Source organism: Suillus bovinus (genome assembly GCF_016758785.1).
Source record: "Suillus bovinus strain UH-Sbo-P2 chromosome Unknown EDB93scaffold_38, whole genome shotgun sequence".
Taxonomy (NCBI): domain Eukaryota; kingdom Fungi; phylum Basidiomycota; class Agaricomycetes; order Boletales; family Suillaceae; genus Suillus; species Suillus bovinus.
The window spans coordinates 1-261,092 of NW_024542094.1; the positions used below are offsets into that span (position 1 = coordinate 1).

Here is a 261,092-nt window from a genome sequence, read left to right on the forward strand (position 1 = left end):
TTTTTTGTGGTGTGGTGGGTCAGATACACCCAATGGTTGGGGGTGGTCTGATGCCAAAGATCTTAGACATCAGCAAACATTCAACCAAGGTTCTCTCCACCATTTTAAAGGTCACAGAAGATGATAGACCAAGCTTTGAAACACTAGGAATTTTTTGTGGTGTGGTGAGTCAGATACATCCAGTGATTAGGGGGTGGTCTGATGCCAGAGATCTTAGACATCAGTAAACACCCAATCAAGGTTCTCCCTACCGTTTTGAAGGTCACAGAAGATGATGGACCATGTTTTAAACCATCAATAATTTTTTGTGGTGTTGTACACCTCCTCCTCCTCCTATATCAATAGATAATTTATGGAAATATTGTAAAATTAGTGTGAAAACATGTATTTACATGACTGTGATACATATAGAGCCATAGCTATAAGATACTATGTCCATTTAGCAGGGTTGTGCTGTTCTAATGTGGCGGTTCAGCAGCATCAGCTTGCAAACAGTAAAATGACCATAACTCATGTTTCCGACCACCAAATTCCTTAAAAATGAGTGCAATGGAATCCCAGTGATGTATTGCATCCAATGGAACACCCACAAGAACAGAAAATATGATGTGTTATATATAATATATAGCCATAGGGTGTATAAAGCGAAAATGTGAAGGTGCAAGATGTGAAACAAGCAAAAACGCAGATAGCAGACTTGTCAACTGTTCCCCTCGCAGTGGGCTCCAGTTGAAGGTGAATCTACTCAGCTCCTGGTCAAATGGTAAATCCAAGGGAAGGACACAAGAAGCTGATATAGTGGTCTAGTGTGATGCCTAGGGTGCTATACTTGCAGGGACGAGCGTGTTTGATCTAAGGGGAAGCAAGGAAGACAAATCCACAGTCGTGTGGCAGCTGTGCAAAGCGAGCGATGTGTGCACAAAGTGCGTGAACGCGAAATGTGAAATAGCGAAAATGCGAAATGCAATAAGCAAGGGCTCAATGAATGACTACTAAAGGACTGCTAATAACCTCTGACTCTAGCTATGGACATGATAGGGAAACTCCAATAAGGTAAGGTGAGGTGTGGTGTAATGTAGTAAAGAGTGAAAAATGCGGACCTATATATGTGTCTTGCTGAGTGAGCCGAGTGTGAGATAATGGATGTAATAAAGTATGTAAGTCAGGGTCCATGCTCTAATATGGTGCCATATTGACTAAAATGCAAAAATACATACCAGTGAGACTTGCTGGACAGTGGATGGATACTCCTGGATGATAGAGCGATGAAAGCGCGGGAAAGTCGCATGAGGACCATGTGCATGGGAAAGTGTCGCCTAATATAGAAATAGCTGGGAAAAGGCTAGGGAATAATGTTGCAAGTTGGTGCTGTGAACCCAAGTGATATGAACTGAATTATGACACATTGTAAGCCTGTAGTAGTGCGAATCTCTACACCATCTGAGGAAAAATGTTAAGTACATATGAAAGGGAAAGGAAAGATCCACCTTAGGGCAAACAACCCAATCACCCAAAGCTTCTGCATTACCATCTTCACCTCTGGCAGCCTCCTCCTCCAGTGGAGTGACCTCTTCCTCAACAATCTTCTTCATTGCCTCCTCATTTTCCAATCTCTTCCGTTTTTCCTCCACAGTTTTCTCTTTGGCCTACTCAGCGGTCTCCTCCTTCATGAGCCAAATCACCTCCTGGACCTTTGGGAAGGCGGAGACACAAGTATCTCCCCTTCACAGTGATTTTGCCAGACATCGGAAGAAGGACACCCTTTTCCTCGGCTTCCCACTGGCAAGAAGAGAAGTTTTCCTAGAAAAGGAAGTCAGAATCACCGAAAGAGCCCAAAAGAAATAGAGTACTTATGAAAAACTTTGTCCAATCACAGCACCAGACTTCCTTGTCAGGAAAGAGAGTCACATCATCTGGAACAATGGCTGTGTTCTGGTCAAAAGGTTGAGTCAGTGAAGATAAGGTGAACAAAGGGGTTGATGGATGTCACAGCAGACTTTAGGAATTATGGGAGCATAGCGTGAATAGCCTTCTGCATCTGAAGGGTCACACATAAAATATTATTACAATTATTAATATAGTATAGCTATAGGAAAGTCACACCTGCTGATCCATTGTCAAATTGTATATTAAATACCTTCTGATGACACCCAACACCATGATAATTGGCATTGATCAACAAATCCATTGCTCAATCCAATTCATTCTCTCCTCTGCCTTAATACCCTCTCTAATTGTTATGACTTGGATGGTATCTGTCGGCGACACTCAAACAGAGCATGTGTTGTCAATGGTCGAGGACATCCTTGGGCTTGCCCAAGGTTAGGGGTCTTACTTGGTGAGTTTCGGCAAGTAAGATTTGACGCCTATGTCCAAATCGGGTAGCTTACGTCAAGCGGGTGCTAGACGATGAGCTGTATCTGCCAAGGCTTATGACACCCAAAGGTTAATCGTAAGATCGTCGTTAATTAGAAGGACAGAAGTCTGACTAGTTAACAGGGGCTTTGCTCGTCGACGAAGTCGATGAGTAAAGATCGAGACTATAGGCTTATCCGCAAAGAGCAGATAAGAAGATAGAATATAGACTGCTGGCTAGGCAGAAAGGATCACTCTGGTGAGAGTAGGAGGTCAAGAACCAAGTAGATTCAAGTTAGGGAATACAGTACATGGTAGCGAGTTTATATAGAGGACAGGAGACGTATTAGTGGGTGATAACTCGTACTACCAAGAGAGGCAAACAGTAAAGGGTGTAACCATAAAAGGAAAGCACGTTCGCGTTGAGACACGGGCGAGGCAGAACGTGCTAAATAAGAAAGTGAGTCACAGGTCGAAATAAGAAGTGAAACGCGCAGGGGCACGATCGTGCAGCTGCGGATCTAAGTATAAGTCGCATGTGCGACTGCACACTGAGTCAGAGATCAAGAAAGGGAAAAGGGCAAAGGGGATGCGTCGTGCATCATATCATAGGTTACTGTCCGGACGGTAAGGGCAAGGGGACTGTCCACAGGATCAGTCAGGTGGAGGAATGGAGCATGGGTATGCTTCGTCAGCAAAAGGATCCGGCCAAATGTACTGGCTCTGCTGGAGCGACAGGTAGAGGGCGAAAGGGAATGCGAGAATGACAAAAATGACGAGGGTGAGGTCGGGGTAAGGGTATGACGCGAGGGCTGATATGAGGAGGATGAGGAGAAAAATGGTAGGGGCCCAAGCATCTAGATGTTCTTGTAACACTAATGTGCCTGCTGGTGGTCTCATTAATTCCTTCAACTGTACCTCAGTAACTATAATCATAGGTATGTTTGCTGCTGAGCCACTACTAGTAGCCTGGGCACTATCTTTTCCTTCTGGGTGTGCAATATCAATAGCAGTTGAACTGTTAATCACATGGCATTTGGCTTCTGGATGATCTTCCGGTGCATCTGTTGCTTCCTTTTTACGCTCCTGATATGCACATTTTTGACATATCTCAAAATGTGCAAAATGGACCCCCTTTGTTTCGCACATTTTTGACATTTCTGAAAATGTGTAAAATGACCACCCCCTGTTTTACACACTTTGAGAAATAGGCGAATGGGGAAAATGACCACCCCCTGTTTCGCACATTTTGAGAAATGCCAGAAATGTGCAAATGGACCACCCCTTGTTTTGCACATTTTTGACATTTCTCAAAATGTGCAAAAGTGACACCCTTTGTTTCGCACATTTTTGACATTTCTCAAAATGTGCAAAATGGACCACCCCTTGTTTTGCACATTTTTGACATTTCTCAAAATGTGTAAAATGACCACCCTTTGTTTCGCACATTTTGAGAAATGCCAGAAATGTGCAAATGGACCACCCCTTGTTTTGCACATTTTTGACATTTCTCAAAATGTGCAAAATGGACACCCTTTGTTTTGCACATTTTTGACATTTCTCAAAATGTGCAAAAGTGACCACCCTTTGTTTCGCACATTTTTGACATTTCTCAAAATGTGCAAAATGGACCACCCCTTGTTTTGCACATTTTTGACATTTCTCAAAATGTGCAAAATGGACCACCCCTTGTTTTGCACATTTTTGACATTTCTCAAAATGTGCAAAAGTGACACCCTTTGTTTCGCACATTTTTGACATTTCTCAAAATGTGCAAAATGGACCACCCCTTGTTTTGCACATTTTTGACATTTCTCAAAATGTGCAAAATGGACACCCTTTGTTTTGCACATTTTTGACATTTCTCAAAATGTGCAAAATGGACCACCCCTTGTTTTGCACATTTTTGACATTTCTCAAAATGTGCAAAAGTGACACCCTTTGTTTCGCACATTTTTGACATTTCTCAAAATGTGCAAAATGGACCACCCCTTGTTTTGCACATTTTTGACATTTCTCAAAATGTGCAAAATGGACCACCCCTTGTTTTGCACATTTTTGACATTTCTCAAAATGTGCAAAAGTGACACCCTTTGTTTCGCACATTTTTGACATTTCTCAAAATGTGCAAAATGGACCACCCCTTGTTTTGCACATTTTTGACATTTCTCAAAATGTGCAAAATGGACACCCTTTGTTTCGCACATTTTTGACATTTCTCAAAATGTGCAAAATGGACCACCCCTTGTTTTGCACATTTTTGACATTTCTCAAAATGTGCAAAATGGACACCCTTTGTTTCGCACATTTTGAGAAATGCCAGAAATGTGCAAATGGACCACCCCTTGTTTTGCACATTTTTGACATTTCTCAAAATGTGCAAAAGTGACACCCTTTGTTTCGCACATTTTTGACATTTCTCAAAATGTGCAAAATGGACCACCCCTTGTTTTGCACATTTTTGACATTTCTCAAAATGTGCAAAATGGACCACCCCTTGTTTTGCACATTTTTGACATTTCTCAAAATGTGCAAAATGACCACCCTTTGTTTTGCACATTTTTGACATTTCTCAAAATGTGTAAAATGACCACCCTTTGTTTCGCACATTTTGAGAAATGCCAGAAATGTGCAAATGGACCACCCCTTGTTTTGCACATTTTTGACATTTCTCAAAATGTGCAAAATGGACACCCTTTGTTTTGCACATTTTTGACATTTCTCAAAATGTGCAAAATGGACACCCTTTGTTTCACACATTTTTGACCTATCTCAAAATGTGTAAAATGGATACCACTTGGTTTGCACATTTTGAGAAATGCCAGAAATGTGTGAAATTGCACATGTGAGTTAGGCATAACCTTGGGCTAACCCCATCCTATTTAACAAAATGTGCTTAGAATCTCGCACTTTGTCAAGTTGTTGCGTATCCGCTGCAGATCCGGCTGAGAGGGTCCGGCACCAACACATTTCACCAGGCAATTGAATGGAACCTGCAGATACCTTCCCAAATCAGCGAGAACCGCAATGCGGCCTAGTTTCAGATCCCCCGTGCGATAATCAGATTGTGAGGTATGACGAGCGACTGGAACTGTATCTGGCGATAACATTGGGGAATTCTGTGATGTGAGAGGTCCTGACATGTTGCTACTGGAGAACGATAAGAACAAAGGAGTATCATGTTGGCGTTGAGTCAAACTGCACCAGTGAATGTTTATGATAATTATTTAGCTTTTCGCACGGGTGTATCTGAATCGTTGTGGAACACCACAACCACAAAATTGTCATCGGAGAGTGACCTTGTACGACCAAGGTAATTAATATTGATTCTACATCACAGATGTCCTTTACGCCCAGGCTGTTAATCAATCACATTAGCACTCGGACTTGAAAGGCAGCAGCGAAAGACAGAACCTCATGATGACAGACGAAATTATTTCCATCATCAATCACGGTACAGCAGTCTTTACAGTCGCATGGTGTGACTGATAGGATCATGCCTGTAGGGCTACAGTAAAACCCGAAATCATTCTTGTTGTTCCAACCTTTGGGGTCCGCCGAGCACTGCACTGGATCTGTGGATAAACCGTAAGTACACAGTCTAAGGTCTGCACGTAGGCAGCAAGAGTGCTCACACTTGGAGTCGCAGGATTGGCCCACGGGTGTTACCGTCATGTCTTCGGATTCGATAGCTACTCCAGCCATTGTTGTGGCAGAAATGACAATGGTGGTGAGTGAAGTAAATTTCATGGTGGAGTTGTCTGAGCCGAAACGAGTAGAGTGACTTTTATACACAATTAGTGTATGGTGCAACCAACCACTTTTATTGTCGTATGCTCAGGGACAAACCGGATACTCCCTCATGCTCTGCGGCATTCCTTCACTTTCTTTTACGCAGTGACACGCAAATGAGTGACCAGACCGGGCTAATGTTGTGGGCAGAACTATTCTAAGGTAGTCCTGGCGGCAGAACCTGGCAGAACCATGTTTTGCGAAGATCGTGCTACCACTCGATAGCAACATAGAATCTTCCCATCTTCGTTTCGAGTGCTCTTTCTTATAAAAATTCCTTTCCATTTATGTCCCAGTCTGAGGCAAACTCCATGCCCATCACTTTTTCTGCGTTACGAATATCTTTGAGTCGAGCAACCTCGGCATCAATCTCATCAAGCAAGATCAATTTAGGACCATTCTCACCGGAGAGACTGTTGTGAAGAAACAAAATGCAAAGTCGATCTGGGTTGCTTGGCAATCTCTGTATAACTGCCTGAAAGTTTGTTTGTATGTATGTGAGCGACGAGCGTGACATTGCGCTGACTTGCTATTCCCAAGGTGGATATATGATACCGAAGGCTAGCACGTGAGGTGCTCGAAACATCAATGCGCGTTCAGAGCTCGCTGGCCTCCGGACTTCGTAGCCGTTTTAGAGAGTCTTAAAGCTTCTCAATTGATGCTATCATACACTGAACTGGTTGTGCATATGCAGGAGTCCTGCTACCTTATGTCTCGGAGGTTCTGCCCTGCCACGTGGCAGAATGGCAGAGCTCTGCCCATAACACTACCCGTCCCTAGTCCTCGTCCGGTTCCCGGAAGTTGCGTCACCTCAAAGCACGAGCAATTGCGTATGTAAGACCCTGAGGAGCCCCTAGCACTGACCTTTGTTATATTCTGTCTTGCCTCCACGACCAACACGAATGCTACGTCCACTGCTTGCTAAATTTCAATGTCTATCGTTGACCTGCTAACCCTCTGGCCTCTTCATTCGTCCCTTCAGCATTAACCAAACGAACACTTCCATGTCACTGTCTGTTATGAAGAATCATCGAAATACTTATATCATTACAGCGCACATCACACCCCTAATACAAACTGCACTGCCGGGAATTGTGTCATTCATCCTCTACTACTCCACAGGACTACTGGTGTTCAAGACGTTGTCGTCAACGTGCCGTGACACATCGGTTAGATTATGATTATGTAATATCAGTCTAGCCAGACTCAGTGCCAAATTGATACTAGGTCACAGCGTTCCCGGCCAGAGAGTCTTGTGCTTACTAGACAAGCAAATTAACACTCGGACTCCAGAGGCATCATGGGAAGACAAGCTCACATCCTTGCACTCGTAGCCCTGTTTATTATGACTCACTTCACAACAGTTGTGGCAGGAGCATGGCATGTCTCTTTCGATCGTCAGGTAATCCCCGCAGTAAAACGCGAAATCGTAGTTGTCGTTGTAACTTGGGTAGCCCTTCGAGCATTGTACTGTACCTGTGGATAAACTGTAAGTACGCGTTCTGAGGTCTGCACGTAGGCTGCAAGAGTGTTCACCCTTGGGGCTACAGGGTAGGCCCTCGGGAGGGCCCTGGGGAATTATGATAATGGAGTCTTCAGATGCGATAGCTATTCCAACCATTGATGCGGCAGAAATGACAATAGTGGTGAGTGAAGTGAATTTCATGGTGGAGTATTGATGGTGTTTTCTAGGCTGAAACGAGGAGCACGGCTTTTGTACACGATTAGTGTATGGTGCAACCAAACACTTTCATTGTATTCTCAGGGACAAACCGGATGCCGCCTCATGCTCCGTGAGTCCGTGGCATCTTTTCATGAAGTGACACGCAAATAGGCGGTTTGCAGAGGAATTTCTCTCCATCCTCATCTCTTAGTCGAATCGCTGAGCTGCGTTTAGGACGGTCGGTGTCAACCACCTGCTCACCCTTGGCACCACTTGTAAAAGGTACCAACGGCCTTTTAGGGTAAGTTTCGTTGTAGGTAGTAACCTGCCTGAAGGCTTACCTCCACACGGCGGCCTCCCCTTAGATCCTGTTCAGGTCTTTAGGATTGTCGTGCACTAGTATTTCATAGAACCTCCAGCGAGGAGGAGCCAGGAGATTGTTTTCCCACTCCTCGCGCCTTGCGAGCCATTTGCACTCGAGGCTCTACTTCTGTCAGTGTCGTTTCTCACATCATCAGTAAATCACACCCCGAATACAAACTGCACTGCCGGGCATCCTCTACTACTCCACAGGACTACTGGCGTTTAAGACGTTGTCGTAAACGTGCCATGACACATCGGTCAGTCTTGATAACTCTAGATTATGATGATGTGTTATCAAAATCGAGCCAGACTCAGTGCCATATTCAAATTGATACTAGGTCACAGCGTTCCCGGCCAGAGACTCCTGTGCATAAAATGCTAGACAAGCACATGAACACTCGAACTCCAGAGGCAGCATGGGAAGACAGGCTCACACCACCACAGGAGTAGCCCTGCTTATCAGGACTCACTTTACAACACTTGTGGCAGTCGCATGGAAGGTCTTGTACGATCGTCAGCTCACCATCCTTTGATAGTTTGATCCACATTCTTCACCTGAATGCAACAATCACGCCGACGCCACGCGCCATGCTGAGGGATCCGGAATCAAAAACATGATGAATCGTCTATTCTCTCGCTCCTCCACTCCCCAGGGCCATGCTCCTCGCCCAAGCAATATCCCCCCTGTGGACGTCTCCGCCACACGAGGCAAACATGTAAGTTTTCCCGACCTTTCGACATCCACATCGTAATGCTGACATTGTCTCGCAGCGCACCGCTAATGCCCACACTGCAAAAAGGGACAGGCGGCTGAAGTCACAACGTCCTCCTCGCAATATAACCTACACCTCTCACGCTGGAGCATCAAACAGCAACACACCACCACCAGGGACATCCAATGCAGTCGGTGGAACTACCTTAGTAACCTTGCAGATCAGAAGTAGTACTGGACCTCCTGCCCCGCTAGTCATCGCACATGCTCCACACGCTAGCTGCTTTGCGGTTCTCGCAAGGTTCTTCCCGCGTCTATGACAATCCACTTCACGTTCCCGCTAGGCTTCTTGTCCTTTCTGAATATTTTCTTTGGAGCAGATGTATTAATATGAAAGATATCTATGCAATATGATGATGTTCCCGGTAGACGACTACCATCATAAGCAGCATTCTCGTTCAGTCAAACAGACACTAGTCATACCTGGATTGCTTGTGCTAACGGAGCAGATAATGATACGCAATACTTGCATGGGCAACCTAGTGTATTAACAAGGCATCTGTAGACTGTCGCATACAAGGAACGTAGTGCATTGCGTATCCTGATTTCAGCATAAGCATAAAGTACTTCAAAGTCGAACACCGTTTAGGCGGAGAGCAGCACGCAGACAACCGACTACATACTAAATCACTACAAATTCTCTTCACAAGTGTCCACAAAATCAGCACCTGATACGACAGATGGGTTTGCCGAGAGCAACTGATCTAAAATGGAATCAACTAGATCCGAAGAGGAACTGAAACGGTGAAACCTGCAACTTCACAACACGCTGTACGACCGCGATATTTAGAATACGTGTCCGAAGACATGCACTCACCGTAAAGTAGATATGTTGTAGCAACAAATTGCGTAGGTCTGCCAACTGATCAAACAAGAAAGGACCCATACGAACACCTGAATGATATGACTGAAAAAAGATATCATAAATAATAGGACTGAACATCTATGAGACAATAAAACTGCCCCATTAAGGGACGAAGACTGAGAATGGACCAAGTCACCAATCAATTAACACTCACGCATCGGACACGTCGATGGAAGGCCATGTATGTGGATGTATTTTTAACTCGGAGCGTCCGGAGTACTAAACGGTAGCTGTAAGTGTAAGTAGTACGCCTACATAGTAGCGGCGGTTCAATATTCAATGTTACTGGTCACGCGCAGGTAGTGACGAGTCTACGACGTTTGGTGCGCACAGCCTTGTAGCCCACTGCTTGGTGGCCTCGTTGGAAACATTGTTATCCAAATATTTCTCTTCGCCGTTGACCGCAGTGCACTACAACGTCGAGCACGACCTAATCGATCATACATTGTCGTGTCTTTAACTGATGGTCCACCGTCCTCCGGACTCTCGTCTCCTGTCCAACCTCATAGCACACGAAAAGGAGTATACGAAACATTTATCCGCTCTTTTCCCTATATCACATGCTGCTCTCGCATCCCTTTCTGCATTCGCGGCTGCCTCACCTTCAGCCATACCTAGTAGTTCTTCTATCTCTTTAGCGCAAACTATTGCCACCATTGTTGATATCCTCTCCGGCGCGGACGATGCTCTTCAGCTTTACAATAAGGCGGTCGAGAACTGGCGCGATCAACTTGCCCACTTGATAAAGCTCGAGGAAGACATAGCAGCCATTCTCCGTGACAGGGAAATTCTGTTCGTCCCAACTCTTTCTCCACCAGCTCTCCGCTAACCTTTTTTCAGCGTAACCCGGCTGATCAAAGTTTCCAAATCCTCCAAGACCACACGGGATCCTCGCTTATCACTGATTTTACCATCTGGTTCTACCTCGTTCACATCACTCCCTTCTACCAATTCTACGTTACATGGCTCTTCGAATACCAAAGTTCTGCAAACTCAAGAGGAGCTGCGCGCATGTGAGGCTCATCTGGCTACTAAAGAGCTGGAGTTAGAGGCACTTCGGGTCAGCATAGCCAGAGAAGGTCTCGGTGCTCGCTGTCGGGCTCTTGTTGATTGTGGGTGGGTTTGGGGTGAAATGGGGAAGGAAGGTCTTCGGGCGTTACAGACTCTCAATGCTTCAAGTTCTGATACTCAGGGTGTGCCGCTATACTGTTTTTTTTTAGATCACTTACTCACCAGCGTGATGCACACGTATCCAGTTCCAGAACCATCCTTGGCGTCATTTCCATCGCATTCGCCCTTCACGTCCACCACTCCCAAACAAAAGCCTATACCTTCTGCGCTACCTGCTCGTCTTACACAGGGCCCCATATCCTACTCCTCTGACATTTCCTCCCTCACACCTTCTCAAAGTGCTTCGCAACAACACGATGGGCCCTCTCATGGAACTAGCCAAGAAGGCGCGGTTCCTGATCATCCAAGCTCCAATGGTCATGAAGATGTAACAATCAATATTCCTCCTGCGCATTCCATATCCGAACTTACCATGCCCACTGGTGTCTGTTCTCCGTCCCCTGTCAAAGCACCCTTACCTGAGAGTTCAACAGATCTTGAGATCCATCCCCTCCTACGTAGCAGTAGCACACAGCGAATCCGCCGTCCATTATCCAGACGCATAAGCGAGATAGATGAAAATGAGGGGCCTGCTGTCATAGCAAACTCCGACTTCACATTCCCTGACAGTGCTCGCGGTGCAGACGATAGCAGTGAAGAGGAGGAGACTCAAGGCCCCTTAGAAGTCGTCGACAACGATCCATTCAGTCAATCCAAGCGGTTATCTCTACGTCACGAGGTATCTCCGGACGCTGTTGAGCGCACATCCAAGCGTAACGGTAAACAGCGGGAGCATATGCCATCCATGAGTTTCTTCGGCTCTTTGCGCGGTTTATTCAAGAGCTCGCACAAGGACCAAACTCGTGTAGAATGGACTGACGCTACAGATTCCCCGCATGCGAGTCCAAGCAGAAAAGGCCAGAAGGGCTGGTCTACACGAACAGATGCAAATCTGAAGGCTTCCAGATCTCAAGACAGCTCAGAGTCTGAGCCTGAGAAAACACTCAAGTCCCCTCTGCCCTCAAGAGGTGCGAAGTTGCGCAAGGGCCGGTCACAAGCTATAGCCCTTGCATCATCCAGCGGATGGCAGACTGATGGACCCCCTTCTGCAAGTCCACGCACAAGCATCAGGCGGAAAAAGAAGAAGTCGATTGCAGAGCTAAAGGGCAAGGACGGTGGGTATACAGATGGCGAGCTCGAGGCAAACATTACAATTCCTGCCGGCCTCCCATCTCGGAGTCAGTCGGAAGTTGTTACCCGACGTCCATCTGTAAAGCGGCAGATGACCCCAACCTCCAGCCCCCAGGCTCAACCACTCGATCTTTCACGTGCCTCCTCACTCTCAACGCGAAATAGCGTAAGGTCGGCCCCAAATCAGGTAGCAGTTAAGTCGCAACATCGCAGAGCCACTACAGACCTCGGCAACGGGGAAACACCTCATGAAGGTTTTCCACGACGGTCGGCCTCCCTCACACATAATACTGCACCCCAACACTTGGGGGATTCTCCTGGAACTGCGAGATCAAGATCCAGGCGTGCAGCCAAAGTAGTAACCATACATCCTCTTCCAGTGAAAGGCAGCACTAGTGTGAGTCTTATGAGCGTCGTTGAAGATGTCGCACGACAGAATCGCACTGGTCGGGGTGCCACAACTCCGGGCTCATCGAGTCCACCTCCAGGTACAACAAAACTTGAGGTCCCGCGTGCCCCGATACCAGGTGTTCCTACCAATGCGACGTGGTCCTCCAAAGTTTCAGATGATCGACTTCCTGTCCGCTCAGGATCATTGGACATTCCCCGCGCACCAGGGTCGGTTTTTTCTGCATCTCAGTCCTTCCCAGTTGTTTCAGGTGCACACGGAACAGCGAGACCTAAACACGAAACTGCACCTCGTCGTCCGTCTACAGGAAAGGGGAGTGGTCCAGCTGCAGCTTCTGGAAGCGAATCCAGAAAAACCTCTCGACCAGCTGTATCGCCTCTTCGTTCAGCTCTTCGAAATTCCAGCCGTACACCATCGCCCAGCCCAGCCCAATTATCAGAGATGCAAAAGCGAGGAGCTGTTTTGCGCGCTGAGGATAGTAAGCCTCGTGGACGAACACCAGAGCGGGATGAACCCGAGGAGCGCACTCCAAGACCAGCTCGGCCTGGGCAAGCCAGTGAACTGAATGATATTTCGATAAGAGATTCAGTTTCGATGATATCAATATCATCCTATAGAACGGCGGAGGAAAGTCCTATCGAGGGAGGGTCAACTCCCCCGGCTCCGCAACATGACACTGAGTCATCCACAGTCTCCACTGAAACACCGACAAGACGGAAGAGTGTTCGGGTATCTCTTCAGCCGACATTCTCTCCTACTCCACCTGCTCTGGAAGATGATGAAACCCATGGCCGTTACCCCTGGAGCTCAACGAAGGATAGTGACAATCGCGATGAATCCAGAGAACCCGTCATATGGCAAGACTCAAGCGACGAAGATGAGGAGTACAGTCGTGCACGGAAACTACTTAGTAGAGCCAGTAAGAAAGGTAAAGGGAAGAAGAATGTATAGCTTGTTACCGAATCTGAAGGCATTCTGAGCTCAAACACGGATGCCGCTTTACATCCCTTTTGGCCCTTGATCGACTATTTGTTCTTCTCATTCGCATGTCCTTAGTTAATTGTTACATACCTTCGCATATAATTTTTACGTTTGTTTCGTTTTGCACTTACTCTTATACATATTCTACATACATTGACTGGATCATCGCTTTCACATATGCGCCGTGCAGTCGGATCGATTAGGTAAAAGAAGCAGTACAAACACCGACAATCTCTGCTCGCCGTCCCGTCCACCCAAGTTCCTCCTTGTCTTCGTCGCTTCCTCACCGAGTTTATCTTACCCGCGTTATCCGCGTTTCCTGATCTTTATTCACGTTATTTGTACAATCTTTACTTGCTACCATGGCTGAAGAGCTGCAGCAAAATTCTCAAGGACAGGAAGGCTTTAAGCTTGAGGAGAACGCGCCAATTAATGTCAAGGTACGAAAATTGATGGCATCGCATCGATTGACGCGACTTCCCATCTTACAACGGATCGCAAGTCTGATCTTCTCCCCAGGTTGTAAGCTCGACCGGGGACGAGGTTTTCTTCAAAATCAAGAGCAACACCAAGTTGAGCAAGCTTCAAGGCGCTTATGCTACTAAAGTCGGTAAGGATGTGGGCAGCATTCGGTGAGTAAAATTTTCCAACTTGTCTCTCAGAAGTTGAGCAGGTGGATTATTACTGGCCGCATAAACTGCATTGGTTCTCGGTTTGCTGAACAATCCTTAATCAGATTTTTGTACGACGGGTCCAGAATCAATGACGATGATACGCCTGCAAGCCTCGAAATGGAGGACAACGGTGAGTCTTTTTACTATCGTGTATCCGTTTTTTCTGAAATTACTCCTATCTAGATACGATTGATGTGATGGTAGAACGTGCGCACTCTTCCAGTTTCTTCGTTGCTTTCCTAATTTTTGATCTCAATGTCTTCTTTTTGGATATGCAGAGGTTGGCGGTTCATCTCCTGCATATTTGTACAGTGGTCACCCATAATTGTAACACTACGGTTTATTCGCTTTCCTTGTCAATCTGACCAATATTCATAATATTGCATCGACCGATATCTTTTGGATGTATCACTAGCGCTCAGCTCTGACGGGGAAGTTGTCTACTTCTCTCAAGAATAAATTCCCTCGTCGCCTGCTCAGCGCTCTGTTGAGTACAATGATACACGTCTGCAGGCGCTGCAGAATCTTTTCAATGCTATACTCTTTGAACGCTAATTATGCTTATCTGCCCAACAGCACACTCGTTAACGTTGATTCCGCTCACAGGATCGTCAGCCCTCGACATGGATCATAACTTGGAAGTCAGCATGCCATCGAAATGAGGTGTGTTTACTTTGACGTACCTGGTGCCACTCGTAAAGTTCAAAATTCTGCACAACAGTCCTCAAAAACAGTTTTTTTGACGTCGATGTACTTAATGTCATATCTACTGGAGCATATATTGTCACTTTTAGGGGTGTTGGTCAGTCTTTGAGGCCTGAGGCTTTGCACGTAGCACTGTTGTCATAGGCGCTGAGTACCAAGCTCTGAATCAGCAAATCGGGATACATTGTCATGAAGTACGCTCTTCATTGAGTGCCGCAGAATATCTACGTCGAACGGATATTACAGGCATGTAAATGGAAAAGGTTGAACTCGTGAGGATGTAATGGAGCTAGATAGAACAGGAGGAGTAGAAACGGTAGCAGAATTAAACGGTCTCGCGCGGGAATAAGTGTGAAATGTAACTCCAGTGTTTGAATTATTGAATGAAGAATTGTGAAGTTGCGGGTCATGATGTAGGAGAATGTGAATAGATGATGTCAAATAAGTAGCGTGCAGAAAAAAAACTGAGAAAACAAGGAATGCTCATGCAGGTCTCCACGCAGTGCCTGGTCTGTCAACCATGTGCGACACTTCTTGCCAACTTGCTGGGGGTTCACTAGACGCTGAGGTGCCTTCTAATGTAGCAGGCGCTGTTATGAACGATTGAGCCGCAGTACTGATGTCCGGTCGGCTATCGCCACTTTGTCCTCCATACGGCCCCCTAGGGATTTCTAATCGCTCAACCTCTCGCTCGCGGGAGGTAGGACGAGCAGTGAGGTGAGACGTAGTGGCCTCCGAAGGTGCAGAAATAGAGGGGGTAAAGATGGAGGGGTTCGAGGAAACCTCTCTTAGACGAGACCCAGACCTTTGCCCCACAGGTGGCTTTACTCCAAAAGTATAATTCTCGTTGCTGCTGTGAACTCCCTCTGACCCGCTACGTGAGCGAGAGTCGGACGAGTATGCTGAGTCCTCCTCAAGACGAGCCATAGACGAATTTGCACGAGAGCGTATGGACTGAACAAGATCCAACGAAGATCGTGAGGCGGCTCCGATGCTGTGTATGAGTGACTGCGTCCGCGAACGAACGGCTGATCCGGTACGGGAACTAGACGAACCCGATTGAGAGACAGAGCGAGAACCAGATCGAGAACGTCCAGATTGTGAACGCCCAGAATCAGAGCGATGACCACGACGGCGACGGCTGCTGACCATTGATGATTTCGGGCTGCGAGGACCAACTCCGAGGAGGCCAACACTATCCTCGCCTTCCTCAGCTTCATGGGGACCTTCAGGCACAGGCTGCTCCATCATCTGAGGCTCATCATCTTGGTCTTCTGCCTCTTCCTCATCGTCCTCCCCATCCTCCTCTGCCTCATCCTCGTCGATCTCCTCGCTAAGGAAGGATTCATAACCGCCGCCACCAAAAGTCTCTGTATGGTCGCTGTCGATACGGATTCTGGTAGGAGCAGTGTACACAACCGGAGAGGGAGATGATAACACTGGAACAGTGCCTGCACGAGCGCGACCACGACCTGGTTGGGGATGACGAGGGGGCCTAGGTATCGGGCTACCATATCCGGAACTAGGACTGGACAAGCCCGAGCTCATGCCATGCGAATGGGGAGACTCAGATGAGGTATCACGATTGCCAGTAGATTGTGTAGAAGTTGACGTTCGCGAATCTGTTGAGCGAGTATTCGTTGATGGATGTGTCTTAGGAGTCGAGTGTGTACCAGTTGCTGAAGAAACTGAACCTCCACGGGCAGGACGGCGAAGTTGGAATGGGTAACGAGATGATACTGGTTGTCCAAGACTAGACATCGAACCAGAGGTACGTGGTGGAGCTTCGCTGGTATTTTCGACCTCGACCTCGGCCTCCTCGTCTGTCTCCTCTTCATCATCTTCATCTTCATCTTCATCTTCATCCTCTTCGTCGCTATGATTATCCTCTTGATCATCTTGTGCTGGGCGTTCTGAGCCGCTGGTGAGCGGCGATCTACGCTTTTCCTTCATGGAACTAGGGGAAGGTGGGAAAGGAATTTGATCTTTAGATGACACTTGGGCACCATACCCGGCGAACGGATACGGTAGCTTGAGTAGAGGTGCTGAAGGACCGATCATCTCCTTATCCTTCGATGATCTCTTTACAACTTTGGGGATGATCTCGGACAGCTCCGGTGGAGGTGCTGGCGCCTCACCAGATCCCTCTCTCGGAAAGGCGAAAAGATCCTCTGAAAGCGCACCGCGTCTTGCTAGTGGTGGTACGGAAGACAAACCGACAGCCGCAAGCACCTGATCAACTTCAAACGGAGGGGAAGTTTCTATGCCTAGCGGTCCTGGTTCATCCTTCTTTGCGGTATCAGACCACCGTGCAGGAGGCTTCACCGTCAAGCAAAAATCATAGGCTTCTTGGATACGAAGACGCGTACAAATTCTCCAGTTCCACGGGAGAGCATCCGTTTCAGAGGCAGCGTCGCTGTTATAATTGGACAGAGACTTCTCACGATCTTCTTCCTCCCATCTGAAGCGCGGTCCACAGAGTCCAGCGCAGGCCTGGCCACTGAGAACCCACAGTCCAATCCTGTTTATGTTTAAAAAAAATCAGAAGAAAGCGAGATATATTAGCCTGTAATCGCTGACCAGCTGAGGAGTAGCACAAGGACACGCCATGCCGTCCAAGCGGCATTGGCAATAAGAACGCCACGGGCGTAAGCCGTTAGTGTGCCATCGGACGCACTGAAGTAAGTTCCATCACGACGATTGAAGCCAGCTTCGAGCATAGCAACATATTCAGGAGAAGCGGATGTAAATGCGAGTAGCAAAGCTAGGGAGAGTCCCGCTCGAGGTAGTAGAAGCGCAACAGTGGGCAGGTTCTGCGAATAAAACCAGAACGTTTCCGAAATACCATCGCGAAGACTACCATTTTCGCCAAAGAAAGCCGAGAAGCGGATGTACTGCATGAAGCAGAAATTCGTGTAAGACGTCATGGAAGCGAGGTTGAAAGCAGCCGAAGAAAAATATAATGGCGTGATGAGCGGTCGTTCTATATCGTTTTTAGTCTAGAATATAATTCATTGGTAAATAGTACTCACTGACACGCCATCGGCGCCAGAAGGAGTAGATGAGTTCGTATAGAACGAACACCATGGTAATCCAAGCCAGCCAACAAGCTATGTACGCTGCAGCACCGAGTGCCCAATTCTTGCCCGAACCTGGCACACCTGGTGCGGACGGATTAGGAAACCTAGCGATCCTGCGGAATGAAAAGATCAGACTGAGCCTATTAATCCTTAAACGAGATATAAACATACTGCAAGATTATAAATACAGCGTTGAAGTCGAAGAATGTTTGTACAGGAATGTGGTAGAAGGTCATGATAGGAAGCAAGTAAAAGTAAAGACGAGTGAGGACAGAAGGGTTCCGAAGCAGTTCCGGGTGAAGACCAGTTGACCGAAACCTCGGTGCTTGAGAGTGCTCCTGTATCTTAGCTGCCGGTAACACTAGAGTTCCGCTCACGCCAGCAGTCGTAGCACGTGACCAGACTCGAGGACGTAGAGGGTTGCTCTGTGAAGTCTGGTCCGTGATATCCCGGCGATTATACGGATTAGCGCTAGCCTGCGCAGCGTCCTGGAGGCTCACAACACGCACGGAACGTGGTGTAGCCTTTCGACCACCCGAGAACGTTTCGGGTGGGGGAGGCTCGAACATTCCAACGGAGGAGTGGAAAATTGATCCTGGTGCAGGTGGCGGAGGCCTCCTTGGGAGCCATGAGGGGTAACCTTCTGAACCTTCTGATATCCTCGGATGAGTAGAAGAGGAGGGGCGTTCAGAGACATAGCCTCTGTTTGGGGAATCCCCAGGCGCAGATGCGCTAAGCGGAGATTCGGAAGACGTGCTGGGCTGCAGTCGTGACATATCGTTAATAAAATGAAAATATCATGCAAAAGATGAAATAATAAGCGAGTTCGTCAAGACGTAGCAGAATATAAGTTGGTGTCGCGTTAGAGGATTTTTTTTTGGTTAGTTGAATATTAGAAAATGGGATGTCTCCGTGAAAGGATGCGAATAAGACGTAGAGCAAGATGCAGAGCGGGAGGTTAAGATAAAAGTCCCCAAGGTCGATATACCGGAGAGATCTAAAGGAACAGGCAGGCCTCGTGTTCCAAGTCCACGATTAAGAGCCTCGTGTCTTTTCCTTTCGTATAAGTGAACCAAAAGGTGGGAAGAAGGCGCGCACAAAACGAACACGCGCCGCCCTGAAAAACTAAATCTCCTGCCCCCCAAAAAGGAAACCGAACAAAAATGCTTCCGCTTACCAGATCTTCACGGAATTAAATCGGACCTTTGTGATAGCCAATGGCGGATGCAACCTTCGAACGAATGAAAGAGTAAAGTTGAGTAACGACAGAACGCGCAAAGCTTTTGCTAGAAATACTGACAGCTCCCTGCGCTGCCAGAACTTCAATGATCCAAGCTATAGTAGTGACAGAGATGGTGGTACGAGAGAGAGTTTTGTGTATCCATGTGTTTTCCAATGTCACCGTCGTTGCTAGGCGGGAGACATGAAGAACAACAGAAACAATGATAACGTAGCCCGTACTTCACTACGAGTGTTTAATCTAATCAGTAAATAACTTTAATGCAGATGCTGGTTGTCACGGTCTTACGATTCCCTTGAAGTGAAATGCAAGACGTCGAAACCCTCTCCATACACTTCTTCCCAGTCAAAATCGCTCTGCTGGTTCTCCTTACCAAATGCTTCCAAGAGTTTCGAAGCTTCCTCTCCGCCGCCAATTATTGCGTGACCCGCATCACAGAACTTCCCCCTGGCCCCCTGGCCGTATATACGTGATTCATCTCCGTAAAGAAATGTGCCGATATGACGGAACGTGAGACTGATGCGCTCTCCTTTCATGAACTGTTCCTCTGCGGACTTCAAATGGATCGGACGTTTGTCATGGTTAATTGCGTGCAACCATTTCGCATTCGTTTCGAGACCAAGGACGAACATTGAATTGTGAGGCAGCGGAATTTTCTGTGATGGTCGCGGGGTCACGACATTGTCACCCGCTTGTTGCATCCCATCTCGTTTCAAGCGAAGTGTCATCACTCGCTGAGCGCCTAGGCTGACATTAACTATCTTCGACCCACGCACGACATCGATCGTCTTGTCAGAGTGCTCTGAAATGTAGTCCGCACCACTACGGTAGTGTTGAATTAAGACATGGTTCACGGGGTGATCAAGAATGCTCTCTACATGCTTGCGGATGGTAGCTATCGTTGGCGAAAACCGTCGAAGCGGAGGGGACTCATCTGCAGGATGTCGGTAAATCGGAAAGCTGAAGTTGAACAAGATAAGCTGATCGAAAATACGGCGGAAAAAGAAAGCACCTTCCATCACTTGCTATCTCCCCCTGGACCGCCACGCGCCTCGGTACCTCACCGCCTGAACACCCAACAATGTCAAAGTCTGTGCAACACGAGTTGATTGAACATACCACGATGATACATAACATTCCAATCAACCTCGTTTATGATCTGCTTGAACGCTGTGTCACATAATTCAGGGGGAAGCACATTGAGCATGAGGCTAGAGTCCCCTTCTCCAATCTTGTCACCCACACCAAGACTTGAGGGCAGTGTCTGCTTCCTGATACAGAGAATGAGTCACTTTCCTCAATTCTTATTATGTGAATACGCACATCTCTATTATGACCTCAAAAGTCGAAGTGCTTGGGTCAAAGTGCTGGTGGCGGTCTGATTGGAAAAGATACGGATGCTCAAGGGTTACCCGATGCGCAAATCTGTGAGAGATTATCTAGTGGGTGACAAAGGTGTATGAGCGTGGAGTCGTGGACTTAGACGCTGACCGAGTCGCTGTGTATGGTGTACAATAATTATAAAATCAGATACTTTTGCATTATGTAATCAGTAACCAGTCCTCTTCCCAGAAACTCAATCAAATTTAAATTATGTATATTGTGCACTAACTTCACTGCCGCTCATATTGGCCCATTTCATTGTGTTATAACACAGCCGCACAATAAGCATGTGAGCAAGTGGGACCTGAGGGAAATAGCGGCTAAAGAAAGTGCAATATTAAAGTTTGTATCTCTCAGAAGGTGCGCACCCAAACACCCACGCCTGCCAACACAAAGACGTCAGGAACCATCAAACGTGACAGTGAGATAGCGTTCGATTGAATCATAACGTACATAAGAGGCGGGATGTGAACACAACGCGGACTAGAGGCAAGAGGAGGCAAGAGGTCGCCAAAGTTTAGCTAACCACAGGCCGTTAGAAGTTTTCCCACGAAATGATTTTGACAGAAACGCACAAGTTCTCCGGGAGTCGGGCCCTCGGGGATATCAATGTCGTCTCCAAGTATTCGCCAGTAAGCAAACTAGTAGTGGTATTTGTCCAATTACCAAACGGAAAGTTGGTCTTTCCGTTCAACAATCGAACAAATCCTGCTAGAAGAAGTTAGCCTGGAACACACGACAGCCGAGCGTCATCTTGGCTAAAGCGTGACTTGCGCGTAGGTCGAATCGCCTGTTGTTCACAGCTTTACTGTGGTGCTTCCCTGGTTATTTCTAGGTACTTTTGCCCTTTTCTTGGATGTTTATTGTCCGTATGACAGCGCCTCGTGGTTATTTAAGGTACTTGTTTCATAGGTTGTTGTCAGGGATTGCGACGTTGATGAGGAGTATACCCGCGGTACTCATATGTCCCTGACTAATGACTTGTTGGAAAGGCGCGGAAAGGGTGAGTCCTAAACATAGGTCTACTGTAGTCAGACCTGGACAATATATAGGTCAGTCGTTTTATATACTTCAATTATTGTTACTGATCAACTGCAGCTACTACATTGCTCATGCTTCAGCGTGGACTGTCTTGATGTTTGTACATTTGGAGTTCCGCGAAAGCATCAACACTTGGGCACTTAATCAACCTAATCACGTCCGAACATCACCGGCACCAGTGACCACACGAGTTGTTCGTGTTGCATCTGTCCAAGAATGACAATGACATGCACGCTTGTTACTTCACGCAAGGTATGAATCGGTGAACCCCTTACGGACGGGGCATTTCCACACAATCTTAACTGCAGGCTCAGGAAGCCTTCGTGACAATCACTTCCCTGGATCATAATGCGCTGGCGTACTTTGGAATAGTACAACCCGTGAGCAAGCAGGACCAAAATGACTTCTGATATCCTCCTGCACTTATTACGACAAAGAAACGGTATGTATCATGCATATGTTCCATGAACTTCAGCGCCAGGCAGTAATCTCTAAAGATTTTCCGATACTTCCCCCCACAGCAGTGCTGCCTGAGTAAATCGACCTTATCTAAATATGCACCAGTGTCAACTTGACTCTGGCCTGCGTAAGGTCAGCAACCACTCCATGGATCTTCTGAGAAGATGGTTCCTTGCGTTTCGAGTTGCTAACCGCGCGTTGTCTCACAATCGTCTCAGTTCCAAGCGAGGCAAGCTGGCGTTCCGACAACAAGAGACAGAATCTGACTTTGAAACTTTTTTAGTCAACAATGGTGCCATTGACGCCTATTGCCCACTCGACGTATCGTACACTTGGGGGTGCATTTTCACCATTGGCACTAGCATGATGGCTCCTTGGACCAAGAGGACATGCAAGCTACTGTCCGAATCGCTGCAAGATATCACTTGAATATCGTCGCCTGAAATGTTTAAGGGCCCTTGTGAATACTGTCTACAAGGGCCTGGTCTATTGCTTTATTTTCGGACATGATTTGACTGTACAAAGGAAAAGGATACTCAACATTTGTTCCCTAGGAGGGCCAATCAATTTGGTGTCTTCGGCGCATGTGATTCGACTGATGCAAAGTTGGTAATTGTTGTGTCTCGACTACGCAGATGCGATTCTACTTGTTGTACCTTGACCCAGCGTCACACTACATAAACACTTGAAGACGAACAGGCGGCTAATACGTTTTCGCATGCCTAACAAGTAGCGAAAGGATTGAATTAGTTGAAACTTTATGCAGCTCCGTTTGGCAATTCACAATATAGCCCCGGATCACTGCAGCCCGCCGGTATATGAATATTCTCTCGGAAATTCAATCATGATCAGTGATCGACGTCGAATAGATATCACGTGTCTGTTTGACTATTTTCACCTGGGAAAGTAAATAAGAACATCACAAAGAATATTACAAGGAACACGGAGTACAGCTAACTTGATAGCAATGGTACATCTCCGAAGATACCTCATCCCAGGCCAGTAAAAAATATCGATAATACAGTCACAACATTACTTTGTGATGTGTAGTGGCAATTATTGTGAAAGAAAGGCGAATGACAGGGAGTGGCGTGGTAATAATCGCTGCAGGATATCCACATCGAAACCTAGCATGGTTTAGGAAGATACGCGCTGAAGCGTACGACTAGAAGTTGGTTGAAAGGAGGATGGTGGCTTCTGCATATCTGCAGGATTGCCAGCTGGGTATTGTTGAGGCGGCCGGCCATTAACTAGAACAGGTGGCTGGCTCAGCATTGGTGCCAAAGACGCTGCGTCTTGCTGCTCCAAGCGTCGCTTTTTGGTTTGCGGAGAAACATCCTCGCCCTGCAACTCCTGATCAGCAGTGGCACCACGCTTTTTCTCCATGTTCCCGCCAAACTCAAAAGGCACCCTAAACCGGGAGAAAGGTCTGGAAATCGTCGCTAGCATTTGTTCAGCGGTAATATCTTGAAACCTCGTTCTCCATGTCTTGGCAAGTACTTCCCGCTTGGGTTTGGGGAGGTTGTACGCGCGCCATGGGTAATGCGGTCTTTTGTCGTAGGCTTCAAGTGCTTCCCTATCTTTATTAGACCATCGTTCCTCTTCCTCTTCTCTCTTAAGCCAGCCAATATCGAGCAAGCGACGCGTTATTTTCCCTGGAAGACATGGTCGCATCATAGTGGGGTGTGAAATTACGGTCTCGTACGTGTTCCACGCCTGTAGTGGATCAAAGAGCTCGACAGCGCGCTGCGGAATTGGAACAGCCTCATAGGCAAAATCGCGAACTTTTATTCCCATTTTCGGTATTTCTTCTACAATTTCCTCTTGTGTGAGGTCCAGGGGGATGATTTCGGTGGGAGCAGGAGACGGAGCTGACGAGCGAGAAGGCTACACGCAAGCAATTAAACTTTGCCATTTCTATAATCGATGGGTGTGACTCACTGGCTCTTGGGGCTCAAATGGGGATTCTTTGGATGACACCTGTGTTGGGATGTCGAGTGTGGTCTCAACTTTGGTTTGTCCGTCAAAAGATGGGCCCTGACTAGATTCTTCTGTATTCTGAGAGCCTGTACGTGCGAGTGTGACCTCCAACGTAGGAGCGACGTACTGAACCGAATCACTGGCGGGCATACTTGTTCGTGGGTCGAAGTTAACTTCGAGGGGGTCGTGTGCTTGGGAAGACGGCATCGCAAATGATACGAAACCAGGTAAATTTAATGTCCAGAAAGTTTAGGCACTTTATACATCCACAGAACTCGGTGTGATGGATTCAATTGCGTTGTTGTCAATGTCAATGGCAGAATTTCTGTGGCAATTGCCAAGCGGCAATTCCCGGCAGCTTTAGAGGTCCGTACGAACAAACAACAAAAGATGACACTAATATTGTGTCTGTCTTTTATATTAGAGAAGCCATGTCAAGTTGTGAGGCGATTACAATAGAGCTTGGTCTCAATTTTGTTTTATTGAGTTGAAGCAGTTTGAGTAAATTTTTGGTACCCCTAATTTATGATGACTGGACGCGACGCGTCGCGTCGCATCAACGCGGGTCCATCAACAATCCATGGAGCCTCTGAAAAATTTCAACAGAAGCTGTGACGTTGTATAGACCAATCCAAACGAGGTTTGAGAATATTTTGTACCAGTCTACTAACCAATACAAGCTCGGTGATGTCTGCTTTGCTGGATGGATGGTCCCAATCGGATTTCGCTACATGAACTGAACTATCAACTTCGAAGTGCATATAGCGGGGGTGGACAATGAGCATGATCACTTTTCCCTCTGGAAGCGCATATACACATGTCAACGCTCATGACAATGATGCAAGAAATTGGTCGATCGACCTGAAAATATGAGCAGCGACTGTCAAGATACATCGCAGGTCGACGGGCATGCCAGAAAGCTTGTACTGCACACGGTAGGCATAGACCACTAGATCGTTGCCACATGGATTATCTCCTACACATGGATCTTCATTCGTCTCTGGAGAGAACTCGAAAGGGGGTCTAGTAAACCAAATTTATACTGCGCTAGAACCAGTCGCCTCCCATCAGGTAGTCCAAGAATTCACTACGGCCTCGATGCTGGAAGAAGAATCAAAAATTCAACGCAAATACGCACTTACTTGTAGTCTCCTGCGGTCAGATCTGCAAGCTGCACAGGTCCTGGATAGAACGAAGATGGACGTTCCTAGGATCTCTCAACTGAGAGAGTTTCAGGGTTCGCTTAGTCAGGCATGCTTTGTATGGCTTAGCATGTGATAAGGCACGTGACCAGACGGCCACCTAGGATGGTACGCGACGCGTCTCGATGCTTTCCGCAGTTGTCAAAGTTGTATTCAGGATCATAGCTTGTTTTATTTCACAAAATTCCTCAGGACCATGTGTTTCAGCACGCTTTAAACTTACCAGATACCTTTGATAATTTTGTGCAGTCATGCGCACCAAGTCTCAATTGGCGTATCACAGTTCACCCAAGCGGTAAGTCTAAGGCTTAACGAAGGTTGATAAGCATGGTAGAGACAACGCAATGCTTGTTATTCTTGGCTCGTTCTCCGAGCTATATGTAGTAGATCAGTCTCAGCGATATGAAGGATTTTAGTGTGTTCATTAGCATTGGACACGTCGTTCAGTCATCGTCACAGAAGCTGAGAGTTTGGGAATCGACATAATGAAGGTAGCGGAATCACTGCAGTAATTTACAAACGGTAGACGAACCTGGAAGAAGCTAACGGAGTCAATAATAAGAGCATACCATCGTCTCTGTACAAAGGCGACATTTCGTGATGTTCCGAGTCGCTCCATTAGATGACACACAGTCCGAAAAAAAATTATGATTCACAGCATGCTCACAATTTCATGAGGCGGATCTGGCTATCTACTGCTTTTTGGCCTCCCTCTCCTGCTTCCTGAGTGCCCTTCTCCTGATATCCTTATGCAGCGAATGGGTATAAGTAATAAACTGAGACTTCCATCCGATAACGTGCATGATATAATCGAGAAGCGCGTGGCTCCAGAATGCCGTGAGCGTGCCCGGACGCCCAGTGAGTGCTGCCCCGCAAGAAAAGCCAATTTTAGAGAGGCATGCGCGTACATAGGATGCGGGACTGGGTATTAACGCAGATGTACGCCGGATATTGGACATTTTGGAAACCTGGAAAAGATAAGGGGTCATGATGAGAAGTAATGGATCACAGACGGAATGAATATTACGCACGACAAAGTAAGTATTGAGATGTTGGACGAGGATCCCATGAGACCGGACCTCATCTGCGAGTGCGCTAGTGAAGGTTTCAAGGAATGCCTTGGTACCGCTGTATGTCGCTAGCATCGGAGAAGGCACGAGACCCGCGAAGGAACCGAGGTTGAGGACCAACCCACGTTTCCTATATCCGTCCACATTGAAGCAACAGAGGTGAGACACAGGTTAATAACTCACCGTTGAATCATACCAGGGAGAACTGCATGCGTGACGCGGATCGTCGCATTCACGTTGATAGCGACGATGTCAGCATTTTCTTGTTCCATAGTCTCAGCAAAATCAGTGGGCATAACGTGGGATTTTCCGACATTGTTCACTATGCTGTGTCAAAAACGAAGGATTAACAGTGTTACTAAGTACGCACCGAGGACACCAACATCGAGGGTATGAATGAGAGCTTTCAGGCCATCATATTTGAGGTCGTCATTTTTGGCAAAGTCGATAAGATAAATCTTAGTTTCAACTGCGGATTTTGTTTTCGTAGCTAGAAGAGATGTGAGGATTTAAAAAACATCAATATAAAGAACTCGTACCAATCTCGGCTGCCACATCGTTCAACATCGTGCCATTCCGTGCGACGAGCAAAACGTTGAACCCTGCCGAGCCCAACTGGATCGCGAATTCCCTCCCAATGCCATCTGAAGCACCCGTGACCACTGGAATAAATACGTGAGATTTGCACGTCAGCAGGAATCGCCTTACTAACCTGCCCATGCTCCCTTTTTAGCACCAAATTTCTCGAGCTGCGGCAATGCAAAGTCAGGTCCACAGGAAGGCTAAAGGCATATGCGCTATTATACACATACATGTGTCCCAGAGAGAATGAAGGTCTGAAAGAAGACGACAAGAGTTTTGAATGTAAAACGTGCAAATGTGAGAGCACCGAGAGAGAGCAGAAGTGTACACTGCCAAGGACAGCTATTGACTGTCACAGTTGCAGGTGGTTGAGAAAGCAGTTATCACATCATAGAAGATGTACTGACCTTGATTAAGAAGCCAAACTTTGAGTGTAGTAGCGTCCATCATCGCGTCGCAGTCGCGTGCTGAAGCGCTGAGACTTCCGAGTCACTAGCAGTCGTGTTGCTTAGTAAGCAGTGTGTTAAACGTTGCGCCACCACGGACCCTATTCTGAATTTCTGATGCAGAGGGCACACCTCGAATTTCCGCTTCTTCCTTACAAGCCCAGCAGTTAGAGCTGTGTCCTTCATCTAATGCCAACTTTATTTTGTCAAAATATTGCCAGTAATTACACTGTGGGTGACACAGTCGATCTGTGGTGACTACAGTCCCTTATCTTATTCATATTATATGTACGTCCAGTGCATCGGCCTTGAACTTATCAAGCAGCTCCTACGGTCATCTTTCAACACTATTTGACATCTGTTGCTCTCCTGCCATAGCCCTTGGCCTCGATGCCCTCAAATCCAGTCCTGGAATCTTTCATGGAATCATGTTGTCCAAATCTACGTAATGAACGAAGGCAGTATCAATACTGGCGTTCAAAAGTTCTCGGGCTTCTCAACGGCAATGAGTGGGACTATATCCTTAATAACACTGCGATCATGCGTTTTGCTGTGCTAGCTTTTACAGGTCGAATGATGATGCTAGCACTGCAGAATCCTAGTAGAGACTTGTCATTAAGCTTCGACCCAGCTGTGCTTGCAGAGACGATCAAATGCAATGTCACCGGTCCAGCACTGGTTACACGTTTCCTTCTCCCAGTCATCTCAAGTTATTGTCAACATGAGTTCCTCTCTTACCAGTATCAATAAAGATCTCGGGCCCGAATCAATCAACTACAGTATCAGCAAGTTGGACTTCACAAGCTTGTAGGCGATCTCTTCATCAATTGTTTTCTGCTAGAATACTTACTGTTATCTTTTGTTTTACGAATCAATTAATTTGCGTTTTGTGATCTGTCGGTCTATGCTTCCTCTTCCCATTGCCACTGGTTGGCCACGCAACAGGCATACAAACAAATGTATGAGCGTCCCCACTTTATCCCAATCCTCCCGGTTAGGTAAAAACAGACATGGGCGGCAAAGGTGCGGCGATCGAGCTCCATGTCTCTGTGACAGGCTGAACATGATCACGAAACTCACCACAGCTGACACGGGCAAGTTTAACAGCTATTTGGGGAAGTAGAATCCGTGGCAATAGGGTATTCTTTGCGAAGTTGTATAGCCATCCCTATGCTGTGAGTGGTAGTATGTAGTGCAGGAAGTATGAACTCATTAGGGCTTTGGCGCATTCCTCATCCGCATCCGTTATAGCTCCTACCTTCGTACTAAAGGCTCTGCTAGCTTCGATCGCACTTTCCGATCTGATATGCAAAATTGTGACTAGTACTCTTGGACTTTTGCGATCTGAACCGAATCAAAGAAGTCTGCGAGGCAGCACGTTATCGTATCACCGCCGTCCTAATATGCCCTTGGTCCATCCGGTCACCGGCAGCAACGTAAGCTTCCGCAGCAAACCCGCACGCTACTCACCTTTGTCATCTAATCAAACATGCAGTTACATTACCCGCCTCACCGATCACACGTGCTGATGGTTCTTCTCCCACAGAGCCTCGACATCAAGACCGTCATATCTCTCGAACTACGACAATATGACCTAGACCTAGACATGGTGGCGTACACTCTATAAGTTTATACGTCTGATTCTGTGCTGGCCTATAGGATCGACAGACTTGAAGTGCGTCCCAAAGCTCGCAGAATGCTTGGGCACGTGGTTCCTGCACCGTGACCGCGGCCTTAAATTTGCGTGACGTGGCTCTCACTTCGCCAGCATGCGTTTGATGCGTGTTGGTCTTGTACTGACCCATTCATCAATTTCCTCCCGCAGCACCCCGATATGCTGTTGTTGATCTCTTCAGATGATCTGTTAGCCCTGCAAAAGACTAGTCGGCAGACTCAGATGGATAGAAGCAGTATCATCCAGGGGCTCTCACGAAATTTTCTTCCATTTTACGCATGTGCGCCTCCTGTTCTATAGTGTGCACGCTTGAACTAGATGTGATATTGTATCAAAGAAATATCCGCGTGTCGCCTATTAATTCGGTTCGGTAGATCTTATGGCCGTGTACACTGGGGAGGTTTAAAGCGACCTGGGGGAGGATCGGCCCAAACTAAACCTCCACATCTAATTCTCTTTCTCCTCCCAATACTAACGACTTGCAATGCCTGATGTTCATGGTGTCCTCATTATCGCCCGCAATGGTGACCGCACGGAGTTTTACCAAGATCCGTTTACGTACGAGCCTTCCTACACCGAGTCTACGCCTCTTGGCGCTGTATGTCTACCCCATCCTCCGCGCTCACCGCCTAATATATAACTTTAGGTGCAATCACACCAACTTGGCTGCTATTTGAGATCGACGTACTTGAACCCCTCCTCCCCGTCACACATCCAAAGCATCCATGCTGACCTCGTGCAAAACGATCAAGTGGTTGTCCATGCCAAGGCTGGCGGGGAAGGCACTGCAGTCTTTGATAGTGCCATAGCAGTCCTGCAAGGGCTCTTCCCGCCAAATTCAAATAATCTGATCCAGCTTGCTAACGGGACGACCATTGTCACTCCCCTCGGGGGCTATCAGTATGTTCCAGTCGAAATGGCCCCGAGCAACGTTGACCGCGCGCTCGAGTCCTGGACTGAGTGTCCAGTGAGTTGTGTGCTCTCTAGGGCTCTGCGGAAGGCTGATTTGTGTGATATACAGGCATTCGAGCAGCACATCAAGAGTGTGTATGCATCCGAGGGTTTCAGGGAGACAGGGAAATTTGCGGCACCCTTCTTTGGCGCCGTTCGCGATTACGTATTCGGGAGGTCTACGACCCTTGAAAACGCTGTACGTATTCTTTTGTGTCGTCCTTACTCGTCCTGATCATCCCATGACAGTGGAATGTATGTAACACGCAGCATTCTCATGGTCATTTTAATGTTGTGATATTTCATGTAGATCTATGACTTCATCAACTCGCAACTTACGCACAACCAAACCTATGCGTACCGTCTTCCCCCAACTTTCGTCGAGCAGGCTCACGGATATGCTAACTACCACGAAAACGCGATATTCTCGGATAAGGAAATTGGTGGAATTGGAAATAGTGCGTTCCATCGGCTCGTATGGTTTGCAACTAATCTCCTGCTTAGTTGCTGGGCGTACTATCCTTCACACCATTCTTCACTCCCTTCAGCGCATCACTTTTGATGAGGACCCCCTCAGGTTGCTTCTTCTTGAGACGAGTTACCAGCCATTCATCTCGCTATTCCACATGATGGAGATGGTCAATGAGCACCCTCAGCTCGCTGCTATTCGTGAGTATTCTAGCTCAGGCATCCTTACAGTGACTCAATATTTGCATTACTACAGCAAACCATGCATCCGCCCTTGCCTTTGAGATTCTTCGTGGACCTCCACCCGAACTCCGCGAATTCCTCCGCATCAAGTTCAAGAACGGGACCGACGAGGAATTCCAGACTTACCCCGTTTTCGGTCACCAAGGAGACATAGCGGTAACAGAGTTCTTGTATCGCCTTGAGGTAAGTTTCGTGCACGTCGTGTTTGGCTCGTACTGATAGGATTTCCAGAATTTTGCTATCTCGAGCCAAAAACAATGGGAATCTGCGTGTGGAATCCATAGCGGCTACTTCGGCATCACGTCTGCTGCTGAGAGCATGAACATGCTGCTCGCTGCCTTCTCAGTCTTCTTGCTCTTTGGCCTGTTTGTTCTATCATGGTTCAAGCGCAGGCGGAGCACATATGTTCCTATTCAGGAAGTGGTGAGTCACTTCAACTTATGGTGTGCATGGTTGACTTACGGATACGGCTGTAGCAGGTTGTTAACAACGAGAAGGGGAGACTTTTGCCATGAGTTTAGTGTGAGGCGAGCCGCGAATAGGTGGTATAGGCGTGCTTTTGTTTGTGTTGTTGTTTGAGTGGCGTTGCATTTGTTTAGGTCAACAGTCTTTGTTTACTTGGACTATGTTTCTTAACGATTTCCTATGATGAGAGATTAGATGCCTGTCTGCCAGTGCGTGTCGCTACGCGCGTAGTAGACATACAAAATTTGAAGGAGTGACTTATGGTCTGAAGAATTGACGTCGGGTCGGTTCAAACGCGGTCGTGTGTACTGTCGCGTCTCGCCGAATTTCAATATCGATTGCATTCAGATATTTGCAAAATAATAGCAGAGATCAGCCATTTCGAGAAGTTAGAACCCAACGTTGCAGCAAACCCTTTCAATCTCATCATAGGAACTGATTACATTTTATTATAGATATATGGCCTCACGCAGTATGTCATACATTCATTGAAAAGGCAGTCAATCATGCCGGTCTCTGCTCATCTCCTCTCTTCTCCACATAGAAACACCTTTCGAGTTCTTCCATATTCTTGCTGACGGCGGCACTGGAATGAAACACGGGGATGGCTGTCAAAGATCATCTGCTCGCACGTCATTCAACCCTCGCAGCAGGTCCACATCGACCATCCCAGCTGCACGAAGAATATCCTCTTGCGGATCCTCGACATCGCCCACAAGGTCTGTTAGTACATCAAAGCGTTTCGTAGCAAGCCAAATGATTTGAAGAATGCCAGCGCTATTGATAGGCATTTTATCGTTCCGCCCACTGTGCATCCCGTTTGTCACACGCATCGATAGCGCCAACATGAGCAGAGAGCAGGTGAATGCAAATGCAAGCTAGATCTTTCCGTTGGTGATACACAATTCCCACATGCAACAGAATCCTTACGGGCCATAAGTTTATCTGGATAATATATTGCTCAGCCATGAAATTCATTGTTGAATGATTCTTGACCTTACACCAAGGTGCCATTGTAGAAGCTGCTGTGAAATGGTGGTGTTTTCATATTTCCGATTAAACCCACCGCCGTCGGCGCCGAGCTGTCCGGCTTTTTAGACCCAGTACGTTAGTTAAGCATTTCTGCACAAATCAATCAGAATTCGTAACATACCTGTCCATAGAACTGCAGCATAAGCCCTTGATAGAGCCGTTTCGAATTGATCACGGCTGCACAGAACTTTCGTCGGAATTGGAGGAGCTTTGGCTAGGACAGAGAAGCCTGAGTCAAAGTATGACATTGGGTGGGGAAAGACGGTTATTCCAATCTGCTGCATAAAAAATCTGACGACGATTAGCAAAAGTTGAACATTACTGCGAGCGGTGCATAAATCACATTTCCAAAAGAGATAACCCATAACATGATGCTCGTTCCTGATTCATGCACCAGCCAGTGGGATGATGCGCCCCGCTTACGAAAGGTGAAACAAGCTATCAAGTGCCAAAAACCATATGGTTAGATCTCAGCCAGTCCACTGATGACAGAAACTTGCCCATTTTTCATGATGCAATTCACTTGATAATGGCGGTGACCAAATATCCCATCTAGGTTCTTCCTCCGGCGGTGACCATGCTTCCCAGTCACCAGAAACACTTGGCTCAAGGGACGGGGAAAGATCCAGTAGTTGATTCGTTTGTACATCAACAGTGGCGACATGGGGTTGAAGGTCAATAGTGCACGCCACTATATGAACATTGTACATGCTATAAATCAGGGGAGGCTGGGGATTGCCTATAGTCGTAGTCAGATCACATTCTTGCATGACAAAGCCTCTTACCTATGAAGGTAAATGGCCCGGGAGGATGTTCCCAATACACATGTTGAACTGTTTCATCGCCAGGTAAATTGCTCGAGTTCACAGCAGTCGAGGCTATGAAAGCAACAGTCGGCTATCATATAGTTACTTAGTAAGAGATTCAAATTTCAGGAAGATTGGGATATACTCCTGGAAAGAATGAGGAAATGACAGGATTTATCATAACCTGATCTGAATCTAAGAATAGGCGATGGATGAATACATTCTAAAGCAAAGCAAAAGAAAATACATACATGGATGCACAAGTCTAGTTCTCAATCTCACGGTATGACTGAGATTTGATATTGGCAGGTTGAGTGTAAGATATCCGAAATTGTCAGCGTTAATTTCATGGGAGTAATTTAATACGGAATTGCGAACTAATCCACAATTTGCTCTGAACGACGATGCATTGACGATGGCGCGTCCAGGCGTATCGGTAGATTGAATGATATCGTAAAGAGCGGCACCGTGGAGTCCCATACCCTGAAGATTGGCGAATTGGCCTAACGTAGGAACCAATGCACTGATGGATTGCCACTGGATTGCCATCATATCTACGTCTGGACTAGGCCAGTAAGAAATTTTTGTAGCGGTCGCATCCACAGCTGAGTTGAATGTTTGTAATTGAATGATAGATGACGAGACCACGTGAAGGGAAAAAACACATGCAAGATAGGTCGTTATGGATAATATGCTCCACCATGATGCAGGGATAGTTGATTGACGCCAAAGACACTCCAGCGCAGAACCAAGGCCCTTCCATGCGTTCACCGTGTCATGAAGAGCGGTTACCGTCTGGCGTCGTGTCGTGTTCTTGAGGAATGTTAATCGTTGCATTAGGTAAACGAGTATTGTGCAATAAATCTTAAGGCTTCGTTGGTGCAAGAAGATAGTACATATGTGATGATTCCTTACCGCATAAAATGCCTGTGATGACGTACTCAATATAGTGACCCAGATTTCATTGCCGGATGTCAATGGGACGACTAAGCGGTGCTCGATACCTGAAATGTTGAGCACGAGAATAACAACGTGGAGGAGGACAAGAATGATGTGCAGAAGAGTGCACAGAATGGCAAGCACTGGCCTCCCTGATTCCCGCCGCTGCGTCACGACCATTGATAAGGCGATTGGCGATCTGCAATTGTTTATGTGAGAAAGGAATTGGATTATGTTGCTTGAGAGTACCTGACGGTATAATATGTTTTGTACTACTTTAAGCTTCGTAGAACACATCTGACGGGTACCTACGGTGCGCAAAGGAAGGACACCACGATCTTGCTATGGCTTTGTAAACACGTTGGGTAGGGGGAGAGAGGTTATGGGGTGTGAAAGGACGCACAAACTCGTACAAACCTCTACAAGACTGACGGGGCTAGACTTGAGTTATTAAGCAGTGAGGCAACCGAAACAGGTTTTGGAGTCCAGACATCATGATTTTGGGAGGTGCACAGCATATAACCTATGCATGGTGGAAAAAAGATCTTGCCGAGGGCCTAGGTGTGAATTTATCTCACCAAGTAAGGACTAGAGTCCATGACTCGGACGAGCGCCAGAATGAAAGATCTGAAACATCACGATTGTTCGATATTTAGCGCTACAAATATCCCATATTTATGATACCTGCCTCAGCTTGGCCTTGGTGAATGCACCTATCATGATAGTAGATCATGATCTCGGGCACCGAGGTTGACTTCCGGGACCTACACAGTGCCACTGTCAACGGATCTGTGCAATGTGAATCACAACCCTGTATCGACGTTCTCAGCGTTCAATGTCACCGCATGGAAAGATGAGACAGTAATCGATGTAGCGCCATGGTGTAAATCAGAGGATACGGAAGGTTGAACTCACTACTTAGAAATAGTGTTGTAGGTCCAGTCTGCCGGAAGGACGGGGGATCACACCGATGCTCATAGAGTATCAGCAACTTACTTTTCTCGAGCAACTGCACTCTTAGTACTATCCTGCACTATTTCAGATATTCAAGCACTGGAATATTCGTAGTCACCATAGGGCCGTAGTGCATCGGTCGATTATTAAAAGATGGGGGTTTCCTAACAACCAACCAACAACACTCTGCTCGGCTAACTTAGTAGCCATCCGTCTATTACGTAAGTTCCAACTTCGACTGTTGTACTGACGAAAACGATCTGACGCGAAGGCTCCTGTGAGGTTGGGCTGAGTCCGAGTGTTAGCTCGGGCTGGACGCTGAAGGATTGAGCCGCTGGGTGGGCGGGCAAACGAACAGCGATTTGTGTGGAGCCTTGCGGAAGAACGATGGATAGATGAATAAGATGAATTGATGGTGCGAAAGAATCAATGGATGTAGCGGTGGGTGGGGTGGAACGAACTAACGTATGGTATGGTATTATGAATGTGAGGGGCGAGTAAACGAGAGGATAGTAATAGATATTCTGATACGCAGATACTACGATTCGAATAGTGACGAGAAGGTAGAAAAACCAAGCGTCACGCTCAGTTGGACGCATGGTGCTGACTCTCCGGCAAGCTCCGAATCGGCACCTTGTCATTCCAACTTCGACTGTTGTACTGACGAAAACGATCTGACGCGAAGGCTCCTGTGAGGTTGGGCTGAGTCCGAGTGTTAGCTCGGGCTGGACGCTGAAGGATTGAGCCGCTTACCCACTGCTGGTGAGCTCCAACTGCGGCTGATCTCAGCGGCCAACCCAACAGAGCGATCTAGCTTATTAATGGTTTGTGTGGATATTTGCCAGGCCGCCGAGGTGTTGCGTTGCGACTTGCTCGAATGCCCTGATGTAAGTCTCATACGCTAGGGATTTCCATCGACCCGCTATGCGCACTATTTCTGGGTCTACTTTGTTAGCGAGGTAGAATGAGGCGCCGCCGATTCTAAATGAATGTCCAAACGTTGTTCCCCAGTTCCAGGCGGTTAATATGCTGTTGATGCTTTCGATGGCGCGAGTCTTGACCATCGGGCGAATGACTCCTTTGTTGTCCCTCCACGAGAATAATGGGTCGTCTGGTAGTGCTGGGACTACTTCTGCTAAGTTTCGCAATGCCTGAATTGGGCAGAGATCTCCTTGTTCTACAATGAAAACGGATTGAGGCTCTCCCGATTTTGCTGTCTTGGCTTGTGGGAGATCAAGTCTGGCATAAGGTTTCCCAGTCAGATCGAATCCGAGGTGAACATCTTTTCGCGTGATGTGTTTTGACTTGTCGAAACTTGCGCGAGTGTTGACTGCGACTTCCCCGAACCGCATCATCCCAAAGAAGGCACAGCTGGACATTGCCCATATGCACGCGTCAAATGGTTGATCTATTCGTAGGGTGGCCTTGATGGCAGCTAGCATATGGAGTGTGATTGGGGGTCTGATAGGTCTACGGCGAGTTCCTTGCAGGTTCTCCATTCCGCGAAGTGACCAGTTGATCCGCGTGAAGTGTTCTGGTGATAGCGGAGGTGGCCATCCTTGTGCCAAATGCCAGGCGCGGATTGCAGAGAGGTATTTTCTCGCGACTGATACGGAAACTGGCTCAAAGGGTACTGTTTCAGTTGTCGCAGACTCTAGAAAATGTTTTGTTGCGGAAGGATCGGAAACGGCCCAAAGGGCAAATGAGTGCAGCAGTTCGAAAGATGCTGGCAGACGGTCAGCTTCTGGGATGGAGAATATGTCGCAAAAAATGTGAAATTTTCTTAAACCCGAGCCATAGCTAGTCGTTTCTCGTAGCGATGCTTGGTTGGAGATGTTGGCAAGGAACTGTATGACTGGGTGGTCTATCGTTGACGGTGGAGGGGTGTTGATGCCACGCCAATGAAAAATATGTTCCTCAGCTGCACAGGGGGGGCGGAGGGGAGATTCTCGAAGGGATAATAAATTCTGGGGTGTGGGGGGTGTGGTTTCAATTGACGAGGAGGTCAGACTGTAACAAATGACATTTTGTCGCTGAGATGCGACGGGAGTGGAAAATCGGTCTTGAATGATGGGCCAGAAGAATTGCCTAGAAAGGTTTGAATGTCGCCTCGCGAGAGCGGATCTGAGATGTTGATTTGACCAGGTACGTGCTCGACTTTGAGATGTATCCCATGGTGCGCCTATATCAAGATAAGTAAGCTTGAAATCCATGCTCGTTGATATTACCTGTAGCAAATAGATTTCCTTGAGGACGATGTTTGTTGGCTGATTGCGTGAGCGGCCTTTGTTTATTTCCATGACTACTCCAGCATTGTCCGAACGGACTAGGATGGATTGGCCTTTCACATCTGCTCATTCGGATAGCCCAAGATGGAGGGCTAACCTCAAACCTAGCTCTACTGTGGTAGCTTCGGCCCAGCCAATGTTGTGTTCGCAGCCTGGGCCCACCTTGAAACCCTCTTTCCATTTCCATGCTGCCCAATGCTGGCCGATCACGATGCCTACTCCGAAAGATGTGCTCGCATCGTCCCACCACTGGAGGTCGATTGGGTGTTGGGTGCGTAGAGGTCTTTCGCGTGGGGATACTGATAGGATCTCTGTTACCCAGTGTAAGTCGGCAGAAAGCGAGCTCGGTATATGAAGACGTGCTCGTCGTGATTTGAATTTGTTGGCGAAAAGGGCCACTGATCGAAGGAAAGGGCGAATCAGTGGGAATATCGATGATACATGGACTAGCTTGCCGTGCAGGCTTGCTGCTTCGTTTGCTGTGAAACGCAGTGCCCTTTGCTAGCCACGATTGTAACAATGATAGGATTTTCTCCATTTTCTCTTCCGGGAGTGAGACTACTCTTCGTGATAAGTCCCAGTCGAAGCCAATGTAACATTGGATAATTGCGAAGGCCCGCAGTTTCTCTAAGCTCCATGGTACTCTGAAGGCGGCTGACAGCTCGATGAATTCTTCTTCTGTCCAATTCTGGTGCGGGAGGCGGATGACGAAGAAGTCGTCTACCCATTTTCGAATTGGGCCGAAACCAGCTTTCTCGTATATGGCCACTAGCATGTCTGCTACTGAGCCGAAGACTCCTGCGCTTGAGCTTAAGCCAAACATGAGGGCTCGATCGACGTAAACCCGACCGCGCCATAGAATGCACAGGGCCCACTGTTGGCTGGGGTGGACCAGTATAATTCGGTACGCTGATGCGATGTCGAATGTCGCTGCGACACACCCATCTGGTAGCGAGAGAATCAACTCCACTACACTGTCGAATGTGCCCCATTCTGTTGGGAATGCGTCTGGGTCTATGCCTGCATTGACAGAGGGGCTTTCGGGATTGTCGTGTGGGTATGACATGTCTTGAACGAGTCTGAATTTCGTGGAATGAGGCTTCGGTACGAGGCCAAGTGGGGACGTGCGAAAAGGGCCGATTAAGGATTCTAGTTCCGAGATTGAGTATGTGCGAGAGTAACACCCAGCGTTCTGCTCGCTGATTATATATTGGTCTATGATATCGACATTTAGTTGTGAAGATGTGTGGTTCTCGAAAGGATAGTGTGGTTTTCGGTGTTTCTCTGACTCCTACGTCGAAGCCTTCCTTGATATTGGATATCATATGTCCCCATTCCTCGTATATATTATATTCATATAGTAGTTCTTCGAGTTTCGATGCGATGAGGGGTGTCACCACCTGCCTAGGATCTAGGACGGACTGCTCTGCAGGTTCCTGCGCCATGGGCAGCATCTCCACAGATGCTGCATCCATGGTAATTGATGCATGCGTTGGCAAAGTGGCAACTGGAGAATCTCGCCCAGCTGATGCAGAAAATCTTTCCACCCGGGGCTGCAAGGGCATGTGCGCTCTTAGCTGAGGTTGCGATTTGGGCCACTGGGTGCCCGGTGACGGTTGATTCTGCTGTGCAGTCGCCTGGTAAGTGGTCTGCTCCTCCACACCGAAAGCATTGCAGTCTGGCCTTCTTCTTCTGTGGATGATGGGATGGCAACGAGGATGGCGGAGATGGCCTCTTAAGTTGTGCTTGGCTGTACGATGCAGTGACGGCGGGTTGCCTGGTTACTATGCGAGTTGCAATGATGGTAAGTGCTTTGTCGTCTAGCTGGGATAGGTCGTGTTGCGGATGCTGTGCTACCGTTTCACGTTGTTGGATGTCATATTCAACTGCAATATCCCATGAGTGGGAGCGGCTCAAACCCAGGACTACACTGTGGTGGGCTTTCAGTGCCTTCGCGCGTGCGGCCCCGTGGTAATGACCCATGCGATCTTCTGCTGCATCAGCCGCTCCTATCCAGTCTGACAACGTTATGCTCCTCTCATTCCGGCGATCGAGCCCTTTGGCCATCAGCGAGCCTGATGCAGAGATGGTGAAGGCTTCTTCGCCAGTCCTAATCGCTTGCCATCGAGCCGACGAAGTGAGCATACTGTATGGGACATATTTGAAGGCTTTGAACGCCTCGTCAACTTTGGGTGGAACGGCTGTAACAACGAGACTGGCATTAGCTCTCGAAATCCTCGGTAATGGCGAGGCGAACACGAAATTGTGGCAGCATTCAGCCCCGGACCACTCTATGGCCAGACAAAAGCTAGCTTGGCCTGCAGCCTGACGTAGCAAGTGGGTCGCCTTTAGCGACTGAGCCTATAGCTCTGATAATTCGCACTGGCCTTCAGCTCAGTGTTGAGATCAAGTGCGCTTGGATGCGCAGCTGCATCTGCATGCTTGGGTTAGAAGGTTGGGACCCAAGACGCTGAGCACTGCCTCCTTGGTGCACGTAGCACGAAACTCGCAAATCTGGCTAAGAACGAGATAGAGATCCTCACCAGTGTCGAGGGGGTTTGCTTTGAAGCCTGGTACCACATCAGGGAGGGAGACCTTGGGCTCGTCCTTCTTGGCTTCGATGATGGCGGCCCTTGCTCTTTCTACTTCCTCTGGCGACGCAAACAATGGAAGTGCGGGAGCCTTAGCCTGAGGGAGGAGCTCAACGGGTTGTGTGGTCCTTATTGCTTGCTCTTGCTCGAGTTGAGCAATCCGGGCAAGCAGCGCTGCCACGTCAACCGTTTGCTGCACTGGTGTTACGGCAGGTGGGTTCGGTGGACTTGGTGCAGATGGTGTGCTGGCCGGGGCTGGCTGCTTCGATGCTGCTTGCTTGGATGGCTGCTTAGCCACTGGCTTGGCTGCTGGCTTGGCCGCCGGTTTGGCTGCGGCTGCAGCTGCAGCTGCGGCTCTGGCTGCTGGAGCACCAGGGAGGGGTGTTACTCTGGGTGCGTTGCTTTGAGGCGCTGAATCGTCGTCTGCGTCGGCACCGACGCTAGCGAGTCTGGCTGACTGCCTTGTTGCTGCTGCTTTGGCGCGAGCCGCGCCTTGGCCTAGCTCTTCTGGAGGCTCTGCATAGTCGGATGGATGCAGTGGCCCTACAGGTGCAGATGATCCTGAGGAACTGGCATGAGGGGCCGGCAGGCCTGGAAGTTGCAGGTTTAGGTGCTGATGGGTCATTGATCAGGCGGATAAGACTGGATCAAGTGAGGTGCGATTATGATGGAAAGTAAGTGATAACGTATGGTATGGTATTATGAATGTGAGGGGCGAGTAAACGAGAGGATAGTAATAGATATTCTGATACGCAGATACTACGATTCGAATAGTGACGAGAAGGTAGAAAAACCAAGCGTCACGCTCAGTTGGACGCGTGGTGCTGACTCTCCGGCAAGCTCCGAATCGGCACCTTGTCATGGTCTGCCAATTAAAATTTGTTATCGTCGGCTTGATCAAAACCCTAACACAGGATGTTTGAATCAATCTTTACGGCTGTATATATCGATCTGCGCAGCATCATGGCAGCGTACTCACAATGTGGACCGACACAGCACATATCATTTAAAGCAATGTCACGGTGATGTGCTGATTATCTACCCTTTAGCATGTTCTCTTCTCTGCTACCTAACGTGAGACAGGACAACCATGGCTCCATGTCATTGCAGCCAATTGGGAAACTCCCGAGTTCTCCTTTACATGAACTTGAACTTGAACGAATACCAACACCCACTCAATGTCGATGCCTGCCCGGTGATAATACAGGTCCTTTCATCTCGGCGGCTACAGATTTCTTGAATTCATCGCTGTCCACACAAAAGCTGCACAAGTCCACAAAATCGGTATCAGCATTTCTATGTGTGTTTATGCATGGATTTTTTGTTCTTCTCCATTTTGTTCTCCTGGCGTTAAGCATTTCTGCTATCGAGCACCGTATTGTCATTTCTGAGAACGGTGCATGGATGTCAGCATTGGCTGCATCGACACAGGCCTTTTATGCGGTGAGGCCAATTGTTTGTACAAATTACACTTAATTAATTTGACTTATAAAGCTGTATTGCGCGATACTCGTTTACCTGGCGCAACGCCTGACACTCTACCGGAACTTGATTCAGCATCAAAAATTGACCATCCTCCACGACAATGTTAACGCATGGAGTGGCCTTGGTTCTGCATTACAGTGTCTCTGGCAACAGTCAAGCACTAGTAGATCATTATGGTGGATGGCGTCTATCGCTACCTATCTTGGATGTGTATTCGCGCTTCATGTGGCTTCGTCATCCCTATTGCAGCTGCAGACATTCACCGCAACCACAAACATGTCAGCAACAACATTCTCTCACTGGCCTGGCACAAATGTCGACATGATGGGACTTCAGTGGCACACTATTAGCGCGATCGTTCCATCTCTGAGCCATTTCAATAGTTCGTTGAACGCCGGACTCAATGATACCACATTGTATGACACCGTTGAAGCAGATGGCGCCACAGGAAACGCCATTGTAGATGCAACTACTTTCCAAACGGAGTGTGGGTTACTCCGTAATTCTGAGTTGAGCTACACCCCACAGCTGAATGCCAATCAATTCGGAGACTACGTAATCGAACCTCCAGTTTCAGGCCAGGAGCAGACCATGAGATGGTCGGCCCGGCTGGTACCTCCCTGTCGGTATTCCTTTCATTGCCTGCAGGAGCTATATCTTACATTTTGGTAGATCAAGATCAGTTAAAAGTCAGTGGGTCCATGTCTGTCCTTTTTCCTGGGGTAAGCATATTTCAATTTTTGCTTACTCTCTGAGTGACCTGTGCTACCTTTAGCCTACCATCGTGTTTATAATTCCTACGTCCATTGATATCGACGACTCCCTGAAATCAGCAACCGCACAGCACATAAACTGGGAATATCAGCAAGACCTGTTATTCAGTATGTGCTCGCGCTACTACCCAGTCCCACTCTCTAATAGTTACGATAGACAGTCCTCAAGCTCCGACCATCTCGACTGCGCTCGATGCTTATTTAATAGCTTGCAACATATATGTTGAACACCATACGGCGACAGTCGATATGAAAACAGGTCGATTACTGGCACTCTTTCCGCCCCCGATTCTATCTCCTCCGTCAAACTGGAAGGCATGGACAGCGCCAAAGGGAAATAGCACTTGGGATATCTGGTCGCCGCCAGGAATAGGTCAGTATAATCATCAACATCGAAAATGGGTTAGCAAATGTTTTATCATCGTTTGTAACCTTCGTTTGCTGAACACACTGAAGCTTGTATCTCCATTCCACTCTGGAGCTATGCACCCTGTAAATATTTGTATGACTCAAAGTCAAGCATCCTGCTACAGACTTTCTCTCCTCGAGCTGTGAGGTAATCATGTTGAGGACTATCCTAACAAACTGACGCTTCGCCTGAGGTATTTTATGAAAGAAATTGGTTTAGATGTGGTTTTGGACGAGCAAGCCTCCAGGCCACCACCACCATCTGGTCCAAAGAAGGTTCTCTGTAGTCGCCACAAATTCGAATCTAGTCTCTCCAAAATCTTCGCATCATTGTTGTGGACAGGTAAAGTGTTTTACTTTCGTGTGTACCAGACTTGAAAAACGATACAGGTGCAAAGCTCGGCTCCGATGCTGGTGGCTTTGACCCAACACCAGGCAGCACTGTCGTTTCTCGGCAGGTTATAAAATGGCGTCTCAACGTAGGTACTCATCATACAAAGTATTCAATCTTGCCGACCTATGTTTCAGACTAATGCGCGGCCTGTAAGACCCCTATTGCAAACTAACTTGACAAGGCTTTACTGAGAGATACAGTTAGCAGTTGCATTGACCGCTTCGTTGACCATGTTGATACTCTCGATCTGCATGTCAGGGGACATATTATATCGGCGGAAAAACAGGATGCCCATAGAGAGTGCTGGCGTTCTCCAGATCATCTGGCTGACAAACCGTCTCCGCGTGCTCAAAGACCTCATGAATGAGTTGGATGATCCAAGAGAAGATGTTCTTCGTTCTGTTGGGATGGTGGAAGTAGACCTGTTACAAGAGCTAAATAGGCAGGACTAGGGATTGTTGCTAGGTAAGCGTCGAATTCTTAGCAGCAAGACTGACCGGTTAATTGTGATGTTGGTTGCTTGAATCTAGCGAGACTTGAAGGTGCACTACGAACGATACCATGAAGCATGACTTGCAGGAGCTAAGGCAGCCTCATACTTATACGAGTTCCGTGCCGCATCTTCAACAAGCATCCCCACCCGTTGATAGTATTTGCTCTTCTCTTATCCTCCTCCGTCAATCACATTGCGGTGTAGGATTGCGTCGAGCGTAACTCCATGATTAGCTGGCATGTTGTATCTATCTATCTACATGAACGAGTTCCCACTGCATCCTTCAAGTACAAGCATTCTCGTCACTCGCAGACTAATTCGCTGCGGCCAATGTCGATATGATTAGTCTATAAATCAGATTTAGATGTTGCGGAACCAGGTTACCATACTTGTTACAAAGGGCGAACTGCGAAGCAAAAGCACGATCCATGTAAACGAAGGTAAAGAATGAAGGAACGTGAAGGAACTCAAGCAAGGCTGCAAGGCATTCTGAATCGAATAGAAGTTTACCCTCCAAGGCCGCAAGCAAACCTTGCGCGAAGTTTCCTACAAGACAGGCGTCATCAACAATTGAATATATATACCCGAAAATTGCCAACTCGTGCTTGCTCGTCTGCGGTTCGCTGCTAATTGACAAAGAAAGAAGAACATATTGCTGAGAATAAGTAGTCCGCTTGTACTCGGCGAACCAGTATTATTGGCCGAGTATAAGTGGGCTACTTCATCTGCAGCTTGCTGCCGAAAGATCAATTATCGGAGACTCTAAGGAAAGTCCTTCCGCGAACCCTTCTTGTCGACTCTGAAAAGACATTACCATCAATAAAGGAGGACTATGATAAGAATAGCCTACCTGTGCTGATCCAGCTGCGCAGCACTATTTTCCCTGCGTGAGCTCATCCATCGTCTTCTGCATTCCGGTGAATAATCCGCACAAACAGCCTTGACAATCGCAAATGTGACGATCCTAACATCGCAACTCCGCAGTAATGGTACGTGCATGTGATTGATCTTTGTATGATTCTTGAGTGTACAGAGCTTCTTGTAGCGTCCAGGTTTATTGCCGAGAAGTCTTACTGCATCGTCTGAACTGAGAAGAAGTGTATGGTTTCTTTCGATGAGGGAGACGGAGAGATAGTTTCTGATGATTGCCTAGCCTGAGCGGAGCCATTGCTTCGTTCTACATTGCAGCCAACACATACGGCAGCTTCGGCTGAAGAGGTCGAATGTCTGTAATAGAATGAAAGAATTCCCTGAAACATTTTGGCGCCATCAGTGCGTTGACAGTAAGCAATACAGCTGAGGGAATAGATGAGGTAGCGATTATCGGGCCTGTCATCCACCATCCACAAGTACCAATTTGTGACTGGCACACTACAACTCGGTCTAGGGCAGCTGTGACATAGTATGTGGGGGAGATCAGGAAAGGAGAGCGCTGGCAATTGAAGATTGATTGCTGATCTTTAAATGGCAGGCAGATATAAGATTACTACCGGAACTTGCGGCAGTATCGAGGTGCAACTATAAATATTATACTATGACGTAAGTACAATTGCCGCAGCCCCAGTGACTGGTTATACCCTAACTGTGCTGTGTAGAAGAAGTTCATGCTCGGGAGACTCCTGTCGATACCGTACGTTTCGTTCGTCGTCACTTTCAAATGTCCTGGTCTAGCCATCTATATCTTCGGTCCTGTAATGCATGAGTAAAGGTCCTGCGGGAAGCAGCCCCAAGGCGAGTCCGGCCTTCGCCATCTTGCTCCCCATAAAAGGAATTAACATGATGAGCGACAGACTCACACGCGAATAGCGCTTCAATGATTGGAAGGTCTGGTCTTATTTGTGGCTCTGCGCAATACACATCACCAACGAATCAATCGTGTTACCTATGATGTATATTTCAGAAGAAAATTTAGCATGATAACACGTACAGGAGGGCGCGCTGTCATCGTCGTTGAAGGAATCAAGACCGATAAACGTGAGATTATTTAGTAGGCCGAGAACCTGATTGAAGTCAGTTTGGTAGATAAACCATTTGTACTTACCACGAGGACCAGCAGAATTAGCGCAAAACCTACATGTCAAGTCCCATGTAGACGATCAATATCGGCAGTATTACGCATATGTGGTTTTCACCGGGGAAAGAAAAATCGCAGAGTCAATACGATCGTGTGGAAAATAAGTGGACGCTTGCAGTGCCAAGCTTCGTGCTTTCGGAGTTCACTGGGTTTGGCCCCCGCATAGCTAGAACGACTGTGACCTTCTTCACTTCGTCAAATGCCACCAGTGCTGGCACGTAAAAATCACTCACCTTTCCACAGGTCGGCATAGAAGCTGCTAGATGCGGAGTCGACTGCAGGAGATTGAACAAAGAACACAAAAATAGATACAATTCATACATCCTATATATATCGTCCATGTCATGAGCTCTCCTCGATACCCGCAACGACAATACTCTCTCTCAACACCCTCTCATCGCCGCCCATGTCCCCACCGCCAAGCGCCCGTTCACTATAACCTCGCATCAAGATCTCATTTACGCGCTCCAAGCTCTGGGTCGCAGCAAGAATCGCGAGCATAGTGGGTGTGGGCGAAATCGTGGGTTGAGAGGGGCTCGAAGCGAGAGTCATTGAAACAGAGGTCTTCAGTCCTGCATACACGAGGTGGTCAGGATATGAAGGGAGCGGGAGCATCGGTGAAGTCTCAGTCCATTTATTCGTCACTTGCTGCTTCCCTTTCCTGGATCTACTTTGACTCTTACGCTTCTTGAGTTTCTTTGCGGAGGAAGGAAGCGGGAAGAGCGAAATATCAGGAGAAGTAACATGTGCACTCTGATTTATGTTCAAGATTTTGGGCGATCCTAGGTTAGCCTTCGCCTTGGGCTTCGAGATCAAAGGGCCATCAAAAGCCCCTGCGAAAACCTTTGCTTTGGACGTTGGTGGAGAACGCGAGACCAATTTCGGGCTTAAATTCGCAAGCGTGGCGAAACTGAGCGTGCCACATGATGTAGAAGTGAAGAGTAGTGCAGCCTCGAGGGGCGGAGACATCAGGAGCGGGGGGTTACGTGGGAGAACGGAAGAGTCGATTTGCGGAATTGAGGTGTTTCGCTCCTGCAATTTGGGGCCAGATTCCGTTCTCTTCTCAAAGAGATCCTGCTGCTTGCGCTCTTTAGATGATCTTTCATGCGTCGAAATGGATACAGCATGTCGCGGCATCGGTGATGGAGATTGTGAAGGAGATGGTACAATGCACGGTGGAAATGGAGAAGGTTTAGCCGGGGATTGAGATGAGAGCAGCGGTAGAACTTTGTTTTTCCAACGAGGCGTCCAAAATTGACTGACTTTCGAGACTGGGGTTCGTGGGGTTTCCGTCATTGGTGCATAATCAGGATGCTGGTCGCCAGTGACCTTGCATTTGTCGGATCTGCCGTTCCCATATCTCGTGCCCTCAGGAGTCTGAACAGTCCTTTCAGGAGTTTCCAACCACGCCCTCACAGGCCGCTGTACCTCGCTTCCTGCGCCACCCTCAAACGAGCGCAGTGGAACATCCACCGCGCTGCTCCTTCCCCCATGGGAAGTCGTAGTGTTTGCAAGGTCGACGTTTAGAGCTAAAGTGGGGATTGAGTTGAAGTGGTGTTTACTTGGGGAGAGGTCGCGCGTCCTGACCGCAGAATATTGTCTGCCATTAAATGAGGTCGAGCGATTCAAGATTCTCTGAAACATGCTGCGTCGAGAATGATCTGCTTCTGCCCTTTCTGCATCATATGCACGAGAAGAAGAAGCATTATGCGCCCACGTGAATGGGTCGCCATGATCAGAGTCCCCAGTCCCAGTCCCAGTCCCAGTCCCAGCTGAGTCGAACTGACTTGCACCTACAAGGAATGGTGTACAAAGAGGTTTGGTCACAGTACCACCGATGGTGGCTTGATCGCGCATATGCGTGGGGAAGAGGTACCGCGTGCCATGTACCGTTGTTTTACTGGGTGTGCCTGCTGCAAAGAGCGCAACTTCTTCTGTGCTCCCATTGCGAGTCGAGTATGGCCCAGGGCCTTCCGCAAAGTCAATACCGCCATCGCCCTCATCAGCGGGAGCGGGTGCATAAGCAGGACCAGGTTCAAGACTAATCCTACTCCCGCCGCCAGTATTCCTGCCGCCTAGTCCACACACGCCAGAACCTGCATCACCGAGTCGTCTGAGCCTCCACCACAGACTCATGGCTCCCACCCCAAGTAAAATACCTAACACTGCAAAGAGCGGCGCTAGAAAAATGACATCAAGGTGCTGGTGGTAGGAAACTTTTGTGACATTGTGAGGCAGAGTCGTATCTAGAGGAGGGAGGGCGGTGATGGAAATAACGGTAGCTATATTTGCGTTTGCCGCTGTGGAAGCGGAGGCAACGACATCGGTAGGGCTGTCTGTAGGGGCTGAATTCGGAGCTGTAGATGAAGCGGGATACGACGATGAGGTAAGACCGTTGTCCTGCCGTTTATATGCAAACGCATAATTAATATTCCAATGAGTCAAAGTTCCACCTCCGTTCGGTTTTGCGGTATGTTCATTTCCCATTCTGCACACTCACCAGCCAACGCTGGGATACAATTGCAATATATGATCGGGGCCGAGGACAAGAACCGAGACGCGACTTTCTACACCAAGGGCACTGAGGTCAGCGGCAGGTGTGTCAAGGGAAAGGCCAGCAGCAACAAAGGTGGCCCGTCGAACCAGATGGGAAGCGGGAGAATAGGATGCACCAGTGACACCTGAACGCTTTGTTTTGCGCCAAAAAGTCCTTGGGCGAACTATACGATAAGGATTGATATCATAAAATAGATATACAGGAAGAGAAGACTCACAGAGAGGAGGTGCTGGTCGCGGGAGCTCACGCGTGTGCGTAGATGTAGCTGAAAACGTAGAGGATACGCGTCGTGTGGGAGCCTTGAGAGGTTCAGAGAGAGAAACCTGTTTGGGCGGGGCAGACTGCGAACTGGAGATACTTGACTGGTTCCGGTGGCCTCTGAATGAACGCTTTGGCGGTAAAAGCAAAGCTTCGTCAAAGGTTCGTACTTCGACGGGCGAAGAAGGTGCTGTCGAAGGGTCTGCTGTCTCAAGAGTGACCATTACTGGTGATGCTAATTCAGGCTGGCTGCGTCGAGCAAGATTCAGGCTGAAACCGAGTGCAGACTGAGGTCTTGGATAGAGTGGAGTCGGTGAAACGAGTACGGTGACATCGGCCATAGTTTGAATTCAAAGGAGCGACGAGAGGTTAGCGACCGGATTAGAACTGACCTTAAAGAAATTGAGTGAGTAAAATCGGCTATACCGATCCCAGGCTTTGTCACTTCAGCTGACTTTATTATGTAATTTGTTGGTGTTCTCAGCCAGTGAGAATCAAAAGTTAATGCAATCACCACCTCTAACATTATTTGCAATTTTACACAGACTGATTAAATCATCAGCACTACCTGAACGAACCAAAGTTAAAGGGAGTTGCTCCTCGATAATACCATGGATGCCTGGATCCTGAAATAGCTTCTGGTGCGGCTACGCGGCGTTTATAATGTTGCTTGTAATAAGGTGAGTCCAACTGCGCTGCACCCATATGACGAATTGTCAATGCGATGACACATCTCGAAGCCCTAGCCGGAAAAAGACCGATTTTAACAGGTAAGATTGATTACCAGGTGCTGTGGAAGAGTGACTCAAGGGGGCCGCTCCTCGCACTTTGTATACGGATAAACCAAAAGCATATTTACAGCGCTTGCACAGCACGGCTATTGCATGTTTCATAGTATTCAAAGGGGCAGCCATTCAATTTGGCTGCTCATAGAATACAGTGATCCAGAACGGCCGACTGCAATTGGCAACCGGTGCTTGTTTGGAGAATAACTTGAAGTAGCTCGCAGTAGGAGGCACCTGTCATCATGCCAGAAGCTGATTATCATTAGGATTATCATCTGCATCATCCAGTACATGCAACGCACAAACAAGCGCTCGACTTATGGTGAGTTCCCTCAAGACATACGTCAACCACTATTTCTGGTCTTGCAAGAAGGGTGATTTAGCAAGGAGTTGGTGCGGCCAAGCGCCGTTACCTGGTTTGGAGTCTGAAACATGCGCCGATACATAACCTCCTGACATTCACTGTATCTCCACCAATTTGACTAATGAAAATGGCCAACCTACCAGCGCAAATACCGGTAATACCGATCTCCTTATATCATGGAAGATCCATCATCAAATGATGGAGTTTCAGGATCCACGCGGAACAAGCTAGGTAGGGTGTGCGACTTACTAGATGCTGACACTAAAAGGTAGATATCTATGTGATGGTGTAAGGCCTAAACAAAATAATTCCACAGTCGTCCTCTACAACTTGACTTTGAGTGCTAGATCATGGGCTTGAGTGCACGGGATATTGCATTTATCACTGCCCTTTGTGGTGTCACAACTCTGAATGTAAGTATGAAAGCTTTTTTTTGAAGTCTTAATAACTCATGAGCTCGATGTGGAATGCAGGTTTTCCTCCTCGGCGCTGTCACAATTGCGCTTCCCACTATTGGAAGAGACCTTAATTTCCAAGAGGTTTGTTTGCTACTCCGCACATACTACTCTAAACACAATATGCATGTGTCTAGGGTAACCTTTACTGGCCGATTAATGTGAATTCGTACGTCTCTACCATAATTGCGACATACCTACTAGACACTGACCTTGTTGAATAGTTTGACATTCGGCGGTTTGATTTTATTCTGTGGAAGACTGGGGGACATATTTGGAGGCCGCTTCATGTTCCTAGTCGGGTCTCTATGGTTCGCGATTTGGTCAGTAGTCAAATTCAAGTGCTCGAATTGTTGACCCAAGAAAATCACACCAGGAGTCTTGCAACGGCCTTCGTTCCAAGTTCAAATGTTTTCATCGTATATATGGCGCTCTTGGGAATGGGATCGGCTGCCAACACTCCCGCTGCGATTGGATTATGTTCGTCATACTTCCCACCAGGAGCCAATAGGAACAAAGCCTTCAGTGCACTAGGCGTTGGATCACCAGTGGGATTTATTTTGGGCCTTATTACTAGTAAGTTTTTTCTGGTAACGTTTCCGATGGACAACTCATTCAGCTTTGAAGGCGGTCTTTTGACTGAAAGTCGTGCCACATGGCGTTCATTGTTCTACATTCAAGCAGGCCTTGCTGTTTTTTTCGTTTGTCTTGCTCTCTTGGTATTTCCAAAAGATCACTCAAATCGGCGTTATGACAAAGGTTTAGACTGGGGTGGCGCTGTGCTAAGCACAACTGGCCTTGGCCTTCTGACATTCAGTCTCTCGTAAGGACACGCTTTGGATTTCACGGCAGGAGTTACTGAACTGAATTCGAGTGACTCCACAACTGCTCAAAAGGGTTGGTTGGCTCCCCAGGTACTTAGCCTATTCCTCGTGTCCATCGTTTTTCTGGTCGCATTCATCTTCTTCGAGCACTGGAGGGAATCAAAAAACATGTCTGTTCTCATGCCTCTGAGTATATGGAGGCAGCCTGGAGCAAAATTGGGTCCCCTCGTTGGCGTAGTATTTTTTGGTTGGTACGTGTACTTCTTGGGGATCGGTCTCCTAGTCACTCATATTTCTTGCAGGTTCAGCTTCGATACTCTGAGCTATTTCTTCACACTATAGTATGCTAGTCTATTTTGATCAATTGGTCTCCGTTGACCACCGATGGTCTTCAGCTTCCAACAGGTACAATTGCTGAATTCATTGCAAACCTCTCTTCGGTTCATACCCATGGCTATCGCTGGAGCACTTCCTAGCATCGCAGCGGGATATTATGTCGCCCGGATCCCTGCACAGATCTTGATGTTGATCGGTTTGCTCGTCAGCTTAGTAAGTGACTCAGCCTCAACTAAGAACAGATGTTCAATCTTGGGAAGGCGTCAAGCGTGATCTTCGCCTTGATAAACCCTGATCTCAGCTTCTGGTCTATGGCATTTTTTATGATGATTACCATTGGTGTGTTATTTCTTCTCTAAGCGAAGAGAGACTGATATTGCTGCAGCTGGGGTAGATATCGTATATTCAATAGGGAACCAGCAAATTACTGTATCGCTCGATGAAGACTCGCAATCCCTCGCAGGTAGCATTTTCAGCGTTTCTACAAGAGTACGGAATTTTATCCTCCCTAATTTTGTCTCGCTGAGCCTCTTTGTGAGCAGCTTGCTACAGCACTCGGACTCGCAGTCACGTCTGAAATCGCGGATTCCGTGTCCAAAGCATACAACAACAAGCATCCGGAACTTGATGCCCAGTCGCCAGAAGTCTTGATGGTCGGTTTCCGAGCAGCTGGGTGGACTTGTTTTGCATCGACACTTTTGAGCATGGTCATCGTTATCGTTGGGTTGAGAGACCTGGGTATCATCGGCAAGAAAACACGCTCAAGCGAGGACGCAGAAAAATCAGACGATGACAATTCAAATTCGGGCCAAAGTGACCTGAAGTCGCTCAAGTGAAAAGGAGCATGATTGTTTTGCCCAAGGCCGGCGAATCGTCGTGGAATTTCAATTTCTTTTGTTTCGTACAGTACTCAATAGACGGCGATCTGCGATCGGACAGAATATCAGTTACACCCGACTCATATATATATAAACATACTTGTGGCTAATAAGTAGCGCGAGCGGCGATGTACTTTTATCACTGTAGCTATGTTATGAGTAGGCCGCGGCCGTATCTGACTCGAACAGGCTTCGGATGAGAATTTACATTTCAGAACGCGGAGCTGGCGACGATGAGACCGGAAATTTAAGTCCCTCGAACTTGTGCCGTTCGAGTCACAGTCATTAAGACCGTCTGATATCGAAACTTGGTGATCTGAAAGTCTATGAATACCATTATATAGTGAATCTAGTATGACGCGCATATAATTGATATTGGTCACATGATAACATCCAAAATACTGAATGTAGCAAGCAGCGCGTCTTACATCGATTCAGCCATCCAGATTATATAAAATGACTTTTTTTATCAGTACTCGGAAGATGATCATACCAATTTCTGATGCCATTATCGAGGAACTCAGAACGATCTGCTGAAGTGGCTGTATATTAAGGTTTAAAAGCTTATATAATGTTGCGCGGAATAGGGTAAACAAGTTCCGGGTATGCAGAGGTGGTTGATCCTTTGAGCCGTATATGTTTCAAAAGGCTTAGGGGACTTGAGGGAGCGTGATAGTTTTACCTGCATGATCCGGGGCTGGCATGTGCTGCAGCGGACATAGTAGTACTTATGTGCGTTGGTCTATTACGGGGTCCTGTCGAGATGGGCAGCACATTCACACGCATGTCGTGTCAAATCCATAGGCATTATTGAGCTTTCTAGTTTAACAACAGTCATGACCATACAGGAGCTAGTGGAAGGCAGAATAGCGGGTGTGCTCTTTTGGTTCTTTGGGATGGAGCTGACCATACAAAATTTAGGACTTCAAAGGGCAAAAGACGGCGGATGATGTTGTTCGCGTGGTACTCATCACCAGCACAGTACGTGTCCCTTCACTGCCGCTGCGTTTAGTCAATCAGATCTCTTCTGGCAGTTCCTCTCTTTTATCATTGGGTTTGCCTTCAGCTCTCTCATGATAACAATCAGTACGTTTGCACTCTGTACTGTGGCGCTGGCTCTGGTGGGTTTGTTTCACATTTGTGTACCGTGACCTAGTCAATTCACACCTTTGCTACAGGTTGTCCTGCCTCCTTGGCCCATGTTCAATCATCATCCAGTGACATGGTTGTCTGTACAAGAACACAGTCAGAAGTAACACTCGGTTTTTATTTTGATATCCTTACCTCCGAGCCTGCAGCACACGCAGGACTTCTCCTGCTTCTGATAATCTATTATTGCTGAGTTATTAATGTGCGTTTCGACAGCCTGAGAGTTCTAGCTAGGTAAGCTTGTTGTAGCAATTTTTATTCTTGCTTCCTCACATACATGCGGGGTGTCGTCGGGGCAGTGGGGTTGGCATCGTTACCTCTGTTCGAAAACAAGCAAAGTATCATACAGCCTTGACCATTGTCACCCGAGTAAGACTCAGGGGATTCTTGGCACTAGAACTCTAAACTAGCGAGATGAGACATACATGAGAAAATTAGGAGAAATTATCGACTGGGAGCAAATCTCCGTTTGCGAACATAGACGCTTGCAGACCGCCCTGACTAGCGATTTTAAAACTTGGAGGCGGTTTTACTGACTAGCCTGAATCGTGAGCACTGCCTTTGAAAGTGATAGATAGCCTGACGTTAACTGTTGGAGACGTTCATGGCAGCGTTCTACCCGTCATCTATGGCAGGGCCGCTAGGACAGGTGCCTGAAGAAACTGGTTTGGTTACGCCGTCGCACGCAGGAGGTTATGAGTTTGATATGGCCATCACGCAACCGCCCTCGGCTCATCAGCCACAGCTTCTTTCATCACCTCCACCAGCAAGGTCACATACTTTGACGCCGTTAACAACAGCTACAACAACCTTCACGACGGCGACCACGAAGCAAAATACTGCTATTCCACGCCCTTTACCCTCCCCAAGGACGCAGGCTACGTCTCACAGGCCCCGCCCAGTTTCAATGCCTCCGCAGGCATTTAGTACCACAACTCCAATGTCAAGTTCATCAGACCGCGAAAGACAGCAGACTACAGACTCAAAACACCGTCAAATCAGAGATGGTTCAACCAGCAAACAAGGTCGAAGCTCACACCGCATTCTTGGTGACTACACCCTGACCAAGACACTGGGAGCTGGGAGCATGGGGAAGGTCAAGTTGGCTATTCACAATGTCACGGAAGAGAAGGTATGTGCTGTATTCATATCAAACATGAATTACCTTTCGAACGCCCGGTTCTTGTTCGTAGCTCGCCGTCAAAATCCTTCCCCGAGTGTATCCGCAGGCTTCCCAGCCAAACGGTTCAAATGCAACTCCAGAAGCAGTCGCAAAGCAGGCCTCAAAAGATGCTTCCAAAGAGATACGCACTCTCCGTGAAGCTGCTCTATCTATGCTTCTCCATCATCCATACATCTGTGGTATGCGTGAGATGATTGTCCATCAACATCATTATTACATGGTATTCGAATATGTCAACGGTGGCCAGATGCTCGACTACATTATCAGTCACGGTCGGTTGCGGGAACGTGTCGCTCGCAAGTTCGCTCGTCAAATAGGAAGTGCGCTAGATTACTGTCATCGAAACAATGTGGTCCATCGAGGTCTGCGGTTGCTATATCTAGATTGTCTCACATTCTCATTGTCTAACCGCAGATCTCAAAATCGAGAACATCCTTATATCTGAAACAGGAAACATCAAGATCATCGACTTTGGCCTGTCTAATCTCTACGACCCTTGTTCCACTCTGTCGACCTTTTGTGGTTCCCTATACTTTGCGGCTCCCGAGCTCCTTAATGCCAAGGTCTACATTGGACCAGAAGTTGATGTATGGAGTTTTGGAGTTGTCCTATATGTGCTCGTATGCGGCAAAGTGCCTTTTGACGATCAGAGCATGCCAGCACTGCATGCCAAAATTAAGCGCGGGCTAGTCGAGTATCCTGTGTGGTTAAGTGCAGGTACGTCCAAATTGTGTTGTGAAGCACGTTACTCACTGATCGATATTCCAGAATGCAAGCACTTACTGTCCCGAATGCTTGTCACTAACCCTGCTATGCGTGCCTCGCTGACCGAGGTACTTGAGCATTCATGGATGACTCGTGGCTTCAGTGGTCCCCCCGACTCGCACATGGTACATCGGGAACCTCTCCGACCTGATGACCTTGATAAACAAGTCATCAAAGGTATGAAAGGCTTCGAATTTGGGACCGATGAGGAAATCGAACGAAATCTTCGAAAGGTACTCGAATCTGACGCTTATGTCCGTGCGGTCCAGGCATGGGAACGCAAGCGTGGTGGTCGCAATGGCGCAAATAACCGTCTCGAGTTCTCTAACTCCTCCCTTGCCATATCCTTCGATGGATCGGCCACAAACGCGTACAAGAGTGAGTCTACGATGAGTCCCTCGAAGAAGTCGAAACGTTTTTCCGGGTTCGACTTTTATCGCCGGAAGCTGTTTTCCCCTTCCTCATCGCCACCCACCACTCCTTCTCACTCGCCTCCCACCTCTCAGTCGCTTCTGTCAGTTGGCGATGGTGCGCGCGAACCTCTCGACCCGACGCAGGGATTCCATCCACTGGTCACAATGTATTACCTTTCCCGCGAGAAGTTGGAGCGTGAACGCGTCTATGGCCCAGGGCGCTTTGCTAGCTCCCAGCTCTCCGTTCAATCAGCCACCGCAGCCAATGCATCTGCCGCTGACGCTAGTTCTGCACCTCCTCCCTACCCGACTAATACCTTCACTCAACCTGCTCCTACGAAGAAGGAGCAACAGCAACTTGCCACCCCTGCATCTGGTAAAGCAGACTACGGTATGCCTCTCCCGCGTCTTCCTGCGCCCGAGACGTCGCACTACTCCGACATGTCCTACGATGCAGCATCAGCAGCAGCCTCCCCGACCTCTGCTGCATTCCATGGGCAAGTGAGAGCGCGTGACTCCGGGCTGCCTCCACCTGCCACGAAGCGCGTCGAAATTTCCCAACCACCCGTGCCAGCACCAGGGCCGGCGACAGCACTTCCGCGTGCTCCACCTGCGTCCACTCACCGCCGCAGCCACAGCATGAGCCAACGACCAAATGCGCTGCGCGGATGGGGTGGAGGGTTTGTTAGTGGCGAAAGTCGTGTAGATGAACAGGGTGAGGAGCAGGGCTCTCAGTCGGCTGGTCTGGAGGGCGAATTTTCGGACCAGGATAAAGTTCTATCCAGCGGGGATCGTGCACATACACATGATGGTCCATTGTCTGCTGGCGCAACGCTCGTGCGCAGGTTTGGCACGCTTCTTGTTGGGAAGGGTGATGATAATAAACGAAGTACTGGTAAGCGGGCGACAATGTTGGGTGGTGCCTCATTGCGATCGTCGGGAGATGATGGCGAGAAGACTGCTGAATCGTCTTGGAAACGTGGCGCAGATGCCGATGTATACAGATCCTCCATCGTTGCGCCTCAACCTATCACTGCTAGCCAGAGCCAGCCTCTTGGGAACGTGCACAGGCGAGCTGCCACCATCCTTGATCCCCAAGGTCGTCAGATACGGCACGAACGCCGGAGTAGCACTGGTGGAGCTTTGCTTCCTAGTATCGGTGGCACCATCGGACGGCATCGTCGGCCGTCGACTGGTTATGGGACAAGCAGCGGGCGTCCAACTGGCTTGAGTGGTTTCAGACACACTGAGAAGGTGGAGGAGAATGCTGAACAGGAGGCAGCTGATCAGGACGATGGCTTCAAGGATGAGCAGAGTGGACATCAGAGCGATAAGGATTTCAAACCTGTGCATCTCAAGGGGCTATTCAGGTGAGCGCGATTCGCGTAGTTATTTGGACAGTGCTGAAATGTGCGACAGCGTTGCGACCACTTCTACAAAATCCCCATCAGTGCTCAAGGCTGATATCAAGAAAGTTTTGGACCGAATGCAAGTTCAATATCGAGAGACACGGTGCGGCTTTGAGTGCATCCATGTTCCCTCCATCGATATTTCGTCTGTCCCCGAACCAACTCAGGTCCAAGGACGCTCTAGTCATCACCGCAGGACTGCTTCTAGTGGTTCCAACGAAACTGGAATTACACCTCGATCGCTTGTGAAGAAAGCGTCGAAGATGTCTTTCGGGATGAAGTCTAAGGAGCGGGAGAAGGAAAGGGAGAGTATGAAGGAAAAAGAACAGGAAGCTCCCTTAGAGAAAGAGCTCCCTCACAGGCCATCGATTGGGACTGCACTAAGCGCCACCCCCAGCAGCGGATCATCTTCATTCTTCAATGTCTCCTCTAATACCCACACCATTATACCAGATAATCCTCGGCATCAGGAAGCCAACGTACTCGTGCCAGGGACACCTCATGAAGAACAACGTGATCCGTTCCGCTCGCAAACACCGGTAAAAGGCAAGGTCTTACCGCCCATACCCCGTGACTTCGCTGCTACGCCGCAGCCGCACACTCCCCGGCCGGCACCTTTCCCTACCGGTGAAGTCGATCGTGAAGTATTCGAATCTATTGGTGCCAGTTCACTATCAGTCCGTTTCGAAATTAACATTATTAAGGTATGATATTCCTCCTTGTCATCGTCTCGAACATCTCACAGACTTTTCGCTAGGTTCCTTGGCTGCCACTCCACGGTATACAGTTCCGAAGGGCTGGTGGCGATGGCTGGCAATACCAAATGCTCGCCAGGAGAGTTCTTACTGAGCTTAAGCTATGACCAATCGTTTATGTGGCTCCTATTATGATTTGCCTATTTCCAAGGCATCCTCATGCTCAATATTTCTATCTTTTGTGAGATATCTTCTTTATGTTTTCTCTCCTTTTTCCAGTTAAAACAGTTTATGCATGATGCAGTGTCACAGGTGTTCCCTTCACACACTGCCGAATACTTACTTGCCCGTTCATTTCTCACGTATCACTGGTTTTCGAGGACGGCAATAATACCTATCTTACATGTTCTTCCATCTTACTTTGGAAGTACTGTACAGAATGTTGGAGATTTGCGAGGATTCGTACTACCCTCCCTTCAGTCGTCTGAGTGCCGATTAACTCAGGTCGCCCAAGAGTCGGATTGTGAACATCATAATTTGGCCTGTATGAATATGGTCTTGGGCAGGGGTGAATAGGTATATAGTGCCATTGAATGATATATTCAAAGGTATCGCAATAGTTGGGTGCTAGTAGGTTGGAAAGACGCCGTGCTTCTTGGTTGGTTATTCGTCGATGATGCAAGTCAAAGAGACTCCTCTGTTGACCTGATCCATCCATGAAGAACCAAGCTAAAAAGACCCTAGTGATGCTGGGTAGGCGCCCGCCTGCGGCCTCAGTCATCAGAAGTCATGGAGCGAGTAGTATGACACTGACCCGCATTGCAGCCTTATTCTTGTATTCCTAGTGCACTGTGTCAGTTATGTATTCTTAGAGTGAATGGAAAGTACTTACCTCGATGCTAGCTTGTGCTAGTGCAAATGCACTTGCTAGTTCGCGGTAACCATCTGTTTGCCCAGGAGCGAGTAGTATGGCATTGACCCGCATTGCAGCCTTATTCTTGTATTCCTAGTGCACTGTGTCAATTATGTATTCTTAGAGTGAATGAAAAGTACTTACCTCGATGCTAGCTGACATATCATGATCGTGCTAGTGCAAATGCACTTGCTAGTTCGCGGTAACCATCTGTCGAGAACACAGATATTGCTAGAAAGGATGATTAGTGCGACTCACTAACACTCTGGATGATATATCGTCTGACATAGAAACAACAGTTCGGTGGAGAGGACCCAGGGCCTCGACACTGGTGGTTTGGAAAATTGCAACTCCGGCATGGAGCTATCACTGCCTTTTGGCCTATCAAGTTAATTGGCGTAACGGTCGAGGGACGACAGTCTCGACTATTTACGGATCTCTAACAATGTCATCGACTTTTTCTTCGAAATGAAGCTATGACCATAACGCTGTCGCGGGGTGTGCACCACAGCCAAAGCTCACTTGCTTGACTATGGGAACTTGATGGGAACTCACTGGCAGGTAAGCCAGCGGATCATCGAGTTGTTCCTCCTGGAACTTCGGAAGTCGAAAACTACTAACTCCGGCCAGCCCTGGTGGTATGCCGTACGGTCGACAGTTTCTAGCGAAGACTGTCTAACTCCATCCACTATTACCAGTGTGGTCCTGATACATATCGCGACTCCTGCTGAGTATACCTGCGGCCTGCTGGACCCTCAGACTGCACCATAGCTCACATGCCTCTGCGGCTCTGCCGCCTTTTGGGAGATCAATACTGCCAAAAACCCCGTAACAAAAGGTCGAGCGTGATTGGCTTCCAGGGTCGCCTCTAGTTCTAAATGCAGACTCGAGTGGATGCATCCATCGATTTAACCCCGAGACCTAATAGACGCTACGTGAGCGAGAATTGAACAACCTGAAATGCAGGCATTCCCTGTTGTCGACACGACTGGGTTTCTGACCCAGATGCAAATGGGGTATGCGTATCATAGACTCTGACCAATTAGCTGTGCAGCACCGGGAGGGCCTAGGATGGATGGCGAAAGAGAAGATATTGTTCGAGGGGGAGTTACCCACAACGTTCCTGCCTCACGCGTCTAGAGCAGAATTAATTTCGAATTTATCAGATATGAAGGTTCCTTCCTTCACCCAAGTTCACATTTCGGGGCCTCGGTGCCGTGTCAGGGCCCAGAGGCGAGCAAGAGGATAATACTACCATCGGCAGAGGAATGATGTGATTGAGGTGCTGGCGTAAAGATATGATTCTCAGCGTCACTCTCGTACGTATTCATCCTTTTCTTTTACATACGCGATCGCCTCCGTTCCACGCCTCATACACGTTTACCTTTGATTATTCGTCTCAATCAGCGTATTAATCCCTCTCCCCGTCAAAGTATCTCCCTCAGCCTTTTGGTCCAAGGGGAGCTCTCTTATTTTACTGTTCTACATACACTTTCCTGACTATTACCCCGTTCCTAGCCCAAGCCCTTCATTTGTAAGAGCTACTTTAGTTCCGTGATGCGCTTTTTAGCTTGTGGCGAGCGTCTGACTCAAACCGGCAAGCGAAATTGGTTTCAAGCTCAGGCTGATGGTCAGGGCACCAAACATCGTATGGTTAAACGTTCCTATGTGATGGCCAGCCAATGGACAAATGTTTATATATACAACTCGACTTGGCATACTTCGTACTAAACCGAATGTATTAGCCTTAACGAGAAGAAAAAAAAGCGATATTGGGCATTAGTTGTGTTAGCTTGAACATTCAAGAACGCATCAAGGGCGACGAATAACCCCAAAGCAAAACTTGTGGATAATATTCCAAAGCTTCGAGTCAAGAGATTGAGATGTGATGTCGTCTAGGTGTGTAAGATTTTGAAACAGAAAACATGAATGTCTAAGTATACAGTGTACAAGCAAGATCATGGATACAGTAGCGCTTTATGAAACCAAAGAACACCCAATCATGGAAGAAAATTTTCCGAGCCTTGGATGTTATATCACCAAATGTCTTATGGACGAAAAAGCTACATCGCTAGTTGTGGTTCGGGTGTATATCCCCCAAAGCCTGGGTGGATGCCTGGTATCCCGTGGTTGTAAGCTTCTGCGACGCCGTTTAAGTGTGGTCCTTCTGGCCAGGAAAACCTGTGAAATCGATCAGTTACGCCGCAGAGAGAAACGCATATGGAACATGCCCTGGCATCATCATGTTACTCCACCAGGCATCATTGAGTGCATGCATAGCTGCCAATGTCCCGCTCTCCGAGAGCACATCTGCCATCCCAACATCCATATCCTCACCTACAGCTCCATGATTCGACTGAGTGCGAGAGTAAGCCGCCTCAGAATATATGGCGGGAGTCGCGGAAGGAGGCGAGGATGCCTGCGATGAAGAGCTTGAAGTGCCTCGGTTGAGAGTCATCTGCATGGAATCATTGTCGCATCCTTGCTGCGACATGCCTGGCGCTAGTCCACCCGAGTATCTTGTTCCTGAAGATGACAACGAAGATTGTGGAGCGAAGCCACGAGGTTCAGGCTGACGAGAAACTTGGCTTTGAGGTGGAAGATGTTGAAGACGCCCACCAACGGCGCCTCCACCTTTTCTATGCCTCGTAAGGAGGCTGGCGAGGAACCGAGCATATAAGCGTGGTGTGTGACGTTCATCAATGGCAACATCTTGAAGTGTCGTAATCAAGCGGCCAATGAGTTCGAAGATCTCATCCTCCATCTGACGGGTCAACAGCTGAGCAAATTCAGGACGCAGCAGCTAAGTAATAAGGTAAGAACGGCGCCACATCGGATATGTAATCTTTCACCTTGAGCATGAATGCAGAGGCGAAAGACGCAAACACAAAGTGGCCTTGGAATATCATGAGACCAAGAGCGTCGCCGATTAGAATAGTATCTCACCATCAGGGGCAGCACGCATGAGACCACTAGGTGCCAGCACCTCGATCATCTGCTTAATGACCACCTTTGCGGAGTCGAAACACTGCATAAAGTTCGGTAAGATAGCTTGGGATTATAGAGCCATGACTGTACTGACCTTGTCAAGAAAGACGTTGTCACTCGCCTCCATGCCTCGTTGGAAGGCATGTTGAAATCCGAAAGAGTACATAACAAGACGTGAATAGCTGACCAAGCTAGAGGCACATCAGCTGGTCTCGCAGGAGATTGAAACACAGAACTTACAAGGGTAGCAGAGTGCAGCGGAATACGCTTCCAGGATCTAAGGCACAGAAATGAGTACGTGTTTGACCATATAGAATGAAATCGTACCTGCAGGGTCAGATTCTTGACTAAAGCGCCTGGTCCATTCCTCAAAATAGTTTGTAAGATGACGATCGTGTTCTAACGTAACCTGAAGGAAGTTGATGCCCTGCAAGGCTAGTTCAGTAACAAAGTAGACGTCAATGAAGGGCGCAAACCTTGTTTAAACCGGTTGGCGAGTTGGGGTCTGAGAAGATATCGTCATGGAACCGGCCCACGATGCGAAGAAGCGTTGAATAAGCGCAGAGGTGGATGTCAAACTTCAGCGTAACTGATCAGCACCGCAAAGCAAGACGATATGTCGGAACACACTTTGTCTCTGAAACGGGATTGCCTGTACCAGTCCGCAGAATGACGAGTGATATAATCCTCCTTAATCGTCGAGGGCTTGCCAAACTGCGTAGCAGTCGATCTATCGATATTAAAACATATCATCCATACGCGAGTGCGATTCAACATCTCTCGCTCCTGGCGTTCCGTCTGTGGCTCTGTCGTAGAGACCTGATGCAAATTCAAGTCTGTAGCAATCCTACAGTGACAATGATAAGCTCTAGAAATGGAAAGAGTTTGTATTGGCATACCGCGCCGCAAGTCCTGTGTATAACCAGCTTCTGTCTTCTTCCCACTTGCGAGCTGGGACAGCATAAATGCTCATGAGAATGTAAGCTTGACATAGCTCAACAGATTTCCAGCCGTCGATGAGCGCGTTAGCCGCAGAGTGCTTCGCAAAATGCATAGCAACAGGATAGATCTCAGACTTTTCCTTGTAATAACGCGAAGAAATAGCGCAGACTGTAATCTCAAGTCAAGCGTTTATCAGAACATGTGGAGAGAACGATTACGTACTAACGGTGAATAAGAAGGGGCATCTTTGGAAGATGGATTGGGATGTGTGTAACGTGGGATCGAGGAGGCCAACAAATGGCTGTAAGATAGTTAAGTCGCAGCTTCTCCCAACTTTGAAAGCATAAACCTACATTGATTTGCTTCCAGAATCTGCGTCGACGGACATGCGTCAGCAGAAGGAAAGGAAAGAACTGTATGAACGTACATATCAAAAAGCTTTTCGACGTCAGTGTTATTCACGAGTCCATGGAGAACTATTTCCGGTGTGTGCTGTTCCACCAAGGTTTTGCGGGTATTCAAATTCGAGGCAGGACCTACTAAGTTATTAGAAACAGCATGTATCATCATTCCACGATGCATCTCACCAGGCAAGAAATACTCCTTATTAGCCACACCCTGCAAGTAATTACCGACATAAACACGGGACTTACATCACAAAGAACAGCCATTACTTACCACATTGTCATCGTCATCTTCAGGTTTCATGTTAGCTCCACCTGCGGCAGTGTTACCACCCTGGCGACCTCTACCTTTACCCTTGTCTTTATCCTTGTCTAAAGACAAGTTTGCGAGCAGCCCAATAGGCACAGCAGCATCAGGAAGCGAGTTCCTGACTTTCTCGACGTCATCGTCTTCAACGGGACCCTCTTCAGCGTCGGGATTGTCGTCCTCGGAATCATCCACAGTAACTGCAGAAGGGTTGCGCAAGTTGCGAAGGAAGTTGGCATCGGTAGGCGAGGCCATTCCTGGTTGCTTGAGACTAGCCTGTAGACGATCAAGCCAATCAACAATGTTGATATTGTCATTGTCAGATGGTGATGTAGCTGCTTTATAGGATGCAACCGAAAGCGGCGTCGCAAGGTAAGGGTTGTGCAACTGTTCGATACAGGATGTCAGTGAAGGAATGTATCGAAGCATGACGGAAGACCTACCTGCTTCAACAGAGACTCTATGATCTGATCCTTGTGACGGATCTGAGCCAAGAGGTACTCTCGTTTGCTAACGCGGGGAGGGTTATATGAGTATTGTGACATCGTGGACGAAATAGTATCAGAAGATGAAGACGACGAAGAGGATGAAGATCGTGAACGGGTCATATAAAGGACAGTCAAAGGAGACAACAGTGGGGGATGACTGACATCCAAAAAGCAACTAGGTTTAAATAGGAAACAGGAGAATGCGATGATACACAACCCGGATGCAAGACTGGCACGATTTGTGCTGAGTTCGCAGCATGAATGACGAATAGAGAATAGCGGAAACGAAAACGGAAACGGAAAGTGTGAAGAAATTGACGATTCGAGATAACCAAAAATGAAGATTGAAAGATTTCTCGAGGCCGGCCCAGATCTCCACCTTAGAGTTCAGGGCTGTCATATCCCCGTTGACTTAGCAGAAATGCCAGCCAATGCCGAGATGGGCAAAATACAATCGGTACAAAAGAATGCGCCGGTTCCAAATGAAGAACGAGAAGTTACGACATAAATGAAGGATGGTTGTCGCTTTGAAATCAAGAGAACGGGTTAAAGACGTACTTTGGCGCGGTCCTAGGTTTACGACCTTCTACGATGCAAGGGTGCCCTCCGGTTGCGCAACGCTTGCAAGTACTAGCTCCATCCGGAAAGTCGCATTTCATCTGCAGTGTCAACCGGAGACGAATACAAACCGATGTAACAGATCGAATGAATATGTGCGGATCATTCAAATGAAGTCAGTCGCAATCACATGACATCAGGAGTATGGTCCATTTCGGGAGATCAGATTCCGATAATCAAAGGATTCAGGCGCCGGCAACACGGCGCACAAATTTGCGGGGTATATTCATACATTCGCGTCGTGCCGAGTGGAGGACAGGGACCGAGCAGCGAACATTTGTAATATCAGAAGATGTGGATGGAAGTCCGCAGGTATGGAGAATTACGAGCCATCACCGGAGGTTAAACAAATTTCAGTTGTGGCAGCAACAATGATGCCATGTGAAGGACGCGTAACAGCCCCAGAAAGGAGAAGCGGTGGTCCATAAGGAGGTCCGAAAGTGAGGGCACGAGTTTCCGTCGAGGCAGGCGAGACACCAAGGCATGTTCGGAGCAAAGGTAGGCCGGAGATGTGACGACATAAATCGTGTCGTTGATTGTAAGGATCAATTCATGATAGATAGGAGACGAAGAATTTGGTAAGCAATCAATCATAACACCATAATACACGGAATGGAAGTGTAACAAGATCGATAACGTACCTTCAGACGTTTGCAATGTGTACATGCTCCAGTTCTGCAGTGACATTCGTGAGAGCGCAAAGTCAGAAATCAATGAATGAGGTAGAAAATACGTAGCAGTAGTTAGTGGGGTGAAGTATCGCGGAGCCGAAAAGATGGAACATGCAGAGCGCCGGACGGGAAGCAAGTCGATTAGGCAAGCAAAATCATCATCATTGTCGGTGCGTGTATTTTCACGAGGCATCAAGTCCAAAGACACCGTACAGGCAGGCGAGAAAGCAAGGCGACGAAGGCGTGTAGAACGTGGGTATAGTGTGTAGAACGTTCGCATGGAGTATAGAACGTGGATATAGCCGAGTCGCAGGACGGGGTTTGCCAAGCCGGTAGAATCAGAAATCAAGAAGCATGACACAGAATTAGAGCAAGTGAAGACAGCCAGATGTCGAGTCGGCAGTGTAAGAGTGTCGGTAACAAATGTGCCCGAACCGGAAAGATAGCCGGAGTCGGGAGTAGAAGATCGGCAGAGATAACCGGTTCGGGTTGCATGTCAATTGAAGCAGGTTGTATAAAAGTTTTAGCAGTAGAGGTATCCGCAATCGATCACAAATAAGCCAAACCAAACGTTGCGCCAAGTGAAATAAAAATGTGATAAAACGCAGTCGGAAGTTGGAATGGAGAAAAAAGATGAATATTATCAATACAAAACATAGCCATCCGCACCAAAGGTGAGAACACCAATGAAAAAGGTATCAGAATGAGGAAGAACAAACAAATATGGAGGTGCACAAGTAAAAGCATGTCCGGCCAGCGCGCATTGCAGACGGGAATGAGAAGAAAAAGATATCGTCACAATCACAGACCAATAATGTTTGTGCAGTTTTGACGCAATTGACAGGTGTCAATATGCAGGTAACGCGACATCAGCTGAAATTGTGTGACAAAGAAAGACGATACCGCAATCAGAACCAGAACATAAGGATGGAGCGCAGCGAGCAAATTTCCATCCAGCATACAAGATCATGCGTGCCATCAAGGTCATACACAAGTCCAGGTTAGTGCGTTTGTTATGGCTGCAGCAACACCGTGCAATATTAATCGAGTTTGTTGATATGGGAGCCAGTGATTGACATAACCAGAGCGGTCGCCATCGAAGCCAGCAGTATCGAGCAGGTATGGTGTCAAACAGGGTTGTTGCGCCAACACAGATGAGTTTAGTTACCACGAGGTTCAAACACGATCCCGAAAAGCAGGCGAAGAAGCAGAAATGAAGAAAACGTACAAAACTTAATCAGCACACTATTCCCGGTCCAACAAGTGTACGATGTCACTCACTTGCGTTGACCCATCCCTGTAGCCGCGCCTTGTGGAGGCACAGATGGTCCAGCCCATTCCACCACATCGTCATCATCACTGTCATCGTCACTGTCCCCACCCCCACCTCGCCACCTTGGGATGTCGATGGCCTTGGTCGTTTTGGAGCCCGAGCCCTTCGGTTTGTTGCGGGGCGAGGAGCGGGTGGTTTTGGTACGATTGGAGGCCGTGCAGGACCTGCCTGAGCCGTTGCAGTTGCTGGAGTTATCGGCACAATCGGGCGCTGGCGTATCTGCACACGCTGCTGCTGCTGTTGTTGTTGCTGTGGCGCTGCGACGATTGGGGGCGATCCAGGAGTGACAGTAGAGATCGACGAAGTTGCAGCATGTCCCATGCCATGTGAAGCCATGTGCACGTTACTCGAGCTCACAGACGATACTGGATGTCCCGAAGATGAATCGTCGAATGAGGAGGACGTAGGGTGGCTTGCGTACGAGGCCGGAGAGACGGAGTCGTGTGAGCGCGGGAGTCCAAGCAAGGGACCTGTCGAAGGTGGAGCAAGAAAAGATAAGCGTCAGTATGGAGCAATAGAAGAAACAGAATGTAGCAACAATATCGAGGTACAAAGATGATTTTCGGGAGCCAACTGTGCCGGAGAGCTAATTTGCCACGAGGTGGCTAACGTCGTCAGCGCAACCACATACAAGATGCATAGATCAATATAACTCGCACTTCATCCCATGTCGTACGCAAACAAGATAGGCAAGCACCCATTATATCCCGAAGGGGCTGACGAAGTCCGACAACGTAACATAGCATAACCCCAAGTATTGAAACCCACGTTGAAAGAACGTTCTCCGTTCCTTCGATTAGATATAACATGAGCTCTCAATGACAATTTGTCAAGAGCGTCGTGTATGAGCAGTACGCAGCCAATAAACATTGTATCACGTGTTCGGGCGCAAGGAGGCCGCGCCAAACTATGAGATGACTGATGATCGAGAGAAATTTATCCGTTCCTCGGTGTGAGATAACTGATAGATAGAGGCTTCTTAACAGCAAGGAGTGAAGAGCTCCGTCCACGTGCCTGAGTAGCGCGCATCAAAATAAGCATGGCATCACGTGTTCGTGTCCGCAAGCTTCCGTGACTCGATGCATGCAGAATTGATCACGAAAGCCGAAGGAGAATCCGAGTGGACGAAGAAAGCGAGAGACAAAAATGAAAACAACGAGCAAAAAAGAACAAACGAAAAGAACACAACAACAAAATAACCCAAAAGGAAAAAATACACTCACCACTATCACTAGAAGGCGTTTGCGAATTTACAGGTGGCGTATGAGGCCCAAACGTCGCAAAAGGCGAGTGTGGAGACGTTGAGTGTGCGTGCTGTCAATCAAAGAGTGATCGCAAGTCGGGTGTGATCCAGGAAATTGATAAGGATGTCCCGTGTTAGATGGTTCCGCGGAAGAGAGCAGGAGGGTAGCGTGAAATGATTGATCGTCAGCGTGATTCAAGATCGAAGATGAAAATAAGGAGCAGAGTATAATAGAAGCAGATAGCATCTCATACTGGCACACATAGCAAACAGACCAGTGCCGCAGAATAAAAAAAGAAAATGGGGCACGAAGTATCAAAAAGGGAATTTATCCCTATGTGGGCGCATATATGCATGTATGCGCCTCTGACACAGGCGTAGGGAAAGAAATGTCATCCCTGCCAGGGCGTTTAAATACAAAGCGTTAAAGATACCCACAAGAGTGGTCGTGCTCTGCGTGTGCGAGTGCTGTCAATCAGTCAGTTTTTCAAACGTTGATAACAAGTCGTGCATGATCGAGGAAGTGAGAACGTTGCGTGTCGGATGGTGCGAGGGAGTAGAATAGTGGGAGGATGGCATGAAATGATCATGATCAGTGCCATTCAAGACAAGATGAAAATGAGAGAAGCGTGAAGCGAACATGGGCGCATATATACACGCCCTCGTATGCCGTTGAACTGCAGAAAAAAAGGTAACGAGGCACAAAGGCTGGTGCATGTATCTAGCCATGCTGTCCAACCGTGTCTGAAGAAAGAAAGAATGAAAAAAAGAACCGGCTAGGCCGGAAAACAATGGAAGCGAACAAGACACGGAGCCCCGAAAAAGAACAATGCATAGGGGCAATAATTGATGCATGTTTACGTACGCCACCATGCAAAAAATTCAAGACCAAAAGAAGCAGAAAGAGACTCACAAGACTGGGTGCACTCTGATTCCCTTGCGTATTGATCGCATAATACATATCGCTCTGAAGGTAATACGGATCTGACGGCCCCGAATAGTGTTGAGATTGTCGGGGTGGATTTGGAGGGGCGTGAAGTTGAGGTTGAGATTGGGTATGGGACTGAACATGAGGATGGGCATGCGATTGGGATTGGGATGGGACATGAGTGTGCGATTGCGTTGGAACGTGAGGACGTGTGTGCGATTGCGATGAGACATGAGGATGATGGGGTTGCGAAAACTGACTCTGGGAAAACTGTGGGGTAGGCGGGAACTGGGTTTGTTGAATCTGGAATTGGGACTGGGTAGGAGGGGGAGAGAAATGGGGCTGGGGCTGCTGAGCTGGGTGCTGCTGATCGGCTTGTACTGGTGGGAATTGACCTGCGATTAATTCGGTTGTACGCTGTGCAGCAAGGGATTGGCCCGTTGGCTGTTGAGAGGGCTGAGGAGGTGGAGGTTGGGTTGACGGAGGATTTGGAGGTACGGAAGGAGGGACTTGTGAGTATTGGCCTGCATGTTGCTGGAAAGGGTACATCAGAGAGATGAAGGAGAAAGACAAGAGAAATATGGAATGAAGAAAGTGAAGATAAAGGGGATTAATAAATGGAAAAGTCAAGGGAAACTCCAAGAGCACGTCGAGAGTCGCATCGATCACGTGATAAGGGGATTCCAATTACTGACCTGGCTTTCAGCGCCCCTCTGCCTATAATACCCAGAAGTCCGGGAACCACCACGTGCCGAGCGCCGTGGAGTGGGTATAACGCGGGGCTGTTGTGAATGCTGCTGTTGCTCTTGAACTTGAACCTGGTCTTGAACGAATGAATATTGAGTGGACCCTGCTCCTTCAAAGGCATACGGCTGCTGGTATGTCGGGTTTTGTCGGGGAAAGTATTCGCCACCGGGACCTGTGAATTGGGTATTCCAGACATTCATAGAAGATTGCTGGGCTGTAAAGCCTGAAGATTGAGTAGGGTCGTAGAAGGAGGAGTTGGTGACGATCATCTGCTGAGATGGTGGAAACCACTGCTGGTCAGTTGTAGTTGGTGGTACGGAAGTGGATTGGTGGAAAGAAGCAGAAGAATGTCCTTGAGAGTGGGGCTGGTTATCTTGTAGTGGTTGTTCGCTCGCTATGAGAAAGTGAAATTGAATAAAGGTCGATAGCTAGTATAGTGGATGGGGCTTACATCCGGAGGAAGGGTTTGCGGAAAGGGATTGATCGACGTGAGCTGGTGTCCGGTGGTTAGACATGCCGACTGAATTAAGCTTGTGTTAGATTATTAGAGATCAGATTTCTGTATCGTTCGTGTCTTGGTCGTGGTATGGATTAAGATGAACCCTCCCTTAATCGTTGCCGTCGTCGTCGATAGGTGAGCTTCCTGGGCTCTCCTACTAGGTGGTCGTTTGTTCTATCAAAGTTCCCCGGGTTCTGCGAATCACCGGGTATGATCAGAGAGTTGCGTCGTGATCGTTATGGATGGTTCAGCAAACGAGTTGCAGCACACGCATTGTATGGCTTTACTGCTTCGAATGAGGACGAGACGATGTCGACAAGGAAGTGGAAAACTAAACACATGGCTGCGCCTTATTTAACACATACAACTCCCGTAAGTGCTCGATAGTGTACCGCCACCCAATCACAACTCCTTCATCCTATTTTGTTTCCGCGGAACCGGTCATCGATTACTAACCGGTCAGCCTCTGTATCCCGGTGCTCAATTCACTCGAGAATCTGTGCAACAAAACATATTCCTTCAACTCGAATTCGCTCTTTGCCGTAGTACTATCGCGTCCTTCCGCTCAAAGTTTGATCCGTCATGTCCAACCTCTCCCGAGATACATCCTCCTTTCGTCATTTTGCCTGCCAGCATCCTTAAATTTTCCTGAGTACCACATGGTGACTCCTTGTGCCTTACCAACCACTTCTTCTTTAGCACCGCTCCCTACTGTTTCGGGGGAATCGTTCTCGTGTTCGCCGTCCATCCCCGCTCCTGGTGCGCTCATCTTAAATACTTGCATGGTTTCCCGTGCGCGCATCATAATCAGATCATACATCCTCGTTCTCGCTTCATGTATATTCTGGTCTCGTGCGATCCTCGATTGACTGTGCCACGTCGCCACCAACTTGAATGTCATACGCCGTCTTCGCGTCAATTCGGCATCATGACACTTGTTGCGCCGTGCTATCGTTAACATACGCGATCGTCTACGCCACCCTTCTTCCACGACACTTCAAGCCAACTATGGAACACTTTACACCTTGACCGACCCTACACGGCCAGATAAGCCCCTCGGTAGGTCACGCCTCATTAACCTTCATTTCCGCGTCCCCACGCACTCCGTGTCGGGCACTTCTTTGGAATATCAATATCTTGCCCCACATCCTGTCACACTCGGACTTCCGAGTCGGCAAACGCGTCTTTTGAGCTAACCCATCTCTACCAACAATCCATTTGCGCGTACCTGGAAGCGCTATCGATGATACCTATCATGGTTCTTCGCATTATTGTCTAGACTCTAGCTCATGTTCGCCTTCTTATTCCCTCGCCCGTCACTTCTTCTACCCATCACCTAACAATATTAATGTGCGTTTATAATCACCACTCTACTTCTACTCTAGTCCTTATTCATATAGTCCAGTTGTCGGGTGGCCTAGGCACAACTCATCAGTGTGGAAAGCCCAGTCGCCCAAAATGGTATCATTATCCACCAAGTGACTCACTCATGCTCCTAGTTTGACACTTCCACCGACAGTTCGGATTCGAACGCACTAATGGATAAGAACCTGCATGGATCTTACCCAACGACGAGTTCTCCCGTTTACTTCTCCTTCTCGACGTCCTCGCCCCTCGTATTCCGTAACGATCAGACTCGCAACGCAGATCCCCCAGTTTGTGGCACTCCCGCTTGACGTCTTTTGTGGATTTGCAGCCGCCACTGCTCATTTCTTACGAGAAAATCTACACGGCGCTGCGCCACGGATGCGAACGCGCGTCCGTGCGTACCGTTCTGAATCTGATCACCTAAATATCCAACATTAATATTCATATCAATCGCTATATAAAGGACAACCAAATACCCATGTCTACGCGATTCCTGATCCGCAGTACTCCATAGTAGTACGTATAGCACGTATTTTTTCGGAGGAATCCTCGCGTGGTTTGTCCCATGGCAAGACAATTCCTGCAACTTTCTAGAGTAGATCCCAACGCGATAATCAAAAGTCTGGGGGTTGGAAAATGACCTGGCGTATATGGTGCAGCGAGATATTTTGAGATTATAAAATACCCGCGGCTGGGACTCCGATGCGCAGTCTAAAGTCCAGCACTACATATTTATTCTTATCTGACCTGAAGCTCGCCAAGCTGGGGCTAGTTTCTAAAATTTGGTCTTCAATCCCCCGCGTCATGTTATATTGGATTCTGGATTCTCCCGCGGTTTAGCGCTTATATTCCGAGGTAGTAAGTACGCTACTCTAGTCGACTCGCTTATAATAATAGCTTGTTGATGTTAATGTCCTCCCAGGCCGCCAGTATATCCCTGATTTTTAATATATAATCCCAGGATGGGATGTTGGATGGCGCGACATGTCTGATGCGTGTGTCGTGATATACAAGTGTCCCTCTCATCGATATCAGCCATCCATCGAGCCATTTGTTTCGCAGCCTAGGCTCTGCGGCAACTTCCGAGACTCTTAATTTCCTACAATTGTCGTTTTTCTTCTTCATTCAAACCTTCTTCGGTCCGACCGCGGAGTCTATCATTCCTGGCTTGTCTAATAGACAGGTTGTACGTGGAATGGAACCTGATGGATTCAGATTCAGCCCCCTCGAACATGGATACAAGCAACAGATATCAAGATATCACGGTCCGTCTTCAGATACTTTTGGTTCCTTGGTGAAGTTGGAAATGTTTCTTTTCGCCATGAAATATGATCATCTGCTATGGCATTAGGGACCGCTCTCTGTTGTCGTAGGCAGCTCAAGGTGGTATGTTTATAGTTGTGTCGTTTCGTATTTGATTTTTATGCGCAAGGGCTCGAGGGGGAGGGCACGGCTGGACCTATGACGATTATGGGTTCTAGCTTCTAGCTATAGTCATGGGTGCGACCATGATCGACGTCGAGACTCGACCATTAATAGGTGAAACAACCAAGACCATTTCTCAGGCACCACTCACACCGACTAACCCTTAAATGCGTTGTTCACCATACAACTTACGCAGGGCGGTTCAACTAGTCACAGAATCAATATCTCAATTGAGTAGTTGCCTTCCACGTCACACGAGGTCGGCTCGCATCGAAGGATCATCATGATGGAACCAGTACTAGTAAGTCGGGTATTTTCTCTTCGTGTCTTCTCTTTTCTTGTTCGGCACCATTATGACTCAGACTGATAGTCGCGGGGCCCGTTTAGCAATCAGGCTAGTGCTGTTCGCATCCTAAGTTTTTCTTATATCCAAGGGTCGCGGTATGGCGTACTGGCTTGTTACAGACTACATGCGAGCGGGCCGTGTGGGTGTTCACATCTGCTGTTTAGAATCTCCGCGCGTTGACCTTGTACAGAATCCAAAACTGAGTGTGTGAGAGGCGATAAGATGATCGGTCAAGGGAGGACGCTTTTGAAGTTTTGAATCTGGAGAGGAGCTGGCAAATGTAACTCGGTCCAGCTCTTCATACCAGTCAAATCTTAAAGTTAAGGAAATGGTCATTTGGACATTGGTTCGGTCATCGGAGAACGCGATCACGGGAAAAAGGGCTATCTACGTCTTCTCAACTGATATCGTAAAGGGTCAACCTCAAGGGCCGCATCATCGTGTTGTTGGCCAACGCTCTTTCATTTTATCCTCTCTTTGATAATGCAGAGGAGTTAACGGGCTGCTTCATTTTTAGTTTTTTTTGGTACAATGGCATGCCGCATCTTACGTTGTGCATTCATAGTGAGTCACCTTCTCTTCTTATTAATCAGTGCACTGATCTGCCCGCGTTCAAGTAAAAGACTTGCCCAATTATGTACATGACAGTCAGAAGCTCTGTGGAGCTCATCAAACTTGGAGCTCAAAGACCGGTGCAGGTTCATCGATATCCACGACTGTCTATTGTCCACAGGGAAGTGCTTGCGCATACTCAGAAAAGTCGAACACATGGAGTTCGTTTACATAAGTCTTTGTGACGAAAATAATACGTTTTACTAGGTGGCCATCACCAATCGACAACTTGGAGCTTTGTGACGTCGAGGATCCGTCAAAGGCACTACAACTTCAGGCGAGGATCGTATTGCTAATCTGTACACACAGATTCCGCTTTCGATATTTCTTAATTTTCCAGTGCCACAAGTTGTACGCCTCGCGGCACGATATGGGCGTAACAAATACCGCAGACCGTTCGGGGCAACATATCTCCCGTGAGCCAGGTCGGAGGTATTGTGTTCGGATATACATGAAACTTCGAAGACATGGGGATTATTCGGAGCTGCGAGGCTGTGGTTACGCGCTGACTCGGAAGTCTGCTACGTGCGCATAGTCGCATCTCTTTGATCCCCAAGGCTGCAACGAGCATCTTCCTTCGGTTCGGGTTCGCCTCTGATCCCTACCGATTTCCAATTTTTCATATATAGACGCAAGGTTACGGTCTATTTATACATCGATTTGATCTGCCCTCAGTTTGCGCTTTGCCAGCGATGATTTTGAGCCATCCCTATAGTTTCCGCTCAATCGTTCAGAGGTCATGCTGATTGGTCGAGCAGACCGTTGTTCTCAAAACAAAGGAATGAACTTGAAGTCATAAGCACGTCCGGCGACTCGGACGAGACTGTTCGAATTTGGCAGGAACACGCTGACAACGAGCAACTCTGATCGCGGACAGACTTTAGCACAGCGAAACTTGCAGACTTTAAATACAACTGGACTAGGAATAGTTGTCGATGTGTTGGCAGGAAGCCGGCGTGAGGCCAACCTAATTCAACACAGCATTAACGTCAAATGCCGTGTGCTGACTTAGGGGTTATGCTTCAGAGTCCACGACAAATGTGGGAGAGCGCAGAAGGAAAGAATGGTGCTACTGGCCGCGGCGCTTTTGAATTATGTCAACACGAGTCCACGATAACAGCAGCTAAAGTCACTCACAAACTGTGCCGTCCAAGGCTGCTCAATTCGTGTGCGGTAATATCGGCCATCCACTTGAAGCACCCACAGTTCTTGCCAAGTTCACGGTGTGCCATGGTGCATCGACCTTTAATTCTCCCGCAGATCCTGAGGCACTCGGGAATACGTGCAACAAGGGGCTAGATACGATAAGCATTTAGTGTCGAGTGATGAACAACACACATCAACCGCGTCGATGCCGATGTTGGTAGTGGTGAGTCTAAGAGTCGACGTTGGATGCCAGACATTGAAAAATGACCTTTGACGTGCTCATTAGCAGTGGTCAAAATTCCCACCTTGACTGCTACGGCCGCTATGCACATAATGCAGACTTTGGCAATAATTGAACACTCAAGTACTCAAGCCCTGCCAATAAATGATGCAGCACAAATCTCAAATCGTTCCTCGCATCTCTTCAAGTTGGTCGATTTTGAGTGATCAAATTAATTCAAAGGTACCGTCATCGCTCACGAAGCAAGGAATTTGTCCATACTCCAGGAACAACAATCACATTGATGATTGAACAGGTCAGCGACGAACTACGTATTGTGCCATCAACCACAGCATCAATGCGAAAGCAGAAACACGACTCACTGTCTAGATATGCTCATTGTCACTGACAAGCTGCCAACCCATCGGTGAGCAATCTAAATACCACACAATAATTGGTTGTTAGGAAGCTATGATTGAGATTACAAGGCGCAAGGCGAGCAACGGGATTGAATCTCAGATGCAAAGAAAAATACTAGTACTTACTCGTCTCAAATTACAGTGAGAGCTACAGCAATCAGTGTTCACTGTGCAGGGCTGGTATTCGGTATTGCATCCACTGGTCCCATCAATCTGTGAAATAATAGACATACATACTGCCAAAGCAGCAACGACGACGGAGGACTTGAAATGCATGATTTATGCGAAGTGATAAAACCGTTGCAAAGGGGACTCTGAATTACTCTGAGGTCGATGGTGCCTGCTTCTATATCTTGAAAATAGTGGGAAATGCGATCGTTTTTGGCAGATTGGTTGCGCATGACAGAATTTCATAGTGGATGGTGCAAGAGGTGTGCAAAACTAGACTGGTGACCAGCCCGTCTAACTTGAATGTCAATGAGACGGCATGTCCAAATGTCACAGCACATGACATTACCTGATTAGGTATTTTGAAATCAACCAAGTGTTATGAGGCATAAATGCATGCGTCATACGTAGTGTTGTTGTCGAGGTGAGGTCAACTCGAGCTAAACTCGGCTCGGCTCGAAAATGACCCAATTCGTTTCAACTCGAACCTTCCGAACTAAATCGAGTTACAACTCGTTGGTGTTGGCATCCGAAGCGCCAGAGTCGAAGAAGACCGAGAGACCCGATGGACAGGCACGAGATGACGAGTAGGAAATGACAAGTAGCAGGTACGAGCGCAAGTCATTGGTCGAGGGAGGTCGGGGACGGAAGGAACAGGGAGTACCTGTTGACGTCGGGACCAAAATGGTCCAAAGTAAATTTTCACCTTCAAAATAATCAAGAGCGCTTACCGTATTAATACCAGCGCCCAAACGTTACGAGCGTCTCAGTTCTTTCCAGAAACTGAGACGTGAGTCTATACCTTTATCGTTATTGTTACACCTAACTGACTCAGCGTAGTTATTCTTACCTGTTAGGTACACGCTTCGTCAATAAGAGTTCTTTCCAGAAACTGAGACTTATTCTTACCTGTTAGATCATTTCTATCCCGCTCTACCTCTAATCTCTAGAGGTTATGAGCCCTGCCATGACCAACAATAATATGCTCCCCAGTACCACGTCGACTCTGTTCAATGTCCCAAAGTTAGCCGAAGACGGCACAAATTGGATCACCTACAAGGAAAGAACAATGACGGCGATAGGCGCTCGAGGTTTGATGCGATATGCGGACGGTCGTGCAGTCGAGCCGATACCCTTCCTCCTTGACGAGAAGACGGGCCAGCCACTGAAGGCGGACGGTTCGACACCCACTCAAAACGAGATTGACGAGCTGGATAAGAAACTTGATGAGTATCTCCAAAAGAACTCACTAGTAAAACAGCAGATATTCTGCACAATATCGGATCGCCTCCTGTTGAGGGTCCAGAAGTTCGAGGCTGCGTGTGAAGTCTGGGCAGAGATCTGCCAGATCCACGAAGGCAAAACAGAACTTGTGCAGATTGACCTGCGCAGACGCCTGCAGGAAACAAGGTGTGAAGAATCAGGTGACGTCAAAGCCCACTTCGCAGAACTCCTACGTTTGCGGGAGTTGCTGGCTGGCATGGGCGCAGCCATCCTCGATACCGACTTCCATGCCATCATACTTGGCTCCCTTCCTGAATTGTATCGCCCCCTCCTCTCGTCCATTAATGCCGCAGCAAAAATTGTAAAGACCCTGCTGACGTCCTATGAACTGATCAGTATAGTGCTGCCGAAGTCCGGTTTGGTCCAGTTCATGGCCCTATATTTGCGAACCCCGAACCTGACCATTGGTCAGGTTCGGGGAAGGAGGCTGAACCATGGACCGGACCCCTGTGAACGCGTTCGGAAGGGTTCGGTTCGAGTTCGGAAAGCGTTCGAACCCTCAAACCCTTTATATCAATTTGCAAAAAATCAAAAAAAAAATGACAAATTTCTACGCTACATGAGACTACTCCTCGTTCACAATGACGCGGTTATCATAAGGAGCGGCAAACTCAGCCTGGGCTGTCGCAGAGATATGGCCTTGTTGATATGCACTCTTCAGTAATTGAAGAGCCTCAAACATTGTTGGCAGCAAACAGCTGCGACGTGTCGTTCCGGTAATTCCGCCACTTGAAAATGCCCGCTCAGACGCAACAGCGGATCCCTGGATGGCAAGATAATCCTTGGCAATACGTGAGATGGTCGGGTATTGGATAGAATAGTGCTTGATTTTTTTACAATGTATTAGTTTATGAGTAACAAACAAAATAATGAGACATACCCCCCACCAAGCCACTACATTGTTAATGTCCTCAAGCGGTGCAGCTAGATAGTCCTCGAGCTCTTGACGAGGCCTTCGTGTGGCTGCGTCGTTTGCGATACGTGATTTGATGGAGCTTCGCATCCAATTATGGCCATAAGAGCCTTGACGAGCAAGCGATGGAGGCACCTGAGCAACAGATGGCTCTGCAACAGCCTGCGTGGACATGCTACAATGATACATATCAAACTACACAAAATCAGTATCTGTAAAATCCACAGAGACCAGTAGTGACTTACAACTCTCTCGAAGCATCGCATGCCCTCGGCAAAATAAAGAGGGTCCCATTTGTCTTTGGTGTAGGCGACCTTGTAGTTGGGGTCAAGTGCTACACAGCGTCAGTACAGGTTAACGTCGTTCGGAAGCATTAAAAAAAATAACATACCAAGGCAGATAAAATATACGTCGGTGTCGTCAGTTTTGCCATACCACTTGCGGAGATTCTCAACGCCAGCTTCAATGGCTGTTGAGAAGCTGCTGAATTTTGATGAGCCAGCCATGTTTTGCAGTGTCTCTTGAAGATATTCGAGTACCGGGATCGTTCGCCACACAGTAGGTTCACGAGTCGCTGAGAAACTTTGCTGAGCCTCTGCAGGTTCCTTGTTGCGTGGCACATAGTAAGCATAATCGGATGTGACAGACAGAGAGAACATACCTGGAGAACAGCGTGCATCAACTCCAGCTCTGTCCATTCTTGTGCCGAAAGTTTGAAATTCGCGTATGAGGTATGGCACAATTGTGCATCTTGATACCCTGTTCTTTGCAGCGGTTGCGATAGACTGGGTAGTGGCACTTGGGATGGCGAGCAATGTGAGTGCGTCGAGTCGAGATACCACCTTTAAAAAAGCACTGGTGTAGCGGGACGTTATTGGCCTTGCATACCTCACACCACCACCCATTTTCACGGTCCTGGGTGTGGGGGTTGATGCGACCTTTCTCAAAGGTAAAGACTGTGGTCAGGTCAGTGCTGTGTTCATCTTTCTCGAGGGATTTGCGGTCTTCGCGATCCTGGTCGCCGAGCTTCTTCGTCTGTTGATAAGCTTCTTCATTCTCGGCATTCTCGGCATCTTCTTCCTCATTATCCGTAACGTCTTCAAGTGCGGGTGCATCTTCGTCATCATTGTTGTCACCAACGGACACTCGTTTGGGTGCAGGGACATCCTGAGGAGGTTCTAGGGCTGAGCGCTTGGCTGAGGTACTGCTGGCAGTCAGAGTCTCGTGGATCTTCTCGGTGGGTTTGACAGCTCGACCAGAACGACGTATGAACATATTGAGAGTGCCGTTGTGTGTAGGAGCAGAGGGAGGAACCATTGGAGAGTCGTCTTCGGCATCATTGTACCACTCTATCTCGCTGGCGTCTTTCAACGAACCGTCTGCGCGACGTGCAGAGGACATAGCGGCAGGAGGGATAAATGTCAAACCTAGGTACCAAGTGAATATGTTTAAAACTAGATTGAAAACTGTTGCGCACCGTGAAACACCAGAATGAGAACCCATGGCAGATAATCAGTATGGTGAATCACAACTGTAGGTATGTTCTGAAATAAATCACATCATAAGTTAATTAGGACAGGCAGTAGACTTGTTGCGAACTTACTGGTGCCTGAGTGTGTTGCATTACCAAAGTCGCTGAGAGATTGCCTTGCAATCTCGTTGCTACTGGAATGCAGGAGAAGTAGGAGAAGACGGTGAACAGGAGGGCAAGGACGATACTTAAATTGAAAGCCTCACCCAAAACATGAGGCTTCGACTTCAGCGAAAATCGTAAGTCGAAGTCAGCAACAATGATGGGTTCGAACCAGTCCGGATGCGTCTAGAACCGGTCCGATATATCGACGACACACCGAACCTCGAACCTACCAAGGGGTTCGGTCCAAGAGAAATTCTGGACCTGTGACTGAACCATGGGTCCGGTCCGCAAAGGTTCGGGTTCGAACCTAGGTCCTGGACCTGGACTGCGGCAGCACTAGATCAGTATTGTCACCGAGGAGTATGAGCACCGCCTACTCACAGAGCGCCGCCCCTCCAAGAAGTCCAAGGACTCGGCACTATCTGCCAAAGAGACCAAGGGAAAGGGCAGGAAGGCTTCGTCCTCGAGCTCCAAAGCTGATCCGGACGTCACATGCTTCAATTGCGACAGAAAGGGGCATTACAAGACAGACTGCTGGAGGAAGGGTGGCGGCAAGGAAGGACAAGGTCCCAACCAGCAGAGGCGAAAGGGGCAAAAAGAGACAGCCAATACGGCTGCAGAGGCTGAAACGCAGGATCAGTACGCGTTCGTCACGGCGGATCTCGCCAGCGTAGCGAAAGACCTCAACGTACCTCCCAAAAGACGCGGCGCCATCGTGGATTCAGGGGCGACGTCCCATTTCTGCCCTGATAGAGCCAAATTCAGTAATTTCACCCCAATCTCCCCGCAGGAGATACACACCACAGATGGGTCCACACTTAATGCTACAGGGAGGGGCGATGTGGAGCTAGAACTACCACTTGGTGAGAAACGAACGAAGGTCACCCTAAGAAATGCATTATACGCACCTAAAATGGCCTTCACGCTCATATCAACTCACCGGATCGCTGAGGCCGGCATGGCCGTACTGTTCGAGGGACGAATGTGCAAGGTCCTATCGCAAGGACCCAACCGCCGGGTGATCGCCAAGATCCCGCAGGTTGAGGGACTTTATAGTGTTGCAGCTGCCCAAAATACACATCAGCATCATGCCAACGTAGCAAAAGGCAAACTTACCGTCGATGAACTGCATCGTATACTAGGGCACGTGTCCCAGAGTGCAGCAGCGGAGGCTGTCAGGAAAGGAGTAGTCACAGGCATAACGCTTGACGAGAGTTCGAAACCTACCTTCTGTGAGGCGTGCACCAAGGCCAAATCCACCAGGAAACCTTTTCCCGACGAGACCAAGACGCGCGCGCCGGCCTATGGCGAAGTGGTCCACTCAGACTTGTGGGGCCCGGCGCAGACTGCTAGCATAGGCGGCAGCCTATATTACATCAGTTTTACTGATGATTTCAGCCGTCAGACTCGCCTGTACTTCCTGAAACATAAGAGCGAAGCACTTACCGCCTTCAAGGCCTATGGGGCCTGGGTCACCAGGCAGGCACCAACGGCCGCCATCCGCGTACTCCGTTCGGACCGAGGGGGAGAGTACCTTAGTGCCGAGTTCGACACCTACCTCCATCAGCAAGGCGTTGAGCGCCAGCTGACTGTGCACGACTCACCGCAGCAGAACGGCGTTGCCGAACGGCTCAACTGCACGTTGGTGGAGCATGCGAGAGCAATGCTGCTCGCCAAGGATTTGCCCAAGTATCTGTGGGCAGAGGCCGTCAGCTACGCGACCTGGTTGAAGAACCGCTTACCTTCTAGAGCCACCCCCGGCACCACCCCATATGAACTCATCCGGAAGACGAAGCCCGACCTCGCACAGGCCCATGAATTTGGCGCGAGGGTGTATGTCCATCTTATGGAGGCTGGGAAGCTGGAGGCGAGGGCTGAGGAAGCACTGTTTGTGGGGGTTGATGTGGAGAGCAAGGCCTATAGAGTGTACTGGCCGTCAAAACGGAGGATTTCAGTGGAGAGGAACCTCACCTTTGCACCCATGGATGTACCAATTGCCGAGGATACCCTGAACGAGGGGGAGCCAGCCGTCACGCGGAACGACGAATACAACGACAACGGTAATAATAATAACTCACCTCACATTCAGTCTATCCCGTCACCTCCTCCTGCCACCCCAGAGGATCCTCAACACTCTGTTACCCCTCCAGAGCCAAGACCCACGAGGCACAGGCCAGGACCAGGGTACTATGCCGCCCTCCATAAGGGGGAGACAGCAAGTGTAGCCCATCATTCCCTGTTGGAGGCATCAGAGCTAGATCTACTTGATGAAGAAGCGCACATTCACCTTGCATTGGCCGCAGCCCAACCTGAACCGACTCTCCAACAAGCTCTAAACGGCCCTGATGGCGTTGAATGGCAAGAGGCCCTGGACTATGAAATCAGTCAGCTTGAGAAGTTAGGTACGTGGGAGATAGTGGACGCACCACGCTCAGCCAATATAATCCCTTGCCACTTCGTACTTGCCACCAAGCGAGGACCCGACGGAGAGAAGTTGAAACTTCGCGCATGCCTCGTGGCCAACGGACAGCGTCAACACTACGGCGTTGACTACTTCGACACATTCGCCCCCACCACAAATATGAGCACCATACGCACCGTACTGACGATGGCCGCTCAGCGCGATTGGGAAATCCACCAAGTGGATATCAAGAGCGCTTACCTGTATGCCACGGTCCAGGAGGAGATTTATATGAGGGCACCACCTGGATACTTGAAGGCGGGGCAGGAGAGGAAGGTGTTGAGGCTGAGGCGCAGCTTACCAGGCCTGAAGCAGGCCGGTTATGAGTGGGCCGAAGAACTGGCAGGCGCATTCGCAAAACTGGGATTCAGCTGATCGAAGGTGGACCAAGCAGTGTACTACAGGCGCACCTCGAAGGAACATACTGTCATCACCGTGTCAGTAGATGACATGGCCATCACCGCCAACCATATATCTCATATCCACCGCTTCAAGGCTGAACTAAAGCGATTCTTCGAGATAACGGACCTAGGAGAGCTGAACTGGTTGTTAGGGCTAAAGGTAACGAGAGATCGCACCACACGCACCTTAACATTGTCCCAGAAAGCCTACGTCGACACCATAGTCGACCGCTTCTACCTAGCCGACGCTAAGAATGCAATTACACCTATGGAAGTTGCTGCAAGGTTGTCAGTAGAGCAGGGACCGGGAACGGCAGCAGAGCTGAAAGCCATGCAGGACGTACCCTATCAGCGGGCCATCGGATCGTTGATGTATGCCGCCACGAGTACCCGCCCTGACATCGCCTTCACAGTTGCCACCCTATCGCAATTCATGCGCAATCCAGGGAGAGTGCACTGGGAAGCCTGTAAACGAGCGTTACGCTACCTGAAGGGAACGAGCGAATATGAACTCACCTTAGGTTCCACAGACGGAGGACTCGAAGCCTATGTTGATGCTGATTGGGCGTCACAGGCGCATAGACATTCCATGAGTGGGTACATCGTCCTACTCAACGGCGGACCCGTTGCCTGGAGCGCCCGAAAGCAACCCATCATCGCACTGTCGACCGCAGAAGCAGAATATATTGCACTCACCAGCGTCGTATGTGAACTCCTGTACCTCCATCTGCTCATTGGCGAACTTTACGAACCACCAACCGTCCCCGTCTCCATCCAATGTGACAATCAGGCTGCCATAGCATTAGCTTCAAACGGCAAGTTCCAGTCATAGACAAAACACATAGACTTATGCTATCATTTCGTCCGTACCCATATCAAAACCGGCACCTTCAAGTTGATCTACTGTCCCACTGACGACAATGTGGCCGACGCATTTACGAAACCGCTCCCACGCCCCAGGCACCCGAAGCTGAGAGCCCTCATGGGACTAGCTTGCGCTCGAGGGGGAGTGTTGGCATCCGAAGCGCCAGAGTCGAAGAAGACCGAGAGACCCGATGGACAGGCACGAGATGACGAGTAGGAAATGACAAGTAGCAGGTACGAGCGCAAGTCATTGGTCGAGGGAGGTCGGGGACGGAAGGAACAGGGAGTACCTGTTGACGTCGGGACCAAAATGGTCCAAAGTAAATTTTCACCTTCAAAATAATCAAGAGCGCTTACCGTATTAATACCAGCGCCCAAACGTTACGAGCGTCTCAGTTCTTTCCAGAAACTGAGACGTGAGTCTATACCTTTATCGTTATTGTTACACCTAACTGACTCAGCGTAGTTATTCTTACCTGTTAGGTACACGCTTCGTCAATAAGAGTTCTTTCCAGAAACTGAGACTTATTCTTACCTGTTAGATCATTTCTATCCCGCTCTACCTCTAATCTCTAGAGTTGGACTCGCGAGTTAGAAACGAGTTCATGTAGTTTACATCCATACATTGTAATCCCCTGTACTACATCATAATGGTCATTATTGTTGTATCCCTTCATTGCAATTGGCACACAGATTGGCAGCTAAGTTCCCCTCCAACATCCAAAAGAACTTGGAATCTGGATTGTCACTTTCGGCTATTGAGACCCTGACTGGACACTGAAATTTTCAATTGAAGTAAAACATTTAAATATCATCGTGGCTCAGAGCTATTGCTGCAAGCAACATTTTACCCCATGTCATTGCAGCAGAATCCTGGCCCATGGTCATTTCCTCTGAGTCATCTCAGCCCTGAACACTCTCAACAAGGTACATTGTCTCCACTCCAGACTCCAAGTGGATCCTTCCAATCACTTCAGAACATTTCACCTGGTCCAACAGCTCCTGCCCCCAGTGCAAATGGTGAACAAGGCTCACATCACTACTCCATGCCACAAATTCCAACTGAACAAGGTCCTCACTCATCATACAATGGGCCATACAATACTACGATACAGGGCATGCCTCTACAGCATGTTCACATGCTCCATACAATGTGGGGACCACCTCAGTACCAACATAATGCTCCAAGTCCCTCACCCTTGCTTACACCCGGGCCCACAGCTGGGCTTGGACAACCTCAGTATATGGTGTTGCCGAGTGCTATGAATGCACCTGGGCCCTTTGAGAATACAACTGCTGAGGTGGTCAATACAGGGACCACAGAGAGGAAAGGTCAAAAATGAAAAAGTGCAACAACAGCCAGTGGAACTGCACCTACTCGAAAACGGCCAAAGACAAGTGTGAGCACAGCCACGATGGCACCAGCAACAGCAGCAGCTGTGTGTGGAGTTGGGCCCACATCAACATTATTCTCCAACACCACACCAATTGATGAGCCTCCAATCATGACAGTGAATATTGTGGCTCAGGCAAAACGGCCTCCACATGATACAAAGGTTGCTGCTTCTGATGTTTGGTATTTTATGTGGGCAGTGGATTCCCCAAAAAAACCAGACAAAATGCCAGAGAATCAGCCCTGATTGAAGAACAATCCTGACTCACCATATGTTGCCTGTAGACTCTGTGGGTGAGCGTCACTTGCTTTATTTATCATGGTTAAACACTCACAATGTATAGTGACGATGCAGAGAATCCGCAGTGGAAAGTTTACAAGCTCGGTGACAGAATGACAGTAACCTGCCAAAACCACCTGTGAAAGCATGAACAATGTTATAGGGAAATATGTGCAATTATGGGACTCAAACAGGGCACGGAAGACTTTGGGAAGCAAATTCAACACCTACCATTCACGACGGAGATGTTCTGCTATCTTCTCATGAAGTGGGTAGCTGTTGATGATCAGGTATATCATTTTTACTCAACTTACCCTTACCTGACTTTTAATGGACTCAGAATACCAGTCTTTCAATGTTGTCGAGTGTCCTGAATTTTGGGAGCTGCTTTTGTACCTTGGAGAAGGCAAAATACAGGACAAGAACCTCCCACACCGCACGAAGCTGATGGAAATGATTCTCAACGAGTTCCGGACTGAGTATTGCAAAATTAAAGATGATCTAAAGGTATGGCACGACAAATTTCATGTGTTACAATGTTGACATGTTTGTCAGAATTCTCTTGGTCGCATATCTCATACCACCGACCTTTGGAGTGATCAGAACCTGGATAGTTTCATGGCACTAACAGCACATTTCATGATTCATGATAGGAAAGACTCCTTAATTTTCAAATCACATCTTGTAGCATTTTGCTTTATTGAGGGGGCTCATACTGGCGCACACCTTGGTCAAGAATTCCTCAAAATCACTGATGATCTCGAAATCAGCAACAAGGTATGTGTCACGAGTACCTTTAACAAACCATTATTCTTTCCTAAATCTTCCTAAACGCCAATACACAGCGCCTAAGTCAAACCCTAACCCTACCCTGAAAGCGTCTATCATTCCCGAAATACCTTTAGCGCCCACAACACGTGTCTTCGATGTGACTGATGAAGAAGACGAGTTCTTTGATTGTGAATAGATTAGATTAGATATGATAAGATAAGATATGGTCACGTGATGCTTCTTTAATATTCTACAATGTTCTATGGTACGATTCCCTTTCTCTTTTTATGATTGGCTAGTAGTTGTAACTCAGTTTCAATCTCCGTCTCAATAGTCGTATATAGTTAGCATGTCTTGGTAGATAGTTCCTTAGTTCAAACCTCTTGTATCTACAACTGTAGCAATCCAAGACGTACTTGCTCATCGTTCCTCTTGTCCGATAACTTTCGTTTGAGTCCTAGTCTCTGCCCAGCGTTAATTCGTTATTGGGTTGTGACATTAGGTTTGAACTATAGGAGACTCCGACTCTTTGCACACCGCTCGCACATCTCTCATCATCATTACACGTTTTCCATTGCCCGACCTAAACAGTCGCGAATCATCTTTTCTGAAACCCATCCTTTTGCTCGCTTGAGCTTTTCACGAATAGCCTTTAGTAGTTAGTAGTCCTATACCAGGCCCTGCCTTACATTGCAGCCGCCAGTATACGGAGGTGTTGACGACATTAGGCGTCTCGCTACAACTTTGAGTGCTGGCCCAAGACCCTGCCTGCTCAACGTTACTATAGTTGCTTTCATACCTACATCTTTCTTCATACGCACGTAGAACCTTTCGTTAAGTCTAGTGGAACTGTCGCATCTGCGGATAGTCCTACCATCGTTACCACGAGGATTTAGATACGGGATTCTAGTGAGACTCGCACTTGTAAGCTTCGGCTGGAAGAGTGATAACTTGTCCTAGACCTGTACCCTTTCGGTGACTGAGAAGTAGCACACACGAAGCACACAGTGTTTTTCCCACTTAACAAAGCATAGCTTTATGTACCTCTTTCTAATTAGTAATTAGGGAAGTGTCAGTCGGGTTGACTAAAGAACCCTTTGACCCTAAAGGACGAGGTTGATCCAGTTAGTACTGGGGACCCCTTTAGCTTTCCATTTACGTATCCTTTTTCCCTCTCCCCTTTCATCATCTTTCCTATCCGGAAGAGCCGTTACGACTCGCTCTTCAACAAGTCATTAGTGAATCGGATTCCAGAACGCACCTGGCACTATGGCTGAAATCAACGAAACAGAAATGGGACCTGAGAACCCCCAAGAACCCCAAGAACAAGGGCCTCAGGGACCACAACCACAAGGCATAGCTATGCCAGTAGAATTCACCAACTACGTACAGAATGCCATTACCATGGCAACACACGACCTGTACGTGAGGACACAAGAACTCCTCAACCACAACAATACCCTCAGTGCACAGAATGCAACTCAACAGCTTCAACTTAGAGCCCAAAACGCACAGATAGAAGGAATTGAAGAAGAAGCTGGAGAGATTTGCACAATCCCCGAACACTTGCAAGTCAAATTGTCGAAGCCCACAGAATTCACAGGAGACAAAGATTCGATCTCCATAGAAGTCTACACGACTCAGTTGGCACTATACATGTCACAATGGCCACTGATCACAGACAGGCAGAAGATTACAACTGCCCTGTCTTTCCTTAAAGGATCTGCTGCTAAATGGGCGCAGAAATATGTTATTGAGCTTGACTCCAAGCTAATATCCTTTGAGGACTGGACGAAGGAATTCGAAACCATGTGGGGCCAAGACGATAGAGAAGGAAAAGCTATCAGAGAGTTGGAAACTCTGAAGCAAGGATCTTCATCAGTGCCTGAATACGCAGCAGCTTTCAAGCAGAAGGCTGCACTTACCAAATACTCCGACTACGACCTCCGCCTCAAATTCCGATCTGGTCTACAAACCCGGATCAAAGAGCAACTCGCTCATATCCCAGCGTCTGAGAAAGACACCCTCAAGAAACTCATCGATTACTCCATACAGATTGGACGTAACTACGAGGAGCTAGACGCTGAAAAGAAGAAGAGTAATTGGTGGACCCCTAACAAGGAAACCCCAAGAACCTTCAATAACTCAAGGCAGGCTGGTCCTAGCAAAGACAGTGACGCTATGGATGTGGACTCTGGCAAGCAGAGGGGATCTCCCAAACCCCAAGGAAAGCCTGGCGCTTTCACCTGCTACCGCTGTGGAGAACAAGGCCACATAGCGAGAAACTGTAAAGGTGCGCCAAAAGCGCAAGTCAAAGCGGCTGCTGTTGTCGAAGAAAACTCCGCGCCGAAGTGGTTCACAGATTGGATCGCTTCTAACAAAGGCAAGGATTTTTAAAGGGGTTGAAGTCAAAGTCTGCAGACCTAGACCCGAACAATCGTTTCTCTATCCTATCTACGTTTCAAGATGTATCAGAAGTACATATTAGATCCAAATCTGAGCATTTTTATATTCCGATAACGTTGAAAGGAAAGAACCGACAAGCAGACGTAAAAGCACTTGTGGATTGCGGTGCATCAACATTATTTATCAGTGAGAAGTTTGTTGAGAAGAACAGTGTGAAATGCCGTAAACTATTAAGACCTATTTCAGTCAGGAATATTGATGGATCGCTAAATGCCGCAGGATCAATGACTCATTTTGCAGAACTAGGTCTAAAGATTGGTGATCATGAAGAGAAAGCAGCCTTCATGGTTACAGACTTAGGAAGCGATGATGTTATTATTGGCATAGATTGGCTGAGATATCATAATCCAGAGATTGACTGGAACGCAGGACGATTTGCACTTTCTCGATGCCCTGTAAAATGTGAAACTAAAAAAGAAAAAAGACAAAAAAAGAAAGAAAAGAAAAAAGAACAAAAAAAGATAGATGATGTACCTGATCTGATTCCTACGGACGATGAAGACGAGGATGAAGAAGATATGTCGATGAAGAGGGCGACGGTTGAGGAAATAGAAGACGAAGAGAGTCCAGAGAGACTATGGATTCGTTATAAAGCCTCAGTTGCCACGGAGCAGAAGGTAGCAGAAGAAGCTACTAAGAAGAAGCAGTCGGTAGAAGAGATGGTACCTGATTGGCTTCATGATTACCTGGGAGTATTCTCAGAAGAAGAATCTAAGCGCTTCCCTGAAAGAAAGAAGTGGGATCATGCGATAGATCTTAAAGATGAGGGCGATCTTCCGCCAAATGCGAAACCTTATCCGTTGTCACCCAAAGAGATGGATACATTGAAAGAATGGTTGAAAACCGAGACTGCACTGGGACGTATCAGAAATTCACAATCTCCAGTAGCAGCACCTTTCTTCTTTGTGGCCAAAAAAGATGGCAAGTTAAGACCGGTGATGGACTATAGAAAGCTCAATGAGAAAACGGTGAAAAACGCATATCCGCTACCGAGATCTCAAGATTTAATTGATGCTTTAACCGGTGCCATGATGTACTCTAAAATGGATGTACGATGGGGGTACAATAATATTCGCATGAAAGAAGGAGATGAGTGGAAGGCGGCCTTCAAAACGCCGTTTGGTCACCACGAACCTGACCGTAATGTATTTTGGACTTACGAACTCGCCTGCAACCTTCCAAACTATGATGAATGAAATTCTGAGAGACCTAATAGATGGCAAAACAGTAGTCGTCTATATTGATGATATAATGGTCTTCACGAATGGAAATAGGGAGCAGCACCAAAAGGTGGTACGAGAAGTCCTGAAACGGTTGAAGGAAAACGACCTGTTCTTGAAGCCTGAGAAATGTAGCTTCGAACAGTCTAAAGTCGAATTCCTCGGATTAATCGTGGAAGAAGGCAATGTGTCGATGGACCCTGTGAAAGTAGAAGGAGTATTAAAATGGCCTGTTCCCAAATGCGTAAAAGATATCCAAGCATTCATGGGCTTTGCCAACTTCTATCGAAGATTCATACTTGGGTTCTCAGATATAGCCAGACCAATGAATGATCTGCTAAGAAAAGATGTCAAATGGGACTGGACGGAGAAGCAACAGAAAGCTTTTGATGAACTTAAGAAACGTTTCACAGAAGCTCCCGTTCTAGTCATGCCAGATGTTGAGAAGAAAAAGAAAATAGAGACCGATGCTTCAGATTATGCAACAGGAGCGGTTCTCTCTCAACTGATGGAAGATGGATTATGGCATCCAGTAGCATATTACTCGAAATCAATGAATGATGCGGAAAGAAACTACAACATTCATGATAAAGAGTTATTAGCGATCATCAGAGCGTTAGAAGAGTGGAGGCACTATGTGCAGGGAGCACCTCACCCGGTTGAAATATGGACAGATCATAAGAACCTAGAATATTTCATGACGAGTCAAAAATTGACCAGAAGGCAAGCTAGATGGAGTCTTTTCCTAGCAGAGTACGAATTTACACTCCAACACAAGCCTGGTGTGGTTAATGACAAAGCAGACCGTCTTTCTCGGAGATCAGACCATAGAGGGGGGGTAGAAAACGATAACTCAGATCGCATCCTTTTGAAACCGGAATTCTTTACCGTAAAAGCTGCTAAAGGAGGTCAAGTTTTGGTGCATGGAGAAAAACAATTACTCCAAAAAATACGAAAATGCACAGAACGAGAACCTGAAGTCGCTAAAGCGTTAGAAACGTTGAAAGCAGCACCGGTTCAATTGCGTAGAGGAATCGAAGAGTGGAATGTGGAGGATGGATTGGTGTTATTCCGAGGATTAGTTTAGGTTCCAAATGATAAAGAGATCCGCCGAGAGATATTGGAGTTGTTTCACGACTCTCCACCGGCTGGACATCCTGGACGAGCTAAAACCTTAGAATTGATTTCCAGAAACTATTGGTGGCCTTCAATGACGAAGTATGTCCACGATTACGTAGATGGTTGCGATAGGTGCAAACAAACGAAAGTGCTTCCGAGTAGACCAACGGGACCTTTACAGCCAAATGAAGTCCCAGAAGGACCTTGGCAGACAATCACCTGTGACCTGATAGTGGATTTGCCGAAGAGTGAAGGGTGTGATAGCATTTTTGTAGTCGTTGATCGATTTTCGAAACAAGCACACTTCATTCCCACCACCAAAGACGTAGACTCGAAGGGTATTTCCGAGCTATTTCTGAAAAACGTATGGAAACACCACGGAACACCAAAGAAAGTGATTTCAGATAGAGGAACTCAGTTCATATCGAAGTTCATGGGACAGATGTCAAAAAGATTAGGAATGAAATGGTCTGCGTCAACCTCCTATCATCCCAGAACCGATGGACAGACTGAACGCGTAAACCAAGAAGTAGAACAATATTTGCGCATGTTCACGTCATACAGACAGAATGATTGGGTATCTTGGCTGCTGATAGCAGAGTTTTCACATAACAATGCAGTCACAGTAACCGGTCATAGTCCATTCAAAGTTCTCTACGGGTATAACCCAGATTTCACGATTCATCCAAACTCCATGTCCGTAATCCCCGCCGCCGATGAGAGAGTTGATCAAATGAAAGAAGCAAGAGATGATGCCAAAAATACTCTTAAGATGGTCAATGAGCGCATGAAGTGTTTCTACGACAAAGGAGTAAAAGAAGCACCTCAGTATAAGATAGGAGACAAGGTCTGGCTTGACGCAAAGAATCTCAAACAACGTCGTCCGAGTCAAAAGCTGTCAGATCGTCATCTAGGTCCCTTCGAAATACTAGAGAAGATTGGTGAAGTGAACTACAAGTTGAAATTGCCGAAAAAATATCAGATCCACCCGGTTTTCCATGTAGAATTGCTTACGCCATATCACGCATCTCGATTAATTCCTCATCCTCCTCCCAACCGACCACCTCCAGAATTGATTGACGATCGGGAAGAATTTGCTGTAGAAGAAGTACTAGATAGCCGATTGTTCCAAGGAAAGCTGCAATACCTAGTAAAATGGGAAGGATACCCGAAGGAAGAATCATCTTGGGAGCCAGAAGAGAATTTGAAGAACGCTCCAATTCCTTTAGCGGAGTTCCATAAAAAGAATCCCACGGCCGCAGCCGGAAAATACCGAAGAATCAAAGGCTCAGTACTGTTTACAGAAGATTTCAAACGATGGAGAGAAAAGAATATCCGACCTTCATTCGTTCGTGATGACACTCACCTTAGAGAGGGGGTAATGTCACGAGTACCTTTAACAAACCATTATTCTTTCCTAAATCTTCCTAAACGCCAATACACAGCGCCTAAGTCAAACCCTAACCCTACCCTGAAAGCGTCTATCATTCCCGAAATACCTTTAGCGCCCACAACACGTGTCTTCGATGTGACTGATGAAGAAGACGAGTTCTTTGATTGTGAATAGATTAGATTAGATATGATAAGATAAGATATGGTCACGTGATGCTTCTTTAATATTCTACAATGTTCTATGGTACGATTCCCTTTCTCTTTTTATGATTGGCTAGTAGTTGTAACTCAGTTTCAATCTCCGTCTCAATAGTCGTATATAGTTAGCATGTCTTGGTAGATAGTTCCTTAGTTCAAACCTCTTGTATCTACAACTGTAGCAATCCAAGACGTACTTGCTCATCGTTCCTCTTGTCCGATAACTTTCGTTTGAGTCCTAGTCTCTGCCCAGCGTTAATTCGTTATTGGGTTGTGACAGTATGGGTTGTCTCCCTCATCACATTCAAACTATGTTTGTACTTACATCTATGCAGCTTGGTCAGATCATGATGGACAATGTGTCCAACAATAACATGCTTATGGTAGAAATCGAGGGTGAGCTCAGGCAAAGAAGAATCCCCTTTGATCATGATGGAAACTGTCTACGGTAAGCCAAGTTTGAATGTTGCTGTTGTCACGCTGGCTTGAAAATTTTCACTGACCAAGTGCTATCAGGTGCTTCCCGCACGTTGTTAACCTTGCAGTGCAAGTGATCCTTGCAGAACTAAAGAAGAACCCTTGTGTTCCTCTTCTCGCAGCTCCAACTGACTCTGCCAACAAACCAGCACTTCAAGCATATGTCAAAACACTTGAATGAGACCCAGTCGGACAATGTTGAGGGATAGTTTCAGCTTGTTGTGCATCTGGCCAGCGTCATCATTGTCTTCAGGCTGTGATTCAAGAAGGGAATGAAAATGGGTACTGGAGAGGCAAGCTTCCTGACAGAAAGTCCACACTCCCAACATTACAGCTGCTGCGTGACTGCACAACTAGATGGTCATCAATGTTCAACATGGTTGATCGTGTCCTGATGCTAAACCCAGTACGTACTTGTGTCACTGCTGGGTTTCACTATTGATGCGATGTGACATGTCCTCATCCTGCAAATCAATTATCAATGGACCAGCAATCACTGATACAGGGAATCCATGTTGCATCACTCGATGCACTGGATTGTTTTGCACATGAACTCATCAAAGAACACCTCCCCAACGACTATCTTCAGACGCTCTGTGATTCTGACCGAACGCATGCATTATGCGCATGCTTGATTGTGTACGTGTTGACGGCAACAACCATTGTTCCACGGCAATTCCAGCTCGAGGCTGTTCTTGCAACATTGAATGGTCAAGACACTATTATAACTGCTGGAACTGGCAGCGGAAAAACATTGTGTATCATAATTCCTATCCTACTCTGCCCTGGCACTATTAGTATGACTATTTCACCACTCAAAAGCCTCCAGGCCACCCAGGTAACTTAGCTTGAGTATAATGAATTTATTTTTGCACATGCAGAATTATGCTACTGTTACAGGTTCTTGAATCAACAAAATACGGCATACCTACAATCACAATCAACAAAGACACTCCAACAGATCCATCTCTCTGGGAGGTAAATTCAAAGCTCAGGCGTGCCACATCAGCATCGTCGTCAGCACACTGAAGCTAATGCAAAATATTTTACTAGTCTATTCACACAGGAAAATTTGCTCATCTCATTGTTTCACCGGAGCAGTTATCAATGTTCAACGGTCACCTTCTGTGCCTCGCACGACTTCTTCGACAAAATTGTACCTTCACTCAGCACATCAAGCATGTACATGTTGATGAAGCACATAATATTTATACCGCAGGGCTTCCACATCATGGTGAAGAAGCATTTCGGCCTGCATATGGCAAGCTCGGAGAGCTACATGTGCTACTTTGCAAGGAAATAACATTTCAAGCACTCTCAGCAACTCTCCCCCATCACATTCTGTCAACTGTACAATGTGAGCTCATGTTCTTGTCAGATCACATCTCGCTAGCACTTTCCACAAATCACCCAAATATTACTTATGCAACAACTCCCATCATTGGAGGCCTTTGTAACTTTCACAACTTTGACTGCCTCATTCCAGACAATTATGCACCTCCCATGATGATTCCAAAGATGTTGATTTTTTATGACAATAAGAAAGAAGCTGCTGCTGCTGCATACAATGACTCACGACTGCCAAAACCATTGTGAAATCAAGGGATCATAAAACACTATCATAGTGATATGTCTGCTGAGTATCTTCAACAGACATATGATGACTTCACTTTAGCTTCAGGAACATGTTGCATCATCCACGCTACAGCTGGTGCATCGACAGTAAGAAAATTCAATTTCTTGTATATTGTTCATTTGTTTCAGTCAAGTTGACTTCACATCAGGGTCTCAATATCCAGGGTGTGATGATTGTGATACAGTATGGGATCTTAAAGAATATGTCAGAAGCTGCGCAGCAAGGTGGTCGTGCTGTGTGAGATGGAAGCTTGTGTGGCCTTTACCTTGTAATGGTTGAGACATGGGCTTTAGAGGTCAAATTGACGGAGGAGCACAATGATGACAGTGATCCAGACAAACCACAGGAATCCTCAAGAAAAACTCATTGAAGAAGGACCAAACTGGATGTGCTGCACTTCGTTATGCACAGTGTTACAAGAACATCTAGACGCTTGGGCCTCTACCATTTTTCTCCTTATCCTCCTCATCTCCGCCCTTGCATCACACCCTTACCCCGACCTTGCTCTTGTTATCCTCGTCATCCTCGCATTCCCCTTCACTCCTACCTGTTGCTCCAGCAAAGCCAGTACATTTGGCTGGACCCTTTCTCTGACGAAGCATACCCATGCTCCATTTCACCCGTTGACTGATCCTGTGGACAGTCCCCTTTATCCTTACTGTCCAGATGGTAACCTATGATACAATGCACACCACATCCCCTTTGCCCTGTTTCCTTTCTTGATCTATGACTCGGTGCGCAGTTGCACATTGTACTTATACTTAGCTCCACAGTTGCATGATTGTGCCCCTGCTTGTTTCACTTTCTGTTTCTGTTCTTTGACTCATTTTCTATCTGCATGTTCCGGTTCACCTATGACTCACCTCGAATGTGCCTTCCCTTTCTAGTATCACCCTTTGACCAGTTTTCTTTCTGGTAGTATAAGTTATCATCCACTAATACACTTCCTCTCCTCTATATAAACTCACTACCATGTACCTAGTTCCTTAACTTGAATCTACTTGGTTCTTGACCTCCTACTCCTAACAAGAGTGATTCCTTCTGCCTAGCCAGCAGTCTATATTCTATCCTCTTATCTGCTCATCATGGATAAGTCTTTAGTCTCGATCTTTACTCATTGACTTCGTTGATGAGCAAAGCCCTTGTTAACTAGTCAGACTTCTGTCCTTCTATTAATGCAGATCTTACAATTAACCTTCAGGTGTCGTAAGCCTTGGCAGATATGCTTATTGTCGAGCTCCGCTTGACATAAGCTACCCAATTTGGACATAGGTGTTAAATCTTACTTGCTGAAGCTTCACCAAGTAAGACCCCTAACCTTGGGCTAGCCCAGGGACGTCCTCAATCGTTGATGACACACACTCTGTTTGAGCATCATCAACAGATACCATCCAAGTCATAACACATAGTCAATAACCTGCCTTCAGGATTGGTTTGCAAAGTATCTTGACGATCAATCACCTACAGGTAACTTCAAGTTTTCCAAGTTATTTGCTCAGCAACAATGACACACTACAAACAATTTCTTTGTGAGTGAAGCGCTACATTATGTTGCAACAAAATGTTGTGATCGACATCTTGATGGCGATTTCAACCTGTCTTGATACTTTCTAGGTCAGATGTACACATTGGAAGATGCCCATACTATGCCCTCAACTGCGCCAGCAAAATGAAAGCATACAAAACTACAAGACAAGGAGCTCTGCAAGCCATTATTGGAGACAGTTGAAGAAATGGAGAACAGACATGCACTCCAATCATGCCCTGCAGTCTGTTTGGCCAATTACGTGGCTATGTGATGACAACAGCCTCAAAATCCTTAGCAAGACCCATCCAGACAACATGAAGACTATAGATTCCATTATTTTACTGTTGGAGGAGACTGCAGAGTGGAGGGAGCATTGTGGAGTGCAGATACTGGAACTTATTACTCAGTTTGATAAGCAGAATGCAGTGTCACATTCACGACCAGCAAAGAAGACTTGAACTACAACCTTAGTAGCTAGCATTCTCTGAAGAAGTCAAATCAAATGAGGCTCTTGGTAGCTCATCTTCCTCCTGCTCATACCCATTCCCTGCCAGCATCTCTTGCACCTTCCTGTTGAATGTTACCAATGTTGAAGATTTCAGCTTCTGCTCACCCTCTGTAAGCACATCCATGATAGGCTTGATGGAATCATTCTCTTTGCGATCTGGACTGAATACATGAAGCTCGAGTTCATTGAGCTTGTTCGCAACTTTCCAGACTGAAGATGATGTGTCGGGAGTTGCGTGATTAAGGCCATGATATGTGATGCCAAGGGCATGTCCAACCTGCTCTTTGATGTTTTGCAGCAGTGCAATAGTTGCAGAAATGTCGCCAAGACAATTCCACTTAGAGTATATTCCTTTGGTCGAGAAGAAAAGCTATATTGCAGTACTAGTTAGCTCTAAATCTATACTTATAATATAGTCAAGTTGTGCCTTTAAAAACTTGATGTGGTGCTCAATGTTGAGATCAACAGGCATACAGTGGCCTTCAAGGCCTGTAAGATTGATGAGTGCATTGTCCCACATGATGTCCCTATGATAGATACATTAGACAGACTTGGAATGAATGAACAAGAACAAGATTTCACACGCGAATTCTGGCGTCCAGACTTTCTTAAGGTTGAATAGAAAATGTAGAATCTCAGAGCAATAGTTATTTGATCCGGCACCACGGAATATTATTGCCAGGTTACCAAGAATGTCCTCAATCCATCCCCAGTCACCAGCTGATATAGCAGAAGTTAGTTCTAAGACATGGAGCAAGTCGTGGGCAAGAAGCTGTAAGTTGCATTGCACTGTGTCTGTAGGTCGCTCTGATTCGGAATCCATGCCGAACACATTTTGTTTCTTGCTGGAAGACTCGTAAGCAGGCGTAGCATGTTTTATTAGAATTCTGTCAGCAATTTGAAGGAGCTTGTCAACAGTGGGTTCTGATGAAGAAAAAGCTGCTAGTGATGAATGCCCACATTCATTATGCCATGCATTCAGGATAAATACCACGAAGAATCTGCATCAGTGTAGCCAGAAGGGTGTGGTAGTCTGGGTGTTCACAGCCGAGTCATGTTCGATCCAGTAAGGCAAAGAAGTACGAGAGACTGCCAACTTGATGGATGGATCCTTGATGGACATGCAACAGGGCCCAAACCAGGTTAAGGCAGAGATAGAAGAGCCCAAACCCAAGCTGAATGATCTGAAGATGAGTGAAAGAATTCACATCATTCACACGCAGTGTCTTTTTCTCCTCGTATCCGAGCATTGGTGGATTGATCATTGAAACTAGGAATTGCATAGTCGGATAGTTTGTTGTGGGTCATTTGCAGCTGGCAAATGTAGACATCATTAATGACAGCAATATTTCCAGTAATTGAACTTTCATCGATTGTCGAGGGTAATTAAGGGAAATTGCTTTGTGCAATAGCCTTCGGGCATTTTTCAACACTTGCTATGTTGTAGGACATCTGGTCATTCATAATTCTTGAAGTTGGAGCAGGTTTTGAGGAGAATATTGATAACATGAATGCGAAGTTGACTAAGGAATGAAGACATCTAATTGAGAGTAGGACAAACATCTGCGTTGAATGTTAGTGGTGTAGCATTGAGGGCGCATTTCAACATTGGTGAGAGATGCATGTGATCTCGATTCCCATTGTGAACTTCGTAGAGGATAGCAAAAGTTCCTGACTGGACCTTTGCAGGGGCATCAGAGCGTTGTTTGACAAATATCGATGTGCTGATATTGATGTTGTCCTAACACATCATGTGTGGTTGACGTGCAACCTGTCTCGCATGTTCTACACAGTGCGCAGCAAGTTTCTCAAGCAAAGTGAGAAGGGACGTGAAGGATATACATAGACCACATTTGTAGAGGGCTTCGATTGTTTGTTTCGAAGCCCCATTTGTCCACACAAAGAGTGTGAATGGAACCATAAGAAAAATACTGTGATGTGAGTGTTGAGAGGCAAGTTGTGTGATGATGACATTGCACGCCTTTTAGAAGTGAAGATTCATCAATTCAAAAGACAGAATAATACAAAAGGCATAGTGTATCATACAGTACTGCTATCTTTTATCTTGTTCCTTTTGATAGCACATCCTGTCTGAGAAGCACAGCGGAGGATATGCTGTAAGATTGGTGCCTTCCATACGACCTTGTCTTGTATAGTGGTGCTGAGGTCCCATGTTAGGAGGAACTGTGGCATCACAGAATTGAGTGTCCCATGGAGAGCCTCCTTTACTGTGTCCATCTCATTGCTGACAGTGAGGGATATGTAGGCGACTGCTGTGAGGATGAAACCACTCTAGCATGCAGGCTCAACCCCATGTGTCCACAAACAGATGGTCGAACATTTGCTCCAGCTTGCTCGATACATGCTGTCCACCACTGGAGTTCTTTTTCTCCCCTTTCAAAGGGTTGTATATCCAGTCACGGTAATACACAAAGTCAGGTTGTGATGGGTCAAGGACTCAAAGGATAAGGTCCAGGATTGACATGTGGCCTTCTCTGAGGATCTTGATGACAGATTTGACATGGTCGTTAGGTGAGAGACATGACAGAGTTGCTATGGCAGCAGCAGGGAGACATGTTGTAACATCGACAAAACCAGAGTCAAAAGAGGCCATCAGCAAAATCTCCAAGTCCCTTTTTGCACTTAAATGACTTATTTATATTACTGGTCTCACTGAGTAGAAAAAGAAAGCTCTGATGTCACTTATTTTACTGGTACCACTTTTTGCAGACATTGTTCAAACAAATGTTGCTATTAAGATGTAAAAGTAAATTAAGTGCGATAAGAGATTCTGCAACCTAATTGACGAGTATGAATCCAGGACCTAGGTTAAAATAACTACCAGGTAGTTGGACGAATGACCCATCACAATGCAAATCCTATCTGGCAAGAACAAGAATAGGCAAACTACCACCCACAGAGGGGCTGGCGATGGCAGAGAAAGCAGCAGGAGCTGAGGAATTGTGATGGAAAGGCCGGATGTGTCTGTGGCGTGCCACGTGCCCCAACACCCAGAGTCACCGGAAAATGAAAGAGCCCTTCTCGTGGATGGCTTCTGTTACCTGCAGTTGAGACATGGGTGAGCTCTCATCCAGTGAGATCATCAAATGAGACAAAACACACCTTTTTCCATCCCTCTACTTGGGCATTGTTGGCAGAAATAAAGCCATGGGCAGCCATGCAAGCAGCGTCTATGGAGGATGCAAGATGGGAGGAGAATGTGAGATGGGAGAGCAGGGTCTGAGAAGGTGTTTGTGCGATGGGAGGAGAATGCGAGATGGGAGAGCAGGGTCTGAGAGGGTGTTTGCGCTTGGAGGATGTGAAGCTTGTGTGTGAGCTGGCATATAGTAGGTCTTTTGAAGGAGGTGTGTGGCATGGTAGGTCTTTTGGAGGAGGTGTGCCATATGGTAGGTCTTTTGGAGGAGGTGTCTGGATGGCATATGGCAGGTCTTTTGGAGAAGGTGGATGGATTTCGCGTTTCGGAGAGATGCTGCCAGTGTTGATGAAGGGAGTACAAATTTGGTAGGAGATGGTTGTGTTGTTTGAGATATGGGAGAGGGAAGCTGAGCAGGTCGAATGAAGGGAGTACAAATTTGGCAGATGTGTCATTGGAGATATGGGAGAGGGGAGCTGAGAGAGATGAATGAAGGGAGTACAAATTTGGCAGATGTCATTCGAGATATGGGAGAGGGGAGCTGAGAGAGATGAGTGAAGGGAGTATGAATTTGGTGGATATGTTGTTGGAGATATGGGAGAGGGGAGCTGAGTGATATAATATTAAAATGTGATTTCAAATGCATGATGGTCAGCAAATTTGTTGACATAGAAAGCATGGAATTTATCTAAAGAGTTTGAAAAGTTAATAGCACAAGGGATGAAATCAACACCGTAAAGGGGAAGGAGATGAGCTGCGTGATAGATTGCGTCAATGTGTATCACCGAAATATTTGGAGAGTGACCATCAAAGGATGGCTGAACTACCCACATGCCTGTGTCTTCATCAGGGGCATCACCTATGACATCAAACCAATGAATAATGGCACATTTGTACAAGATGAACTTGTACTTGAAGGAGAAGAAGCATAGCACGCATGCTATTTGAAGCCCTCACATTCCTTCAAGGTCTGGTTGCGCATTTATGAACATGCAGTCATAGTGAGCTTGTGCATTCCTCCAGTTAGGGCAGGATCATATATGTTCCCTTCGCATCCCTCCAATCCCACTTAAGTCACTCGGCGCATAGAATCTTGATGATGCGGAATTAACCACAGAGATTCTCCCATCATAGATGGGGAAACTGTCAAGTGGGATGGTGGCATGGTTATGAGGGTCACGAGGGTGAAGTTGCTCAAAGAGAAAGTGACCAATAAGATTTTGTACGTTCGGAATAGAAAGCCGATAGCAAGCACTGCTATGGTTCTGGCACATTTTCATTCTGATATCAACATGAGTGAGTGATATATAGTGAAAGGATCAAAATATGCACGGCATGTTTGTGCAAGCTGCACATGGGCCTTGATTTCAGTTGGCCCATCATCAATTTCACCCTCGTCAACATCATTGGCCTCAGCAGTATCGGGACTGGTGTCAGGAGGTTCGGCAGGAGGGTCATTGCATGAAGTATTGAGACAACCTAATTGAAATCAGCGAAGCATGATATCATAGTCTTGATTTACTTACCTGAAGCATCACTAAGACATGTACCATTGAGCATACCATGTTTCGTGAAGTCTACATGCAAAGCAGCAATTTTGTCAAGTCACTGATTTGTCACAAGCATCTGTCCAAGTGCATTGTATCTGTTTGACCGACGCCATGGTTGCTTCACAGCTTTAATATGCTTATTTTCCGTCATTGATGAACATAGACCATTTGGTGCTCCGAATAGACAGATAAGTTCAGGATAGTGCTTCATTGAGTGCTGATGAGGGAGTGAGAATGTAGGGACAATGCCTAACCGAAGAAATATTGAGCGATAGTGGTGAAAGTGACGTAGTGCATCTTCTATTTGTGAGATCATGTCCTCCGTGATGACATTCCTTCAAACAAGATAGCAGAACTCCAAAAATGCACGAAATGTACAGATGATGTCTGTCGGTACATGGCCTTCTATCACAGGTAGATATATCTAGATGCCATTGAATAGTAATGTATCAGTCAACAAATCTTATGTCAATCAGAAAAAAAATGTACCTTCATGAGTGCCTTAGAGTCATCCCTGGTCCATTGTTTGAATCCACGACCCTGTGGAAAACATTGCAAACCAGTGAGGGGAGTAGTGGCAGCAAGTCGTTGGTCAATGTCATCCATTTGATGTTTGGCCTCCCTTTTGCCATGAACATGATGGACCTTTCTCTGACAGTAACTTAATTAGGACTAGAGGCAGGGTAGTACCATCGAAAATTGAGCCGTTGCCTATGGAAGTTCGAGAATGTAAGAGAAATGTCAGCAAATGTGCGTGTTAATCCCTGGGACCAGTACCTTGCATTTTTTGCGCCCCAGTTATTTGCTCCACCTCGTCTACTTCTCTCATCAACTCAATAGTCAGCCATGGTGCCCAAAGCCTTGCAAGAAGTGTCCACCCATTGAACTCATCCCGCGAATGCCAATGCTCATCCTGGCAGGCCTGTTTTAGAGGCTGAAGTTGAGGAACAACTCCAGAATGCAAAGAGAAAATCAAGTACCAAGAGCTCAAAGGTCACTGACGACACACACGCAAACGAAAGCCTGGAACAGAAGAGCGCACGTATTCAGAAGGGCCGCTGAACAGATTGCTGGTATCAAGGATGATATGGAGGCTCTTGAAGCCGAAGTGCGGGGAGGTATCAAAGCAAAGCCTGTTCATCCTTGTCCTCATCCTGTAGCCAAAGGCAAAACAACCTCTAGCACAGATATTACTGATGGTATGATAAACATCACATTGAGAATAGAAACTGATATTAATACTCACCAGATGGTCAAACCACTTGTGTTGATGCAGAGGACACTCTATTGAGCGACGGAGAAGCTGAAGTTGTTGGTGGGAAGAAAAAGAAAAAGAAAGAGAAGGCAGTAAATGTTGCTGAAGGAAGCCATCAAGAATGCCTGCAAGACCGATAACAGTTGATTCTGATGCACGTGCCTTGAATGATAAGAAAGGTAACAAGGCACCTTTGTTGTGAGTCCAACACACTCTTCATTAAAACAATGTTTTCACTCAGTGAATCAACTCTTTTTTTTTTATAAATCATGCGGTTTCAAGTACAACTAAAAAACTCTCACTCGGTGGTCTTATCAACAACTGGGCTAACAATATACCAGCTGAACCGAAGTCTGCTACACCAAGCTCCAGATCAAACACCTTTTCTGCTTCTCACACTGCAACCACTCCGCCCTCATCGGTATTAACCACCAGTACAAGACCAGTTCCAAGGCCAAACCTGCACACATCAATCAGAAGCAATTGATTAGCACACCTGAGTCTAATGATGTCCTCATGGTCAGCGACTGATAGTCTTGATGACCCTGAGGCTCTTGAACAGCGTCCAGCTGTACTGCCTAGGAAGAAAGGGAAACAGGCAATTAAAGTAAGTCATCCTTCCCATCGGCAATTCAGTTCAAGGACTCAGTTCAATTTCAGAAGTCTACTTTAATTGTTCCCACCAGCGAGAGTGACTCTGAGCCTGAGCAGATAACATTTTCTGCTCAGCCTGGTAGTATCAAGTGTAAGGCTGATGATGACGGGGATTTTGTTGATGAGACCATGTCTGAGGCCACTGATGATACTGACTTTTCAGCTGATGATTTACAGGAAAGTCTCTTGCCCAAGATTAGATCAATTCCCGCCATTGAGAAGGGCCATGTTTCTCGCAAAACTACATCAGTACATGGATTTTTTTGTCTTGTGTGATGATCTGATTCAGCATGTGTATTTCAGACATCTACTATTGTATCTCAGAGTGCTACCCCTCCACCATCCAAAAAGTTGAAGAAAGAAAGCTCTGAGGTTACCAGCTGCAGTGATCTTGTGCCTCTGCCCTCAACCCAAGTCCCAGCAGGTTATTATGATGATGTTGTACCTCCTCTCAGCACCCAAGTCCCACAGGTCTCACAGAAGGCTACTGCAAAGGAGGTTGTTAAGCTGCACGGTCAATATCGCAACAATGATCTCCCAGTACCTGCCGACTCAAAGTGGGTGAAGGTCTTCTTGTCTATGGCACTTCTCTGGGCTGGAAGTCAAGCTAATCCATGGGAAATTTCCGAGTCTCTGATGGCAGACACACTGCAGGAGATCTTTGATGTGGTCTACCCTGATGTCAAGTACAAGGTGAATCCAAATGGTGCTGTATTCGCAGTGGTAAGTTTATAGTTATTGTTATTTTTTTGTTGTGTCTTTCATACACATTTTTAGATGCAACAGTGGCTCTCAGAGTGGAGGAGCAACATCGGCTCAACAGCACTTGTGACCGTCGTCGATTTCTGCTCTCACATCAAAGATGCACCAAATGACCTTGTTGCCAAGCAACTCTTGGAGGATTGTGCATTCATTTATGAAGACCCAGATAACATATCGCGGGAGACAGCCTACCTGTCCGCATTTGTACTGCAAATGATCGCGTCCACTCACCTCAGTGCCATTGTTGACCATGCCAACATACCCGCATTGAATACCAACGAGCTCACTTTGGGCAAAGGTATGGATGGTGTTATTGTGCTCTGCGTCATTGCCGTGAGTTTTTTTTAAAACCATGTTTCTTTTCTGATTGTTTCCAGCTTGAACGTGCCCTCAAGTTTGCCAAAGACAGCATCATCAATGTCAATGAAGTTCTCGCATCTATGGCCACTGGCAAGTTTTCTGTCAAGCTTCTGGCAAAACGCAACAAGGCAATGGGCAAGATGTCAAGTGGATGTTACAAATTTTCCTTCGCTAACTGGCACGACGAGATGGAAGCATACATGAAGTCGATCAGCAACAGGAATGAGGACTCAAAATAATTATCATTCCATGTGCACAAAGGTTCATGAAGAAGTCTGCAAGGGGAGATGCCTCAGATGAAGATATTGAGGAGACTCAGAGCGTTGATGAGCGCACCCTCATTTGTGAAGTTTTTCACTCCCCACTTAGTGTTATCACTGCTGACTTTGTTTTTTTAAATAGAATACTACCCTATGCGCTTTGACACAACCTCAGCTGTAGTGTTTTTTTTCTTTCCCGCTGATGCCAATAACAGACTCCCACATTTTTCCTATCTGTTTTCTGGATCCTCAGTACTATCACTAATAGATTCGAGTTATTTTGCTGCCTTATATTTCCTTACTGATTTTACTGTTTGATCGCAATGCACACTTTTTTGTCTTACTACCAGAGGGATAAGTGAGATTAAGACGAAAATCAGAGATTGACTTGTCTGAATAAGTTGCCTGCTGATTTTTGCTTATTTGTGCTTATTAAGTCATTTAAGTACAAAAAGGGAATCAGTGATTTTGCTGATGGATTGATTGAAGTTCTCATTGAGAACTGTCGAAGGGGTCGGCATCCTTCAAGTACTAGTAGTAGTTTGTATATGGAAAGCAGAATAAATATACATGAAGGGATGGAACGAGGTTACTGTGTCGAACAGCGCACACGTCGAATCGTCGTTGGCACCCTAGTGGACACTACATACAGATATGTGCTATATAATTGTTGATCCGTTGTTTTCTCCTTGTCTTCTCAGTGGTCCCGGCTTGCGCGAGGATGTATGCACTGTCTTAAGGTGTGATGATTGGGGGTGGGTTTTGGTCTTCCTCGTCTTAACTTCCTCTTTCTTCCTCGTCCTTTGGGGGTGTGACATCTCCGAAGATCCGCTCCATTCTGCCTGTGCTCGCTATGTATTTGAGGGCCACTCTCATTCCTTTCTTTTCGTTCAGGAGAATATCGAGGACTTGCCTCATAGAGGGGCTGGTCACCAGTCTAGTCCTGAGGCACTCGGGGATACGTGCAACAAGGGGCTAGATACGATAAGCATTTAGTGTCAAGGGATGAACAACACATATCAACTGCGTCAATGCCGATGTTGGTAGTGGTGAGTCCAAGAGTCGACGTTGGATGCCAGACATTGAAGATGACCTTTGACGTGCTCATTAGCAGTGGTCGAAATTCACACCTCAACTGCTACGGCCGCTATGCACACAATGCAGACTTTGGCAATAATTGAACACTCAAGTACTCAAGCCCTGCCAGTAAATGATGCAGCACAAATCTCAAATTGTTCCTCGCATCTCTTCAAGTTGGTCGATATTGAGTGATCAAATAATTCAAAGGTACCGTCATCGCTCATGAAGCAAGGAATTTGTCCATACTCCAGGAACAACAATCACATTGATGATTGAACAGGTCAGCGACGAACTACGTATTGTGCCATCAACCACAGCATCAATGCGAAAGCAGAAACACGACTCACTGTCTAGATATGCTCATTGTCACTGACAAGCTGCCAACCCATCGGTGAGCAATCTAATGACCACACAATAATTGGTTGGTAGAAAGCTATGATTGAGATTGCAAGGTGCAAGGCGAGCAACGGGATTGAATCTCAGATGCAAAGAAAAATACTAGTACTCACTCGTCTCAAATTACAATGAGAGCTACAGCAATCAGTGTCCACTGTGCAGGGCCAGTATTGGACATTGCATCCACTGGTCCCATCAATCTGTGAAATGACAGACATACATACTGTCAAAGCAGCAACGACGACGGAGGATTTGAAATGCATGATTTATGTGAAGTGATAAAACCGTTGCAAAGGGGACTCTGAATTACTCTGAGGTCGATGGTGCCTGCTTCTATATCTTGAAAATAGGTGGGAAATTCAATTGCTTTTGGCAGATTGGTTGCGCCTGACAGAATTTCATAGCGGATGGTGTTGGAAGAACGTAGTGCAGCCTCAAAATCGACCTAAACAATCCGGACTTGAAGCTTCAAATTTCAAACCCAGTGCAAACCGACCATGTTACCGCATGACTGGAAATGATTTGGGAGTATGTTAGAGTTCCTTAGATGATCAGATCAACGGCTCTAGTCGCGTACCGTTTTTAATATAACAAGCACTCGATGCATCACAATGTTCATTATGTTGGATAGACAAAAATCGTATTTTTTAAAAAAGCACTCACTGATACTTGGGGGGATAAATCGATCAAATCAGAACGTGTTAATCGTACAGGATTTGGTACTCAGGGAAGTCATGGAGAACGTTTACCGCGAACACGTGTGTTATCACGTGCACTTTGTCGATCGTGATGGCTTTGACGTGGTTACATAAATCCTGGGACATACTGTGTGTAAGTCAGCTGTCTCGTACGAAAAAAACAAGAATTTTTCCCTCACACGTCCCGTTTTATTGCTAGTAACCTGCCTCAAACTCATGGCCATGGATGCCGGCTAACGAACACCGTACTTCATCTTATTGTCCGCCTAATATAAGCAAGCGCTCATGTCGGATCATTACGTTGTATCCCGTGCCCGTCGCGCCTGAAAAATCAGCGTCACATCTCCTCAGGCTTGTGCTCAGCCCCGTCATTTAACAAGGACCCACGACGCGAATGAGACTCGATGTCCGACTCCTCATCATCAACCCCCAGACCCTGTCCGCACACAGTCATAAGCATCCAACTTCCCGACCTCCTCTCTTCATGCACCCCCTTTGAACTACGCGTAAACCGGCATTGTAGGTCTGTATCTCGAGCGAGTGAGGCGTGGTTGGGTGATGTAGGGTTGAAGTTGGAGTGGAAAGGGATAAAGGTTGGGTTGTGGGCTTCTTTGTGTTATCCTGCTGCAGATCTGGCGCAGTTGAGGTTGACGGTGGATTTTTTGAGCTTGTTGGTGTATGAGCAGGAGCGGGGGGATGATTGTGCTAATGAAAATGAGGCGTTTGATCTGTGAGTGCCCGTAACGATGCAATGAATTAAATGTCTTTGATTTCGCTGACTCATAACGCGTACAAAGGATATCCGCTCAACTCGGTCGCATCGCGTACAGAAGCCCAGCGTGGTACATGCATTTTCACAGATACATACGCGAGTATCGCGATGCAAGGCGGCGTCTTCATTTGCTGGATTCGACGTGTATCCCGGATCTGGAGACATATGTCGATCTACGAAGAAACGCGTCGGGTTTGAGGATGGTGTTTCACCTGATTGAGTACGCGGGGGGATTGGACCTCCCGGAACAGGCGTCTTCGCATCCGTCATTGAAGCAGTTGACAGACCAGGCTTGTGATCTTATAGCATGGTCTGAGGTGCGTGCTTGCATGAAACAATATATTTATAGTCTTGGTATTAACTTCTGTTCTAGGACGCGATCTCATGCGCAAAAGGCATGACTCCAAACTCACGACTCAACATCGTCACCGTTCTGATGAAAGACCGGAATTGTTCGATCGGGAGTGCGCTTGCGTACGTGGGCACGCTCGTGAAGCAGAGCGCGGATGCGTTCTTGGCTACCGAGCGCCAGTTTGCTGCGTGTGCTGTGATGAATGACGATACAAGGCGGTATGTAAGGGGGTTGCGGGATTGTATTGTCGGGAGTGTGAATTGGCTGTATGAGACGGAGAGGTATTTGGGAACGAAGGGGAATGAGGTTAGGGCGTTTGGATGGGTGTTTGTACCTGTCTTGGATTGATGTGAGTGTGATGTGCCTGTAGGGCCATCGTTTCGTGGGTCCCATTTTTAATTAGTAGCCGTACTTTGGTATGTTCATTCATCTGCAAAACGACGAAATGAACGCTTAACTTACGCGCGTTACGGACACTTACGAACGCTTACGACTTCAGTAGCGCAGTCCTCCGATTGGTGGAAGCATTGTGGCGAAGATAACTTGTTAATACAACCGCGATAATCTACTACTACAACTGCGATAATCTACAACTGCATCAACGAGATCTACTACGAAGAAGTTGGTATAATGATTTCCACCTAGATAGCAACATTGGAGAGGTCCTAATGTTATCACGAATGAAATTCATCAGTCTCTCATACATTCTGTGAAAAGTAGCATAACTGAAGTCAATTTGTTTGAATACGCCGGTCGAGAACTCGTGCAGGCTGCAACATGCAGCCATCACAGACAATGCCATGATGTTGTCGAGACTACTGTCTGAATCAATGAATCTATCATAGCCATCGCGAAAAGCAGCACACAATGCAATTTGAATAATTGCGTTGTGTTCAAATGGGAAGCGAAAGTCTCGACCATCGTCTAGCTATCAATGAACTTGTCATCCTCCAAACAATGGCACTCGCAACATAGTACTACATACCTTAACTGAATTGCCAAATATATAATTGAGACTGTCATCGCAAATCAGAAATGTGACAGTTGATTTAGTGTGGTTAATCTGGGCCGTCCACTCGGTCCAAATGGATAGTTGGAGGCTGTATAAAATTTCGATGAGGTCTTGCGCAGATTGCTTGAAGTGATTGAGTATCGTATACATCGGCGTAATGACGGTCTTGTATAGTGCAGATAGATTTTCCTCGACCCATAGTTTTCTCAAGCTATCTAATAGTTATCCCGTTAGCACCTGATAGTACCCTAGCTGTAGCACAAAGAACTCACCTTCGGTGATAATGAGCGAACACGCATCAGTAAGTGCACATTGTAATGATGGTCACGGTGCTGGGCTCGGAACCAGCTATTTTGATACTGATGTCAAACAGTATTTGTCCGACGCACTTCCAACTACCCCAACCCGAGTCTGACAGTCCAATCCCGACCCGACGCACTTTCCGACAGTCCAACGCATGTCCGATCCTGACCCGACATTCCCGCGCATCGCACCAGTCCTCCCTATGTCCTGTCCAGTCGCATCTATCCCCACTAGGTGCGCATTTACTCCTTTTGACTTGCTAAGCATTGTATACAGCGTTATTACATGTTTTCTCATGGTCCGCAGTACCACATGTCCTATTACATAGGATTTCGGACCCGAAATATCGCTACTACTCTCGCCTATAGCAGTCCGAATTTCTACATAGTCACTATTTAATATCTAGTACTTCCTACCTATTGCATTACTTACTTTTCCCTACTCAGTAGTAGGATGGAAGTCATTGGATATTAGTAGTACTTTATTGTATTGTGAAATATCTATCCGCTCTTTTTCTCCAAAACATTCCGACACATCTGACATTCATTTGACTGACAATCCGACACACTTCCAACACATTCCTTTATCATCCGACACATTCCCAACAGTCCGACGCCCGACCCAACTCCGATATTTTCGGACCCGACAGTTTCCCTTCGGACAAGTAGTTCTTAGCTTCGGATTATCTTCCTACTATTGATAACTAACTATCAAAACTAATACCAAACAGCTACCCCTATAGGATCGAACGCACTTGCTCTGCAAGTATAGCAGACTAGGTCGTGCTAAAGATCTACCTAAATATTTGTTGTCTAGGTAGTACAATTTCTGCTGAGCCCAGCAGAAATCAGCTTTCTACAACGTCCTATGACAGTCATTCGACTAGATGAATCATGGAAAGCACACTTATTCAGTGTTTCTACAACCACATAGTTCTTAGCATCCTTCACAACGGTTTTTGAGTCCCTTTCATTGACCAAAGGTCCCACAGTAGCACGTGTAGCTCTTGCAACAGTTGATGATGCAGAGGGGGGAGTGGTGGTAGCAAGTGGCGTCGGCTCTGGATCTGACACGAGCAACTCCCTTGGGGGTCTAACAGGTGGAAGCTTGTATTGTCGTGTTGTAGACTTTTGTACTCCCATAGTCTCATCTCTCTAATATATGATTAACTACAATTCAGACTTATATAAAACAAGACTTACAAAAACAACGCCATCGGTAAATTCTTGACGAGATTTTTCTGCACCACAAAGAGGCAAATATGTGTATACCATACGGTATCGAGATGCAACATCACCTGCAGGTGCAAATGACCGTTGAACCCGATCAGGCCCCGCAGCGCGGGGGGCCATCCCAGTAAAACGGGATGCCCTTGGTAAAGGGATGTTGCCCTGGAAATTGGGTGGAATAGAGGTGTAGTTATCATGCGAGAAAGTGGGGGGAGGATAGATGCGAGGGGGTAGTTCAGGTGCATTCATCGACTCTGGTATCTCCGATGCACAGCCAAGCTGGTTTGCCGATGACTGACCTGCGACATTAAGTCCTGGTTGTCGAACAATGGGAACATCCTGTTATATGAGTCAGTACACTACTAGTAACAGAGACATTCCAGGGTACTCACCCGCACAACTCTTCGATGAGCTCTAGGGGGCGCATTTTGGCTTGCAGACATCACGGTCAAGTGCAGGAACAACGATCAATCGATAATCAGTGTGTGTAAGAACATCTTCGTAAGGCAAAAAAAAAGGTTCACAAAGTGCTACATTCAATGGTAATCGTAGTTATACAAACTACAAATAAAGATGTCAACACACGAAATGGACAAACATAGGAAAATAAGTCTGCTTAAATACCACCTTGCAATATCCAATCACATCTTGCACACTACACTTTACCAATAAATAAGTGCGCGACTGCCATATAAAAGAACGAAGCTCACCTTCATATTGGTTAATAAAAATAGACCTCCACTCTGATTCACTTCGGTCCTGATGCCAGCTCATCATCATGGCAATCTCCGACAAATGATTGATCAAAATCGCAAGGACCTCCGATGGAGTGTGTGTCAGCAGTGTTGAGGTCTGAAGCTGGAACATCTGAAGGAAGGAATATATCGAGCTCATTGAGCTCATCATTCAACTGCTTGACCCCCTGTCGCCTCTTCCTGTTGGATTGAAGTGATGGACTCCAGATCCTGAGAGGCACACTCTGCGTCACGATCAGTCACCATATGTGCAAAGAGCGCTGCCTCCTCAAATGCCCGAGTGGTTTGTTCCTCCCACTCCTGTTGTTCAAAATCGATAAAATGTTTGAGCCTTGAGAGTTTCTCTGCCTCCCAGGCCAAAGCCATTGAAAGATGCCGGTGGTGCTCAAGCTCTGCTTCCTTGTAATAAGCAACATGGTGAATACCTTCAGACGACAACCGCTGCAAGCCCTGAGAGAATATTTTGCAAGTCTAGAGACATGATGACATTTCACTTGAAGTCAGAATGTAAGATATAGTAACATACTGCATCATTGTTGAGGTCTGAATTAACATCGCCAGTCAATCTGCCCATTACCCTAGTCATCTTGTGCTCAGCCTGCGGAGTGGGGGGGGGGGGGGGGGTTTCCGGACATAAGGGTGGTAGCTGGACAGTGAGATCTGTTTTGAATGACGCATTCCACCCCGCCTTTTTGCAGTAGGTGGACTGACATCACCATGTCCAAAGTCATGGTACCTAAAGGAAGTGACAGATGCCGCTAAGATTCAAAGTGAGTATTTTCTGATATTTGAGACAATATAATGAGTACCTGGGGATGACAAGGCATGAAGGCTGCTGGGTGGAGAAGAGCTTTGGGGGCTATCATGGTAGACACGAGTGAAAGCTTCGGCATAATCGACCTTCTGGAGAATTGGACTACACTTTCCGCTATGCAACAGACTGGTTGGTGGGGTTTCGTCACTCAATGAATTCAAGACCAGAGACTGTGGGGGATACATAGCTGATACTGTAAGTCTGGCGGTGTGTTGGACAGCAAGCCAATTGACAGTCGGAGTTTCAAGGACTTGGTGCTTTTCGAGTGTTGCGCAAAGTGTTGCGCTGGCAGTACCTCTAGTCACTCTATGGCGTATCCTCAGCCCTACGATCCATACAACTCTGGTTTTCAGCGTGAGGAAGCCAACTCTGATTTTGCAGAGTTTACTGAAAAGTGAGTAGTACTATGTGGTAATACATGACTCACCGATATCTTTCTCCAGTTCACCCTTTGACATTGCTATCGCCCTGTGTCCTAACTGCAAGAAACAATACCAATCGTCTGAGGAGGTCATAGAGCATCTTAATAGTGCAGACTCATGCTGGCCAGAGAACCTCACTAATGGATCACTTCTGCCAGTACCGCAGGCTCTACAGTGACCACCAGAGCAGACAGACTTATCAGCAAAGTATCACCCCACCTCTGGCTACCATTACCTGCTTCCAGATCAACCGCCTCCACAAAATATCTTTCAAAAAATGCAAGACCACCCTCTTCAGCAAGCCAGAGAGACTAATGTATGGTACCCTTTTGATGGGCTGGGTGAATGGTCGCTTGCAAAATTCCTTGTCAAAAACTTTTCCCAGATGCAGATTGACAAATTTCTCAAGTTAGACTGGGTACATCTAATTATCATCAAGTAAATACTTGATTGACGTTCTACTTCAGTTCAAGACAAGGGAACAGCTGCAATTCAAGTCAAAAGACAAGTTGTTCTTCTATATGCAGCAGCTTCCTGGCCGTGGGCCAAAATGGCAGTGCATGAAACTTAAGCTCAAGGGCTATGAAAGCGAACAACCAATTCACCTCATTTGGAGGGACACATTGGAGGTTATGAAGCAGCTTTTCGCAAACCCGGTTTATGCAAAACATATGTGCTATGACCCTCACTATATCTATCAAGGACAAGAACACCAATTTGGAGAATTCTGGACATCAGATGATGCATGGAAGATTCAGGTAAGTAGTTGTGCTTTGGTTCAGATTTACTTGAGTGATTGACACTTGCACATAGGATCAACTACCGGAAGGAGCGACTATTGTTCTGATCGTCCTTGCCTCTGACAAAACTCCAGTCACAAGGCATATGGGTGGCCTTGAGATGCACCCATTATTTCTAACGATCGGAAATATCCAGGCCGATGTCCACATGAAGGCTACGTTGCATGTGTGGCGATGTACTGTGTTCATGCCAACACCCACTTTTGTTGTCAACTCTGACTTTCAAACTCTACTCTGTATGCATCTGTGGCATAAGTGCATGGATCTCGTATGTTCTAATTTGAAGGTCATGGCTCGTGTTGGCGAGTATATGGTTGATCCCTCAGCCAGAATGTGTTACTGTTTCACCCCTCTCATCAGCCATATTGCTGATCTCCCCGAACAATTGATGATCGCATGCATTATGAAAAACTCATCTCCCGTCACCACAGCAACCCACAAAGAGTTTGGCGATGAGACGCCACATCCTCTATGGAACGGATCAGATACCTACATGCTTATCCAGCAGCTTTGTAGCCACGTTGACCCATGGAATCTCATTGTATTCGTTAGAGAGGCCAAAAAACTTCATCTTAGTGGGGTGCACTTGCCGTACTGGAGAAACTGGAGGCACTCTAATCCTGCAACATTCCTGACAGCCAGAGATTCTTCACATGCTGCACAAATTCTTTTTCGACCATGTTCTTAAATGGATCAAGCAGATCATGGGTCACAAACTTGATGTATGGTTCAAGAGTCACCACAAGTGCACTGGTATACACCATTTCTCTAGGGGTGTCTCTCATGTCAACCAAATGACAGGACGGGAGCACCAAGATATTCAACGCACGATTGTGCCGACACTCTGGGGTATGGCAAGTCCTGGCTTCATCCGCGCTGTGCGGGCAATGATTGACTTCATCTACCTTGCTCAAAATCCCCTTCATACTGAATCCAGCATCGCTTCCATGACTCAGGCACTTTGGGACTTCCATAATAATAAACAGGCCATCCTTGATGCAGAGGCACAACAGGGAAAGGGTGGTGCTAAGGACGACTTCTTCATTCCGAAACTCGAGCTCATGCAAAGTTTCACTCGTGCAATCTTCCATGTTGGTACACTCATGCAGTGGACAGCAGACGTTTCAGAACGTCTTTTGATCACACACTGCAAACACCCATTTGAACGCACAAGTCGTCAGAGAGACTTTGTCTTGCAGATCGCTCGCATCCTTGATCGCGAGGAGGCTATCCGGCTGTTTGATCTTTATACACTGCTATCCTCGTCCTCGTCTATGCCTGGCCAGGACCCTCTCATCAATGCCGTCATCATGGAGGATGAAGAGATCGCTAGCACAGAGACGGATCCCACTCTTGCTTGGGTCTCCAATGCAAACCCAGCCCCCCAGCTACGTCTACAAGCACCACTGTAAAGAGTAGATCTGGGCTGGGCTCTACTGAATGTGAGTCCCTAGTCCTGAGAGATGCGAGTATGCTTCGTCCCAAGAGACAACCTAAGAACTACCTTGATAATGCAAGGGAAGTCTTATACAGTTAGAGAGTAGACAAGATATTGGAAGAAAACCTCTTTAATGCTCGTCCATAGTTCCGAGACTACTTCCAAAGTACCGAGAAACTTGTCCAATGCGACCGAAGGTCATCCAAGGCTGCAAAAGTGTTGTCCGAAGTAGCACAATGCCTTCCGAGGCTTGCGAAGGCTGTCCAAAGGTCTATATATGTCAGTGTGTCGATGTGTCAGTATGTCGGTGCGTCGAATAACAGTATAAGACTTTGTGCAACGTCCGAAGGTCGGAACAATGCTAATCTATTGGGACTCGAGAATAAACGAAGTGCGAAATTGGCAGTGGTCTAGCCAGACAATCGTTCCGAATGAACAAGGATCGATAGCACAGTTTACGATTATACTGAGGTGACTCTACTAATTACTACTCGAAGTACGGGAAGTGAAGTGTCCTATCAGTAGCCAGTGAGCAAGATTATATCTTACTTCCGTGAGAGGCCAGAATCCGTAGGCGAAATTAGTAGCGAGATAAGCAAGTCCGAACCTATGTAATAAGCCGCAATGTGTACTGCTTATATGTATTCCGAGGCTCCCGACAGGATGCCGATGGGATTGTTATCCATGTAGCACTAAGACGTAGTCAACATATAGTTAGAATAAAGGAAAACGCACCAGCGAAGTCAAAAGGACGAGGATAGGACATGGTATGGTAACTTGTGAGGTTCGGACGGGTCTCGGAACACGAGAACTGCCTGCGGAAGGTTCGGACAAGTGCGCGCGGCCTTCAGAAGGTCAAGGGAGGTCGGGGAATGGTATGAACATAGGTGTTGGATTGCCTGGTTTCGAGCCCAGCGCCGCGACCATTGTTACACTGCACCCTGTTCGAAATCACTTCTTGAAGGGTATTTTATCAGACAACGCACATATCGCCTTTAACGTGACCATAAAAGCAGACCGCAGCCGCATCAATGTGTCTCAGCTGCAGTCATCATACAACCTCCCTGATTTTGCACACGCTTTACACCTCTACGTGACTCGCAATGGCTGTACACTCTCTGACCACATATCATTCAATACATGGTCCAAATTTCGGATTCAGTTACATTCCACATTTCACACTTGCAGAATCATGCTGAGCCACTTTCCGCTAATTTTCCTAGAGGGAACTGTGACGCCATGTTATTTAACCAGACGGGCGACGGTGGTAATGATGGTGTGTATTGCTAAATTGACTGGTGATGACACTCCCTGACACCTGATATTGCTCTACAGGGTCTTATGTTGCTCAAGTACAAGCCATATTCCAACCAACCCTCCCCAGAGGTTCCCGTGCGCAGCTTCCTGAGCGTTTGTCTCAGGTGCTGGTATACATCCAACACTTTGACTTCATCGTGCCTGGCCCTGAACCATCTACGGGCATGTGGATGGTCAGACGGTCTTATACTCGACTCTCTTCGCAGTCGGACAGAGTGATCAGACGTGGGTCCATAATCGCTCTCACAGACGTTACGCATGCAGTGGACATCATACCCGTCTATCAAGGGCCATTGGGCAAGGACGTGAATTCTGGGAACTCGCTGGAGGTGTTTGATGACTATTTCTTGAATAATTTCGCAGACAAAGAGCTGTACCATTCACTATCGGTGATCTCAGACAACTAGTAGACAGCTTGATATTCATGTAGCGCAGTTATCAATCTCAATCTGATCATATCATAAGTCTATCTCTTGATCTTGGCCTGATAACCGCAAGATTTTCGCGCACCGCATCTCCGAGAGTCATAAACACCAAAAAGAGTATCGTGTGGAAGGTGTACGAGAGTGTCCCTGGACTATCCCAAAAGCATCGCTCTGAAGTGTCTCTCAAGACGAGTCCAAACATAGATGTTGTTGACTCAGCGTAGGATCTGCGCCAAGGCAGCCACCGCGTTCGAGTTTACATATTACTTACTACATACTTCTTTCCTTCTGTCTGCGTCTACTAGAATGTATGTGGACATCCGCGACCGCGAACGCACGGCGAACAGCAGTTTGACAATGACACAGTAGTTACAGCTGGACTGCATAGGTAGAGGAAAGACAACGCAATAAAACGAGGAGCAAGGGTGACAGCTACTAGTAAGAGTCTACTAAGACAATACCAGAGAATACATGGAAAGCGGACATATAGGCCTGTTGATGCTAGGCATCATCAGGACCTACTTGGGGGGTCCACATTCCGACGCTTCCGCTGCCTAGGATCAAATTCAGAAACGTTCATACTTCAACAGAGAGCGAAGAGTGGCGCACATAATGTTACCAATATGTGGAAAATTCCACCGCTTGGAGTCTGCAGGCGCTGCAGACCTATTGAGCATAGGAAATCGCTTCCAAACCGACTTTGGAGGTGAGGCGAGGACCGGAGTGGAAGCTGAGGCAAGAGGTATTTGAGGATGGAAGGAGCCTTGAGGGGGAAAAGATGGGGAAGGGGACGGAGCTGCATCAGTGCAGCATCACGCGAGTTGACGGTTCCTGGAGGAACCTGAATTTCATCCGGAAGCTCGACTAGAGGAGAGATGCGGACCGGAGAAGGGACTTCATGATGGGAGTGACTTCGAGGGAGCAGGGATAGCAGTACAGTGCGAGCCTACAGTCTCTGATGACAACTCGGTTCTATCCAGTAGCACATCTGATGCTGGTGTAGAGGCTGCAAGAGAATCAGAGCTTACTGACGGCTTGAATAAAACTTGTATCAGATATACAGTTCAATAGATAAGACGTAAATTCGGCACCTGGTCGATGTAACTCGTGATGTTGGACGCTGGAGAAACGAACGAGGGCAACACCGCATTTGTCACAATGGTGGATTCCTGTGATATATCCCACAAAAAGATTGTATTTGCACGTCCCCGGTGGCGACGAGCTGGCCGTCTGGCGAGAAGGGGTTTGACCTTCAAATTTCCCGGTTAGAGAATTCAAGTTCCGAGCTGATGAGCGTTCCGTACGAGAGCAGCGATGACGAGAAAGATCGTTTACACTTCACGAGTGAGAGGAATGGGACTCGAGATTAGTTCACCCATCCGCATGCATCGCTGCAGCTGTACACCGATAGTCACCCTGCGCGCACACGTCATGCTGATCTGCTGGGTCAGACCGTACTGAATCACACTTGTTGTGCGTTTTTTCAAAGTGGCACGGCGGCGGTGGGCGAGGAAGAGTGCACAGGACGTGTCGTTGCGCCAATGCAATAGATGGGTGATGGGGACTTCAGGAGAAGGGGACCGAGAAAGGAGAAGTTAGGGAAGCGCAGGGGATAATGTATTGTGCAAGGAGTTTGGATATGAGTCTGGAATCAGATTGAGATTAGCCTTCGGATGGGTACACGCGAGGTTAATGCAAAAGATGCTCAACTATGTTTTGCATAGCCAGTCTTGTCATTCGTTCTTCCACACTAGTGTAAGGCTTGTTCGAATGGACTTGCTACAGTAGAAACATTACTTCCACGGGCGGTACCGGGAAATACGGCCAAGTCTAAAAGAAACCCAGCTGAAGTTGAAACTGAGCTCGGCGTGTAAGACTCAGCTGACTAACTTTAACTAGTGCCTCTACCGTACATCAAAGTTCGCGATGTAAGCTGCGCCTTGCACATGTTTTTAGGGCGTTTGAAATTGGAAAAGACGCCTAATTATCTACTCCTGGACCTGAAGCCAGTTTGTGAGTGGTCTTTATATTGGAAATGAGCTTGAATGATATTTCAAATCTGGGGTACCTGTATATCCTGACCCTCAAAGATCCTGTGATCGCACAGAACGTCGCTGTCTTTCTACTGGCTATTCGACGCTGGGTTTTCCTACCAACATCACGCCAAGTGAGTTGGTTAGCATCGCCATACCAGTATCACTAACTACGATCCGTATTTTCACCGAGAGAGTTTCCCTCGCATGCAGTAGATAAATGAATAAAACAGTCGTGGCTTCAGGCTCTTGCCTTGACCTCGCTTCTAATATGCCGTCGATTGCGATGTCAATCATGCAAGGACCGCTTTGTGGTGCCCTCGCTACCATGTTACTGTATGGAGTCATCTGCATGCAGACCTTTCATTACTGGCAAGTATACGAGCATGACAAGAAGATTCTGAAGTTTTTGGTGAATCTATCAGACGAATCCATATGACGGTTTATCTGACGTTGTCACAGGTAGCATTCATCTGGTATGCTAAACATCGTTCTGTTCGCGTGTCATCACGAGCTACATCTGACTCTTCAGGATTCTCGAGACCGCTCATACAGCATTAACAATATACGCCGTCGAGTTCTATCTCATCATGCATTTCGGAGATACGACAAGCTTAGAATATGCAGTATGGTGCGTCAATTTTTGTCATACTTCTATTCTGCTTCATTCAGTCCTCATCACAGGGGCATGCCCGTAAGTAGCTAGTACAGACAAACAATTGAATGCTGATCTCGCCACATTCCGCCAGGTTTCATATATTATCGGTGTAAGTCACTTTGCATTTGCCTGATGTTTGTCCTAGTTAAACGATAACAGTTCATCATCGCTTACGCTGCGAATCTGTCAGTCTTTTCAAATATTATAAAGGTTTGAAGTTCGTATTGATGTGCAATATCAGTTGCTTCATCTGGCGAGTACTGCAACGTGAGTAAGCTGATGCACGCATTTGCCTCCTCCACTCAATTGCATAGGCAGTTTCGCAAAAACGCTGGATTGCTGTTTGCTTTGTATGTTACATATCTATAACAGCAGAATTCATGCTTACGTCCTTGTGATAGCTCATCTTTGCAACCATTCGCTGCGGTACGACCTTCAATTATATGATCGAGCTGCCATTGATTTTTGGCAGGATTCGGGCTCGCAAACTGCTCCTTGAGGCACGTATCACCTGTGTTAGATGGTCTGATCACTGACTGTAGTTTTAACAGTTTCTTTTATCCTAAATGGAAGATCTTCAGAGAACACGTCTATGTATGTACCTCAACAATTACATGCATGTTTGTCGGTCTTGACATGTTGCCAGCCAACTATGGTGGCTGGATGGGTGCTCTCAGCAGTGGTCGATAGTGCGATTGCGTTTACGCTATGTATTTACCTTCGAAAACGTCGCACTGGGATGAAAAGGCAGGATATCAGTTGGCCCAACTCTACGTCAAACTAACCTTGTTACCTTTAGAACTGACAATGTTCTCAACTGCCTCCTATTGTATAGCATCAATACTGGTGCTATCACGTCGTAAGCTTACTGCCAAACCCCTGTGACTTGGTGACTTATTTTTATAGGTTTTGTGCAGTTCTGGTGGTCATCATGGTAAGTAGACGTAAAAGCAGATGCTCGTCTCACAAACTGACTTTGATCAGTTTCTCGGTCTGCCAAACAATCTTGCGTTCATTGGGTTTGTCCAAGTCCAGAGCAAACGTTTGTCCAATTCAGTCGCCATTCTTGACTCCTAGCTAACGATCTACAAAGTCTATGCGATTTCACTTTTGGCATCGTGCGTTGTCGTAATTCGAGCAACATTCTCTGTGCACAGGCTGAAAGCGTCCACCAGGTTAAACAACCGCAAAAGGCTCGGAATGACCGGGCAGACTATTCCTATTACTGTGGAAGGGGTTGCAAGTTCCCAGATGCCTCGCTTTTCAACGTTCAAACCATCACAGCAAGTGTCGTCGTATCTGGTTTGTGCCTCTCAACCTTTTCCTTTCTTGTGATCGTCTGGGGCTCAAGTCGCATGCTTTAGCCACCGATTGAAGTCCGGAAGAATATTGTGATGGATATTTATGGCAATGGTCATCATGATGATACCGGAATGAACAGCGCAATCGATGAGAGTGAGTGTTGAGTCCGCGCTGACAGGCCAGTAATTTTGGCCAGCACAAGATAGACACTGCACTTCTTTAATTGTTATTTAATGTTACTAGCTAGATCAGGTCCATGCTGATCGAACAAGCACATCTTTTTGATCGACAAGACGTCCATACTGTGTACCTGGAGTAGTTATGTGCTTTACATTAACTTGGATCGCTCTGCCACGCTGGACGTTCGAAGTAAAACACTGAGGAACTTGCATTAAATGCTATACCTGATCCGTAATCGTGAACAGATGGCCAGTAGCAGTGATTGTGCTAATTCAACTGGGTAGGAATCGACGATACGATACAGCGAGGGGTGACAACTATAAGTGAGGACATGAACAATAAGCCTACTAGTTCTGGGGATCATCAGGTCCCGCATCCCGATGCTTGCGCTGCCTAGGAATTAAATTCAGTACATGCTCTTGAAGCATAGGAGTTGCGTACATGATGTTACCAATACGCGGAAATCTCCACCGCTGGGAGTCTACAGACGCCGCAGACCTGTTGAACGTAGGAAAACGCTTCCAAAACGGCATTGGACGTGAGGCTAGAACCGGGGTGGAAGCTGAAGTAAGAGGTATTTGAGGTTGGGAGGACCCTTGAGGGTGAAAGGATGGGGAAGGGGATGATACTGCATCACGCGAGTTGATAGTTTCTGGAGGAACTTGGATTCCATCCGGAAGCTCGATGGGAGGAGAGGTGCGGACTGCAGAAGTGATATGATGACCTTGAGGGGGTAGAGATGAAGAGGGTGAGGTAGCAGCATTACGCGAGCCCACAGTTTCTGACGGCAACTCAGCTCCATTCGGTACCTCTTCTGCTACTAGTGTAGAATCGGAGCTCGTTGACACCTTGAATAAAACGTGCATCAGATATGCTACCGTAAAGACGCAATTTCATTACCTGGTCGATGTAGTTCGTGATGTTGAATGTTGGGGAAACGAACGAGGGCGCCACGACATTCGTCATAATGATGGTCTCCTGCGATATATCCCACAGAAATATTATGTTTTCATCACCACCTGTAGCGATAAGCTGACCATCTGGCGAGAAGGCTACTGCGTTTACTTCCTCGGCATGCTGGAGCACACGGCCAAAAGGTTTGCGTGTGGAGGTGCTCCACAGTCGTGCAGTGTGATCCGAAGATGCACTAGCTATCAGCTCACCGTCAGGGGAGATGGCCAACAAGTTGATGTAGTCGAAATGTGCACGCAGTGGAGATCCGAGCTGGACACCAGTAGATGTATTCCAAAAGTAGATCTGGCCATCACTACAGGCAGAAATGAGACAACGACTGTCTAGAGACCAGACTATCGAAAACACTGGCTTGTCGTGGATGAGTGGCCGACTTTGCCACTTGCCGGTCGTTATATTCCAAATGCGAACCGTGCAATCATCCGACCCACTTGCAATCTTGGTTCCATTGGGTGAATAAGCCATTGTCCATAGTCTACCTTGGTGATCATCAAGGTCGAGCACAAGTTCTCCTGTATCCGGGTCCCAGATCCTTAGCGTACCGTCATCTGATGCGGAGGCGAGTCTTTTCTCGTCCGGTGAGAACCCTATGCAAATGACCCGGTCTTCCGCGTCACAATGCGACAGACATCTGATGATCTCCTTCGTATCTCCGTCCCATATGATGATCTTGCCATCTTGCCCCCCACTCACAATTCTGCCCCCATCCGTTGATACAGCCAGTCCATTAGTCCTACTAGCATGCCCATCTAACGAGTTTTCCTCGTTCCCTGTTTCCACATCCCAAATTCGAACAGTCTTGTCGTAGGATGTGCTTATAACTTTGAGGTTATTCCTGTGTTTTGAGAACACCACTTTCGCTATCCAATGAGTGTGTCCTCTGAGCGATCTGATTGGGGATAGGGATGGCTCCATGGGGTCGTTGGCTGGGCCGATAAGGATCTGGGCGCCCTAGTAAATAATCGAACGAACGTAGATCAGCTTTATGCAAAGGCAATCAGATAGCAGTACATAGAAAAGGTTAGGCACCGGTAGGGATCACAGCCGAAGAGCCGAAATAGCAGGCGCTTCTTGCACATACTTAGAGGGCGCCTAGGGTGTCAAAACTATGCGATCGACAAATCGTGTGTATATGCGAGACTCCCTGTATTGGACTACCACAGTGTATACGAATGCCGCCTGAACTGCACGAAATATAATTCCTATCTGGTCTCCCAGTATAAGGGACGATGCACTCAGACGTACACAAGTGCCTCTGCAACATGTCCTAAACTAAGTCGTTAGCCATAATATTAGAACGAATGAGAGATCGAGAAACAGCAGCCACTTACTGGTTCTAGTAGCACCAACTCTTTATGCATATCTGAAGCCGGCATCTTTGACCCGGGTGGTGAGACGCGTTTCCAGACCCCGCCTGTACCGAGGGGCGATATATCCGTCCTTGTATGACTCAGATTGAGAAGGGCGTAGTGCTAAGATGCTCTGGGTAGGCTTGCAGTTGTGTACAATCGTATAATGCTTGAGCACCCGAGCTGCGAACGCCGAGCGGTCACCGGTGAGAATAGTGGATGATCTCCCAGTGATGTTTTTTTTGCTCCTCCCGATGAGAGAATTCAAATTACGAGCGATGGATAGATTTGAATGAGCAAGCAAAAGAAAGATTTATTTGATGCTGAGAGTGGGGACGAGAAAAGTCTGCTAAGCCCAGTCAAACTGCAAAATCTACATGGAAGTTGAACGTTGATCGTCGAACGTTCTAAGACGGAAAGTCTTACATAAGTAAAAGAAAAGATCTGCTGTCTTGCGGCATTTTCCGGTGGTATCTTGTTCTCTTCCGAGACTCCTCGTCTTCGTTTCAACTTAGTTCTTGAGTGCGGTGTAATAAGCAGGCGTGTCTCTAGATTTCTGGAGTGCATTTAGCTATAGTGCATGTCGTGGCACCATGTTCATGTCTCCTTACCGCCTATTCAACCGTGTCAACTTGTTTTCAACCAATTTGAAGTTCTTCAGCTGGCAATGGACACGTGCTAAGCACGTCTCTCATCCTCACACTCTCACCTTATCCAAGGGGTCATTTTTGAAACATAAAAGTCATAGAAGTATCACTACTGACATGTCCTTACTTCAGCACACTGGTACATCAACGTTTTATACCGAATTAGCAGAGTTACCCCTTCCTGTGTCTGCTGATTTCGTTGGTGGCGATGGTGCGTTTATCAACATAATCAGAGATCGATGATAGATACCCGCACAGTTGCACGCGTCACTTACTCCGTTCGCGACCATCAGCGTAATATCATGCGATCCCTCACTAAGACTTTCCCCGGGGGCATCACTTCCGATCATCAGACAACCTCCCACAATTCCTCTGAAGTTAAGGCATCTGCAACATCTCCTTCCCAGTCTCGTCAGGCGATCCTCCGAGAGGTTGCTAATGGCACAAGTACGAAACGTTTCGTCGAAATCTGGGCTGGTACTCAGATGGAGGCTTCCTTGGATGTCACAAAGTACCACGATGCTTTCCATACAGATGGTGAGTTTGATAAACCTCTAATGTCTCGAAATACTTGAAAATCGGATGTCAGATTTCACATCGTCTCTCTCCTTCTCCCCATCCGAAACATCCCTTCTATATACCGCCGAAGCAAACATCAACAGCGACGATAATGCTTCGGATGATCCTTACCCCAAATTTATATACACCCCGCACTTTGGTGAACCATCTCGCGCGAAGAAAAGATCGACCATTTTTCTATTCCGCTGGGTAAGGTCCACAGCCTTCGCCAAGGCTACTAAGCAGGACATGTTGCTGGTTGCCCTTTCGCCGGCACAGCCTGCGCAAACACCTGTCCTGTTTGGTCAAGCTACTTTTGCGACGGAAAATGTTATCTACGCCAGTGGACACGAACACACCAAAGACGGACGACTACTGGGGGTTAAATGGTGCTTCAATCGTCCCATGGGCATATGGGAGATTAAACTTCCTGAGTCAGCAACCGTGCTAGGGACACCCTTTGGCACTAAAATATCGTGCAACTCATTGAAGCTGACTCCGTCAGAACGGTCTTGTCGTTCACCTCGTGTATTATACGATGACAGTCAGAAACCTATTAAACTCTTCTGGTTCTCAAATCCCGTCGGCGGTCCCCACGCATCTTGCGTTTCTCTGGAATCTCGCGATCTAACCACGGGTACCAACAAGGTCCTCGTGGATGCCGTGATGGAACCTACCCCAGAAAATGACTTTCCAGGCCTATATCCCAATTATAACATGCCCTCCAGCCCGTTTTTGCGTCGTGCAGGCCGCACATACATCGTGCTCCACTCCTTATGGCGCTCTCGTGCGACGATCCTCTTCATTGATACAGAATCAGGAGCGATTTCAGACGAGAGCAAAGTGCAAGATGGTGAACCTTTGTATAGTTGGGACTTACATACTACAGACGGCAAGACGCGCTTCATCTGTTCAAGGAGTACGCCTACTACTCCACCTGAAGTATTACTGGGATACTTTGATGAACACGAGAACCTTAATTGGAAAGTCCTGGATAGGCCAATCATGTCTTTCACAAGTACGTTCAAGTCAATTTAGATTCTTGCCAAGTCTAATCACGCCTTCTAGCTGAAAATGCACTCCGTGATCTTACTGCATCGATCATACCCATCGGTGCACGTCCTCCAACAGAGACTATTGTAATTCAATCAAATAAAGCTTCTACGAGACCTGGCCCGAAACCCATCTGCGTTACCATGCCACACGGAGGACCACATGCATCAATCACAACATCATTCTACCCAGCTACTGCTGCACTAGCCTTAGAAGGATGTAAGTCTTCGTAACTTCGTGGCTACTGACCGCTTACAGCAAGCATGCTCGCAGATACCATCTCCCTTCCCAACTATACCGGCTCCATGGGATTCGGGGAAAGATACATCCAAAAGCTTCTCGGGCACTGTGGAACAATGGACGTACAAGACGTCGTAGAGAGCGTCAACGAACTCATCCGGCTCGGTATCTCAGAGCATGGACGACAAGTTATTCAAGGTGGAAGCCACGGCGGTTTCCTCGCCGCACACCGTAAGACTCTATTTCAAAAACAAAAACAACTCTTTTCCACGCTGACACTGACATACAGTGATCGGCCAATACCCAACCCTATTCAATGCAGCAGTGATGCGCAACCCCGTAATTAGTGCCGGCGAATTAGTAGCAGCGTCCGACATTCCCGACTGGGCTTACGCTGAATTTGGGCTCCAATTTACCCCGGGCTCGCTTATGAAGCCGGCCACATTCCAAAAACTGTTCGAGGCATCGCCTATCGCGCACGTCGATAATGTACGCGCGCCTGTATTGTTGTTGATTGGAGAAGACGACTTGCGTGCGGTACCAGCGCAGGGGTTGAGGTTTTATCATGCGCTCAAGGGCAGGGAGAGGCGAGTAGAGATGTTGTGGTTTAAGGGAGAGACGCATCCGCTTGATGGAGTTGAGGCGGCGAGGGTTTCATGGGAGGCTGGAAGGGATTGGTTTAAAAAGCTAGGGCAAAACCCAGCTGACTGATGGCAATATGTAGGCACGAATAATGACGTGAAGGATCTGAATGTTGCCGTTGTGTCGTAGTGTTCAGGCTGGAAAGTACCTTGCGTGTTCGCCCCAGTCCTATAGGATTACTTCATACTGACAGCAATGTTGTATACATATATTCATCGCTTATCGTTGAAAACATGTTTCCTATTTTCCTCGCGCTGGAGCATTTGAGCGAGCTGATGTGTCGGGGTACCCCTTGGAAAAACTATGATAGCTTATGCTGTCGAGTCCGTAAACCTTTCGAAACATGAACCTCATGCTGATGTGTGATGATGATAGCTGCTTCATCAGGCACAATAATGTAATGGGAGTAGTCCGAGTCCGATACACGCATTGCCTTCCGCCTCGACCGTGTTGGCAGTGAGCCAAAAGATCGCTGGATGTCACAACCATCTTTGATATCGAGTACTCCTACTCAAACTCTTGTGATAGGTCATTTTGCCAACCATTCGCTGCGGTCAAACCTTTTTGATTTTATCATCGAACTGTGCTTGAATTTTTCACCGCGAAACTGCTTTTCAGCGCCGGCATCAGTATTTACACAGAGAAGCCTCAGGCTGTATGCAATTATCAATAACGTCACAATAGGGTCAGGTTGTAATTGATTTGACGCACCCCTGCGCTGGCAGAAATTTCTGCCATCTCGCAGCGATAAGAATCTTGCCAACAGGTACATGCAAAATATAAAATCTGGCCGTCCGAGTCGTCCTATAGTGTTTCTTCATCACCAGAAGATTTTATATCACCTCGCACAAAAAATGCATTTCTCTCTCCTCATCGTTGTTGTTGCTTTGACAGCGTCTATGCTCGTTAATGCATCTGCGGACAAGAATGAACTTTGCGGTCGTTGTCCCCCAGGCTCATTTTGTGCAAACCTTGGCGTGAGTATGAGCAGATTTGAGTCGTTGTGCAACCAAAATCACATAACTCACCTGCGCGTCTTAGGGTGGTCCTCGCTGCCACTCTGATGATCAGCTAGCAGCCCGAGCGGCAGTGAGTCATATCTGTGCCTTTGCTTTAGTATCATGATTGATGGCGCAAAACCTAGTTCAGAGCCAACGAGTAGATAAATCTCGCACTACTCGGGCAATGTAGACGTTTGAATTTATCCGAAATGGCCGACTGTGCCTAATCTTACTTGTGGTCCACTAAGCTTGAGTTTGAGAGGTTGTAGAAACAGGTGACCATTGCTATGGATTAATATTGGGGTCATGCAAATTAGATTTCGAAGGAGAGTACGAGCTATGCAGATGACGACGCACAATGTTGCTCCCTAATTCCCACCGCAGCTCTGAATCTTTGCCACATCCTTAAGCGTCTCTCAACCTTGCAATCGATATTCTAGGATAGTCTCACCGCAATACGCACCATTGACAATATTTTGTCTACTTCGCCTGCTGCCAGGATCAATGACAAATTTATGCCTACCTTCGTCTCCAATCAGGATGCACGCAAGGCAGAACAATAAACCAATCGATGAAATTACTTTGAGATGTTTGAGATGTTGACTCATAGATGGAAGCTCAAGCCCGGTAGGTCCATCAGCCTGAATGGTTGTGGCTGGCAATTTTGCATGGGCAGAATCACATAGTCTACGGATAAGCAATCTAGAACATGCGAACTGAAGGCATATATGAACTTACCAGTTATCACAACCTCTAGATCCACAGTAGTGATAGGAATGGCCTGACTAAGGGATGGTAGTACTGCCTTAAGGGTCTCGAGTGAAGGCCACATACTCGAGGGACTTTTCAATCACAAATTACATATTTTACGATCGCAGCCGATACTGATGGTGAACTAGGGTCACCCTGGTGGGCGACCCGCCAACCTACGGCGTCTTGCTTTCTGGAATCTGGATAATAAAAGTTAGCGCGCGGGTAGTCGGCGGTCGCATGATCGTACTAGTGGCTCACCTATTAAGTATTGCACCACACGAGGCTTCTTCCGATAGGGGGATAGAGGCAGCTGGGCATAGGGGAGCACCCTTTTAACAAATTACATACAGCAGTATACAAACATGCCGAAATAGTGTACAGCCTAGGGGAAGCTCTGATTCTGTGATTCGGACGCGGATGTATAACGGAATAGTACGTTGGCAGTTCCCAAACTCGCTCTGTCCGGTAACCCGCTGTTGCTCCTGAGTCTGGACTAGGGAAATGGCCAGTATACTACTCTTGACAGACCCGAATTTTCAAGAGCGACTTCCATTACCCATTCTATGCGCAGATGTTGCGAAATCGCCCAAACAATGAGAAATACTGGGTTGTCTACATGGATCATTATAAAGAAAGGGACCTAGTGAGTAAGTATCCTATTCACCTGGTATGTAACGCGTAACACAATCTTGAATTTACAGGACACGAATTCATCATTCTTGATGTCTTCGATTGCGGCACTAATCGTCCGCTCTTTCGCTTGCGTGCAGAACGTAGACCATCCAGACGAAAGCCTGATGAGCAAAAAGAGTCCGAGTCGCCTCCGTTGAGGCCAGACCACTTGGTCTCTCCTAGCGATGACACCATCAGTAGACTTCGGGAGAATTTTAGGGCAGATGATTACGACCACCTACCCAGTCTAAATCTTGCGCGCCTGACCTGAAAAGACTCAGCTTTCTCGTAGCCTGCCAGATCTTCAAACAGGTTGAGGACCGTTCATGGTATTACTCCCTGTTTCGACGGCAATGCTACTGGTTCTGCACCACATTTCTCAAGCGGGTGGAATCCAAGACCGGAACGACCAAGATAGCCAGTAGACACTGTAAACGTCAAGGCACACCAGGATACGGATACATCCTTGGGGGTAGGCTCAAAGTATTGAACGAGGATAAGGCCAAAAGGAGCATTGAAAGGAGAAATCTCGAACAAGAAGACCAGAAAAAGAAGCAAGAGGATGAAGACCACGAGGCGATGAAGACCAGGATAATGGAAGCCATGCAAAGGGTGGAACAGGAGAGGCTCGCGGCATTGGAAACAACACGCCAAGCAATCCAGCCGCTGTTAATAACAACCCAAGCACGACAAGAAGCGGAGGTTCTAGTTTTGAGGTCGAAGTTCTTGCAGATTGTTGCCCAGCCATGCCCTACTTAGTCTGTTATGTGCATATGATACCTGCGTATGGAAATGACAGATTCATGTGAATTCGTACCGTGACGCCTGCGCTACCTAATTAGTAATGAAGCTATTTATACTGTGTATCGCGATCCCGTTACCTGATGAGCTCTTGCAAGTCATGTCGGACAAGACGAGGTGAAGCCAGTAACTGTTGACCTACAACCGCGAAGCATGCTGGGCACTACCGGGGTCTACTCTTGGTTCCAGGTTGGAACGCTTTCGATGCCTGAAAATAGTTTTAGAACAAATTCATGCCGAAACCAGAGAGCGGAGGGACTGCTTATACTATGCTACCAACGCGCGGCAATTTCCATGGCTTCGAGTTCAGATACGGCAAAGTTATTGAGCATAGGAAATTGCTCCTTGGAGGAGAATATATGACTGAAATAGAAGATGAAGCAGCAGACATTCGAAGATAGGAGTGGTCTTGAAGCAGTAAAGACGAGGAAAGCGAGACAGTTGTATTTTGCGGGCCTATAATTTCTGGAGGAGGATCGATTCCGCCCGGAAGTTCGATTCGAGGAGACGTCGGAACAGACAAAGTTGGAGGGATTTCATGATGAGAATGGCCCTGAGACAGCAAAGATGAGGAAGGTGCGACAGTTGCACCTTGTGAGCTAATAGTTTCGAAAAGAACTCGGATCAGAAGACACTAACTCCAATGACGGAGGACTAGAGCTACCCGACACCTTAATGATGATTTTCATTAGATATATTGATGTTAGCAAGATTCGGATTCATTACCTGTTCAAGGTTGCTTGTGATGTGGGACAAATGACTCGAAGGAGGACAAGGCCACATACTGCTTCTTACAGCACCAACGATCACACATACCTTGCGAGCCTTGTGCACATCCGAAGACATTTTCCTAACACTCGCAACGCACTCGCCGGTACGGAGAAACAGCATATTAGGCAAAGGGTTGGGTTCTTGGCCGTATTGTCTACATCGTTCTTGTGTTGCCCGCTTCGGCCGCGATGCCAAGCAAGAGGGACGGGAAAGGCTAACTATGTTGAGCGGTATAAGTAACGAGCGTTGAACTTCCGAAGATCTGAGGATATTCCATCCACTGAGCTCAATGAGCTGGGCCTGCCAGTGTTGTGCCAGTGCCTAAGTTACCATGTAACTCGCTTCGCGAACTGCTTTAGGGCCGGTTGTGTCGCGTTGATAATGTAATCCGAGACCACAACAATTAATACTCGTCGCGGTCCAACATTGGATTCAAGAGAATTATTCACCGTTCATCGTTCACCTTCCCATTATTCAGCAGTCGACGATGTCTTCGAGTCCATCTTCGTCGTCACCCATACTGTTTGCAATGTCATCGGCTCCAGCAAGTACAGCTGGCTCATCGCCTCCCCCCAGTGAAGAAAAACGGTTAGGCAGAGCACACAAGAGCACACGCGAGGTGGGTCAGAACCAGAACCCAATACACTGTTTTCCGTACTAAGAATTTTGTGGGACAGTCCTCAGAGGTGTTAGAAACAATAGAAGACGAGGTAAAGTTCCATATCGTTCATTTGAACGTGTCCTGACACATTTCACGTAGGAATTTCGGGAACGCTTCTCTCGCCTCGAACGCCTTCTCGAAAAGTCTTTCACGTACTCCAAACTTTTAGGAGCGCAAATGGACAAGGAAAAGCGTGCATGTGCACTCCGAGCCGCCATGCAAGCCGCTGCACCCTCAAAACCACAGTCTTCGAGAAGGCGTCTTCCAAGGCGTGGAAAGAAACGCTCACGCATAGATGAGTCAGATGAGGAGGGGGCGCCTCCTGTGAAACCACAGATTCAGGAACCTCTTGTAGTTGAGGGGGAGAACGGGCAGCGACCAAAGTTCCCTCAACCTGCATTAGTCACAGGGGCGAAGTTAAAGGATTACCAATTGGAAGGAGTAGAATGGATGGTTAGTTTAGATAAAAACGGCGTTTCTGGTATCCTTGGTAAGCCCCCGACCTCTAATCGTCGCGTTCCATTTTCTTAAAGTATGGTGTAGCGGATGAGATGGGTTTAGGCAAGGTAATCTAACTTTTTTCTTTTTCTTTTGGATAATATTTGACAGATGTACTCAGACCCTGCAAACGATTGCATTCAATGCACACCTGCGCGGCCTCGGTCATTACCAACCTTTCCTTATCGTCTGCCCCTTGAGCGTCCTTCATAATTGGATAGAGGAATTTCAGAAATTTGCGCCTACTGTAAGTCTCTTACCCGTCTATATCTTCTTTCTGGTATCGACTATCCTTAGATACCCGTCTGCATGTATCATGGCACGCCAGCTGAGCGTGCTAATATTCGCCGGACTATCATGCGAGCACCGGACACTCAAGAAGCAGACGATGAAGAGGTTATGGTCAAGACGCAACGCAATAACAAGGGCAAGGGCAAGAAAGCTCCTGCCCGTAAAGCTCCTCCGCCGAAGCGCAAAACAAAAGGCAGACCTGCTAAGAGACGCAAGACAGACACCGACGAGGATAGATTACAGGCAGATGAAGACGACGAAGATACCTCGTATGTCGAGGACACCCGTATACCCACTACTAGCGATACCCTCCCTCCACAGACCCGTGCCTCTTTCCCTGTTGTTGTCACCACCTACGAAATGATTCTCAAGGACCGTATATACCTTTCCACTTATAATTGGGGCTATATCGTTGTAGATGAGGGGCATAGATTGAAAAATCTTGACTGCAAGCTCATGCAGGAGATCAAGAAATATCCGAGCGCAGGTCGGATGATTCTGACGGGAACACCATTACACGTAAGTTCTGTTCAGTATGCCAACATCGTTCTTGCTCATGTTCTACAGAATAATTTGGCAGAGTTGTGGTCATTATTAAATTTTATACTACCTGATATTTTTGACGACCTGGATACATTCCAGGAATGGTCCGTGTTTGTTTTGCTCGGTATCGGAATTTTAGCTAATGGCTAATCCAGGTTCAACCTCGGAACCATGCAATCTCGCCTCTCTGCAGACCAATCGTCTCAGTTGATTGGCACCCTTCATGGTATCTTGAAGCCTTTCCTCCTTCGACGACTTAAGGCGGACGTCGAAGGCCTCCTTCCACCCAAGAAGGAATATGTTCTGTACGCCCCGCTTAGCATAGGTCAACGCAATTTGTACGACAACATCCTTGACGGGTCGTTACGAAACTTTCTTCTTGGCATTTCCAAAGAAGCAGCCGTCGAGAAGGTTGTCGAGATCGACTTGGATGCGCCAATGAAGCTCCGGAAGCCGAAAAAGACACGATACGATGCTGATGGCAACGACGACGAGTACTTTGAGATGCTCGAGGACGGTGGAGGCTCCACGGTTAAGGAGCTAGAGGAGGACGTCTCTGAGATGGCGAAACAACATCAGCAACTTGCGACTCGTTGGTGTCTGGTGTTTTCTTGGCTTCTATTCAACTGACCGTTGGATCTAGGGAAACAGATCAACAACATGAAGCTTCAGAATGTTGTTATGCAGCTACGCAAAGTCTGCTCCCACCCGTTTTTGTTCCACTGGCCTGTCGTCCCAGGCACTCAGGAGCTCGTGCTTGACGAGCAGTTGGTAAACGCCAGCGGAAAGATGATGATCCTCGATCGTTTACTAGAGGAACTGTTCCGCAGGAAACACAAAGTTTTGTTATTCAGTCAATTTACTACTATGTTAGATATCCTTGAGGTCCGTCCGTCTTTTTTCATCTGTCATTGTACTCAATCCCTTATTACAGGACTGGGCTACCGAACTAAAAGGCTGGTCTATCTGTCGTATCGACGGGTCAACAGCACCTATGGACCGCCGCGAACAGATGAACAAGTTTCAGCAAGGAGGCAGCTCTCGCGACGCTCCGAAGTTGTTCCTCCTTAGCACTCGCGCAGGCGGCCTAGGCATCAATTTAACAGCAGCTGATACGGTGATATTTTATGATCAAGACTGGAATCCGCAGATGGATATCCAAGCTCAAGATCGAGCGCATCGTATCGGTCAGACGAAACCCGTTTTGGTGTTTCGACTCGTTACGGCGCATACTATCGAAACAAGGATCATGCATCGTGCGACTGAGAAGAGGAAGCTTGAGGCACTTGTGATAGCCAAGGGTTGGTCTGCCCCAACTCCCGTCATTTTGTCACTCATGTGTTATCGCAGGCAAATTCAAGCTCCCCGGACAAGGGGTACCTCAATCAAACCCCCAATCAATGACAGAACTCGCAGCTGATCTTTTGAAGCTTGAAGGCGAGCAGATCGACGTGGTGACGAATACGTCTGTGGAGAGTAAGAAACGGGTGTTGTCAGATGAAGACCTCAATATGTTGCTTGATCGGAGTGAGGCTGTATTCGCGGACAGGAAGAAGGGATGGAAGAGCGAGGAGAATGGAGCTGGGAAGCGTGCGGCGTTTGCTGTATATGAGGCGCCTGTGCACGAGGGGAATGATTTGGTGGCTAAGATCATGGGGGAGGACGTCCCTGAGTGTTGAGTGTTTGGTGGGGATGTGTGTTGTGTGTTGTGCATGTGGATTACTACAGTTAATAATTGCGATGCTGTACATGGACGCTTAACTCGCTGTACATAGATCATCAGATGAATGCTATTAACACGCGTTCCGTTTATGATACGATATCGTGGAAGTCGACTTTTCGAAATTCGTAAGTGAAACTGTTTCATCGTGTCGGGGTTTGCTTGGTGCATAAAAACAACGCGAGGCTGGTGCACATATTATGGTGCCAACGACATGCAAAAGGAGAATGAGAGCAGTTGGTAGCGTGTGTGTTCGCTGTGCGATCCAAATCGCAGCTGAAAAGCGCTTATAATCAATTCAAGTTGTTGTCAGTCCCAATCGCTGTGCCAGTGCGAAGCTATGGACTTTCCAGTGCACAAGGAAATTTCCTCGCTCGCCTTAGTGAAGTCGAAAGGAGTTTCTCGAATGAATACGCCAGACGATAGCGTGAATTCGATCCCGATGAATATATCTTTTGACGATGTCCTTCAAGTTGGAACTAAGAGTAACGGAACAAGTGCTGAGTTATGTAAACAACTTTGCTTCCTCCGGGGGACAATCGTTTTCCGGCTTCGGAACTTGTAAGCCGAACCTTGCATATTTTCTCCCTGTCCAATTTTTCGAGTATCGCCCTATGTGAGTTCGTCTGCAGCATCCCTTGCAAATGTGAATTGGATGAATAAATTATCACAGACTCAGGCTGACACTCGTCAAAATATCGTACCAAAAGGACTCGTGGAATGTGTCTGGCACATCATTTAAGGCCTTCAATAAACTCATGCCACGGTGATGTACGCCGCTAAGCCCTATTATAAAGGTCAACGCGCTTGATACCATCAAGTTTCAACCATGAAATTTACTTCACTCACCACTGTCATCATCCCTGTCGTAGCAATGGCTGCCATAGCTATCGCATCCGATGGGCCGGATTTACCCTGTAAGCCTTACCAAGGTGAGCACTTTTTCAGCCTACGAGCAAATTTTAGACTACATACCATCCACCTATAAAGCGGGGTGCTCACAGGGCGTCCAATCTTTCAACAACGACAACGATTTCGGGTATCTCTGCGGAGCTAACGGCCACATCACGACCTGGATTCCATGCTCGTGCAAAGGTTGCTGTCGATTGTATGATGATGGCGGTGGGTACTATGTGCCCACCTGTTCATCATGATTTGCTTTGATAGCATCACAGTGTGTGGGTGAGTCCGTCTTTTCTCATCGTCTTCCGAGTCCGCGTTTGCTGATGTGCTCGCTTTCGCTAGTGCACGGAATGATTAACATGATACATGCAGGAGGGCGTGAAGGAGTGCTATGATTGAGGGTCGTGATCACACTGTCTTTTCCTTCAAAGAATGAAGATCATGATGCTTTGTGAATGCAGTATCGAATAAACTAGGCGATTAACGAGGGCCACATCGTGGCTTTTATGACTGTAATCTCGATGTTTGGAACACTTCTGGTTTTTCTAGCCTTCCAGGAGTACCCCGACACATCGGCTCGCTCAAACGCGGAAAATAGGAAAATATATCCCAAGGATGGGCGAATATAACCCTCCAGTCGGTGTGAAGTAATACTACATACGGAATGGGACGAACAAGGCGCTTTCCAGCCCGAACACTACGAAAACATCTTTCTGGCTCACGTCATGCATCCCACACGCCGTCCACACAACAGCAACATTCAAAGCGTCGGTGCTCGCATGTTACCATCAATCGATTGGCGTTTTTTTCCCGGCTTCTTAAACCAATCCCTCCTAGCATCCCACGAAACCCTCGCCGCCTCAATCCCATTAAGCCCCCTTAAGCCACGACATTTCTAGTACCACACGCACACCGTCTTAGCGAATCCGTAGTGAATTGGAGCCCGAATTCAGCGTAGGTCCAGTCGGGGATGTCGGACGTTGTTAGTATTGCCGGCAATGGTTACGGGGTTGCCTGCGTTGAATATGGTTGGGTATTGGCCGAACTGCTATGAGGCCTCAACACTCACTAGAGTTGTGATTCTGTACGATGACATGCATGTCATTCAGCTTCACATTTCGAGTGAACAATCTCCTTCAACTGCACGTCAATTTCATCCAGCATGGTAGACTTTGAACGAGAGTCCTGGTTGGCTAGAGGAAAGATGTGAGTTGCATTCAGCAATTGTACGAACGAGGGAACTCACCGTCCATGATACAGGACATGATAGAAAGACTGCTCGTCACCTTGCACTGGACTTGAAATATGCTTGAGTCTGAGAATCCCGAATTGATAGTAGTCTCAGACCGTGATGAATTGGATGTGATTGGCAGTGCACATACACAGTCTATGCATTCAATCGCAAATTAAGATAGGCAACACTGGTAGTTTTCGCCCTCCCAATTCTGCGGCAGAATAGCATGAGCGCTAGCGCTAATACTTATATGACCGTGCACATATCAACTTCTACACACGCCACAAACATGCCGCAGCCCGCAGGCATGAGTGTTTTTTAACCTCGAACGCCCACCTGGACCCTCTTGAACTCGACATCCCGTACGGCTCTCCACCTCTCTCAATTGTTGCATCATCATAGTAGAGGTATGCAGCTCCTTTACATGACTATCGGCCTGCTTAAATGACGGGGTTTGTGTAGAACCCACAGGTGTATCGACTGCTTTCCGATTTCTTTGAATTTCTGGAACTGTACCACATCATAACTAGAGGTATGCACCAGCCAAACCACAAGCACTTTGGTCCCAAGTTTATCTGACCCATGTAGGCTATCATATTGCCAATTGAGAAACGGGCCATGGCCCAAGATAATCCCCACCGCAAGAAGCGTTTCACATTTTTTAGCAAAACTCATCCAGAAGCCCATCAGGTTCGTTTATCTCTATTCTTCGTCTTCGTATATAATCTGATATCTCTATAGTCCTCTGATATTCCACCGCCACCTAGTCAATCCCACAGAGGAAGTTTCGCCTCACTTCGCAGCAAGGCCAAAGATCTTTTCCCTCGACCTGCTAGACGCCCTAACTCCTCCCAGCTCGTTTCTCCCTCGGAAGATGTAAGACAGGTGGGCAATGTCTTCAGTGAATGTGTATTGCATTAACAGATATCCGAAGCAGGATTCTGCGCAGCTCATGGTATCAGAAGAGGTAGTCGACGAGCTTCCGAACACAAGCTCTAACCATCCTAGTACATCACTCGAAGACCCCCCGTACGATGACAGTCATAGCGTGAGTGAACGGTCCTGCGCAACACCTTGCACTTACCCGATCAATCTCCGCGCAGGATCCTACCTCAGATCAACATGCTCGACAACAGTCCGACAAGCTTCCCTCAACAGACCAGTCGACACACAAAGGTCAGATGGCCCATGGTGCCGAATCAAATGTACGTCCCATAAAATTGTTCTTCGTGCTGTTCATGACAGAGAATATGTTGTGATTAGGACTCTGCAACCACTGACAAACCCGATTTGAACAAGGCAAATGAAGCCCGCAAGATGCGAAAGAGGCCGTTTCTGGTTTAGAAATCCGTGTTCGGACCCGTGCAAGCTGTGGCGTCGGGCGTCAATGATGCAGGAGACCCAATTGCCTGCAGTCGAACAACATCACCCCGTTTCTCGCAAAAATTTCCAAGTTTAATTCCCTTGTTGATACCATAGCAGAGGTATGGAATTTCATCAGGCAGCGACGACGTCAATTACCTTGCAGTGCAGATTCATCCATACGCCAAGGCAGCATGGGGTGTCCTGTCGGTTGTGTCCAAGGTATCTATCCACACCTGATATTTTTGATGCACGTTTGATTGACATACCTTTCTGACAGACAATAACGTCGCAAGCTACTCGCGACGACTCGATCAGCCAACTCCTCTCAAAGATGGATGAGGTGTACACGTTTCTTCACAGAGAATGACCTGGCGGCTCTCACATCAATGAAAAGCCGTTGTCGTGCGGATATGTCAGCAAACGCTCGAGTGTTCTTATTTCCTTCGCGATTATTCCAAGAGCAAGAATTTTTGTGAGTCAAACAGCGAAGTGCGGTCCTCATTAAACTCACAATCTTATTTTGCAGGGATCAGGCTCGGCAGAAATGTCGTATCGGCAACTGATGATACAGTAAAGGGATATAACACCGTATTTGAGGACCTCATGCAACAGTTTCGGAATAGGGCAGCGCGGGACACGGTGGTGGTCGTGCACCGGATGTTGGAAGGCATCCAGGAGTTGAGTAAGTGCTTCATTGATATGCTGTCAACTCTCGACGGTTTTTAACACCCACACTTTAGTCGAAGGCGCAGACCTGAGCGGAATGAAATGTGCGGAAGGAGCAGGGTTGGACACGAGAAAGAAGTGTTTGCCAGGGAACCCGAGAGGAAATTCTAGATGAGATCACGACTTGGATCAACAACACTGAAGATGATGTTTCTCGCGTCTTCTGGCTGCACGGAAATGCTGGCACAGGCAAATCGTCCATCGCGCATACGATTGCAGACCGTTTCCGAGAGCTTGGGCGCTTGGGATCATGTTATTGCTTCGACCGAGCAGCGCAAGGACGCCATGAAAAAGTTTTCACCACAATCGCACGTGGTCTTGCTGACCGTGATGAGCAGATGCGACACGCGCTAGCAGATATTGTCCGTCACGACAACTCACTCACAAATACCCCGGACGTCATGCAGCAGTGGAAAGAGTTGATCGTGAAGCCTGCGTCAAAGTTGTCGTGGGCGATGGTGGGACCTACTTTGATTGTCATCGATGCATTGGATGAGAGTGGTGACGATGCCACACGACGACATCTCCTCCAAATCCTGGCTGGCAAGTCAGGAGACGAGGAGTCCCATATAAACAAGCTTCCTTCCAACTTCCGGTTTCTTGTTACATCACGACCTCTACCGGACATCCACAACGCGTTAAACGGCGTCAAGCATATGTTTCAAAAGTCTATGGATAGTATTTTATCCTACAACAACTGAACGTGACATTCTGCGCTATGTCACCAATGAACTCTTGTGCGTGGATGGCGTACACGGAGACGAGCTTTTAACATCCCTCACGCGCGAATCTGGTGGACTATTTGAGTGGTCGCGTCTAGCATGCGCATATATCAAAGCAGACAATGACGCTGGTTTAACTCCCCTCGAACGTTTCGAAGCTATCATCAGTCACAAGAAAGACGATCACGTTCCCCTTCTCGACCAGATGTACAAATTCACTTTGGAATCAATATTTCGACCAAACCAGCCGCAGCGCCAGAAACGTCTTGCTCGTTTTTGTTCGGTGATGGCACAAGTACTAGGAACGCTGGAACCACTCCCCCTTGCTTCATTGCGCTTGATGAGGCAATATTTTCCCGAGGACAACTTGGACATCGTTACTGCGATCGTAAAGCCCATGGGTGCTCTTCTGAGCGGCACCACCAATCTTTCTTCCGTCGTCCGTCCACTTCATGCATCCTTTCCCGATTTTCTCACAGATAAACAACGAAGTGACGAGTTCTTCGTCGACACATCTCACATTCAGAAGGACCTTGCATTTGCGTCCCTCGCAGTCATGGAGCACACCCTACGATTCAACATATGCAAACTGCCAAGTTCTTACCTTCCTAATTCCGAAATCTCCGACTTGCATGAACGAGTCGAGCGGCACATCACCCCGGAGCTGTCCTATTCCTGTCGATTCTGGACCAATCATCTACGAAAAGCAGCTTTTAACTTGCACCTCGCTGGTGTGGTTCGAACATTCTTCAATCACGAACGGTTACTATTCTGGTTGGAAGTGCTCAGTTTGCTCAAGACCATCAACACAACGGCTGACTCACTGTCATCTGTAATCGAGTGGGTCAAGGTTCGTATCAGAGCCCTTATTTTCTACACAGTTGTTCTGACGTGAACCAGCCCCACCCCACAGAATGCAAAGATATCTCGGACGACGCTACAGATGCCCATAGATTCATTCGCATGTTCGGCCTTCCCATTTCCTTCAGCACCCCCCATCTGTATCTATCTGCGCTGCCATTTTCACCAAAGGAGTCACGCATCTTCACGAAGTTCGCAAATGCATTTCCTTCAGTACTGCGAATTGTTTCCGGCCATAATTCGTCATGGTCAATGATTCAGCAGGTGATACGTCCAGATTCTCTTGTCCTATGCGCTGCGTTCTCTCCGGATGGCAAGCGCATCGTTGCGGGGTTACCCGGGGGTACTATCCAGGTGTGGGATGCTGAGACTGGCGAGCATCTTCGACTTCCTCTCATAGGGCATACGCATGATGTCATTTCTGTTGCATTCTCGCCAGATAGCAGGCGCATCGTGTCGGGGTCGCGGGATAAGACTATTCTGCTGTGGGATGCCGAGACTGGCAAACCGTTGCAGCCACCTCTGGAGGGACATGAGGGTATTGTCAACTCTGTTGCATTCTCGCCCAATGGCAGGTACATCGTATCGGGGTCACAAGATAAGACCATTCGGTTATGGGATGCCGAGACTGGCAAGCCTCTGCGACCGCCCCTCATGGGTCATATGAGTTTAATCACTTCTGTTGCATTCTCGCCGGATGGCACATGCCTCGTGTCAGGATCTTGGGACGAGACGATCCGGTTATGGAGTGTGGAGACGGGAAAGCTGCTGTTGCCACCTCTGGAGGGACTTGGTTATGTCAATTCTGTTGCATTCTCGCCGGATGGCAAGCGCATCGCGTCGTCAAGCAACAACACCATTCGCTTGTGGAATGCCGAAACTGGTGAGCCGCTGGGCCCACCTCTCGTGGGACATGAGCAAGATGTCACATCCATTGCATTCTCTCCAAATGGCAAGCTCATTGTGTCAGGGTCAGAAGACAATACTGTTCGGTTATGGGATACCGAGACCGGCAAGCCACTGCAACCACCTCTCCAGGGACACCAGTCATTCGTCACCTGTGTTGCATTCTCACCGGATGGCCAGCGTATCCTGTCAGGGTCATGGGACAATATTTTATTATGGGAGGCCACGACTGGCGAGCCAGTGCAGCCACCTCGCATGCAACACACGACTATTTCCCATGCCGCATTCTTGCCGGATGGCAAGCACATCATATCAGTATCACAAGAGAACACCTTTTGCTTCTGGGATGCCAAGACTGGCGAGTGTCTTCGGCCGCCTGTCGAGGCGCATAAGAACAGTGGTGACGTCACCTCTGCTGCACTCTCGCCGGATGGCAAGCGCATCGTGTTTAGGTTATACGATAACACCATTTTATTGCAGGATATCGAAACTGGCGAATTGCTCCACCCACCTCTTGAGGGACATGAGAGTGCTGTCTGCTCTGTTGCATTCTCGCCCAATGGCAGGCGCATCGTATCAGGGTCGCAAGATAAGACCATTCGGTTATGGGATGCCGAGACTGGCAAGCCACTCCAGCCACCTCTCGAGGGGCATGAGAGTGGTGTCTGCTCTGTTGCATTCTCGCCCAATGGCAGGCGCATCGTATCAGGGTCGCAAGATAAGACCATTCGGTTATGGGATGCCGAGACTGGCAAGCCACTCCAGCCACCTCTTGAGGGACATAATGGCCATGTCTATTCTGTCGCATTCTCGCCCGATGGCAGGCGCATCGTATCAGGGTCGCAAGATAAGACCATTCGGTTATGGGATGCCGAGACTGGCAAGCCACTCCAGCCACCTCTTGAGGGACATGAGAGTGGCATGTCTACTCTGTCGCATTCTCGCCCGATGGCAGGCGCATCGTATCAGGGTCGGCAAGATGAAGACCATTCGGTTATGGGATGCCGAGACCTGGCGAGCCTACTCCAGTCCACCTCTTGAGGGACATGAAGATGCCTATCCGCTTCTGTTAGCATTCTCGCTCGATGGCAGGCGCATCATGTCGCTGTCATATGACAGGATCATACGGTTATGGGATGTCGAGGCTGGCAAGACGCTGCAGCCACTTCAAGATGTTCGGCAGGCGTCAGTTCCGTTGCAGTTTCGCCAGATGAAATCGACATCATGTCTGGATCTCATAACCATGCACACGACACACGATCTATTCGAAACCATGACTTAGAACACCTCATACGTTTTTCCCTGCACCCGGGACACGCTCTTGTTGATACTGCCACGCTTCTCGATGAAATCGCCACTCCAACACAAGACAGATCGGAACCCCCGGTGAGGATTCGGGAACATGACAGATGGGCTGTGGTTGGACCGGAGAACAGGCTTTTGTTTTGGGTCCCGCCAAACTACGATCCCCTGTGGTGTCCGCCAAGGATGCAGTGGGTTGTTCCTCCGCTCAGCCTTCCACTTGATCTCAGCCATATGGCTCACGGATTATCTTGGGAGTCATGTTATGGAGGGCACAATCATGTTTGACATACTTACGAATAAATACAAGCTTCATTGTAAACCACCTTAGTTATTTCGACACTTACGAGCACCTTTAGACTGTAACTTCTCTTAGAGACAGTAATTTATCAAATATGTAAGCCTTCTATGTTGATAACTGATAAAATGAACTGTTGTCTGCCAAAGGGAAGTACGGGTGATTGTATCGGGACGTAGGTGTTACTGCATTCAAGAAGGTCACTTATGGGATATGAATCGAGATATGGAGCAGAGCACACTTACGACTCATGCAAGAATACTACTCAAACTGCCCCGTTTATGCCCATCTCTCCCAACGTTGTTGTGCGCTTTGATGTTGTCGTCAAGTTGGTGAATGTCCGGGGTGAATCCCGCAAAACGAAAGAACGATATGCGCTGCTGAAAGCCGATGGCAAGGTTGGGATGTATGATCAATACATGGACGGTATTGGCGAGCACAGTGAAAGGGCCAAGTTGTAAAATGTTGAAAGGAGATTGAGTACTAGTCGCGGTGTTGGCGAATGGATGTGCTTGGAATCCTAGTTGTTCTGCGCCAGTCGGGGTGGGTACCCGGGCCGGGCACCGGTAACCTCTGCGCCACCGGATAACCAAACTCTAACAGTTGGGCACCATATCGTTGACAAATCGTTGGTCAGGTCTAACGTGCTGGCTTTTATTCTGCCGGATTCGTATCGTTCAATATCGTTGGCAGTTGCTGTCGGAATATAGTCGTTCTGCGTGTTGCCTCGAATTTCAAATGGATCGAGCGTAGCTGTCCGCTGACCGACTACTGGCTCCTGGTTAAGCTGGGTCCAACACACGCATGTTCTGGCTGCCTGTTATAGTAGGTGTACCCCGACAATCAGTCAGTAACATCGCCCCACCTCATATCGACATCTTGGTCAGAATGCTGTGATGATGATTCAAAGGGTGGGGTTATTCGATTAGTCTCAACAAATGTTCGTTCCCTTGCGTCCTTTATACATACAAAGTTCGTTTTGTTGGTCACCGTCTTGCAAGAGGTTAGAATATTGAAAAAAATGTCACAACACCGTGACAGTGTCCTTCCTCCACGTCGTACACACTGGTAATTAAACTCATTCGGTTTGAATTCAAGACCTGGGAAGGTATGCCTGGGTCCTTACGAAGTTTGAATAGAGGCACAATAATGAGTGTATTTTCTAGTCCTGAGTGAGTGACTTACTAGATCCTCGGTGCGAGGGTATGAGCGATTGATTGACGGTTAGGTTTCTTCTTTGGACCGAGGAGATTCGTCTGCCGGTGGTTGCTCGGTGTCAATTGTGTCCCTCATGCTGTGCAGCCCTTTGCGTTCAGCAGAGCTCTATATGGCGACCAGCCGGATAACAATATGGAGAAACGATATGTCGAAAAGGTATGCCGCATTAGTGACTCGAAATGCACAGGTACCTATAACACTACATCGTCGATTCGTCGAAGTCCAACTGTTCAACAATCTAACCTCGAAAACCACTATCTCGTTTTATCTGCATCTTTACCGCCCAAGCTCAGTCGCAAACAATTTTCTTTGAGTTTGTCTACCGCCATTCTCATGCTCTGCACAGTCCTGGATCTCAGGACAGATTCTTGCTGCATTGTCCAGCGTCAAGATACCCTGTGCTTATTTACAAAAGTAAATGAAAAAAGATAGTGAAGATACAGTGTACAAAAGCCTTTGTAACGAAATGATATGACGATAGCAATCAGATGTCACCATGTACCAAGCATTTTCGATCGCGGGACTCAGCGACTGGGTGAAGACTGTATTTCCTGCCCGCCTGATGACATTATATGAACATGAGGATAGGGGGTATGATGCACCCTTTCGTTTGAGGTTAGATCTGCGATGATCTCAAACGAAAGGGTGTCATCCGCAAGTCGACAGTGTTTACCAGCTTACGGATAACACCCTTCATCAGTGATAAAGAGCATGAAAGGACGGGATTTCGTCGATGGTCAAGGCTCTAGTCTTTGTTGTAATTGCCGGGTTGAGAATCCCAGTGGTCATCTCGGGCATCTCGGAGATGACAGGGAGACACAGCGCTAGATGCCTCAATAAGAGACTTGGTGATGAGTTCCCATCCTATATCGAACTGGTATACAGTCCGGTCAGTTGTGTCGTACACGCTACATTGTAAGACTCACGGCATCTGATACACTGAGTCACTGTTCGTAGAGAAACGAGCAAGTAGGTCACCAGTTAAATTGTAGACGCTGGATATTGCAATAACAGTTTTCCAAGAAAGCACTCAAAAATAGACACACTGAACAGGCATCTATGACGATTTCCATAAGCACCGACATTGAACAGCAGAAGTGCATGCCACCCACAACAAACACTCGACCCTCGCTGAACATGTTTGCCGTGCGGATTTTGGCCCTAAGCAACCCGCATCAATAGACAAAAATGACGAAAGCACCTGGACTCGCTCACCCAGACCGGAGTGTCAAAGGCAACCTTCGTGGGTATCAATGATGTGCTCTTGACGATAAGCCTCGCTCTGAATGACCTTGGTAGGATCTAGGTCACTACCCAAAGATGGAAAAAATTCGTCCGTCGGACATAATGTGACACTGAATGCAATTCGATACCCATCTCGACCGTAGTGTATGAGAACTTCTCTAGGTGGCATCGAAGAACCACATCAAGGAACTACTTTAACGTCTTAGGAAGGTGCTCGAGAAGAAAAAAACAAAGCTGCTTGGGAAATAGACGCCTCGGCCCACGAATGCATCGAAGATTCCCTCATCGAATGTTGCATGGATTGGGCTGTATGAACGGATAATATGAGCACGTTTCCCCAGATCGTTGACTTCTCGAACGTTCAAAAGTTGAAGACTCCGAGGGCGCGTAGCTTGATCGTGCGTTTAATGAGACCGGGGGTATAGAACAAGAATTGAAATGTATAATGCACCCGTATTCTAGCACCACGCTGTCTCTTGCGAGGGTTCGGGTCGTGACAGCGCTGCTACCAGACCTGCTCGCCCAGCGCCTACCTAAAAAAAGAAGAGGAATTAGGCTGAGTTGCGGTCTTCTATTATCAATAGGTCAGTAACGATTAACATAGGGGAATGAGGAGAAATTCATATGTAGAGGTTGACAAGTTCAAAGATGGTTTCATTAGCACAGACTCGTCATGACACAATGCGAATCATCATCCTCACAGAAACGACACTACACATCCCAGAACGTCACAACGGACGATGTGTCAAAACGTCCAGACACTCAGGCTTAGTCGGACGGTCAATAGTTTTGATGCCAACCAGACATTTGACTAGCTGGCATGCGAACTCAGATTTGAGTGTCGCGGACTATGGTTGCCATGGTGAGTTTTCCAGTGCGAGCTAGGGAATCAGAGTCACTTGAGATTGGATTAACTGACTCACCGGGGATGCTGAGTAGTAGTTAACTTGTCATCGACGTCACTTTGAAATCGGATGGAACTGAACAAGCCCGTTGAGTTGATGAACTAGAAATCCAAGTCAGTAGTGGGTAAAACTTTTGACAGCGTGTCACTCAGCTGAGGATATTCGCAGTGACCGCGAAAAAAAGGCTTATCAAGGTCGTAAATAAAGAATAGACTCACCATAAGATCACAGGTGACTAGTACTTCCGGAGCGAGCTCGACAGCCAGAGTGAATATTGAAACTCCGTCACGGCACACATCGGCAGGTGACACTTTGAATTATCTCACTCAATTCTGCTTCAATTGGGGTCGTTCAACCTCGTTATCAGTTGTATCAGAGAGATAATGATATTTGAGTCGAGAATTTTGTTTTCAAGTCGCTAGAACGCGAGTTTTTTGCAAGTGCCGACTTCTGTGGGAGAGCACTAATCCCAAGTCACTTATTACATCATCATGATAATGACAGGTGGGCCCACTGACCTTCCCTCTGGCAGAATACACGAAACGATTGAGGAACCGGTCTGGACCAAATTTTCATCTCCGAACACCTCGTCAACCTCATGCAAGACAACATGTGGGTCGAGAGCGAGGTCTCGAAGAGAAGCAACTTCTTCACGGTCACATCGCAGATTTTTCAAAGTACGCTGCAGGAGATCATAGATCGAGGATATTAAGGAATATGAACACCCGCGCTCCATTCCCATCACATTATTGGTACCTTCGATGCCACGTCGAAATTGTGAGTAGTACGAGGATGTGCTTTGGTGATGTGGGGCTGACTTGTCACAATCCAAGACCTTGCTTCCGCCCTCTTTTCCGACCTGGAGCCGAATGCTGTCTCACCTATCTCGGCACCGCATAATGTTGTCTATGACATTCTGCTTGCTGAGGATAATCTAATCAACCAGAAATTAGCAGCCAAGATCCTGGAGAAGTATGGGCACACAGTTGTGATCGCGGAGAATGGAAGTTTAGCTGTCGAAGCTTTCAAGGCACGGGTACAAGTAAACAAGCCATTTGACATTATCTTGGTGAGTTATTTATTATTCGGTGGCACATAGTAGTTAATTATCATTCCTTAAGATGGATGTATCGATGCCTGTCATGGGAGGATTGGAGGCGACTGAGCTCATACGAGCGTATGAGATGCATAAAGGACTCTTACGAACTCCTATCATCGCCCTCACTGCTCATGCTAGTACGTCACAATATCAAGGCTCAGGGATGGTACTTATTAATTTGCCTTTCCAGTGATCGGTGATCGCGAGCGATGCCTGCAGGCAGGTATGGACGATCACATCGCCAGTATGTACCTCATCTACCCATACATTCTCCGAGTCTCACCGATGCTTATTTTCCAGAGCCCCTTCGTCCTGGAGAACTCTTGAATTCGATCAACACTCTCGTAAGCTGGCGCGCACAGTTAGCCATGCGGCATTACCTCCACTACATGCCACCTGCTCTCACGGCACCATGACTACTGTTTTTGTATTATTTCGCTGTTTCGGGTTTTGCGTCCACTTGTATGATATCGATTCCAGTTTGTCGATGTTTTTTTTTTTTTTTTTTCATTTACTGCATTTTAACGCTATTCCTGTCAGACTAATTTATACGATGGCATGTTCATGGTTTCTGCTCCCCTCTCTCACTCATCATGTAATTTTACATTCGGGCACTGTATGTCATATTGGACTATGGTTTAATATGTATCCAACTGTCCTCCCAAAAATTGTGGTAGAGTCTAGGTTCATGGTGATATTTGGTTCTCACACGCTTACGGCTATCCACAGATGAGACGAGGTGCTCAACGGGTCTCAGAGGTTACAACAACGAAAGTAATTTCGAGTACTTCTGTGGATACAGTGGCAAAATTATATCCCGTGTGCCGTGTCAATGTCAAAAAGGCTCTATGGTGGTTGACTCCAGAAATGACTTTGTTTGCGCATAAGCGTTGCAGTGTTCGAGTAAGGCTGCCCTATTGCCGAGTCTGAGTGCTGACGCTCTTGTTTTCGCCAGTGCATTAAAATTAGCATAATGCATGCGAGAGCATGACGGAGTGCTGTAGCGTGGTGTCGACAATGTCAGTGAAAAAATGAGAATTTGACTTGTCGTTTTGCGATGAACGACTATTACCTAATATGGCTAAATTACATGATTGGTCATGCTGTCACGGTAGGCGTAGGGGGGTACCCGAGTTACAACAGGACCTTAGTGTCTTGAACTTCTCGATCGCACACATAGGTATTGTCACTTCCGCAGGGCCTGGATCATGAAATACTATCTGACTCGCGGGATTCAGATCCAAACAACGCGGATGAGCCGGCTGCTAATACACGCCGCAAGAAGTAGCTTGAGCCCATAGGAGGAACGATCGCTACAAATTTAAACCCTAATACTAGGTCGCAGCATTCCCGCCCTCTTACGCACAACATGCTAGACAAGCACATTAACACTCAGACTCCAAAGGCAGCATGGAAAGACAGACTCACTCATTAACCACAGCTGTAGTCCATGTCATCATTACTTATGACACAACAGTTTTTGCAGTCACATGTCATGTCTGATACGATCTCGTTGTAATCCCCGCACCAAAACGCGAAATCGTTGTCGTTGTTGTAACCTTTGAGGGCCGTCGAGCACTGTAATGTATCTGTGGATAAACCGCAAATGCGCGGTCTCAGTTCTGCGCGTAATAGGCCGCGAGAGTACTCACCCTTGGGCCAACAGGGTAGGCCCTCAGGTGCTATATACAGGTCTTCAGATGCGATAACTATTCCAGCCATTGCTGCGGCAGAAATGACAATAGTGGTGAGTGAAGTGACTTTCATGGTAGAATATTGATGATGTTTTCTGAGCCGAAACGAGGAGCACGGCTTTTATATTACACGATTAGTGTATGGTGCAGCCAAAACCTTTTCATTGTCGTACGCTCAGGAAAAAACTGTGCCACCTCATTCTCCGTGAGTCCGTGGTATTTTTTTTTCATCTAGAGACACGAATGGGTGGCTTCCCAGAGGAATTTCTCGTCATCCTCATGTTTTAGACAAATAGGTGAGCTGCGTTAGGGAGGTCGGTGTCAACACCTCGTCTGTAAATTCCAATTTGTGGAGTACGGGCCTAGTGTCGGGAGCAAAAAACACTTTCGGCCAACTTTCGGCTGAGTTTTGACAAAGTGCCAGCACAGGCGCACAATTTGGTAAAACTCCCAGTCACATTGTGACAATGTTTTACAATGATACTATTGAATTATTACATTGATGAGATACCCTCCATAGTTAATAGAGACTGTCTTTGGTTGACGCTCAGACGCCAAAGTTTTGTAAGAGAGATCGTTAGATAAATGCATTCTACTCTAACGTGGAGCTACAGGAGCAGAGGTACGACAGACTAAGAAAGTGAGTGAGAGCGCGAAACACTATCCGGCCCCGAATGAGGATCTGCACGTCGGAAAAGGTGAGCTGTGAATCCCCTGAAGTACTAGGAGTCCATGACGACGCATCGCAGCGACGCCAGAGAGACTATTATTATATGTAGTACCTGTGGCAGGCTGAGTGACATCAGTCAGCCAATTGAACATCGTTCATCGTCCAAAGGTGGACCAATTACTTGGGAACTGTACTTGCAATTCAACCACAAATAGCCGCTATGTGGGCGACAAAAATAGCGGACACGCGGCACATTGCAAGTATTTGTTTGGCAGGGCAAATTTGGAGGATTAGTACAAGCAGAATCCAATGGTCAGAAAGCCTGACCGTGTTTGATTTGCCTAGACACTGCTTACGGCTATGCACAGATGAGACGAGGTGCTCAACGGGTCTCGGAGGTTACAACAACGAAAGTGATTTCGAGTACTTCTGTGGATACAGTGGCAAAATTATATCCCATGTGCCGTGTCAATGTCAAAAAGGCTGTATGGTGGTTGACTCCATAAATGACTTCGTTTGCGCATAAGCGTTGCTCAACCCTGCAGTGTTCGAGTAAGGCGGCCCTATTGCCGAGACTGAGTGTTGACGCTCTTGTTTTCGCCAGTGCATTAAAAAATTAGCATAATACGTGCGAGAGCATGACGGAGTGCTGTAGCGTGGTGTCGACAATACATCCAGACACCACAATGTGACATCGAGTTTTGGTCGTCAGTATAAATAAGTTTAGCTCACTGTGCGATGCTATGGGACGGGGGGGGCTCGAATAAAGGAATGGCCTGCGACAGCTGAATTTCGTTAGTAGAACGCGAGAGTTCTTGAAGGGCCTTAAGCACTCACTAGGGCCGATCTCTCATGTGAAATCACATTTGTAACTGCTGCAGAAACATCATCGGCGACAAGCTGAGCAACCCCAATCTTGGTGCCATCGGCAAAGAGGACGACTGCGACTGAGTCTGTATTAAATCTAGAGAGCTCAAAGGCAAAGTAATCAGCTGTAGTTGTCTCAAAACCATTCATCATTTGTTAGGTGCGAGATCATAAGTTACTCACGTGGACGTGGTTAGATGTGTTAATCTCTGAATCAAGCCCATGCGTATGGAAGCCCGGACACTCGCGCTCAATTACTAAGCTGAAATACGGTCAGGACCATGGACACTGCCAATGCGAATCCGCTGATGAATAAATCAAAAACAACTATATTTTTAACACATTGGCGAGGTTCCAGTTAACACAGGCAGCATTTCACGAGTACAAGAAATAATTATCTAAGTCACCAGTCAGCGTCTGAAGTATCTGATGAACCACTGTCATCAGAGAACTCCCACACCACCAACCCTGCATGATCCAGTCCATCGTTTTCATCGACACTAAGAGTGATTTCGGGCTCCTCATCACGAGCGAGGCGCTCTAGGTGATTCAAATGCTCGATACCTAGGTAAATGTTAGTACTGATTCACATCATGAAGAGGACAACATACCAAGTCCGAGACCTCCGCCTACTCCACCCATGTAGTAGGTTCCGTCACTTTCCTCGCGATACGGTAACTCATCGTGATCCTCTAGAAGCTGTAGTGTATCAATATCCTCCTCTACATTGCCAAGCTTGTCAATATGATGTGGTATCTCATCACGGCGCAGCATGCCAAGCAAGCGCAGATAGACCTCCCAGACAGTGTGCCTCGTGACTAACGGACATCCTAGTTCATCATAGCAGTGCTGGACACTGTCACCAAAGGGGCGTGGCACCAGATCGAAGACAGGGTGAGACGGTGTAATGTAAATGTTGCGCACATGGTCCAGTGCTTCGTGTTCCACCTTGATCTGTTAAAAAGTCCTGTCACACCCCAAACAATGATAGTGTGCATACCACTTACTTTGAAGTCCAGCATGCCGAAATCCTCTGCTGACTGGTATATAAGGTTTGGCATGCCGTGAGGAAGAACTTTGTTTCAGTCACGTCTTTTGGCAGTGTTATTAAGCTGGTCCTGGTATGCATCCAGCTCTTGCTGTAACCAAGGGATAACTACCCAACGAAATAACATCCTAATATTAAGATCCTGAGTTAGTATCAATGTGAGACGAACAAAAAAATGGATGCACAGCTGGAGAGTATTGTTAGTATCATACCAGCCTGACAGGACACCATGGTCCAAAAGCGCTTCAAATCCTGGCATAAAACGACGTCGTAGTTGTGACCACGTAATCTCAGGCATTACATTCTTCTTACTCCGCATCCAGCGGTGCTGCAGGGTACCCTGTAGGGCAGGATCATGCCATTGGTGGAGCATGGTATGGGCATTGACAATTCCAAAATTTTCGGATCCAGGGTCACTTTGGGTGACCATAGGCATATCTGAGTAGGTAGATCAATAAAGATATGATTTTAGAAGACAAAAGACTTACGTCCAAGTTTCTCGAGCGTGTCAAGGTAATAACTAAGGATAAGCTGTGGGTTTCGGTTTGAGTGCCATACCCTAATCCACATGATGTGACCTGAAAACAGCTTGATGCCGGTATGGAGACCAAGACCGTACTTGAGTCATTTGTCATGTTGGTCAACTGCAAATATGTCATTCACGCCTGCAGCCCAGAATCACCTCCTTCGAAGGCAACTAGCCTTATGCTGCCGGACAAGTTCTGGTTCATGTATAGCGAAATAAGATATCATGACGCTCCTACACAATAAGAGTAGATGAATAAGTTAAAATTATGTTTTTGACTGAAAAAACATTACCTGGCTACGCTCATAAAATAGCAAGTTGACCATTTCACGTGCTCCTGCGTTCGGATATGTCTCATGCAGGTCGGCCATTGCATCGCGGATAGTGTTGACCGTATGGCCTTGCTGTTGCGTCCTTCGAAGGCCCATTCTGTTGCGAATTTGGAGAAATTTAGTGAGCCTAATATAGTCCTTGTAAGAACATAAGCATCAGAGGAAAGTAGTGAATGATGCACCCTAAACCATATCACGAGGTATCATAATGTTTCTGTAAATCCTGGATAATCTATTTGTCAGTCCGACGTGCCTTCCAGAGATGGAGGATGTGCGGCACAATGACCTCCAGTGGCGCTGAGTCAGAGACAAGTCAGTGTTGAGTGCAATACAATAACAGGAATCAGGAATGGACATACAAGAGGGTTTATTTTGGTTGGGCATCAGATTGGTCTGTCTAAGGGCGACTGCCAGTGTATTTATTCTACAGATACATCCAAGATCAAATGCCGATACAAGGGCAGCTTAAACACCGATACAAGGTCAGCTTATCATGGTGTAACATCAGGTGCTTAAAGCTCTGCAATCCTCTGCAATCCTCCGCACTCCTACCATTCTCAACCGCTGAATGGCATCCATGCAGCTATCCTGAGTGCCTCTTCCCGATCCTTCAAGTGTTTCAAATTACCCATTTGAAGCTCAACTTCCATCTGTAATCCTGCGGGTCTACATTGATTCACGCTTTAGGATTCTGATCCCTGAGAAACATGCATTGCACTTGATCTGTGTCTCCGGTACATCATATTCTGACAAAATACTCTTGGTAAGTCATATTCAGCAGGAATTTTAGTTACTTGTAGCTGGTATCTGTAGACCGCATCTTACTCCATGGTATCCAAACATACGATTCACTCTGTCAATGTCACTGCCAGTATGGTAAGTCATATTGAGTGGGAAGTCTATTTACTTGAAGCTGACATTCTGTAGGCCGCATCTCATCTCATGGTATCTGTGTCCTTCATTGTATTTAAACCATGCTCTGTCTCAGTAGTAAGTACAAACTCTATTGTCCACTCTATTCTATGGCTGAACACACAAACACTGAACTTGTCTCCCAGTTTACTGAAGATGCATACACTACACAGGACCGAGTCTGTGAGCATCCGTCTTGTGCTATTCTGATCAAGGCAGGCGAGCCTTGCTTGTATGTTGCTACCATCAACCCTGGACAGGCTGGCCGGAATGTCTGTGCCGCTTGCTATGCAAGATACGAAAATAAGAGAGCAACATCAAGGAGACCAATAACTGCAGGTGAGTTGGCTTGGCACGCATCAATCAGTCTCACTAACTCTTTATTTCAGCATCAGCATCATCCCGTCACACTACTCCCGATCCTTGTATAATTCAGCAATTGGTGAATGCGCAAAGAACTACTCCCAATCCTCGTATAATTCAGCAATTGGTGAATGTGCAAAGAACTACTCCCGATCCTCGTATAATTCAGCAATCAGTGAATGCTGCACAAAGAAGATGTAAGTTCAAATACTTCATAGGACCGTCTCAGGCTGATAATTATCACAATAGCCAGTATCAATCCGCCTCCCGTGGTCGCGGTGTCCAACTGGACCAATGCCTCTATGGGCCCACCACCTATGTCTCACTGTCCACATCGCACTTCCGGCCCCGATGTTAACATTCCTACCTCTTGGGGCTCAAGAGGACCTGTTGGTTATTTGTCGCACCATGACATGTATGCTGCTGAGCATCAGTAGTGGGCGAAGGCTGCGTATTCAACTCCCATTGCTATTGCTGACACCATCTCACTTGAAATTTCTGCTATCCATGAAGCAGGGGGCCGTAAGAAAAAAGTATTATTGCGGTGAGTTCTATTTGACTCTCCCTTGACAGTACCACTGACTTAATGACATTTAGAATATTTGTGAGGGTAAAAAGGATATAGATGCCCGCATGGATGCGCCAGGTCTCATGAGACTGGCTTTAGATATGGTGTTACCCAAACTACATACCATCGCTGACTTGTTTGCATGGTGCGACAAGGAGTTCACAGTGCAAGACTCTGCATGGGTGGGACCTCTCAACTCACCCACCATTGGAACCATACTTCCTCTTGCAGTGCATGCAGCCAGCACAAGGAACCAAACCTCCGATCTTCAAGACAAAGCAGTTCCCACTCATGGTGGTTGTCCCAGAGAGTCAGTGGCAGGGAATTTGAACTTTGGCAGGAGGAATCTGAAGCGGTGAGTTTGCTAGTTGTATACTAGTCCCTGGTACTGAACTTATCCTCATATCATCCAGCAGGGCCAACCAACTTTCTCAGCTTAGTGCCAACATTGTTTCTTCTCAGGTGTCTGCTACTGTGAGTTGGCAAAATAATTGTATGCTAGTCCTGGCGCTGACTTATTCTCATATAATCCCAGCGGGACTCTACTACTGTGACCTCTCAGCTTAGCACCACCATGAGCGCACCAGTACCAAGGGTATCTGTAGCAGTGAGTTTAATAGTTGTACCTTAGTCTTCGCACCAACTTATTCTCATATAATCCAGGGGGGCTCTGTCACTGCGACCCCTCAGCTCAGCACCACCATACTAAGTGCACCAGTACCAAGGGTGTCCACTGTCATATCTATCAAACAAACACATGAACGGGCCATAAGTTCTACTTCCAGTACCACATCACCTCCCCAAAAGTCAAGTATTCCTCCCACACCCCAACTCTGTTCTCCGAATCGCGACCAACTCAAGCAGGTCTTGAAAATTGGGGGAGGCACTGACTTAAATATCAAGCAGGGTATGTTTCAGTTTTTCAACATATTTAAGTCACTCATTTGTCTGTTAGTCGGCAAGTTACAGAACGAAAATATTTGTTTCTACTCAATACCCACACGACCCCTCAGCGACCTCTTGGAGCATGCCAATTACCACTCATTTTCCATCAACACTGCTGATTCATCCGTCGGCCACCTGACCATTGATACATCTTCTGATGGCATCATTGGGATAGGCTGGATTCAAAACAGCCCATAAAGGATGGCTCACACTGATGCTTCCTCCTAGCTCGGGTCTTGGGTCCGAGACACTTCAGGACATAGTTGTGAAATGCCCATTCTACAGGGTACATCCACCAGGCGTGTCTGCTACCAGTACGGATTTCAGAATTGGATGCTTTGCACTGATAGACGAGATGCCAAAGCTATTCAGGGAGGCGAACGTCTTATACTGGGCAAAGGCCCTATTAGGTCTTGTCTATGACTTCATTGAGCGCGCTGTGGCCAGCACGTCTGAGTCTCCGCCATTCAATATCCCACATGTATGCTTTGTTGAGGCCAGGCCTTGCAATATCTTTCTTTCCAGGTGGTGCTAAACCTTCAGCAAAGACTGGTACCACATGTGCGGTTTTCCTCCTTGAGGAAGTTATTGATTGCAGGAGATGAGGGTCGTGATTTCACCAAGTTTATTCACAACATGGATCCAAACCCTGCTGCTTGACCCAGAAGACTATGGCTACTGACTTTGCTTTATTTCTGGCCTTTATGCAGCATGTACAATATGTGAAGACCAGCGGGCTTGCCTTCATCTCTGATTATCAAGGTATTTGGTATTCTACCCTCATTCCTGACTCGATTTTCTTACCAATAAAAATAGGCAATACAGAGCTCTTGACGGACCCACAGATCATGACAGACCCATCAGTCAGTGATGGAGATGATATCTTTGGGGAGGGGAATATTAGTGAAGCGGTTAGTGAATTTGAGAAGGGTCACATTTGCAATAACTTCTGCAAATGGCCAGGGTTTGCACTTGAGGCATTTGGGGCTTGAACTCAGACATTTTTTATTAATTGCACTGGAACTCGTTGAAGTATGTCTTGTCGTTGAAGTACATCTCGGATTGTTGAACAATTTGTTATGGACACGGTGCAGCGTGGCAGAGACAATGCTGCCATATAACACCTCTAGATAACCACAGATAACAGTGTACCGGCAAAGTGTCAAGTCGTGACCTTTCACTGCTGGCAAACACATTGCAAACAAATCATCATCAGCCAACGCACTCAACTGGGCTCGCACAGATGAAAAGGATGAGAATTTTCCCACAAGAGCGGGTACAGAGAAATTAGATGTATGAATCCTACAACAAATACAACACGTATGGTGTTCGAGGTCCGACTGCCATATGTAGTAATTTTAGATTAGTAATTGAGCGCGAGTGTCCGGGCTTCCATACTATCCCTTACGCTCTATTCGTGACGGTCCACAATTTCGTGATTTTTGTCTGCAGCACTCAACTTCAATGTAATTACTTAGCTACTTCACTCAGTATATTCTATATATTATATACTAGCATATTCCAAGTGGAATGAAACAAATCTGTTGAGAAATGGTGGAGATCGTGTTTTCAGCGTGACAGCAGCCAAAATCACGATTTCAGTGTCACCTGCCGAGGCTGCCGACGTCGGACATTGAATTTAACAGCGTGTTTCATTGCAGCTGCAATCCGTGAGCGCGTGAGCAAGTAGCGAGCGCTGAGCTGGGCTCAATCGCTATGCCATGGGACGTCACAGAGGCAAGCTGGCGGCATCTACTGACCCCAAGTACGAGTCCAGGATCCAGGCTGCACTCATGGGTGTCACAAATGGCACTTACAAGCGGCAGCTTCAACTTCGAGGCGACAACAGAATTTGCCGCCAGAACTTTCCACAACCCCCAGTTCCTTCCAGCCTGGGCACTTGCCAGTGTTGCCACCACCACATTCCACACATCCGTCTTTTTACACTGGTTTCAGTGTCCCTGCACCACATCCACCATATTTTTTTGCTCAACCCGCGCATCCGAGTCCGAGTCACGGACTTCATAATCCATCTACTAGTATGCATCAATACCCACATCCACATACATTCCCTCAGCAATATTTTACACATCATTAATGATTGCATTTAGTTCTATATAATTTTTCGGTACATACTGTAGCTCACAGACTTATAAGTAGCGTCCTAATCAATCACTGTTGAAGTTCACGAATCCCGAATCACGAATCACGAAGATTCTAACGTCTGCCGAGCGGACTGTAGATTCGGCCAGTGTGACTGTCCGTTACTATTCGTGACCTGAGTGTGACTCACGAAATTGTGGACCGTCACGAATAGAGCGTAAGGGATAGTACATGCGCGGCGCGCCACAAATTCAATTACGTAACGTTCAATTGCAGCCGCGTCATTTCAACAAAGTTACACCAAGTACAGTTAAGCGCCCACAGCAGGAGCTACTATGATCGCACCGAAGCAAGATACAAGGCCGACCACAGTGGTGGACAGCCTGCCAACAACAAAAGTAGACTCGGAAACACCTACTTTTATCCTCCTGCCCTCTGAGTTATTGGTAGAAATTCTTCGTCATGTAGACGGTCGATCTATCTTGCGATGTTCCTCTGTATGTATGCCATACTACTCTTTTGTTGTGACATCAAACTTGACTAATTTCCAGGTCTGCCGCAAATTGAATAGCGTGATCGATTCCTCTGCAGAGCTCCAGTATCGTATTGAGCTTGCTCTCGATTGCATGGTTGATGGTCCCCAGAGCACCGTCACCATTTCAGAGCGTTTGGAACAACTGCGTACCCTCCGTCGTGCGTGGACCCTGTTTGAGTGGAAGAAAGAGGTTCGGGTACCCATGCCTGGTTCCTGCCACGCATATGAGCTTGTAGGAGGTATATTTGCGAAGACATCACCTTCGGGAGGCCCTGCCAACCAATTTGGTTCACAAAAATTCATCTCCTCCTGGCTGCCATCCTCGTCGGGTCCTGGACACACGCTGGTTCGGAAAGACATAGGTATCTCGACAAGAGACTTCGCTATCGATCCATCGCAAGACCTCATCGCTCTTGTCCAATCTGATGACAACTTGTGCGTCTTTGTCGTGTTTCGCTTTGCGTCGCAGAGATAACCGATCGTTGTATGTAGCGTGAATGATTCTAGTTACACAGAGGTACACATACGCACTATCTCCTCCAACGTCAAGCACCCCGAAGCGACATTTCCTATTCTTCGCACCCTCACCCCATTTACGATGACCAGTGCATTCATACAGATCGTGGATGATGTGATTGGGATGATGTTTTGGATGGAGATTGAAAGTCCTCGCATTACAATCTGGAATTGGAAGAAAGGTCAAATACTTGTCGTAAGCGCCTGTCTATGAACACCTAGCAGCTGATAGCCAACACTGGCTCTGCAGGATCGCGACGGCGACGAATTGCCCAATCATATCAGCGACTTTTCCTTCATTTCGAACCGTGCGTACATGATCACGCGCGGAAAAGACGGGGGCTCGATCCAAATATTTACATTTGGGGAAAATCAACAGGAAATCGCCCATGTCGCGACCCTATTACTGCCTCCCCTGAAGTCCCTCACCCATTTGGTGCACTGCACGATTCATACCGGTCCCTTTGTGGCAAGGTGTCTTCCAAACACGCCCTTCTGGACCAATCAGGAGGAACGGATGTATGTTCTATCCATGAATTATATACAGGTGGACCCGAATGTCCCTAGCGCGAGGCCGAAGTTTTTTCTCTTCTTTAAGAATAGCACTCCTCTCAGGTACATACGGAAATACCACGAACAAAGAGAAACAAGCTCCTTGGAGGTGCCTTGGGAGGAGTGGGGCCCGCATGAGAGCCGCATGCTCCATTATCAAGCCCCATATCAGTGGTTGAGGTAAGAAGGAGCTGAGAATTCCTGCCGCGACCCACGCTGATCGGTCTTTGAGTAGATACGTCCATGGCTATCGAGTAGTCTTTCCGTTACTATCTGGCAGCATGCAAGTGTTGGACTTCAATGTACGCAAAACTAAGCGGCATGTCTTCCCTCTGCAGCCGGACTCCAAAGCGAGCATTGAGGTCATTGATTACCCCACGACCATCTTGTCGGACTGCCTTTTCCCAGACCCTGTTGAGACAAACTTGCCCTATCGCGTTTGTCAGAGAGATGAACTTGAAGGTTTTTCGGGCGTGATGATCGACGAGCAAAGATTGATTGGTTTGAAAGTAAGCTATGGCTGTGCTGCAGAATGCGTGATCCCATACTAATTGTCTCATTTTTCAGAGCCCCTCGTTTGCTGATGGGGATATGAAGGATCTACATGTTTTCGTGTTTTGACTGCTGCTGAACGAAACGTTGTACATTGTGCTATTTCACAAGATAAGTGTTATTCATAAATAAAGATTACCAGGAAAGACTGTACAATATGGAATGATCGCTCAATAAATGAAAGTTCGAATCCCTTGTTCCCTTACATGGCACAAAATTGAACGTCTGGTTAGCGGTGACAGCATCGGTAGAAACGCGAGTAGGACTCTCCTGCAAACAACAATTCTGGCGATGCGCACTACGTTGCGATACTTTGACTGGACCACTGTTCCGTTAGACGTGCATATCGTCATGCTGATCAAATCGTCCTATTCAGAAAAGATGCCGACGCGCGCAAAGACAAGCTGAAAGATTCGTGAGTAAAGAAGGATCGAGGGAAATTTGCTTAACGACTTAGAACTGACGATGCAGAAGTAAATCAGATTGATTCAACGAGACGCTGTGTATGATTCTAGTACAGTACAGAATAACAAAGGATCATGCAGAAATAAGAAAGCGATGGAATGAAAACAACTAGAGATATAGCAGATGGAATAATATAGCGAATCGATTATTTAACTACACACCTATGTGGACGAATACAATCTGCTGTTCTAATGGAATCTTCTTCTTGCGCAAAGATTTCAAGGCCTCGTGCAGCGCTACCGCAGCGCGCGTACAGTCCAGTCTCCCTGAATCATCAACGAGGTTGCGGTAAAAAGCAGACGCAACCTGGCAAGCACCTCATCCTCAACAGACCACATAGAACCAATCACACTGCGAAATCCGCAGAATTGCATGGCCGCAGCAAGATGGATAAACTCATCGGGACTCTCCTCATCGCCCACGGTAGTGTGACAGGCCGATAAGAATGCAAAGTGCGGGCTCTGCCAGTTGGACCGGATGATGTCCTTGATCATCAATGGCCCGTCGCGCATCGCGAAAGAAGATTCGAACGGTTGTGTCCGGTTCGCCATTCCATGACAGGCGAAATGGAGCCACAGTGAGGTCCTAATCCCTCCCGGTCAAACCTTGATGATGGAATGGAAGAAGACATTACTAATTCTATATCATGAGTTCCAGGGAATTCGAAGCAAGCATGCTATATATACGCACGCACCTGAGACGGAACATTAAAACTAGCGATACAGTTTCCAGCGTGAACCTAAGTATTGGCAGTAACAATCGCAATTCGTCGTTCAAGGACAAGATGATTCAACTCGATTTTGAAAATTTCCAGAGTTTGATCTTGGTAAATTTGAGTTTTGAGCGTTGTATAGGGTAGAAGCCTGGGGCACAGACTGGCGCTCAGTGGTAGATTGTATCATGGCGACTCACGAGTTGGTACCATCTATAAAGTAAGGGAGAACGGTGGCGGGAAGGGACGGACGCTCGCGTGGTTTCCGCTTGCACCGCGTAGATACGCTTAGATTCGCTTAGATACGCTTAGATTCGCTAAGATTCGCTAAGATTCGCTAAACGCCATGTGGTTTCGCTTACCTCGCTTAAAGCTCGATTTGGAAACTCGCGTGGCATCACGTGCGTCCGCTGCCCGTTAGGGCAGCACTCATTGAAAAACATTTATTATTTACGAAATTCAAATCATAATAAATTTAACTACATTAAGAAAAAAATTTAAGAAGAAAAGACAATTGAGAAATGAGAATGGGGAAAATTGGAGAACAGGAGAATGGAGAACAGGAAAACAGTGAAAAAGGGAAAACAGATGAATGGGAAAAAATAGAAGAATGGGAAAACAGGAGAAGTGGGAGGACAGGAGGAGGACAACAGGACGGGAGGAGGACAACAGGACGGGAGGAGGACAACAGGACGGGAGGAGGACAACAGGACGGGAGGAGGGAGCACAGAACACCAGACACAACAGTAGATGAGAAAATACATATATTCAATTGTACTTTTACTTTTGTCAATTTGAATCCTGCTCAAAGTATGTAACTTATTTTGAAATTTTGATCACAACTCAGTGAATAAAATATAATTTATTTCAAAACCTGCAATGATTATTAAGACACCCAAAGTAGGATGAAGCCGAAGGCCAGGAAGCCAACAAAGAGCGCGAAGCGCTCTTTTTGCTTCCTGTGCCGAAGGCACAACGGGTGTGTGCTAGTCTATAAAGTAAGGGAGGATGGGTGAGGGAAGTACTGGGAGCTCGCGTGGTTTTCGCTTGGGTCGCTTGCACCGCATAGATACACTTACCTTGCTTATTTCGCCAAAGGCCATGTGGTTTCGCTTACCTCGCTTAATCCTTACTTTGGAAATCTCGCGTGGTTTTCTCACTTGAGTTTGCTAATGGTGACTACGAAAAATTCTTAATTCAGAATTTCGAGAGGTAAAATTCCACGGTGTCCAAAAATGCTGCCAAACGCGATATAGTGGACAGCATTCTGCACGCCTACTGCGCCCCGCCCATAATACGGACAAACAACTCACTTTTCCTACTATAAGGGAGCGAGCATCGAGAATAGCAAAAGCATAACAGATTTTGGTTACACAATTTGTTACATAACTTGGTGACACAAATCATTACACAATTGGCTGCTGCTTTTGTATAGAATTCTCGAATTAAATTGCCCTCCCCCGCAGCCAAGTGTAACAAAGTGTGATACACTTTTTGTGGGTTTTGATTATTATCAACAAAGATAGAAATGACTTATTGATGGGCTCAGGCAACTCAAATTTTACGCTTGCTAAACAACCATTTAAATATCAAACATGGACGGAAATATGCCCATTCCGTGAGTTGCTGACTATATATTGCTATGTGCAAGGTGCATGATGCTAATGTCTGCACATGCTATTTAGAAATAATGAACGTATTATCCCAGAGCGCGAGCGTCACTCCCAATGCGAACGCGATAGACTGAATCGACTCCAGATGACGTCCCCTACCAGGCGCAATCGTCGACATGCTGCTCACGATAGGCCTCCACCTCATATACCACAGCCAAATTTCATGCCAGCTAATGAACCACAAGCAGGGCCTGTTCTGCGACCTTTTGCATGGCAGCCTCCTCCTCACTTTCCATATGAACCGCTACCAGTTGGACAATATCCTGGCTTGCCACGTAATGCCATTGCGCATGTGCAACGTGCTCATCAGCACCCTCCTGTTGATTATAATGCACGCCTGAATGAACAGATGAATGCAGCTCATAATGATAGACGCCGCCAGCGCAACCGTCGTAGGCAACAGGACAGAGAGGAGATAAGAGAGCAGGCGCAAGCAGAGCTAATGGCAGCTGGAATACAGCCTCAACAGGTACCTCATGTTTATAATGAACCTGTTCAACCTGCTCCTGCTCCTGCTCCTCCTGTATATGGTGCTATTCATTATGAGGGCGCAGTTGGTCCTCACAACTTTGACAATCCTCTTCATTACTTTGCACCTAATCCTGCACCGCCTTTACATGGACCACCTGAACCTGATTATCATCAATTTAATATTCAGTTTCAACACCATTTACAGGCAGAGCAAATGGACAATGAGCGCATCAGAAATGACTTACTTCAAAGGCAAGCACAGGAGGAATTTCAACGTCATGAAATTCAGCTACAATTGCAACATCAGGAAGCTGAGAGAATCAATAGAGAGGCTCAATGGCGGCATGAGGAGGCTCTTCACCTGCAGCAGCAGGAAGCTGAGATCCAAAGACAGGCTCAGTTGCGGTATCAAGAGGCTCTTCGCCTGCAGCAGCAAGAAGCTGAGAGGATCCAAAGACAGGCTCAATTGCAGCAGCGGGAGAATTTTCGTTTGCAGCAAGAAGAAGCTGAGAGGATCCAAAGAGAGGCTCAATTGCAGCAGCAGGAAGAGGAGCAGCAGGTTAGGCTGGCTCAGGATCGTCTGCGAGCAGGTCAACATGAGGAGGAGCAGTACAATGGACAAACTCAGGATCGTCTGCGAGCAGGTCAGCACGAAGAGGAGCAGCAGAATAGACTGGCTCGGGATCGTCTGCGAGCACATCAAGACAAAGAAGAGATCCAACGCCGGAGACAACAAAGGATTTGTGAGCAGGCAGAGCACTTAGAAGAGGCACTGCATGAATATAATGATCCTGCTTCTCAAGAAAATCATGCTGCTGATGAAGAAAGGAGAAGAGCTCAAGAGCTTCAACAGCGTGAGGAGCATGAGGCAGAGGTTCAAGAAGTTATCAACCGCATTGTTCCTATCCCTGATGGAGCTCGACCATACAGGGAGCCTATAAACATCCATAATCTTGGTCCTCTTAATGTAGAGTGCACCAAGTGCCATGCATTGCACTTTGCATCCGAAAGACTCTCAAAATCCTCCCTACGGAATCCAAAATTTGGTACATGCTGCTTGGAGGGTAAAGTTGTCCTCCCACCCTTTCCACCATGGCTGCCAGAACTGCAGCACACTTATACTGACAGGACATTTGTCTCCAAGATTCGGCAGTACAACAGCGCTCTTGCATTCACGTCGGTCGGTGTCGATATCGAGGATAGAGCCCTCCAAGGCTCTGGCCCCAATGCTTTTCGTATTCATGGATCTCTCCATCACCTCATGGGTAGTCTCATACCTCCAGAAGGCATTCAGCCTTCATATGCGCAACTTTATATCTATGATCCCGAGGGAGCCACCAACATTCGCGCCACCTGACCTGGAAATGAAGGTCTTGATCGTGGCATTCTCAGGGAGCTCCATGACATGCTGTATCGAATCAATCCCTATGCCGCTCTTTACAAGCAGGCCTATCAGGTCATGCGAGAGAAGCCTCCAGAGCAGCACACGGATGTTCGTGCACGCATTCACTTCCAGCAAGGCACAGATGGTCGAAGATATAATGTTCCCACTGCTGATGAAATTGCTGTGATCATTCCTGGAGATGGATCTGAGCAGGTATCCGAAAAACGGGACATTGTCTTGCAGCTTCAAGGAGGTCGACTCCAGCGTATAAGTCAGCTCAGCCATGCGTACTCCCCACTTCACTATGTCCTTCTCTTTCCATCTGGAGAGGAGGGCTGGCACCTTGGAATACCTCTGATTCTCCCCCCAAATACCCGCACGGTTGCAAAGAATGTCACTCAGCTGTTGTACTATGCCTATCGACTTCATCCACACCCTGTTCCCATCTATCACAACAATATCTTTCACGGTGGAAGATTGTTCCAGCAGTATATCGTCGATGCTTGGGCCTCCATCGAACAGAGCAATTTGAACTGGATCAGGAGCAACCAAGAGTGGCTGAGGGCGGACTGCTATCAAGGCTTAGCAGATAATGTTCGCAACGAGGGTGTAGATGATCTGGCTCAGACAGGTCGCTCCATCATTCTTCCCTCCTCTCACACAGGGAGCCCTCAATATATGCATCAGCTGCTTCAAGACTCCTTAGCCATTTGCCGTGCCTGCAAAAAGCCGGATCTCTTCCTGACGATGACCGCCAATGGAAGTTGGCCTGAAATCACAGAGAATCTCCTTCCTGGTAATGATTCTTATTTGATGTGTTGTGTATGACTTTGTGCTGACAATTTCTTATATAGGTCAGAGCACTGTGGACCGCCCAGACTTGGTGGCTCGGGTTTTCTACCAGAAGCAGCAAGCGCTGCTGAAGAAGGTTCGCAAGGGCTACTATGGGAAGGTTGCTGGATTGGTGTACACCATCGAATATCAAAAGCGGGGCCTGCCTCATATGCACCTTCTCATCTTCCTGGAGCCAGATTATAAGATCCGTACCACTGAGCAAATCGACTCCTTCATCTCTGCTCAGATCCCTGACAGGAACATCCATCCTCAGCTCTATCAGGTTGTGGAAAAATACATGCTGCATGGCCCTTGCAGTCCGCAGCGTTGCATAGAGAATTCGTGGTGCAAAAAGCACTTTCCAAAAACATTCTGTCCCCAGACCCTGATGAAGGATGATGGCTATCCCGAGTATGCGAGACCTGACAATGGTCGCACCATCCAAAAGAACGACATCATCTTCACCAACAAGGATGTTGTTCCACATCCCCCTGAACTGCTGGTGGAATTCAACTGCCACATCAATCTCGAGGTCTGCGCCTCTATCAAATCTGTCAAGTACATCCACAAATACATTTATAAGGGAAACGACCGTGCTACGTTGGAGATGAGAGGAGCGGTGGATGAGGTCAAATCATATCTGGACTCGAGATATATCAGCTCTACCGAGGCTGCATGGCGCATCTTCAAATTTTCCATGCATCTCGAATGGCCCTCTGTCTACCGTTTGCCGGTCCATCTCAAAAATGAACAGATGGTGTTCTATGACCCTGATGATGATGCTGAGGAAGTCCTTGAGCGCGCAGAAGTGAAAGGTACTTGCCTCACTGGATGGTTCAAAGCCAATGCCAATGAGAACTTGGTGGCAGCTGGAGCCCACGACAGCCTCTATCAGGATTTCCCCTCAAAATTTGTTTGGAGCAAAGGTGCATGGAAGATACGGGAGCGAGGAATGGCGATTGGAAGAATGTACGCTGCTGCACCCAGCTCCGGAGAGCGCTTCTATCTGAGATTGCTTTTGACTGTAGTGAAAGGTATGATGTCTAAGACAATTTTTATCAATCAAGCTCACCATAATCTCAAGGGGCTACCTCCTTCGAACACCTTCGGACACATGATGGGACTCTCTATGAGACTTTCAAGGAAGCATGTCGGCACAGGGGTCTGCTTGATGACGATTACGAATGGATCCAGTGCTTGCGGGATGCTTCTCATATGTACACAGGAAATCGCATGCGCAATCTCTTTGCCATCATCCTGCTGCACTGCAACCCTACCAGCCCTGATGATTTTTGGAACCGCTTCAAGGAAAATCTCTGCGATGATCTGCGTCACCGCCTCACTCACGCACCATTCAACATGCCTGACCCCACGGAGGAACAGGTACACGACTATGGTCTTCATCTCATTGATGGGGTGCTCCGCAAAAATGGCAAGTCTTTGGAAGCAATTCCTCAAATGCCAGTAGCTCGAATGGCAGAAAGATGGGGGGCCATGGAGGGCAACCAGCTCATCGCTGAGCAGCGTCAGTATGACCCGCAGGAGCTTCAGCAGATAGTGGATGAAGGAGTCCCTTTGCTTAATGTCGAGCAGAGGGTGGTCTATAATGCTGTGGTCGAGGATGCAATGAATCGTAATCAGCAAAGACCCGGACGCGCATACTTTGTCCATAGTGCAGGGGGATGCGGCAAGACGTATCTCTGCAAACTCATCGCTTCAAAACTCCGTGCTGAAGGAAAGATTGTCCTCTGTGTGGCCTCCTCTGGAATTGCTTCCCTCCTCCTACCAGGTGGACGTATGGCTCATTCGCAATTCAAAATCCCCATTCCCATTAACAAGGACAGCTCATGCAACATTAAAAAAGGAGATGTCGTCCATGAGCTTCTCAAGGAGACCTCCCTCATCATCTGCGATGAAATTCCGATGCTCCATCGTCATATTCTGGAGTGCCTTGACCGCACATTGCGTGATCTTCTAAACAAAGAGGCTGATTTTGGGGGAATAACTGTGCTCTTCGGCGGAGACTTTAGACAGACCCTGCCAGTGGTGACCCATGGATCCAGGGAGCAGATAGTGGGCGCTACCCTTTGCAGATCTCAACTCTGGCGAAAGCTTCGTATCTTCCACCTCAAGAGAAATATGCGGCTTGGTCAAGACCCTGCCTCTGATGAATTTGCAAGGTGGCTCCTTGAGATTGGAGCTGGCGAGGGCACAAATGAAGACGGAACTGTGACCCTCCCTATTCATATGCGCTGCCCCAACAATGATGTCCAGTCTCTCATCAACACCCTATACTCTCCAGTTCTGCTCCCTGGGCAGCCTGCAGTGGATGATTCCTTCTTCCTGGAATGCACCATCCTCTCCACAAAGAACACCGATGTGGATGAGATCAACACCACCATTCTTGAATCATTCCCTGGAGATAAAGCGGTCTTCACCAGTGCAGACTCAGTCAGCGAGAGGGAATACGATTACATCCCCACAGAGTTCCTTCATACCCTCACCCCATCAGGCTTCCCTTTGCACAAATTGGAGGTCAAAAAAAGTGTTCCCCTGATGCTGTTGCGCAACTTGAACCCCTCCGAGGGCCTCTATAATGGAACTCGCATGATCCTGCTGTCTTGGACCGTTCGCGTCCTCAAGTGTCGCATTCTTAGAGATGGAGTCAATGAAGCTCACCAAGATGATCGGGACACAGTCCTAATCCCTTGCATGACCCTGGATGCCACATCTGAAGATAACCCCATTCCTCTCAAGTGTCGCCAATTCCCCGTTTGTGTCGCATTTGCTATGACCATCAACAAGGCGCAAGGTCAAAGTGTCAAGTGGGTTGGGCTTAATTTGCGGACTCCTGTGTTCAGCCATGGACAGCTCTATGTTGCATTATCTCGCTGCACTCACCCAGATAGAGTGTTTGCTATCTTTCCTGAGAGTGAAGAGGGCTCAAAGACGACGAATGTAGTGTATACAGAAGTGCTTAGAAGAATTATGATTCCTGTTGGATGATTGATGTACATATGATGTACTTTTATATAGAGAACCGACTTGGATGTGATGTATCATGTAGTTTTAGTTGTGTTGAAATGCTGCTCAAAAATGTAATTGTTTTCAAAATGCACTATGATCATTAGTAAGGCAAAGTGCCGCAGGCACCTCGCAAAGGAGCGCGAAGCACTCCTTTGCCTTGCTGTGCCTTTGGCACAGCAAGTATTCAAGGTCAAGACTTAAGACACCCAAAGTAGGATGAAGCCGAAGGCCAGGAAGCCAAAAAAGAGCGCAAAGTGCTCTTTTTTTGCTTCCTGTGCCGAAGGCACAACGGGTATGTGCTAGTGTGCATTGTGCATGCCTCAAACTTCTAAAATTACATAATTTCAATAGCGCAACCCTTCTCACCACTCATCGATGGGATACATATTTTTTTTGCCAAAGCACGCGACTCGGAGTAATACTTTCTTGATGAAACCAGATTAACACGCTCAGACCTTGCAATATTGTGAAATTGTGGGCCGGTTGGCTAGAAATTCGACACCTCGCTGCATCCTCATTGCAACGTCAGAGGGCTCGAGGCACCTTAAATCTCGGATCGATGATGAAACATGTAGAGCTCCAACTTCAACCCTACAACAATCACACATGTTGGATGCTCTTGGATGCTCCCTTACTAGTCTCGTACGCTATGTTGTCATCTTGGTGTTCACCTTCGACAATATCACGTGTTGTAGCGACTTCTTGATTTCTTTACCATATGGCATATCATGATACCTCTGCAAGACTATACTCTGGGCTACCTTTTAGCTAATCACTTATGGTACATAATTACTTAGGCCCTCTCGCATCGCCCGAACATCTCAATATTGTCTTGACACTACTGCAAGGTATGTTCGTTATCGTATTGCACCTGTCTCATTACTGACGTACTCCCTGCAATGAATTTGAACTAACAACATATCAACACATCCCATTTCCATCCAACATTGCTATGTACTGGCCGAGAGTGGGCATAATTTCCGGCATCCTAAGTTTCTCTCCCTTGATGTTGAAAGCTGCCCTCACAAATCCACTAGTGATGCCGGAGTCCGGTTCAGAACTTCGGGTCGAACGCAAACCCTTCCGAACCGGACTGTCCGTTCGGTCCGAGGTTCAGCCTACGGTAAGAACCGAACCTATTATTAGGTTCAGCGTTCGGCTGATGCCTCAGATTTGTGAACCCGTCTGGACCCGTTCAAACGTGTTCGAACAGTTCTTTCCTTCTGTCTATGATCCGCTTGAGGTCCTCAGCTTATTGCTATCCATCTATCCTAATATTTTTTCTGATCACCTGGCAACAAACTCATATGGCCATTGGCAGTTCTGGGAGCATTGATCTCCAGAACGGCTCTTACTTCACGACCAAAAGACTGAATGCATTTCTGTTAGTGACGTCTGACTTCCTCTGTGATCTATTCAACATTTTGGTAAGCCCTATGTTAATCGTTATTAGGATTATAATTTAATCTATGTTCAGAACATATCTTTGGGATGCTCGTTCAGGTACTTGCTTTTGCTTCAACATCAATCAACTGTTGCAGTCATTGCATGGCAACAATATGTTCAAGGTGCGTCGCATTTTTCTAATCTCTAACCACAAATTTTGGTATAAATGAGCTACTACAGGTACAATATTCACCCTTCTGGCTGCGAGAATGTCTTGCACACTTGGATCCAATGGCCAACTCAAAGATGCTAGCGCCATTGATTGGTACAATGATCCCGATGATGACACCCCCATGCTTGCTCCACCTCCGCCTCCTGCATCCAATGGCAAGCTAACTGCCTTCGTGTCTCGCTCAGGCCGAGCCGTTAAACCGACAGAAAAAATCTGCAATGCTGGCAACACAGCTCCAGCCAAAGCTGCCAAATGAGTGGCTCCAGTGCCTCCCCAAGGACAGCCTGCACACAAGCGAGTGCAACGTGGGTCCCACAATGACGATGACGACGAACCCCCTGCACTAGAAGATTGCTCAGATGATGAAGAAGAGGCCGAAGAAGCTTACGAGCGGACCAAGGTATTTGGAGACAAGGATCGTGAGGATCGCAAGCATAAGAAGAAAGAGGAGCGCAGTGGGGATTTGAAGGTAGTATTTACTCAGGAGAAGGGACGCATCAATCCGCACACCCAAGAACCCGAAGACGGCTGGTGGTGCGAGATCTGCAGGTACGTTTTTACTTTTACTTTGAATGTCACACACATAACTAATGTCAATTTAAGAGCCAATGATGTACCCACCAATCACTGCTTTTTCAAAGGCAGTGTTTCGACTCGCCGCACCCATATCACTCGAAATGCGAAGTGTCACTTTCCAATATACCGCAACCGCTGCAATGAACGAGGTATCAAGATGCATGATCGGGCGATACCTCCTAACTGCAAAGCAACTGACGAAGCGCAGCAAACATTAGATGCCTCCCTTACGGCTAAAATTCCTGAATTCACCAAGACCGGTCTAATGGATTACATTGTTGAGCTTATCGTGTCTGAGGATGAGGTGAGTGTTTTTTTTTTTGTAATTGTGACTTAGGATATTCATGCCATAGATAGGCGTTCCAACTCGTTGACAAGGGACCCTTTCGTCGGCTGCTTCAATACCTCCGGCCTTCCCTTTCAGACAGGGACATTCCTCATCGCACAAAAACTCGAGACAAAATTCTTGAACGGGCGCAGCTTGCCGTTCAATGTGTGAAGGAGAAGCTTAAGGAAGTTGATAGCAAAATTTTGATCATGTTCGACTCATGGACATCCGAACCTGGTGTACCTTTCCTCTCCGTCACCGCGCATTACATTGACTCCCCAGCCGGGAAACCTCACGAGTGGGAATTGAAGACAGAGCAACTTGCATTCACCATCATCAACGGCAATCACAGTGGGAGCAACATCGGAAGAATCCTGATTCAAACTATCAATAACTATAGCATCCACACTAAGGTTGGATGGTTTACGGCTGACAATGCTACAAATAACGACACAGCAATTCAGACCGTTGCTCTTGCTATCGACCCTTCCGGCAAGAAATGGATTGCTGGTGAGCACCGCGTGCGGTAAGTGAACTATTTAATATTGTGATCTATATATGTTGATGTCTATTCAGCTGTATGGAGCACACCTTGCACTTAGCCGCCAAACACTTTGTCGAGGAGGTCGCACCTACACCAGCAAGTGTTCTCCTCAAGAACATGGCCGATGAAGACGAAGACGAAGAATCAACTGATTTCGAGGTTGCCGACACTGCAGGAAAAGCCCTTGCGCTTGTTACGCAGGTATGTGTGTACCCTCGTCTGACTAACACTATTTAATGAACCCTTTTTTTAGATTCGGAAATCTCCCCAAGCACGCACCTTCTTCCAACAGTGCTGTGTCGAGGTCAACGAGCCGAAGCTGGAGCTTTTGAAATGGATTCGCACGCGATGGGCCTTGCTCTTTGGTATGTTGGAGCGCACCCTTAAGCTACGCAAAGTCAGTTGGTTTCTATTACCATCCCTATGCACAATACTAACTCAATTTTATCTGCTGGCAGGGGGTGAATAGATTCATACAACTGGCGGATGACAGTGATGAAGTCCCAAAGTTGCAGGGCAAGTCATATGGAGTGTTCAAGCTTTCAGCCGAAGAATGGAAGAAGTTGGAACTGATGCATGATGTGCTTCAGGTATGTGCGAGTGTCCAGTCGAGTCTCAAATGTTGTATTAACCTACTGTATAACCAGGAACCTGCCAATGCTCAACAATCGTTTTCGGCGACTCACGAACCTACCGTATGGCGCGCGATTCCAGTCCTCGAGTATCTCCAACAAACTTGGCAAAACATGGCTGGTTCGTCAAAGTTTGACGACTTTTCATCCGCGATCAACTCTGGCCTCGACAATATTCGCAAATGGTACCACAAAATCGACGAAACTGATGTTTATTTCGTTTGCCTCAGTATGTATTTTATTTATTATGATGCCCTATCTAATGTACAATGTAGCGCTCAATCCTAACTATAAGGTGGCATACGCGAAGGGTAAATGGGAGCCTCGCGACTTTGACGAGGGCATGAGAAGCTTGTGGAAGGTTTTCGACAAATATTATCATTGCAATGTCTCGCCTGCCACTGCAGAGCCAGCTGCTGTGGCTCCTTCCTTGCTTGCTCGCCAGGGGTCATACGGCCATAGCTGGATGCGCGATGCTGTCAAAACTCGTGTCGCAAATGACACCGCAAATCGAAGACCTCACCAGGAGCTCGACGAGTACCTTGCTGCCCCATTAGAAGATGTTGAGAATATAGTGGCGTGGTGGGGCGTGAGTTTTTTCGCATCGTGTTTCCTTGCAAGTTGACTTAAAATGCCTTTAGCACCATTCCATTCAATATCCCACCATCTCTCGCATTGCAAAGGATTACCTCGCTATTCAAGGCTCTGCCATCGCATCTGAACGAGCGTTTTCGAGTGGTGGCATCACTGGGACCACACGCCATAATCAGTTGTTGCCAGCAACATTTGAGGCCCTACAGCTGTTGAAAAGTGGGTACCGTCAAGGCCATATTTCCGCAACGGTTCAAGCTGAGTTTGCTGCTGCTCACGAACACTCTGCCATGGACGAAATTTAGCTACTCATTTACTGTTCATGTATTTCTTGCAATTTTTGTCAATTTATATGTAGCGTTCGAGCGTTCGAACGCATTCTGAACTCGAACCGAACGCTTGTAAACACGTTCATCAGCGTCCGGTCCAGCGTTCGTCCTCCTTGCCTGAACGCGACCGATGGTCCAGTTCGGCGTTCGCATTTAGAGGCCTAAGAACCGAACCGGACTTCGGCACCACTAAAATCCACCATAGACACGCTCAAAATATCCGTGGAGGTTATCAAAGCCTTCTTAAAATACCCCGAACACCACCTGATGCGATGAGAGGCTGGGATCCACCAGAGGCTGTTTTTCCCGCTCCCTCGATCGTCTCACGATACCTCTTTGAGTTGTGATTAGGAGAGGATTTATACCCGAGCCTCTTTGTCGACCTCGCTAGATTTCGGCATGCCCTATATCGCCGTTACCCTCAGCTGTACACTCATGACAGTGATTTTCGGGAGCATCTTTGATTTCCTTACACGTAAGTGGGTCGTGTTGGAAATTGGAGAATAGTTGACGCGACCAATGTAATCTTATTGTACTAATTTAGTCCTCATGCAACCTGCTGCCCATTTCTGGGTCACTCGATATCCCGATCCACCTGACGACGGAATCAATTCACATATATTCCGGTGACATCTGCCAAAGTGCTTACAGTCTGCGGCTGGCCATGATTCGTCTAACCACTAGGGTCTATTCGGACTTCTTCCGTCCATCCGTCGGAAGGGAGTTCGGTCCGAGCTGCGGTGTGCAGTGACTTTCCCGCCGTACATAGGGGGCAATCTCTATATGATAGAGTGCAGAATAGTGTATTGTGTACTCACGACACGTTCGCCCCTGCAAGCATGATCGTCACTGGTTTTTCGTTGGAGACCCTTGCAACATTAGTTGGTTTGGTGTGTGCACTGCGCGCCTTCCAGCTCTTCTTAGATTTCCGTCGACTGCTGGCAAGCATTCAGTGAGTTAACCGGCTTTATCGAATTACTTACATAGAACTAATTTTGCATAGTCACCTTCCAGGATACAGAACAATGATCAGTCACTCAAGTGTGCTCGGACACATGTTTCCCCCGATCCCCTTGTTGAACTTAGGTCATGATCATTCTTGGTTGTCGAAGCATGCCCGTACGTCGAACATTTTCCACCTTAATTTATTTTCCCTAGTTAACGTACATTTCGGAAGCCTTTGCGGAGAAGGGCCTTGACATAATTTCCACTGTAAGTTGCTTGCAATACCGTGGTGTAGCAGAGGTCAATAGTTTCAGGTGGCATGGTGGCCGAAAGCAGCGGGATCGCTGTTCATAGCAGACGTCGATGTGATCAAGGTATGACCGTCTATTGCGATTTTAGAAGCCTACAAATTGATCAATCGTACCAAAGCACATTGTTTGGTCTCGTGGAGGACGCTTTCCCAAACCTCTTGGCCGATACACCATATTGACATTCTTTGGCGAAAACATTGTTGCTTCCGAAGGCGACCAATGGAAGCGTTACCGCAAGATCGTCGCACCTGCGTTTTCAGAAGTTAGTAACTGAAGTCCATGCGCACATTAGAGCTTCCTAACTTATAACTTGAAGAGGAATAATATATTGGTCTGGGATGCAACGATACAGATCATGCTCGACCTTTTTGATACAATGTGGGCTGGACAAGAAGAAGTTGTTGTCAATCACTCCGTAGATTTGACTTTGCCAGTGAGAGTTCTTGACGCCACCTCCGCGTTTCTTTTAATTAGTTTTATTTGGATCACTAGATTGCTCTGTTCGTGATCGGGGCTGCAGGTGAGCACGATTGGCCTTATGAATAGATAGTTGATGATATGTTGAACTCGTCATAGGCTTTGGTCGTCCTATATCCTGGAAGGAGGACGCTGTGGTCCCACTCGGACACCAACTTACTTTCAAAGATGCTATTCACACAGTGACACAGGATCTCACCCTTGCATTATTAGTACCGAGATGGGCCATGGGACTTACTAAACGTTTCAGACGTGCAAGGCTTGCCTTCGATGAGTTGCATGTCTGTACCATAATCGGACTGAATACTTGACATTTTGATGACCTTTTTTTTTTGTAGCGATACCTTACAGAGATGATCCATGAACGACAAGTATCCCAGCAGGAGTATCATCACGACCTATTATCTAGTTTGTTATCGGCAAATGACGATGATAATTTATCGAAGGATGAAGTAAAGCTGAGCGACAGCGAATTAATTGGTAAGCTACAACTTCAGACTGTAACAGAGCATGACAACATTGTCCGACAGGAAATATCTTCATATTTTTGGTCGCGGGACACGAGGTATTACATCTGTTTCACACTTTTGCCTCGCGCTGACAACTCACAGACGACAGCCCATACACTTTCTTTTGCGTTCGCATTATTGGCTTTACATCCTGATAAGCAGGAAGAAATGTACCAACATATCAAGCGTGTACTACCTGATGGAAGAATTCCTGTATGTACCCCTGAATTACAGACAGCTATACAACCCGACTCACGATGTTTTTGACAGACTTATAATGATATGCCGTCATTGGCCTACTCTTCTGCGTCAGTCTGCCTCTAAATCATCTGGGTTATGTGCTGACATCGTGACAGCGTATTCAACGAGGCACTGCGGATGTTCCCCCCTGTATGTTGGTGAAGCAAATATCTCAGAACGACTGTTAACTTTAGGTGCAGGTTTCCGTTGTACCAAAGTTAAGTATCGAAGACACGACCTTCACCCTCACAGATGCGAACGGGACGATGAAAACGGTTGTTGTGCCTAAGGGATTAGAGCTTACACTAGATGTACCTGGGCTTCACTACAACCGTAAGTCACTTTCCACATGCAAAGAGATGCAATAACAATCCAGCGCATGATTGCAGCTAAGTACTGGGAAGATCCATTCACGTTCAAGCCCGAACGATTTCTGGGTGACTGGAATCGAGATGCATTCCTTCCCTTCAGTAGTGGTAAGTGTCACTCTAACATCTTGCTCGGAACGAACTCGAAGACGCACATTTCAATGAAGGTTACAGAGGGTGTGTAGGAAGAAAGTGAGCATATTAACATTATTCTTGGTCATCCATTTGATTTTGTTCAGGTTCTCGGAAACCGAAGGAGCAGCTGTTCTCACCATGTTGATTTCACAATATACAATCTCAATCAAGGACGAGCCGCAATTTGCTGGCGAAACATATGAACAGCGCAAGGCGCGAGTACTTGACGCACGAAGTATAATTACTCTGGCGTATGTTGGACTTCTACTCTTGTAAGATGAAATGTTGATGGCTGTTAGACCGACCCGCCTCCCCCTGGTGTTCAAACGGAGGACTTGAAGAAAAAGAATTTGCTCCACTAATTAGGAAGTGCGTACAAGGACAATATATACACCTGGTTGACTTTGACCCTGTCCGTATTTTATCAGTCACAAGCGATCCGTGCACCTCTGGACGTTTACTTTTATAATACCATACTTCATGTCGAGATCGAAAACACTGTTCTCCACCAGTGCCGACTCGGCGAAGAGCCTTCGGAAAAATTACCGACGATGATAACTGTGGGCGCAGTGGTTTGCATGTCCTATGAAACGAAGCGTCACTCAAGCAGATATATTGCATTGAAATACATCGACACAATTTCGGCAACTTCTTCTTGAGATCCTCTGTAGGACATCAGAATACTTGCTACTACAAACCGTTTCGCATTCATCGAAGACAATTTGCTATTGCTTCAAGTGCTTACTATGTAGGCTGGTTCTCGAATCCACTCTATGGACCTGCCTTGAGGCACAAGACGGTGAGAGCAATTATCGGTTGTTTGCGTACCATTGTGACTCCGCCGGCGCTTGATTCGAGAATATTTGATCAAATGCCACGCAGATGGCCAACCTATCCCAGAATCTCTCAAATGAACATTTGGAAGTGCGAAAACGAGCGCCATCGATGCGGGATGATGATGGAGCACAATGCCTCCATTCCTAGGTGCAGAGCATACTTTAGAGACCACAAGAACGTGACAGAGCGAAAGACAACATACATGACATGGCATCGGATCATTAAAAACGCTGAGTATGGCACAAACCTGTAGTGAAGCTAATCCAAGTTGAAGACAATCCTAGGAACAACGCCAAGGCCGCTACGACCTATGCGCGACCCGGGAACTGCATCCGGGACGGAAAGCTGGTCGACTCCGCATCCTCCGCTGAACCTTATATCGCAATTAGTTACGTGTGGGACCCCAATCCTTCTTTCAAAGAATGGGAAGGAAGGCGGGTCACAGAGCAAGCATTACACATCGCCGACCGGCTCTCGAAATACACCTCATATGCTCTGTGGATCGATGCGATCTGCATTGACCAGGACAACGAACCAATAAAGATGGTTGAGCTTGCGAAGATGGCGGATATATACCGCGGGGCTATAGCAGTGTTATGCCTTGTACCGGAGATAGACCAAACGATAAGCAGAGTCGTGGAGCATGGAACCGGAATGATAGATTTGGATGGGTTCCGTGCACTCGAACAGGCTGGAGATACGCACGGGATGTACATGTTCGCTTCCCAAGGCTCAAACAAGGCGCTGCACAGGCTATTCAGCAGCAGGTGGTGGACGCGTGTCTGGACGTTCCAAGAGGCAGTTCTGAACCGCATAACGTTTCTGGTGGGAGAGAACGAGGAAACTATTCCCATTTCTGACGTCCTCAAAATCTCTCGCCCGATTAGTCGACGGGCAGCGACACAGAAGAAAGACAATTTGCTGGGGCAATTATCTAGTTTTTGGGACTCGGTTCATTCTATGTCGGACGCGATGAAGGCATGCATGCCGCTCGGGGCAGCTATATCGAGCGTGTGGAGGCGCCAGTCTACTGTCACTCATGACATGGCGTACTCTCTGCTTGGCGTGTGTCGTCTAGAGACAATTACACCTGACTATCGGCTTCCAGTGGAGAAAGTGTTCGCTGAACTTGTGGACAAAGCCAGTTTGAAGGGGGACTTCTCCTGGCTGAGATGGAGCCACTTAGTCGACAGAGACGCCGCATGTGAAGGAATGTCCATGGTGCCTGTACCTGCAACTGTGTTAGCAACCCCTGCCAGTGCTATCACGGAGTGGCGTTCCGTAGAAGTTCCTCAGATGTCAGTTGTCCGTGGAGGAGCCCTTGGCGTTCGCATTCCGCATCGGTCGACTGGAGTAATAAGATGGCAATCACAACCGGAAGACATCAAGGGAATTATCAACATGCTCCAAAAGCTGTCATACTGCCCCGAAGACATATGGAACTTATTATTTGGCCTGCACGTCGGATTAGGGTGCGACGTGGATAGAGCTGTGGGAGGATCTGGGCTGGCTCAGGCGTTGCTTAACCTGGCGACTGGATACATCGACGGCACAATCAAATTGGATGACTCGGTGGATGATTTGGTGGGAGAAAAGCCATATACGAGAGGATACGGGTTCACGGCTTATGCATCCATGGCAGCCAAGGTTTGGAGAAATGCGCAGTTGGTCGTGGCGCGCTCCCAGGGTGGAACAACAGTGGTACCTACCCACAGCGGAACAGGACAGGCGCGACTGCATAGATTGCCAGTTGAAAGTCCGACTCGTAGAGGGACGTGCCTGTGCCTTGTTGTGAATGATAGCACGAAATTTCGGGCTAGCGCAATTGGAGTCATGGTAGAGAATGATCATGTAGGGAGTGGATCGTGGCAACTTACCCGGTTTTCTTGAAGATATATGGATGGTTTGATGAAGGACTTCCTGTACTGCTCTTTGTCACAGACAGGTACTAGCGAGATTTACAGTAACATTAAACACGGATTATAATACAAGGTAGTCCGTGAACGGGGGCACATTAAAGGTCACCATAAGCCATATCGTCATCGTCATACTCATCACTCATACTTCCGCACTCGTTGCAGACAATATCAGGATAATCACTGTCATCTTCGTGTGCGCAGAGCTTGCAAACGCTTCGGTCACATCTCCAGCAAAATTTCTCCTCAATATCAGTGCATTTCTCGCACAGGAGACTTCTGCAGCTCTGGCACATATACACGGTGTGCTCCATTTCTACGCTCTTTCCATCCTTGATGCAGTCGCGACAGGGCTCCACATTTCCGCACAGCTCGCAGGCCGCAATGTATGAGCACGATGAACAGAAATGCCGGTGGCACCCGGGGCATGTGAGAATCCCACTAGCAGAAGAAGCCTGTGACTTGCAGCCACCGCAAGTCCAGTATCGACCGCAGGGACAGGCGAAGCTATCCTGTGTGATGCAATCAGGACACGTTGTGGTGCCCAGCCGAGACCAACAATGAGTATTGCAGCAGCGACGCCCATTCTTTCCACTCTCTCGACTATCATTTATACAGGCAATAGACTGGCAAGACAGGGGACGCGCTGAGTGTAATCGGGTTAAATCAATATTCGGTGAGGAAAGTCCGGTGCCGTCATTAGAAACTGGGCGCCCGATGCACCATTGAAGCTCTTTTGAACAGAACCAGCGTGCGCATGTGGGACACTTGCCCAGACGAGGCAGAGAGCCTGGACGTTCCAAACATGAAGTACAGAACTTCGCGTTAGGATGATCGGAACACTGTATGACGGGGATGGCAGAGGAGACTTCACAGTTACAATTGGAGCATGAGATGACTCTGCACATATTGCACGATGTCTGCCTCGCTGAACAGACGGGACAATGCAGACTGTCACCGGAGAAGTGACTCGCATCATCTTCACTGATCAAACCTTTCTCAACAAGACAGCGACAAAAGGCCTGTGTTCAAGAAGGAATGAATTTTGCAACACACTTGCAAAATGTACTTTACTCGCCTGGACTCGATTTCGTTGTTCTTCTCGCTCTTTCTCAAGGCGACGGGCTGTCTCACGTTTTTGCGCTTCTTTCGCTTCCCATCTGCTTCGGACAATGTTCCTCACATATTCTCTAAGTTGTCCTAGGACAGACAGGATCTCCTGGGGTACCGGGAAACGATGGTCCTGAAATTTATCATGAAAACGCATGGTGTTGAAGTTAATCGTAAAATGGGTGTCCATCTCTGGCTGATCCGGCTGGCCTTCTCGGAGATTGAGGATGACAATCGACGGCTCACGTCCAGACTCCTCTACCTGGTAGGATAAGCTTAACGAGTGCCACCAACAGTCCACAGTGAATGGTGGTGGGCCACCGCGGGTTGGCTTGGCACTTAATTCGGGGTTTCGGAGTGTACAGTATCGTCGATGAGGAGAATTTGGCCTTTGTTTTGTGTCTTTGCCAAATCGTCATCATGCAATAACATGGTGTGTCGTGGAAAACCATGTGCATGACACGAGGTCTTGGGCAATAATGCGGATGAGAAGCACCTGGTTCCCACTCTCAACACCTGATGTCAGACCTGGAACAACTTAAAGATCACCCAACCGAGACTACCCACCTACTGCCAGATGATGTCCTCAGATGTTACGAAATAATATGTGCTGCAAATCAGAAATTGGAGCAGGAACTTGAGAGAGTTGGTTCCAATGGACGGGAGGATTATGACAAGGACCTGGGGCGATGGAAGGTAGAGACACAGAAACTCGGTAATAGTAAACTTCAGCCAAGGAAGTTTGCATTCATTGGAAGGACTGGAGTCGGCAAGAGCACTGCCATTAATGCGATATTAGGTGCGCCCGTATTATCGACGGGAGCTGACGTGAGTGCATGGTTGTTATAATCAACCGCGTCGAGCGTGGAACTAATTTGAACTGACAGGGGTCAGAAACAAATCCATCTTCGTCCCCATCTCGCTTCTGACACTTTTACCGTGCAGAGCATGCACATCTGTTCAGACGGAAGTAATCTACGAAAATTTGCCTCGTTCAGAGTGGAGGGCAAGCATCAAATTCATTGATTATGATGACTGGGAAAAGGTAAGTATTCACGACGTTCTGTTGTACCAGACATACATGTGAACCGTGCGGTATTCCACAGACTCTAGCGAACATGCTGGACGATATGTGCGTGTGATTTTCTCTGGAGATTTTTACCATCAGCTTATCTTTGCGCGCAGAAAATCATACCGTGACAGAGGCTCTTCGAATACCGGGCGTGGTATTCACGAGGATAGCGAGCCTGCGATGAATGCATGGGGAATGTTGAAAGAGGAAAGTCCCAGTCATGTTTTCGGTGCTATCACCTGGGTGCTGATGTTGCTGCCGATACTACCAACAGGTGTATCCCCAGTAAATACTGACTTCGATAAGAAAATCGATCTTCACAACTCAATTCTTGCCGCAGCCTTCGTGCCCTATCGTTCCCCCCGCCTGAACAAGATATATATTTACTTCTTGAGCACGATGCTGTAGCGTCCAAGCTCGGAACCGAAATTTCGATAAGTGGCGTCGGCTTCGACAAACTGGAATTACAGGAAAGTTGCAAGTGGAAATAACAGTTTATTATGTGTCTGAACCATGTACAGCTTCGGCCGTATCTGACTTCGTACTCAAACACTGTAGCGGGGGAGCCAGTGCGTCACAAATTTTAAATCGCAGATGACTGTGCTGACTATTCGAGGTTCTCTAGCCGGAGTCATCTGTCTGGCATCTAGTAGACAGGTAGAAATCTCTGCAATAATTTGACCTACTCGGCTTACTTACTTTTGTCATAGCGTTCGTATCTACGGAGCATTCGAGGTACTTGCATCCCGTGCGGTTGCGCTCGTAGACGTCCCTGGCTATGGGGATGCAAATAAAACGAGGTTAGATAAGCGGCTCTCAGAATTTTGTCACACTGACAAAATGCTCGTGGCAGAACCAATCGGACCGAGGAATACCTCAAAACTGCTGAGGTTGTTGTATTAGGTTTGCTGTTTCGGGAGGGCCCTTGTCTCGCGCTAATCATGTGTCTCAGTCGCAGACATCAAGCGGGCAGTTGATGAACAGGTAAACTTGATGAAAATACTGGTCTGACTTGATGGCCCAATTTTATTGTTAGGCCATGTGTGATTATCTTGCGAAGTTGTGAGTCCTGAAGAACTTTATGAAATTTGGCGCCCACGCATCAGCCAATAATCATAGCTTGCGAACAATGATTAGGGTAGACGGAAGCATGGAATCACTTTTGGTAGTCCTCACTGGGGCAGATGTACGTCACCACTCCTGTTTTTTTGATATATCTACCACATATTTGTCAATTACCAGGTGCTAATTCACGAGGACCAATTACATCATCTCGATGCACAGCAACGCCGTGTAATCCAGGAAATGTCTCAGGTGCGTGAGCCAATTCCAAGTTGATGCCAACATGCCATTCAAATACGCAGTAGACCATTAACAGACTCAGCAACAGCCTAAAAGAGCTCGAGGATACCAGTAAGACTGCAACTGACCGTTATGATATAACTGCATTCCAAAAATTGGTGACTAATCAACAGAAGGTTTGTGTCGATTCATGTCAAAATCATCAACTGGTTGACCGAAATTACAATATCACAGAGGGCTGAGATTACCGATCAATTGCAAACACAGAAGGCTGCCAAAAACACATACATTGCAGTGTGTATACTCGTTTATTGCACTTATATCTGCTTATTCGCATCATGTCAGCACCAACGAGCTGCTCGCGTACAAGAGGTCTTTCTCCATATCTATCGTCAAGTATACCGCAATATCAGCAAACAGGTACTTCGCTTAATTTTCGTGAGCGCACTGTAGTCAAAATCTTTCTTTGTGTTAGGATATTTTTGCTGAAGGACCCCCTCCGTTACCCGTCTTTTGTGTTGGGAGCGCAGATTTCAAACAACTTTCGCGAGAAGATAAACACATCAGAGATCCTGTGGTTTTTACTGACCCAGAAGATGTATCATGTATTTCTTTGGCCGGGCGAATATTTCGACTGATTTTTCTATAGACTGGTATACCACAAGTGTGTCGACACATCCACGACTTCGGCCGCAAAAGAGCACTTGCCGACATCAAGGCCTATATGCATCAATGTGATTTGCTATGTGCCGAAGTCAATAGTTTCTTCAAGCTTCTTTCTATCAGGAAAGATTCGATGTCAACAGCCCATGAAAAAACAGCAAGAGCGTTAAAAAAGTTCAAACATGTGAGTAAGATGATGTCATTTGGTGGTAACATGGACTTGACGAGTGCGAAAGATTGTCGAGGAGACATGCAAGGATTCAGGAGGTATAATTGACGACAGCATTAACGATCTGGAGAGCGTTCTTCGAGATGAAGCTAAGAATGTCTGCCTCACAATCCTTGGATGCAGTGGCCAACACTGACGAAACATTGACTTTATAGGCCGCTGAGTGCAGTCTTAACATCATCGAGTCGCTTGGAGAAGATTGCCGATATCAGACCTACCGTGCACTCATGCGCAGAGAGGGCGAATGGCAATCGATCGATCTAAATGAGCAACTCGTATGTGACATGTTGGAGGGGACTGTATCAAGGTTCGTCATTTTACAACGGCAGATATGTTTATCTGAATCACCAGAGAAGTGTATGGCACGAATTGTTCAATGATTCCTGGAAATCAGAACTAGAGCTGCTCATCAATGTAAGGATCATTATGTGGCATGTCTTATCGTGTATTCACTCCGATTGAGGCGATTTTGCTTCACTATCGTGTGGTGATAGGCTCTATTAGTACGTACTGGTGGACTGACTGCCAATGGACAATGTTAACCTTAATTGCCGCACAGAGGACGAAACAAAACAACTCGTAAAAAACAAAGTTGCAACACGCGTTCAAAAAGCATGTGATGCCATTCAGCCTGAGGATGTATTGAATACTGCAAAAAATCGTTATTTGTTTGCCATTTCCAAGATGCAAAGGTAAGGCCTTTTGTCGCCGTTCACCAACTTTACACATCAGTTATTTCGCTATAGAGAATTCGGTGGATCATTCAAGGGATTTATTCGTGACGAACTCGAAGCCCATTATGTTAACGTTGGAAGTGAGCATGGCAAGGGAATGTTCCAACGAATGAAGGTGGGCACGATCATCCTGACTTCTCGTGATGAATGCCGAAGACGTTGTCTTATATCAGGATATGAATGAGGAGCAGTTCAGTCCGCATAATGCTGAAAAGCTCTATTCTGAGCTCGTTGATAAAGTTATGTTGGCTATCCGCTCCGCAAAGAATCAGGGGGACAGGGCGCTTGAAGAAACAATCCCCCGATTATATGCTCACATCGAGCGTACTCTTATCTGTACGTTGCTTACTGCTTTCAGTCTAAATAAGCACCGACTGACATCCACGTCAGGCATTCGGCAAAGCAATAAAATGAGCAACGATACACGGAAGAAGATGCTGACATTCCTTGAAGAACAGTACAGCACATCTCTAGCAGATGTCAGAAGCATCACGGATAGGTATGAAGAGTGATGTACCGATGGTAGAGTGAAGTTTGGAACTTGGTTGTACTTCTTAAGACTTGTAAAATCTTCCTTATGTATCATTACTTTACAGTTGCTTGAGCTTGGGCCATATGCACATTCCCGGAATAAATATACATCTCTATCGCTCATATTATTGTAACTACTGATCTGGTGCAATAACGTACCTGTGCATGACAATTGGAAGATGCTCATTCCAGTGATTTCTGGTCCGGTTGCAGGAAGCATCTTTGATCCATTAGCCATGTGCATAGGAACGTCGTGTAAATTGACTCACTCGGATGGAATCGTTGGTGGTGGGTCAAAGTAAATTTGCGAGCCTGGGAGTACATCTCTCACGCGGAGGCAAGATATATATGGCTTGTCGTGAAAAGATACGGGTGTACTGTTTTTACATAAACAAAGTGCTCCTACATGTAACGTATGAACGCGCTCTCCGTGATGTCCATCGTTGCAGGTGCTGATCTAGCTAAGCGTACGTCGTCAACGACTGGTTTTGCAACTCTCTAAGCTACCCTGAGCTACATCCTACAGAGTGGAATACGATATCGTACATATCAGTTAACTTCAAACATATAGACGTGTATAGATAGCAATATCGAAGAACGAAATTTTGGACAGGAAAACGTTTAAAACTTAAAGGATGGCGTATAGAACTAATAGGATGCGGTTATATGACTTGTGCGGTACTTGGTACACCGGATACAAATCCGAGTTCTGTTGCAGTCTAGGTACTTATGCTAGTCGAATCAGAAGGCGGTGCCAGATGGCATGGGCTGAAAAAGCAATGGCAAAGGCGTTACCCAGGGTTCCGGCATACGGAATGGGCTTTGCGAGTGCGAGGGCGGGTGAGGATGTGAGGACAGGTGAGAATGTGGGGGTGAGTGAGAGTGCGAGGACAGGTGAGAATGTGGGGGCGGTTGAAACTGCGAGGACAGGTGAAAATGCGGGGGCGAGTGAGAATGCGAGGACAGGTGAGAATGTGAGGTCGGATGAGAGATAGTATGCGATGATTGTGATGAGGTGAATGCCAATGGTACGGGCGGTGAAAAGGTTTGGTGTCGTGCGGAATTCATCGATGACCGGCGCGTGCGCTCCCCCATGAATGCGGGAGGCGATACGCTGTGGGACGATGTGTAAAGAGAACGTAACGAGGACGCCGATGGCGGCTGTGAGAACGAGTGTGGGGCTAAGCTGCTCGACATCGTATACAACGAGGAGAGCGCAGTAGGAGAGCGCGTGGTGAATGACACAGGATGATGCGGTTGCGCGGCTGATGTGACGAGCGCCATGTGGGATGACTCCTCTGGCGAATTGTCAGGTGATATTTGCAGCTGGTGCACTGCATCGCGGATACGGTTTCGTAGTTCCTGCGCTTGTTGGGGTTTATAGGTATTGTAGCCCATGGGCCAGCACAGTGTCTTAATCCATGTCTCCATGATGTGGGGCGTCCACTGGACACCATTGAGTTTCGTGCCGTGGCGCAACATGGCTACGATGTCAGTAGGGTCTTCTTTCTTGTAGCGTACGAGCTTGAGAGCAACACCCCAAAACATAGTGACGCTAATGATAACAAGGCCCTGTTTTTGGTAGACAGTGTTCATAGCAATGTTGTTCGGCTGCTTGGAGTCGTGGTAGATGGGGTCGTATAACAGTCCTTGTGAGCTGAAGGAAGAAGGTGAGATGTGCGGAGTACAATTGCCGAGCGACTCACTTGTGGGCGAATGGGAGGGCAACGTCGGGATCTGCATTCATCCAGTCGGTGCTATGAGGCGTACATGCATCGATAAATGCCTTGTGCGAAATGAAGGTAGGAGGATCCACATACCCAATCTGAAACTTAGCGGCAACGGCGTTAATGCAGCGCTGTAAGCGCTCTTCAGCGTCATTGACCCCTCGCTTTCGCCACTCATGCCCGAATGCACGGCGGATATAGTCGATATCTCTGGTAGTTCGTCGAGAACTGGATTCAGAGAGGTTTGGATGTAGAATCATCACTGCGCCACCATGAATGAATAGGCGGATTTGGCAACCGAACTCTTGAAAGACGAGTATGGAGAGTGCATCGAGGAGGTTAAGGAGGAACTCTCTGGAGAGCTGAACCTCATTGTGTGACGACGGGGATGACATGAGTATGTGCTCTACGGAGTGAATGGAGCCTCGTGTTTGTCACCAAAGCTTGAAAAGGTATGGGTGGATCCGCTTTGAACGCTTTTGTCAACTGTCGGTCATAGTCCGCTTGATTCAGAATTTGAAACGGACGCTTACATACCTTTATAACACTGTGTAGGGTACTAGCCACACTGCTAAAAATTCAGTCTCGGTTAAGTTCGGCGGAGAATTAAGACTGTGCAAAAGTGACAAGTTACTTACATACACGCCTTTACCTCGTGTGAGTCCCACACGATGGGTGCCGAAAGCCAATGCTAGGGGTGCCTCGGGCACAGGTCTAATAAGATGGCCGTCGGAGTTGAACGTTGAGCCAGGCCAAGTTGAGATCGTCCAAGCTGATTTAGTCGTCAATGAACGTTGGATGTAAACTGGTTGCCTTTAAATCGCTCAAGCAGCTCTTTAGGAAGAGACAAAGGGAGGTCATCCGAGTGACCGAATCTATATACGCCCAATTGTAAGGACCAAATCGGGTAACTTCAACTTGAGCTAGTCACAGTTGGCAGGATCATAGGATCTCGATTTTTTCTTATTTTATCCACTTTTTGTCATTCCGCAAAGTTCTATGCCAACCAGCATACTGCTGTAGTAGCATGGAAGGGAGTTCCCTTGATTCCGCAGCAAGTCCAGGTTCCATCAGAGCAATCGACAGTCACTCTGTGCATAGGATCACCTCTGGTCAAGTAGTCATCGACCTACAGACGGCAGTGAAAGAACTCGTCGAAAACAGTCTTGATGCACGCGCTACAAATATTGGTGAGTCACGTCCTCAATCGACGCTGTGTACGCCCTTGACATCTAGAAGAGGTCCGGTTTCTTAACTATGGGCTCAAATCTATAGAAGTTATCGACAATGGTTGCGGCATAGCCAAAAAGGATTATGAAAGTGTCGGTGAGCCTCGTTCTTTTGGTGTCTATGTCGTCACTTCATTGCCGCTCAGCCTTGAAACACCACACATCCAAACTCGCTGCCTTTGAGGACCTCTCAACTGTCTTGACTTTTGGTTTTCGCGGCGAAGCCTTGTCCTCGCTGTGCGCTCTGAGTGATAGTGTCACCCTTACGACTGCTACCGCTAGCGAGGCCCCGATGGGTACCATACTTGAAATGGATCGGAATGGGAGACTTAGAAACTCCAGTTCCAAGGTCGCAAGACAGGTATGTAACATTTCTTGACATCTCTCCTAGCATAATGGTGGGATGTGTAGCGGGGAACTACAGTTGTTGTGTCCTCTCTCTTCAAGCCCCTGCCAGTGCGACGTAAGGAGCTCGAAAGAAACGCTAAGAGGGAATTTGGTAAGGCGCTGAACTTGCTGTATGCATACGCGCTGGTTCCGTGCGCAAACGAGAATAGAGGTGTGCGACTGGCTGTGAGCAATCATCCTGAGGGAGGGTCCGTTATCTGCTTTCCTGTACCCGCAGCGATGCTCAACGCTCAACTAGCCGCAAAACCATACAGCTCAAAACTGACGGGTCACCCTCCATCAAAGCGTCAGTTACAGCATTGTGGGGGTCAAAGGGGCTTGATAACGTTGTCGATCTTGATCTCTCGTTTGATGTCTTAACGGAGAAAACGGTCCTACGGCGTCTTGACCAGGAGAAGTGGTTCCTTTTATCTCTTTTTAGCGACTAGCAGCACTGAATACAGCTTTTGTCAGCGCCAGCGTCACCACAGTGAAAGTCCGTGGACTTATCTCCAAGTTTGCTGTAGGTGTAGGCCGCACAGGAAGTGATCGGCAATTTTTTTTCGTCAATGGACGCCCCTGTAACCCTGGAAAGGTAGTGAATCTGTTGCCACTGGCATCCACATCTGATTGAGAACATTCCCAGATCCAAAAGGCATTCAATGAAGTATACCGATCATTTAACGCTGGCCAGTCCCCCTTTATCATAGCAGACTTCATTTTACCCACTCGTGAGTTTTCCACTCCGGGGTACAGCTCATCTTAACTGGAAAGCAGATGCCTGCGATGTTAACGTCAGTCCCGATAAACGAACTATCTTTCTCCACAGCGAGCAGAATCTCATTCAAGCTTTGAAGGTATACTCGACGTTCATCTCTGTATTCGTTTTCTCATTATTGTCAAAGGCAGCTTTGGAAGAGACTTTTGCTTCGTCTCGCTCGACGTTTGACATTGGTATTCAATCATTACAGCAATCGACACTGCACCCATCATCTACGCCAAAAGCTTCGCTCACCCAAACAAAACATACGAGAACCACTAGTCGTTCTGCCCCTATAGCCGACATCAACCCACAATCAGAACAAGACCAATCAGCCGAAAGGGACCGTGAAGATGAGCCTGTCACAATGGGCAACCCCCACTTACTTCTTGAACCCGAGCCGGAGCGGCCATCGCCCAGTGAAACAGACCGGACAGCATTGAAGTCACCCTCTGCACAACCCGAAAAGATCGGCGCAGCACAGCCATTGTTTTTTCCTGAACCCGATGTTCAGGAGGGCGGAGACAACGGACAAGCTACTGGTTTGACCGATCATCACGGATCCGATCAAGAAGACGAGTCTGTCCGCGAGCGAGTTGTTAGTGCCATTGATCGTATACGTGCGTCACAGGGGCTCGTTGAAACGAGAAAACGGTCTGCTAGCCAAACACCACCGGCACAAACGGTTATAAGCACCAAGGGCGCTTCGTGGAACCGTAGACAGTCTGAGGGTGGCGATCTTCAAGATGATGGTCCGAGAAAGAGGCTGCGTTTGGCCGAGCGGGATGGGAGGACGAGTTTTAGGTATACGTTGAGTCAGTATGCGAGGGCTGGAAGCAAAGTAGCCAAGACTTCGGGGGATCAGACTGAAGACCGTCCTCACACAGTAGACATGAAGGCCCGACGGAGTTCATCCGAGGAGATTGACAGTGCTGAAGAGCAAGATCAGTTGATGGAAGATGAAGAAGTGGTGAACATTACTTCGAAGATTCGACCGAGACCGATCTCGAGCCGTTCGAGTATAACGTCCAAGAAGACTGCTGTTTTGCCTGACGATGCGATGGTTATTGAGGATCCGGGACCCGCTCGCCGCCTCCACGAGGAACCCCCAGCCCTGGAACCGGACTCTCATACAACAGATCAGGATATATCTGACATCATTGACATCACAGAAGATGACGTCAGTATGACTTTAGTGGACACCGAGGTGAATGCACCAACTACTCATTCTCAAAAGGATCATCTCCCGCCGGTGACCTTACGCTGTGATCTCAATCAGATCCGCCATACATGGTTGCATCTTGAGCGGGCTAACCCCACTCCTTCAGAGCTCTCCAGTACAGCTTTCCGAGTCCGCAATGCGTTGGACGCGGCCAACGTGGAAAACGCGGAGGATGATGCCAAGGCTTCTGCTGCTCTTTCCCGGATCATATCGAAGACGGACTTCAATAAGATGCAGGTGGTCGGTCAGTTTAACTTGGGCTTCATAGTCATTCGGTGGCAGAAACATAAGGAAGGGCTAGACGATTTGTTTGTGATTGATCAACATGCAGCAGATGAGAAGTATAACTTTGAGACGCTCCAACAGACGACTGTTATAGAATCCCAGAGGCTTTTTAGGTGGGTGTTGTGCACTGACGCAATGGAACAACTGACTAAGGCACGGTGAAGACCCGAACCTCTGGAGTTGACGGCTGCAGATGAGATTCTAGCAGCAGAAAACATCGATGTTCTGAAGCGGAATGGATTTGAAGTTGCCCGTCAGGGTGGTGATGACGACGATGAGGGCAGGCTGCATCTTATAGCACAGCCAGTGAGCAAGGACACGGTTTTCGATATGAAAGGTGTGACATGATGTTGTGGATTAATAAAGGGTCTATGCTAACGACCATGTACAGATCTCGAGGAGCTTATCCATCTCATGCATGACCGTCCCGTAGGAACAATGGTAAGGTGTTCCAAGGCGCGAGCCATGTTTGCCATGCGAGCGTGTCGCAAAAGCGTCATGATAGGAAAGGCATTGAGCACGAACGGGATGACTTCGGTATGGTGTGCAACACAATCTCGCAGATTCGCTTTGACCCTGACCATATCGTAGATCGTGCAGCACATGAGCACTATGGATCAGCCGTGGAACTGTCCACATGGACGACCGACGATGCGTCATGTATCAGACCTGACCTGCTTTGCAAGGTATGATCCATTACCACGCACAATCGATTGGACTGCGTTCGGACCTGGCGCATAACCCACCTTTGGTTTGGGAGTCTGTGCTCTCAAGGTCGACTTCGGATACCTCATCTCCACCACTATCATGAATTTGACTGTTGCATGCGGATCTACACATGTATCTTTGAGAAGAGTTGTATATATAGTACGTGCGAAGGATCGTATATTTAGTACGTGTGAATGCTTTGATTTTATGGACGTTGCGTCAAGCTTGGAATTCTCAACCTCTCATTGATCTTATCTGCGCTATAACAACAACCATGTCGATTCATTCCTTGAGACGCGAGTGTGCTAACTTGGCTTGGGACAACAGGTACTACAAGACACTATCTGCGCATAAACTTGAACGCTGATCCAGATCCCGCATAGCATTCCCCCTGCATTGCATGTTAAATCAGGCGATGAAATCACCTTCGATTGCCCTGACGCATCGAATGGGCAGTTAACTGCAGATTCGACAGTCGAGACTCTAAAAACGATCAACATGACAGGATTTAATCCAGTAAACGGGCCCGTGTTTGTGAATGGTGCACAGCCTGGTGATACGCTCCAAGTTGACGTTCTTCGCATCGAGAATCCCGAATGGGGATGGACAGGGCTGTTCCCGGGCTTCGGACTTCTTGCTGATGAGTTCCCAGAACCAGGGCTCAAGATCTGGAAACTGGAGCATGCAGGGGGGTTTGCGTGGTTTGATGAGAAGAAGGGTATTAAAGTACCCCTGAGGCCGTTTGCCGGTGAGATGGGGGTCGCGCAGAAGAAGAAGGGTGCTTTTTCTACTATTCCGCCATATCATACTGGAGGAAATATTGATACGAAGCATATTACGGTGGGTTCTACGCTGTTTCTTCCAGTTGAGGTGGAGGGAGCACTGTTTAGCATTGGGGTGAGAGTACTGGTTCAAACTTGACGCGTCGATTTGCTTACAAAATTGTTATCGTGTCACGTTTCAGGATGGTCATGCTGCACAGGGGGACGGAGGTGCGTGCCGAAGCCGGCGGCCCTGTATAAAACTGATCAAATTGTGTTACGTCAACAGAAGTATGTGGTATGTCAGATCGGTCTTGAGTTTGAGATGACCTCGATCAACAACATGGCGTTAGGATCGGCAATCGAGACACCCATGAAAGTCACGGTGCGGCTCTCAGTAAGGAAAGACAAGCCATACACCAAGACACCACATTTCAGCACGGTTACTGCTGCTGATACACCCGGGGAGTATTATTGTACCACCGGCATTGACTCGGGTATGAAAACGTACTTTGATGATAAGATGAAATGAATAATTGATGCGGCTTTTTGTTTTTCCGATTAGATGTCAGGGAGGCAATGAGATCAGCCGTGAGGAACATGATTACTTTTCTGGTCGCAGAATATGGCTTGGATAGGGTGGAAGCGTATATATTGTGTAGCGTCGCGGGAGATCTGAGAATGCATGAAGTGGTATGTGGGCGCTCTGCAGGTCTTCGGGTTGAAACGCTAACTATTATTAGGTGGACATGCCAAACTATGTGGTACGTGACGCTATGTTTAGCCTCAACTCCAAGTGGCCAATCGTTCTTTGAACCATAGATCGGGATGATGATGCCCAAGTCTGTGCTCGGACCATCGAATAAGGAGTGAAGGACGTTCTCATATAACGAACTGCCCTTGTGTGGAACGTGTCGAGCAAACTAATACGCGTTGTCAGATCACTAACCTGTCAGCGTTAGTGCGGCTCAACGTAGTACCCTTCAACGTATGACTAACCGGTAGAACAATAGTGCCAATATGTTTTCATTGTCATGCCATGCAACTTTGTATCAAGGGCACTAGAGTTAGACTGTCACGTCCGGCAGCCGCAGAGCAAGAGCATATGTTTCAGAACATTGTGATTGGCTGCTAGTCCGGTCGGATTTGTACGAGTACACTATGATGTAGGTCTAATTTTTGATTATTCATCGGGGTACAAATTAGGTAGTCGGCGCATTATTACTTCCTCATTTGGTGAAGACTCCGGATTCTTAAAAGGAAATATCTGGATTAGATCTTGGCAGGCCCAATTGATCTTTTGGATTTAATGGGCTAGCGCTTGTCAGCGCCCGGTACTGCTCAACAGCACTGCTTTGCTCTTTCTTCATTCTCTTCTTCCATGGCTCAAACGAAATCGCATTCTCGGTCTTCTCTCGACAGGTTCTCTCCAGTTAACTTGAAGCCCGTACAAGACGATGCCTGGTCAAACATATTCAAACCACCTCCCAACGAGACCGCCGAAGAGAAACGAGAGCGTATCGCCCGCCAGCAGGAAGCTCAGCGTGTCTCTCGGGAAATAGACGAAGGTATCCTGGAGTCAAAAAAGTTGCTCGATAAGAAGAAGAAAGCTATCAAGGTCTTACTACTAGGTATCCGTGTTTTGATAGTCGTCCTCAGATAGCAGCACTGACACCGACATCACTCTCATCAGGACAAGCCGAGTCCGGGAAATCAACAATGTTACGAAGTGAGTGCAGTTTTGCACCTCAGTCGTGGGCTTGAATTTAATAACGTATTGCCACAGATTTCCAGCTCGCGTTTTGTCCGACTTACTTCCATGGCGAAGCACTCATATGGAAGACCATCATACAACTTAACCTCATTGGGTGAGTGGCATCGTCTTACCCAGGGCCCAAAATACTTGCATCTGATACTGGGAAACCTTAGTTCTGTCAAAAAACTTCTCTCGATCGTCGAGGATGAGCTAGAGATATCAGGTCCACGTTCTCGGTCCCCTACCGGATCTACATCATCATCACTTTCTGATAACCACCGGCGTACACGAATGCGCCTTCTTCCCCTGTTGTCAATGGAGACAAATCTCACGCGACAATTGCTCCCTGAACACTACGACCCCTTAAGAACGCCTGAGATATGCGTGCGGGCTGGTAGCGGATGGAAAACCGTTTTGGAGAAAGTTACATTAGAACGACGGGCCCTTCCCACTGGTCAGCGTCGCCCAATGACGAATGATGGACGAAGCAAGGATGATCCGACTTTGGTGCTTGCTGCGTCCAAGAATGATATCATTTCCTTGTGGGAAGATGAGAGCGTCCGGGAAGTACTCAGGCGACGTGGGGTTCGACTAGAAGATTCTCCTGGTTTTTTTCTGAACGACACGGCAAGAATCGCAACGGTGGACTACGAGCCTACGGAAGGTTTGTTACATCCTTGAGATATGCTGTTCCTCACCCTCACCCTATCATAGAGCATATCGTCCGTGCTAGATTACGAACATTTGGTGTAGAGGAACATCGCTTCCTACAAGAATCTAATGGTGTGTGGTCCTACTCTTACCTTTCCCAGTTTCATGACCCGTGTAAACAGGTTCGGAGTGGTACATTTACGATGTTGGTGGCAGCAGATGTATGCGACCCCAGTGGGTGCCATACTTTGATGACGGTAAGTTTCGATGACATACCTGAAGGTACGGTTATTAACGTCGATTGTAGTTCAAGCTATCATCTTCCTTGCGCCCCTGTCATTCAACCAAGTTCTCGAGGAAGACCGACAGGTCAACCGACTAGAGGACTCAATATACCTCTGGAAAGAAGTTTGCGCGAATCCTCTCCTCGCGCGTGCGAACATCATCCTGTTTCTCAACAAAATGGACATTCTACAGAAAACTCTCGCGGCGGGGATCAAAGTGGCAACCTACGTGCCAAGTTTTGGAAGCACACCCAACGACGTGGAAAATGTAACGAAATACTTTAAGGAGAAGTTCCGAGCTTATCATGTAGGTCATGTCTTGAGCTTTGATGTGACATAAATCCTGATTGGGACTTCATAGAAACGACTGTCCCCGAGACCTCGGACGTTCTTCTGTCATGAGACCTCTGCCATTGTGCGTTGCCTTTTTGATGGTTCTCCTTGTCTCAGGCTCACACTGGTTTGCACAGGATACCAAAGCGACGCAGGCTGTATTGGCCGGGGTCCGTGATGGCATTTTGCGCCACCATCTTGAGGAGCTCAATGTCATCTGACCATTATCTGCGCCCACGCTCCTTTGTGAACGCCTTATCCCTTATCATTTGTGTTGTGACTGTGCTGTGTTGTCATCTGAGCAGATTATATTATTATTTATATCTACCACTCTATTTTCTCTTGTCTTTTTTAACTTAACCACTGTTGTTACTGGGTAATTATAATAGGGCGACATAGATTTATCGGTGTGCGAAATACAAGTCATCTCCGGATTATCCACTGCAGGTCACTGGTGTCTTGGTACGAGGCTCATTGACGCTCAAGGCTCTAGTTGGACATCGACCCCGTGATAGAAACTGTTCGGAGATCCGCACCAAGTTATGTCTTGCCGGCGAAAAAAGAGGAGGATGGGCTCGACCAGCGTGCGTGCGTTCGCTTGCACATAGGTGATGGGAGACACAAAAAGGATTAATCATTAGACTCGTTGGAGTAATGTCTTCAGGTGAGTGGACAAGTCGACGCGATTACTGCGTCGTCAAGCTCGTTCTTTTTTACGACCGCCTCGCCAATACCAGTATCGATCGCGGGGACCCTTTTCAGAGCATGCTTGGCTTCCCACTCTTTCTTGAGGGATGTGGCTTTTGAGTGGGAGTATATCTATGATATTAATGATGAGGCCGCTAATACCTGTAAACAGGAACTTGCCATGTTCTCTTGTAGGACACATCCTGCCATCATATGTCGACAAGATGGTGAAATTGCCGATGAATGAGTAAGTGATTACGCCCTTCCGATGCGTGCAAGTGAGAAACCTTGATCTTGCGGGAATTACGATGGCGCAGCGCGCTTTGAAACTACCCTGAGTACTGATATGGGCCGCCACAGGCACGTCACGGTTTTTGATCGTATGTAGCCACGATGTAGTAATGCCCAACGGCTTGAACGTTTTACCAGTGGGTCCATGGTCCAGGGACGGTGGGTTGTGAATATGTTGATGTTGATGGCTACCCAGAGTCCAGTAGCGAGATTGTGCCGCGCACGATATTGTTTGCGATCGCGAGAAAAAACAAGAGCAAAAAAGGCAAAGAACTGTGATGGTTGACATCGATGAAGAGTCACAACTCGCATCTTCAAATCTGCGGAGAAACGCAGGAGAAGATGTTATCCTCGCTACTGGAATGGCATAGTATCATGATCATGATGGCATTGGCAGGGGTATTTCGCAGATGGCCGGTCATAGTACAGCTAGTGTGACTTGGACTCACGATGGTGCAAAAAATAGACTTGTCAAGTTATCACACTTGACAATTTTCACTGAGATACATGAATTGACGTTCAAGGAGGTTATAGCGGTATTAATTCTGTGGGTGGGTGTTATTTGAATGTCATAAGGGCTGTATCAAGAGGTGGGCGCATTGAAAACATACTTGGAGGCCTCGACATTCAACTACAGCACCAATACCCGATATTACATTTATCAACTATTGACATGACAATACCATGTTACTTTGGTCACACTGCCCACCATATCCAAAGCCCTAGTAGCTAGCCATGAGTTATTACTAGCAACCCACCCTCTCCTTTGATACCGCCCTGCTTGAACTTTACTGGCAGAGGTAGCCCACACCCACTGGGGCTCTGGACAGTGACTATTGGAGGGCGGTAGCTGAGATACGGGGTCTATACAAAAATAATAAGCAGTGGTAAGATTAACACGTACTATTTATTCGTACCTAGGTGTTTTGAAAGTCCGCTACCTGGCCGTTTTTTGCCGCCGGACTGCGGATATATCCGCCGTAGCGCCGTACTTTGCGCCGGACAGGTTTTAGCTGGAGGGTTGGTTTCAGCGACCTTTTCAACTTTCGAGCCAGTCCGAGTGCTTTGCATGAAAAAATGCAGTCGTTCGCGCAGAAAAACGTGTTTGGTCGGGCTTGTTCGTCCATTTTAAGAAGATATTTGTGACCCGTCACACCATGGCTCCTCACCTCAGCCCGCAGTTCAGAGAATGCATCGTGGCATGGCGCTACGAACATGGTAAGAGTGCACGAGAGATTGCCGAGCTAGCAGATTGTTCTGAACGGACCAAAATTTATGACTAGGGTTCGGCATTGCCGAATTTAACCTTGCTTGCCTGCGTGGACCCGGATTTTTCTGTTGTGTCGCAGTAATATTCGTGTCGGAATAAGGTTTTACTGATGTGTAAATAGCTCTAGGCTTGTACGGAAAGGCTTTGCTGATGAGGTGTGAGGAGGAGTAGTAAACTGATTTAGAAGTTGTGAATGAAGTATAAAACATGTGAGAAACGACACCTACAGAGCCTCGAGTGCGAATGGCTCGCGAGGCACGAGGAGTGGGAAAACAATCTCCTGGCTCCTCCTCGCTGGATATTCTATGAAATACTAGGACACGACGGTCTTGAACAGAAGGCCTCCGTGTGGAGGTAAGCTTTCAAGCAGGTTACCACCTACAACGAAACCTACCCTGAAAAACCTTTGGTACCTTTTACAAGTGGTGCCAAGGGTGAGCACGTGGTTGACACCGATCGTCCTAACGCAGCTCAGCGATTCGACTAAGAGATGAGGATGTCCTCTGCAAACCTTACCGGGAAGCCGCCTATTTGCGTGTCACTTCATGAAAAAAATGCCACGGACTCACGGAGCATGAGGTGGCATCCGATTTGTTCCCTGAGCATACGAAAATGCAAGTGTTTGGTTGCACCATACACAAATTGTGTACAAAAGCCGTGCTCCTCGTTTCGGCCTAGAAAACACCATCAATACTCCGCCATGAAATTCACTTCACTCACCACTATTGTCATTTCTGCCGCATCAATGGCTGGAATAGCTATCGCATCTGAAGACTTAAGCTTTAGACCCGAGGGCCTACCCTGTCGCCCCAAGGGTGAGCACTCTTGCGGCCTACGTGCAGACCTCAGACCGCGTACTTACAGTTTATCCACAGATACACTACAATGCTCGAGTGGCATTGTAGGTTACAACGACGGCTACGATTTCGCGTTTTACTGCGGGGACACATCGACGATCATCCAAGACATACCATGCAACTGCAACTACTGTTGTAAAATTAGTCCTGATAAGCAGGGCTACACCTGTGGTGGTGTGAGCCTGTCTTCCCATGCTGCCTCTGGAGTTCGAGTGTTCATGTGCTTGTCTAGCATTTCACGCTCTGGCCGGGAAAGCTGTGACCTAGTATCAATTTGAATATGGCACTGAGTCCTGGCTCGATTGATATCACGTCATCATAATCTAAAGTTATCAAGACTGACCGATGTGTCATGGCACGTTTACGACAACGTCTTGAACGCCAGTATTCCTGTGGAGTAGTAGAGGATGCCCGGCAGTGCAGTTTGTATTCGGGGTGTGATATGCGCTGTAATGATATAAGTATTTCGACGATTAGACAAAACATTACTAGCCCGGTCTGGTCACTGCGTAAAAGAAAGTGAAGGAATGCCGCAGAGCATGAGGCGGCATCCGGCTTGTCCCTGAGCATACGACAATAAAAGTGCTTGGCTGCACCATACGCTAATTGTGTGTAAAAGCCACTCTACTGTAACGTGTCAGTACAAGATGTAGATATGACGAGCCTGAGTACGATCTGATGGAACATTCCTCACCGCGAAGCGCATTGTACCAGAGCTTCTTAATGCATGCCCCATCAAGACAATACGTGCATTTTATCGAAAATTTTGGAGATATATGGATGCTTACAGGTGTGTAACTCAATCAGCTTCATAGCTCCTTCTCACAGTATCCCAGGAAAGGTCTTGATGCGCGTCAAGCTGAATTCGCCGTGAAGAAATACAAATCGCATCGTCGGTGCGGTCCTACATTGATGATGAATTTGGGTGTTCTTGTCGAGTAGTCGCGGAGTCGGCCGTCAGTACCCAAAAAGGAAACCCCGACATGCTCCGCTCGGAATTCACTTTTGGCTAGCGAAAATTTTGAAACTTAAGTTTTTTGAAAAAGTATTCTGATAGACTTACTATACTACTCTAACATAGCACATCTGTAAGGTTTTCAAGACGAAAGAGGGATTTCTGAAGGTGTAGATAGAATTACAAGTTTTGATGTCAGTAGTTGCCGCTTTTGAGTGACATACACTGTACAAAGGTGCAACACCCTTGGCAGCACTTTGACGATGTTCCCACGGTACATCAGGAAATTCTCACATTCCTTGATCTCCTTACAGCTGATTCTGAAACTATGAGGGATGCTCAATTCTAAAATGTTGTTGTCATTTCACATGGATTTAGAGTTATTTATGTTCACAACCAATTAATGTACTTCATTTCCGCCTCTGCAAATGGTCCTGAGCCCGGATGATAGCCCGGCTGGTCTCTTGGTCTATGGACTGTTGACAACTCTTGCTGAGCACCGAACAATGAGCTACTATGCAGCTGGTCATGATACTAGCAAAGACAATCTACATCAGTTTCAGAATCCAGGCCAGCATCAACAGCCAAACCCGTCACATGGTCACAGTTGCATTTTACCACAAAGTGGAAGACTTGGAGGACAACATTCCACTGCAACAGGTAGTCACCAGCCACAGGCAGCAGTAGCTATGTACAGCCTAAGGCCCTATTACCAGCAGCAAGAGAATTATCAGTGGTATGGGACTCAGCGGTAGGACATTCTTCTTTGCCAGTCTCATACATGGCTAATTTTCAAATATGAAAATAGCTGGGTTCGAAGAGACAAGGCCTATGCCCCACTCTCCTGGTCTGCTCAGCCTTATATCCAGCAATCTAGTGGTGTACAGGTTAGTCTTCAACATGACCAAAGTGCTCGAGATATACTGACAAGCTGAAGCTACCCCACATTCACCAGTTGCTCGAACTTTACAGTCAGGCAAATGAGGCACTAGGCGACAAGAGAGTTCCCCAAGTCAATTCACAGCCACCAATGTTACCAGTAATGAATGATGTACCAAGTGACAGGAGAGCACCCCCATTCAACTTGCAACAGTTTCCAGTGGCGGCTGGGTTACAACAGAAACGAGAACGTGAGGAAGAGTGCAATGACCTATCAGAAGCAAGAGACAGTACAAAGAAGATACAGAAAGAGAATGGCGAGTCATTGACTCAACCTAGTGAGGGTACCAAGCAAACTCAGCCTCGCTCCACGAAAGGATCAAAGCAGGAAAGGTACAAAGTTGAAGACCAAAGGTGAAGGGAACAAGCAATAACTCGACTCGAAGAAGATGGCTGTTGGTCAGACTGAGGATACCAAGCTTTTGCTCGAGGCCCTTCTCAGAGGTGACAGCGAGTTTTACGAAGGCCTTGCAGGCAATGCTAAGCATGTCTATAAAAAGTTAACAGTTATGTGAAGTATACTTACTTAGCTTGGTGCTGAAGCTGCATTGAAATAGATTGCTGAAAAGACATCCAAAGGAAGACACAGTGCAGAGTCAGTAAGGGGACATTATGAATGCTTACAAAGGATATTTTCATACATCCTGAATTTCGAGTCTATCACTGGCAATGGCGGTGGGGATCCTGATATTGAAGTGCTCAATGAGAAAATTGAAAATGCATGAATTTCGGGGAAGGATATTGGGAATTTATCAGGGGCTATGTTGAAGAAATGGTATGAAGCAGGATGGTATGAGCTGTTCAACAACTGGTGAGTACTGGTAGCTTGACTGCATGATACTTATGAGGATTGGTAGACTTGGTGAACATCCAGGACTTGTATGGGAGGAGGAATTCCGCTCTGGAATGATATCTGATGCACTCGAGATCAGCAGTGACGCAAGTGACACAAGTGATGAAGAACACAAAGTCAAGGCAAAGAAGGCACATAGCAAAGCTCTGCAGAGATCAACTTCATCAGCCACTGAAATAAAGGCTAAGTCAGTGTCAAAAGGGGTGCCTGCACAATGTCACAAAAAGAAGGCCTCACAGAGTAGCATCAGCATCAAAGCTGCTGACTTTTTCTCGTCCAATGTTGAATTCCTGAAGGCAACTGCAAATACTGATGGCGAGCAGCTGAAGTTGCTCAAAAAACACAAGGATCGAGAGGATAAGCAGCATGATTTTATGGTAGAGAAGGGACGAGCAGAGGTGGCACTGGCAGAACGGGAGGCAAGGGCAAAGAATGCCCAAGAGATTTTGACTATGGATGGTATGCCAGATGAGGTGAAGGACACAGCTCATCAAGTGTTATTGGACTACTTTTCTATTGCAGGTCAGTAATCATTGCTGTTATATATCATAATGGGAAAAGATCGTTTAGAATGGCGAGACAACAACAACAACCAGCTTCCCTCAACCACTCATCTGATTCCCATCTAGGAAGCTCTAGTTCATCATCTCTGACAACTCCACCATAGCCAGAAACATCAACATCAGCCACATCATCCTTGGAATCATCAGAGTCAGGATCACAATTATCAAAAAGAGGGATTAACTGAGGAGTGTCATCCAAGTCTATGCACATGTTATGCAGAGTAATGAGAGCTTCGACGACATGGTAAGTGTCTCAAATATCTTGCTCGGGTGGCAGATCCTTGAGACTAGGAAAACAGCCCTTCAAAATGCCGAATGTATGCTCGACAATGATGCGTTGCGAGGACAAGCATTTGTTGAATTTACATCGACGAGCTTTTTCATTGGCTGGTTGCCCATTGACCTCAGGTTCAGTGAATGGCCAGAGTACATATGGTGAAGATGGATAACCTGGAGCAGGATCAGCACATAAAAACAGAAAGTAGAAGACACGAAGACACAACACACTCTTATCAGCAAGAACTAATGAATTGTTGGTGAAATATTTGAGCCTGTGTTGCCAGACGTAAGACTTTTTCCACATTGTCACATCCGAAACTGAACCAGGCCATCCTAGCTCAATTGCTGTGAAGCGCTTCTCATGGTCAACAACAGCTTGAATATTAATCTATGTATGAAGTGAGTCAATCAAAACTATGCATCGAAAATTTACTCACAGCAGGATATTTCTTTCGACAAATAAAAGTTAAGTCATTTCGCTCTGGCATCTCAGTCAGACAAATCAGGGAGCCATCGAGCATCCCGACACAATCCAGAATTCCAGATCAGTCCCAAATCTGTGTTATCATTTTGTTTTGATGGTCTTCATCACCCCAAGTGACAACCTGCATACCAATCTCCCATAGAGCACGCACAACACGTCAACAATAGAGGAAAACTGTGCCAAAATCGATCCCAAGTTTATGCACAGCCTGGAGGGGTTTGCACCACAAGTTCCATAACACATGAGGAAACAGGCGAGTTGATAGCAGACAGGCCGCTGCGGCTTCCTCCCCGTTGATTCAAATGTTGGATTCAGCTCTAAGAGCTGTACTAAGCGGTCAAAAGTAACACGGCTGATAATAATAGAATGTCAGCACTCCAGGAAGGTCAAAAACCAAATTATTCACCGATATTCATGGCAAAAATCCCAATCTGGCTAGCTCAATGATATATTGAAGAATTCTTCACACTTCAGCCACTGATTGTAGGGACCATGGGAACCGGGTCCAGATAGCATTAATGATAGTGCGCAAAGGCCAATACTTGTCCCATGGAAGAAGCGGGATATCCTTTGGTTGGCTTCGTCATCAAAGTCTTCATGGTCATGGGAAAAGTCCTGGTCAAAATTGTGTTGTGACTGCTTGGATACAGCCAGTGTACTGGCTAGGATAGAATGTAATAGAATCATGTCCCTATAATGGTGTTTTTGTCACTGCGCATGAGGCATGTTGATGATAATTTGATGCTGCACAGTGAACTGCTGGACATCGATTCCATAAAGGTTGATAGCGCGGTGTTCCGGCCAAGCGGCAGGAGACTGCCACTGACTGGTCCCAAATTAGGATTAGTTAGCATCGGCAATCAGCGCTGTACCAGTGTTTGGACGACAAACAACAATGACATTTTAGAATTGAGCATCCATATGCAGAATCACAAAATCAAAACTTGAGCATCGGAAACAGTCTGAACAAGGACCCTGTAAGCACATGACCACGAGATTTGTAGTAGCGCTAGTGTAGTATATGCAATTCACTGAAAGACAATGTCGTCGCCATCAGATTCCTCCCCAGAGACACCTGGATTCACGGCAACATTCATTATTTACCTTGATACATACACCAAGACTACTACTGCAAATAATGGCAAAGCAAAAACCAAGGAAGTGAAATCTACAAAAGTCAAGGAACTGGTCTTTCAAGTCTCTGAGCCCAACTACATTGAATTTCTGACAACAATTCTCATGAAGCACAACAAATCACACTATAGGATCACTGAGAGGAAGAAATACACTTTCAAGTACCTCCTTGGCAATTCTCGTGGGCAAGTGATCTTTGTATTATTCATAGAAATTAAACTTATCTCACAGTGGTTGTTTATAGATGTGCCAAAGCAATGGATGTTGACAACCAAGCTGATTATGCGGAAATGGCAAAGAAACTCATCTCCAAAGAGCCTTGAAAGGTGAAAATATTTGTTGTGCAATTATTATCATAGAAGATGTGTTGGGGCTTGATATCATCAGTACGGAATACACGCTTGATCATTTCCCTGTAGAAAGCAGTCAGCAGATCATCAGCATAGACAGTTCCCCATGAACGATCACACTGCCAACACCCTCTGCCCCATAGAATGTCTCCCTTGCCAAGATCATCCCACATGAAGCAACAACAAGCTGCTCAGTTGTGAGTACGTCGGCGTCCAAATCGTGCGCGAATTTTCCTGCCTGCAGGAGGAGACAACTCGTGTCCATCAGTAATAGTAGTTGTCCCCAAGTCTGGTGCTACAGTGGCTTGCATGCGCCCATTGGCATCAATGTTCAGCATGTAGTCCTCCTCAAGAGGAGCATCGTCGACAAGGTCATCAAATGGGACATCTTGTGCAATAGAGTGGGTGGGATGTGCAAGCTGGGAGCACTGGAGGTGTTGCTGGAGCTGGAAACAACTTTGTCCATGCAGTTGGTATGTGCATTCCACAGCTTGATGCTCAGATAGATGACACACCTTGCTCTTCACAAGAGCATCGTTAGAGCAAGCAATGATCACACATTTGCATCCATGCGTTGCAGTGTGAGCTGGGCAGAAGTGATCACGGTTGTTGTTGAGAGGTGCATGGCAGTTGTAGATGGCACAGCATGGGTGCCTGACGGTAACACCATCAGTAACAACGACCAAATATTTTGAAGTGAGCGTACCTGAGTCATCCCTATGAAAGCGAGTGCATTTATTACAGTAGTGGCAGAATTCTTCTTGACCATAGGTTCGAATGCGGTTGTTGCACTCGCTGATGGCATCCATAAAATGTGCTTTCTGGTCGCCATCTTGAGGAACAGATAATATTGTGTGACGCTCAATGCAGTCTTCCATGAGAACGAGCTGCACAAAACCATGCCAAACATGATCTCCCGTAAGTTCAAAGTTCCATGGAAAGTCAGGAGGTTTCACATTCTGCCTCAATGCTATGTTATATAGTTGTGCGCAGTTGGACATTGATGTCCTGTGATGCACAAAAAAGCTTCCATCAGAGAAAATAGTCAGCTGGACATCATGTACTCACCATCAGACAAGCATCAGTGTGCGCCACATCTGCACAACCCTAGTCTCCACAAACTGATGCCCACTGACTTGTATGATATCAGGAATGCCAGGGTAGAATGTACGAATCTTGTCTTTGATGCTATACCCATGGTGGTAATTGGTGTTGCACCCTGTCACAAGTGCCTCAATATGAGGGCAATGATCACAAATAATAAGACATACCTGCGCAGTAAAGGTGGATAGAATATGTAGCAATTGGGCCATGGTCCAGTGTATAGAGAACGATGTGCCGTTGCTCAGCTTTCTTGAGGACAGTAGCCTTTGCAGGAATAGGACAACCTTCAGTCAGGCATGTCTGGTGAGGAGGATAAAGTGCTCAGCCATGCTATTGATGCTCTCAGTAGTTGTCCTTGTACAAAATCACAATACGCACTGATTCCATGTTGTCGACCATATTCACAAACAAGGGGGATGTGTCCTCAATACCAAAAATGTCTCCATCACTGTGCCACACAATATCTTTGAGAGCTTTCCAGTACACACAGACATCATTCTCACAGAGATTGCAGCAGGCTGCCAAGAACAGATTGATGGCAGGAGAGATAAAGTCGGGAGTGATATTGGAAGGGTGCAATGCAGTTTGGGTGAGCAAAATGTTGTTCCTAAGTGCTGTTGCCAAGGTCATGAACCTGAATATGCTACTGAATGTCAGCAACAAGCCAGGCGAGAGTTCAGCCTGCAGTATCTGCAGCACTGCAAGCGCTGGCTGGGTAGCAGCCATGGTCATAATGTCAGGCAACATGCACGACCGTTTGCAGGCTATGGGTCACATGGTGTGTTATGACTGTGAGAGTAAGTGGGTTGGATGGGTTGGATGTTCGGATGGGCCTAGTGTTGTGGGCAGAAGTCCACCATTCTGCCAACTGGTTCTGCCCGGCAGATGGCAGAATTCTGCGGGCAGAATCTGGCAGAATGTCAAACTACTGAGACGGACATCCTCTGAAGGCACTTGCAATCACCCTCTTATCCATTGTTCCACATGCTGCTGACGTCGAACACCTCTTCTCAGATATGGGTAGCACTCAGTCTCCGAAGCGCTGCAATCTCTCGGTAGACACATTTGAAGCACTGGCAAAGATTTGAGCGAATCTTCGCTACCACAGTCATCAGAAGGCTGTGGTTGATGGCAAGTCAATTTGCTGATGCCACGCTACTGGAACGTGACGCCATGGAATAAGAGCCGGTTGACGGAAATGAAGTGTTGGAGGGCCGAGTTTATGATTTCGTGGAATTGGAGCATGTTGACCAAGGTCTTGCACTGAAATCTGTTGACAACGAGATCATATTAGTTGATGACACCTCACACAATGATGGACAGTGGGATGTGGACGTGCTGATGTCTTCCAATGGTGTTTCCTAGTGATATTGTCATAAACATAGCCTTGTAGCGCTTTGAAAATTCTGCCAAGTGGCAGAAGTGGTGGTTCTGCCGCTTCTGCCGGTTATGCTGGCACAATTACTTGCAAACAATTCTGCCCCCAGCACTAACAAGGCTATGTTTATGACAATATCACTAGGAAACACCATTGGAAGACATCAGCACGTCCACATCCCACTGTCCATCATTGTGTGAGGTGTCATCAACTAATATGATCTCGTTGTCAACAGATTTCAGTGCAAGACCTTGGTCAACATGCTCCAATTCCACGAAATCATAAACTCGGCCCTCCAACACTTCATTTCCGTAAACCGGCTCTTATTCCATGGCGTCACGTTCCAGTAGCGCAAATGCAGTGTCGATCTCGTCAAGTGATATGGATTCAGGACCTGCAAGATCATCATCAATGTTCTGAGTTTGAGGTGCGAGTGGTGGCGCCCATGCAAAATTAGCTTCGAGGTCAGCAGCTACATCAATGTTGATTCCTGGCTGGGCATTGGTGTGCATGTGTGCGTGGCATCAGCAAATTGACTTGCCATCAACCACAGCCTTCTGATGACTGTGGTAGCGAAGATTCGCTCAAATCTTTGCCAGTGCTTCAAATGTGTCTACCGAGAGATTGCAGCGCTTCGGAGACTGAGTGCTACCCATATCTGAGAAGAGGTGTTCGACGTCAGCAGCATGTGGAACAATGGATAAGAGGGTGATTGCAAGTGCCTTCAGAGGATGTCCGTCTCAGTAGTTTGACATTCTGCCAGATTCTGCCCGCAGAATTCTGCCATCTGCCGGGCAGAACCAGTTTGGCAGAACCAGTTGGCAGAATGGCGGACTTCTGCCCACAACACTAAGCCTTGTAGCGCTTTGAAAATTCTGCCGAGCGACAGAAGTGGTGGTTCTGCCGCTTCTGCCGGTTATGCCGGCACAATTACTTGCAAACAATTCTGCCCCCAGCACTAGATGGGCCAGATATTCTGGGATCGAGATGTCCTCGAACCTAGGTTCTGGACCAAACTCAGCAATTTGATTAAGAGATGAGGATGAAGAGAAATTCCTCTGCAAACGTTACCGGGAAGTCACCCATTTGCGTGTCCCTACATGAAAAAAAAATACCACGGACTCACGGAGAATGAGACGGCATACAGTTTGTCCCTGAGCATACGACAATGAAAAAGTTTTGGCTGCACCATACACAAATCAAAAGCCGTCCTCGTTTCAGCCTAGAAAACACCATCAATACTCCACCATGAAATTCACTTCACTCACCACTATTGTTATTTCTGCCGCATCAATGGCTGGAATAGCTATCGCATCTGAAGACTCCATTATCATAACTCCCCAGGGCCCTCCTGAGGGCCTACCCTGTAGCCCCAAGGGTGAGCACTCTTGCGGCCTACGTGCAGACCTCAGACCGTGTACTTACGGTTTATCCACAGGTACAGTACAATGCTCGAAGGGCTACCCAAGTTACAACGACAACTACGATTTCGCGTTTTACTACGGGGATTCCCTGACGATCGAAAGAGACATGCCATGCTCCTGCCACAACTGTTGTAAAGTGAGTCATAATAAACAGGGCTACGAGTGCAAGGATGTGAGCTTGTCTTCCCATGATGCCTCTGGAGTCCGAGTGTTAATTTGCTTGTCTAGTAAGCACAAGACTGGCCGGGAACGCTGTGACCTAGTCAATTTGGCACTGAGTCTGGCTAGACTGATATTACATAATCATAATCTAACCGATGTGTCACGGCACGTTGACGACAACGTCTTGAACACCAGTAGTCCTGTGGAGTAGTAGAGGATGAATGACACAATGCCCGGCAGTGCAGTTTGTATTAGGGGTGTGATGTGCGCTGTAATGGTATAAGTATTTCGACGATTCTTCATAACAGACGGTGACATGGAAGTGTTCGTTTGGTTAATGCTGAAGGGACGAATGAAGAGGCCAGAGGGTTAGCAGGTCAACGATAGACATTGATATTTAGCAAGCAGCGGACGTAGCATTCGTGTTGGTCGTGGAGGCAAGACAGAATATAATAAAGGTCAGCGCTAAGGGCTCCTCAGGGTCTTACATAGGCAATTGCTCGTGCTTTGATGTGACGCAACTTCCGGGAACCGGACGAGGACTAGGGGCGGGTAGTGTTGTAGGCAGAGCTCTGCCATTCTGCCACGTGGCAGGGCAGAACCTCCGAGACATAATGTAGCAGGACTCCTGCATATGCAGAACCAGTTCAGTGTATGATAGCATCAATTGAGAAGCTTTAAGACTCTCTAAAACGGCTACGAAGTCCGAGCTCTGAGCGCGCATTGATGTTTCGAGCACCTCACGTGCTAGCCTTCGGTATCATATATCCACCTTGGGAATAGCAAGTCAGCGCAATGTCACGCTCGTCGCTCACATACATACAAACAAACTTTCAGGCAGTTATACAGAGATTGCCAAGCAGCCCAGATCGACTTTGCATTTTGTTCCTTCACAGCAGTCTCTCCGGTGAGAATGGTCCTAAATCGATCTTGCTTGATGAGATTGATGCCGAGGTTGCTCGACTCAAAGATATTCGTAACGCAGAAAAAGTGATGGACATGGAGTTTGCCTCAGACTGGGACATAAATGGAAAGGAATTTTTATAAGAAAAAGCACTCGAAACGAAGATGGGAAGATTCTATGTTGCTGTCGAGTGGTAGCACGATCTTCGCAAAACATGGTTCTGCCAGGTTCTGCCGCCAGGACTACCTTAGAATAGTTCTTCCCACAACATTAGCCCGGTCTGGTCACTCATTTGCGTGTCACTGCGTAAAAGAAAGTGAAGGAATGCCGCAGAGCATGAGGCGGTATCCGGTTTGTCCCTGAGCATACGACAATAAAAGTGCTTTGCTGCACCATACACTAATTGTGTATAAAAGTCACTCTACTCGTTTCGGCTCAGACAACTCCACCATGAAATTTACTTCACTCACCACCATTGTCATTTCTGCCACAGCAATGGCTGGAGTAGCTATCGAATCCGAAGACATGACAGTAACACCCGTGGGCCAATCCTGCAACTCCAAGTGTGAGCACTCTTGCTGCCTACGTACTTACGGTTTATCCACAGATCCAGTGCAGTGCTCGGCGGACTCCAAAGGTTGGAACAACAAGAATGATTTCGGGTTTTACTGCAGCTCTACAGGCACGATCCTATCAGTCACACCATGCGACTGTAAAGACTGCTGTACCGTGATTGATCATGGAAATGGTTTCGTCTGTCATCATGAGGTTCTGTCTTTCGCTGCTGCCTTTCGAGTCCGAGTGCTAATGTGATTGATTAACAGCCTGGGCGTAAAGGACATCTGTGATGTAGAATCAATATTAATTACCTTGGTCGTACAAGGTCACTCTCCAATGACAATTTTGTGGTTGTGGTGTTCCACAACGATTCCGATACACCCGTGCGAAAAGCTAAATAATTATCATAAACAGTCACTGATGCAGTTTGACTCGACGCCAACGTGATACTCCTTTGTTCTTATCGTTCTCCAGTAGCAACATGTCAGGACCTCTCAGCATTACTAAAGATGTTATTTTTCAAGCTTGCATAACCAGTTCTCCTTGCGTCTTATAACTTCGTTACTGCGTGCGGCAATCGAAATACACGTGTAGACTGCGAAGAAAGCCAGGGCCTAACCTCTATAGCGGGAGGCTACAGCTCTATCTATCGAGAACTACAACACAAGCGCAGGACTACCGAGTACGAGCAAGGACTTCCGCCACTGTGCCAGGACAATTGCTATACTACTGACTACGAGTCTGAACTCCTGATAACCTGCTCCAGACTACCCTGGTACAAATGTGTTTTCACATTTTTCGCAAGGCTTATATCTCCATTGGTTCCTCCTTCCAACACCCGTTGTCACCAGATAATTGTAGCACAGCGCTTTTAAACGCCACAGGCGATGCTCATCATTCCAGGGACCATAACTGCAGAAGAACGTGCCCATGAACGAGTTTGTCAACTTCGCTGATATACTGCTTCGGAACATAACTTTTCCAAGATCAGGGCAACGACACATTTCAAGGTGCGCACATGAAGATCATACGAGCCTATGTATCGCGAAGAGTGTCAAGATGAGCCAACCCGCAGCACTAATTGAATTCTACGTTTCAAATCGAAATAGTAATTCGAATCCAAACTTCAAAAGCATGCCAACCACTTGGTGCGTCCCATCAACCCCATCACTATGCTCGCTTACATGTGTCTATCTAGTGTCCGTCATGATACCTTGTTAACCGAACCCATACCCCGCTTACGCCGTAGTCCATTTGGTCAAGATAAAACTCGGAGTCCGAATGCTAACTAAGCTGGTACCAGCTGGTACATCAACGTTACTCACGTACTCATTGGTTTGCAAGGCGTGCAGTAAGATCAAGTTACTGCATCGCCAGAACCAAGTCGTCAGTCTCGAAAATTTGAATAAGCCTCGCCTCCTAATTTGGTTTTCATAATCCTCGCTAGTAACGGCTCATAACTTGTCCACTACAGGCAATGCTTGTTTATGACATAACCCACACAATACACGACGAGCGTGCTATTTTCCGCTTTATCCAAGTGTCCACAACTCAGCTATACATAACACTGTAACTACTGGCCTGCCTACTCTGGCCCCACTCAAATCCATTGTACTTCGCTCATTTTATTTTATTTTATTTTATTTTCGCGAAGGAGTATATATTGCCGTGGGGAACAAGTAAGAAAACATAATGGATTGCTGGGCATGTTTTTAACGCTCATCGTCGCACGTAGGATGCTACCTGTAAGTTGTAACTTGTCTCCAGTACAATTATGCGTCATGGCACGTTTACGATAACGTCTCGGACACCCGCCACTGAAGCAACATTAGTCTGCAGCTAAAGAACCTGACAGCCTTGCCATTGCACGACTGCAGCAGAAGAACACTCCTGTGTATGTGTTTTTGTGGGACAATTTCCAATAGAATTGGTCATTCATGACTATATTATAGCCCCAGTTTATTCTACCCAGTTTATTTCTTGACCGGAGCAGTATCATAGTATGTTAAGATCAACACGTCATTCGTAGATTCAGGCTACTCAGGCCGATCAGATCATGTCATGAGCGTATCCTACCACCTCGTAGCAACGTTTAGCGATGATCCCATAATTCGCATGATTATTAAATGTCAGATACATATTATCCGTGGGTGCGTCTGCCACATTACCGGCCCTGTAAAAATTGTGAATAAATCATCGTTATTGACTCAAGTCCATCGAGCTGGACCATACACCCGTACCAAAAGAACTCGTGGAATGCGTTTGCTGATGCGATCGGATAGCCATCATCAATCTGCGTGGGAGTCTACCGTCCCCTGTTACTCGTCCGAAAAAATTCGGCTTGCTGCAACATTGTGATCTCCACTAGTTGCAGAAACTAAACTTGCAGGTGTATGAGTGCGAGAGATGTGAGAATCATCCCCGAGAGAATTGATATGGGAAGATGAACTCGTGCTTTCAGAGAGGAAATTCAGACGGAGCACAACGTACGTGGTCAGACGCAAGCATCGGAGCTTGTCTATGACGAAAAAAGATCTGTTCAAGAGCCTCGGGAGGGAAACTTCTAAAAAGAGGAAGAACATTGCCTGAATCAGACATTTTGTGCGAGAGGAAGATTTAGAAAAGTCATGATAGGAAAATTTACAGATGAATGTTGACAGTGACCTTCCTAACACAGGCTATTCGGCTAAGGTATGCGAACTGAGAGAAATTCGTTTGTAAAACCTTAGCGCGAAGCCATCTATTTGCGTGTCACTGCATAGAAGAAAATAAGACAATGCCACGAAACATGAGCTGGCATCGGGTCTGTCCCTGAACATACGACGATGAAAGTGCTTGGCTGCACCATACACCAATTGTGTATAAAAGCTGTTCTACTCGTTTGAGTGTTTCGGTCCAAAAAACAACCTTACTACCCCACCATGAAATTCACTTCACTCACCACTATTATCGTTTCTGCCGCAGCAATGGCTGGAATAGCTATCGCATCTGAAGACTTGGTGATAACACCCATGGGCCTACCCTGCGGCCCCGACAGTGAGCACTCTTGCGGCCTAAGTGCAGACCTTGGACTGCGTACTTACGGTTACCCACAGATACAGTACAGTGCTCGACTGGTATCAAAGGTTGGAATGACGACAACGATTTCGGGTTTTTTTGCGGACCTAGAGGCACGATCATATCATACACGCCATGTTCCTGCCAGAACTGCTGTGTCCTGGACGTTGATATGAATGACTTCTTCTGTTAAACTTGAGTGAGCCTGTCTTTCCATGTTGCCTTTTGAGTCCAAGTGTTAACGTCCTTGATTAGCATGTTGTGTGCAACAAGGGCGGGAACGCTGTGAGGTAGTGTCAATTTGAATATGACGATATTTAATTGGGTCTTCGAGTGACAATTATATAATTATAATTATGTAATGCTCCGACATGTTCAGCGCTTCACCTGCTCCTGGCAGTATGATCCATTGAGAGATTATACTTCATGCGCACGGACCCCAAGTTGAGGATATCCACTATATACTACCTCGCTGCTCCATAGTATCCACTGTCCCGCTTATATGTAGTCTTATATCTAAGTTTGTATGGGAGATTCCCTACATACTGCAGAGTACCTGATAGGCTGTCCTAGAGTTACAGGGCCCAGGGCAGGACCAGGTCACACGCATTCGGCAGATATACGTCTCCGAACTTATAGTCCAGCTGCATATAGGGCTCAGCGCTCAGCGCTCAGGCCGGGTCGCACGCATTCGGCAGACATAACGTCTCCGAACCCGCAGTTCTACATTATTAATTAATGCTGTGCACGAAAGGGGAGACTCGGATGGAGTAAATCCTTTCAATGCTATCTACCCTGCCTTTATGAACATCAGCGTGGCAGCTGCGCTCGCTTCTTTTACCTCTTGCCTTCGACATGCCCGTGTCTTTCGGTTTCTAGATTAGTTATACCTATACCGTGAGCGTTGGATCGATGTCAGTGGCCCGGGAAACCAGCATTCATCCTGCCAATTCATGGCTGTCCTGTTCAACGCCGCGCGCAGTAAATATTCGCACGCTAGTCGTAGTATATAAAGTCGCCTTTATACTATCCGATATAAAAAGTGTTTGGGTGATCATAACAATTCGTCAAGTTCACTAGCAAGAGTTTGAACAATTTCTACCATGTCTTTCCTTGACAAGGTCTTAGACTACGCAGAGCGACTTCCAGAGGGGATTGAAAGGACAAGAGATCAGATCATCGGTGTGTTAAAATTATTCCTATCAAGACCCGACCTTCATGATCATTTTATTACCCCAGGAATCATCAATCCTGATAGTGAGCACGATGAGCGAAGCATTTAACGTTAACCGCCATATCTTATTTTGGCTGGACAGGACGTCACGATAAGCCAGAGGAGAAACTGGACGATGAGATTCGAGCGCAGATCAATGCCAGTCATCGTTTTGATAGCTTTGCGGATCAGAGGTCAGACAACGCTATTAAATGGTATGTTTTCATCCATATGGCCAATTCGGATGTTCAGATACCTTTCAGGCACATTGATGGTCATGACTATATGTATGCATTGTCTGAGATATTGGACAGTGCAAAGGAGTGTATCTTTATATTGGTGTGTATCTTGGAGATTATTGCTTTTGCTAGCTCGAGACTCATGCACTGTCACAGGACTGGTGGCTCACACCTGAGTTATACCTTCGGTCAGTATCTGAACTACGGCTGTTGCGCCTGAATAGCTGAAGTATTTTGTGCCCAGACGGCCACCTGCTGATCATCCGGAATGGAGACTAGACCGATTGCTTCAACGTAAGGCTCGAGAAGGAGTAAGAATATATGTTGTCGTCTATAAAGAGGTACCGTTTCGTCAAGGATCATTCAATCCTTATTAAGCGCTTGGGCACAATTCAGGTCACTCAAACCATGTCGATGAACTCGAAGCACACAAAGGTCTGCATTTTTATTTTCGTATTTACTTTGAAGGATATTTATTCTAAGTAATGCAGGCCGCGTTAGAGGCCTTACACCCCAACATCGCTTGTATGCGGCACCCTGACCATATTGGAAGTAAAGGTGAGAACAAGTAGTGATTTACAACACCTTCACATAACCTTGAGTCTTAGATGCCGTGGAATTCTGGTCTCACCACGAGAAGGTATGCGCATGCCCTTCTGTTTACTGTGACCCCCATACCCATCTCTGATAGCTTGTGGTTGTCGACAACCACCGTGGATGTGTTGGAGGACTCGACATGTGCTTGGGTCGCTGGGATACACACAATCACCCTCTTGCAGACGTGCACCCAACAGATTGGTCACGCACTCTCTTTCCTGGACAGGATTATAACAACGCACGTGTCCTTGACTTCCAGAATGTCGACAATTATGTTAGCAATGCTGTCTCGATCATGGAAACACCTAGAATGCCATGGCACGATGTAGGTTTCAAGTCGTTTCAGCTGCCATACCACATTGTATAACCCTTGTTCAACATATTAGGTTCACATGACAATATGTGGTTCTGTTTGTTTGGACCTTTCTCAGCATTTCATCGAAAGGTGGAACGAAGTGAAACGTCGGAAGGTACGTGGTCAGATGATCTGATAGACGCTCAAGTCTAATGTCGATGTTCTGAAAGTACCGTCATGACGAGTAAGTTCAATTTCAAACGAAATATCCAATCTTAACACTCACTTCACAGCCGATTTGATTGGCTTGCGCTTCCTCATAACGTGGCGCTTTCTCCGAACGAAGCTGTCGTCCGTATGTAGATAGTTGTCAGTAACCCTGTTTGATACTAATCATTTACAGGCCACCCCCATCGCGAGAAATGGCATCAGATGGGTCGTCGTTTCAGACAACGCTTCCACCTCGAAAAAGATGACGAAGTTGAGCCACCTTATACTCCTCCCCCGCACGGAGTCTGCCGCGTACAGGCCGTGCGGAGTGTCTGCGACTGGAGCCACGGTGTGCTTACCGAACACAGCATTCAAAATGCTTGTACGTCCTCCCCACGCACAAGCCGCATGTTTCCTCTAAAATTTTGGTATAGACATTCAATTGATCAACGAGGCTAATCATTTCATCTATATTGGTGAGTTCTGATGCTACTGAACGTTTATCCCAATGAGATATTTACGTTGGTGATTGATCTAAAGAAAACCAATTCTTGTGAGTACGGAAGTAACGTGCACGACCCTGTGATCTGATCCCCTTTGCTATATCCAGCATCTCCAACACACGCGAGGAAGGCCCTGTGAAAAACCAAATAGCAAAGGCAATTGTCAACCGGATCATTAAAGCAGCCAAGGATAATCGAAAGTTCAAGGTCTGCGATATTCTTTATTACTATTCGCCTGACCGTTGAGCAATAAAACTAGGTCATTGTGGTTATACCTGAGCTCCCTGGATTTGCCGGAGATATCAAGAATGATAGTGCTCTGAAGATCATTATGGCAGCACAGTACCGCACCATGAATCGTGGCGGTCACAGTATATACGAAGAGATCCGAAAAGCTGGTTATGAGCCGTGAGTTATGCGTTGTGATGGTTATGTTTTTGTTTTTAATGATCGTTGAACGGGTATTAGGATGGACTACATTCGTTTCTACCACTTACGTTCCTATGACAGGATCAATGCTCCGCAGCGTGAGACTCCTCTTTGATGACATCACAGGTCTATTCTTAACGTGGCCCAACAGAAACGTTGATTTCCCAAATGGAAGCAAACTCGGGGGTCTCATTCTACGAGGCCCAGGCCGCTCTTGCGCGTCAATGGGAAGGTCCCCGCTATAATGGCAGCGATGCGCCGAAAGAAATGTTTATCAAAGTACCTCAGCCTCCGCAAGAAGGCATGGCTTTGAGCCAGACCAAGAACAAGCTGGAGAAGGTGCCTCTACCGGCCTCGTACGATGAAGCAGTGAACATTGTCCGGACATTTGAGAAAGGCTCAGATGACATCAGAGGCGACGAAGATGTGTCCGATACCATATCGCAGCACAGACTGCTGGACCGAACACGATTGAGTGAAGAGATTTGGTATGGTTCCGAGGCAGAGGAGCGGGATGCGTATGTCTATTTTTGCATGCCACTGGTGCTTACAGCTAATTTCATCGAAAAGATACGTGTCGGAGCTTCTCTATATTCACACGAAGGTTATGATCGTTGACGATAGACGCGTTATTGTGAGTACTTCCAGGCTGGCCTGTGTCTTTTTCTGATATGTGACCGGGGCTAGTTGGGTTCTGCGAATTTGAATGATAGAAGCCAAAAGGTAAGTCAGCTACCACTGAGCAGGTAATCTGACAACTCTCGGCTTTTAGGGAGATGGCGATTCTGAAATCGCGCTTGTTGTTGAAGACGGTGACATGGTACGCTCTACGATGGACGGACATCCATATATGGCCGCACGCTTTGCGACTACTTTGCGTCGCAAGCTCTTCCGGGGTGAGAACAGTGTTAGATCTATTGGAGTGTTGGTTAACTTTATACATATAGAGCACCTTGGCCTTATCGAGCCTCAGAACGTCTTGCATTCCAACGAGGAGATCACCTCATTTATGCGATGCGCGCCAGTGCCTAACGACAGCGAGATCGGGACGCGGGAAGACAATGCCGTAGCGGATCCCCTAGCAGACAGCACCTTGGAACTATGGAATCGTACAGCAAGAATAAATCGCGAGATTTTCACGGAACTCTTCCACCCTGTGCCCACCAACCTTGTTCGTTCCTGGTCTGCGTACGAGGCAAGCGAGCAACGATGTCTATGAGTTTCATCGGAACATGTCTGACGGTTACTATGCAGAACTATTTGCCAAAGGTCAAGACTGGTCACGTTGTACCAGGAATACAGCTGCAACGTATCAAGGAACGCCTTTCTCAGGTCAGGGGTGCATTGGTCGAGTGCCCTTTGGTGCGTCCCAGATGTTCTATGCGAGATTGGCGCTGACTTGTCACCCCAGGATTTCTTGATCGATGACAAGGAGTTTGTGGAGGGTGTTGACTGGCTAGGATTGAATCCGACGCTTCCGATTTACATATGATCAAAGTCGGGAGTATGGACTTGTATACTGTTATCTATGGTTATGTATGATTGTGGGGAATTCTAAGTTCTGAAACAAAACAGCCATTTCAAACATGAAAACCGCGGCGAAGAGCATGCGCTTGGTCAGGAGGACATGGGGAAGAACATGAGGCTTTAATTTTAATAATTCGTGGGCAAGGATAATGCCCGAATCGCCTGAAGAGTTCAAGCTCCACTTGCAAAGAAGACTAAAGCAGGATATTCAAAATAAGGGTTGCTGTGGCAGAATTCGCCGTAGAACGGGCATAATAAGATTACAACTTGACATAGTCTCAGAAGCGCTTCCGACTCCACTGCGTTTCCCTTCCCAGCTAACCGTTCACTTTTCTACTCATCGTATTCAACGATGAGTACAACGACTGACTCTCAGCGCCAGAGTCTTTTACATCCATTTCTTTCTCATCTTATTGCTCTCCTGTCAGCCTATGAACTATGTCCTATGTCGACACCATCTCCACGATATGATGGGCCTGCAGATTGGCAAACAGACACTATCCTTCGCTCTCTAGGAGCAGTTGCACGCAGAATGTACACTGCGGAGGAGACTGTGGCTTCAATCAAAGCTTCTGAGTGTTGGCAAACAAATGGGCCAGAGACAAAGAAAAGACGCAGTGTAGGCGACACTCCCATGTCCTCATCTTCATCTTCTCAGAAAGAGACCAACCCATCTTTTTCCCTCACGCAGTCCAGCACCAATGTCAATGCTTTTGCTCCATCTTCCAGTTCACCAGGACCAACTTCTTGTTTTCAGCAGAACAATTCCTCAAACCTCACGCCCACTATAGAGTCAATTGATGTCGACATGCAGGACGCCGATAGCGTGAATGGTGTCACAAACAGCGATCGCACACCAGCCAATAAAGCACACTCCGCTCGTGCAGGTTCAATGTCCTTATCACTCGACGGACTTCCAAGTCATATTGATGCCGCAACATTCCTTCGGACATTTACAAACGGAAGCTCGAACTCGGCTCCCCCAACATCGCACATCGAACACATGGCTTGCCCAACGTGCGGGAAGGCTATCACCGACACTTTAATGATGAGCCGAATTAATAGTAGCTTTGATGGCTCGCCTAACGGATCTCCTCTCGTCGTCCCTCCTGGTCCTCTTGCTGCTGCGGCATTCGAAAGCGGCATGAGCGCCGTCGAAGAACTAAGGTTGCTCAAGGCTCAGGTCCAAGATGTCGCTCGTGTGTGTAATGCTGTGGCCAGAGGTGACTTGTCCCAGAAAATTACGGTTCCCGTGCAGGGTGTGGTCATGGTTCAGTTGAAGGACGTCATCAATACTATGGTATCTGTCCACAATCTTATCTCAAGATCTTGCTCATGCATATCATTACCAGGTCGACAAATTGGGACAGTTCGCCAAAGAGGTCACTCGTGTCAGTCAAGAAGTCGGTACAGAAGGGTAAAGTGACTACTAACCCGGATCTTATACGATTTGCTCAGTCTTCCGTAGTAAACTCGGTGGACAGGCTCTCGTATTGGATGTCGAAGGTACTTGGCGGGAATTGACTGGCGTCGTCAATAAATTAGCTGCCAATTTGACCAGTCAAGTCCGAAGCATCGCCAAGGTCACTAAAGCTGTCGCCCAGGGAGATTTGTCGAAACAGATTGATGTCGATGCTCGTGGCGAAATCCTTGATTTGAAGAATACCGTCAATGGAATGGTCATCCAGCTTCGTGCATTAGCTGCCGAAGTTACCCGTGTCACATTAGAGGTCGGCTCTCAAGGCAAGTTGGGCGGTCAAGCGCATGTACCAGATGTTCAAGGTGTATGGTTCGAGTTGGTTCGCAATGTATGCCCCTTACTGTGTCTTATCGGCAGTGGCCTAATCTACGTTTAAGGTTAATCGGATGTGTTCGAGCCTGACGGATCAAGTGCGGTCTATTGCCAATGTCACGACGGCCGTTGCTAGGGGCGACTTAACGCAGAAGATTGAGATCCAGGTCGAAGGCGAGATGTCAACATTGAAGGGCACTGTCAACTCCATGGTGGACCAGCTGAGCGCCTTTGCATCTGAAGTCACTCGTGTCGCGCTTGAAGTCGGTACGCAAGGTATATTGGGTGGTCAGGCTCGCGTAGAAGGTGTGCAAGGTACCTGGGCTGACTTGACACGCAACGTGAACGTGAGTTATATAAACAGCATCCTGGTCTCGTCAGTAGCGCTGATATGTCGTGGCACAGAAAATGGCCAGTAATTTGACCGACCAAGTACGATCGATCTCGGAGGTCACAAAAGCTGTCGCCTTGGGCGATCTAAGCAAAGTCGTCAACGTCGATGTGCAGGGAGAAATGCTAGATTTGAAGATGACTGTCAATTCTATGGTTGCTCAATTGTCTACGCTCGCCAACGAAGTCACTCGTGTGTCTCTGGAAGTCGGTACGGAAGGTATCTTGGGTGGGCAAGCGTATGTCCCTGATGTCCAGGGCATGTGGAAGGTAGGGTGTAAAAGATACGAAATGATATCATTTCTGACGTTCATTACAGGTTCTTACAGATAATGTCAACCTCATGGCCATGAATCTGACTAACCAGGTGCGGTCAATTGCAGAAGTGACGAAGGCTGTCGCTGGTGGTGACTTGACCAAGAAGATTGAGGTTGATGTGCGGGGTGAAATCAAGGAGTTGAAGGAGACTGTCAATGGCATGACCGAGAGCCTGAGTCTCTTCGCTGATGAAGTTACTCGTGTCGCAAGGGAAGTCGGCACGGAAGGACGATTAGGAGGTCAGGCTCGTGTAACTAACGTCGGTGGTACATGGAAGGTGAGTGTTTTGCACAAGATGTGGATCAATGCTCATATCAAGTAGGACTTGACCGACAACGTGAACGTCATGGCCGCTAACGTAGGTCCATTTATCTTCTACGGGGCTAGCGCTGATTGTTCGGCGTTGTAGTTGACCTTACAAGTCCGAACTATCGCTGTTGCAACTGTGAGTATTTGATTACCGCGACCCAGTCCTTCTGTTGAGTTTGTCATTAGACTGCTGTCGCCCGCGGAGACTTAACTCAGCAAATCACCGGTGTCTCTGTGTCTGGAGAAATGCTAAGCCTAGTCAACACTATCAACGACATGATTGCTCAATTGGCAATCTTCGCCAAGGAAGTCAAGAAGGTCGCATTCGAAGTCGGTACAGAGGGTAAATTGGGTGTCCAGGCTGAGGTGGGCAACGTCCAGGGTATCTGGCAAGAAATCACGTAAGTGAGGGACACGATCCGTGGAAACGGGAGTTGACAACGCTGTAGGATGTCCGTCAATACTATGGCCGGCAACTTGACCACGCAAGTGCGTGGATTTGCCCAGATCTCAGCAGCTGCTATGGATGGAGATTTCACTCGTTTCATCACTGTTGAAGCCAGCGGAGAGATGGACTCTTTGAAAACACAGATCAATCAGATGGTATTTAATCTACGTGACAGTATCCAGAAAAATACCGCTGCAAGGGAGGCAGCCGAGCTGGCAAACAGGAGTAAATCTGAGTTCCTAGCGAACATGTCACACGAAATCAGGTAATAGTGTCATTACTTCTCGTCTCGATACTCTGCTCACTGTCTTATAGGACGCCCATGAACGGAATTATTGGCATGACGGAGCTTACTCTTGATTCTGATTTGAACCGATCGCAACGAGAGAGCTTGCTCTTAGTGCACTCGTTGGCTCGCTCGCTGCTTCTCATCATCGATGATATATTGGATATCTCCAAGAGTGAGATTTTTTTTCCCAATGTCAATGGATTAATCTGATTACATGGTCTACAGTCGAGGCCGGTCGAATGACCATGGAAGCTGTCTCGTACTCCCTTCGTCAAACAGTTTTCGGCATACTCAAGACCCTTGTCGTCCGTGCCTCTCAAAACAATCTCGATCTCACATATGATGTCGACCCGGACATTCCTGATCAACTTATCGGGGACTCGCTACGACTTCGTCAAGTCATCACGAACTTGGTTGGTAACGCTATCAAGTTCACACCATCCAAGGTTTCTCGCAAAGGCCACGTTGCACTTAGCACAAGGTTACTGGCGCTGGATGACTCGAGTGTGACACTAGAGTTCTGTGTTACCGATACTGGGATCGGCATTGCCAAAGATAAATTGAACCTCATTTTTGACACGTTCTGTCAGGCAGATGGTTCGACGACGAGAGTGGGTCCATGTCGCAATTTATCGCAAGTAGCTGATCATCGCATAGGAATATGGAGGAACCGGTCTGGGCCTTTCCATCTCCAAGCGCCTCGTCAACCTCATGCAAGGCAACATGTGGGTCGAAAGCGAGGTCTCGAAGGGAAGCAAGTTCTTCTTCACGATCACATCGCAGATTTCCCAAAGTACGCTGGAGACCACACTGCAAAAGATGCAGCCATTCCACAGGCGTGCTATTTTGTTTGTTGACACCCTTAACGACACGACTGGGGTTGTCCAAAGGATCCAAGAGCTTGGGCTGAGGCCATATGTCATTCATGATGTCAGTGAGGTGGCCGATAAAGAACGCTGTCCGCATATTGACACCATCGTCGTGGACTCGTTGAGCATGGTACGTTATGTAGATGTCATATAAGTTCACGCTTGCCTCATGTCTTCTTCATAGACCGAAAGTATCAGGGAATATGAGCATCTGCGCTATATTCCCATCGTATTATTGGCGCCTTCGATGCCACGTCTGAATCGTGAGTATGCGAGGATGTGCTCTGGTGATATGGGGTTGACAGTCGTAGTTAAATGGTGCTTGGACAACAGCATCAGCTCGCAGGTTACTACCCCAGTCACAGCTCAAGACCTTGCTTCCGCCCTCATTTCCGCTCTGGAGTCAAATACTGTCTCACCTGTCTCGGCACCAAATGATGTTGTCTTTGACATTTTGCTTGCTGAGGATAATATGGTGAACCAGAAGCTCGCAGTCAAGATTCTGGAGAAGTACGGCCACACAGTCGAAATCGCAGAGAATGGAAGTCTAGCTGTCGAAGCTTTCAAGGCACGGGTACAAGTGAGCAAGCCATTTGATATTATCTTGGTAAGTCATTTTTTACTCGATGGTTCACCTACAATAGTAATATCTCCCAAGATGGATGTATCGATGCCTTTCATGGGAGGAATGGAGGCGACTGAGCTCATCCGAGCGTATGAGATGCACAAGGGACTGCTACGGATTCCTATCATCGCCCTCACTGCTCACGCTAGTACGTTACAATATTGAGACATAGGGATGGTACATGCTAATTTGCTTTTTTAGTGATTGGTGATCGCGAGCGATGCCTGCAGGCAGGTATGGACGACCATATCACCAGTACGTACCTCATTTACCCATGCCTCTGAGTCTCACGGATGCTTGTTTTGCAGAGCCGCTTCGTCGCGGAGATCTCTTGAACTCGATCAACAAGCTTGCAGGAGAGCGAGCACAATTAGCCACGCAGCACCACCTCCTCCACAGGCCGCCTGCTCTCATGGCACCATGACTGATATGTTTTTGTATCATTTCATTGTTTCAGGTTTTGTATACCCTTGTATGATGTCGATTCTGCTTTTACTGACGTTTACGGCTTTCCAACGCTACCCCTGTCAGATTAATCTGTACGATAGCATGTTTGAGGCTCTCAGACTCATTGTGTAAACTCATTAGTCCACCATGTATTTAGACTATGGTTCATTATATATGCAAATTTCCTCCCAATCTGTTTGTTTAGCTATGGCGGACTCTAGGTTTGGTTCTTATTTTTAAATTCGCGAGGACACATACGTACTAGTACACATCTGTGACACATTCATTTCTTCCTCCCTCCGCCTGTCCACACCGCCTGTCGTCCTCCACCTCTTCCGTTCTTTCCACTTCTCCCTCTGTCCTTATAATTTTCACGTCCTGGCGACCTTCTTGGGATTGTCGGATTCTTGAATAAATTTCGTTCTCAATACTCACTGCGTCATCTGCTGCCAATCATTATCTACACAAGGTGTCATACAGTTCCTTGAAGATGCAAAAAAAAAACTTATTCAACCCAATTTCTCTCCTAAAGACGCCAGATCTGCCGCTTCAACGACAAAAGCATTCGGCGAGTTGAAGAGCATGAGGTTGCTTCATGAGATCGTGATCCACAGATTCCATCTCCTCTCGTCATCGTTCAACATTTCCCGTCAACTTGATGTCCACATCCATCGGCTGCCAGTGGAACTTCTACAACAAGTCTTTTGGCTTATCTTTGACGACACACCAGACTGTGCCAATATCTTCTTATCGGGATATCGCTCCATTTCGCTCGACGTTTCCAGCCCTCCCCTAGTACTCACCAGAGTGTGCCCACTGCCAATTTTGGCGAGTTGTCGTGTATTCAACGCCACGAGTCTGGTCGCGCATCCAGGTCGTACTCCTTGAAAAAGTTAAACCGTTGAAACCATGTCTTCCATATTTCCTCCAGTGTTAGCTGGCTCGCTCTCGTAGGCTTCCCCTCACCCTCAACATTATCGGCCAACACTTCATGTGCTGCGACGAACACCCCTGGACCATACCAGCGGCAGACTCTCAACTTCTCGGTGTCCTCCTTTCTGAGAGCCAGCGTTGGGAAATCGTGGTTATGTCATCCATGAAAGACTGGAATCCTGATTTCTATACGCTACACCTCAGTTGAGAACCTTGAAGTGCCATCAGTCAAATATTGATGCAGGAGATTCAATACACCAAAGCTTTCCCGCCTATACATCGATGGTACCTTTTGTTGGAATGACCTAATCGGATACTCCACACCATGCATCATTACTTGCAGAGATCTACGTCACATCCATCTGTGGGCCGCTTCCGCGGTTACTATATGCTTCTTTATAGACAGTTTCCCTCATCTGGAGACCATCGTAATTGATGAAATTATCTACCTCGGTGGTGCTTGAATTGATGATCCTCCCCTTTCCCCCCTTGACCATGCACTTCATGTTGTGGGAATCCCGCAGGCAAGAGTTTATCAACATGTTCGCTGTGCTTCATCTTCCCATGTTGCGGAAATTAACTCTGGTAGGGGAGCTGGTTACATTGCGAGCTGATTGTCTTTTAGAGACGCTAGCAATTGCGTCTTTCCAGGTGCCGGAGGTAGCCTTTGACACACCGCTGAGCGACGCTTATTTGAACAATATTGTACTCTTACTCTCAGTTGTGGAAGAAGTTACTTTTCGTGAGTAAGATCTCGCCTCACGCACTTCATGATGTGAACCTTGCAGTACCGCAGTTCGCTACGACTGGGAAAACTAAAGCTACGTTTATTGATATATGTCCGCATAAAATAATGAAATCTGTGGTGCCAGGTGTGAACATGTGGACCTCAGATTACACCACTACATTTTTGAGAGGCGTCCTGTAATGCTCGCTAAAAAGCCTGGCAACCAATATTTACCGTTGTCATTATGTCCTACTTAGTTTCTTCCTTCTGTTCTGTTCCATAGAATTCCTCCTCCTACAGTGTTTAAGCAGCTACCTATCTACTGGTGGCACATTTGATCTTTCTTTCCCCCACCGAATTATATAGACTTGGTTCGGACAGTTAAAAATATGTGACGTTTGGGAATGTCACATGTTTTTAACTATCCGAACTAAATCTACTCGAATGTGCTACCAGTAGATAGGTAATAGCTGCTTAAATACTGTAGGAGTAGGAATTCTATAGAACAGAACAGAAGGAAGAAACTAAGTAGGACACGGCGCCCATCTAACCACGATTCTTTATCGACTTGAAGCACTGTCGATTTTTAAACTACCAAACAGTATTCAAGGGGTGTTCGAGGTATATATCACGCATCTGGCAGACCATGACATTTGATGCAGAGATGACGAAAATCAGAAAACGAACAATTACCTTGCGCAAATATTGCATTCGATTTGTCTCACTTCGGACAATTCTCTTCGAGGCTAACTCTCGATATCACATCAGATCAACGAGCGCCGTGCCATGGCGGCGAATAAATTTACTAGTTAAAGTGTTTGTTAACAGGATGTATACTTGTGTAGTGTTAAGAAGGGAGGGTGTGGTTATGCTGATGCGTCAGGAAAAGGCGGCCCTAAGAGACTCAGGTTGACACTCATGTTCAGAGGATGCTAATACCAGAAGCAATGGCGACGAGCAAGCCAAGTGCCCCAATAGCTGCCTTCAAGCCCACAGCATCGCCAGTCTTGGTAATGAAAGGGCTACTACTACTAGTAGCAGTAGAGCTCTTAGCAGCAGATGTCGAAGTGGAAGTTTGGCCACTGGTAAGCTGTAAATATGAAACACTGTCAGAGCACCACAAAATCGAGCCCGTGAAGCCATATACGAACAGTGAGAGATCCACCACAAGCTTCGTTCCAGCTGTCGATGGCGGAATTAGCGTCTATCGAGGCAGATGGTTCAGCCACGACAAGGCAATCCATGCATGATTGAAGTTGGGTTCCGATAGACGACACGCAAATGCAAGACAGACTGTTAGCGCAGTCCTGGAGGGGCGTCGACTAGTAAGCGATGTCAAAAGTTCAAGTTATCAGGCGTACTCACACTTATCGTATTGATGACTTGGCACGTGCTTTGACATTGAGAAGGAAGGTCGCTCGTATTTACCTGGCGGACTGCAAGGGCATTTGGAGAACCGTTGCGTGCAACAGGAGGGGCTAGATCATGATGCGGAAAAGATGTCAGTCGACTAATAGATATCAGTGGATCAAATTTACCTTGCGCGACAGTAACAAGAACCTGCCAGAGGAGAGAGGTGATTTGGACCATTGCTACTGACCACTTCGTACAGAGCTAAGAAGAAAAAGGATGCTTCAGGGACAGTAAAGCAACCAGAAAGTCTTTTTAGCAAGTTTCGGAGCTAATGCGAATAGATGTCAACGTTCCCGCCTGCAATTAGATAGCAATATCCAGAGAGCAACGACCGATGTCAATGTGCTCTGCACTACCAACCTTATATTGATCAGTGATGGATTGATCCTGGCGTAAATTTGCGTCGTTGTGTGCCTTAGCGCAAGCTTCAAAGCTTCATGTCTAGCGTTCTAATGATAGTGAAGTTATAGCGGGGTACTGGAGCGGGTGAAATTTGGTATAAACTCGACAGTCTCGGTCGTGGTGGTCGGACAACATATAAATCGTACGAAGCGGTTATATGTACTCATGACACGGGACTCAGGACCAGGTACCAGGGTTCGAGTAGTGATTGCTATTATTTGTACACAAATGCCGTCAGCTTCATTTTGTTCATAACGAAACAATTTTACCATGGGTTTTACTACAGTTGCGGACAGGCGAAGTCCGCAAATTTACAGACCGAATTTTCTGGGATGCACAACTTAACGGAAAGTGTTAGAAGCAGTGTTTTCATAGACTAATGGACATCTAGAATACATTTGCACGAGCCGATTTCTCATGGCTGCCATTTTGACATTTCCAGTGTCCAAAATTTGGCGTGCCCCCTAAAAATTCGCTAAAAATATGGAAAAATGTGCAATCGATTGCTTTCGCTGAGTTGTCTTTGAATCGATAATCAGAAAAACATGAGTCCGTCAAAAAATGGCATGGGAAAAAACCTGTACAATTGACAATTGAACTCATCATGGCTCGCGGCCGTCCCAGAAAAAAAGCACGAAACATCACCGGTCTTCGACATCAAGTATCGCAAAGTGTTTCTCCTGCATCTGCATTGGGTTCGGCGGGCTCGACTCGAGAATCAAGTCCTTGTCAAACGGAATCAGGCTGGCAGTCTGATTTGGAGGATGAGACACTTACAGTGGCTTTCGATGGATTAAAGATCAACTTCGAGCAAGAATATGAATATGTTGACTGTGGATCAACAGACTCGGATGAATCGGACATTGATGAAGAGGTTGAACTGGATGTGTTGAATGACGAAGAATTTGGGAAGAAGCTTGCAGAGATGGCAGCAACAGAAGATGGGAAGGATCCTGACTGGATTCCTGAAAGGCTGCAAAGGAAGATGCAAAAAGCTGCAGCGAAGCGCAAGCGTGAGTGCAAAAGCAACAAAAAATACCATACAACTCACCTCCCTGAAGCACGACCTGCAACCTATGCTAAGGGCCCCGATGTCATGAGCAAGTCCAAGCGGACACAGCAACGCTATCAGAAAAGTTGGAGGGGCCAAACATCACTCAGTTCATTCGGATTTCAGCAAACGCGAGGCTCCATTGCTCCTGGTGCACTCTCTGACTCATCAGATGCACCAGTTAGTGAACCAGCAGAGCTGGCATTCAAGTCAAGCCCTTTGATAATCCTGCCTCGTGCACGAAGTGTTTCGATGATGTCAGATCCAAGTTTTGTCGATGATCGAGATGCTGCCAGTGATTCGGATGAGACCAATGCTGTGCATGACAACACGACAAATGAAAATGACAATCCGGAAGATATCTCAGGCGAGGGTGATGCAGAGGAGTGGGAACAAGAGCTCGACAGCACAGTTGCATCCAATACCAAAATTCGTGACTGGAAAACACTTCGCAATCAAATCCAGAATGATCTTCGAGCTGGGCAGAAAGCTTTACCCCTTTCTCGTATCAATCAGCTTCTTATTCTATCCAACTTCGCTACTCTTCGTCTCAAAGGTGCCTCCCGCATTGGTGCCAGTTTAGAGATTGCTCGTCAGTGGCATGACGGGAATGGCAACTGGTTTGCACGTCGAGTCCGTGCACTGGCCCGTCACTACCAAATATTCAAACAGCTCCCTGTTGAAAGGCGAGGTGGTAGCAAGAATGCTCGGTCCTTCTTGCATGACGAATCAGTGCAGAATCGTGCACGAACGTGGCTATCAAATTTGCCAACAGGAAATGTAACACCACAAGCTCTGCAAAGTGCAGTAACGACAACAATCTTTCCTGAACTGGGTATTGTTCCCAAGAACCCGATTAGCGAACGCACAGCTCGACGGTGGTTGATAAAGCTTGGGTGGCGGAAAACTATGATAAGGAAAGGAGTTTACATGGATGGTCACGAGCGAGAAGATGTTGTGAAGTATCGACAGGAGGTTTACCTGCCAGCAATGGCAAAGTTTGAGGCACGGATGGTTCGATTTGAAGGACCAGAGTTGACGAGAATTGATCCAATACTAAATCAAGGAGAACGTCAGATCAAGCCATACTGGCATGACGAATGTTGTTTTCACGCCAACGACAATGCTCGAAATGCTTGGTGAGCCTTCTGTGATGGTCATGGTGATACTGCAGCTTATTTTTCTCGTACAAGGTTAAAGCCCGACGAGCAACCTCTACGCAAGAAGGGACGTGGACGTCTGATTCACGTGTCTGATTTCATCAATGAGGAACATGGTCGGCTCATCTTGCAAGATTCTGACAGCACAATCCTAAAAGATGCCCGAAAAATCATTTATCCTGGTGCCAACGGTGACCCTTGGTGGACACACGAAAACCTGCTCGAACAGATGAAATCAGCAATTGAAATCCACGAGGAAGTCAGCAGCCCAGGTTGCCAAGCTCTCTTCATTTTTGATAACTCATCAGCCCACGCATCTCTTCCTCCCGATGCTCTCAAAGCATTCAACATGAACAAGTTTGATGGTGGCAAGCAGCGTCGGCAGCGCGACACAGTCATCCCTCTAAATAATCCTGATATCTCGAAGCGCGGTGTCCTGCATGATGTGGGAATCATGCATGGACATGAATACTAGGTGACCCTCAAAAGATAAAGTCTGCTAGCTTAGTCCTCAGACTAGTCAACCCATACCTTGGTTTCAAACCATGGTCCATATTTCTAGTTTTCCCCAAGTTTCATGATCTGAATACGTTTTGACGGAAAAAGTCTAATGTGAGATGGGAATCACATTTAGACCTAGTTGATGTGAGAAGGGAAATGAAGGTTAAGGTATAGCCTTGCCTTTGGCTTATTCACTTTGGCTAGAGAAAACCATAGAGAAAAGTACAAAGCCAATAAAAAACCTATCCAAAAAGACCGTGTTTCAATTCCTGCCAACTGCATTATTTTTTTTGACTGTGTTTCAATTCCTGCCAACTGTCTTATTTTTGCTACCTACTTTTCTCTAGTGTTTCTTTACTTTACTTTTTCATTAGGATGCTTTGACTCACCTGACACTTCATAAAATTGTACCCATAGGGTATGATGTCATTATGATGTCATAAGACTCCACAGATACTCCTGCAGGTATTCTGTTGAAAGATATTATGTCATCAAGCTCTAGATTATTCTACTCTACAATGACATCATTCATGATGTCATTTCCTTCTAGAATATTCTGCTCCACAATGACTCACTCTGACTCACACATGGAAGGTTCTGGAATCTTTTGCTCCACAATGATGTCATTACTCCACATTCCAGAATGTTCTGCTCCACAATGATGTCATAGCTCCATCTTTCACTTGTATTTTATTCTTTTATTGGGTTTGACCCAATATTTTGATTGGTCCTCCTTATTTTTTATTGTTTGTGAACCTAGGTTACTTTCCCACACAAAATGTATATAAGGAGAGCCCATTCTCCCCCAAAAAAAATATGATCTCCCATTTGTAGCAATCTGCCTCTCAGATATTTCACTTGCAAAGTTAGTCCCTTTGAAGTGAGACAAGTGCAGGGAAAAGAATTCCCTTGAGATTATAAGTTTCTTACCTTAGAAACTTATTTAGTGCTATAGACCAAGCTGTTCTTGGTCACATATATTGTCTTTGAGACCCCTTTGTCTCATTGCTCTGTGCCCTTTGACTAAGCGATCTTAGTCATCTATCATATTGTTGAGACCACGTCTCACTAGTTGTCCCATAGACCAAGCGATCTTGGTCAAGTTATAGTCCCCTTTGTTCAAGCAATCTTGAACATATATCATATATTTGAGACCATTGTCTCACAGTCAGGTGTCCATAGACCAAGCGATCTTGGTCATATTTCGTATATTTGAGACCACGTCTCACTAGTTCCAGTATCCAAGTCCAGAGCCTAGAAGGAGATTTCCTAGGCAAATACATTCCAGAAACCGAATTACGTGTCTAGAAGCTTATTCCTAGACAAGAGATTTGAGTTTCAATAAAGAAAAGTAAAGCTCCGGCTAGGTTGATCTTGACAAAGATTAGTTTAGCGAGCCTCCCAAGAACTCACACGTTATCTACCACGAAATAGGAAAAGTCGTAGACCGTGTTAATCGAGGACTGGCAAGCAGTCTTATCCAAAGTGTAATTGTGGTGTCATTACATTTACACGACTTTATATAAGACCCTCGGTTATTAAGACAGCGGACTCGTGCAAAAGATGACTAATGCAAAAGACGAACCAAAGGGCCTGAAAACTGTTCTCGAGGAGCGTGGATTTAATGTCCAAGGCTTGCGTGCGAAGTGCTCTCCTGTTTGTCCAATCGATAACAAAAGTTGCTGTATGGCACGACTCCTCAGTCAACAAGATGATTTCTCGTGTCAGACATCGATGCTCGAGGAGTTGATTAGAAGCAAGGGTCACGAGTGTATTTTTCTGCCGAAATTTCACTGTGAACTGAATCCGATCGAGATGGTAAGTGGTCCGTATATCCGAAGTTAACTCATAGCCTTAACTGTTGAGGCAGTACTGGGGCTGGTGCAAATACCGTTACCGCGAGGCATCAAAACCGAGCTTTGCAACAGCCAAGAAAGTGGCGTGGGAAATCCTTGATTCCTGTCCAGTCGAAGTTATCCGGCGGTTTATCAACAGATCGTACCGTTTTATGAGTGCATACAGAATAGGTTTGACTGGGAAAGCAGCAGAATGGGCTGTGCGCAAACAGAGACAGCACCATCAGGTTTCGCAGCGTGCGATGATGGCAATCGAAGCAGTTCTGTCATAGTTTTATTGACATGTCATGAAGAAAGTATCATACCAGACGTCAAAAAATTTGGCGTGCCAAAAATGTCGTGGGAAAAACCTCGGAGCAGTGTTTTTAGCTGTATTTTCACTGCCTGAGTTTGGATCGGGCCTCAGTTTGGCCTGAAAAAATCACATGCAGGCCCTACAAAATTTGCGGACTTCGCCTGTCCGCAACTGTACCCGACCTCCTTCAACTTGCTTCAAGTTGTACTAGGTAGCAGACACAATCATCGCGCACCACCAATTTTTTTGATAGCATGGAACTGATCGTTGACCGGTGATGGTTGGAGATGCATCATGGAAGTCACCTCCTTGGACGCCAAGTCGGAGCATCGTGAGCATAAGTCAGACTCAGGTTACGAAGGCTTGACACTTGCGCTCGACCATGAGCATAGTGCTAATTTTTATCCAAAGTGCACGCGGAGGGCTATAATAAGTCTTCTGAGAATATTCCGCATTCGCAACGCATTCGTCAGCAATCTCGTTATCATGGCCAGTGTGCGACCTTCGTCCGATATCCTAATCACTCATGTCTGCCGGGATTAACGTTACCGAGGAGCAACCTTTGTTGTCCAACTCGAAGCCGCCAAGTTATGATAACCCTTCAGACGCAAGTCGCACTCAGGATGAAGAAGCGCTTACCTTGACAGACGAGACTCCGAGTCTGAAAGAGCCATGGACCACGAGGCAACTAATCGTCTATGGCCTTCTGACATTGCTAGGATTGTTTATATTGGCCACATTCATCAAGGGCTTCATTGACGCTGATGATGTGAATGTAAGTCATAGTCTGCTCGCATGTTCCTTTTCTTCCTCATGACCAACGTTGTCGTTAGTTTGACCTTGGCAAAGCATTGATGAGTGCGCTAGGAGGAGGGTTAAGTGGTGCTGCGGGTAAGTAAATCTATTCGTTGGAACATCTCTGCCGCAGGTTCAATGTCCTGGTAGCTATGGTGTTGCAGGTCTTGACGCTCATGGTATGATCTTTATACCGAATGTCTCCGACTTTCGCTGAAAATCATGCAGCCTCTGCGCACGATCATGAATTACCAGTACAGATACGGCACAACGATGACACAAGCTACCAAGATCTTATACGCTGATGGCGGCTGGGTGCGGTATTACCAAGGCCTTACCGCAGCTCTGGTTCAAGGGCCAGTGTCCCGCTTTGGCGACACCGCTGCCAATGCAGGCATTCTCGCACTCCTTCAGAGTAATTCATATATGAAGACCTTGCCCACGCCTATAAAGACAGTGTTCGCGAGTGTTGCTGCGGCTTGCTTCCGCATGATATTGACCCCAGTTGACACGATCAAGACGACAATGCAGACGCAGGGTAAAGAAGGCATCGCATTACTGAGAATCAGGGTATATCTCCACGCATTTGGTAATCGCTTGTTCTGACGTTTTCCTAGGTCAAAAAATACGGCATTGGCAGCCTGTGGTATGGCGCTCTCGCGACCGCCGCTGCCACATTCGTCGGTCACTACCCAGTAGGCACTTTACTTTGGGACATGCATTCATTACTCATTCTTTACCCAGTGGTTCGGGACCTATAACTATCTCAACGCGGTCCTTCCACTTCCAGCAACTCTGCTACAGAAACTCTTCCGTTCAGCTGTAATCGGCTTTGCAGCTTCCATCGCCTCTGACACCATTTCTAACTCTCTCCGCGTGCTGAAGACCTACCGACAAGTCAATGCTACCCGAATTGGATATACCGATGCTGCCCGTGCCGTAATCGCAGCAGATGGCCTCAGGGGTTTGTTCGGGCGGGGACTGAAAACCCGTATCTTGGCCAATGGCCTCCAAGGAATCATGTTTACAATTCTGTGGAAGTTATTTTTGGATTTGTGAGTTGTTCCTGCGTAACTCGTGCCTTCATGACCCAGTCCTGAGTAATCTTCTCATATGCAGATGGAATGATAAGACAAAGTAGATAAGTTTGGGTGTAATGCACATGAAGATGGGTTTGCACATCACTTTTACCCCTGAATACCGAGTCACTCTGTTACACTCGTGTCGTTGTTCTTCATCCTGCCGAGTGTTTATCTGGTGATATCTTGATACGTATATCTGACTCTTGGATTTCAAAGGAATATATAACATTGGCATTTATTTTGCGCGATCCATGATCATGAACCATCATAACGTTCTCACTCGTGGGTTTCGGGTGCCTGTCACACGGCGATGCACTGCCTCACTGTTTTTATTATCATTATAAGTCCTCAATATTGTCACTCACGGTGACTCACCGGAAAACCATATACTCGCTACAGATGTGGAACAAGTCGAATCCTCAACGCAAGTTCGTCCAGCTAATATTCGATACGACAAGCAAGTATCCCAACTGGGACCCACCCTCGGAGATTTTGGTGCGTCTGATCAGTGGCTCACGTCGTCTTTAGTTTGTATGTTGACGTCGAGCAGGTTGGGTCATACGGAAGGATTGACAAAGCCACGGGCAACTTTTTACCTCAAGGTTCCGTCTACTCCAACGAATTCCAGTCGTATCTCCGCGATGTGGGTATCGACCCCGAGTCTGACGAGCATCTACCCAGAGACTGTCCGGAAGAGTCTGAATTCATGATTTGGTCGACGAACGTTAAAAGATTCGACTTAAACATTGAATCTCACGCGTGAGTCAAGAAGTCATCAGTTCTGATGTTGCATTTCGACCCGCTTTAACCCATCAGAGGTGTGCCTGGGATTGCCACAGCCGGTATCAAAGGAACATGGAAGGTCAAAAAAGGAACTACTGGCGCTGTCTTGCTCATGGATAAACCTCGCATGAAAATCATTGCTTCAGAAGTCCTTAGGAAGCTCTCAAGCGTTAAACTCCTTCAGTCAATGCATCTCGTTGCCAAGGTCTTTTATTGTCCTTCCTACACCTTGCACCTCTCAGATAAAAGTCAGTGCGCTATGCCGTCTGAGACTAATATACTCATTTAGGTGCAGGCGGAGATAATATCAGCATCGCTCTTCTAGCTTCCGCCCCCGTTGTAGCCCCCGTGGTCACTGCTGGTGCAAAGACTGAGATGAAATGGTGGAGTGACGCACAAGCTGGGTTGACACGCAGCGGAAGCAGGCCGGAGCATTGCTTTACTCCTTTGTATGAACTTCTGCATGTCACGCTTCCCAACAAAAAGCGGGCATCATCATCCACCGACGAAAATTTGTGAGTGCGACCATTTGGCTGACGTTATGGTTAACTGATCAGCGTACTAGATGGGTTGCCCCTCCCCTCCCGTGGCAGCCTCTCGATGAGGATGGTGAAGAGGTGCCGGTGTACATCAACGTGAGTGTCACATCTTGCTAGTCAATCTCACTATTTGACAACTCCTTGAACAGGATAACACGGATTCTAGTGATTCTGAGGGAGATTCAGATCTCGAGTAACGTACTCCCAATGAATAATTGTTGGCAACGACACCCAAGTACCAACCGGCCTGCTTTCTATGGTAGATATAAACGATTTTGTGCTGTGACTATGACGAGCTTGCATCGTATCTGTAGCATCAACTCCCTGGTACCATTTCATTACCATCTGGAACTCAACAAGGGTCTACCCCCACAATTTTAACGATATCCTTGTGTCATTCCCAGCACATTTTTGGCCACCTACCACCCATTTTGGGAACATCCAATAACTTCCACACTCTGACCTTCTCGTCGTTGTTCTTCATATCCTGCCTTGATATCTTGATACATATCTGACTCTCGGATTCCGAAGAAATGTATGACATTGTCATTTATCTTGCACGGTCCAGGAAGCTCGACTCTCGTGCGATTTGCACTGACTTACTAGTACTGGTTGGTACAAAGCCAGAGGAAGGAGTGTCACTTTCCCGTTTTCCCTTCCACAAAGGCGTTGGTAGATGATGTTGCGCTTCCATCCGGTCAATATATCACAACGCGTGCCGTATGATTCTGTTCGGTCCCGAACCTGTGCTGCCTCTTTAAATTGACGTCTCTCACTGGCCACTCCATTGCAAAACTAAGTATAGCTAAACGATGTTCGGTATCGACTTGAAAACAACTGGATTATGTAATATCACCACCCATAATAATACACTTGTCCCGGCGCTCATGCATGTTGATAATTTCTTTCAATATTTAATTTCTGCGTACTGAGCTGTGTTCCTCTGATAATTCACAGAAACCTGCTGGAATTTGTCGGGATTTATCTAAATCTGGTTCAGAATAACGGACGAGATGAGATCACTAGCCTTCCGAGTCCCGGGCCTAGTGACTGAATTGCAAGTATACTTATGTTTACAATGACCCGGATAACCCGCCAGCGTCCACTTACTATACCTTCGTCTAAATTTCCTTGCCAGCGAGTCCAGGAGAAAGCATCCAGAAATACGCGAGGTACGACAGAAAGCACTCATCTCATACTCGTCCACGCAAAGGCAGCAGAAAAGCCGCGTGTGATACTTAGGTCCTCTCCATCGCAAGTGACAGCATCTTTGGCGTCTGGTATGTGATTCCATTCAAATATGCTCCACTTTCTTCATCGTTCACCCACAGACAGCGCACAATCGGATGATCTTCTTCGTCCAGTATTTATGGGATGCGCGACCACTGCTATTTGGCTTTTTTGCGCGGGTGTGTCGTTGTGGAACACCACAGCTACAACTGTCAGTTGAGAGTGACCAAGGTAATTGATTTTACGTTTTAGCACTCCTTCACGCCGTCTTGCGCACAGCATGCTAATCAAGCACATTAACAGTCAGACTCGAAAGGTAGCAGGGAATGGGAGGTTCACTCAGGTTTCACAGATGAAGTTATCCTAATTATCAATCACGACACAGCAGTTTTCACAGGGGCATGCTGTAAATGGTATGATCAAGCCTATGGGTCCGCAGAAATACCCGAAATCGTTGTCGTTGTTCCAACCTTTGATGCCCGACGAGCACAGTATTGTACCTGTGGATAACCGTAAGTAAGGGGTCTAAGGTCTGCACGTAGGCCGTAAGAGTACTCACTCTGGGGACCGCAGGTAGGCCCATGGGTGTTATCGTGAAGTCTTCAGATACAATAGCCATTCCAAGCTATTGTTTTGGCAGAAAGACAATAGTGGTGAGTGAATTGAATTTCATGGTGGAGTATTGATGGTGTTGTCTGAGACGAAACGAGTAGAACGGCTTTTATATGCGATTGATGTGTGGTGCAGCCAAACACGTTCCATCGTCGTATGCTCAGGGACAAACCGGATGCCGGCTCATGCTCCGCAGCATTCTTTCAATTTCTTCTATGCGGTGACACGCAAATGAGTGACCAGACTGGGCTAGTGTTGTGGGCAGAACTGGCAGAATTATGTTTTGCCAATGTGGTAGTTGACAGAAACACGGTTGTTTAAATGGCACCCGACAGGCTACAGCCATAAAGAATCAATATTACAAGTCCCATCTTCGTGTCGATTGCTATCTCTTCCAAAAAAACTCCTTCCCATCCACATCCCAGTCTGAGGCAAAGTCCGTGTCCATCATTTTTTCTTCATTACGAATATCCTTGAGTCGAGCAAACTCGGTCGAAGGGGCATAGCTATTTTGACACGACTCTGCCATACTATCACTTACTACACCTCCGTGACGGTCCATTGTTTCGTGAGTCACACTCATGTCATGAATAGTAACAACCAGTCACACCCGCCGAATTCACAGTCCGTTCGGCAGACGTTAAGAAGTTCTTGAGCAACTGATTACTAAGGACGCTACTAGTAAGTCTGTGAGCTACAGTACGTACGAAGAATTAGTATACAGTTGCGGACAGGCGAAGTCCGCAAATTTTGTAGGGCCTGCATGTGATTTTTTCAGGCCAAACTGAGGCCCGATCCAAACTCAGGCAGTGAAAATACTGCTCCGAGGTTTTTCCCACGACATTTTTGGCACGCCAAATTTTTTGACGTCTGGTATGATACTTTCTTCATGACATGTCAATAAAACTATGACAGAACTGCTTCGATTGCCATCATCGCACGCTGCGAAACCTGATGGTGCTGTCTCTGTTTGCGCACAGCCCATTCTGCTGCTTTCCCAGTCAAACCTATTCTGTATGCACTCATAAAACGGTACGATCTGTTGATAAACCGCCAGATAACTTCGACTGGACAGGAATCAAGGATTTCCCACGCCACTTTCTTGGCTGTTGCAAAGCTCGGTTTTGATGCCTCGCGGTAACGGTATTTGCACCAGCCCCAGTACTGCCTCAACAGTTAAGGCTATGAGTTAACTTCGGATATACGGACCACTTACCATCTCGATCGGATTCAGTTCACAGTGAAATTTCGGCAGAAAAATACACTCGTGACCCTTGCTTCTAATCAACTCCTCGAGCATCGATGTCTGACACGAGAAATCATCTTGTTGACTGAGGAGTCGTGCCATACAGCAACTTTTGTTATCGATTGGACAAACAGGAGAGCACTTCGCACGCAAGCCTTGGACATTAAATCCACGCTCCTCGAGAACAGTTTTCAGGCCCTTTGGTTCGTCTTTTGCATTAGTCATCTTTTGCACGAGTCCGCGCTTCGAGATATCAGGATTATTTAGAGGGATGACTGTGTCGCGCTGCCGACGCTGCTTGCCACCATCAAACTTGTTCATGTTGAATGCTTTGAGAGCATCGGGAGGAAGAGATGCGTGGGCTGATGAGTTATCAAAAATGAAGAGAGCTTGGCAACCTGGGCTGCTGACTTCCTCGTGGATTTCAATTGCTGATTTCATCTGTTCGAGCAGGTTTTCGTGTGTCCACCAAGGGTCACCGTTGGCACCAGGATAAATGATTTTTCGGGCATCTTTTAGGATTGTGCTGTCAGAATCTTGCAAGATGAGCCGACCATGTTCCTCATTGATGAAATCAGACACGTGAATCAGACGTCCACGTCCCTTCTTGCGTAGAGGTTGCTCGTCGGGCTTTAACCTTGTACGAGAAAAATAAGCTGCAGTATCACCATGACCATCACAGAAGGCTCACCAAGCATTTCGAGCATTGTCGTTGGCGTGAAAACAACATTCGTCATGCCAGTATGGCTTGATCTGACGTTCTCCTTGATTTAGTATTGGATCAATTCTCGTCAACTCTGGTCCTTCAAATCGAACCATCCGTGCCTCAAACTTTGCCATTGCTGGCAGGTAAACCTCCTGTCGATACTTCACAACATCTTCTCGCTCGTGACCATCCATGTAAACTCCTTTCCTTATCATAGTTTTCCTGCCACCCAAGCTTTATCAACCACCGTCGAGCTGTGCTGTTCGCTAATCGGGTTCTTGGGAACAATACCCAGTTCAGGAAAGATTGTTGTCGTTACTGCACTTTGCAGAGCTTGTGGTGTTACAGTTCCTGTTGGCAAATTTGATAGCCACGTTCGTGCACGATTCTGCACTGATTCGTCATGCAAGAAGGACCGAGCATTCTTGCTACCACCTCGCCTTTCAACAGGGAGCTGTTCGAATATTTGGTAGTGACGGGCCAGTGCACGGACTCGACGTGCAAACCAGTTGCCATTCCCGTCATGCCACTGACGAGCAATCTCTAAACTGGCACCAATGCGGGAGGCACCTTTGAGACGAAGAGTAGCGAAGTTGGATAGAATAAGAAGCTGATTGATACGAGAAAGGGGTAAAGCTTTCTGCCCAGCTCGAAGATCATTCTGGATTTGATTGCGAAGTGTTTTCCAGTCACGAATTTCGGTATTGGATGCAACTGTGCTGTCGAGCTCTTGTTCCCACTCCTCTGCATCACCCTCGCCTGAGATATCTTCCGGATTGTCATTTTCATTTGTCGTGTTGTCATGCACAGCATTGGTCTCATCCGAATCACTGGCAGCAGTCTCGATCATCGACAAAACTTGGATCTGACATCATCGAAACACTTCGTGCACGAGGCAGGATTATCAAAGGGCTTGACTTGAATGCCAGCTCTGCTGGTTCACTAACTGGTGCATCTGATGAGTCAGAGAGTGCACCAGGAGCAATGGAGCCTCGCGTTTGCTGAAATCCGAATGAACTGAGTGATGTTTGGCCCCTCCAACTTTTCTGATAGCGTTGCTGTGTCCGCTTGGACTTGCTCATGACATCGGGGCCCTTAGCATAGGTTGCAGGTCGTGCTTCAGGGAGGTGAGTTGTATGGTATTTTTTGTTGCTTTTGCACTCACGCTTGCGCTTCGCTGCAGCTTTTTGCATCTTCCTTTGCAGCCTTTCAGGAATCCAGTCAGGATCCTTCCCATCTTCTGTTGCTGCCATCTCTGCAAGCTTCTTCCCAAATTCTTCGTCATTCAACACATCCAGTTCAACCTCTTCATCAATGTCCGATTCATCCGAGTCTGTTGATCCACAGGTCAACATATTCATATTCTTGCTCGAAGTTGATCTTTAATCCATCGAAAGCCACTGTAAGTGTCTCATCCTCCAAATCAGACTGCCAGCCTGATTCCGTTTGACAAGGACTTGATTCTCGAGTCGAGCCCGCCGAACCCAATGCAGATGCAGGAGAAACACTTTGCGATACTTGATGTCGAAGACCGGTGATGTTTCGTGCTTTTTTTCTGGGACGGCCGCGAGCCATGATGAGTTCAATTGTCAATTGTACAGGTTTTTTCCCATGCCATTTTTTGACGGACTCATGTTTTTCTGATTATCGATTCAAAGACAACTCAGCGAAAGCAATCGATTGCACATTTTTCCATATTTTTAGCGAATTTTTAGGGGGCACGCCAAATTTTGGACACTGGAAATGTCAAAATGGCAGCCATGAGAAATCAGGCTCGTGCAAATGTATTCTAGATGTCCATTAGTCTATGAAAACACTGCTTCTAACACTTTCCGTTAAGTTGTGCATCCCAGAAAATTCGGTCTGTAAATTTGCGGACTTCGCCTGTCCGCAACTGTATAGCTATAGAACCATTAGATGAAAAATTTTAACACTGTGTCAAATGATGCTGAAAGCTCGGGAATGTAGTGTATGGATGTAGGTATTGATACATACTAGTACTAGGTGGATTGTAAAGTCTGTGACTTGAATGTGGGGTTGAGTGCGTGGTTGACTCGAATTTGAAACTGCCGACGCTATATGTACTAACGGCACTCGCTCGTTTGAAATTGTTCCCAAGAAGTCCCATAAATCTTGGCTGACTGGCGCACTCAGGATTTCCTGCAAGATAATCTTTAATTCGTCCTGTCAGTTCCATCATTGTCCCATCTCCGGGTAGCGAAAGAGCGCCGGCAATAGTGATGAGGTCGCAACGACATGCGCTGTTAAATTTAATGTCCGACATCGGCAGCCACGGCAGGTGACACCAGTCCGCGATTTTTGCTGCTGTCACGCTAAAAACACGATCTCCACCATTTCTCAACGAATTTATTACGGACATACTTAGCCAGAAGTTAGAACAGAGCCTAGACTCGGATTGCATATGTAATAGGTTTTCTAATACAAGACATGAATCAGAATAGTAACTTTAATATGATTAGCATGCTGAGGCGGCATGGCTGAGGCCTGAGGCCCGTGAGGAAGCTTGACATGGATCATGATGGGATTTGAAATTGACATAAGGCGGACGCCGCCACATAACACAAGTCAGGTGGCGAAACTCTGGCAATTCAAGCGATATTGATGCAACATAAATTGTCGCTGAGCCTGAACTCGCTGACCGGAGACCGGAGACCGAATTAAATATCCCCATGCCACGTTACAGAGTTCGCACAACTGGCTAATCAAGCATATCAACACTCGGACTCGAAAGGCAGCATGGAAAGACAGGCTCACTTCGTGGTGCGGACAGTTGAACTGGTAACCAGGTAGCTGGACACAACAGTTCTTGCAGTCACATTTTACATATTTTGCGATCTTGCCATTAAGTCCGCAGTAATACGCGAAATCGTTGCCGTTGTTAAAAGTCCCGAAGGCCTTCTCGCAGCGGTATGAATCTGTTGGTAATCGTAAGTACGTAGTCTAAGGTCTGCACGTGGGCCGCAAGAGTGCTTACTGCTGGGGGAGCAGGGAAAGCCAATGGGATCTATTGTCAAGTCTTCAGATGCGATAGCTATTCCAGCCATTGCTGCGGCAGAAATGATAATAGTGGTGAGTGAAGTGAATTTCATGGTGGAGTAGTATTGATGAAGTTTTTAGAGCCGAGCCGCTTTTATACACAGTTGGTGTATGGTGCTGCCAAACACTTTCGTCCTCGTATGCTCAGGGACAAACTCGATGCCAGCCCATGCTCCGCGGTATCGCATTGTTTTCTTCTATGCAGTGACACGCAAATGGGTGCCTTCCTGGTAAGGGTTCCCAGATAAGTTTCTCTTCATCCTCATGCCTTAACCATATAGCCAAATTGCAATAGGAAAGTCGCTGTCAACACCCCGTCTGTAAGTTTTTCAATCTGTAGAGGGGTACCTACATACCCCTCTACAGATGACTCTGTAAATCTTCCTTGCGTACAAAATGTCTGATTTCTTACTCTTTTTAGACGTCTCTCTCCCGGGACTCTTGAACGGACCATTTGTATATCTTTTTTTTTTGTTATCGACGGGCTCCAATGCTTGCGTCTGACCTTGTACATCGTGCTCCGTCTGTATTTCCTCTCTGAAAGCATGAATCCATCTTCACATTTCAATTCTCTTGGGGCTGATTCTAACATCTCTCGCACTACACCGCCAATTGTCACTTTGGGCGAAACCGAGCTAGCGCGAGAAGAATTTAAAAGTCCTGCCAACCAGGTGGATACGAGTTCGAATACAGACTTGGGGCTATAAATAATAAATTGATCTTGTAAAGCTCACAGATATGGTCCTTTTGTCTCGGTCCTCGGAAATGCCTTGATTAGCCCTGACTTTCTTAGATACGAGCAATCGCCTATGCAAGACCCTGAGGAACCCTTAGCGTTGACTCTTGTTATCAATATTGTCATTCACTGCCTCCTGCACGTATCATGCTGGTGGTTCCATGTACCAGCGAACAAGACTCTGTAGCGAAAAAAAATACATATGGGTAGCAATCATTGCGACTGCTCGGCATAAACCTGCACAAGATTAATAAGCAAAGTTATGCGCGTTTTTAATTACCCGACCAACCTTGATGGTCTTGTCGGCGCCACCAGTGATGAGCCGTGTTCCGGTCATATCGAAGGTCGAACAAAAGACACCAGCTTCCGCCTCGAGGGAACCGGGCTGAGGCACGTCATCAAGATTTTGGAATGGAGTCCCCGTATTATAATCCCAGAACGTTAGTGTGCCATTGTCACCTAAGCGATTGATTCAAATTTGAGGAAAGTGAATAGGATATGGTAACCTACCACCAGAGAAAAATACGCCTTCCGCGTTGACAGAAAGCGTATTTATAATAGCGTTATGACCGGAGAAGTTGTGTACAAATGCACCTTCCGGGCACTTCCACTTTTTTATATTATTACCGCCTGCAGAACCTGATGCAAAGGAATATTCTGTCGGGTGAATTGCCAGGGCCCTTACAGATTTTTTGTGATGGGTGAGGGTGACCATTGTTTTTCCAGCTGCTAGGTCCCACAGCCTTAACCAAGGCAGTATCAGCCAATGTGTGAAATCGGGTAAAATTTGACGTACCTAACTGTCGAGTCCATACTTCCAGTGATGACCTGTGGATCAGATTCTTGGCACTTAACGTCCGCTACTGTTGCGGAATGTCCCGCGAGAACATGAATCTGGGCCTTTGTACGCATATCCCAGACACGAGCTGAGGCATCACGACCTGATGTGACCAATACATCCAACGTTGGGTGTAAACTCAACGAGTAAACACCTGAAAGATGACCATGATAATGTCGGATAACTTTGTTGGCTTCGAGATCCCAGCACTTGACCATCTAAAGGGAGTGATGATTAACAAGACGAGATTGGCGGGTGATAGAATGACTCGCCTTGTCCTCACCACACGAAAACAAGTACGGGTGTCTCGGTGAGACAGCCAGCCCTCGGACAGTGGAAATATGACCGGTCAAAGAAAGCTTCAACTCCCCCGAAGCCAAGTCCCATATTTTAATAACTCTGTCTCCAGCGCCAGTAGCGAACCATTGATTTCCTGGCTCGACCGCTACACTACGAACCCAACCCAGATGACCAGATATTACACGGACGAGCTTCCACGGAGCATGGTATGTTGGCTTGATGGTACGAGTTGTTTTGTGTAGGGTCAATGCCTCGGAGAGCTTATTGGACGTAACAAACGTGGACGGTTGTACTTTAGGTGTGTTGTCTATTGTGGCAATGAGTGCCATAGACTTTGTCTGCTCCTTTGGCCGAGCAGGTCCAATAGGGCCCTGTTGAGCAAGTAATGCAGGAGGAAGCTCTTTGAAATCACGGTATTCATCGTTAATCTTCACCGACAAACGTATCCGCGCACTAAAAAATCTCTTCAGCAAATGTGCTCGGCATCCCAGAACTCGTCACACACCTCTTCTCATCTTCCTTCATCCCATCATTTGGACATGATGCAAATATGTCTCTCGTGCGTTTTGCACTCCTCTTCAGTAAAGAATCCAGCGGCGGAAGAGCATATGCTGTACTCATTGATAATACTGAATTGTCGGCGGTCACTGCCCAGTCTGCCACTGGCAGTGGCAGGTGACCGGTTTGATTACCATTGTTTGTTTGTTTACGAGAAAGGCGATCAAAGGCGTGGTTCGCTTATCTGAACTTTGAAGTAAAGAGCTTTCATGCTTAAGACCGTTTCGTTGGTCTTGGTTTAGGTGTTTAAGAAGGATTGAATAGCGCTTGAAGTAACATAGTCGTAGACATTAGGCGTCATTTCGTCAGTCATGTCTGAAGCAGCAGCAGCCGAGCTTAAGAAGCTCGTAAAACAGCTCCAAAATACTTCAACAGAGGTGTGTACAAATCTTTCTAGGTCAATGCTTGTATTTTGGTTTGCTGACGACCCTCGTGTAGGAAAAGGTATCAATTCTGCAAATCTTGAAGAAAGACTTTCAAGTAAATGAAGCAATCTTAAGGGTAGGTATTCATGCTCGGATTTTGCCTTCTGTTTTGACTCACAGGCTGGTGTGAATTCATAGGAAAGCAAAGCGGGGCTTGCTGTCGGAAAATTGCGGACCCATGAGGCAAAAGAGGTCTCCGAACTCGCCAGAGAGATCGTGAAGAAGTGGAAAAATGAGGTGGAGCGCGCTAAAGGAGGTTCAGGCTCAAAGGCGGGGACGCCTGCGAACGGCAAGGCAGCACCAAGTGAGTCCGATCCACATATGCTACTAAATCCTTATGATGACCATGGCTATCAATCCTATCCTCTCATAAAGCTCGCAAGGGATCTGCTTCGGTCACACCATCCAACGCTGCTACCCCCGCCCCAGTGAACGGAAAGTTAGAACCTCGTACTGCGAAAGGAGATGGTGCAAAGGCGTCCGGTACGGGCGACAATACGCGGGACAAGTGCACGGAACTCATTTATGATGGCCTTGCTTGTGATTCTGGTGCTCGTGAGTTGATCCCAGACTTCAACTTCACTATCTGGCTCTCAACTGACCCTGAAAACAGCCAGTGATTTAATTATGAGCCGAGCAAAAGCTGTGGAGGCCGCTGTTTTTGCACAGTTTGGCAGTACCAACGCTGCATACAAGGGCAAGATCCGTTCTTCGTACGTCAACCTCAAGGACAAGGGCAATCCAAGTCTGCGAGAGAACATTGTCAGCGGCGATCTTTCGGCGGAGAAGTTCAGCAAAATGACAAGCGAGGTATGTCAGGCATCATGAGATCGATTTTTTAAGCTGATTTGTTCCAGGAAATGTCTTCGGAAGAACGACGAGCGGCAGACCAAAAAATAAAGGAGGAAAATTTCTTTAAGTCCTTGGGAGCTGGCGAACAAGAAGCCGAAACGGAAGGCTTCCAGTGTGGAAGATGCAAGCAAGTAAGATGCTTTCGTTTCATTTGGTGGCTTGGTATCTCATCGTTTGTAGCGCAAGTGTCGCTATCGCCAGGCACAGACCAGAAGCGCCGACGAGCCAATGACAGTGAGTAAATGTGTTTCATGGAAATCAGACTAAAGTTTATGAATGTGTTTTTCTAGACTTTCGTGACGTACGTGACCTTTACTTGTTGTACAAGACATACTCACCTTTCGTCTCATCTACAGATGCGTGAACTGTGGCAACAAGTAAGTAAGCTACCTTCAAGGAAGTTCATGTCTCATTTATCACTTGTAGATGGAAGTTCTCGTAAATATTTGCATCGCCCAGGAGTGCTTTATAGTCTGCAAGATCATTTTTCTACTGTAATTCTTTTATTGTCCGATTGTCGGAACATCGTTCTGTTCGACGTAGACGTCCTGTCGTAATGATGTATACCTGCAATTTATCTTGAAAAAATACCCCTTTGTTTCTAACAACTCATAATTCGCACACTTGTTTGTCTGACACATGATTTATTTAAATTTAAGACCAATATATAAAGTATGGTGCATGAACATCTGATATACTCGAGTTTAATACTAGCGTATCACCTCAACAGCCTCAACGGTTCTGTGCGAGATCCCTTCATCGTGATGGATGTGTACACTGATCCCCCTTGACATCGTGGCACAGCACCTATTCGCTAAAAAGCCACGTGAGGGTGGGAAAACCAGTGGCTTCTGAAATGCACGCGTTTGTACGCGTTACTAAACGGCCAAGACCACAGGCTAGTGTCGTTTTATACCAGAACCCCATTCCTTTTACCACTGCCTTCAACCGATTGTGTGTACAGATATGTCTGAAGAAACTGAGGATGTCAAACCGAAACTGAGCTTGGTCATTAACTATGAGGGTACCCGTCAGTCTTCTTTACATGTTATTCCGACGCGTTCGACGGGTATTGACAACCCGTGGCCAGAAATCACTGTGAAGGTGAAGCACAACATGTCGTTTAAGAAGATATTTGATGCAGCAGAGGTGAGCACATGATCGTTGCATCAAATCTTGCTCTTTCATCAATTCGCATGACGTGCACCAGAAACGGTTCCAAAAAGAATCAGGTGAGCAGCGGGCTGCTTCCCGAAAGTTGAAGAAGTTTTGTACTCACGGTCAACCCTTCAGGGACGTTTAAGTTCATCTACGATGGCAAAAGATTGCGGCCTGAAAACACACCTATGGATGTGAGTGCTCTACTGATGCTCAGAGAATGATTGGCGCTCGCACGCTGACGCATCATCAGATGGAAATGGAAGATGGTGATATCATTGACGCTCACCTAGAGCAGGTATGTCATATATCTCTAATGTACTCTCTGTGTTCTAATACCACAGTGTTCTCTAGCTGGGTGGTGGCACGATCGTATATTAGCTGTGTGCAATCGGATAATATTTCTCTACTGTATCACATCTCATCATCCACCGTTCAATCCGTTCCAATTTCCTTGTCACCAAAACGATGAGGCCTCAACTCGAAGGCTACCGCTCCTCACTTGAGGAGATCTCTCCTCCACCACATGCAGGGGTAAACATCCTTGCTACTCAAATGCCTGACCGCTCCATTCTTTAATTTTTGCCAGGCTCCTCGACGACAAGCTTAAGGCATCGTATGTGAGCCATTGAAAGCGGCATCTTGCTAAGGTTGAGTGCATTGGCAAGTCGTCAGCATCTCCCTAGTGGACACGTTGATTTATTCAGACGGTGATAATTCTTAGTGCAATCATTCCGATCTAAACTCCGAGTCAACCCACGAAGAATGGAGATACCGTCTTTGGTAGTGCCACTCAGCGTTGTGAATGTGCTGATTACGGACACCGACGCTACGGGAAAGACACTCGGCTCTACGATCCAGTGTTTTCTAGTAGCAGGTTGGGACTACAGAATGATCAAGCATTCAATTGTGTTTGGAGCAATTTTGTCTTCATACCAAGCTCATCGTATAATTTCGTCACAAGCCCCGTAGCCTTTCCTGAGGCGAGGAACTCCCGTCTAATATTCCGACTCTAACTAATAACACGAATACATGAGAGACAGCACAATAAGGATTGGTATCGGATGCTAAAGTTTCAAGTACCCATGAGTTTGATCAGCGATTCAACCACAAATGGCCGCTACGTAGGCGACAAAAATTGCGCATGGCAAGTGGCACGTTGCAAGTATTCGTTTGGTAAATTTGAGGGATTTACAAGCGCATGACGAATCCAATGTCAGAAACCCTGAGCGTGTTTCATTTGCCTAGACATTTGCAACATTTGAAGTCTCATGATGAGGCACTTCTATATGTAGACCTGAGTTCAGTAGCGTAGTCAGCCAATTTAACATCGTTCATCGTTCACCAGGACTCGGAGTGCCACATTCAAATTGATAGTACTATGTCGCGATACATAAGTCATGCGCTGCTGTCACATTGCAACAAACAACGGGCTCCACAGCGTTCTCACCTTTTTGCCAATCAAGCACATTAACACTCGGACTCCAAAGGCAGCATGGAAAGACAGGCTCACTCAGGTTTAACAATTGGCGTTCCTTCCACCACTAACACAACAGTTTTTGCAGCCACATGTTGTGTATGATTGAATCGTGCCGTCGGCCCCGCAGTAATACACGTAATCATTGCCTTTGTTAAAATCTTTCAGGCCCGTCCCGCACTGTTCTGCATCTGTGGGTAACCATAAGTATGCAGTCTAAGGTCTGCACGTAATAGGCTGCAAGAGTGCTCACTTTCATGTGCGGTGTCGCAGGATAGGCCTATGGGTGTTACAAAGACATCTTCAGATGCAATAGCTATTCCAGCCATTGCTACGGCAGAGATGATAATAGTGGCGAGTGAAGTGAATTTCATGGTGGAGTATTGATGAAATTTTCTGGGCCGAAACGAGTGGCTTTTATACACAATTGGTGTATGGTGCAACCGAACACTTTTATCGACGTACGATCAGGGACAAAGAGGATGCCAGCTCGTGCTCCGTGGGCCGTGGCATCATTTCTGTGCAGTCACCAGTGAAACGCAAATTGGTGGTTTCCCGTACCCTTGGTAGCGCTTGGAAAAGGTACCATCAGGAAAAATACTCTTGACTACAGGGTACTGTATAGTCGCTGTAGTACCTGTAGTGCAATGTGTCAAGTCCCTTCTACACGCAGCTACTACGTAGGCACATGACTCACTATATAGTGCTATGGGAACCACTTGTAGCTCGTCGTAGCAAGCTAGGGCTGTTCACCGTACGCCGTACGACGGGACTTTACGGGGCCGTAATACGGTCGCCGTACCCGTACCGTTGGTTGTTTCAACCTTGAGTTGACGGGACGGGGTACGGGTATAAAGGCCCCGTATTTTGCCGTATTTGTACGGTCGTATACGGGTATTACGGTGTAACTTATACAGTAATGCACCGTCACTTGCGTCGGTAAAACTTTGAGAATGTCTCACAACACAACAACACATTTAAACAAAAATCGTGAGTGACAATTAGTTTCTAATACATGAACTATTGTGTATGATAGAATATTGAGAGCATCAGAACATGTGTTGTAAAGTGGTGAATGAATCAAGAATGAGGCCTTTATCAACCCTCCACTGTCACTTGCGTCGGTCCCAAAAATGGTATTACTCAACCATAAGAACTAATTGTACATGATTAATTATTGCTGATAAGCAATAAGCCGATCAAACCTCTGAGCTCCCACCATCAGAATCATCGCCGTCAATGTCCTCGTCTTCGTTCACACCACGTTCGTTGCACCTATTACTCCCACCTTTCCAATTTAGTAAAGCGGTACATAAGACGTCTGCTCACCCTTATATTAAGTCAAAAAGCCTTATTTGTGAGGACCAGCGGTCCAGACCAGCAAATCAAGGTCACTTAGAACATTTAATATTGTTAGCCTTAGGTAGCACGCGGGAAAGCTGACACAAGCACTATATTCGGTAATAGCGCGCCACCACTGTTGCCGCCAATGCTCCGCTCATCGTTGTGCACAACGAGCTCAACAACGAGCTCAGTTCTGCTCCATTTTGGGCGCGTTTTTTTATATGACAATTTTATTTTCAATATAATGCATTTAAACAGTATATAGGACCTATACAACGGGCGAATAAATTGTAATGCAGTGTATTAGACATTATCCATGTCCTCCCACTCGTTCTCCTCATCCGAATCTACCACCGCAGTGCTCTTTACCCCTCTTTTCAACTTATGAGACTTCCTCGATGCTGCATAGAGTGCCGCTTTTTCAGTGGGCTTCCTCTTCCGCTTCAACGGCACTCTATTTGTGGCACATTGTGCAATTGGCGGCTGATGTTACAAGAACATCTAGATGCTTGGGCCCCTACTATTTTTCTCCTAATCCTCCTCGTATCAGCCCTCACGTCATACCCTTACCCCGACCTCACCCTTGTCATCCTCGTCATCCTCGCATTCCCCTTCGCCCTCTACCTGTCGCTTCAGCAAAGCCAGTACATCTGGCCTGATCCTTTCGCTGACGAAGCATACCCATGCTCCGTTCCACCACCTGACTGATCCTGTGGACAGTCTAATTGCCATTACCGTCCGGACGGTAACCTATGATATGATGCACGACGCATCCCCTTTGCCCTGTTTCCTTTCTTGATCTCTGACTCGGTGCGCAGTCGCACATGCAACTTATACTTAGATCCGCAGCTGCACGATCGTGCCCCTGCATGTTTCACTTCTTATTTTCGACCTTTGACTCACTTTCTTATCTAGCACGTTCTACCTCGACCGAACGTGCCTTCCTGTTATAGTCATACCCTTTACCAATTGCCTCTCCCGGTAGTACGAGTTATCACCCACTAATACGTCTCCTGTCCTCTATATAAACTCGCTACCATGTACCATATTCCCTAACTTGAATCTACTTGGTTCTTGACCTCCTACTCTTAACTGAGTGATCCTTTCTGCTTCGCCAGCAGTCTATATTCTATCTTCTTATCTGCTCATCGCGGATAAGCCTATAGTCTCGACCTTTACTCATCGACTTCGTCGACGAGCAAAGCCCCTGTTAACTAGTCGGACTTCTGTCCTTCTAAATTAATGACGATCCTTACGATTAACCTTCGGGTATCGTAAGCCTAGGCCGATATAGCTTATCGTCTCGCACCCGCGTGACATAAGCTACCCGATTTGGACATAGGCGTTAAATCGTACTTGCCTGAAGACCCGCCAAGTACGACCCCTAACCTTGGGCTAGCCCAAGGACGTCCACAGACCATTGACGACACAAGCTCTGTTTGAGTGTCGCCAACAGATACCATCCAAGTCGTAACAGCTGAGTGTTGGGTAGACGCGGTTCCATATGTAACCTGCTAGGTGTTGTGGCGAGTGGAGGAGATGGCGTGGAGATGTTCGGAATGGGAGGGGCTGAAAAATAGTGGAAAGTCAGTAGTAATAATGTACACAGTTAAAATAACTACCTAGAAGGGCAGGATCAATAAGATCTTCAGTGATCTCGCTAGTACGAGGGGCTGGACCTAAGTCATTGTTGCGAGTGGGTGTTGTAGGAGAAGATGGTGTGGGGAGGGGAAGATGATCTGTCTGGTCAGCAGGACCTAAGTCATTGTTGCGAGGGGGTGTTGTAGGAGACGATGGCGTGGGGAGGGGAAGATGATCTGTCTGGTCAGCAGAACCACCAATGTCGTTGCCCTCATATGTGTCGTCATCATCGATGGGGCTCTCCTCCGGTTCTTGATCTACCTTGTTTGGGGTCAAAACCTCACCCGCCTCGATGCGTTTCATATGCTCATCAGCTTCCTGTCTTGTAATTCGAATAAACTTGCACTTCTTATCGGAAACTGCCTGTGCAAGAGCCTCTAGTGGGCCAACTCCGCCTTTCAGATTGCTGGGGTTACCCCATTCGTTGTGGCACCACCCGATCAGCTTGACTAGATGCTCCTGAACCATGTGTTCATAGCGGACAAACTCTAGTGTGGTGTTTGCATTCTCGGTAACCTCGACTATTTAAATAGATTAGCGGACTATAGACAAGGACTACCAAATTTTATACCTAGACTTTCATTTAGACCACTTCGTATGCCTTGCTTGGCAGCCAACTTGCGGTCTGAATAATTCATAGACAGAACTAGAGAGGGAGAGAGAAATTGGCATTAATAACAAGAAAGTATCCAGAAAACTGAAATTTTACCATTTCGTGGCACAAGTCCAGCAAGCACAGTGGACTCCATCTTAATGCCAAGTTTCATTGGATCCTCCTACAGAAGTGTACGAACAAAGTGAGATACTACGTTGCTTGTAAGGTGTACTTTTGGTAGCATGTTGAGGTTAGATGAACTTCGCACAGTGACAATTAATGTTTCTGTGCCCACACGTTCCTTCAGTGCTTCAGCTTGTGCCGAGACAAGTCAGATTTTGAACTGTGAGCTAAGAACATTTAGGACTGACCTCGCTGACCATGGCTGCAAAGCTAGTATTTACCTCCGCGAGACGAGTACGAGATGTTATGTTCACTGGCTTGCTCAGTCCTGACGTTTTGATTTTTTCGAATTCCTCCACCAGTTCGGCGTGCTGCTCGAGTGTAAGTTGGTGATATTCACTTGTCTCCTTAGCGATGGCACGAAGGTTGGCTCGTTGGCCTATGTCTTTGTCTATTGGCAATGAATCAGTTGAGTCTATTCTGTAGCATCAGAGAACGTACCAGCGTTGAATTTTTTGCTTTTGAAATGGAGAAAGGCGGACCATGCACTTGTCTTGTTGCGCCGCTTTCTCCGTAAGGCCAAGCCAATGTAAAGCTTTTCCAGGTAACATTGACAGCTTCTTCCAAAACGACGAGCCAAATCTGTGGCCTGTTCATCAATATATGTAAGTATGTCGTCCACTGCAGCATCCTCATCTGCCTGTTTTTCATGCTGTCGGGCCGTCAAAGCTTGTCTTGTTTCTTGAGACAATTTTGGACCCTTCCTGCATGCATGGTTGCGGCCTATGATGTGCCGCTTGCTGCTCAGTAATACTGCTCGAACCATAGTGGAAGAGGAGGGGAATCTCAGAAATTCATTCATGTTAGCGAAGTATTACATTGCTGAAAAAAAACAAAGCAAAGCGATCAGTTCCTGACAGTGCCACCCAACACATTCCAGTCCTCCCACATTGCAGCCGATATTTGAAGAGCTTCAGGCTTAGAGCTAATATTGCCCCTCTTGGCTAGCTCGGAAGCCCACCTATCAGGAACACATGGATTGAAAACCTCACGGCAGGTATTATGAAGGGTGTCACTGTAACCCAATTCCTCCAGTGTGGCGTGAGTGTTTGGACTGAATGGCAGAAGAAGTTCCTTTGGAATTGAATACATAGGCCCCGACTGTGATGATGAAGAGACAAGTGGCACTGAACAGTTTGTCGAACAAGTTGGTGAGCTTGCTGATGAAGCACTCAAAGGCGTGTGTGACGGCAGTGGTGGAGCACCTGAAGACATGTGTAACAGCAGTGGTGAAATGCCTGAAGACACATGTGACTGCGGCGGCTTCGATGGTGTCCGAGCCACATGAACTGTCCTGGATGTCGAACGAGCTGGAGTAACAGTGGACATTGAACGAGCCGGAGTAACAGTAGGAGTAGGAGGTTCAGAAGGGGAATCAGGGTCAACCCTCACACACATAGCCTCATAAGCCAATGGAGGAATCGGATAGGGATGCGAACTGTCCCCGAGCGTGAGGCGTTGGAGCCGGTCATCCTAAAAACCGACATTAATCACACATAAACTTTAAAATGATTGCACTTACAAGATCAAGATCAAGAGCGTGATCTCTTGATGGAGTGTGCTTAGATGATGTTATCTGCTGATTTGTCCACCGAATTGTTGGAGTTGCAGAAGAGGTAGAGGTAGACAAGAAAGGTAGCATTGAGTCAGTTGTTCGTTGAGTGGAAATGACACGCTCCAGGCAACCAAAAGGCCTTCCTAGAATATTGAAATCAGAGGAGCCAGTACCGCTGGAAGGTAATGGAACAAGGGGAAGGGAATCATAGTCTGGGATGTCTGATGAGCTGCATCTCAGCTCCTGCTTCCATCCATGAGCGAGACAAGCATCCCAGAAGGATTGTGCCACTGGTAGAGCACACCCCTCAACAAACATCTGTGTGATTTCTGCAATCGGCTGATGACATTGTAAGGGATCGGCGAGCAGCCTCGGATTGAGATAAAGTGACACAGAAAGATCTTGAGGTTGCAGATCTGTTAATGGTGCTGTTGCACCTGGGTGGTGTAGGCAGAGAGTAACACCACCAGACAGGCGGTCAAGAACGGTGCACTGAAACAAAATCATTGAATGATGAACAGGTAAATGAAGACACAACATACCAGGTCGTATATTAATTTTCGCACTCGAAACAGATGATTAGCTCTCTCTTGTGAGGCTGCTTGTTTATTGTCATTTGTCATGCCCTCGAATGTGTTGCTCAGGAAGTGTTTTGCTGTTAAAGGATGGAAACCTCGGTCTGATCAAAGATGATCATTGTTGCTGTGAGCTCCATGCGCTGACATGGCAATTATAGCTGAGAGCCAGTGATCTGACATGTCTGTAATGTTAGCAAGTTCTATAGGACGAGAGAGTGTTTCAAGTAGAGTACTTATGCCATCCATAGTGGGTGGCTGATTGAAGGCACTTGTCGACCAGTTCATGGCAGGATGTAAAACAACGCAGTGGCTGAACGTTAACTCTGAGCATGCAGTACATCTACATACAGCAATTTCCATGAGTATTCAAACTTCAAAGTAATTTTACCCACCACTCATCAGAATCAGTACTCTGAGTCTCAGTTCCCGTCTCTCGCCTTGCACGTTGTGTCAGAAGTCTGGCCATATATGTTACACACACATTTGATCTACCTTGTTGTATCGGAAACATGTCTCTGAGTCGTATACACCATTCTCATTAACACCATTTAATTCACCATGATAAAAGTGCATCTTGTATACACAACATTCTACCTCGACATGCAATGTAATTGTAAGCTAAGCTATACCTCATCTGTGTCTACCAGTCCATCATGAAGCTGCTCAAAAAAGTCTTCCATCAAAGTCTGCTGCTTGCTGTCAGGATCATCATATGCATCATCATCTACATTTTGCTCATTGATATCAGCCTCGGGTTGGTCTTGTAGCGGAGTGCTGTCCATGCGACCAACTCATGTTCCTGTAGCTCTGCTGCCCGAATATCCTGGAAGTGCCTCTATCTGCGCAATGCGGGACAAGTGAAAATAATTCACAGAGCAGATATGATCCCAGCGGCACTGAACTTCCCCTGCAAGAGGGGGATCAGATAAACGAAGTTGCGCAATTACCACTGGGAAATTAAGGGTATCGTCTTGAATCTTCGTGCGAAGTTGTATGATCTCAACATTGCAGTGCACAATCTCCTCCTTGCATCGTTGCAGGTCAAAGTATTTTGCAGAGGCTTGGCGATTACGAGGAATCACCCAATGTTTATCTTGCAGCTGATTATCCATATCTCGAAGGAGATCGAATTTGGCAAGCTGTGAGAATTCAACTACCTGTTCCCAAGTGATTGGTGGCAGGGGGGACTCGAGTTGAGCGGTGTACTTGTTGTAGCGGTTCAGTGCATTCCGGATTGCAGTCGCGCGAGTCTTCAGAGCTTTTGCAATCTGTGTTCGTAGTTTATAACCTGAAAAACATATGTTAGAGTGTGATCCAGTAATATTGAGAGCTTACCCAAACCGCTCATTTGAAGCTTCGTAAGTTCAAGCAACCGCATTACTACGAGACGCTCCATGTCATCAAGGGCTTTATGGTACTGCACGTTAGCAATACGTGATCACGTTCAGGGTGAGTCGTCATCCATCTCTCCTCGATCCCCATGCGAATTTTGAAATCATCAACTACTTGACCTTTTAGCTCCATCTTGTTCTGGGCTGTGGTGCGGCAGCAGCGGATGTTGGCAATATCCTTGTTTGTGAATCCATCTGGTATGACATGCAGGTCGAGTTGATTAAATTCGTGTTGAGCAGTCTCCCACTGAGACCTAAACAAACATCAGTTATTAAGTTTACATTAAAATTTAATCTTACCACACCACATCAAACTCGTTCAGTGCCTTCACGTACTCAACCTCCACACTGTCTCCAAGTCGCCGTCGACCAGCCTTCTGAAGATAGTCTCGTTCATCATTCAAATCGGACTCGAAATCTTCAGGTGCGAGATCAAATAGGCGGAGGAACTCATCATGCGCTTGGATACATTCTAATGCCTGCACATAGTTGCGAAAAATGAAAGTGCCTAATAATTATCATCAGTATGTATCAGGCAACAGGATCAGTGGCAATGAACGTACCGAGAGCAGCATACTTGTCTTGATCAGCAAAACAAAAATGCTCATCAAGGGCTTGATGCCTGTGAAACTCTGTTGAGTTTCGAATTCCAGGTGCCAGGGTGTTCGACTCTGAGAATGTTTGTTCACAAGTCTCGAAGTTCTCTTTGCCAGCGCCAAGCATGAACTTAGAGTGATGTTGGACTTGACAGAGACGGTTATGGGCATGTCCATGGAATCCAGGCACAACACCCTCAATACCAAGGTCTTGTACAGCAGGTCCTAAGGATGAGCGTTGAAGGATGGAATGGAATGCGCATTTGATATCATAGCCGTAAAGGAACTGCTCGGCAAAAACATCCATCAATCTGTTGATTGTCGCCAGCGGATATTTCATCCTGAGAAACTGTCAGTAGATTGGTATTGTTAAATCTAGACTCAAACTTACAGCTTGCCACTGCGGACCATGTTGCATATGGACAAAAGGAATCCACGACGGCACACTGCAACAAAAATACCAGGCTTCCAGGAAGCAGAGAACATGTGCTTGCGGGCCTCGGGTGTGGCATTACGCCATCGATCAACACAAACGTCGACTGGTTCATTCGAATCCTGGTCTTCATTCTCGCAATATATCCAGGGATCATCGGGATCCACAATATCAGCAGGGGCTGAGGTGTTTGTATGGTGAGAGCGTCGAGCGTTCTTGACTTCATCCTTGAATAGATCAACGTATTCCTCATCAATCCATATGTCTGATCGTCTGTTGCGAGGGTCTTGGCACTCTCTTCCTCCATGTAATGCAGGGTCTACAAACTTCGCCAAGTCATTACCGTTGTCTTAATAACCGAGGGTCTTATATAAAGTCGTGTAAATGTAATGACACCACAATTACACTTTGGATAAGACTGCTTGCCAGTCCTCGATTAACACGGTCTACAACTTTTCCTATTTCGTGGTAGATAACGTGTGAGTTCTTGGGAGGCTCGCTAAACTAATCTTTTTATAAAGATCAACCTAGCTGGAGCTTTACTTTTCTTAATTGAAACTCAAATCTCTTGTCTAGGAATAAGCTTCTAGACACGTAATTCGGTTTCTGGAATGTATTTGCCTAGGAAATCTCCTTCTAGGCTCTGGACTTGGATACTGGAACTAGTGAGACGTGGTCTCAAATATACGAAATATGACCAAGATCGCTTGGTCTATGGACACCTGACTGTGAGACAATGGTCTCAAATATACAATATATGTTCAAGATCACTTGAACAAAGGGGACTATAACTTGACCAAGATCACTTGGTCTATGGGACAACTAGTGAGACGTGGTCTCAACAATATGATAGATGACTAAGATCACTTAGTCAAAGGGCACAGAGCAATGAGACAAAGGGGCCTCAAAGACAATATATGTGACCAAGAATGCTTGGTCTATAGCACTAAATAAGTTTCTAAGGTAAGAAACTTATAATCTCAAGGGAATTCTTTTCCCTGCACTTGTCTCACTTCAAAGGGACTAACTTTGCAAGTGAAATATCTGATAGGCAGATAGCTACAAATGGGAGATCATATTTTTTTGGGGGAGAATGGGCTCTCCTTATATACATTTTGTGTGGGAAAGTAACCTAGGTTCACAAACAATAAAAAATAAGGAGGACCAATCAAAATATTGGGTCAAACCCAATAAAAGAATAAAATACAAGTGAAAGATGGAGCTATGACATCATTGTGGAGCAGAACATTCTGGAATGTGGAGTAATGATATCAAGAGTGACATCATTGTGGAGCAAAAGATTCCAGAACCTTCCATGAGTGAGTCAGAGTGAGTCATTGTGGAGCAGAATATTCTAGAAGGAAATGACATCATGAATGATGTCATTGTAGAGTAGAATAATCTAGAGCTTGATGACATAATATCTTTCAACAGAATACCTGCAGGAGTATCTGTGGAGTCTTATGACATCATAATGACATCATAGCCTATGGATACAATTTTATGAAGTGTCAGGTGAGTCAAAGCATCCTAATGAAAAAGTAAAGTAAAGAAACACTAGAGAAAAGTAGGTAGCAAAAATAAGACAGTTGGCAGGAATTGAAACACAGTCAAAATAATACAGTTGGCAGGAATTGAAACACGGTCTTTTTGGATAGGTTTTTTATAGGCTTTGTACTTTTCTCTATGGTTTTCTCTAGCCAAAGTGAATAAGCCAAAGGCAAGGCTATACCTTAACCTTCATTTCCCTTCTCACATCAACTAGGTCTAAATGTGATTCCCATCTCACATTAGACTTTTTCCGTCAAAACGTATTCAGATCATGAAACTTGGGGAAAACTGGAAATATGAACCATGGTTTGAAACCAAGGTATGGGTTGACTAGTCTGAGGACTAAGCTAACAGACTTTGTCTTTTGAGGGTCACCTAGTATTCATGTCCATGCATGATTCCCACATCATGCAGGACACCGTCCAGTGCAATCTCAAAGAGAAACCTCAGCTTGGGTTTATCCTGGACTTTGTAGTGGCAACAGGGACACGAATTGCGTGCACACCAGTTAGGACCAGTGTGTCCAAGGGCTTGTGAGACACGAAGAGGCACCTGCCGCAGAAGTTCCAGATATACGTCATAGGCAATGCAAAATTGTTCAGCTAAATACCAACCATAACAAACCTAGAATCAGAAGACTCATTCCATCAGTTTCTAATGTACTAAATGAATGTATGTACTCACACTGTGCAAGTGACATAACTTCTTCGCCTCTGCATGAATACTGAGCCTCGGGTATACACGATGTGTTTGACGATAAGCCTCAAGTGTTTGTATGGTGATGGCCACAGTTGGCTGCAATGGCAATGAGCCTATACACCCGCGTGTCATGAGAGACACATTAATGTGTGGCAAGCATTGACTAAAGACACCTTGCTGTCGTTCTAAGAAAATGTGAGATAGATACACACAGCAAAGATAACAGTCACTCACTGAAGATGTCAATAACACATATTGAAAAGGTGTCTTCAGAAGCTGGGATACTTGTGTCGAGGGATGCTAACAAAGGATTTTGGTGACGAAACTGGAGATATGCATCGACAAGGGCTTTGTACTGGTCTGCCCATGCATATACAAGTCTGGCTGTATGGTCATGACGGTTGCGATCATTGATACGAATTCTAGATAGTCCCATCAGAGAAAGGTAGTAGAAAAAATAGCTAATTACACACCGCTGGCATGATAAGGCATGGCCCAGTTCCTCATAAAGCTCCATCTCCCTGCCATCATGACTAACTGCAAAACCTTCCTCGCCAATGGGGGGGATGATACTTGGAAGATCCATCTCATTGTTGATTCCATCGTAGTCGAAGTCAGATGAGGGTGCAGTGACACTATGTTCGGCCTGAAGAAACTGTTCTCTCTGGTGCAGATTCATGCCTGTAGATAGTAGTAGCTGGTAGCAATAGAAATCAAAAGAGAAAACTTACTTCGAAGCTGGGCTGCTCGTTCAGCAGATGCCACCACCACTCGTTTGACACAGTCCTGGTTGCGGACCACCCTATTCCTCCTCCCTCCGACAGATATTCGCGATGCTTGTGAGGTACCAGGTGTGCTGAAGTTGCCTTTTGTCATCAGAAACACAGGATGGACGATGGTGGTGGTTGAAGGCAAGGTACCTTGATGGTGGTGACATGTGACTGACACACGGGTAAAGCATGTTGGGAAGCCAATGATACGCCACATTGCTTGTACATCGAGCTGTTGATGCCATCATAGTAAGAATAAGCGGTATGCTGGAGAGAAAATGGCCAAAAAGTAGGAACATTGAGCTCATTGTTGAGCTCATTGTGGCTGATGATGAGTGCAAGGTTGAAGGCAACAGTGGTGGCGCGCTATTATCGAATATAGTGCTTGTGTCAGCTTTCCCGCGTGCTACCTAAGGCTAACAATATTAAATGTTCTAAGTGACCTTGATTTGCTGGTCTGGACCGCTGGTCCTCACAAATAAGGCTTTTTGACTTAATATAAGGGTGAGCAGACGTCTTATGTACCACTTTACTAAATTGGAAAGGTGGGAGTAATAGGTGGTTCGTTGTCTTCTTCAACATCATCAAGAGTTAGTTTAGGTATTGGCAACTCTAATTATACCAGCCATTTTGTAGGAAAGATTTTTGTTAGTACACGACACACCAGATCATAATGTGCCCACCCTGATTTAGCTAATATCTGTCATGCATAACGTACTTAGATATGATAACTCATTGATTGTGAAGTTTCATGTAACCCTTCACCGGCATTGAACTGGCACATCAGGAATGCTATGATCCTTACAAACAACACATGTCAGATATCAGTAAAGGTAATCTTCATTGATATATGAAGTTTGAGTGCACCACAAAAATCATTCAAAGGTGCTATGTACAGAAAAGTGAAATTTCAGCTATAAATTGCAACATCGTGACCTTTCCTCCTGGCAGATTTGAGATATTATACTAATCATACATAGCTCTACATGCCATGAAAATACATCAGCAAGAATTGTGTCTAAATAATGTGATTTGACAATGTTGTTGTGCATTGATGCAAGTGATGGTGGAAATGCAAGTGGCAGTGGATTACTGTACATGCAGTAGCCGCATGTCTTATTTCGCAACAAGTCATTCTGGACCTGATCCTCACACTATGGAGATCCTCAAAGTACTGCCAGTGGTATGTTTTCTACTATAATCTCTAATCAACCCCACTCTAACATGTTCTATGTCATGTCCAGATCATATATTCTTTGATTACTTTGCCCCGATCCAGGAGGAACCATGATACTGGTCAAGATATCTCCTGGTGCTGTTCCTTTCCTCCCATTGCTTGCTTTCCCCCCTCCCAGTTCCCGTATTTTTACTCGATGTCATCTGATGCTCCAGATACATGTGTACTTGCTGAGGATCAAGCTTTTCAGGTGGTTCTTGGCTGTGGAAAACGTCCCAGAAATCCTGAGTGCATGAACACCCTAATTCAGGCTGAATGTGAAGGTGATGATCAGCCTCTGCATCACCATTGCTGACCCCATCATTCACCCAAGAAGAGCACTGGCATTATCAACAACAACAACTTCTTTTCATCTCTCCCAGTTGACCCTAGGGAACTGCATGGGTAAACGTGTGGGTGTGCACAGTCGGACCCATACCCATACCTGTGGTGCAGGTACAGGTTTGCTTGTGGGTATCAGGCAAACGGACCTGGGGTATCACCCGCGGGTCACTACGAAGAGCATTGTAATGAATTGTAACAACAAATGTAATACTAATCTACTTGGACTCTGTCCCAACCCTCATTCATTGCTTCCTCTTCACCAACAACATCTGGGAGCTTAGATGCATGAATGATATCCTCAGATTTGACCAGGCCTAACTCGTTCCATAAGCCGACACAAAGCAGCGCACATGTTTACTGCGCCAATAAACGATTTCTGACATGTGACAGGACAAGATGCCCATGACTGAAGAGATGTTCAATGTCTACAGAAGTAGGCAACTGCGTGGGTATGGGTAACCCGTACGGGTCACGGATAGGGGTACACCTGGGGTATGGGTGGGGGTTGCCTTTTACGGCACCCATACCTATACCTGTACCTGCACACGGGTTAGACCATCGAAACACAATATATTGCTACCTAATCAAGATATAGTACCTACGTCAAACCAAACCAAACTTTAAAGAAGCCACAACTGTTAAAAAAATCTTTTGGTCCTGTCATCCTAAGCATACCTGTCCTAGACTGCTACCTTACATCCAGCCATGCAACCAAACATATTTACTGCAGCTGCAAAACAAGTCACAAAACTCATGGACAAGGCTAAAGCGGCACTTGAAGAGAGACTTGAAGCTTCCGGACCGTCAAAGAAGCGCATGATTGATGCAAATGGCACAAGTGCGGTCTCCAACAAGTCGAAGAAGGCAAAACAAAATCCTCCCACAGATATATCCAAAGATAGACCGGTAGCCGAGGCCTCTCCACCTCCATCTGATGTGAGAATGGCAGCAGAGCCTCATAAGATTCGCCGTGTCATTGTTCGCACCGAGGAAGAGGAAGAAGCATTGTATAACAATGCCATTGTCATTGATGACATGAGCGAGAAAAGTGGAGACGAGGCTGGTAGCGAGGCTTCAGGTCCAGAAAGTGCCGAGGACGAGCGAAGTATGTTCCTGCTATACAAACATAGCACCACTAATTAGCAACAGCGAGGCTCAAAAAAGAATGGGTATCACCTGTTTATGCATTCTTTGACCCAACTCCCCGCATCACTGAAGTTGGTGGTTGACATGCACATGAATTCAAGTGCCGTGCGAAAGGATGCAAGGTGATGATCTGACGATTCCTGGACAAAAAGGATGCGCGATTGATGGGGAACATGCGCAAACATGTAAAATCTTGCTGGGGGGAAGATGCACTCAATGCTGCAGACGATGCCAAAGATGCAGATGAAGTGTGAGCAAAAATTGTTGGAAGTATCCTAAAAAATGGGTCAATCGCAGCATCTTTCGAATGGAAAGGAAAGGGGAAATTGACTTACTCGCACCGTCAGCACACACGTGGAGAAACAAGGTGAGGTCTTGATGTTGTTGCTGATGGCACCTAAGCCTAAATTGTCTTCTTCCAGGGCAGAGATGGTGTGTTGGGTTTCGGAGAGCCTGCGTCCATTCGAGATAGTCAAGGATTGGGGATTTCAATCATTGATGAAGACCGGAAGGCCAGAGTATTACATACCTTTGCCATCCACAATTTCGCATGATGTTCGACTTGTGTTCGCTCGGACTCATCAACGAGTTGCTAAAATGTTACAAGTTAGTTCAAATCATGCACTTTGAAATATTCAAATGAAAAACCTCACCAGGAATATGATGGCAAGATAAATTTTACAACAGATGCTTGGAGTTCACCAAACCATCGAGCATTCATGGCGTTCTCGGTGCACCTCGAGCACAAGGGCATACCACTAAGCCTACCATTAGATATAATTGAAGTAGCTAAGGTGAGAAACTTACCTTGTTAGAGCCACAGCAGCTAATGCTATGTTAGTCCCACACAGGTGAAGAGCTGGCGAGTGTGTTTGCAAAGATGCTTGAGGAATTTGGCATTTCAGACAAGGTAAATTTTAAAAGAGACGAGACAACTTACAAATTGATATTGTGCGGCCCAGATTTTGAGTGTAACATGCGATAACACTTCCAATAATAATGTCATGGTTGAGAACCTTGCAGCTGAGGTACCAGCGTTTGGGGGGGCCACAAGCCATACACGGTGTTTTCTCCATACAGTAAACCTCGTAGCAAAATCGCTCATTCACGAGTTTGATGTAACGAAGAAAGAGGCCGACAAAGCCTTGGACGAGCCTGAGAATAGTGGTGATAGAGCAGAGCAGCTGGAGGTATTGAGCGAGGGGATTGATGCAGAGGAAGCAGTGATGATAGCTGAATATGGTGTTGGGGATAACAATGGTAGGGATAACAATGACGGTTGGGTTGACGAAGTCGGAGAGCTCAATCCTGATGAATGACTCGTGCTGGAAAAGAGTATTCTTCCTGTGAAGTTAGCCCTTGTGAAGGTAAGAACAAAAAGACACCAACACACACCTTCAAATCTAATCTCTCTTCTAGCTCCGTAAACTGGCCTACAAAGTTATACATTCGACGACTATAGTCCTCCCAGCATGGCGTAAGATTCTTGAAGACTTGCAGGCACCTGTTACTCTCATGCCACGTGATGTTTCGACCCGCTGGAACTCCACATTCGATATGTTGGAATATGCGATTGAGCATTGGGAGGCCATTGATACCGTGACTCAACGTCGAGATCTCGGTCTGCGGAAGTTTGAGCTGAATGATGAGGAGTGGGCAATTGCCAAACAACTGAGGAGTGTTCTCAAGGTAAGCACCAGAAAGATCCGCACAACACATGGACTAACAATTGTTTGGTCTATGTGTCTATGTAGATTCTAAAGGATGCAACACTATTTTTCTCCCGCTCGACACCTAATCTAGCCACCGTGATTCCAGCCATGGATCTCATTGATGAAAAGCTCACTACATACTCTTGCAACAGACAGTATCATCCTTCAATCCACTCAGCTGTTCAGCTGGCAAAGGTAACACTTAACTGGTACTATCAACTTACAGATCAATCTGAAGTCTATCGCATTGCCATGGGTTCGTTCT

The 261,092-nt window shown here is 46.9% G+C and overlaps 79 protein-coding genes across 79 annotated transcripts in view; 44 read left to right on the forward strand and 35 right to left on the reverse strand.

The window, feature by feature from the left end:
- Positions 1–5,649: 5,649 nt before the first annotated feature.
- EDB93DRAFT_1152989 (uncharacterized protein) lies at positions 5,650–6,114 on the reverse strand. The gene is made up of 3 exons (XM_041449776.1): positions 5,991–6,114; positions 5,770–5,930; positions 5,650–5,713 (listed from the first exon to the last, which is right to left on the reverse strand). The coding sequence occupies exons 1-3, from the start codon at positions 6,103–6,105 to the stop codon at positions 5,690–5,692; spliced, it is 300 nt and encodes a 99-aa protein (XP_041306405.1). The 5' UTR covers positions 6,106–6,114; the 3' UTR covers positions 5,650–5,689.
- A 1,184-nt stretch (positions 6,115–7,298) lies between these two features.
- EDB93DRAFT_1153002 (uncharacterized protein) lies at positions 7,299–8,061 on the reverse strand. Its single transcript, XM_041449777.1, is given in 7 exon segments — positions 7,299–7,316; positions 7,347–7,350; positions 7,354–7,399; positions 7,428–7,623; positions 7,645–7,894; positions 7,921–7,988; positions 8,043–8,061. The coding sequence occupies 4 exon segments, from the start codon at positions 7,933–7,935 to the stop codon at positions 7,354–7,356; spliced, it is 507 nt and encodes a 168-aa protein (XP_041306406.1). The 5' UTR covers positions 7,936–7,988; positions 8,043–8,061; the 3' UTR covers positions 7,299–7,316; positions 7,347–7,350.
- Positions 8,062–8,787: 726 nt separating this feature from the next.
- Positions 8,788–9,205, forward strand: EDB93DRAFT_1104930 (uncharacterized protein; the record flags this gene model as incomplete). The annotated part of the gene is made up of 2 exons (XM_041447455.1): positions 8,788–8,889; positions 8,945–9,205. 2 exons carry the CDS (start codon positions 8,788–8,790, stop codon positions 9,203–9,205), a joined length of 363 nt encoding a protein of 120 aa, XP_041306407.1.
- An 876-nt stretch (positions 9,206–10,081) lies between these two features.
- Positions 10,082–11,601, forward strand: EDB93DRAFT_1289320 (uncharacterized protein). The gene is made up of 4 exons (XM_041454539.1): positions 10,082–10,602; positions 10,651–11,003; positions 11,067–11,365; positions 11,415–11,601. Exons 1-4 carry the CDS (start codon positions 10,274–10,276, stop codon positions 11,484–11,486), a joined length of 1,053 nt encoding a protein of 350 aa, XP_041306408.1. The 5' UTR covers positions 10,082–10,273; the 3' UTR covers positions 11,487–11,601.
- A 580-nt stretch (positions 11,602–12,181) lies between these two features.
- On the forward strand, positions 12,182–13,459 carry EDB93DRAFT_1044910 (uncharacterized protein; the record flags this gene model as incomplete). The annotated part of the gene is made up of 1 exon (XM_041444607.1): positions 12,182–13,459. A coding segment is annotated over one exon (1,278 nt), but the record flags the coding sequence as incomplete, so codon positions are not given.
- Positions 13,460–13,863: 404 nt separating this feature from the next.
- EDB93DRAFT_1251602 (ubiquitin-related domain-containing protein) lies at positions 13,864–14,500 on the forward strand (the record flags this gene model as incomplete). Its single annotated transcript, XM_041453176.1, has 5 exons — positions 13,864–13,941; positions 14,021–14,133; positions 14,238–14,305; positions 14,359–14,382; positions 14,454–14,500. The coding sequence occupies 5 exons, from the start codon at positions 13,864–13,866 to the stop codon at positions 14,498–14,500; spliced, it is 330 nt and encodes a 109-aa protein (XP_041306410.1).
- Positions 14,501–15,034: 534 nt separating this feature from the next.
- On the reverse strand, positions 15,035–19,160 carry EDB93DRAFT_1207816 (uncharacterized protein). The gene is made up of 4 exons (XM_041451006.1): positions 18,132–19,160; positions 17,913–18,073; positions 17,461–17,863; positions 15,035–17,401 (listed from the first exon to the last, which is right to left on the reverse strand). The coding sequence occupies exons 1-4, from the start codon at positions 18,734–18,736 to the stop codon at positions 15,364–15,366; spliced, it is 3,207 nt and encodes a 1,068-aa protein (XP_041306411.1). The 5' UTR covers positions 18,737–19,160; the 3' UTR covers positions 15,035–15,363.
- On the reverse strand, positions 19,115–20,747 carry EDB93DRAFT_535663 (uncharacterized protein). The gene is made up of 4 exons (XM_041456646.1): positions 20,524–20,747; positions 20,320–20,471; positions 20,213–20,267; positions 19,115–20,160 (listed from the first exon to the last, which is right to left on the reverse strand). Coding segments are annotated over exons 1-4 (885 nt in total). The 5' UTR covers positions 20,526–20,747; the 3' UTR covers positions 19,115–19,484.
- Positions 20,748–23,220: 2,473 nt separating this feature from the next.
- On the reverse strand, positions 23,221–24,270 carry EDB93DRAFT_1104933 (uncharacterized protein; the record flags this gene model as incomplete). The annotated part of the gene is made up of 2 exons (XM_041447456.1): positions 23,221–23,970; positions 24,025–24,270. 2 exons carry the CDS (start codon positions 24,268–24,270, stop codon positions 23,221–23,223), a joined length of 996 nt encoding a protein of 331 aa, XP_041306413.1.
- A 1,327-nt stretch (positions 24,271–25,597) lies between these two features.
- Positions 25,598–27,386, reverse strand: EDB93DRAFT_1153029 (uncharacterized protein). The gene is made up of 8 exons (XM_041449778.1): positions 27,325–27,386; positions 27,148–27,266; positions 27,048–27,084; positions 26,875–26,997; positions 26,706–26,825; positions 26,519–26,657; positions 26,297–26,465; positions 25,598–26,233 (listed from the first exon to the last, which is right to left on the reverse strand). The coding sequence occupies exons 1-8, from the start codon at positions 27,365–27,367 to the stop codon at positions 25,958–25,960; spliced, it is 1,026 nt and encodes a 341-aa protein (XP_041306414.1). The 5' UTR covers positions 27,368–27,386; the 3' UTR covers positions 25,598–25,957.
- A 2,136-nt stretch (positions 27,387–29,522) lies between these two features.
- Positions 29,523–31,279, forward strand: EDB93DRAFT_1087577 (histidine phosphatase superfamily; the record flags this gene model as incomplete). Its single annotated transcript, XM_041446055.1, has 7 exons — positions 29,523–29,636; positions 29,685–30,005; positions 30,060–30,188; positions 30,300–30,447; positions 30,494–30,658; positions 30,714–30,883; positions 30,932–31,279. 7 exons carry the CDS (start codon positions 29,523–29,525, stop codon positions 31,277–31,279), a joined length of 1,395 nt encoding a protein of 464 aa, XP_041306415.1.
- A 279-nt stretch (positions 31,280–31,558) lies between these two features.
- Positions 31,559–34,304, reverse strand: EDB93DRAFT_536133 (uncharacterized protein). Its single transcript, XM_041456647.1, has 11 exons — positions 34,192–34,304; positions 33,919–34,141; positions 33,255–33,867; positions 33,149–33,198; positions 32,983–33,094; positions 32,698–32,936; positions 32,541–32,635; positions 32,319–32,488; positions 32,167–32,255; positions 32,096–32,110; positions 31,559–32,043 (listed from the first exon to the last, which is right to left on the reverse strand). Exons 2-11 carry the CDS (start codon positions 34,120–34,122, stop codon positions 31,777–31,779), a joined length of 1,854 nt encoding a protein of 617 aa, XP_041306416.1. The 5' UTR covers positions 34,123–34,141; positions 34,192–34,304; the 3' UTR covers positions 31,559–31,776.
- Positions 34,305–40,673: 6,369 nt separating this feature from the next.
- EDB93DRAFT_1153075 (uncharacterized protein) lies at positions 40,674–43,708 on the forward strand. The gene is made up of 11 exons (XM_041449779.1): positions 40,674–41,218; positions 41,270–41,882; positions 41,933–41,982; positions 42,036–42,141; positions 42,191–42,435; positions 42,490–42,584; positions 42,636–42,784; positions 42,832–42,920; positions 42,970–42,984; positions 43,036–43,300; positions 43,366–43,708. The coding sequence occupies exons 1-10, from the start codon at positions 40,826–40,828 to the stop codon at positions 43,285–43,287; spliced, it is 2,007 nt and encodes a 668-aa protein (XP_041306417.1). The 5' UTR covers positions 40,674–40,825; the 3' UTR covers positions 43,288–43,300; positions 43,366–43,708.
- A 1,683-nt stretch (positions 43,709–45,391) lies between these two features.
- On the reverse strand, positions 45,392–48,212 carry EDB93DRAFT_536596 (uncharacterized protein). The gene is made up of 3 exons (XM_041456648.1): positions 48,177–48,212; positions 45,636–48,122; positions 45,392–45,587 (listed from the first exon to the last, which is right to left on the reverse strand). The coding sequence occupies exon 2, from the start codon at positions 47,887–47,889 to the stop codon at positions 45,745–45,747; it is 2,145 nt and encodes a 714-aa protein (XP_041306418.1). The 5' UTR covers positions 47,890–48,122; positions 48,177–48,212; the 3' UTR covers positions 45,392–45,587; positions 45,636–45,744.
- On the reverse strand, positions 47,899–48,558 carry EDB93DRAFT_1087653 (uncharacterized protein; the record flags this gene model as incomplete). The annotated part of the gene is made up of 2 exons (XM_041446061.1): positions 47,899–48,122; positions 48,177–48,558. 2 exons carry the CDS (start codon positions 48,556–48,558, stop codon positions 47,899–47,901), a joined length of 606 nt encoding a protein of 201 aa, XP_041306419.1.
- Positions 48,559–49,492: 934 nt separating this feature from the next.
- Positions 49,493–51,817, forward strand: EDB93DRAFT_1289466 (major facilitator superfamily domain-containing protein; the record flags this gene model as incomplete). Its single annotated transcript, XM_041454540.1, has 12 exons — positions 49,493–49,779; positions 49,840–49,905; positions 49,959–49,990; positions 50,046–50,144; positions 50,198–50,397; positions 50,449–50,644; positions 50,696–50,896; positions 50,948–50,986; positions 51,041–51,194; positions 51,242–51,320; positions 51,367–51,470; positions 51,524–51,817. Exons 1-12 carry the CDS (start codon positions 49,717–49,719, stop codon positions 51,815–51,817), a joined length of 1,527 nt encoding a protein of 508 aa, XP_041306420.1. The 5' UTR covers positions 49,493–49,716.
- Positions 51,818–52,593: 776 nt separating this feature from the next.
- Positions 52,594–53,490, forward strand: EDB93DRAFT_1153106 (microsomal signal peptidase 12 kDa subunit). Its single transcript, XM_041449780.1, has 4 exons — positions 52,594–52,728; positions 52,781–52,840; positions 52,894–52,980; positions 53,038–53,490. Exons 1-4 carry the CDS (start codon positions 52,696–52,698, stop codon positions 53,113–53,115), a joined length of 258 nt encoding a protein of 85 aa, XP_041306421.1. The 5' UTR covers positions 52,594–52,695; the 3' UTR covers positions 53,116–53,490.
- A 425-nt stretch (positions 53,491–53,915) lies between these two features.
- EDB93DRAFT_1087691 (uncharacterized protein) lies at positions 53,916–57,640 on the forward strand (the record flags this gene model as incomplete). The annotated part of the gene is made up of 6 exons (XM_041446068.1): positions 53,916–54,140; positions 54,202–54,553; positions 54,606–54,908; positions 54,960–56,739; positions 56,789–57,482; positions 57,536–57,640. The coding sequence occupies 6 exons, from the start codon at positions 53,916–53,918 to the stop codon at positions 57,638–57,640; spliced, it is 3,459 nt and encodes a 1,152-aa protein (XP_041306422.1).
- A 2,809-nt stretch (positions 57,641–60,449) lies between these two features.
- On the reverse strand, positions 60,450–63,572 carry EDB93DRAFT_1104941 (fungal-specific transcription factor domain-containing protein; the record flags this gene model as incomplete). The annotated part of the gene is made up of 16 exons (XM_041447457.1): positions 60,450–60,567; positions 60,588–61,189; positions 61,239–61,282; positions 61,333–61,414; positions 61,469–61,565; positions 61,615–61,651; positions 61,702–61,801; positions 61,851–61,952; positions 62,005–62,221; positions 62,274–62,484; positions 62,539–62,617; positions 62,670–62,688; positions 62,744–62,852; positions 62,904–62,934; positions 62,995–63,414; positions 63,471–63,572. The coding sequence occupies 16 exons, from the start codon at positions 63,570–63,572 to the stop codon at positions 60,450–60,452; spliced, it is 2,370 nt and encodes a 789-aa protein (XP_041306423.1).
- Positions 63,573–64,195: 623 nt separating this feature from the next.
- Positions 64,196–65,370, reverse strand: EDB93DRAFT_537061 (uncharacterized protein). Its single transcript, XM_041456649.1, has one exon. It carries the CDS (start codon positions 65,082–65,084, stop codon positions 64,476–64,478), a length of 609 nt encoding a protein of 202 aa, XP_041306424.1. The 5' UTR covers positions 65,085–65,370; the 3' UTR covers positions 64,196–64,475.
- A 707-nt stretch (positions 65,371–66,077) lies between these two features.
- On the reverse strand, positions 66,078–69,667 carry EDB93DRAFT_1289480 (uncharacterized protein; the record flags this gene model as incomplete). Its single annotated transcript, XM_041454541.1, has 5 exons — positions 69,507–69,667; positions 69,004–69,449; positions 68,294–68,842; positions 67,361–67,451; positions 66,078–66,607 (listed from the first exon to the last, which is right to left on the reverse strand). The coding sequence occupies exons 1-5, from the start codon at positions 69,568–69,570 to the stop codon at positions 66,078–66,080; spliced, it is 1,680 nt and encodes a 559-aa protein (XP_041306425.1). The 5' UTR covers positions 69,571–69,667.
- Positions 69,668–70,134: 467 nt separating this feature from the next.
- EDB93DRAFT_1104944 (uncharacterized protein) lies at positions 70,135–71,728 on the reverse strand (the record flags this gene model as incomplete). The annotated part of the gene is made up of 8 exons (XM_041447458.1): positions 70,135–70,488; positions 70,518–70,589; positions 70,658–70,782; positions 71,042–71,060; positions 71,091–71,266; positions 71,325–71,342; positions 71,399–71,563; positions 71,608–71,728. 8 exons carry the CDS (start codon positions 71,726–71,728, stop codon positions 70,135–70,137), a joined length of 1,050 nt encoding a protein of 349 aa, XP_041306426.1.
- Positions 71,729–74,883: 3,155 nt separating this feature from the next.
- On the reverse strand, positions 74,884–75,738 carry EDB93DRAFT_1153176 (uncharacterized protein). Its single transcript, XM_041449781.1, has 4 exons — positions 75,608–75,738; positions 75,217–75,556; positions 75,055–75,107; positions 74,884–74,999 (listed from the first exon to the last, which is right to left on the reverse strand). The coding sequence occupies exons 2-4, from the start codon at positions 75,364–75,366 to the stop codon at positions 74,921–74,923; spliced, it is 282 nt and encodes a 93-aa protein (XP_041306427.1). The 5' UTR covers positions 75,367–75,556; positions 75,608–75,738; the 3' UTR covers positions 74,884–74,920.
- A 2,624-nt stretch (positions 75,739–78,362) lies between these two features.
- On the reverse strand, positions 78,363–79,079 carry EDB93DRAFT_1104946 (uncharacterized protein; the record flags this gene model as incomplete). The annotated part of the gene is made up of 4 exons (XM_041447459.1): positions 78,363–78,370; positions 78,394–78,882; positions 78,933–78,999; positions 79,059–79,079. The coding sequence occupies 4 exons, from the start codon at positions 79,077–79,079 to the stop codon at positions 78,363–78,365; spliced, it is 585 nt and encodes a 194-aa protein (XP_041306428.1).
- Positions 79,080–84,877: 5,798 nt separating this feature from the next.
- EDB93DRAFT_1056917 (uncharacterized protein) lies at positions 84,878–85,141 on the forward strand (the record flags this gene model as incomplete). The annotated part of the gene is made up of 2 exons (XM_041444765.1): positions 84,878–84,997; positions 85,046–85,141. Coding segments are annotated over 2 exons (216 nt in total), but the record flags the coding sequence as incomplete, so codon positions are not given.
- A 7,194-nt stretch (positions 85,142–92,335) lies between these two features.
- EDB93DRAFT_1087575 (uncharacterized protein) lies at positions 92,336–92,575 on the forward strand (the record flags this gene model as incomplete). Its single annotated transcript, XM_041446054.1, has 1 exon — positions 92,336–92,575. A coding segment is annotated over one exon (240 nt), but the record flags the coding sequence as incomplete, so codon positions are not given.
- A 39-nt stretch (positions 92,576–92,614) lies between these two features.
- EDB93DRAFT_1087659 (P-loop containing nucleoside triphosphate hydrolase protein) lies at positions 92,615–93,729 on the forward strand (the record flags this gene model as incomplete). The annotated part of the gene is made up of 3 exons (XM_041446062.1): positions 92,615–92,971; positions 93,034–93,111; positions 93,187–93,729. The coding sequence occupies 3 exons, from the start codon at positions 92,615–92,617 to the stop codon at positions 93,727–93,729; spliced, it is 978 nt and encodes a 325-aa protein (XP_041306431.1).
- A 2,035-nt stretch (positions 93,730–95,764) lies between these two features.
- On the reverse strand, positions 95,765–96,337 carry EDB93DRAFT_1087630 (uncharacterized protein; the record flags this gene model as incomplete). The annotated part of the gene is made up of 2 exons (XM_041446058.1): positions 95,765–96,156; positions 96,211–96,337. Coding segments are annotated over 2 exons (519 nt in total), but the record flags the coding sequence as incomplete, so codon positions are not given.
- Positions 96,338–96,346: 9 nt separating this feature from the next.
- On the reverse strand, positions 96,347–96,628 carry EDB93DRAFT_1087667 (uncharacterized protein; the record flags this gene model as incomplete). Its single annotated transcript, XM_041446063.1, has 1 exon — positions 96,347–96,628. One exon carries the CDS (start codon positions 96,626–96,628, stop codon positions 96,347–96,349), a length of 282 nt encoding a protein of 93 aa, XP_041306433.1.
- A 2,954-nt stretch (positions 96,629–99,582) lies between these two features.
- EDB93DRAFT_1241271 (uncharacterized protein) lies at positions 99,583–101,650 on the reverse strand (the record flags this gene model as incomplete). The annotated part of the gene is made up of 8 exons (XM_041451855.1): positions 99,583–99,911; positions 100,029–100,224; positions 100,314–100,438; positions 100,486–100,536; positions 100,618–100,844; positions 100,866–100,933; positions 100,999–101,160; positions 101,519–101,650. The coding sequence occupies 8 exons, from the start codon at positions 101,648–101,650 to the stop codon at positions 99,583–99,585; spliced, it is 1,290 nt and encodes a 429-aa protein (XP_041306434.1).
- A 622-nt stretch (positions 101,651–102,272) lies between these two features.
- On the forward strand, positions 102,273–103,981 carry EDB93DRAFT_1251628 (uncharacterized protein; the record flags this gene model as incomplete). Its single annotated transcript, XM_041453177.1, has 7 exons — positions 102,273–102,371; positions 102,425–102,667; positions 102,722–103,141; positions 103,196–103,513; positions 103,558–103,745; positions 103,802–103,889; positions 103,943–103,981. 7 exons carry the CDS (start codon positions 102,273–102,275, stop codon positions 103,979–103,981), a joined length of 1,395 nt encoding a protein of 464 aa, XP_041306435.1.
- A 1,076-nt stretch (positions 103,982–105,057) lies between these two features.
- On the reverse strand, positions 105,058–105,689 carry EDB93DRAFT_1153190 (uncharacterized protein; the record flags this gene model as incomplete). The annotated part of the gene is made up of 3 exons (XM_041449782.1): positions 105,390–105,689; positions 105,228–105,280; positions 105,058–105,172 (listed from the first exon to the last, which is right to left on the reverse strand). Coding segments are annotated over exons 1-3 (275 nt in total), but the record flags the coding sequence as incomplete, so codon positions are not given.
- A 422-nt stretch (positions 105,690–106,111) lies between these two features.
- Positions 106,112–107,763, forward strand: EDB93DRAFT_1207840 (isoprenoid synthase domain-containing protein). The gene is made up of 3 exons (XM_041451007.1): positions 106,112–106,704; positions 106,772–107,063; positions 107,120–107,763. The coding sequence occupies exons 1-3, from the start codon at positions 106,379–106,381 to the stop codon at positions 107,444–107,446; spliced, it is 945 nt and encodes a 314-aa protein (XP_041306437.1). The 5' UTR covers positions 106,112–106,378; the 3' UTR covers positions 107,447–107,763.
- Positions 107,764–107,925: 162 nt separating this feature from the next.
- EDB93DRAFT_1104954 (uncharacterized protein) lies at positions 107,926–110,069 on the reverse strand (the record flags this gene model as incomplete). Its single annotated transcript, XM_041447460.1, has 10 exons — positions 107,926–107,934; positions 108,084–108,325; positions 108,500–108,775; positions 108,846–108,851; positions 108,982–109,067; positions 109,168–109,206; positions 109,320–109,567; positions 109,616–109,804; positions 109,942–109,981; positions 110,035–110,069. The coding sequence occupies 10 exons, from the start codon at positions 110,067–110,069 to the stop codon at positions 107,926–107,928; spliced, it is 1,170 nt and encodes a 389-aa protein (XP_041306438.1).
- A 475-nt stretch (positions 110,070–110,544) lies between these two features.
- On the reverse strand, positions 110,545–110,983 carry EDB93DRAFT_1104955 (uncharacterized protein; the record flags this gene model as incomplete). Its single annotated transcript, XM_041447461.1, has 2 exons — positions 110,545–110,868; positions 110,924–110,983. The coding sequence occupies 2 exons, from the start codon at positions 110,981–110,983 to the stop codon at positions 110,545–110,547; spliced, it is 384 nt and encodes a 127-aa protein (XP_041306439.1).
- Positions 110,984–111,519: 536 nt separating this feature from the next.
- On the forward strand, positions 111,520–115,595 carry EDB93DRAFT_1241273 (uncharacterized protein; the record flags this gene model as incomplete). Its single annotated transcript, XM_041451856.1, has 14 exons — positions 111,520–111,605; positions 111,655–111,790; positions 111,824–112,051; positions 112,101–112,391; positions 112,447–112,854; positions 112,942–113,013; positions 113,072–113,554; positions 113,615–113,841; positions 114,369–114,392; positions 114,787–115,102; positions 115,126–115,147; positions 115,207–115,361; positions 115,395–115,413; positions 115,438–115,595. The coding sequence occupies 14 exons, from the start codon at positions 111,520–111,522 to the stop codon at positions 115,593–115,595; spliced, it is 2,625 nt and encodes an 874-aa protein (XP_041306440.1).
- A 2,322-nt stretch (positions 115,596–117,917) lies between these two features.
- EDB93DRAFT_1241274 (uncharacterized protein) lies at positions 117,918–119,699 on the forward strand (the record flags this gene model as incomplete). Its single annotated transcript, XM_041451857.1, has 11 exons — positions 117,918–118,058; positions 118,189–118,281; positions 118,396–118,413; positions 118,464–118,489; positions 118,856–118,898; positions 118,951–119,051; positions 119,104–119,163; positions 119,211–119,238; positions 119,289–119,346; positions 119,539–119,635; positions 119,669–119,699. 11 exons carry the CDS (start codon positions 117,918–117,920, stop codon positions 119,697–119,699), a joined length of 696 nt encoding a protein of 231 aa, XP_041306441.1.
- A 201-nt stretch (positions 119,700–119,900) lies between these two features.
- On the reverse strand, positions 119,901–121,801 carry EDB93DRAFT_537682 (WD40-repeat-containing domain protein). Its single transcript, XM_041456650.1, has 3 exons — positions 120,687–121,801; positions 120,228–120,634; positions 119,901–120,179 (listed from the first exon to the last, which is right to left on the reverse strand). The coding sequence occupies exons 1-3, from the start codon at positions 121,671–121,673 to the stop codon at positions 120,134–120,136; spliced, it is 1,440 nt and encodes a 479-aa protein (XP_041306442.1). The 5' UTR covers positions 121,674–121,801; the 3' UTR covers positions 119,901–120,133.
- Positions 121,802–122,584: 783 nt separating this feature from the next.
- On the forward strand, positions 122,585–125,498 carry EDB93DRAFT_1153219 (uncharacterized protein). The gene is made up of 6 exons (XM_041449783.1): positions 122,585–122,965; positions 123,013–123,291; positions 123,344–124,330; positions 124,381–124,584; positions 124,639–124,836; positions 124,895–125,498. Exons 1-6 carry the CDS (start codon positions 122,701–122,703, stop codon positions 125,314–125,316), a joined length of 2,355 nt encoding a protein of 784 aa, XP_041306443.1. The 5' UTR covers positions 122,585–122,700; the 3' UTR covers positions 125,317–125,498.
- A 2,074-nt stretch (positions 125,499–127,572) lies between these two features.
- Positions 127,573–128,432, forward strand: EDB93DRAFT_1251637 (uncharacterized protein; the record flags this gene model as incomplete). Its single annotated transcript, XM_041453178.1, has 3 exons — positions 127,573–127,648; positions 127,703–127,918; positions 127,966–128,432. The coding sequence occupies 3 exons, from the start codon at positions 127,573–127,575 to the stop codon at positions 128,430–128,432; spliced, it is 759 nt and encodes a 252-aa protein (XP_041306444.1).
- A 1,129-nt stretch (positions 128,433–129,561) lies between these two features.
- On the forward strand, positions 129,562–133,050 carry EDB93DRAFT_1153246 (SNF2 family N-terminal domain-containing protein). Its single transcript, XM_041449784.1, has 11 exons — positions 129,562–129,864; positions 129,923–129,955; positions 130,006–130,396; positions 130,450–130,472; positions 130,526–130,651; positions 130,702–131,214; positions 131,263–131,342; positions 131,394–131,830; positions 131,882–132,123; positions 132,173–132,539; positions 132,589–133,050. Exons 1-11 carry the CDS (start codon positions 129,733–129,735, stop codon positions 132,915–132,917), a joined length of 2,673 nt encoding a protein of 890 aa, XP_041306445.1. The 5' UTR covers positions 129,562–129,732; the 3' UTR covers positions 132,918–133,050.
- A 2,663-nt stretch (positions 133,051–135,713) lies between these two features.
- On the forward strand, positions 135,714–136,827 carry EDB93DRAFT_1104963 (uncharacterized protein; the record flags this gene model as incomplete). The annotated part of the gene is made up of 7 exons (XM_041447462.1): positions 135,714–135,785; positions 135,837–135,980; positions 136,033–136,143; positions 136,199–136,300; positions 136,359–136,433; positions 136,578–136,679; positions 136,738–136,827. The coding sequence occupies 7 exons, from the start codon at positions 135,714–135,716 to the stop codon at positions 136,825–136,827; spliced, it is 696 nt and encodes a 231-aa protein (XP_041306446.1).
- Positions 136,828–140,767: 3,940 nt separating this feature from the next.
- On the forward strand, positions 140,768–141,380 carry EDB93DRAFT_538023 (uncharacterized protein). Its single transcript, XM_041456651.1, has one exon. It carries the CDS (start codon positions 140,807–140,809, stop codon positions 141,263–141,265), a length of 459 nt encoding a protein of 152 aa, XP_041306447.1. The 5' UTR covers positions 140,768–140,806; the 3' UTR covers positions 141,266–141,380.
- Positions 141,381–145,404: 4,024 nt separating this feature from the next.
- On the forward strand, positions 145,405–146,158 carry EDB93DRAFT_1251641 (response regulator receiver protein; the record flags this gene model as incomplete). Its single annotated transcript, XM_041453179.1, has 5 exons — positions 145,405–145,420; positions 145,477–145,712; positions 145,765–145,879; positions 145,933–145,986; positions 146,043–146,158. 5 exons carry the CDS (start codon positions 145,405–145,407, stop codon positions 146,156–146,158), a joined length of 537 nt encoding a protein of 178 aa, XP_041306448.1.
- A 3,218-nt stretch (positions 146,159–149,376) lies between these two features.
- Positions 149,377–150,975, reverse strand: EDB93DRAFT_1104965 (uncharacterized protein; the record flags this gene model as incomplete). The annotated part of the gene is made up of 6 exons (XM_041447463.1): positions 149,377–149,537; positions 149,585–149,927; positions 149,981–150,013; positions 150,191–150,459; positions 150,510–150,639; positions 150,841–150,975. The coding sequence occupies 6 exons, from the start codon at positions 150,973–150,975 to the stop codon at positions 149,377–149,379; spliced, it is 1,071 nt and encodes a 356-aa protein (XP_041306449.1).
- Positions 150,976–151,707: 732 nt separating this feature from the next.
- EDB93DRAFT_1251643 (uncharacterized protein) lies at positions 151,708–154,659 on the forward strand (the record flags this gene model as incomplete). The annotated part of the gene is made up of 14 exons (XM_041453180.1): positions 151,708–151,755; positions 151,807–151,869; positions 151,938–152,130; positions 152,181–152,351; positions 152,404–152,543; positions 152,592–152,687; positions 152,752–153,077; positions 153,139–153,196; positions 153,258–153,329; positions 153,386–153,629; positions 153,678–153,793; positions 153,843–154,148; positions 154,378–154,429; positions 154,484–154,659. The coding sequence occupies 14 exons, from the start codon at positions 151,708–151,710 to the stop codon at positions 154,657–154,659; spliced, it is 2,061 nt and encodes a 686-aa protein (XP_041306450.1).
- Positions 154,660–156,055: 1,396 nt separating this feature from the next.
- On the forward strand, positions 156,056–158,129 carry EDB93DRAFT_1207852 (uncharacterized protein). Its single transcript, XM_041451008.1, has 6 exons — positions 156,056–156,267; positions 156,322–156,740; positions 156,798–157,017; positions 157,072–157,553; positions 157,609–157,882; positions 157,941–158,129. Exons 1-6 carry the CDS (start codon positions 156,106–156,108, stop codon positions 157,992–157,994), a joined length of 1,611 nt encoding a protein of 536 aa, XP_041306451.1. The 5' UTR covers positions 156,056–156,105; the 3' UTR covers positions 157,995–158,129.
- A 262-nt stretch (positions 158,130–158,391) lies between these two features.
- On the reverse strand, positions 158,392–159,363 carry EDB93DRAFT_1153278 (uncharacterized protein). The gene is made up of 2 exons (XM_041449785.1): positions 159,085–159,363; positions 158,392–159,023 (listed from the first exon to the last, which is right to left on the reverse strand). The coding sequence occupies exon 2, from the start codon at positions 158,939–158,941 to the stop codon at positions 158,627–158,629; it is 315 nt and encodes a 104-aa protein (XP_041306452.1). The 5' UTR covers positions 158,942–159,023; positions 159,085–159,363; the 3' UTR covers positions 158,392–158,626.
- Positions 159,364–160,697: 1,334 nt separating this feature from the next.
- On the forward strand, positions 160,698–162,603 carry EDB93DRAFT_1251645 (uncharacterized protein; the record flags this gene model as incomplete). The annotated part of the gene is made up of 2 exons (XM_041453181.1): positions 160,698–160,720; positions 160,788–162,603. 2 exons carry the CDS (start codon positions 160,698–160,700, stop codon positions 162,601–162,603), a joined length of 1,839 nt encoding a protein of 612 aa, XP_041306453.1.
- A 9,345-nt stretch (positions 162,604–171,948) lies between these two features.
- EDB93DRAFT_1087671 (cytochrome P450) lies at positions 171,949–174,433 on the forward strand (the record flags this gene model as incomplete). Its single annotated transcript, XM_041446064.1, has 18 exons — positions 171,949–172,061; positions 172,113–172,228; positions 172,287–172,321; positions 172,369–172,428; positions 172,484–172,627; positions 172,682–172,798; positions 172,858–172,885; positions 172,942–173,123; positions 173,181–173,322; positions 173,373–173,407; positions 173,454–173,564; positions 173,622–173,659; positions 173,708–173,741; positions 173,792–173,924; positions 173,981–174,067; positions 174,127–174,151; positions 174,199–174,345; positions 174,394–174,433. 18 exons carry the CDS (start codon positions 171,949–171,951, stop codon positions 174,431–174,433), a joined length of 1,587 nt encoding a protein of 528 aa, XP_041306454.1.
- Positions 174,434–174,818: 385 nt separating this feature from the next.
- Positions 174,819–176,883, forward strand: EDB93DRAFT_538810 (heterokaryon incompatibility protein-domain-containing protein). The gene is made up of 3 exons (XM_041456652.1): positions 174,819–174,893; positions 174,977–175,165; positions 175,216–176,883. The coding sequence occupies exons 2-3, from the start codon at positions 175,005–175,007 to the stop codon at positions 176,819–176,821; spliced, it is 1,767 nt and encodes a 588-aa protein (XP_041306455.1). The 5' UTR covers positions 174,819–174,893; positions 174,977–175,004; the 3' UTR covers positions 176,822–176,883.
- Positions 176,884–176,945: 62 nt separating this feature from the next.
- Positions 176,946–178,270, reverse strand: EDB93DRAFT_1087715 (uncharacterized protein; the record flags this gene model as incomplete). Its single annotated transcript, XM_041446069.1, has 2 exons — positions 176,946–177,841; positions 177,904–178,270. Coding segments are annotated over 2 exons (1,263 nt in total), but the record flags the coding sequence as incomplete, so codon positions are not given.
- A 206-nt stretch (positions 178,271–178,476) lies between these two features.
- Positions 178,477–182,792, forward strand: EDB93DRAFT_1329269 (uncharacterized protein; the record flags this gene model as incomplete). Its single annotated transcript, XM_041455136.1, has 28 exons — positions 178,477–178,789; positions 178,845–179,002; positions 179,064–179,089; positions 179,143–179,236; positions 179,304–179,314; positions 179,370–179,499; positions 179,551–179,598; positions 179,655–179,686; positions 179,740–179,829; positions 179,883–179,932; positions 179,982–180,013; positions 180,066–180,091; positions 180,149–180,215; positions 180,272–180,343; positions 180,397–180,507; positions 180,566–180,625; positions 180,677–180,751; positions 180,807–180,929; positions 180,981–181,178; positions 181,231–181,320; positions 181,379–181,530; positions 181,580–181,637; positions 181,687–181,726; positions 181,783–181,915; positions 181,970–182,072; positions 182,131–182,293; positions 182,348–182,708; positions 182,758–182,792. The coding sequence occupies 27 exons, from the start codon at positions 178,477–178,479 to the stop codon at positions 182,467–182,469; spliced, it is 2,577 nt and encodes an 858-aa protein (XP_041306457.1). The 3' UTR covers positions 182,470–182,708; positions 182,758–182,792.
- Positions 182,793–182,889: 97 nt separating this feature from the next.
- On the reverse strand, positions 182,890–185,081 carry EDB93DRAFT_1153328 (uncharacterized protein). Its single transcript, XM_041449786.1, has 5 exons — positions 184,854–185,081; positions 184,753–184,783; positions 184,309–184,682; positions 184,195–184,245; positions 182,890–184,145 (listed from the first exon to the last, which is right to left on the reverse strand). Exons 3-5 carry the CDS (start codon positions 184,608–184,610, stop codon positions 183,230–183,232), a joined length of 1,269 nt encoding a protein of 422 aa, XP_041306458.1. The 5' UTR covers positions 184,611–184,682; positions 184,753–184,783; positions 184,854–185,081; the 3' UTR covers positions 182,890–183,229.
- A 56-nt stretch (positions 185,082–185,137) lies between these two features.
- EDB93DRAFT_538927 (uncharacterized protein) lies at positions 185,138–188,960 on the forward strand. The gene is made up of 12 exons (XM_041456654.1): positions 185,138–185,405; positions 185,455–185,541; positions 185,591–185,805; positions 185,856–186,040; positions 186,091–186,249; positions 186,306–186,426; positions 186,478–186,562; positions 186,609–186,688; positions 186,737–188,211; positions 188,263–188,435; positions 188,490–188,635; positions 188,690–188,960. Exons 1-12 carry the CDS (start codon positions 185,243–185,245, stop codon positions 188,837–188,839), a joined length of 3,039 nt encoding a protein of 1,012 aa, XP_041306459.1. The 5' UTR covers positions 185,138–185,242; the 3' UTR covers positions 188,840–188,960.
- A 120-nt stretch (positions 188,961–189,080) lies between these two features.
- EDB93DRAFT_1289602 (uncharacterized protein) lies at positions 189,081–190,709 on the forward strand (the record flags this gene model as incomplete). The annotated part of the gene is made up of 7 exons (XM_041454542.1): positions 189,081–189,133; positions 189,190–189,703; positions 189,771–189,798; positions 189,921–190,064; positions 190,133–190,260; positions 190,311–190,331; positions 190,390–190,709. 7 exons carry the CDS (start codon positions 189,081–189,083, stop codon positions 190,438–190,440), a joined length of 939 nt encoding a protein of 312 aa, XP_041306460.1. The 3' UTR covers positions 190,441–190,709.
- Positions 190,710–190,722: 13 nt separating this feature from the next.
- EDB93DRAFT_538850 (G-protein alpha subunit) lies at positions 190,723–193,050 on the forward strand. The gene is made up of 9 exons (XM_041456653.1): positions 190,723–191,198; positions 191,261–191,296; positions 191,354–191,435; positions 191,497–191,987; positions 192,038–192,106; positions 192,157–192,231; positions 192,282–192,565; positions 192,620–192,673; positions 192,729–193,050. Exons 1-9 carry the CDS (start codon positions 190,949–190,951, stop codon positions 192,810–192,812), a joined length of 1,425 nt encoding a protein of 474 aa, XP_041306461.1. The 5' UTR covers positions 190,723–190,948; the 3' UTR covers positions 192,813–193,050.
- A 2,233-nt stretch (positions 193,051–195,283) lies between these two features.
- On the forward strand, positions 195,284–196,061 carry EDB93DRAFT_1153374 (uncharacterized protein). The gene is made up of 3 exons (XM_041449787.1): positions 195,284–195,300; positions 195,351–195,982; positions 196,040–196,061. Exon 2 carries the CDS (start codon positions 195,414–195,416, stop codon positions 195,972–195,974), a length of 561 nt encoding a protein of 186 aa, XP_041306462.1. The 5' UTR covers positions 195,284–195,300; positions 195,351–195,413; the 3' UTR covers positions 195,975–195,982; positions 196,040–196,061.
- A 1,106-nt stretch (positions 196,062–197,167) lies between these two features.
- Positions 197,168–199,445, forward strand: EDB93DRAFT_1104975 (uncharacterized protein; the record flags this gene model as incomplete). The annotated part of the gene is made up of 9 exons (XM_041447464.1): positions 197,168–197,311; positions 197,425–197,538; positions 197,607–197,923; positions 198,219–198,285; positions 198,328–198,401; positions 198,439–198,965; positions 199,111–199,154; positions 199,227–199,250; positions 199,284–199,445. The coding sequence occupies 9 exons, from the start codon at positions 197,168–197,170 to the stop codon at positions 199,443–199,445; spliced, it is 1,473 nt and encodes a 490-aa protein (XP_041306463.1).
- Positions 199,446–200,810: 1,365 nt separating this feature from the next.
- On the forward strand, positions 200,811–201,226 carry EDB93DRAFT_1251655 (uncharacterized protein; the record flags this gene model as incomplete). Its single annotated transcript, XM_041453182.1, has 2 exons — positions 200,811–201,084; positions 201,135–201,226. The coding sequence occupies 2 exons, from the start codon at positions 200,811–200,813 to the stop codon at positions 201,224–201,226; spliced, it is 366 nt and encodes a 121-aa protein (XP_041306464.1).
- A 467-nt stretch (positions 201,227–201,693) lies between these two features.
- EDB93DRAFT_1070419 (uncharacterized protein) lies at positions 201,694–201,948 on the reverse strand (the record flags this gene model as incomplete). Its single annotated transcript, XM_041444957.1, has 1 exon — positions 201,694–201,948. A coding segment is annotated over one exon (255 nt), but the record flags the coding sequence as incomplete, so codon positions are not given.
- Positions 201,949–203,295: 1,347 nt separating this feature from the next.
- On the forward strand, positions 203,296–203,445 carry EDB93DRAFT_1087646 (uncharacterized protein; the record flags this gene model as incomplete). Its single annotated transcript, XM_041446060.1, has 1 exon — positions 203,296–203,445. A coding segment is annotated over one exon (150 nt), but the record flags the coding sequence as incomplete, so codon positions are not given.
- A 1,590-nt stretch (positions 203,446–205,035) lies between these two features.
- EDB93DRAFT_1153388 (uncharacterized protein) lies at positions 205,036–205,502 on the reverse strand (the record flags this gene model as incomplete). Its single annotated transcript, XM_041449788.1, has 2 exons — positions 205,036–205,113; positions 205,174–205,502. Coding segments are annotated over 2 exons (189 nt in total), but the record flags the coding sequence as incomplete, so codon positions are not given.
- A 1,021-nt stretch (positions 205,503–206,523) lies between these two features.
- On the forward strand, positions 206,524–207,113 carry EDB93DRAFT_1153396 (uncharacterized protein). Its single transcript, XM_041449789.1, has 2 exons — positions 206,524–206,584; positions 206,699–207,113. Exons 1-2 carry the CDS (start codon positions 206,550–206,552, stop codon positions 207,036–207,038), a joined length of 375 nt encoding a protein of 124 aa, XP_041306468.1. The 5' UTR covers positions 206,524–206,549; the 3' UTR covers positions 207,039–207,113.
- A 3,777-nt stretch (positions 207,114–210,890) lies between these two features.
- Positions 210,891–214,989, forward strand: EDB93DRAFT_1153427 (uncharacterized protein). Its single transcript, XM_041449790.1, has 26 exons — positions 210,891–211,022; positions 211,080–211,097; positions 211,157–211,268; positions 211,317–211,392; positions 211,449–211,480; positions 211,537–211,633; positions 211,689–211,727; positions 211,784–211,850; positions 211,901–211,932; positions 211,984–212,214; positions 212,276–212,359; positions 212,415–212,428; positions 212,478–212,539; positions 212,588–212,776; positions 212,829–212,870; positions 212,935–212,947; positions 213,005–213,104; positions 213,157–213,305; positions 213,366–213,424; positions 213,478–213,844; positions 213,897–213,960; positions 214,014–214,049; positions 214,099–214,222; positions 214,274–214,521; positions 214,581–214,688; positions 214,738–214,989. Exons 1-26 carry the CDS (start codon positions 210,944–210,946, stop codon positions 214,816–214,818), a joined length of 2,523 nt encoding a protein of 840 aa, XP_041306469.1. The 5' UTR covers positions 210,891–210,943; the 3' UTR covers positions 214,819–214,989.
- Positions 214,990–215,205: 216 nt separating this feature from the next.
- EDB93DRAFT_1059904 (uncharacterized protein) lies at positions 215,206–215,457 on the forward strand (the record flags this gene model as incomplete). Its single annotated transcript, XM_041444807.1, has 1 exon — positions 215,206–215,457. A coding segment is annotated over one exon (252 nt), but the record flags the coding sequence as incomplete, so codon positions are not given.
- On the forward strand, positions 215,379–220,435 carry EDB93DRAFT_1153452 (HAMP TYPE histidine kinase). The gene is given in 19 exon segments (XM_041449791.1): positions 215,379–215,470; positions 215,488–215,489; positions 215,645–216,153; positions 216,206–216,270; positions 216,322–216,661; positions 216,711–216,992; positions 217,051–217,305; positions 217,355–217,630; positions 217,676–217,711; positions 217,763–217,798; positions 217,849–218,063; positions 218,112–218,375; positions 218,426–218,571; positions 218,625–219,010; positions 219,057–219,398; positions 219,453–219,531; positions 219,580–219,875; positions 219,927–220,041; positions 220,095–220,435. The coding sequence occupies 17 exon segments, from the start codon at positions 215,662–215,664 to the stop codon at positions 220,175–220,177; spliced, it is 3,708 nt and encodes a 1,235-aa protein (XP_041306471.1). The 5' UTR covers positions 215,379–215,470; positions 215,488–215,489; positions 215,645–215,661; the 3' UTR covers positions 220,178–220,435.
- A 2,329-nt stretch (positions 220,436–222,764) lies between these two features.
- EDB93DRAFT_1153461 (uncharacterized protein) lies at positions 222,765–223,683 on the reverse strand. The gene is made up of 3 exons (XM_041449792.1): positions 223,539–223,683; positions 223,366–223,478; positions 222,765–223,307 (listed from the first exon to the last, which is right to left on the reverse strand). The coding sequence occupies exons 1-3, from the start codon at positions 223,588–223,590 to the stop codon at positions 223,110–223,112; spliced, it is 363 nt and encodes a 120-aa protein (XP_041306472.1). The 5' UTR covers positions 223,591–223,683; the 3' UTR covers positions 222,765–223,109.
- A 5,521-nt stretch (positions 223,684–229,204) lies between these two features.
- EDB93DRAFT_1087672 (mitochondrial carrier) lies at positions 229,205–230,532 on the forward strand (the record flags this gene model as incomplete). The annotated part of the gene is made up of 6 exons (XM_041446065.1): positions 229,205–229,453; positions 229,512–229,569; positions 229,624–229,652; positions 229,702–230,043; positions 230,091–230,168; positions 230,218–230,532. The coding sequence occupies 6 exons, from the start codon at positions 229,205–229,207 to the stop codon at positions 230,530–230,532; spliced, it is 1,071 nt and encodes a 356-aa protein (XP_041306473.1).
- A 422-nt stretch (positions 230,533–230,954) lies between these two features.
- Positions 230,955–232,265, forward strand: EDB93DRAFT_1289644 (uncharacterized protein; the record flags this gene model as incomplete). The annotated part of the gene is made up of 6 exons (XM_041454543.1): positions 230,955–231,050; positions 231,106–231,314; positions 231,372–231,586; positions 231,628–231,853; positions 231,904–231,973; positions 232,027–232,265. The coding sequence occupies 6 exons, from the start codon at positions 230,955–230,957 to the stop codon at positions 232,072–232,074; spliced, it is 864 nt and encodes a 287-aa protein (XP_041306474.1). The 3' UTR covers positions 232,075–232,265.
- A 5,793-nt stretch (positions 232,266–238,058) lies between these two features.
- On the reverse strand, positions 238,059–238,889 carry EDB93DRAFT_540358 (uncharacterized protein). The gene is made up of 2 exons (XM_041456658.1): positions 238,667–238,889; positions 238,059–238,607 (listed from the first exon to the last, which is right to left on the reverse strand). Exons 1-2 carry the CDS (start codon positions 238,779–238,781, stop codon positions 238,258–238,260), a joined length of 465 nt encoding a protein of 154 aa, XP_041306475.1. The 5' UTR covers positions 238,782–238,889; the 3' UTR covers positions 238,059–238,257.
- A 609-nt stretch (positions 238,890–239,498) lies between these two features.
- Positions 239,499–241,334, reverse strand: EDB93DRAFT_540364 (WD40-repeat-containing domain protein). Its single transcript, XM_041456659.1, has 6 exons — positions 241,108–241,334; positions 240,575–241,055; positions 240,261–240,520; positions 239,975–240,207; positions 239,754–239,923; positions 239,499–239,701 (listed from the first exon to the last, which is right to left on the reverse strand). Exons 1-6 carry the CDS (start codon positions 241,221–241,223, stop codon positions 239,678–239,680), a joined length of 1,284 nt encoding a protein of 427 aa, XP_041306476.1. The 5' UTR covers positions 241,224–241,334; the 3' UTR covers positions 239,499–239,677.
- A 22-nt stretch (positions 241,335–241,356) lies between these two features.
- Positions 241,357–243,161, forward strand: EDB93DRAFT_1153484 (transcription elongation factor). The gene is made up of 10 exons (XM_041449793.1): positions 241,357–241,537; positions 241,599–241,661; positions 241,724–241,889; positions 241,961–242,140; positions 242,199–242,395; positions 242,443–242,568; positions 242,618–242,671; positions 242,728–242,738; positions 242,794–242,814; positions 242,864–243,161. Exons 1-10 carry the CDS (start codon positions 241,472–241,474, stop codon positions 242,877–242,879), a joined length of 900 nt encoding a protein of 299 aa, XP_041306477.1. The 5' UTR covers positions 241,357–241,471; the 3' UTR covers positions 242,880–243,161.
- Positions 243,162–243,403: 242 nt separating this feature from the next.
- EDB93DRAFT_1251667 (uncharacterized protein) lies at positions 243,404–243,976 on the forward strand (the record flags this gene model as incomplete). Its single annotated transcript, XM_041453184.1, has 5 exons — positions 243,404–243,586; positions 243,648–243,669; positions 243,731–243,789; positions 243,849–243,893; positions 243,950–243,976. 5 exons carry the CDS (start codon positions 243,404–243,406, stop codon positions 243,974–243,976), a joined length of 336 nt encoding a protein of 111 aa, XP_041306478.1.
- A 3,824-nt stretch (positions 243,977–247,800) lies between these two features.
- Positions 247,801–249,601, reverse strand: EDB93DRAFT_1251668 (uncharacterized protein; the record flags this gene model as incomplete). The annotated part of the gene is made up of 7 exons (XM_041453185.1): positions 247,801–247,985; positions 248,039–248,578; positions 248,629–248,703; positions 248,767–248,833; positions 248,885–248,953; positions 249,024–249,226; positions 249,277–249,601. 7 exons carry the CDS (start codon positions 249,599–249,601, stop codon positions 247,801–247,803), a joined length of 1,464 nt encoding a protein of 487 aa, XP_041306479.1.
- Positions 249,602–249,681: 80 nt separating this feature from the next.
- EDB93DRAFT_1251669 (uncharacterized protein) lies at positions 249,682–251,750 on the reverse strand (the record flags this gene model as incomplete). The annotated part of the gene is made up of 3 exons (XM_041453186.1): positions 249,682–250,308; positions 250,358–250,882; positions 251,598–251,750. The coding sequence occupies 3 exons, from the start codon at positions 251,748–251,750 to the stop codon at positions 249,682–249,684; spliced, it is 1,305 nt and encodes a 434-aa protein (XP_041306480.1).
- A 1,140-nt stretch (positions 251,751–252,890) lies between these two features.
- EDB93DRAFT_1087608 (uncharacterized protein) lies at positions 252,891–253,447 on the reverse strand (the record flags this gene model as incomplete). Its single annotated transcript, XM_041446056.1, has 2 exons — positions 252,891–253,296; positions 253,347–253,447. Coding segments are annotated over 2 exons (507 nt in total), but the record flags the coding sequence as incomplete, so codon positions are not given.
- A 2,131-nt stretch (positions 253,448–255,578) lies between these two features.
- On the reverse strand, positions 255,579–256,625 carry EDB93DRAFT_1104986 (uncharacterized protein; the record flags this gene model as incomplete). Its single annotated transcript, XM_041447465.1, has 7 exons — positions 255,579–255,593; positions 255,624–255,751; positions 255,812–255,823; positions 255,873–256,060; positions 256,112–256,319; positions 256,370–256,558; positions 256,589–256,625. The coding sequence occupies 7 exons, from the start codon at positions 256,623–256,625 to the stop codon at positions 255,579–255,581; spliced, it is 777 nt and encodes a 258-aa protein (XP_041306482.1).
- A 3,909-nt stretch (positions 256,626–260,534) lies between these two features.
- The window catches only part of EDB93DRAFT_1087674 (uncharacterized protein), a gene marked incomplete at both ends in the record, with an annotated part of 674 nt that continues 116 nt past the window's right edge, over positions 260,535–261,092 (forward strand). The window contains 2 exons of the mRNA XM_041446066.1: positions 260,535–260,804; positions 260,879–261,092. The exon at positions 260,879–261,092 is cut by the window's right edge and continues 116 nt beyond it. Of these exons, the coding sequence (XP_041306483.1) occupies positions 260,535–260,804; positions 260,879–261,092 (484 nt within the window). The remainder of the gene's footprint in view (positions 260,805–260,878) is intronic.

What these genes read in the sequence shown, in the direction of transcription:
- EDB93DRAFT_1153427 (XM_041449790.1), top strand. Translation starts at nt 210,944, where the DNA reads ATGTCTTTCCTTGACAAGGTCTTAGACTACGCAGAGCGACTTCCAGAG. An exon ending in ACACAGCATTCAAAATGCTT is followed by an intron (nt 212,777 to 212,828) that starts GTACGTCCTCCC and finishes ATTTTGGTATAG; the next exon opens with ACATTCAATTGATCAACGAG. An exon ending in CGAAAAGCTGGTTATGAGCC is followed by an intron (nt 213,306 to 213,365) that starts GTGAGTTATGCG and finishes AACGGGTATTAG; the next exon opens with GATGGACTACATTCGTTTCT.
- EDB93DRAFT_538810 (XM_041456652.1), top strand. Translation starts at nt 175,005, where the DNA reads ATGAACATTTGGAAGTGCGAAAACGAGCGCCATCGATGCGGGATGATG. An exon ending in CGGATCATTAAAAACGCTGA is followed by an intron (nt 175,166 to 175,215) that starts GTATGGCACAAA and finishes AGACAATCCTAG; the next exon opens with GAACAACGCCAAGGCCGCTA.
- EDB93DRAFT_1153278 (XM_041449785.1), bottom strand. Translation starts at nt 158,941, where the DNA reads ATGGCGAACCGGACACAACCGTTCGAATCTTCTTTCGCGATGCGCGAC.
- EDB93DRAFT_1153461 (XM_041449792.1), bottom strand. Translation starts at nt 223,590, where the DNA reads ATGGTCCAAATCACCTCTCTCCTCTGGCAGGTTCTTGTTACTGTCGCG. An exon ending in TCTTGTTACTGTCGCGCAAG is followed by an intron (nt 223,479 to 223,538) that starts GTAAATTTGATC and finishes ATCATGATCTAG; the next exon opens with CCCCTCCTGTTGCACGCAAC. An exon ending in AAGTCATCAATACGATAAGT is followed by an intron (nt 223,308 to 223,365) that starts GTGAGTACGCCT and finishes ACGCCCCTCCAG; the next exon opens with GACTGCGCTAACAGTCTGTC.
- EDB93DRAFT_535663 (XM_041456646.1), bottom strand. An exon ending in GAATGTTATGTATCATCGTG is followed by an intron (nt 20,268 to 20,319) that starts GTATGTTCAATC and finishes TTGGGTGTTCAG; the next exon opens with GCGGTGAGGTACCGAGGCGC. An exon ending in GAGATAGCAAGTGATGGAAG is followed by an intron (nt 20,161 to 20,212) that starts GTGCTTTCTTTT and finishes GTTCAACTTCAG; the next exon opens with CTTTCCGATTTACCGACATC.
- EDB93DRAFT_1153452 (XM_041449791.1), top strand. Translation starts at nt 215,662, where the DNA reads ATGCAGGACGCCGATAGCGTGAATGGTGTCACAAACAGCGATCGCACA. An exon ending in GAACTATCGCTGTTGCAACT is followed by an intron (nt 217,799 to 217,848) that starts GTGAGTATTTGA and finishes GTTTGTCATTAG; the next exon opens with ACTGCTGTCGCCCGCGGAGA. An exon ending in CGCCCTCACTGCTCACGCTA is followed by an intron (nt 220,042 to 220,094) that starts GTACGTTACAAT and finishes TTGCTTTTTTAG; the next exon opens with TGATTGGTGATCGCGAGCGA.
- EDB93DRAFT_1153176 (XM_041449781.1), bottom strand. Translation starts at nt 75,366, where the DNA reads ATGCATTTCAAGTCCTCCGTCGTCGTTGCTGCTTTGGCAGTATGTATG. An exon ending in CTCACTGTAATTTGAGACGA is followed by an intron (nt 75,108 to 75,216) that starts GTAAGTACTAGT and finishes TGTGGTATTTAG; the next exon opens with ATTGCTCACCGATGGGTTGG. An exon ending in ACAATGAGCATATCTAGACA is followed by an intron (nt 75,000 to 75,054) that starts GTGAGTCGTGTT and finishes CACAATACGTAG; the next exon opens with TTCGTCGCTGACCTGTTCAA.
- EDB93DRAFT_537061 (XM_041456649.1), bottom strand. Translation starts at nt 65,084, where the DNA reads ATGCGAACGTTCTACACACTATACCCACGTTCTACACGCCTTCGTCGC.
- EDB93DRAFT_1153106 (XM_041449780.1), top strand. Translation starts at nt 52,696, where the DNA reads ATGACCATACAGGAGCTAGTGGAAGGCAGAATA. An exon ending in TGGTACTCATCACCAGCACA is followed by an intron (nt 52,841 to 52,893) that starts GTACGTGTCCCT and finishes CTCTTCTGGCAG; the next exon opens with TTCCTCTCTTTTATCATTGG. An exon ending in GTACTGTGGCGCTGGCTCTG is followed by an intron (nt 52,981 to 53,037) that starts GTGGGTTTGTTT and finishes CCTTTGCTACAG; the next exon opens with GTTGTCCTGCCTCCTTGGCC.
- EDB93DRAFT_536596 (XM_041456648.1), bottom strand. Translation starts at nt 47,889, where the DNA reads ATGGGAAATGAACATACCGCAAAACCGAACGGAGGTGGAACTTTGACT.
- EDB93DRAFT_1289320 (XM_041454539.1), top strand. Translation starts at nt 10,274, where the DNA reads ATGGTCCACCGTCCTCCGGACTCTCGTCTCCTGTCCAACCTCATAGCA. An exon ending in CTCCGTGACAGGGAAATTCT is followed by an intron (nt 10,603 to 10,650) that starts GTTCGTCCCAAC and finishes ACCTTTTTTCAG; the next exon opens with CGTAACCCGGCTGATCAAAG. An exon ending in TTCAAGTTCTGATACTCAGG is followed by an intron (nt 11,004 to 11,066) that starts GTGTGCCGCTAT and finishes ACACGTATCCAG; the next exon opens with TTCCAGAACCATCCTTGGCG.
- EDB93DRAFT_1153484 (XM_041449793.1), top strand. Translation starts at nt 241,472, where the DNA reads ATGTCTGAAGCAGCAGCAGCCGAGCTTAAGAAGCTCGTAAAACAGCTC. An exon ending in TAAATGAAGCAATCTTAAGG is followed by an intron (nt 241,662 to 241,723) that starts GTAGGTATTCAT and finishes GTGAATTCATAG; the next exon opens with GAAAGCAAAGCGGGGCTTGC. An exon ending in GAACGGCAAGGCAGCACCAA is followed by an intron (nt 241,890 to 241,960) that starts GTGAGTCCGATC and finishes CCTCTCATAAAG; the next exon opens with CTCGCAAGGGATCTGCTTCG.
- EDB93DRAFT_1153002 (XM_041449777.1), bottom strand. An exon ending in GATGCCTCTGGAGTCCGAGT is followed by an intron (nt 7,400 to 7,427) that starts GTTAATTTGCTT and finishes AGTAAGCACAAG; the next exon opens with ACTCTCTGGCCGGGAACGCT.
- EDB93DRAFT_540358 (XM_041456658.1), bottom strand. Translation starts at nt 238,781, where the DNA reads ATGAAATTCACTTCACTCACCACTATTATCATTTCTGCCGCAGCAATG. An exon ending in CTTTCCCTGCTCCCCCAGCA is followed by an intron (nt 238,608 to 238,666) that starts GTAAGCACTCTT and finishes GATTACCAACAG; the next exon opens with ATTCATACCGCTGCGAGAAG.
- EDB93DRAFT_1153029 (XM_041449778.1), bottom strand. Translation starts at nt 27,367, where the DNA reads ATGATGGACGCTACTACACTCAAAGTTTGGCTTCTTAATCAAG. An exon ending in AGTTTGGCTTCTTAATCAAG is followed by an intron (nt 27,267 to 27,324) that starts GTCAGTACATCT and finishes CAACTGTGACAG; the next exon opens with TCAATAGCTGTCCTTGGCAG. An exon ending in TCATTCTCTCTGGGACACAT is followed by an intron (nt 27,085 to 27,147) that starts GTATGTGTATAA and finishes GCATTGCCGCAG; the next exon opens with CTCGAGAAATTTGGTGCTAA.
- EDB93DRAFT_537682 (XM_041456650.1), bottom strand. Translation starts at nt 121,673, where the DNA reads ATGGAGCCATCCCTATCCCCAATCAGATCGCTCAGAGGACACACTCAT. An exon ending in TCACGAACTACATCGACCAG is followed by an intron (nt 120,635 to 120,686) that starts GTAATGAAATTG and finishes GTTTTATTCAAG; the next exon opens with GTGTCAACGAGCTCCGATTC. An exon ending in CCGCGTATTGGTAACATCAT is followed by an intron (nt 120,180 to 120,227) that starts GTACGCAACTCC and finishes TTTAATTCCTAG; the next exon opens with GCAGCGCAAGCATCGGGATG.
- EDB93DRAFT_540364 (XM_041456659.1), bottom strand. Translation starts at nt 241,223, where the DNA reads ATGAGTACAGCATATGCTCTTCCGCCGCTGGATTCTTTACTGAAGAGG. An exon ending in AGGCGTATTTTTCTCTGGTG is followed by an intron (nt 239,924 to 239,974) that starts GTAGGTTACCAT and finishes TCAATCGCTTAG; the next exon opens with GTGACAATGGCACACTAACG. An exon ending in GCGCCGACAAGACCATCAAG is followed by an intron (nt 239,702 to 239,753) that starts GTTGGTCGGGTA and finishes AATCTTGTGCAG; the next exon opens with GTTTATGCCGAGCAGTCGCA.
- EDB93DRAFT_1207852 (XM_041451008.1), top strand. Translation starts at nt 156,106, where the DNA reads ATGATCGCACCGAAGCAAGATACAAGGCCGACCACAGTGGTGGACAGC. An exon ending in CTATCTTGCGATGTTCCTCT is followed by an intron (nt 156,268 to 156,321) that starts GTATGTATGCCA and finishes ACTAATTTCCAG; the next exon opens with GTCTGCCGCAAATTGAATAG. An exon ending in GTCCAATCTGATGACAACTT is followed by an intron (nt 156,741 to 156,797) that starts GTGCGTCTTTGT and finishes CGTTGTATGTAG; the next exon opens with CGTGAATGATTCTAGTTACA.
- EDB93DRAFT_538023 (XM_041456651.1), top strand. Translation starts at nt 140,807, where the DNA reads ATGGGATGTCGAGGCTGGCAAGACGCTGCAGCCACTTCAAGATGTTCG.
- EDB93DRAFT_1153328 (XM_041449786.1), bottom strand. Translation starts at nt 184,610, where the DNA reads ATGTCATCCCCGTCGTCACACAATGAGGTTCAGCTCTCCAGAGAGTTC. An exon ending in GCCGCTAAGTTTCAGATTGG is followed by an intron (nt 184,246 to 184,308) that starts GTATGTGGATCC and finishes TACGCCTCATAG; the next exon opens with CACCGACTGGATGAATGCAG. An exon ending in GCCCTCCCATTCGCCCACAA is followed by an intron (nt 184,146 to 184,194) that starts GTGAGTCGCTCG and finishes TTCTTCCTTCAG; the next exon opens with CTCACAAGGACTGTTATACG.
- EDB93DRAFT_538927 (XM_041456654.1), top strand. Translation starts at nt 185,243, where the DNA reads ATGGAAGGGAGTTCCCTTGATTCCGCAGCAAGTCCAGGTTCCATCAGA. An exon ending in TGCACGCGCTACAAATATTG is followed by an intron (nt 185,406 to 185,454) that starts GTGAGTCACGTC and finishes GACATCTAGAAG; the next exon opens with AGGTCCGGTTTCTTAACTAT. An exon ending in AGACTTCATTTTACCCACTC is followed by an intron (nt 186,563 to 186,608) that starts GTGAGTTTTCCA and finishes ACTGGAAAGCAG; the next exon opens with ATGCCTGCGATGTTAACGTC.
- EDB93DRAFT_1207840 (XM_041451007.1), top strand. Translation starts at nt 106,379, where the DNA reads ATGTCCGACTCCTCATCATCAACCCCCAGACCCTGTCCGCACACAGTC. An exon ending in GAAAATGAGGCGTTTGATCT is followed by an intron (nt 106,705 to 106,771) that starts GTGAGTGCCCGT and finishes ACGCGTACAAAG; the next exon opens with GATATCCGCTCAACTCGGTC. An exon ending in ATCTTATAGCATGGTCTGAG is followed by an intron (nt 107,064 to 107,119) that starts GTGCGTGCTTGC and finishes CTTCTGTTCTAG; the next exon opens with GACGCGATCTCATGCGCAAA.
- EDB93DRAFT_1153246 (XM_041449784.1), top strand. Translation starts at nt 129,733, where the DNA reads ATGTCTTCGAGTCCATCTTCGTCGTCACCCATACTGTTTGCAATGTCA. An exon ending in CGGCGTTTCTGGTATCCTTG is followed by an intron (nt 130,397 to 130,449) that starts GTAAGCCCCCGA and finishes AGTATGGTGTAG; the next exon opens with CGGATGAGATGGGTTTAGGC. An exon ending in ACATCAGCAACTTGCGACTC is followed by an intron (nt 131,831 to 131,881) that starts GTTGGTGTCTGG and finishes CGTTGGATCTAG; the next exon opens with GGAAACAGATCAACAACATG.
- EDB93DRAFT_1153396 (XM_041449789.1), top strand. Translation starts at nt 206,550, where the DNA reads ATGCCGCAGAGCATGAGGCGGTATCCGGTTTGTCC. An exon ending in AGGCGGTATCCGGTTTGTCC is followed by an intron (nt 206,585 to 206,698) that starts CTGAGCATACGA and finishes TTCACTCACCAC; the next exon opens with CATTGTCATTTCTGCCACAG.
- EDB93DRAFT_1153219 (XM_041449783.1), top strand. Translation starts at nt 122,701, where the DNA reads ATGTTCATGTCTCCTTACCGCCTATTCAACCGTGTCAACTTGTTTTCA. An exon ending in CGATGCTTTCCATACAGATG is followed by an intron (nt 123,292 to 123,343) that starts GTGAGTTTGATA and finishes ATCGGATGTCAG; the next exon opens with ATTTCACATCGTCTCTCTCC. An exon ending in CGGTTTCCTCGCCGCACACC is followed by an intron (nt 124,837 to 124,894) that starts GTAAGACTCTAT and finishes ACTGACATACAG; the next exon opens with TGATCGGCCAATACCCAACC.
- EDB93DRAFT_1152989 (XM_041449776.1), bottom strand. Translation starts at nt 6,105, where the DNA reads ATGAAATTTACTTCACTCACCACCATTGTCATTTCTGCCACAACAATG. An exon ending in CCAATCCTGCGACTCCAAGT is followed by an intron (nt 5,931 to 5,990) that starts GTGAGCACTCTT and finishes GTTTATCCACAG; the next exon opens with ATCCAGTGCAGTGCTCGGCG. An exon ending in ATTTCGTCTGTCATCATGAG is followed by an intron (nt 5,714 to 5,769) that starts GTTCTGTCTTTC and finishes ATTGATTAACAG; the next exon opens with CCTGGGCGTAAAGGACATCT.
- EDB93DRAFT_538850 (XM_041456653.1), top strand. Translation starts at nt 190,949, where the DNA reads ATGGCTCAAACGAAATCGCATTCTCGGTCTTCTCTCGACAGGTTCTCT. An exon ending in GAAATCAACAATGTTACGAA is followed by an intron (nt 191,297 to 191,353) that starts GTGAGTGCAGTT and finishes GTATTGCCACAG; the next exon opens with ATTTCCAGCTCGCGTTTTGT. An exon ending in GGTGCCATACTTTGATGACG is followed by an intron (nt 192,232 to 192,281) that starts GTAAGTTTCGAT and finishes CGTCGATTGTAG; the next exon opens with TTCAAGCTATCATCTTCCTT.
- EDB93DRAFT_1153075 (XM_041449779.1), top strand. Translation starts at nt 40,826, where the DNA reads ATGTTCTCTTCTCTGCTACCTAACGTGAGACAGGACAACCATGGCTCC. An exon ending in ATCATCAACATCGAAAATGG is followed by an intron (nt 42,436 to 42,489) that starts GTTAGCAAATGT and finishes AACACACTGAAG; the next exon opens with CTTGTATCTCCATTCCACTC. An exon ending in AGACTTTCTCTCCTCGAGCT is followed by an intron (nt 42,585 to 42,635) that starts GTGAGGTAATCA and finishes GCTTCGCCTGAG; the next exon opens with GTATTTTATGAAAGAAATTG.
- EDB93DRAFT_536133 (XM_041456647.1), bottom strand. Translation starts at nt 34,122, where the DNA reads ATGGTCGTGACGCAGCGGCGGGAATCAGGGAGGCCAGTGCTTGCCATT. An exon ending in TTTCCTCATTCTTTCCAGGA is followed by an intron (nt 33,095 to 33,148) that starts GTATATCCCAAT and finishes ACTATATGATAG; the next exon opens with CCGACTGTTGCTTTCATAGC. An exon ending in AATTGCATCATGAAAAATGG is followed by an intron (nt 32,636 to 32,697) that starts GCAAGTTTCTGT and finishes GGCACTTGATAG; the next exon opens with CTTGTTTCACCTTTCGTAAG.
- EDB93DRAFT_1207816 (XM_041451006.1), bottom strand. Translation starts at nt 18,736, where the DNA reads ATGTCACGACTGCAGCCCAGCACGTCTTCCGAATCTCCGCTTAGCGCA. An exon ending in CTGGCGCCGATGGCGTGTCA is followed by an intron (nt 17,864 to 17,912) that starts GTGAGTACTATT and finishes AAAACGATATAG; the next exon opens with AACGACCGCTCATCACGCCA. An exon ending in CTTGTGCTACTCCTCAGCTG is followed by an intron (nt 17,402 to 17,460) that starts GTCAGCGATTAC and finishes AAACATAAACAG; the next exon opens with GATTGGACTGTGGGTTCTCA.
- EDB93DRAFT_1153374 (XM_041449787.1), top strand. Translation starts at nt 195,414, where the DNA reads ATGAGGTGGCATCCGATTTGTTCCCTGAGCATACGAAAATGCAAGTGT.